The 288,358-nt window shown below is 40.6% G+C and overlaps 1 protein-coding gene, 1 long non-coding RNA gene and 1 pseudogene across 2 annotated transcripts; all 3 read left to right on the top strand.

The window, feature by feature from the left end:
- The first annotated feature begins 55,489 nt into the window (after positions 1–55,489).
- On the top strand, positions 55,490–59,839 carry LOC133823286 (uncharacterized). Its single transcript, XM_062255953.1, has 6 exons — positions 55,490–56,015; positions 56,255–56,350; positions 56,588–56,821; positions 57,463–57,565; positions 58,421–58,650; positions 59,206–59,839. The coding sequence occupies exons 1-6, from the start codon at positions 55,693–55,695 to the stop codon at positions 59,420–59,422; spliced, it is 1,203 nt and encodes a 400-aa protein (XP_062111937.1). The 5' UTR covers positions 55,490–55,692; the 3' UTR covers positions 59,423–59,839.
- An 8,077-nt stretch (positions 59,840–67,916) lies between these two features.
- LOC133825232 (uncharacterized) lies at positions 67,917–193,246 on the top strand (annotated as a pseudogene).
- Positions 193,247–194,817: 1,571 nt separating this feature from the next.
- LOC133821450 (uncharacterized) lies at positions 194,818–196,094 on the top strand. The gene is made up of 2 exons (XR_009887587.1): positions 194,818–194,925; positions 195,836–196,094. It is a non-coding gene; the product is annotated as an uncharacterized LOC133821450 (long non-coding RNA).
- Positions 196,095–288,358: the final 92,264 nt, after the last annotated feature.

Below are 288,358 nucleotides of genomic sequence, written 5' to 3' on the forward strand. Positions count from 1 at the left end.
GTGAGCTTGAATCAGCTATGCGGGATCAGTATCCTGATTTATTCAGGTAAATTTTGAGGACAAAACTCTCAGTAGGAGGGGATAATTGTAACGACCCAAAATGCTAATAAGGTTCAGAGCCTTGATTAGCGTGCCGGGAGGGAAAAACTGGATATGTATGTTATTACGTGATTTAATGTGTGACTATGTGGCATGAATGATATATATGATGATGTGAATATGTTATATGCATGTTTATGAGTATTACACATGCATGTGGGCCCTTTATTGTTTATAAGGCCAAATCTGTAATTTTGTCCCCTTAAGGGCGTAAATGTGATTATATTTGTTAAATGGTTGAGACCACATTATTATTTAGATATATTTGCAATATACTGCTCGAGGCAATTCTAGTGAGTAAATTAGCGAAATAGTCACAGCGGGGTTTAATACCCGGCTCGAGGGAGCCTAGGGGTATCTTTTGAACTTGTAGAATATTGTGGGGTTTATTGAGTAATGAGTAAGTATTTGTTAATTAGTTGGGCATGGCGGGATTAATTGGGAATTGGTAGGATGACTTGAGGAACTAGCGCGAAATGGGGAAAAAGACCATTTTACCCTTAGGGCAATGAATAGGGCTAAGTGGGTTTTAGAGGGAATTTTGGTATTTTCTGAGTTAAGGGTAATACACCTAGCTCATTCTAGGAATGACAGAATTCACCATAATTTTCCCAACTCACAAAACACTCTCCTTCCCTCTCAAGAACTCAAGGGGAACTCTGAATTTGAAGGAGAGAAAAAAACTAAAGAATTTGGGCTGGAAACCAGGGGGAATTAAAGCTAGGATTAGTCAAAGTGTTTGCTAAGGATCTAAACTGCAAACTGAGGTAAGGTTTCAAAGTTCTAATCACTGAATCATGTTGTATTGCTATTAGAGTTTAGAGTTTGCATGAACTTTAGGATGTGATTGGTTATCGGTGTTTGATGGGTGTAAGGGAATTGTTTATAGACTAGATATGATGTTTAGGATATAAGAATTCTAAGCTTAGTTGTGAGTTTGGTTGATGATTGGGGTCGAATTTTGAGGTTTAGGCTCGAGGAAAAACACTAGAAAAAAAATGTGGATTTTCTGGGTTTAGGGGCTCGGGTCGCGGCCTTGTTCTTCAAGTGCCGCGGCCCGCATGTTTGAAGAGGCTGCAGAGCCCTCTCGTTTGCTCAAGCGTCGCGGCATAGGGGAGCATGCCATGGCCCTTGTCCTCCAGCAGGGAGGGCCTTACTCTCTAACCAAGTAGAGGGTCGCGTCCCTAAATTGAATGGAAAGGGAAGCTAAGAGGGTGTTTGGCTCATTAACTAAATAACAGTTTTTTGTTTTTAAAACCTAAAAATTGTTTTCTGAAAACAAGTAGGTGTGTTTGGCATTGTTTTCAGAAAACAATGTCTAAGAACAAAATTACAAAAAATAGAAAATTTTGAGAACAAAAATTTATTTTTAGTTGTTCTCAAATTATTTTTTTGTCAATTTTTTTTCTCACATAACTTTTTTAATTATTATTATTATCTCACATCACTTTCTCTCTCATTAATTTATCTCTCCTCACTTTTTCTCTCCTTACTTTCTCTAACATCACTTTTGATCTCCTTATTTTCTCTCTCATCAATTATTATCTCATTATTTTCTCTCTAATCACTTCCTATATCCCCATTTTTTTTCTCTCCTCATTTTTTATATCTCGTCATTTTCTCTCTCTTTTTTTTTGCATGAATTTCTCTCTTCTCAATTTTTCTTCCTCAAGATTTCTCTCCTTACTTTCTCTCTCCTTATTTTTCATCACTTTTTCTTTCATATTACTTTATCTCATTATTTTTTACAAAATCTTAAAAAAAATTCTCTTGTAAATATATTTTTTAATTTTTTATTTAAGATTTGTTTTTAAAATAAAACTAAAAAAATTATTTTTCAAAAACATTAACCAAACACCTATTGTTTTTTGAAAACTACAAAAAGTGCTTTCTATTCTCATTTCTGAAACCACAATTTTGAAAACAAAAAACAGAAAACAATGCCAACTAGGGGTTTTTAGGCTCAGGGATTTAAACCTAAGTACTCGGGACGAATTCTACTACCCAGTTTAGTAGAATTCGAGGTCCCAGAGGCTAGTATTTGTTTCCAAAACATTTTATTGGATTAGAATTTGAGAGTTATCCATTATTGCTTGTGACTAAGTTTACCGTTGAGGCTCAAGACTGAGGATCGTGCTTAGGACCACTCTTTTTCCATCGCTTAGGACTTGAGGTAAGAAAACTACACCCATGTGGTTGTGATCGGGATTGAGATTCCCTGTAATTGAACATGTGTGTTCTATTAATTATATATCTGTTATGTGGGATATGAAAGTACAGCCTAAGGGTGTTGGGGATGATGATAAGCGTACTGAACACAACTCGGCCTAAGCGAGTCAAGGTCAGCTAAATAATCAAAGGACTCGGCCTTACACAGATCGTCTCCTTTATCAACAAATTCATCATCTATAGATATGGAGTGCCCTACAAAATCATATATGATAATGACACCTAGTTTGAAGGAGGTTCATTGGAGGTTTACTGTAAGGAGAAAGGCATAAAGAGGAGTTTCTCGGCTGTAGTACACACCAAGCCAATGAGCAAGTGGAGGCCATTAACAAGGTCTTTAAGAAGAACCTAAAGGCAAAGTTAGAAATGTTAAAGGGAGTTGGGTCGATGAGCTACCCAATGTACTTTGGGCCTACAAAACCACACCACGCTCTACCACTGGAGAGACCCATTTCTCCCAAGCATATGGATGTGAAGCTGTGCTTCCAGTGAAGATGAAGATTAGTTCCTTCAAGGTACAAACCTACGAGGATCAGGTTAACCATATTGCAATAGCTGAAAATTTGGACCTGTTGGAAGAAAAAAGGGAGAAGGCACAACTTAAGTTGGCAACATACCAACAACGAGCTGCAAGGTACTACAACTCCAGGGTACAAGAGCGGGCATTCATAGTGGAAATTCTCTTTTGACTCACCTTGAGATGAATTGTGGGACTACATGCTGTTGGGTTTGGCTGTGCTTTATCAAGTAATTGCTATATAATTGTTGGGGTGTGAGTGCATTCAGGTGATAAATTTGGGGTGTTTCTTGAAGACAATTTTCATCTATTTTGTTGTTCTTTGGAGCTATTTTGATCTCATGTACTATATGCCTTTTGGGGGTACTTGGCGTATTCATTGAGGGCATTTGTAGGTTATTATACTGGCTGTTGGAGCTGCTATGAGTTACACTGACTGTTGAAATTTTGGGGGAATTATTGCTTGTTTGAAGAGTGTTGACTATCATTTTGAGCTGTTTGGTGAACAATCGTGCATTGGATTTGAACTGAATATTGGTGTTGAGTCGTTGCACTACTTAGTACTAGTTGCTGCCTCTTATTGTTGTTGACTTTGACATTATCATGGGCACCAAGCGTGATGCTAAGAACACACAGAAAGACAAATCTAAGGAGAAGTTTCCCCAGAACGGTCGTTTTAAATCCCTGCCAGCCGCCTCTAAATTTGATACACTCATAAAGTCCAGAGAGTTATTACATGAGCGGGGTTTCGCATTGACAGATTCAGCCTCTTTGGGGATGCTGTCTTTCATTTCTAGTCTTATCAGTGTCCGGGGATGGCAGACCTTTGCACAGCATCATGATACACCTTTAGTGGCAGTAGCTGTGGTGAAAGAATTTTATGCTAATTGGCTCGACCCTGAGGACTCTACAGTCTATGTGCGTTCGGTTCCGGTTCATTGCTCTCCGAGGGCCATAAATGCGGAGTATGGATTGGTGGACATAGTTGATGAATATACATGCTTCTTGGAGACCCTTTCAGAGGATGAGGTCAACACAGCTTTATTGTCATTAACAGTTGAGGTTACCGGTTGGGTCGCCGCTGAGGAACAGGGAAAGCGGGCTATTGAGCGAAAGCGACTATTGCCTCAAGCAAAAGTGTGGTACAATTTCATTCGTAGTCGTTTGAGCCCTACTACTCATGATGAGACTGCGTCCTTGGAGCGTCTCCTCTTGTTACATGCCTTAATTACTGGATACACCATCAATGTGGGCAATATCATTCACCGCGCACTGAAGAAGAGGATCACTAAGGCAGCTGGCAAATTATTCTTCCCCACCACTATCACCTTGCTCTGTCACGCAACTGGTGTTCCAATTGGTGATGGTCCTCCTGAGGAACTAGTGAGCAATAAAAGCAAATTCTCAAGAGGAAGCATTAACAAGGTTCTGGGGGGATCTAAAGGGTTGTCCTCCCCTAATTGCAGCCCACCTCATGCACCTATCGGTACTAGTTCTAGCAACTCAAACCGTCATGCAGCCATCTTTGCTCGATTTGTCCAGCAAGATGCTCGGCAGGAGCTAATTTGTGACTGGCTACACCAATTCTGGTGCTACACCAAACAACATAATCGTGTCATGGAAAAGGCAATGCTCACAAATTTCACTAGGCCTTTTCCTTCATTTCCTTCATTCCCAGATAGCATTCTTGAACCTTGGGCTCCACCTACCGAGCTTGACAATGCATCATCTGACGATGCGTGACTTGAGGGAGTTCTTTCTATCCTTTCTTAGCTTTTTTTTTTTTTTTTTTTTGCTTGTTCGTAGTTTTCTTGTTGTTTTGAGTCTGTCCTTCATTGTCATTTTTTTTTTTTAGCTGTGTTGTCTTTTCCTGTATCCCAGTGAGGACACTGTGATCTCTAAGTTTGGGGGTGTTGGTGTTTATTTTGTGTTTTGTATTTGTGTGTTGTTTCTTTAAAAGGAATTTTAGTATTGTAGTAGTGCCTAAATTTTGGGGGATCATGGATAAAAAAAAAAAAAAAAAAAGGAAATTGCATCTTAGAGCGGATCTTAAGCATGTTTGGATTGGTTTGATTTAGGCATCAATTTGGCAAACCTTGGAATGTGAAAAGTGTGTGATCTTAACATGTGTGCTTGGCTTTATCATGATTCTTAGAAACTTTAAATAATGCTAATTGGTTGTGAGAGTCTAAGATCTTAGAATTGTCTTGTTAATTTTTCCTTGAGGCAAAATCCTAGGAGGCTTAGCAAACTAGAAATGACATAGGCACATTTTGTTGGATCGATTGAGCTTTTCTAGCCTACCCTTGAAATTATTATCCATTGTTGCCCACTTTGAGCTTCTTGGCCTATTCTTTGTTGATTCACCTTTATGCATTTAGCCATATCCCTTCTCATGTGATAATTCTCATATTTTGTCCCCTAACTATCTCTAAACTTAGTTTGTCTTATAAGTTAAGTCTAAGTTTGGGGGTGGGATAAAAGGGGTGTATCGAAAAAAGAGAAAAAAGAAAAGGTGTTTGTTTTATTTAGTTGTTTCATTATTTTTGTTGTTGTGAAATATATATGTCCTAGTTATTTGAGTAAAAAAAAAAATGATGAAAAAAAAAAGTAAATATTCATTGTATTGGACATATATTTAGTGTAAAAAAAAATATATATATATATATACATTGAAATAAATGAAAGGGAGAGTGGGGTGAGCTTGTGAGAAAAAGAAAGAGAAGAGGGTAGATCATTTGTACTACAAGCCTCTTAAGCAAAACTAAGTTTGGAGGTTTTTGAGCCTAGAAATTCCCAATTTTCCATACCCTTAGCCTAGCCTCATTACAATCTTAAAAAGACCTATCGATCTAGAATGCTAAGCTACTCTACATTAGTGGAGAGGAGTTAGCAAGTCAACATATGAGACAAAGATTAGGCTTGAGGACCGACTTTTAGTGTGATTTAAGGAATCGAAGAGGATTGAGAAGATCTTTGTGCACACGCGTTGGGTCAAACACTTGGAACATGACTTGGTTGTCTTTTTAATGTTTGAAAAAGGTTGGTTCATACATGCTCAAGAGGTAAAAAAAATCTGCTCATTTTAATTAAATTTCTGAGATCATTACCCCATAATTTAGGCATTATACTTCAAGAAATGATTCCTTTTCAATTTGTGGTTGTAAGTTTTGCTTTGTTGTCTTTGTGAGTGTCTTTGTGTTGTTTTTTTTGTTATTATTATTTTATTTACTTTGTTTTTGTTTTGTTGAGAGATCACTCGAGGACGAGCAATGGTTTAAGTTTGGGGGTGTGATAACTCTACAACATAGAGTTATCTTAGTCACTTTTAGGCTTATAATTCAATGAAATTAGAGTGATATTTGTTCTTTTTGTTTATTCTGTATTTAATTTCACTTTATTTGTGTTTGTGTTAGTTTTGATAAGTTTAGTGTTTGGTATTTATGAAAGGATTAGAATTGGCTCATTAATAGGTGAAATTATCTTGTGAATAGAAGACTTGAAAAGGCTCACTTTGGTTTTTAGTTTCTTCTGTTGAGCAGGAAAACTCAGAAATGCGACCGCATTTACTTTAACCGCATTTCCTGGAGCTTTGCGTGGATGACGTGGCTGCTCACTTAAGTGACTGCTGAAGTGGCATTTTTTGAGGAGGGCAGCTGGAGTTCATTAATCTACATCACCTTTGGGTCCCATAACAACGGGCGTGCGTGAGGAACAAGGAATTTTCAGAATTGGGAAGGAAACCCTAAGGAGGCAAAAGGAGGATATTACATATTTTGGGGTTCTCTCTTTTTCCTTTGTCATCTGACCACCATTTTTTAGAGAAAGAAACCAGCAGCCACCACCATTAGGGAGACCAGATTTTGAGCTTCAAGGAGGAGGAAAGAAAGTGCAAGGAAGAAAGAGAAGAAGAGACAAATTCATTTGACTCTTAGTGTTTGGATTTTATCTTCTCTACTCTTAATCTTTGTATTTGAATTCCTTTAATTGATTCTCATGAAACCCATGGCTGAAATTATTATAATTGTTCTCTTGAATTTTAGTATGAACTAAACTTTTGTAGTTAGAGATGCTAATGAACTCTACATATGTAATTTTGGGTTTGTGGGTAACTTTAATGTTAAAGTTGTTTTGAGGTTTTGTTCAATCAATGGGCATTATTGTTTATACTTGTTCTATGTTTGGCCAACTTGAGTAGGTAATTAAATTGGTATTGATGCTGGAAAGGTCAATATTAATGGATATAAAAATTGATTGATGCATGTTCTTAACTTTTATGTTCTAGAAATTGTGTTTATATAGGAATATATAATCACCTTGCATGATTTTATAGGTTTGTGCTCAAATTGATATTCTTAACATTGGTTGGGCATAGGAATATGTTAATTAATGTAAGGATTGAACCTTAATTGCTTTGGAAAAAGAATTAAGACGAATAGAAAACCTAGTCAACATTACCTAGAATTGCGACCGCATTGTTACCCGCATCTGTGCCCAGAAATGCATATTAGAGGGATTTGGTAGCTCTAACTTTCCATCATCGCTTGATTAATCACTTGCTTACTGTTTTAGCTTGCTTTTGGTTGTTTAGTTTACTTATTTATATTTTGTTTTTAATTTTAGTTCAATCAAACCGTATTGCTTATTTTTATTCCAAATTGTTGGGCTTTGGTCTTTACAATATCTTGCTTAAACAATCCCTAAGGAGACGATATTAAAATACTTACTATTATATTACTTGCATGCGATTGTGTACACTTGCACATTAAATATCATAAGAAAATATCGCAACACAAGTGTACTGGAGGAAAACTGGGAGGGACCCTACCAGGTCGCCCAAGTAATACCTCCTAACATCTACAAGTTAGGATGCCTGGATTACACAGTTGTACCACGGGCATGAAAAGCACAGCATCTCAATAAATATTATTAGTAGGACCTTCAAACTTAACGCAAGAGTATATGTAGTTAGTTTTTTTTATGCTAGTCTTAGTAGTTACGAATCAAAGAGGTCGCCCAATTACCCTCACAATGTAGTAGATGTAATATTGCAATACGTGCCCTTGTATTCTACTCGTTATCAATGAATATATTTTCTATCTTGCAAATTAAATTTCTTATACAAGTTCTTATATAACTCATGTACACTCATTGTTAATTGAAATTGTCAAAGTGTATATTGAGAACCAAATGACCAAAGTGCTCGACGGAATAAATCCCGCCAACCACATAGAGGGGCAAGATAGGATGCATTGGAGTATAAAAAAACCTTACAAACCATCTCTTAAATTCATGAGGATTAGCTACCCTTATGTATATCAAGGGAGTGAAAAGGTTCCCCCAAGATGATCTCTTGATAGAGGTTAATACCTCCATGGCGGGTAAGGCCTCAAGGAGAACGTCCACCGATAAGCCTAGAGCGCCCACCAAGCCATCTAGCCAAAAAGGGTCCTAAAAGAGATGCTTGTAAAAATAGTATTATGCCTAATACCGAGAAGGATGCTTCTCGAACAAAAATAACAAGCGCGCACAAAAATTATAAAAGGATGGCTAAAACCCAAATGGTTAACATGTCCTTACAAAAGAAAATATATTCAAGGTGCACCAAAAAGACTATCATCATCATGCCAAAGAAGTCCCTATTTATAGGGGAGCTCTAATGGATCTTAGTACAAAAAGGGTCTCAAGGGGACAAAGAAATGGTGGTACTATAGGGCACCTTAGGGGATCATGGCACAGGCGTTAGTGGTGTCGGGCTTCAGACCTATCGAGTCTGATTGTGGTCAAAGGCGTGGGAGGATGTAGTCCTCCTCCTAATAATTTGTATGACCACTAGTCCTATGACTTAGTACAACCACCATTCCTCTGATGGTCGTGTATGGTTCGTACTCCGTACTACACATACCTTTTTCGTACCTCTACTTTGTCTATATATTTATAAACCCTAGAGAGTTCGAGTGTAATGTACTTATAGCTTGAACCAGAGGGGAGACTATGCCTTCAGGTTGTATGGGCCTATTGGGCTTATATATTCAAGCTCAATGGTGGTCATAAGCTGGTACTCCAAGGTCGTTGAGGCCCTTTGAATCATCTTCTAGCCTCTAGGGAGTCTCACATGCTTTCATGGTCTTGAGTAAGGTCAAGCTAACGTTTGGGCATAAAGGGGACTTGAGCTCGCCCCCCCAAGTCGCCCCCCAGGTTGCCCCCTGAGCTCACCCCTGAGGGTCCTGGTGGGCGTGGGCTTGGTCTTCGGGTTTTTTCTATCTTCTCGAAGCACCTCTTGGATGCCTGCCTCTTGTTTGGCTTCTCTTGCCATTTTTCAAGGCTCATACTTGCCCCCTAATCTATAAGGAGGTGTTCCTCATCCTCTTGTACATTGTTGGTGATGCTTTCTCCTGGAAAAATTGCATATGGTGAGGCAATGTCTCATGCTCCTTGGTGGGGGAATTTAGTTTGAGCTAAGTTGAAGATCGATAGTGTCTATGGCTCCCTTTAGTTTGAAATCCCACACTTGGTATAACATTAAATTAACCAATGAGAATTATTTGTTGGATGGTGTGGAACCTACATACCTTTTCTAAAAGGGTACTAATATACTCTCTCTTTTTGTACCCTTGGATTGTATTTTGTTCTAACTTGGGAGTGATTGGCTTTCCCTATATATACCTCATCTTTTTCACATTTTACCACATTTCCTTTTTACCCTTACTTGGCTTAGTGGTTGGTAGCCTTTCTCTTCTTCCAAGAGGTTTGAGGTTCAACACTTTGTTGGAACATTTTAAGGTAAATTTCCTTTCTTTTCTTTTGTAATTTCATTTAGTTTATATATATATATGTGTGTGTGTGTGTGTGTGGTCGATTGTTTTATCAAGGCCAGTTTAGAAGTTTTCCTCTCACTTGAGGTCGCCCCCTTGACCGAAGTCGCCTCTTGAGGTCGCCCCTTGAGGTTACCCTCTACCTGAAGTCGCCCCCTCAGATCACCCCTTAAGGTCATCCCTTGCCTGAAATCGCCCCCTAAGGTCGCCCCCTGAAGCCACCCCCTGAGGTGGTCCTTTGTCTGAAGTCACTCCTCATCTTGTAACGGTGTGCTTGAGCTCTACTTCTTCCAGTACGCTTTTTATTCTACTTCACCTCATGTCCATGTAAGATAGGTTGGTGTCTTTATTGTAACTATGCACGCGTTATTTTATACTCTTGTTGCTAATCTGGAGAGTTATTAATTTGTCCTATACTGGACCATGTCTAGATTTACGGGTTACACTCTCTTGCCCAAGGAGCCATTTGCTTGCTTAGGCGCATAGTATTAGTTTTCCATTTGTTTATATACATACTTACATGTATACGCATATTTTTCGAGCCTTTTAGTCATGGCCCCAAGTGGGTCTTCTAGGATCCCTTCTGGTGTCGTGCCTATTGAGGTTTCCTCCTCAGATTCTGAGTATGACATAGATGAGATAATACAAGGACATGAGACTCTAGGATCATTAGCGCCTCTTAGGAGCGAGGTTTGGGACTTAGATGGATGAGCTGAGGCTAACTGACGTGGTGCAAAAGTACAAGCTTGAACAACCTATTCGATGCATCCCCCCTACCGAGTGATGTTGCACCCATACCCCTCCTCCTAAGACGGTAGCTTTTAGCGAGTTTATCCTCAGGTCTGGGGAACTCTTCCACTGCATCCTTTTTTCATAAATGTGTTAAACTACTTCGACATTGCTCCTTTCCAATTGGCTCCTAATGCCTGGATCACTTTATGTTTCCTGTTCGTGTTTTATCAAAAAAAAATTAGCACAAGTTCCCTCACCTTAGGAGGTACACTACATGTACAATCTCAAGAAGGACCCCAGTAGTCTTTGGTTTTATTATCTTGGGAAAGCCTTTGAGTAGAATGATTTCGTTGTTGGGTCCATCTCCAACCCAGGGAGTTGGAAGCAAACTTTCTTCTTTACTAAGAGCATCTCTACTTTGCTTTTCGTGTTACCATTTTGATTATGAATTTCCCTTCTCACTTGAATAACTTATTATATATACTTATTCACCCTGTTGGTCCCTCTTCTATTTCAGATGTTGGGAAATACCCTAAGATTGAAGGGGATTCTATTAAACGTATTTGGGACATTGCTAAATTGCTTGACTCGGACAAACGGGTTAAGATCCTCTTTACCGAGGCTAACCTTCACGAGTACGACCTACTTCTAGCTAGTCAACCTGCCTTTCTCCTACCACTTCCTGATGGGAAGAATTGCGAGATCGATATTGGTAGCCCCGAGGCTGCTCCGAAGGACAACGGTGGTCCTTCGTCATCACATATTATTTGTATTCCTGCATCAGCCTTTGCTAGAAATACATCTCTTGCTGTGCTTCCAAAGCCACCGCCTCCTACTCAGTTGAAGAGGCATTTTTCTGTGCTTTCCCCCTCTTGTGCTAGCCTTCTCCAAGTTTCATCACAGGATCCAGCATTCCCTGGCTCTTCTCGACCTGATGAAGTTAGTCTACCACCCCCTACTATACTTCACTCCCGAGTCCACCTTTCTCCTGAGGAAAGAGATTTCAGATCTACTCCTTCCCCCTCGCGTTCGGCTAGTGGTCTCGAACACTTCTCTAGGTCACCAGACTGAGGGAGAAATTCTGTAACGTCCTCCTAATCCAGGACCATTACACTATGTACTTTAAATTGTGTCAGACTTGCTAATCAAGTCATTTGGCTTAAAACATGCAACTATGGTTAATGACAAGGGTTAGGGTTAAAAATTTTGTTCAAAGAAACCGTTGACTTTTAATTAAAAAGTTTCATACATTCATGGGATCCCAAAATATTACAACCAAATTCTTAAAGAAGCATAGGTATACCAAAAATTACATCCAGCCGACCTAAGTGACAAAAACAGGGCTACAACCCTAGTTCCTCTGAGTATCCTCAGTCATGGCGGTCGAGCAACCGTATATGTACACGCCACCACCAAAGCTCTCCAACTCATGGCTGGTCAAGCTTTCCCTTCCCTTACTTGCACCACAAACCACTAGTGAACCAAGGCCCACCAAGAAAACTATACATGTGCATAAACATAACAATATAGATTCCCAGACACTTATCTAGCATGTCCAGCAATAATAACCTACACATACAATCATTCAGTTACAAACAAATGGTCATTGGACCAATTTGGGGCCGCTTCCCTGAACATTTGACCATAGAGCCAACCCCGAGGCCTATGCCCTAGCTATGTGACCATACAGTCACCTGGGGCCCTTGCCCTTAGCTTTGAGTAACTAGCCATAGAGCTAGCCCAACACCTTTGGTTCTTCAACGACCATAGGGTCGGCCAACGTAATAGTACATTGCTGATATAGGCCTAAGGCCTTTCGACCAGCTCGCAGTGCGCTTTTTCCGTCCTTGACTAATAAGTCAAGCCCTAATCCAGGTATTCAATCTTCAAATTAGAAACAAATATGAATAGGAATATCACAACAAAACTAGTATGCATGCATGTTAATCACATAACACCAACGAGTAACCGTACTCATAATACTAATCATAACTGTTTAACAGGGCCTCAAGCCCTAACCATAGAATTCATGCAACAAACATGAAACACTTATGTAGGTATAGAATATTCAGGTAAGGTCAATCAACATGTGAAACAATAGCTTAACATAAACGTTCTAAGAGGCCCAAACCCTAATCATAATTATAAATAGTATTCGGGCCAAGTCTTAATCACATATAACATGTATTGGGTGCAAATTTCTTACCCCAGGTCCGAGTATAGCATAAAATAAGGACGACCCTCGAGCAGGATCCCGGTTTTGAGCCCCTAGCGATAACCTAGTAACAACCATAATATAGGAGTCCATCAATAACGAGAAAATAAAGGCTTCCAGACCAAGTCCTAGCCTCTGAGGCCTCGACTTCCTCTAAACTAGGTAGTGGAATCGATCTCGAGCCCAAAGGAAAAGGTTCCCGTCATTAAAAACTCCCTAAGGCCAAAACTTCCCAGGCGGGCCGCGACCTGCCCTTGAGGGTCGCGGCGCGCCCCTTCTAATCAGAGGCCCTCTCCCTCTGCCAAAGGGATGCGGGCAATGACCTGCCCAAGAGGGTCACGACGTGCCTCCCACACAGAGGCCTCTCTAGGCCCTGGGTTCAACTAGGTCGTGGCCCCTCAAGAACAGAGTTGCTACTTGGCCTTGCGAACCCAAATTTTCTTCAATTTTCAACAACCAAATTCAACCCAAACTATCCCAATTTCACCCCAAACCATAATTCAATCACCATAATAGTTCTAACATCTTTCCAATAGCAAACCCAACAAAAATCTAGTTACTAAACTCATCAAAACACCAATTTCAAATCTTGAACTAGAAGGTTCAAGAACACCTCAAAGCAGCTGCAAAATCTTACATAAATCAGTTAACCACAAGGAATAGATTGTTACCTTAGCTGTGAATGATGATCCCATAACCACAAGCTTTCGAAATCCCAATCCCAAGCCTTTAATTCTTTGGTTTCTAGCCAAAATCCTTCTCAATTCTTCAAAGACTAGCTTAGGGAAGCTTAGAGAGAAAGAGAGTGAGGTGAGGAAGTGAGTGAGTCAGTTCTGTGATGCAGACTAAACAGACATGTAGATAAGGCATCCATGTCATGTTTAAACATTTAAACACATATCCACATAATAATTACCGAACCCTGAGTCGAGCTTGTCTTTAGCGGCGAGTGTACATACCGGGCCAGTCTTCAGGAACCCTTGAACCTTGGCAACTCTGATACCAAGTTGTAACGTCCTCCTAATCCAAGATCGTACCACTGTGTAATTTAAATTGTGTCAAACTTGCTAATCAAGTCATTTAGCTTAAAACGTACAACTATGGTTAATGGCAAGGGTTAGGGTTAAAAAAAATTTGTCAAAGGAACCGTTGACTTTTATTTTAAAAGTTTCATAAATTCGTGGGATCCAAAAATATTACAACCAAACTCTTAAAGAAGCATAGGTATACCAAAACTTACATCTAGCCGATCTAAGTGGAAAAAATAGGGCTACAACCCTAGTTCCTTTGAGATATCCTCGGCAGTGGCAGTCGAGCAGCCGCATATGTACACGTCACCACCAAAGCTCTCCAATTCATGGCTTGTCAAGTTTTCCCTTCCCCTTACTTGCACCACAAAGCACCCATGAGACAAGGCTCAGCAAGAAAACTATACATGTGCATAAACAGAACAATACAGATTCCCAAACACTTATCTAGCTGTCTAGCAATAATAACCTACACATACTGTCATTCAGTTACAAACACATTGTCATTGGACCAATTTGGGGCCGCTGCCCTAAACAGTTGACCGTAGAGCCAACCCCGAGGCCTATGCCCTAGTTATGTGACCATAGAGTCACCTAGGGCCCTCGCCCTGAGTAACTAGCCATAGAGCTAGCCCAATGCCTTCGGTTTTTCAACGACCATAGGGTCGGTCAATGTAATAGTACGTTGCTAATTTAGGCCTAAGCCTTTCAACCAGCGCACTTTTGTCGTCCTCGACTAATAAGTCAAGCCCTGATCCAGATATTCAATCTTTAAATCAGAAATAGATATGAATTCTCATATCCCAACAAAACTAGTACGCATGCATGTTAATCACGTAACACCATCGAGTAACCGTACTCATAATACTAATCATACCTATTTAAACCACAGAATTCATGCAACAAACATGAAACACTTATGCAGGTATAGAATATTTAGGTAAGATCAATCAACATGTGAAGCAATAGCATAACATAAACGTTCTCAGGGGCCCAAGCCTTAATCATAATTATTAATAATATTCGGGCCAAGCCCTAATCACACATACCACGTATTGGGTGCAGTTTTCTTACCTCAGGTCTGAGTATAGCGAAAAATAAGGACGACCCTCGAGCACGATCCCAGTTCTGAGCCCCTAGCGATAACCTAGTCACAACCATAATATAGGATTCCATCAATAACGAGCAAATAAAGGCTTTCAAAACAAGTCCTAGCCTCCAGGGCCTCGACCTCCACTATATCGGGTAGTGGAATCGATCTCGAGCCCTAAGAAAAAGGTTCCCGTCATTAAATGCTCCCCAAGGCCAAAACTGCCCAGGTAGGTCGCGACCTGCCCTTGAGGGTCGCGGCGCGCCCCTTCTAATCAGAGGCCCTCTCCCTCTGCCAAAGGATGCGGGTCGCGACCTATCCAAGAGGGTCGTGGTGCGCCTCCCAGACAAAGGCCTCTCAGGGCCCTGGGTTCAGCTAGGTCGCAACCCCTCAAGAACAGAGCTGCAACTTGGCCTTGCTAACCAATATTTTCTTCAATTTTCAACAACCAAATTCAACCCAAATTATCCCAATTTCACCCCAAAACCATAATTCAATCACCACAATAGTTCTAACATCTTTCCAGCAGCGAAACCCAACAAAAATGTAGTTACTAAACTCATCAAAACACTAATTTCAATTCTTGAGCTAGAAGGTTCAAGAACACCTCAAAGCAGCTACAAAATCTTACATAAATCAGTTAAAGACAAGGATTAGATTGTTACTTTAACTGTGAATGGTGATCCCGTAACCACAAGCTTTCCAAATCATAATCCCAAGCCTTCAATTCTTTGGTTTCTAGCAAAAATCCTTCTCAATTCTTCAAAGAGTAGCTTAGGGAAGCTTAGAGAGAAAGAGAGTTAGGTGAGGGAGTGAGTCGATTCAGTGAGGAGTGTTTTTGTGTTTTTTCTTTTGTTTCCTTGGAGCTTAAGTGACTCAATCTACCAAAAACATCCCCGAGGGAAAAATGGTCAAATTCCCCGGTATTCCCTCCTAAACTCACTCACTTCAAATATATCCCCAATTATTCATTCACATTACCCGATAACCCAATCAAATGCCAAATACTCAAAATACCCCTTGACTCGCCCCGAGTCTGGTTTTGGGTCCCGTTGTGACTTTCCCGCTAACTTGCTCCCTAGGATCGTCTCGTGCCGAGTAACTCAAATAAACTCACATAATAATGTGATCTCACACATATATGCACATATATATACAATTATGCCCATAACGGGCCAAACTACAAAAGTTGCCCTTCTAATAAGAAACGAGCCCACATGCATATTTAATACCCCCAAACATGCAATACTAGTTATATTATCATATAACTCACATAATCACAATCAAATATAAGAAATAAACATATAATTCCATATATTGCCATCCTGGCTCCCTAATCAACACTCTAAGCCTTATTAGGTAATTTTGGGACGTTACAACTATCCCCTCCTTACAGAAATTTTGTCCTCAAAATTTTACCTGAACAATTTGGGATATTGAGTCTGCATATCTGCCTCTAGCTCCCAGGTCACTTCCACGACCTTGTTGTTCCTCCATATTACCTTAACTAAAGGTATAGTCTTGTTCCTTAAGACCTGTCCTTCCTGTCTAAAATCTGAACTGGCTGCTCTTCATAGGACAAGCTGCCTCCAGTTCTAGATCCTCATATCTCAGTACATGAGTTTCATCTGACACATACTTCCTCAGCATGGAAATATTGAATACATTATGCACACTAGACAATGTAGGGGGTAAGGCCAACCTATAGGCCACCTGTCCGATCCTCTCCAGGATCTCAAACGATCCCACAAACCTAGGGCTCAACTTTCCCTTCTTCCTGAACCTCCTCACCCCTCTCAGAGGTGAAACCCTAAGACATAATCTCCCACTTGGAACTCTATGTTCCTCTGCCTTGGGTTTGAATAGTTCTTCTGTTTACTTTGAGACGCGAGCATCCGAGCTCTAATCTTCTTGATAGCCTTAGTGGTCCTCTAAACTGCATCAGGACCCAAATATTTCTTCTCACCCATCTCATCCCAGTGAATGGGCGATCTGCACTTCCTACCATATAGCATCTCATAAGGTGCCACCCCAATGGTAGACTAGTAGCTGTTGTTATAGGAAAACTCTATCAGGGCAAATATTTACTCCAAGACCCTTCAAAGTCCAACACACATGCTCTCAGCATATCCTCCAATATCTGGATAATCCTCTCAGTCTGACCATCATTTTAAGGATGATAAGATGTACTGAACTTCAGTTGTGTACCCATCGCCCTCTACAAACTTCCCCAAAACTTGGAAGTAAAGATAAGGTCCCTATCAGACACGATAGACCTTGGAGTCCCATGAAGTTGAACTATCTTCCTCACGTAGAGATCTGCATACTGGTCAACAGTGTAATTCACCCTTACTGGTAGAAAATGAGCTGATTTCATATACCGATCCACCATGACCCAAATAGAATCATTCTGGCCCACTGTCCTAGGCAATCCTACCACAAAATCCATTGTGATGTCTTCCCACTTCCACTCTAGAATATCTAGAGACTGTAGTAGTCCTGCCGGCCTCTGATGTTCAGCCTTGACCTGCTTACAGGTCAGGCACCTTGCCACATACTCATTCACATCCCTCTTCATCCCAAGCCACCAATATAGAACTCTCAGATCTTGGTACATCTTCGTGGTGCCCCGATGTAGAGAATAAGGGTTAGTATGAGATTCATCCAGATCTCTCATCCGATCTCGATGTCCATCAGAATGCAGATCCGATCCTTATATCTCAACAAGCCCATTCTTGACACTATATAGTCCTTAGCTATTCCAGATAGGATGTCCCCTCTAATCTACCCCAACTATTGGTCATCTAACTGCTTCTCCTTGATCCTCTCCAAAAGAGTAGACTATAGGGTGATATTGGCTAGCTGACCCACTACTAACTAAATTCTTGTTATTTTCATATCATCAGCTAATTCCCTTGATATCTTCCTAACGCTATATAATTGTCCCAGACTTTTCCAGCTTAAGGCATCTACTACCACGTTAGCCTTCCCAGGGTGATAGAGGATCTCACAATCATAATCCTTTACTAGTTCCAGCCAACATATTTGCCTCATGTTCAGATCCTTCTAGGCGAAAAAGTAATTTAAACTCTTGTGACCAGTGTATATCTCACATGTCTCACCATACAAGTAGTGCCGCCACACCTTCAATGGAAAACTACTACTGCAAGTTCTAAGTCATGTGTAGGGTACCTCTGCTCATATTCCTTCAATTGACGTGATGCATAGGCAATCACCTTCCCTGTCTGCATAAGTACACAACCCAAACCCTGCCTCGAGGAGTCACAATAAACTACAAACTTATCCCGATCTATAGGAAGGATCAAAAATGGAGCGGTGATCAAACTCTTCTTGAGCTTCTGGAAGCTATCTTCACACTTGAAGAAACCTCTCTCTTCTGGTCCCATCAGTAAGCACCAGATCCCTGACAAACTTTGCCAATCTGTCAAACTTCAGGGCATAATCAGTCATTGTCATGTTACCCTGAAGTAACTTGTTGAATTCCTCAGCCTTCGCAGCTTTAACTGCATCGTTGTAATATTTCTCATTGAGCAAGGTTCTAAACTCTTCCCATTCCATGGTGGTTATTGCTCTGGTCTGGGATACCACTTCCCACCATATTCGGGCATCCTCCCAAAACATGTAAGTGGCGCAAGCCACTCTCTCGTTACCACCTACCCTCATAAAATCCAGGATGGTGGTTATCATGGTCATCCACTGCTCAGCCTTCAGTGGATCTGAGCCACCCTCAAAGACTCGAGGATGTTGCTTTCTGAACCTGTCATACAGAGGTTCCCACTTATCTCCCCCTGCCGGGGGCTGCACTACTACTGGTACCTCCGACCATATCATTGCTGGCACCGCGGCCTGTGGGTTCTCTGCTGGAACCTGTTGTTGTCTCAAGAGGCGTATCTCTTCTTCCTGCCTCTCTAATCTATCTTACATGTCAGCAAGCACCTGTTGCCAGTTTTCTGAAGTTGGCAGTGGCGCCTGGCTCTGGTCATTCCCTTCACTGGCCTATAACTCTTGGCCAGCCAACCTCTTCGACCTTTGAGGATTCATACTGTTACTCAATCCACCCTACAGTGATCAAATCAGTCGTTAGGTAAGTAATAACTATACCTCTTGCCGCCTGACGGTCCAAGATCAAAGAGATAAACAAACAAGTGCAATGCTAATAAGCATGCCATCACATAATATGCTCATTCATGGTTCTAATAAGCACTTCCTGATATCCATCAGCAAATCACAATGCACGTAAACATATCCAAGCATTTATGCAAGTATAACATTGCTAAAAAGCATGTTCTTTTAATCCTTGCCAGTGTTAATAGTGCTAATAAGCATTTCCTGGCCTACAAACAAATAATAACGCTAATAAGGTGTTCCCATGCATTCACAGGAAGTAACGATGCTGATAAGCAAGTTCTTTATCATTCATGCAGCAGTCAAGGGCCAGGCCCAATCAGAATATCTCATGCTTCCTAAACAGGCATGCAGATAAGGCATCCATGTCATGTTTAAACATTTAAACACATATCCACATAATAATTACCGAACCCTAAGTTGAGCTTGTCTTTAGCGGCGTACATGCCGGGCCAGTCTTTAGGAACCCTTGAACCTTGGCAACTCTGATACCAAGTTGTAACGTCCTCCTAATCCAAGATGGTACCACTGTGTACTTTAAATTGTGTCTGACTTGCTAATCAAGTCATTTAGCTTAAAACGTACAACTATGGTTAATGACAAGGGTTAGGGATAAAAAAAAATTTCAAAGGAACCGTTCACTTTTATTTTAAAAGTTTCATAAATTCGTGGGATCCCAAAATATTACTACCAAATTCTTAAAGAAGCATAGGTATACCAAAAATTATATCCAGCCGATCTAAGTGGCAAAAATAGGGCTACAACCCTAGTTCCTTTGAGATATCCTCGGCAGTGGCAGTCGAGCAGTCGCATATGTACACGCCACCACAAAAGCTCTCCAATTCATGGCTTGTCAAGTTTTCCCTTCCCCTTACTTGCACGAAAAAGCACCCGTGAGACAAGCTCAGCAAGAAAACTATACATGTGCATAAACAGAACAATACTAATTCCCAGACACTTATCTAGCTGTCTAGCAATAATAACCTACACATACTGTCATTCAGTTACAAAAAAATTGTCATTGGACCAATTTGGGGCCGCTGACCTCAACAGTTGACCGTAGAGCCAACCCCGGGGCCTATGCCGTAGTTATGTGACCATAGAGTCACCTAAGGCCCTCGCCCTGAGTAACTAGCCATAGAGCTAACCCAATACCTTTAGTTTTTCAACGACCATAGGGTCGGTCAATGTAATAGTACGTTGCTAATTTAGGCCTAAGCCTTTCAACCAGCGCGCTTTTGCCGTCCTTGACTAATAAGTCAAGCCCTGATCCAGATATTGAATCTTTAAATCAGAAACAGATATGAACTCTCATATCCCAACAAAACTAGTACGCATGCATGTTAATCACGTAACACCATCGAGTAACCGTACTCATAATACTAATCATACCTATTTAAACCACAGAATCCATGCAACAAACATGAAACACTTATGCAGGTATAGAATATTTAGGTAAGATCAATCAACATGTGAAGCAATAGCATAACATAAACATTCTCAGGGGCCCAAGCCCTAATCATAATTATTTATAATATTCGGGCCAAGCCCTAATCACATATAACACATATTGGGTGAAGTTTTCTTACCTCAGGTCTGAGTATAGCGAAAAATAAGGACGACCCTCGAGCACGATCCTAGTTCTGAGCCCCTAGCGATAACCTAGTCACAACCATAATATAGGATTCCATCAATAACGAGCAAATACAGGCTTTCAGGCCGAGTACTAGCCTCCAGGGCCTCAACCTCCACTAAACCGGGTAGTGGAATCGATCCCGAGCCCTAAGAAAAAGGTTCCCGTCATTAAATGCTCCCCAAGGCCAAAACTGCCCAGGTGGGTCACGACCTGCCCTTGAGGGTCGCGACGTGCCCCTTCTAATCAGAGGCCCTCTCCCTCTGCCAAAGGATGCGGGTCGCGACCTATCCAAGAGGGTCGTGGTGCGCCTTCCAGACAGAGGCCTCTCTGGGCCCTAGGTTCAGCTAGGTCGCAACCCCTCAAGAACAGAGCTGCAACCTGGCCTTGCTAACCCATATTTTCTTCAATTTTCAACAACCAAATTCAACCCAAATTATCCCAATTTCACCCCAAAACCATAATTCAATCACCACAATAGTTCTAACATCTTTCCAGCAGCAAAACCCAACAAAAATGTAATTACTAAACTCATCAAAACACCAATTTCAATTCTAGAGCTAGAAGGTTCAAGAACAACTCAAAGCAGCTACAAAATCTTACAAAAATCAGTTAACGACAAGGATTAGATTGTTACTTTAACTGTGAATGGTGATCCCGTAACCACAAGCTTTCCAAATCATAATCCCAAGCCTTCAATTCTTTGGTTTCTAGCCAAAATCCTTCTCAATTCTTCAAAGAGTAGCTTAGGGAAGCTTAGAGAGAAAGAGAGTTAGGTGAGGGTGTGAGTTGATTCAGTGAGGAGTGTTTTTGTGTTTTTTCTTTTGTTTCCTTGGAGCTTAAGTGACTCAAGCTACCAAAAACATCCCCAAGGGAAAAATGGTCAAATTCCCCGGTATTCCCTCCTAAACTCACTCACTTCAAATATATCACCAATTATTCATTCCCATTACCCGATAACCCAATTAAATGCCAAATACTCAAAATACCCCTTGACTCGCCCCGAGTCTGGTTTTGGGTCCCGTTGTGACTTTCCCGCTAACTTGCTCCCTAGGATCATCTCGTGCCGAGTAACTCAAATAAACTCACATAATAATGTGGTCTCACACATGAATCACATATATGCATATATAATACAATTATGCCCATAACGGGCCAAACTACAATAGTTGCCCCTCTAATAAGAAACGGGCCCACATGCATATTTAATACCCCCAAACATGCACTACTAGTTATATTATCACATAATCACAATCAAATATAACGAATAAACATATAGTTCAATATATTGCCATCCTAGCCCCATAATCAAGGCCCTAGGCCTTATTAGGTAATTTTGGGACGTTACAACTTCCCACTAATGGATACATTCTTTGGCTATTCAGCATAGAGAGGCATTCACTCACAAGGCAGAGGGGTTTTTCGAGGCCGAGTGGAGGGGCATGTTGGACTCGATAAAGGACGACCTGAGTGGGGTTCTCTTAAGTTCAGCCACTCAGGTGAGACTTTTAATACTTTTCCTTTCATATTCTGGTTACCTCTTTCCTTGATTGTATATTTTTTTATTTTCATTTGCACTGACCCATTTTGTTTGTGTAGAGCTTCAACATTGCTCACCACTTAGCTCCTTCTAAGACTGAAGTGTCTCATATAAGATTGGAGCTCAAGGCTTTGAGGGGTGACTTCATTCGGACCAAAGCTAAAATGGATAGGCTTGAACTTTAGGCTCAAGATCATAAGGGTGAGCTTGTTGTTGTAGTTCATGAGAAAAATGTTGTCTAGGCCAAGCTTTCTACAATCGTTGAGGAGAAGGAGCTTCTCATTACCAAGCTGGCTTTCCTTGAAGTTAATTCTAGAACTCAGAGGGAGGAGGTTGGTTCCTTGAAGGCTATAATTACTTCATTGGAAGCAAAGCTTGGCTCACTGGAGGACGCTCAGATGAAGATTGAAGATGAGGCCACAAAGAATATTCTTTTCACGGTGTGGAATATCAATCCTAACTTTGATTTCTTTCACTTTGGAGAAGACGCGGTCCAGCTTGCTGTTGAATGGGCTGCCAATAGGAAACTGTCCCCTCCTAGGCTTGGTGATTTGAGAGCGGGTTGATTGTTTCTGCAAGTTTTTATTCCTCATGCTCTTACTTCTTCGATTTAGTTGTAATGCTACTTTTTTTTATTTTACCTGTGAGGAACCTTGACAAGTCTTCTCTTATATCATGCTTATCTTGTGAATGAACATTATTATGTCCTTTTAAAAATGTGGGATTCTTTTAAGCACCCTTTTCTTTTATAGATGTTCCATTTGGGACCCCTTGTTGTATGTGATTTCATCTATTAGTGCACCTTGACTACTTATATAAGGACATGTTAACCCTTTGGGGTTTTGCCATCCTTTTATTTTTTATCTTTTTGCACGGATCACTTTCAAGACCATTTTTAGCTAGACGACTTGGTGGCCACTCTAGAAATATTAGGGGATACCTTCCTTGAAGCCTGACCCCCCGTGGGGGCGTTAGCCTTTGGTAGGAGGTTCCCTTTGTGAAGCTCCATATCTCTCTTGATATTCATAAAGGTAGCAAATCCTTATGAATCCAAAAGGTAGCTTTGCCATGTTTTCTCTTCTTTACTTTGATCATTTTGCTCCCAACATAGACTTTATTTGTTATATAAATGCTTGCATAGAGAAGGAATATAATATGCAAGATAGGAAACACTTTCATTGATAGCAAGCAGATTATGAAGGTACGTATAGCAACATTGCATATGCTTTCAAATTTTCTGGGCAACCTCTTTGATTTTTAGCTACTGAAATTATCATAAGGCAAACAAACAAAGTACGAATATTTTTGCATCGAATGTGAAAGTCTTACTGTTATTATTTCTTGAGATGTTCTACATTCCATGCTCAGGGAACAACGATGTCATCTAGACATGCTAATTTGTATGTGTTAGGAGGTATCATCTGGGCAACCTGGTAGGGTCCTTCCCAGTTTTCCCCCAGCACACCTACCCCCGGATCATGAGTATTAGGGAGAACTTTCCTGAACACTAGGTCTCCTACCCTGAATGACCTTTCTCATACCCTGGAGTTGTAGTCCTCACAACTCATTGTTGGTATGTTGCTATCCTCAGCTGAGCTTTCTCTCTTCTTTCTTCCAGTAGATCTAAATTTTCAGCCATTTCCCTATGGTTAGCTTGGACCTCATAAGCTTTTACCCTAAAAGAATTTATCTTCACTTCCACTGGGAGAACATCCTCACACCCATATGCTAATGCAAAAAAGGGTTTCCCTGGTAGTAGAACGTGGTGTGGTTCTGTAGGCCCAAAGAGCATTGGGTAGCTCATCAACCCAAGCTCCCTTCAACTTCTCTAACTTCATTTTTAGGTTCCTCTTGAGGATCTTGCTAATGGATTTCACCTATCCATTGGCTTGTGGGTGAGAAGTGAGAAATTCCTCCTTTTGTGTCTCTCCTTACAATAATCCTCAAACAACCCCCTTCAAACTGAGTGTCATTATCGGATATGATCTTATAGGGCACCCCATACATATAGGTGATTGATTTTTTGACAAAGGTGACAATCTACTTGGTCGTTATTTTGACCAGAGGTTTCGCTTCAACCCACTTGGTGAAGTAATCCACTGCTACGAGTACGTACTTTTCTCCTCCTCTACTTGCGGGGAGCGCGCCAATCAGGTCTATCCCCCAAACAGAAAAAGGCCAAGGGCTGGTCATGCCAGTCAACTCATTTGGGGGTTGTCAGGGGGTAGTTTGCATGTCTTTGGCATTTGTCACACCTTCTTTCAAAGTTGCTAGCATCCTTCTCCATAGAGGGCCAATAATACCCTTGTCTCATAGCTTTCTTGGTCGTGGACTGCCCACATGCATGGTTCTCGCATCCGCCTTCATGTTTCTCGTATAGAACTTTCATCGCTTCCTCTTTGCCAATACATCGCAAGAGCGGGACAGAGAAGCCCCTCTTGTACAAGACTCCATCCACTAGGGTGTATCGAGTAGTTTTGTATGCCAACCTCCGAGCTTCTTTCTTGTCTATCGGGAGATTCCCATCCTTCTGGTATCTCATAATTGGGTCGACCCATGACTCTCTAGGGGCGTTGACCATATGAACCTTCGCTTCAGTGATACTCAGCTTGGATAAGTATTCTATAGGGACAGACTCGAGCGTATCTATATCATTGGTGGAGGCCAACTTTGTGAAGGCATCAGCATTGGTATTCTTTTCCCTTAGGATTTGCTCTATAGTATACCCCTCCAAATGATCCAAGTAGTCTTTTACCCTCGCCAGGTATGCAGCCATGTTGGGGCGCTTCGCCTGATACTCACCTCTCACCTGAAACACCACCAGTTCTGAGTCGCTATAAATGTGCAAGTGCGTTACCTTCAGTTCCTTGGCCAAAAGTAAGCTAGCCAAAAGTACTTCGTACTCTGCCTCATTGTTGGAAGCCTCAAATCAAAACCTTATCGCACAATACATCTTGTGCCCCCCGGCCCCGGGCCCAGTCATCACTATGCCAGCTCCAGTCCCCCCTTCGTTGGACGCTCCATCCACATGGAGGCTCCACTCCTCTAGCTTTTTTTCTTCATTGCAAACCGATTTATTTTCCTTCATCAGGCTGATACGTAAACTCAACTATGAAGTCTACGAGTACCTACACGTTGATGGAAACTCTCGGTGTATAGGTGATATCGAATTGACTTAACTCAATTAACCATTTTAGAAATCTTCCAAAGGTCTTAAGTTTGTGCAAGACCTGCCTCAAGGGGTTGTTGGTGAGTACCTCAATTGCATGGGCGTGAAAGTAGGGCCTTAACTTTCTCGAGACCACCACTAAGGCGTACGCCAACTTTTCTGTCTCTAGGTATTTGCATCCACTAAGCATTTGTTGATGTAGTATACGGGTTGTTGGTGATTCTTTTCTCCTTTAACCAAGGCAGCACTTATGGCATGCCCAAACACTACTAAGTACAGGTATAGCCTCTCGCCCTTGTCAGGTTTAGCCAACAGGGGTGGTCTACCAAGATTCTCTTTCAACTTAGCAAAGGCCTCCTCACAGTCTTCATCCCAAGCAAACTTTTTACCCCGTCTTAGGATGTTGAAGATGGGGACGCACCTGTCTGTGGACCACGAAATGAACCTGTTGAGCACTAATACTCTTCTTGTTAGACATTGCACCTCCTTCTTGCTCTTGGGTGGACTCATCTCTACTAGGGCTTTAATTTTTTCGGGGACCTCAATGCCTCTAGATTTAACCATGAAACCCAAGAATTTTCCCGACGATACCCCGAAGGTGCACTTGAGCGGATTTAACTTCCTCTTGTATCTTCAAAGTGTGTCGAACATCTCACCAAGGTCCCAGGTGAGTTCTTCAGCCTTCTTGGTCTTCACCAACATATCATTTGTATACACTTCCATATTCCTTCCTATCTGATTAGTAAACATCATATTCACCAACCTCTGGTAGGTGGAGCCTGCATTCTTTAGCCCAAAGGGCATCACTCTATAGCAATAGAGTCATTTATCTGTAATTAATGAAGTATGCTCCTCATCACCTGGGTTTATAGGTATCTAGTTGTATCCAGAATAAGCATCCATGAAGCTAAGTAACTCATTCCCAACTGTTGCGTCCACCAATTGATATATCCTTGGAAGTGGGAAGCTATACTTGGGACAATATTTTAGTTTTCATGTTTATTGGTTCAAGATGGGATTTAGTTGGAAACTCATAGAAATAGTTATGGATTTTACAAGTTTAACCTATAGTTTAGAAATATTAATTTTAAAATAAGGTTTGATTAATATAGCTGGTCCTAGAAATAATATTTATTATAACCTAAGGTTTAGATAAAATAATTAAGAGCGTGACACTTGTCACATGCATGTTTAATTAACGATTTTAGATGAATAAATTAATAAAAGATAGATCTAGAAGCTTTAGAACCTTCCATCAGCTGTTAGGATCACGTTTTACTCAGACAAAGCTATTTAAACAAACTTCAAATATGCTGAAAGTGTGCAAAAATGTATTTAAAATATCAGTGTATGCCGATATATCGCAGCTATAGGGGTCGATATCTCGCCTAAGGTTGATACGAAAAATACATCGACTTCGTACAAACAAAACAACAAAAGCTCGGGAATATGGGGGAGGCGATATATCGGCTCCACACACATATTTTGAAACTTTGTGGAATCCGAACTAGAAACGACCCTCAACAACTTAGATTTACTCCTAAACGTGTTTGACCGAGTTCAAAACATCTGTTGAACAGATAATTCAAATATATTCAATTAATATTCATTTTTTTAAAGGGGATAGCTTCTCTCCTTGAACTCTATAAATAGGACCTAGTACTCAGCCATTTCAAAAATTATTCAAGCATTCTTCAGAGGCTCCAAGCTGCTAAGTTTATTCTAGAGAGAAAACACTAGGGTTTGGGATTTAAAAGCTTTTCAATCTAAGCTGTATAAACACTTGGGAAGTAAGATAGAGTGACATTTCGGTATTGAGGTGTAGACCGAAGTTCTAGTCTATTAAGGTATTCTTATCCTCAGATTTAGTTCCTTATAGTTCTTTTATTTTCTTTCATTTTCTTTCAGATCCTAACTTTATTTTATGGCTTTTGGTTAGGTGTTTAAGTTTCTTGAAACTTAAGGTTTTCGGTAAGTTACTATCTTGATGGTTTAGATCTCCATTTTTTTAGAAACTTATGATTCTTACTATTTGGTTTTAGGAGTTTTCCAATCTTGTTCTTGTCTCCAATATCCCGGTTTTTGGTAAGGAAAATAGGTTAGATTATATGTGTTATGATATGTTTATATGATATGTTATATATGTATATGAATATGTTTTATGTTATAGTCACTTGGGTATTATAGTTGCTTAGATAGCAAATCAAATCCCAAGATTTTTTATCATTATCGTAGATTAGAGTTATGATTTATCCTACCTCGATTAGTAGACAGAGGACCTAGATGGGTTATCATATACTATTTGTGATCTAACCTACCTCGATTAGTAGACTGGGGACCTAGATGGTTTTATCACATGCTACGGTAATGAGTTAATGGCCATTAATATTGTAGTCCTATGTTTATATGATATACGTTTTTACGTTATATGTTTTATAGTATGTGTTTTTAGTCTTATGATTTATGTTATGTTTTAGTAGATTTTCCTTGCTAGACATTAGGCTCATTCCTTTTATTTTAGATGGTTCAGGAAAATAAGCTTGGATGGCGGGACAAATTCATGGCAGCTTTGGCATGTGTATTGGGAGAGGACGGAATGAATGGACTGCTGGAAAATCGAGGATGAAGTTATATTTTGAGTCTCTTTAATTTATGTATTTATTTTTCCGCAGTTAGTTTTGAACAAATAATTAAAGGTTTATGTTTTTATGTAATAACAATGGGATCCTTATTTTGGATTTTTTTAATAAAGTTCTATTATTTTATGCATGTATTTCAAAATATTAGCTATGTCTTAGTAGTTTTTAATGGTCCGAGGTCTTAGAATTAGTCGGGTCATTACAGGACATGCCTTATTGAGGTTAGTGAAGTCCACACAAGTCCTCCACTTCCCATTTGACTTCAGGGCTAGTACGGGGTTCGATACCCATATTGGGTAGAACACTTCGCGGATGAATCCATTTGTCTTCAATCTGTCAACTTCCTCCTTTAGGGCCGCATACCTCCTTGGATCACGGATCAAGCGCTCGCCTCTTCTGCCTCACATGTCTCACTGTAAGGTCGATGTTCAGGTGATGACATGTGATGGTAGGATCTATCCCTACCATGTCTTCGTGACTCCAATCAAATACGTCGTGATTGTCTTTCAAAAACTTCACCAGCTTCTCTTTTATATCTTCCCGAAGGTTTCTTCCCACCTTCAACTTTCTTAATGGTTCTTTCAGCACAACGATCTCTTCTAATTCCTCTACGGGTTTATCCCTTGGCTCCTCTAAAACTCGGTGGTCTAGAACTTGTGAGTTTATACCTCCATGTATCACCATCGCCATGGGTTCTCGTGGCTTTGCTATTGTACAGAGGGAGGTATTGTAGCACTCTTTCGCCTCCTTCTGTTCTCCTCTCATGCTAGCTATTCCCCCCCAGAGTCAGAAATTCAAAAGATAGGCGAGGTTACCACCTTCAATTCTCTTAGGGAGGGTCTCCCTAATACTGCATTGAAAGACAACGCACAACCTACTACAAAAATGTTTGCCACGATGGTGGTCTGTCTGGGTTGCTCTCCCATAGTGAGGGCTAGCTCAATTGTTCCCAAGGGTTGTATCAAGTCTCCAATAAATCCATACAAGGAGGTGTGACAGGGTTTTAAGTTCTCAATGCCCAAGCCTTCCAAGGCAAGGCAATACAAGATATCTACAGAGCTTCCATTGTCCACAAGAACCCAATGCACTCTCATATTGGCTAGTTGGATGGTCAGTACTAGGGGGTCGTTATGGGGGAAATGTACCCCTCGTGCATCTTCCTCTGTGAAGTTTATTGAATCGCTTTCTCCCTTAAATCTCTTTGGGGGTCGATGTTCGAGGCTCATGGTGCACGGGGGTGGACTCTGCCTAGCTTCCCTAGCGTACCTATCTCGCCCATTCCTTGATTCTCTTCTGAATCCTGGACCTCCAAAGACTGTCTTTACTTCTCCTTGTACTTCTAGGGCTCGCTCTTGTGCTCATGACGAGGCTGGCCTATCCTCAGATCTTTGGTTTTCCCTTCTAACGTACCAGCCAAGGTGCCCCCTACGTATGAGTTCCTCGATTTCCACTTTCAAATAAGTACATTCCGTCATGGTGTGGTCGATATCCTTATGGTATTGGCAATACTTGTTGGGGTACCTTTTGGATTGGTGTCTTTTCATTGGCGGAGGTCTTTTGAAGGGAACTTGATTCTCATTCATGATGAATATATGCTCCTTGGTATTCCTCGGGTCTATGTAAAAGGTATATGGCGTTTTCCCGTTTTCGCCTCCGTGTGTGTGTTTTCTCTGCCGGTCATCCCTCGGCCCTTCATAAGCTCTCCTCTTTTTTGTGCCATTAAAGCCTTCATAAGCCAAGGGCGTGGATGGGGGTTCACTTTTTCCTATCTTCAGATTCTCATGGTCGTCTACGACACAAATGTATTTTTGTGCTCTTTCATAGAAGTCGTCTAACTCAATGACATCCCTTTTGAGCATATTATCCCACAACTTGCTGCCTGGGCGCACTCCGACCGTGATGGCCATCTTGAGTTCCCATCGGGTTAGGCTTCCTAGCTTAGCAGCTTCCATGTTGAACCTGTGTATATAGCTTTTTAGGCTTTCCTCTTCGCCCTATTTTATGTTTGTTAGACTGGTACCTGACATAGCATAGTCACAAACAACGTGATGTTGTTGGAGAAACTCATTCGAAATTTGCTTCCATGACCTGATAATCCATGGTCTTAACCTTTTGAACCACTTGTAAGTGGCTCCTTTCAACGTGACTGCGAAGCAATGACACCTTGCCCTGCTATTGATTCCCTTCAATTTCATCAGGTCATTGAAGGAGTCCAAATGGTATTTTGGATCAGTAGTACCCTCATATAGGGTCATATGAGGCTCCTTGAAATTGGTGGGAGCTGCTCCATCTAGATTTCCCTAATGAAGGGTGATTCATAATTGAATTCATCATCGTCCACATGTCCTCCCGATGTAGTAACTATCTTTCTCCGAAGGCTCCTCATCTCAGAGTCTAGCTCTTGTCTCCTCTTATTCAAGGAGTCTTTGAGGTGGGAAGGGTTAGCCTTCCCTTGCCTGCATCCTTAGGGGGGGCCACAGGAAGTGTCATCCTTACGTATGACCTTCTCCTATTGAGTTCCTCCCTTAGGTCAAGGGGTGCTTCTTTAGAGGTGACTTCAGTTCCTTTTTTTTTACCAGTGTCGTCCCTCCACCTTTGCTCTTGGGGGTACTTCACTTGCCCAAGCCCTTTATGGTGATTTCCCTTAAGAGTGTTGCTAGTGGAAAGTCGGTTTCTCCCATCATTCATGGGGACGATGGTCTCTCCTCTCTCACGCTGCTTCTCCCTATGCTTAGGAGGGGGCATTCTTGACTTCCCTTATAGTAGGTCATTTTGCACCTCTTGCATGTTCTCTACGGTGGTCTCCAACCTTTGATTCCTTTTAGGCAACTCGCGTATCTCATCCCCATAAAAGTGAGTTCTGGAGATGGAGCTCATAGACTGTACCCACAGATTCTTGCCAGGCCTACACATAGAGGGACCTTGATCCTGGTGGCTGAAGTACGGTGCAGTCGGTGGTCGAGGGAGAGAGCGCGTGCCCAGGCCACCCACTGGGGCGGCAGACAGTTCTGGATGACCTTCGTTAAGTTGGACAGCTGGGGATGATGCCTCATTTTCCTCTTTAGGGTCTGGATGTTCCTCCGGCATACCTCCATTCTCAGGTGGTGGAGGGTTTTCTTCTTAAGGCTCTTAGTTGGTTTCTGTCAAGGTGGATCTCGACATCTTGAGATTCATGTAGGCGTCTTGAATGCCTTGACATTTCTTCTTGTTGGAATTGATGGAAGAAGAACAGCTTGATACTTATCATTCCCACAGACGGCACCAAACTGTTGACGGTAAGAACTCGTCAATGAATTAAGGTCGGAAAACTCAAAGATTTAGTAAGAATCTTATGAACTTAGAAAAACTTATAGAAACTTAGAGAAAAAACTGCAGAAGAACAATGGAAGAAAACTTATATATTGCTCTTAAAATAGTCTGATGTTTCAAGAATTTTCCAACGCCCCCCCCCCCCCCCCCCACCCCAATGATTAAAGAACTCTAATGGGTCTAGTACAAAAATGGTACCAAGGTGACAAAGAAATGGTGGTACTATAGGGCACCTCAGCGGATCATGGCGCAGGCATTAGTGGTGTTAGGCTTCAGGCCTGTCGAGTCTGATTATGGTTGGAGGTGTAGGAGGATGTAGTCATCCTCCCAGTAATTTGTAACCACTACTCCTATGACTTAGTACAGCCACCATTCCTCTAATGGTCGTGTCTAGTTCGTAGTCCGTACTACTCAAACCTTTTTTCTACCTCTACATTGTATATATCTTGATAAGTCCTTGAGAGTTTGAGTGTAAGGTGCTTATAGCTTGAACCTGAGGGGACACTATGCCTTCATTTTGTATGGGCCTATTGGGCTTATATTTTCTCAAGCTCAATGGTGGTCCTAAGTCGGTGCTCTAAGGTTGTTGAGGTCATTTGAATCATCTTCCTAGCCTCTAAGGAGTCTCACATGTGTTCCATGGTCTTAAGTAAGGTCAAGCTGATGTTTGGGCTTCATGGTGCCTTGAGCTCGCCCCCTCATGCTGAGCTCGCCCCCCCCCCCCCAAGTCACCCCCCCCCCCCCCAGGTCTCCCTCTAAGCTTGCCCTGGGGGTCCTGGTGGGCGTGGGCTTGGTCTTCAAGTTTATTCTATCTTCTCAAAGCACCTCTTGGATGCCTGCCTCTTGTTTGGTTTCTCTTGCCATTTTTCAAGGCTCGTAGTACATAAGCGGGTCCTTGGGTATGCAAGGGAGAACCTTTGGATGTGCGAAGATGTATCCTTGGATATGCGAGGACAAACCTTTGGAAGTGAGAAGACGACCTCTTAAGCGAAAACACCTCACGCTCCCTACAAAACTCACATGGGACAAGAATGGATGAGTAAATAAAAACTAAATTAAAAGGGGTAAAAATCACCTCAAGAGTGCTTCTATGGAGGATATAACCTTCGAGCTCTTGGAAATGACTTAGAAGAAATACCACTAGGCTAAGCAAGTTTTGGTGTGAAAAAATGGGTCCAAGCCTTGAGGTATTTATAGGGAGAGCCAACACTTCCTAGCCATTGGATCATTTCTAAGGTGAAGGGTGGAGATCAAAAGCATGGATACATTATTGAAGGCCATGGGATCCATGCTTGAAAATGATTGGCCCACATTCAATTGCAAGGAGACACTCGGATCACCACCCTAGCTATTTGGTTTATGTGTTAATCTATACACTAAAAAGTAACACACCAATCAAATACATTTTGTGTTTCTTCATACACAACAAGATAACACACCAAGGTTGAGCCTTCTATGTCTCTTAAAATAATATGAAACACAAATGGCATACATATCACATGAAGAACATATGAAAGAGTCTACAAGAACACTTGATAAAATCCTAAATTGGCAAATCTATGGAAATATCTTTTTATTTAAAAGATGATTTACATTCCTTTTTATTGTAATTTTTGGGTTTAAATATCTTGGACTATTTTGTGGGATTTTTAAATATTCCTTATTTATATTTACATTCATGATATGTTTATAAAAGAAATTTGTATCTTGGTTTTATGAGGAAAATATTTTGTGTCTTATTCTGAAATCATTTATAGATATACCTTATTAATTTTCATACTCTCTAAGGATGGTTGACTACAGGAAATAAAATCCTAGGGAAGTTATTACTTATTTTCTATTTTTAGAAAATGTTGATTAACTCATGTATAAGTTGTCCCCACGATTCGCATGGCCATCGGAACAGAATCAATTGACTACAAATCTTCATCAATCAAGAATATCATCAAATATTCTTGCTTTAATTGTGGATTCTTTCTCAGCCCTTCTAAGCACGAAATGGTCTCTATAAATGAGCTTTTAGGGCTTTGAGAAAAAGTGAACTCCTTGGTGTACTATTTTGTTGAGTGAATTTTAATATTTGTGATAGTTCATAGTTTGTATTAAAGATCACACTGTACACGTGATCTTGTAGTAAATTGAGTGTTTAGTTTTTATGGTGTGTCTATATCACATTCATGAGCGGATACAGTTTGTAATTTGAACATAATTCTTAAGGCCTTCGAGAGGAGATTTTTACAAGCCTTGCTTCGGGAGGATGCAAGCACTCACTAACAATTAAAGGGAGTTCAAGTGGTTAGATGTTTCAATCAAAATTATATTAGTAAAGAGAAGTACAACAAAGTTGTAGCAAATCTCAAAAGGGAGTCTTGTTTTGTTTAAGTCAATATTTTTGTACTTGTGATTCTTTATTAATTTGTTTTGTTCTCTGGGCATGACCCTAATGTGTAGGTTATTCGAAATGGTTTTCTGAACCTTGTAAAAATTCATTGTTTTCTTTATTGTTTTTGCACTGTCTTTTTATTGTGTTCAGTTTCTGTCACGACAGATTTGAAATCTGTTTCAACATTCAATTACCATTCCGCAACTTAATTAAATTGCTTGTTTTAATTAATTTGGTAATTACTAAAATTGAAATTTCAATTGGTATCAGAGCAGGACACTTATTTCTAAGTGTGATCTTGGTATATTCTGTTTGTTGTGTTTTTCCTTTTATGTTCTTGCAATGTCTTTTTTCACAGAAGGAGGTTTCATAACTCACCCCCCTTTGCTCAATGACTCTAATTATCCATATTGGAAAGTTAAATTAAGAGCCTTCATCATATCTCAAGATGAAAAGGCTTGGAGAGCAATCTTGAGTGGTTGGACTCCTCCCACAAAAAACAATGACATTACTAAGGTAAAATCTAAATTGGATTGGACAGGTGTTGAAGATAAACTTTCTAGTTATAATAATAAAGCACTGCATGCAATTTTTAATGGTGTTGGCAAGGGTTACATTAAATTAATTTCTTCATGTATTTCAGCCAAAGAGGCTTAGCAAATTCTTCAAACCAAATTTTAAGGAACTGTTGATGTCAAGTGTTCTAGGCTTGTTATACTCAAAATGAAATTTAAAAATGAAACCCTCACTGAATTTTATGAAAAATTGACAGATATTGCTAACAAATATTTTCCTTTTAGTGAGAAACTTGCAGAAAGTATTTTGGTCTGAAAAATTGTTAGAGTTCGTCCTTACAGGTTTAAAACTAAGCTCACTGGAATTGAGGAAGCAAAAGATCTAGACAAAATAAAGGTAGAAGAATTGATGGGTTCACTTCGAACTTTTGAGTTGAATCAACAAATTAGACAGAAAGGTAAAATAAAAGAAATCAAGGAGAAATCTATTGCCTTGAAATCTTCTAGAGAGAAGAAGGAAAGTTCAAATTATGAGGATGATGAGATGGCCTTGTTAACAAAAAATTTCAAAAGTACATGAAAAAATTGGAAAACAAAAAGGCCATACTCAAAAACCCAAAAGGTAATTTTTCTAAACCCTTTGAAACTAACAAGAAGGTATTCAATGCAAGGAATGTGAAGGATTTGGACACATTCAATCTGAGTGTGCCAATTCCTTAAAGGAAAAGAAAGTCATGGCAGCTACTTGGAGTGATCAAGACTCTAAACAGAGTGATGAGGAAGACTTACCTTAACCTTTGTTCATAAAGGTATGGTTTTCTCTTCAGTTAATACCAAGGATTTGCTATGCCTTAATAATTCTGTTTAGAATGATGAAGAATCTAATATTGAATCTGATGAATATGACTTAAAAGAGGAGTCATTGAAAGATTCTTACAAGAAAATGTATGATCAATGGCTGAAAGTTTGCTTTGAGAATCGATTAATGGCTAGCAATAACAAGAAAACAATTGAAAAAAACTAAAGACCTTGAATTGATTATTTCTTCCAAAATGAATGAAATTAAGTCTTTGAGTAAAGAAATTGTCTTATGAGAAAAGGTGTCAAATTGCTCAATCCAAAATCTGGAGTTTCAAATGATGTTCTCTCTACAGAAAAAAGAGTTGGTAATTTCAAGGGATTAGGATCTAATGGATCTGAATCCTCTAAGAAAACAATTTTTGTAAAATATGAGATTTATTCTTCTATTGTGAAAACTAATAGTTTTGCAGGAACAAGTGGCTCTCCGGAGAACACAAGGTTATCATCTGTCCCAATAGATATGCAACTAAGGAAAATATCTCCGAAGATAAAAACTGGACAATTTGTACCAGTTTGTCATTTTTGTGGTATGAAAGGACATATAAGGCCAAAGTGTTTTTCTCTGTTGAACTTGTTGAAAAATAACTATATTAAACACTTTGGTAGCATGAATCAATTCTTGACCAAAAGTAATTCAAAATTAAAAGCAATATGGGTCAAGAAAAATCATTCAGCTTGTTTGGCAGCTCTTACTTTTCATAAAACACATGCATCTAGTTCATGGTACTTTGATAGCGGTTGCTCTGGACATATGACAGGTAATGCCAACATACTCACCAACTCCAAACCTTTGAAATGTGGTGTAGTAACTTTCGGAGAAGGGATGACAGGAAACATTTTAGGAAAATGTATCCTAAACATAGAGGGGTTACCAAAGCTAAAATATGGTCTTCTTGTTGATGGGCTGAAAGCTAACTTAATTAGCATAAGTCAAATTTGTGACCAAGGGTTTTTTGTTAACTTTTCACATGATGAGTGTAATTTTGTAATTCAAAGAGGTGACATTATTCTTAAAGGTTCTCATTCTTTGGATAATTGTTATACACTCACACAAAAATTTACATGTCATGGATCATCATCAAGTATTAATAACATTGACTTGTGGTATGAAAAACTTGGTCACATAAATTTCAAAATTTTGAAGAAAAGAAATTTCCAATACAGGTATCATCCATGGGATACCCAAACTGGGTAAAGAATCAGCTAGTAAGTGTGAATCATGTCAATTGGGAAAACAGTTGAAAATCTCCCATAAATCTCTATCTGATTTTAATACCTCAAATGACCTGGAACTATTGAATATGGATCTCATGGGCCCTATACAGGTTGAAAGTATTAATGGTAAGAGATACATTTTTGTATGTGTGGATGATTTATTAAGATTTACATGGGTTTATTTTCTAAGAGAAAAATCAAACACATTTGAGGCTTTTAAAACTCTTTGTACAAGACTAAGATTTGAAAAAATTGCAACATTGGGAAAATTGTGAGAATCCGAAGTGATCATGGTAAGGAGTTTGAAAATTCTGTTTATGATGAATATTGTAAATCTTTAGGAATTTTGCATGAATTTTCTACACCAAAAACCCGAAAACAAAATGGGGTAGTGGAACGGAAAAATCATACCTTACAGGAAATGACTACAGTTATGCTAAACAGCAAAAAACTCTCTAAGAAATTGTGGGCTGAAGAAATTAACACTGCTTGCTACACAATTAATCATGTTTTCTTGTGACCAAGTACAAATAAAACTCCTTATGAGATCTGGAAAGGTAGAAAACTCAATGTTAATTATTTCCATGTTTTTTGTTGCCTTTGTTATGTTCTTAGAGATCGAGATAATATTGGAAAATTTGATGCCAAAAGCGATCTAGGGATTTTTCTTGGTTATTCTAATAATAGTAGGGCTTATCGTGTTTACAACATGAGAACCAAAACTGTTATGGAATCTGCTAACGTGGTTGTTGATGATCTGAAAGATTTTTCTAAGTATTCCCATGAGAAAGAAATTGATAGGTTCATTGATATTCAACATAAAAAAGGAATAACTGATCTGACGAAAGATTGTTCAGTGGCTACAACTTCAGCCAATGTTGTACTAGAAACAAAGTCTGTTGCTACAACAACTGCACGAATAGAGAAGGAAACACCAATCATTTCCTCTGACTCTGTTCAGAAAGAACCTTCGACCAGAGTAAAAAAGAATCACCCTTTTGAACTTATTATGGGGAATCTTGAAGAAAGCATGGTCACGCGAAAGAGGTATGTTAATTTGGTTCAATTTGTTTACTTCACTTCTACGTTTGAACCAAAAATTGTGAAGGAAGCTTTAAATGATGAATCATGGATTGGTGCAATGCAAGAAGAGCTAGAACAATTCACAAGGGAATGAGGTATGGATTCTTATCCCTAGGTTGAATCATACAAATGTTATAGGTACCAAATGGATCTTTAAAAACAAAACTGATGAATTTGGTTCATAATAAGGAATAAATTTAGGTTAGTTGCACATGGGTACACTTAAATTGAAGGAATTGATTTTGATGATACATTTGCCCCTATTGCAAGACTAGAATCCATACGATTGTTACTAGCTATTTCTTGTGTCCTTGCTTTTAAATTGCACCAAATGGATGTCAAATCCGATTTTTTTAAATGAGATTTTGAATGAAGAGGCTTATGTTGAACAACCTAAAGGATTTGAGGATTCACATTTTCCTAATCATATCTTTAAGTTGCAAAAAGCTTTCTATGGATTGAAACAAGCCTCTCGAGCTTGGTATGAAAGATTAACCCAATTTTTGGTACAAGAGAGGGGGAGTAGACAAGACACTTTTCATCAAAAAAAATGTTTATACTGATATTATGATAGCTCAAATATATGTCGATGATATAGTCTTTGGGTCTACTAACGATTCTCAAGTGCAGGAATTTGTGAAACAAATATAGGAAGAGTTTGAGATGAGCATGGTAGGATAGCTCATTTTTTTTCTTGGGGCTACAAGTTAAGTAGTCCGATGAGGGAATTTTCATTTCACAATGCAAGTATGCCAAGAATCTGGTGAAGAGATTTGAGCTTAAGACAATCAAACCAACTAAAACACCCATGGGAACCACAATCAAACTATCCAAAGATGAGAATGGGACCAAAGTGGATCCAACTCTTTATAGGAGTATGATTAGGAGTCTTCTATACTTAACTTCCAGTCACCCAGACATCAATTACAGTGTTGGAGTGTGTGCTCATTTTCAAGGAAACCCAATGGAATCTCATGTGCCTGCTGTAAAATGAATTATTCGTTATGTGAACAAACTATATCCTTGTGTGCTATAGTGATGCAGATTGGGCAGAAAACACTAATAACCGCAAAAGTACAAGTGGTGGATATTTTTATCTAGGAAACAATTTAGTTTCCTGGCATAGTAAAAAATAAAATTCCATCTCCTTGTCAACAGTCGAGGCTGAGTACATAGCTGCTAGTAGTTGTTGTACTCAACTTTTGTGGATGAAACAAATGTTTGCTGACTATGGGTTTGATCTTAAGACTTTAACCATTTTTTTGTGATAATTCAAGTGCTATTAATATCTCCAAAAATCATGTTCAGCACTCTCGCACCAAGCATATTAACATTTGTCATCATTTTATCAGGGAACTTGTAGAAAATAAAACTCTATTTTTAGAATATGTTGAGACTAACAAACAAATTGCATATATTTTTACTAAATCCTTAGACACAGTCAGATTTGATTCTCTCAGGTAATCCTTGGGGGTTTTTTACGTTGAAATTTCCAATAATCGAGTGCTTTTCCTTGCATATGTGTTTGTGTAAATCTCTTGTCTTGTCTGAAAAAAATTTGTTGACCATATACTCAATTTTTTGGAGACTGATCTTTATAATTCTTATATTTTATGATGAGTAAAATCCATATTTGAAAATTTTTACACCCTCCAACTTATATTTGATCAAATTATTGTGTCTACCTTGTATGAGCATTCCTTGTCTTTAATCTAGTTTCTTCTTCAGGCTCCATTCTGGAAAAAGTGCTACCTATAATGATGTGTGAAAACCAACATTGAGTAAGTTGGTACCAGGTAATTAGCAATTATATTAGAAGATACTCTACTAATGTAAATGGATACCATCATTATAAGAGTTATAGCCTCCATTATGGTTATAATTGAAAAATGCTAAAATTTCCTATCATGGGCAATGACCCTAGCGGCAAAAGGCCAATATATCTTTGCTTATACATGCACACACAAATTCTTGTGGTCAAAATTGTGTAAGAAATGTTGTAACACTCATACACATAATAATTTGATTAAAATATTTTTTGTTACTGGTATATACTTTTCGTATTATTATGTTATTCATTCTCTAATCTTTTGAAAAAAAAAATGGTTATCTTATTTCTCTTGGATAGGACTTGCCATTTACATGGACACATATGGTATGGCAATTGGTCCTTCTTTTATTTCGGCCATTTAGTTTCTCTCTCTCTCTCTCTCTCTCTCTCTCTCTCTCTCTATATATATATATATATATAAAATAATGAAAAAAAAATTCAAATAAAAATGGAAAGCAATTTTTTTGTTTTATCTCATTATATTCGAAATCTTGAAAAGTTTGCCAATCTATTGGTGTGAGAGAATATTTTATAAAAGGAGATATTTTGGCATTAATCACTAATTTGGTTTCCTATTTTTGGTTACCCTTTTTCAAAATTGCCTCTTTTGTTTCAATGAATTCTCTATATATTTGGATTCCTTAAGGCTTCTTGGTACTAAATGTTTCTTGTTTCAATATTTTTTGCTAACTTGTGCCTAGGGTTCTCTGTTTTTCTCTTTGTGTTTCTCCATTTGCTTTCTTGCAGCAGCCATGAAGACCTGAGGTCATGGTTCCACCTCCAAAGCAGCAAAGCCTCAAAAGGAGACCACTTCCAAGAAGGTCACTCCACCAGTTTCAGCTTTCACTCTGCCTATCTATTGGGGTTTTATGCCCTAATTAAAACTCAATTTCTTTGTAATCTCATTTATTATCAATAAAATAATAGAAATCATTTTTTGACTTGGTCAATCACTTTGCTCACATGTTTTATTTTCATGATTATTTGTTTGATATAAACTTCTATTTATTATAGTGATGTAATCACAGTGGAATATAAATATGATTGTATGTTCAAAATAAGTTAGTCCTAAGATTAGTCAGTGTACAAGATTTACACTGACTTGCCAATCTACGATATGATCTACTTACACGTTGTGGTGCTATGTTCTATCCAGAACATTAGCAAAGTAGATAAAATTGGATGTATTTGTTACATCGGACAGGACCGATATTGACAGTTGATAAGATAAGTAAACATACCATTATTATCTATTCTAGTCATATCATATAGTTGACCATAGGTCAATTCAATCTCAATTGTGAGTGGTTAGTATTCTAACTGATTGTATTATTTGAGTTCTTTGACTTGTTCGTTACCAGCTTACCCTACGGACTAACCCACACTTACATCTTGGGAACTCGGTAGTATAATTGAGAGGAAGTGTTAATCATAGATATGAATATCTATAGCTTCTGATAAATAATTGAAACGATGGTTTCCTTTTAGTTTGGTTCAAGGTGCTAAAGGATATAGGTCTCATTTCAGTAATTAATATTAGTTTACTGAAATATCATTTATAAGGAACAAAGTGTTTTAAGGATAAAATACAATGAGGGGTAAAATGGTATTTTAGTCCTATCTCATTGCAAACCGTCTATAGAGGATTGAGTGATAATTATGGTTGTAACAATGGATAATTAATAGCGTATCTATATTTGTTATAGAGCGTTCTATGAATTCAAGAGTGCAATTCCGAATCTTTAGTGGAGTCACAAGGAATTAATAAGTTAGTAAATTTATTTGTTAGATTTATGAAAACTTATTGGAGCTTGATTTCATAGGCCCATGGTCTCCATTGTACTTTGGATAAAATCATCTAGATAATCTTAATTAATTGATTTAATTATCAATTACAATTATCAAAGTTGACCAGGTCAATTTTGGATAGTTTCGCAGAGTTATGTAATTTTGAGAAGAAAAGAGAAATTAGGGCAGATTTATTAATTAAGATAAATTGGTATCTAAATTAATAAATAAGTTTAAATCAAGGTTCAAATTATAAATAATTAATTTGATAAAGGATTTAAATAATTATTAAATTAATTAAATCAATAGAAAATAATACAGGCCTTGATTTTAAGTCCAATGGGCATATAATCAAATGAGAAATTTCACAAGCCTAAAGCCCGTGATAATTTCGACCTAGGGCTTCAAATTGGCTATTATTTTATTGATTTTTTAATTAAATTAAATGGCCTAATTGAGTCTATAAAAGGATTGCTTAGAGAGAAGTCAAGGTAGACGATAGATAAGTTCACAAGTCACAAGTCAGATTTCTGATAGTTTTTAGATTCTCTCTAAATACAAGTCATTTTCTAAGCCTCTTTATTATTTTCTCTTATTCTCTCTGTATCTATCTCATGTGTTGAGAATTGCTCACTCTAGTCTAGGTGATTCTAAGGATACTTTGGAAGACTGTGAAAATTATAGAAGATCAGTTCAGTTTCTTGGTAATACTCTGCAACAGAAAGGATACAAGGGTTAAAGAAACTGAAAGAAGGACTCATTCTGTAACGACCCAAAATCGCTAATAAGGCTTAAGGGCCTTGATTAGTGTGCCAAGAGGGCATTAATGGAATGATTGTGATTTAAATGAGTAATTATATGTTTAGTAATGTTTATATGATAAATTGGTGATATTATGTGATATGTACATATATGTGATAAATGTGAGAACCACATTATTATGTGGTAGGTTTGTAGAGCACGACTCAAGACGATCCTAGGGTCAGATAGCGAGGGAAAAGTCACAACGGGACTTAAGATGTGACTTTGGACAAGTCAGGGGTACTTTAGGTATCGGGTAGTGAATTGGACTATCGGGTTACGAAAATAAATATATGGAGATATATTTGAGGTTAGGATGTCTAGGCGGGAATATTGGGGGATTTTACCATTTTGGCCTCGGGGATGGTTCGGCACCCCGAGCCTTGGGATTGATTTAGCATGAGATAGACTTAAGGAAACTTTTAGAAGAAAATACAAACCGACTAAAACTTTTACCTCAGTTCTCTCTCACTCTCAAGGAAAACAAAGGGAAGGAAAACACAGAAAACTTGAGGGAATCAAGCTGGAATTTCTGAGGATTGAGGTGGGGATTTGGAGGCTTAGCTCAGGGATTAATCAAGAACTAAAACAGGGTTAAGGTAAGCTTTTAATTTTCTTCTCCGTGGTTAGAATTTTGGGTTTTGGTTAAGTGTTGAAGCAAACATGGTTTTGATGTTTAAAGGCAGAATTAAGGAGGAAACTTGGAGACTTAGCTTGGCTTTGGCTTGGTGAAGTGATTCAATAGAAGAGGTAAGTTTCAACTCATGATTTAGAGGTTTTAAATTGGATTTGAATGGCTGGTTTGAGTGTTTATAGCTCTTGAGTCTCAGAAATTGAAAAGAGAAGATTAGTGTGTGTTAGGCTGTGTTTTCTGTGGAATTATGTTGTTAAAGTCATGCTAAAGGAGTTGAGATTAATTGGTTGTGAGTTGGGGAGCTTTGGGATGGTTTAAGGTGAGGTTTCAAGCTTAGAAATGATGGGTTTTCTGGGCACGAAGGGGAGGGCCGCGACTCTGTTCTAGAGCGCTGCGGCCCTAGGATGAAAAAGGGCCAAGGAGGCTCGGCCATGGGAGGGCGCCGCGGCGCCCAAAGCAAGGGCCGCGGCGCGTGTCTTATTCAGGGTAGGCTTGGTTCTGTTTTGAGGCTAGGGCTACGACTAAGCTTCAAGGGTCGCAGCCCTTGGTTGCACACATGAGTTTTTGAGGGTTTGAGGCACGGGAAGGTGGTCTAGTGTGCTCCGGATTGGTTTCACCACCGTGCTTGGTGGAATTCAGATTCCCAGGAGTTAGTTTTATAACCGGAAACCTATATTCGAGTATTAATGAAACCCTATACTTTGATTGTGATTAGGTGATAAAGGCCTAGGCCCGGGAACGGATCATGCTTGAGGGGCGTTGCTCGTAATTCAATAACTGTACAGACTAAGGGTAAGAAAACTGCACTTGGTTGAGTATATGTGACGGGACTAAGGGCTCCCCATTGTAAACGCTTGAAAAGATGGTATTATGCCATGCAAGCCATTAGTAAACCAACGGCCTAAGGATGCCAAGGGTTTCACTAGCGCACAGGGCGCAGCTCGGCCACTGGTAGCCGAGGACAGCTTATTATGCACTGAGCTCGGTTTAAGCGGGTCGGAGTCAGTGGGTTAAGTAGAGGGTGCGGCCTAAGTCGTTGGCCCTGAATATTATGTGATATGAGTGTTATATGTGAAAGATTGTATCTTAAATCTGATTGTATGTGCTGAATATATGTTGGGGATTATCTGATGGGAATACATGCATAATGAGTTAATTGTCTGTTATCGTTGATTGAGTTGTCTATGATGTTTTCTTGCTGGGCCTTGGTTCACGGGTGCTACGTGGTGCAGGTAAAGGCAAGGGCAAGTTAGATCATCCCTGATTGGAGAGCTCAGCGAGCAGAATGTACATAGCCAGATGCTCGGCCGCCATGATTGAGGTCTAGGCAAGGACGTGAAACCTGAAGACTGTTTGTTTTGCCTTAGTATGGCTAGTGAGTACTCATGTGCTTTTGGGAGTCTGTAAACTTATTCTAACTTTTTTTTCATATGGGATCCCATGTTTACTACAGTTTAAATATATGAAATGATTCTTTTGAGACCAAAACCTTTTTAACCTTAGCTCTTACATGTTTAGTGACACGTTTTTAAAATAATGACTTGATTAGCGAGTCTTGCACCTTTATAAGTACACAGTGTAACGGTCTTGGCTATCCAGGGCGTTACACATTCATTTCGCTGGGTATACTGTAAGTATTCTTATCATTGTTTCTCTTTGAATTTAATTTTAGAAACATGTTCTAGGTCATCTCATATTAATTTTTTTAATATTAGATCTACATGAAAATAAATAAAGAACCTATATAAGTTTTCTCAACACTATCTTGACCTCGTCGCCTCCTGTCACCTCTATTCATCAAGGTCGTCGACCCAAAGCGACAACAAGGAAGAATGTCCTTGCTCTTCCAGGTCATGGTGGCTCTCCACAAGTCAGCACTTCCAGTAAAGGCGTGACCTTTTCCGACCGAAATGTGCAAAAGAGCCCGTCCTCGACGGGACCCTTGCCTCGCTTGAAGTTCGTGCCAAGACTGTCTCTTGCCCACAAAATTCTATCTAAATAGATACAGAGACTGATTCCTCTGCCCAGATCTTCGAGTCTTCTTTATCTCCTGACGTGCTGACACCCAAAGCAAAGAAGGCCAAAGTAACCCATGCAAAAGGGGCTAGCTCCATCTCCGATTCCACTCCAATATCCAAGTTCAAAAAGAAGGATAAAAATCAATCCTCTTGCTTGCACTTCCTCGGAGGATGTCTCTCCTGAAAATGAAGACTCCTTACTTGAATTTGAACTGTCTCTGACTGAGCCAATTCATGAAGAACCTCAAGAAGATCCTCTTCTTGAAGAATCCGAGGAGGAGACAAAATCTGAAGAAGATCCATCAGTTGCCATTCCTGCTGCATCTGATCCCAAAGGCAAAAAACCATTGGCTTTTTTTGAATTGTCAACCAAAAGTACCAGAAGTAAGGGTTGTAATGCCCTACTACCTTAGAGCCATTACTAAGTGAGGTTAAAATGTGCAACCAACTCACTAGACGAGGTTTTTAAAACAAAAGTGTGATTAAGTGAAAGTCTAGGCTGTAATCTTTAAAAAGTTACTCTATTTCATTAAAAGTGTAAGAGTTTAACATTCGGGATCCCATAACTCAGTTTATAAAATATTTACAACTCAAAGCAAGATTATAAGTAATTAACCATCAAAACTAGGGTTTATACAGCCATTTCTCAAAAATATTACCAACCAAGACAGTCGGGCAGACTGAACATGTATGCGCCGCCCCCACGCCCTCCGTACTCATGGCTGGTTGACTTTCTCTTTGCCCTTACCTGCAACACAGAGCACCCATGAGCCGAAGCCCAGCAAGAAAACTCAAACAGTACATAACATATGCATAATATACAGTCACTACAGCAGATATCTCAAATCTAGTCAGACAGTCCATATAATCTAACACATATACGGCCATGCTGTCCCAGAAGCGTTACCAAAGCCTGGGGTCGCGGTCTACACCGTATGGATATCCCATGTATCCACTGGGGTCTCACCCTAACCACGAGCACTCCATGTGCTATGTGGTATCCTCGGCCCCATTGCCGTTCTCGGCCTTCGCCGTTCTCAGCCATTCACCGTTCTTTCAGCTCTAGTCACATATAGCATTCACATTCAACAACCAAACATATAATAGTACATTTAGAGCTATAACCTAGCAATCATACTATCTAGGGCCGCGCCCTGCAACAATTCAATGGGCCCAAGCCCTACAACACGGGTGCTACAGTTCTCTTACCTGTATCCCGAGCTTTCGATGCCCCAAAGCCGCGAGCACGGTCCTCTACCCTGAGCCTCTCCAAAGACCTAGTCACAACACATATGAAACATCCTTTATCACTAACCAATCCAAAACCACTTCTCGAGACCAATCCCACACTCTCGGAACCCCCAAATCCCTAAAACAATACACCGAAGACATCCCCCGAACCCCCGGAGCAAAGGCTCAAAATTGCAAAATCCCATGCTCTGAAATTGGCCTAGTGCCGCGGCGCTCCTTCGCGAACCCAAAAATCTGGGTTTTGCCCCTGCATTTCCCCGAGCCAAAACCACTCCAAATCATCCCAAACTCATACCTAAGCCCCAAAATCAATTCAAAACCCCACATAGACCATTCAACAACCTATAAACATCATAATCTAGCTCAATTATACAATCACTCCCATAAATCACACTTTAGTTCCATGCTTTAGTAATTCAAACCAGAAAGTTAAAAGCTTAAACCCAACCTAAACCACACTTCAAATTCCATAATTCACAACAGAAACAAACTTTATAATTGCACAAAATCCTTACCTTGAATGATGAATCCAACCGTAAGCTCCCTTGCTTCCAGCTTCAAGCTGAGCCTTCTAATTCCACAAGCTGAATTCTCACAAAACCAACCATGGCTATTCCTTAAATTTCCACTCTTACTCTCTAAAATCAAGCTTAAAACCCAATAAAACAGAAGCAATTCTTACCTCAGAGCTGATCTTGACTCTTGTTTGGCTTCAACTACTTCAACCCACCTTGATTTCTCCTCTAGGTTCCAAACTCAGCTTCCTTCCTTTTCTTCTCTTTTCCTTTAGGTTTCTCCTAATTTCAGCATAAACAAATCATGCCCCAAATGAAATAACGTGTATGATCCTTTTCCTTCAGCTAATGGTTATCTATCCTGCCAAATGACTATTCTACCCTTCCATAAATACCCCTTCCTAACTAAACCTCAAGGTCACTTTTGTCAACTCATCTCTATTGCAATTCTACCATTTTCCTATCACAACTTGTTACTCTCAGCAGTTACCTAAGGTTACAAAAGTTACCAAATTACCAGTTACCATTATCTCTCAAGAACTAAGTTACAAAATCCCCGAAATACCCCTAGGCTCCTCCCGAGCCGGGTATAAAATCTCGTTGTGACTTTTAAGTTGACTATCTCGCTAGGACCGTCTTGGTACGTGCATCACACTGATATCACCACACTCACGCGGTACAAATCACACAATACAATTATCGCATTTATGCCCTCAACGGGCTAAAATTACCAATTTACCCCTATCATGCAAACGGGGCCCACATGCATATTTATACCACCTAAACATGCATCCTAGTCACATATTCATTTAAATTCATATATTAACATATTAATTCACTTATTGCCCTCCAGGCACGCTAATCAGGGTCCTAAACCTTATTAGCAACTTAGGGTGTTATAAGGGTACTCCAATTCACTCTTCAGGTTCTTCTTTCAAGGCTCATTCTCTTACTTACTGCTTTAATGGTAATGAGAAAAATATGCAATTTTATGAGCATAAGCATTTCATTAGTAAACGTAATTTTCTCTTTGCTCCTCATTGGGCATTTGAGGTCTTAAAATAGAACACATGGGCTGGTTACGATCCTTGTCTAGTTTTGATGGGTTTGTTCCTCAAGTGGTTCAAGAATTTTTTTACCAATTTAATTGAAGAATTATTTGATTCTAAATCCTTTATGTTTCAAAAACTCTATGTTAAAGTGCATTGGTATAAATTTAGTCCTGCTGAAATTGCTCGGGTTCTCAATCTAGTCTTAGTGGAGTTTGTTGATTCTGTTGAATTTGTTGAGGATCAAGTTTTGTCTGAATTGGTTGGCCAAGCTATCGTATGGTAACTAAATGCTTCTCTCAAAGTCTCGGACCTTACACACTATTATGGTGCTCTTTTCAAGTTTGCAATGAGAAATTGGCTTCCCACCATTCACTCCTCAGCAATCACTCAAGACATGGTCTTCTTTCTATTTTGAAGATGTCTTATGAATCTTTGGTTCCCCCTTTGGTTGGCCCTACCTACACAATCAAAGATGACAGCACTACTACCTCGACTAAAAAGCCCAAAGGAATTTCCTTGACGGTTTCTAGGCCTAGAGTTGTCGAGCCTGACTCTCTTGCTGTTTAGACCACTCTCACTATTGTCCAGACAAGAATTTCCAATCTCTCCGAGCGTTTCACTGCCATGGAGGACACTCAGTGCCACATACTGGCTTCCCTAGCAATTCTCAATGCCTCCACTACTCCAACCCCATGACAGTTTCAGTTCTTCCCCATCTATCTTTATCTACTACTTTAATAAATGTAAAAGAACACTAAATGTGTATTTGTCATGTTCTTGTTTTACTTTCTCTTTTGGCATTTCTTTAGACAATCAGGGGGGGGGGGGGGGGGAGCGAGAGTACTCTCATTTCTTTTGTTTCTATTTCTACTGCTTTAGTTACTCATTTTTGTTATGTGCTTTGATTATATTTGTCAGGGGGAGTCATTTTGGGACTCTTTATTATATTGATTTTTATCTTGGTTTTATGAGGAAAATATTCTGTGTCTTATTATGAAATAATTTCTGGATATACCTTGTTAATTTTTGTACTCTCTAAGGATGGTTGACTGCAGCAAATAAAAATCCTAGAGAGGTTATTACTTATTTTCTATTTTTAGAAAATTATGATCTGACTCAGGTAGAAGTTGTCCCAACAATTCGCGTGGCTGTCGAAACAGAATCAACTGATTAGCAAATCGTCATCAATCAAGAATATCATCAAATATTCTTGCTTTTATTGTGGATTCTTTCTCAGTCCTTCTGAGCACGAAATGGTCTCTATAAATGGGATACGACTTTGAGAAAAAGTGAACTCCTTGGTGTATTGTTTTGTTGAGTCAATTGTAATATTTGTGAGAGTTCATAGTTTGTATTCAATATCACATTGCTCACGTGATCTTGTAATAAACTGAGTGCTTAGTTTTTATGGTATGTCTACATCACATTCATGAGCAAATACAGTTTGTAATTTGAGCACAATTCTTAAGGACTTCGAGAGGATATTTTTACAAGCCTTGCTTCGGGAGGATTCAAGCACTCGTTGACCATTGAAGGGAGTTCAAGTGGTTAGGCGGTTCAATCAAAATCAGATTATTAAAGAGAAGTACAACAAAGTTGCAGCGAATCTGAAAAGGGAGTCTTGTTTTTTTTTAAGTCAATATTTTTGTACTTGTGATTCTTTATTAATTGGTTTTGTTCTCTGGGCGTGGCCCCAAGGAGTAGGTTATCCAAAAGGGTTTTCTGAACCTTGTAAAAATTCATTGCGTTCTTTATTGTTTTTGCACTTTCTTTTTATTGTGTTAAGTTTCTGTCACGACCAATCCTCATTATGTCATGACAGATCTTAAATATATTTCAATATTCAATTACCATTCCGCATCTTAATTAAACTGCTTGTTTTAAATAATTTGGTAATTACTAAAAATAGAATTTCACACTTAAAAGTATAGTTAAAGACTCAGGGGCAAGTGTGAATATGGGAAAATTATCCCTTAAAGCATCACATACTAAGCCGCAAAGTTTGGCCCTGCAACGGTAAAGGGTCCCGCCATGTGAGGCTGGGTGCACAAGGCACCCCCGACTAAAGGCCTCGCAATGTGAGGTCAGCTACACAAGGCACCCCTATCTAGGTGTCGTCGAGGAGCTACGGGCATTGCACCAAATGCATAAGGCACCTTTTACTAAAGGCCTTTCCATGTGAGGTGATAAGGTCATTTTTGTATTAATATTTGATATTCCATTCTTATATGGTATTATGATAGCATTTTTAGTAGTTTTAACTTAGTTTCGTGACTCTACAACATATTTTCTACATTGAATTTTATGATGATAAATCTGACATTTTGATGGCAAGTGTAGTTTATGAATCATAAGTTGAAAAAGACTCGCTTTGATGAGATTAAAATGAAGTTTTAAGAGCATTCCAGGCTTTCGAGATTGAAATGTTGAAGTGGCAGCATCGTACAAGATATCTAAGGTCGAGAATTGAAGATAGGTTGCGACCCATAAAATTCAGGTTGTGGAACTTTAATTAGAATTAACGTTTTAGATTTTATGTTCCAGACGAGCCACTGTCTGCTGTGTAGAAAATTGAAGCTGGGTCGCTGCCCAGATTTTTCAGGCCGCGGTCTGCGTGACCAGTTTTTCTCATATTCTGTCTTAGGTCACGGCACACAGAAATTAAGGTCACAGCCTGTGACGTTGTTTTCATATTTTTAATTACATTTTAAATATAATGTAAAGGAGAGTATAAAAGATTATTACGGTTAAATTGATATTAGGTTTTTTATTACGGTTTTTTTAGAGAAAAAGACTTAGAATGGGCTGGAGAGAAGACTACAACATTACAACACTATTGTTCATCAATCTAGTTTCTTTTCTTCCCTTAATCTCTTTAATCTTAATTATAATTATGTTTGTGATTATGATTGCTATTATGGAGCAGGTTCCTTTTAGGTTAAGGGTTAATTCAAAACTCAAACACATGAATTCTTGATTGTTGATAATGAGTATTATTCTTTAATTTCTCTCAATATTAAATTGTTTCTATTTTCTAATTGAATGTTATGAATTTTGTGATTGCTTGTTAGTTGGCCAACTAATTAAGGTTTTACATTGTTCAATTGTCATCTTATAATTACTACTCACCTAATAGTTTAGGATTTTAAGTGTATGTGATAAATTACAATTGATGGTAATGTCAAACGAATTGTTGATTGGGATGAAAAATAGAACCTAAGTTAAATGAATTATATGCTTCATTAATTTATTGCCTAGATTAACTTGTCTCCATAGGACTTAATGATTTACATAAGTTAAACAGATTGTATGCTTCATAGATTTATTGCTTAGCTATAAGAGTTAATTATTGAGCGTTTGCCTTGATTACTTGTAATAGGAAGACTGGGATAATTGTATGTTTCACCGCTATCTGCAGGGTTAATAATTTAATTGAGAAATTGGAATAATATTTATTATTAGTGATTGAGAATGATTGTTAAGGGTGAAGATTAACCTTTAACTATTTCTTAATCTTGTAATATCAATCTTTATTTGCTTTCTAGTTTATGCTATTTAATTTTGAGTTCGAAATCTAAATCCCATTTTTAAGTCTTAGTGCTAATTATTGAATAATAAAGTGAACGATAGTCCTCATGGGTTCGACCTGTGCTTTCTATTATACTAAAATAATTAGAAGTATTGAAAGAAAAATAATTGTTAAATTTGTTGTGGTATACGACATGCATCATGAGGCCTAATGCACAAGGCACCCCCGACTAAGGTCCTCGCAAAGTGAGGCCAAGTGCACAAGGCACCCCTGCCTAGGTACCATCGAGGAGCTACGGGCCTTGTGCCAAGTGCACAAGGCACATTTTACTAAGGGCCTCGCTATACGAGGCTAGGCGCACAAGACACCCCCGCCTAGGTGCCGCCGCTTAAGGTTGCCCACGTAACTTGGTGTGAAAGAGGACCTCGCGGCATCTCCATGTGCCTAGGGCTACCCGTGTGACTCAGCGTGAAGGAAGGCCTCGCATAGCGAGGCCCTTAGTAAGGCCGCGACTCACGCATGGCCCGATGTGCTTAGATTCCCAAATGCCGAGACTCCAAGATGTCGAGAAGAGCTGAGTTCGTGACGCGCTGTGTCTCACCTCCGTGCCTCCACACGAGCGCCTTGTCTTGTCACATGCACCATGTGCCTCATTGAAGAGACCCTACTTCCCTTCCTGAAGTAGGTGCCACTAGTTGTGGACCCCACACCTCAGCATCTCATGGCATGTAAAGTCTCAAACCTCTTGAATATCTGTACGAGGAACACTAGGAAAGACCCAACAATCATTTGGTGTCAAACTAGAATTGATAAAGACGACTGAGTATGTCATTCATGATAACTCACAAGCTTTCACACACTTATCAAAATATAAAGAAACTTGGAGCAAAGGCATATCTTAGAAATGTGAGAACAACCATCAGGTACAAGGTACATGTATGAGTATGGGATGTATGACCTTGAGGAGGACAGAGGCGTGACCCTGATATCCATATCAGACAAGTAGTGGTGATACAAATTAGTACAGAAAGTGGAGGCACTACCTGCATTCCTTTGACCATGTACCAGGATCGACACCACACCCTTCAACACCACTACGATCTTAGCCATTACTCTGACAGTGTACCTATGTACTATCTTGTCCTCTGGGATCACTATGTATCAGGAGCCATTAGAGCTTCACTATAAATAGATCCCCACCCCTCAACAAGGGGGTTGGAAAATTCATTGTATACTCAGGCTATTAAGAAATATACGAGTTCTTGCTCCATGGTTTTTCTGCATTTTTTTTCTTCAAGTTCTTTCTAAGTTTATTATAAGTTGTTTTCTCACTTAGCTTTGAGTTTTCCGACCTAATGTCGTTGACAAGTTCTTACCGTCAACAGAGTGCTTTCATGGTGGTGGAGGTGGTGGCGACATTGAGATGTAGTGTTAATTCATTGTGGGGAGGTTGGCATGGTGGTGGTGGTGGGTGGTGGTATTGCCTTAGAGAGAGAGAGAGAGAGATTGAGACTTAATAATTATAGGGGCAATAGAGTCCATTTTTTTACAAAATAACATACTTTGGGGATGCATATAAATTTTGGCATATATTTTACTACACTATGATGCATATAGTGTGAAATTTCCCTTGGCAAAACAATTTTATCATATCACCTTATTTTAAACCTGAAATTTTCTTTTAATTAATCATCACTTTTAAAAGGGAAATATCAGATATTATGTGTAACGCCCCACATCACTATGGTTGCTTCCTAGAATGACGACTGGCCCTACAAACCAACACGAGTCTTTCTAGCGTGCTTTGTCCTCACTCACACACTTTCTTGGACAACTTCCCAGGAGGTCACCCATCTTGAGATTACTCCAGGTCAAACATGCTTAACTTTGGAGTTCTCAAGTGATGTGCTACCGAAAAGAAGATGCATCTTGTTGATATAGGTAGTACCCATCAATCCATTTAAGCCTTCTTCAACTGTGTAGTCCCATACCTACACAGTCTTAGAATCATCACATTTGACCTTCCCCAGGCGGTGTGGGATTGCACAGCTTTACCCGATCTTTCCCCTTACAGATCACAGGATTCTGACTGTCACATTATGCATAATAATACCTTCTAATTATTATACATACCCCCATAACTATCTATCCCCAAAATATGCCATTTTGAAATTATTGGACCCAATTGCCCCTCCCATTAACATCTTCCATTTCTCTCTCTAAAACTATCTCTCAAACTCTCTCCGGCCCTCTCTCATTCTCTTGCACGATGGCACCACCACAACCACTTCCTCAAGGCGGCAGAACACCACCACTACCATTAACATCATCCTCTCCATTGACGACCCCACCTCCACCAACATGAATCATCGAAATTGTATGTTCTAAATAAAAATTTTGTAATTTTACATGATCAAATATTCTAGATCTCGAAAAAAATACCAAAATTTTAAAAAAATAATAATTTGAAATGGACATTTAAGTGAAAAGATATGAACCTCCAAAGTTTTCATCAAATTTCAGCGTAGAGCATTGATTTTGCTTCAATTTAAGCCAAAATTCAAGTTTTCATGATTGCATCGCAAGAGCATCGAAACAACATCGATTTTGCATAGAAAAAGCATCCTTTTAGCAAAAAAAAAAAATCAAGTTTTCATGATTGCATCGCAAGAGCATTGAAACAGTACCAAAAAAGCATCGCTTCGATGCAAAATCGATGTTGTTTCGATGCTCTTGTGATGCAATCAGGAAAACTTGATTTTTGGGCAAAATGATGTTTTTTTTATGCAAAATCAATGTTGTTTTGATGCTCTTGCGATGCAATCATGAAAACTTGAATTTTTTTCTGACAAAATGATGTTTTTTTTATAAAAAAATCGACGTTGTTTCGATGCTCTTGCGATGCCAACATGAAAACTTAATTTTTGGGCAAAATGATGAAAAATCGATGCTCTGCCCTGAAATTTGACGAAAACTTTGGAGATTCATATTATTTTATCCAAATGTCTGTTTCAGATGATTCTTTTTTTAAATTTTGGTATTTTTTTCGAGATCTACTTTACAAGATTAGATCATGTAAAATCTTAAAATTTGTATTTAGAATATACAATTTTGATAATTCATGTTGGTGGAAGTGGAGTCGTCAATGGTGGATGTCGGTGGCTTCAATGGAGAGGACGATGTTAATGACAATGGTAGCGTGGAGTGGTGGTGTTCCTGCCTTGAGAAAGTGGTTATGGTGGTGTCATCGTGGAAGAGAATGAGAGAGGGTCGGAAAGAGTTTGAGAGATAGTTTTAGAGAGAGAAATGGAAGATGTTAATGGGAGGGGTAATTGGGTCCAATAATTACAAAATAACATATTCTGGGGATAGATAGTTATGTGGGAATATATAGTAATTAGTAGGTATTATTATACATAATATGTAATTGTTGAAAAAAAATCATCACTTTAAAGCAAAAAGAAAAAAAGTCATCGCATGTGATTTTATTTTACAAAAATCATCGCATGTGTTTCTAAAGGGAAATTTCACGTTATATACATGATAACTTAATGAAATTTTTTAATATGTCAACATAAGTTATTATCCTAAATATATGACAATTTCAATTTTTTAGACAAAAATACCCCTAATATTCAAACACATCTTTTCTCTTTCAATCTGAACTCTCTCTCTCTAACATCTCTCATTCTCTCACTCTCTCTCTCTTATTTTAATATTGTAGATCTCGAAAAAATACCAAAATTAAAAAAAAAAAATCTGAAACAGACATTTGAGTGAAAAAATATGAACCTCCACAATTTTTGTCAAATTTCGAAATTGCATCGAAAATCATCGTTTTGGCCAAAAAAACAAGTTTTCATGATTGCATCGCAACAGCATCGAAAAAACATCGTTTTGGCCAAAAAAAAAAGTTTTCAGGATTGCATCGCAAGCGCATCGAAACACCATCGATTTTTGCATCGAAATTGCATCAAAAATCCATCGAAAAAGCATCGTTTTGGCCAAAAATAAAATTTTCATGATTACATCGCAACAACATCGAAACACTATCGATTTTGTATCAAAAAAACTTCGTTTTGGCCAAAAAATAAGTTTTTATGATTGTATTGCAAGAACATCGAAACACCATCAATTTTGTATCGAAATTGTATCGAAAAAGCATCGCTTTGGCCAAAAAACAAGTTTTCATGATTGCATCGCAAGAGCATCGAAACATTATCGATTTTACATCGAAACACCATCGATTTTGTATCGAAATTGCATTGATTTTGTATCGAAAAAGCATCGTTTTTGCCAAAAATCAAGTTTCATGATTGCATCGCAAGCGCAATGAAATGACATTGATTTTGCATTGAAAAGACATCGTTTTGATGCAATTTAGATTTTTTTTATGGTGTGTTAATGCAATTTTGATGCAAAATCGATGGTATTTCGATGATCTTGTGATGCAATCATGGAAACTTATTTTTTTGGGCAACACGATGACTTTCTTATGCAAAATTGATGGTGTTTCGATACAAATTAGATATTGTTGTGATGCAATTACGAAAATTTGATTTTTGTCCAAAACAATGCTTTTTTGATGCAATTTCAATATTGTGCACTAAAATTTGATGAAAATTTTAAAGGTTTATTTTTTTTACTCAAATATGGGTTTCAGATAATTTTTTTTCAAATTTAATAATTTTATCTACATGATTAAACGATTAAATGATTGAGAGAGAATAAGAGAATGAAAGATGTTAGAGTGAGAAAAAGTTCGGATCGAAGGATAAAATGATTATCTGAATGATTTCGAAAATTTTGTCTTAAAATTTAAAATTATTATATATTTGAGATAATACTTATTTTAGTTTAGGTGGTAAAGTAAGTTATGATGCATATAATTTCCCTTTCTAAATCATAAAGAAACCGCAGACCAACAACCCCATGTGGAAGATGATGATGAAGATGACGATTGCGATTATACTCTCAGTCCCGAGATCTGAATTCTGACACTTCCTCATTCTCCTTCTTACTCTTCCTCTTCTTCTCTAAGCAACACAAACTTCAATGGCGTTTCATAGAGCTCCAAAGGCCAAACAAAAGCCCAGATCCTCAATTATCTTCTTAGTAATCGCCATAGCTTCCATTGGGCTCTTCTTCCTCGTTTCCTCTCTACTTTCGACAAATGGGCCCTCTTTATTTTCGTATAATGGCTCAGAATACATTGCCAGATTGAAGAAACCCAAGTACCGCCATACCGGGAACGAGAAATACTTGTATTGGGGTAGCAAAATTGACTGTCCTGGAAAGCACTGTGATTCCTGTGAGGGTTTGGGTCACCAGGAGTCTAGCCTCAGGTGTGCTCTTGAGGAAGCCATGTTTCTTCGGAGGTATTTTTTTTTTTAATTTTTCTTTTTCGCCTCCTTGTTTTGTTGCCGAGTAAATGTAGTTAGGAAGTAGAGAATCGTTATTTTCTAAATTTCTTAAAATGGGATGAGTTTTAATGAAATTTGAGACAAACCAATGTCGATCTTATCATGGAAATCATCGGCATTGAACTTTGGTAGCAAAACTTTTTCATGTATATGTAACTCTGATGCTCTGCTATTACTGATCTTTCTTGTTACAGAACTTTTGTAATGCCTTCTCGAATGTGTATCAATCCAATACACAATAAGAAGGGAATACTTCATCAACATACCAGTGATGAAAGTTCAGACGAAAGGTAAAACAATTGGCTTTTTGAAATTAACAGTTGTTGCTGCCTTGAAAACAAGTGTTGTTGCTAATTTACTATGAAAAAGTAATAATCTTGGACCTCAACTTATGGCTTTTATAATAAATTTGATGTTGTGGCGCATTTTAGAATTAAAAGGCTTACTTAATCTGCAGTTGCAATTTAATCTTATACAGAAAAATGCTCTTCAATTACGTTATTAACTAGTGTTCTTATGTTTGGTAGGTGGGCAGCAAACTCATGTTCCATGGACTCTTTGTATGATATGGATTTTTTAGGTGAAACTGTACCAGTAATTTTAGACAATTCAAAGTTGTGGCATCAGGTGCTATCAACAAGTATGAAGTTGGGATCTAGAGGGATTGCCCATGTAGAGGGTGTTAATCGAGTTGAACTCAAAGAGAATGATCTTTACTCAAATCTTTTACTAATAAACAGAACTGCTAGCCGTCTTTCATGGTAATCTGTTACATCTCAGAATTCCAGTATTCTATTTTATGCATAAGCTGATAAATTTTGCGACAACCTTGCCTGGTGATTAAATCTGTGTTTGGTTAACATTAAAGGAGTTCATGTGAGTTTCAATAACTTGTCACAATGCATGTTATATCACAAAGAAACTGGAAAGAAGCTGTATTCATTTTCATTTTCCTATGGATTAAAACTTGTATATGTAGTACAAACATTTTCCCAACACTACATAGTTATCATTCCTGAATTGTTAAAGTGAAAACTGTATCTATAGCTGCAAATTGCAATAGAATTGCAACCATGAGCTCACATGCCCTTTCGATGGATTGGGTAATTCAAGCACACTGCCTGTAAATTTGACTCCTTATAAACCTACAGTCTTAACGTTTCTTAATATAATAATTTGTGATTTAGTTAAGTAATATTGACGGAGGAACCATTTATTTGTACACTCTAAGACATGCTTGTTTTACCTTCTTATTACCCTTCTTTCTCTCAGTCTCTCATTAGATGCATTGTAGTTACTCAATTCATAACATATAATTGTTTCCCTTGCAAATTTATATGAATTAGTTGTATTTACATCTATTATGATTTTTGTTGAGATTTTCCTAATGTTTTACATTCAGGTTTATGGAGTGCAAGAATCGAAACAACCGCAGTGCCATAATGTTGCCGTACTCATTTCTTCCTTCAATGGCAGCAACGAACTTAAGGATTGCAGCAGAAAAGGTTTGTAGTACGGGGTTTACTAATACATATAATTTTTTACTTGTGATTTATAATTCTCGTGGTCTGTATGTATCTCAATATGCTAAAGTGGGATCTCAAACAATTCAAAGTTTGAAAAACCTTAAAACTTAAAATTATACACTGTGAAGTGCAATTAATAATCCCATTCTATAGTGTGGTGAGACATATGGATAGTTAAAGATATGTTGGTTCTGAATAGCAGAAGGTAATTTCTACAAGATCAAGAGCTAGATAGATGTCTGGGACATTTGATGCTGAACTATGCACTTAAGACTTAGTCCAACATTGTAAAGATATATTATACCACGTAGGGGGGATGTGGAGCTAAGGATGGACGCTGTGGTGCCTATAATGATTGATTTCTAATTCAAAAATGAGTGTTGTGTGGATATGGACAATGATGGTATTATATTAAAGGTTTGAAGAGAATCAAACTTGAAAATAAAAGAAATGGGGACTACTGGATGCTTCTAACTAGTAACATCTGGTGTTTGGCTGGTGCTGTGGATGACTACCAAATTTTCCAGCCAACTCCAAACGAGGAACTATTTCTTTGGGCTGATTTGGGTTTACAGTTGTGTTCTCATAGCTGTCTACCAAGCTCTAATATCATTTGGATTTTCTTTTCCTGCATTCGTTCTGTTTTGTTAAACTCCCAACATACAATTCACACTAGTTAAGTTTCTAATAGAATCTCTAATTCAAAATAGGAGTCCTCCTTTCTAGATTACTCTTCTTTCTTCTTTTGGAATTGTTTTTGTCCTGCATTTTTCTGTACTTTTCATCTACACACTTTCCCTTACCTGTCTAATCTTTGTCTGTATCAATTTTCAGATTAAAGCCCACCTTGGTGATTATGCTGCCATCCATGTTCGCCGAGGGGATAAAATAAAGACCAGGAAAGATAGGTTTGGAGTTGAAAGAAGCTTGCATCCTCATCTAGACAGGGATACAAGAGCAGAGTTTATTCTCCTTAGAATTGCAAAATGGGTTCCACCAGGGAAAACTCTCTTTATTGCTTCAAATGAGAGGATACCAGGATTCTTTTCACCTCTTGCCGTGAGGTAAACCCTTGTCATGCACATATTTTGGTGCTAAGGCTAATTTGTTTGCTGTACTTGTTTCCCACTTAAAAATATTTGTTGGAACATAAATATTTCCATCTGAAATGACTTCCTCTTAAAAAAAAATGTTGGGACTTTCTTTGGGGCATCCCTATTTTTTTTGGCGCATTTTTTTTATATGATCGTGTATATTATAGTTATTTAGAGTATTGTGCAAATTTTCAGAAAGTTCCAAATAATTTACAATGCCAAATATAGGGTTTAAATAGTTTGTTGCACTTGTGACATTTTTTTAAATATCAGTGGAAAGTAGCATGTTTAAACCTTGTTTTCAGCACTTTGAATTATTAAGAATTTTCTGAAAATTTGTAGAATGCTCTAAATAACTACAACTACAATGTACACTGTCAAAAAAAAATTGTGTCAAAAATCATTCTAGTACTGAAAAATAGAAGGGGACATCAGTACACCCAAAAGTGGGGTGCACCGGAGAAACCCCAAAAAATGTTTCTATGCTGATTTTGAATTTTTTATTAATGGTGCCCTTAATTGCAGGTACAGGTTGGCATATTCATCAAACTATAGCAATATTATTGATCCCGTGATTGAGAACAATTACCAGTTATTCATGATAGAGAGGCTGATCTTGTATGGAGCCAAAACAATAATTAGAACATTCAAAGAAGACGACACAGACCTCAGCCTCACCGATGATCCAAAGAAGAACACCAAATTATGGCAAATACCAGTCCATACCATGGATGAAGAGTGAAGGCAACATTCCTTTTAGAAAAGGGTTCCCGAAATTACTATAAATTTCAGTATACAGTTAAAACTCCGAATCAAGAAATGCATAAACTGCAAATTAGAAAACATTGCGCTGAAAGAGAATGAATTTGGGAAATGAGGCGGAATACTGCTGTGAATTTTGTAAATTATGGTATGAAATTACAATATGGAGTTTTACTTATATACGAATTGACCAATGAAAAAATCAGTCATTCTTACTTTCTTTTTTTTTTTCCTTTTTTTCTTTTTCCCAATAGCCAGGATAGTTTGTTTGGCAAATTGCTGATGTGATAAGTAGTTTTTTTTTTCATCACTGAGTTTTGTAGTGTTAAGATGTCTTATTTGTATTAATTTGTTCATTAATATGTTCCTTTTCAATACATATCACATTATATGTTTATTTCTTTTTTGAAAAAGGCTCAGTTGTCATTTGATGATGGCCATTGTCCCCGTTAATCTCCGTGACTTGTAAAAGTAAATGGGAACATTGTTAGAATTTGAGATGAACTTGCGTCTAAAACACAGTATTTAGACATATTATCAGTACGTACCATTTACGTAATAAAAACACCAAATTATTCCTCTTTTTTTCTTTCTCAATTGTCAATAATGCAATGGTTATTAAAAGTGTTTATATTAGGGCTGCCAACCTAGGTCATAAGATGATTACATGACTCGAAAATGACACAAAATTAGTGGATTTGGGTTTAGCAGGGTCAAAATAAGTTAAATTTGATTAGACACGATTAAATTTCAGATTAATCTGCTAAATCTAAAATTGACCCATTTAATACGATTAACATGAACTTAACCTAAATACTAATATATTTATGATATATTTACTACATTCATTTAAAAATTAAAACAATAAAATAATATTTTATTTTAGTGTATGGTTACTTATATTTTGAATTTTAGATTTATACTTTAATGTTGAGTTAATTACATAGGTTAAAATAAACCTTTGTAACATATAAATATGTGTTATATACGTTAAAATGACTTGTTTGACCCGTTTATCATTTTTATTTTGTCTATGGGTCAAATAGGTTCAAAATATAAACGTGTCATGTAAGGTTGACACGATCTGAATATAACATGTTTAAATATCGTGTTAAATATGTCATATCACGGATTAACTTATTTATAAACGTGTCATATTTGTGTTTATATTTTATGACACATTATTTAATCGTGTCGTGTTCGTATTGAGTATAATCATTTTATTTTGAAATCGTCTTGACTCGTAACAAGACAAGATAACACGAATTGAAAACTCTTTATGTTGGTATTAAAAGTGTAAATCAGAGATACATAGCGGAATGGAGTTTTTAAAAATTATTAATACCAGTCAGGATCATACATATATAGATATATTAAATCACATACAAATAGATTAGAGATTACCTCTTGAAGCCTATCAAATATCCACGATTTTTTTTTGTATAAATCAACGATCTTCCAATCCAGATTTTGAAAGCTCACATCTTGATCTTCCAGAACAATCCTCAAACACAGAAGGACGTGTATGGGCATGTAAGATTCAAAATGTTGATTTAGGACTCTCTAGATGTACTCAACACATGAGATCTAGAGATGTTTGATAGATAGAAGAGGAATTGAATAGTTTTTCAAGTTTGGAAAAACTATCACTTTCTTTTCAGAGAGAGAGAGAGTCTGAAAGTCTATGAAAACAAGCTAACATACGAGCTCTCTTTTTGAAATTTTTCCCGCGTTTTTTCTCTCGGTGATTTCTGCACCGGCGCCATGGCAAAGGGAACCAAGGTTGGGGGAAAGGGAAAATCGAAGAGCAAGGGCAAGAAAACAGGGCCAACTTCTGCAGATAGGGTCATGAAAACTCGATCTATGGATGCTATTCTTGGGGTCCAGGAATTGGAGTTGTCAGAGGATGAACAAGGAAAAGGGGCAGAGCGAAGCTGTAGTGATATTCCTTCGCCTCGAACTGGAATTTGTACGAATGTTAATGATTGGAAATCGGCTACTCAGCAAGCTATGCAAGATGTTCATATGGGTAAGGCTGTATCATCTCCGATTTTACAGACTCCATATACTAATAGATATGCTAATGGAGACAGTGAGAAGGTTATCGCAGGGAAGGATATAGAACAGAAGAGGACCACTGGAGTCAAAATTGATGTTGAGGATATTGCTGAGGAGGTCAGTTTTTGGAAATCTTCTTTAGTGTGCTATGTACTGGGTGCGAATCCACCAATCCGAATACTGGAAGGCTTTGTGAGGCAACTATGGAAGGACCAGGTTGATAAGGTAGGCATTCTCTCCTCTGGTATTTTCATCATTCGATTTAAAACATTGGAAGTTCGAGATAGAATATTGGAGGGAGGTTATCTGTTCTTTGGGAATAAACCTCTCATAATGAAGGCATGGAATCCGATTGATGATTTTACCAAGGAAGATATTGATTCTGTTCCAACTTGGATACAGTTGGGAGGATTGGATATTAAGTACTGGGGTGATAGGTCTCTGTTCAAAATAGTGGGACAAATTGGGAAGCCAATTCAAGTGGATTCCATTACTAAAAACAGAGATCGCCTAGCTTACCCTAGAATTCTCATTGAAGTAACCATGACACAGGAATTTCCATCTCGAATCAGTTTCCTAAATGAATTTGATCAAGAAGTAGATATTTTCGTGGAATATGAATGGAAGCCTACTGTCTGTACGAATTGTTCTGGTTTAGGACATGAGGCACAAGTTTGCAGGAAGAGTAAAGTTGTGAAGCAAGAATGGGTTCCTAAACAGAAGACTTCAGCACCAACTGTAAGCAAAGTTAGTGTAGATCCTGATGGTTTTCAAACAGTTACTAAGGGGATTAAGATACAGGATTCTACCGTTCTCCCAACGAATGTGAAGAATAAGTTTTGCCTGCTTGAGGGAGACCCTGAAATGGAGACTTTACAGAAGAGAAATACAGTAAGGGAGGGGGGAGGACCCTCCATACTAGATGGATAGAATTTTAACTTGGAATGTTCGGGGGATTAACAGCCAACATAAACACAGAGAGATTAAACAGTTAATTCAGTCGAAGAAGGTTGGTTTGGTTAGTCTTCTCGAGACAAAAGTGAAGAATAAAAATATGGGGTCTATTTACATGAATCTGTTTTCTGGATGGTGTTTCACAAATAATAACCCTTGGATTGATAAGGGTAGGATCATAATTGCTTGGAATCCGAGTGCATTTATTTTGGATATCAAGTTATGTACAGCACAATTAATCCACTGTCAAGTTCAGGTCCCTAATCGAGCAGGAAGTTTTTTGATTACTTTTGTATATGGGTATAATGATGCAGCAGCTAGGGAGAGCCTTTGGACTGATTTACAAAGTTTGGCTGGGAACATTTCTGTCCCTTGGCTGGTGGTTGGCGATTTCAATGAGATTTTATACAGGCATGACAGGATAGGCAAAAAATCTGCTATGAAGTTCTCAAGTAAATTTTCGGATTGTATGTCAGCTTGTCATCTGGAAGATTTGAAGTTCTCTGGATGTTTCTATACTTGGAATAATAAGCAGAGAGCTGATGAGAGGGTTTATTCCAAGATTGATAGAGCCTTAGTGAATTCCAATTGGACTGATAAGTTTCCTCACTCAGAGGCTGTTTTTCTGCCAGAAGGGATCTTTGATCATTGCCCAATTCTTGTTCATTTCACCCTGGAATTGCCGATGGACAAGAAGCCATTTTGTTATTTTCGTATGTGGAAAGAGGCACCCTGTTATGATGATAAACTTAAGGCAAATTGGGAACTTTCAGTGGATGGCACACCAATGTTCCAGTTAGTGTCAAAGCTTAAAAGGTTAAAGCAGGTGCTCAAGACCATCAATAGAGAAGGTTTTTCTGATATTCAACAGTTGGAATTCAAGGCAGAAACTGTATTGAGGGAGACTCAGGAGCAGTTACAAAAAGAACCATTAAATGATCGACTGATCTCTCAGGAGCGAATATATAGAGAACAGTATATGGCTTACCATAAAGCGTACATGAGCTTTTTAGCACAAAAAGCTAAAGCCTCTTGGATGATTAATGGTGATGAAAACACTCATATCTTCCATGCTTCTCTTAAGGCAAGGAGACTTCAGAATAGAATTTTATCCATCAAGAATGAGGCAGGGGATTGGGTAGATTCTCCTACAGATATAACAAATGCTTTTTTGGAGTATTATAAAGGTCTGTTAGGGACAGTAATGGTATGCAGGAAGAAGGTGTCATGGTCAATCATGAAGTTGGGACCAGTCTTAAATGCAGGGAACATTCAGGCGCTTACAATGGAGTTCTCAGCTCAGGAAGTTAAGAACACAATATTTGCCATCCCAGGGTTGAAAGCTCCAGGCCCAGATGGATTTGGTAGTTTTTTTTATCAGGATAATTGGGAATTGGTGGGTTCGGAGGTCACTACTGCTGTGTTATCTTTCCTTACTTCAGGTAAAATTCTTAGAGAAATAAATAACACAGCTATCACACTTATTCCCAAACATATCTGCCCAGATTCGGTGTGTGATTTCAGACCTATATCCTGCTGTAATGTCATATACAAAGCTGCATCTAAGTTGATTTGTTCAAGGATAAGGAAGGTGCTACCTGAATTAATTGCAGACAACCAAGGGGGTTTTGTTCATGGTAGGTATATAGCATACAACATTATGATATGTCAAGACCTAGTTCGGCACTATGGGAGGAAAAACAGTAAATCAAGTTGCTTGATTAAGTTGGACTTGAGGAAAGCATATGACACCATCGAATGGGAGTTTCTTGAAGAAATGCTCACTAGTTTTCGATTTCCAAAGAAGTTGATTCAACTCATCATGATGTGTGTGAGTACTGCCAGATTTTCCTTGATGATTAATGGTTCATTAAATGGGCATTTTGAGGCTAAACGAGGTTTGAGGCAAGGAGACCCAATGTCCCCCTTACTTTTTGTACTTGGTATGGAATACTTATCTAGGATCATGCTTAAGGTTGGTACTCACCCTAGTTATAAGTATCATGATCGGTGTGCTCCTTTGAGGTTGAACCATCTCTGTTTTGCCGATGATATTTTGATGTTCAGCCATGGTGATTTTAATTCTATACTTTTGATGCTTAGAGGTCTCAAGTTGTTTTCAAAAACTTCTGGACTCTTTCCAAATGAGGCAAAGTCTGCAATATATTGCAGCGGCATGAAGGAATCTGAAATTGAGAGAGTACTAGCTGCCTCAGGTTTTTCAAGATCTACATTACCTTTTCGATACTTGGGAATTCCTATTTGTTCTAAAAGGATTTCTAAGGTTGAGTGTGGGATCATCTTAGACAAAATGGTGGGCAGAATTAGACAATGGAGTTCCAGGAATTTGTCATATAGTGCCAGATCAATCTTGATAAATTCGGTTTTAATTTCCATTCACTCTTATTGGGCTCAAATCATGGTCTTGCCAAAGAAATTACTGAAGGACATAGATGCAATTTGCAGGGCATTCTTATGGAAGGGAGTTGCAGAAGCACACGGCCCTGGTACAGTTGCTTGGGCTACTATCTGCTCTCCAAAGTCTGCAGGAGGGTTAGGTTTCAGGAAAGTTCTAGAGTGGAATTTAGCTGCCTTGGGGAAATATGTCTGGGCAATTACAACTAAAAAGGACAACTTATGGGTGAAATGGATACATAGCATTTATCTGAAAGATAAGGATTGGTGGACATATTCAGTTCAGCAAGGTTGCAGCTGGTACTGGAAAAAAATAGTGGAAATTAAAGAACTTTTTCGAGCAAGAATGGCTGAAGCAGTGTTTAGAGCAGTGAAGTATGGAATACATTCGAGGTATACATTGCTGTATGATCAGCAAGCTAAGGTTCAATGGAGTAAATTTGTTTGGGAGAGATGCACTATACCAAAACACAGGTTCATCCTATGGTTGACGATACATCAGAAGTTGAAAACCAGGATTTTTCTTAGTAGTCACAGTCAGCAGGTAGTGGATAAACTATGCTTACTATGTGGAATGCATAATGAAGAGATAGCACATTTATTTTTCCAATGTGATTACAGCAAAATCTGTCTAGTGAAACTAAAAGAATGGATCGGTTGCAGAGCTCAAACAGGGGATTATTTTGCATTACTGAGTTGGATATCCAAAGCCAAACACATCACTAAATTCAGGAGAAGTTGCTATATAGCTGCTGTATCAGCCTTAGTGTATCATATTTGGAGAGTAAGGAATCAGGTTCTATGGTTCTCAAAGTTGTGGCATGTTAATCATACAATGGAAGTCATTAGGAGAGAACTAAAGCTGAGATTTTCTGTAATGTATAAAGAGAAATTAAATAAGGATATGGAATGGTACCAAAATTTGTAAAGTTAGTTGTGGATTGTAAGTACTATAGAAGTAGGGAAGATCTATATTGTACATGACTTGTTTTTGAGCAATACAATGATTCTTATTCACCAAAAAAAAAAAAAAAAAAAAGTCTATGAAAACCACTTATTCTTTTTCTTGAAAAGTATGCTTCTTTTCAGGTTTATAAACATAATTAATTAATTTAATTAATCTTCATTTTATTTAAAATAAAATTGATCAGTTATAAACTATTAAATTTTTTAATTTAAATCATATTTAAAAAAAGGATAATTAAATAAACAAATTATTTGAAATTTAAAATTCAAATCTCAGGGATAGGAAATATCACAGTTGCGCCACTCACGGTGCAATACAATGAGTTGCGTGAGTCACATTAGGGTTTTTCCTAATTTTCTCATTTGTTTATTTAATTAATATTTAAGACAATATATTTATCTTAAAATAAATATCAGTTAATTCAAAATTAACTTTATCTTAACATATTAGTTTTAAATAAATATCTTATTCTAAATAAGATAATTATTAATCTCTCTTTATATTAATCCAAACATGACTAATATTTATTTTAACCTATAGTATTTCAAAATAAAAACTATATAGTGTTATGATTGGTTAAATACAAATGATAAAGTGTTAAAAAACAAGCAAGGTATAAACACTTAGTAGAATTCACACAGTAAAGATGTGAATTTGATTTTCAATTGTAGGCACTTATAAAATGCAATTTTGGGTCCAAAGTGATACATAAAATTATCTAAGGGTTCCCAAAAATTTTGGTGGCATTTGGAGCATTTTTGGGACCTTTGGAAGTGTCCAAAGTTAGAGGGGTGGCAATACATCGCCACCCAAGAGGCGACACATCGCCTGTTGGTTAGGGTTTCCAGAAACCCTAGCAGGCGACGTGTCGCCTGCTGTAAAACATTGAATTACGTAAATGCTCTAAATTACATGTTTTACAAGTCTATTCCTATTGATTGAACTTAAAGACACTGCCTACTCCATATAAGGGTCAAAAATTGTGTTTTGGGAGACTTGATCACTCTCTCCAATCTCTCTCTACCCGCTCTCTCTCTCTCGCTCCAAGAATCTCTAGTTTTCTCCAAGAACTCTCCAAGAAAGTGCTTTACTTAGAAAGTTGAAGGCTTGTTCAATCTCAATCCTCATTTCCTCAAGAGAAAGGCCTCAAGCATCAATGATGGTTGGGAAATAGAGTATTAGGACAGTGTTTCTCAACGTGTATTAGCCTTGGTTTGGTGGTTTTGATTTTCTTGAAGGATTTACTCAAAGAAGGTGGTGGTCTTGCCTAGGGTTTTAAAGTTTCATCACAGATCGAAGAATTCCATTGATCTACTTTGGTTTGCAAGTTCTTTCTCAATCTTTTTTAAGTCCATGTCAATCCAAATTTTGTTTAGATTATATTTTTTTTGGTGGTATTATCTCACTCTCCCCCAACATTCTAATACTCTATAATCTGAGATAGCATATCATGGAAGAATCTAACTCTCTTTCGGCTTTGAGATTCATGACACAAGACTTTGTTAGATCAGATTGATTTGATGGGACTAACTTTGTTCGTTGGCAAGAAAAAATTATATTCTTGCGCACCACTTTGAAGGTTTTCTATGTCTTGGACAAAGACCTAAAAGCCTTGGAAGAGCCTAAGGAAGATGATACTCAATAACTTGTCAAAGAAAGGAAGAAGCGCAAAGAAGATGAATTGATTTGTAGGGGTCACATCCTCAATGCTCAATCGGATAGGCTCTACGATCTCTACACCAACACCAAGACCGCCAAGGAGATTCGGGAGGCCTTGGAAAAGAAGTACAAAGCGGAAGAGGAAGCTACAAAGAAATTCCTTATTACTCAATATATGGAATTTAATTTTTATGATGATAAACCCCTTCTCCCTCAAATTCATGAGCTGCAAATTATTGTGAATAAATTGTCTACACTTAAAATTGTATTACCGGAACAATTTCTTGTGGGTGCCATTATAGCCAAGTTATCTCCTTCATGGAGAGGCTATAGGAAAAATATGCTCCATAGAAATGAAGAGATTTCTTTGGAGGAAATTCTCAAACACTTGAGAATTGAGGAAGAATCTTGTTCTAGAGATATGAATGATGAGAAGTCCAAGGGAGAGACTTCTAAGGCCAATGTTGTGGCAGATCCTCCTAACAAAGTCAAAGGAAATGGCAAGAACAAAGGCAAGAGCCAAAATCCCTTGGGGCCCAAGAAGAATGAGGGATAATTTCCAAGGGACCTTGCTTTGTGTGTGGCGAGAATGACCACTTTGCTAGAGATTGTAGGTTCAAGAGGAGCCATAACAATGAGGCAAAAGTCAACTTAGCCCAAGAGGAAATAGTGGCAACACTAAGTGAGGTTAATGCCATACATGGAAATGTGAGTGGGTGGTGGTATGATACTTGTGTCGCCATTCATGTAACCTATGATAGATCTCTATTCAAGACCTCTGAATCTTAAAAGGAATGTCATGAAATCCAGATGGGCAATGAGAAAAGGTCCAAGGTTGAAGGGAAGGGAACTATTGACTTGTTCTTCACATCCGGCAAAAAGGTTCTACTCACAAATGTTTTGTATGTACCGAAAATAAGTAGAATTATTGTGAGTGGAAATTTACTTGGCAAACTGGGAATCAAGGTTGTGATAGATTCCAGCAAGCTTATTTTATCTAAAGATAATATTTTTGTTGGAAAGGGATATGCTTGTGATGGCATGTTCAAATTTTGTACCTCTATTGACCATGTGAACAATAAAGTTTCTTCTTCTTGTTATATGTGTAACACCCTCACTAATTTTAGTTAAAACCATATCTGAGGTGTTACGTTTTAAAACTATATCATAATTACTTTCAGCAGAAATGTGGATTTGTTTTTTTGAAAACTTATTTCACATTATTTACATTAAACATAAAGTGTGTCTCAAACATATTATACATAAGTATTAAATAACCCAATTTGTTTTCAAAACATAACTTCACATTTTATTACAAACATACACACTGATAAACATACACACTTAAAAATATCCATAAAACATCATATCCAAATCATGCCTAAATTGCCTTGAACCACTTAGATCGAGCATTAGGTTTATCTTAGGCACTTGGAGAAATTTTGACAGAGCTTCCCCTTAATTTTAGCTATCCCCAAATATCAAAATCAATCTGTAATCAACATCAAATAACTTGCCATAACCATATATCCCAAATACCAACAAAATTCATCACAAAGTTATCATATACCGATTTTGATAAAATTCTAATTTCCAAGATCATCATCCAAAGTAAATGAGTCTCCACATCTATTCAAATATTTATAATTATATCTACCCTCTTATAAACTTAATTAAATAACCAAAAATCAGTTTGTACTCCAAGAACCACAAAAACCTCATAAAACACAAAAATTCACTTACCGAGCAACTTTTCGGCAAAAACAATCTCTTCTATCTTTTCTAAGCCTCAAACCACTTGGAAACCACTAAGAAATATCTTAAAAAAAATAAAACACCATAGATAAGCTCTCAAAAAAATTCAAAATTTGTGTTTAACTTCCAAGTACAAGAACTTCCCATAAAAAGGCCAAAACTAAGCTTAATCCACTTCTTTGGCTTTGATTTAACTTGGATCTCCTTAGAATCTCTTCAAGCCAGCCAGAAAATGTTTTTGGTTTTATTTTCTCTCTGTTTTTAAGAGTCTTTGGTCGTGGAAAGTGATAAGATTGATGACAATCCTTTATTTTCAATGATTTGGCCTTATTGTATCAAAATTTGACACCTTTCACCTTATCATTACACTTTTTTACTAATGAAAATCTTATCACTTCAATAATTTCGACTTAATCATCTGCTAGGCCCATTATACTTATGTGTGAAACACTCACACAAAACCTTAGGTCCATATGAGTTCATATCCAATAGTTATGCTTACCCGATTGAGCGTAGCGCACTTATGCTAAGCTCGTTTTGACTTTGCGTCAGTACTACTGATTATGTATACCTCCAATCAAGACTTGATCTAATGGTTCTAAAACCATTTTTATCTCATCAATGAGACCTTAATCATACCTCAATTATATTTGGTAAATCCACTAATACTCAATTTTACACCGAAATACTAGTAATCGACATTGTACTATTTTTCACCACTTAACATATTTTTCCTTATATATCTCACTTTTCTCACTTGATTTCATGCCTTGTCTATATATTTCATCCATTCTTATATCTTGAGAACATCAAACACCCATAAAAGACAACTCAAATGCCAAAAAGTTAATAATGTTGAACATACACATAGACATCATATACACAACTTTTATACTTATACATGAAAACACTTATAAGAATATGCATATGCTCAAATTATACATACTGTATGATATGTAATGCAATGCAATCATGTGATTATTGGCTATAATATATCAAAATAAGGTGGGTGCTACAATATGCTTGACTCAAATTCTATTACTTTGTGGCGTGTTAGACTTGCACATATAGGATTTTGCACAATTAAAAGGGCTGTCAAATGTTGATTAATTGATTGTGATAATGTTGAGCATGAAAAATGTGAATTATGTGTTAAATCTAAAATTGTAAAGAAACATTTTCCTAGTGTTGAAAGAAACTCTAACTTGTTAGATTTGATACATAGTGATTTATGTGAAATTAATGGAATGTTGATTAGAGGAGGAAGTAGATATTTTATTACTTTTATTGATGATTGATCTAGGTTCACATATGTATATTTTCTTAAAAATAAAGATGAAGCATTTGATGTGTTTAAAGTGTATAAAGTGGAAGTTGAAAATCAACTTGAAAGGAAAATTAAAATACTTAGAAGTGATAGGGGTGGTGAATATTTTTCAAATGAATTTAACTTGTTTTGTGAAGAACATGGAATAATTCATGAATGTACATCCCCTTATACTCCACAACAAAATTTTATAGCGGAAAGAAAGAATAGAACATTTATTGAGATGATTAATGCTATGCTATTACATTCTAAATTGAGTTTAGTTTGTGGGGCGAAGCCTTGCTATCCACTTGTCATATTTTGAATCGTATTCCCATGAAGAAAAATAATATATCTCTATATGAGTTATGGAAAGGAAAGAAACCAAACATTGGTTATCTTAAAGTGTGAGAGTGTCTTGCTTATTGCAAGAGCACCGATCCAAAAAGGACCAAGTTGGGTCCAAGAGCTATAAGATGTGCATTTGTGGGTTATGCCCAAAATAGCAAAGCTTATAGATTATTAGACTTGGAGTCTAATGTAATAATTGAATCTAGAGAGGTTGAGTTCTTTGAGAACATGTCATGCGATGACAACAAGTTAGAACCAACTCAAACTAGAGATCCTCAAGAGGGGACTCCTAGAATAGTTGGTGAGCAACCTCAATTGCCTAGAAGGAGCCAAAGGCTCAAAGATTTGGGATCAATTGAGAAGTGTTCTCCAATAGAGACACTATACCTTGTTGAGGGTGATAATGAGGAAGTTACTTTGAAACATCCAATAGTACTTCAAATAGAAGATGATCCCTAAACCTTCAAGGAAGCAATGTCCTCAAGGGACTCCATTTTTTGGAATGAGACAATTAATGATGAAATGTATTCAATTATGTCAAACCACACTTATGAATTTTTTTACCTTCCAAAGGGTTCCAAACCAATTGGGTGCAAATGGGTATTTAGAAAGAAATACCATACTGATGGCACCATACAAACCTTCAAGGCTAGGCTAGTAGACAAAGGTTTCAAACAAAGAGCAGGAATAGATTACTTTGACACATATGCACTAGTAGCAAGAACTACTTCTATAAGATTGTTGTTTGCCTTATCGTCTATATACAACCTTTATGTTCACCAAATGGATGTCAAAACGACATTCCTAAATGGGGATCTCAAGGAAGAGGTCTATATGGAACAACCAAAAGGTTTTGTTCTTCAAGGAAATGAATATAAAGTGTGTAGACTTGTCAAATCATTATATGATTTGAAACAAGCTCCAAAATAATGGCATGAGAAGTTTGATAAAGTCATTGTTTCTAATGGATTTAGACAATGCATACAAGTGCTTATACTCTAAGAATTGTGGTGACTTTGTCATACTTGTATGCTTATATGTAGATGATATGTTGATTTTGAGTAATGACATAAAATGAATAATGGAAAACGAAGAGATTTCTATCTTCTAACTTTAAAATGAAAGACATTGGAGAGGTGGATACCATTCTAGGTATCAAAGTTAGAAGAAATAGTGGGGGGTTTTGTGTTGAGTCAAACCCACTATGTTGAGAAAGGGCTCGACAAATTCAGTCATCTCAAAATCAAAGAGTCACATACACCATTTGACTCAAACATGAAGTTTAAAAAGAATGAAGGAAGAGCGGTGGCTCAATTGGAATATGCAAGTGCAATAGGTAGCCTAATGTACACCCCTCATTGTACAAGAGCGGATATTGCATATGCGGTTAGTAAACTTAGTAGGTGATCGCAAAAATATATATACACAAGTGCACATAATCGATTAAAGTAATATATATGATAAATAGAGTATCGTTCCCATGAAGACTATTTTCCAATTACCCATAATTGTTCTTTTAAATTTCTATTTGGCAACCAAAATTTAGATGAATGAATTTAATTTTAAAAATTATAAATAACTATGAACAAAATTAACTAATGATGAAAATCACTATTAAAAAGACCTAGGGTATTAATTTCATCAACTTTTCATTCTACTAATTTTATTAATCAATTCTAAATTTCTTTCCTTCTATTCTAATAGCAGGTTAACATAAATCGATTCCTATTCTTTTTCAAGATATAAGATCTCATCCTATATGCAGGTTTTCTATATCTCTGTGATAAACTTAAACATATAGCAGGCATTAAGCATGGAACCTAATTACTACACAAGTCATATAGGTACTTTCGTCCAATATGCAACCTATGTCTATATAATGATAGAATATTCAATTCTCATCTTTCGAATTTTGAATCAAAATCATAAATCAAGCAAATATTGATTAGATATTTACTAGCATTAAGCAAACATTATATAGATTAGAATAAAGAAGAAGAATCAATAGAAAATTATAATAACATTAAATAGAAATCCAAGTGACTACATTAAACCCTAGATAAGAAAATTAGTTCATGGAAAAGAATAGAAAAAGAAGTAAGAGAAGAAGAGAGGAAATAGAGATTGGTCAAGAAGAAAGAGAGAGAGATCTAAAATAGTCTAAAGCATTCTTTTTATAGTGATAAGGTTGTGAAAATAGTTTTCTAGATGTTTCCATTTGTTACTTGATAATGCTCCAAAATATTTTAATTGAATTTCAAATCTGTAACTCTTTTAGGTCAAATATTACTATGTAAACGTCCGAATTTGACTTTTCTTGTGAAACAAGCTTTTGTAGGTCTTTGAATAAGCTTTACAATGCACCAAGAAAATGTAAATCGGATAAGCGAGTCAGGAGATATGGTCAAAATACCAAAATTGTCTCTAATTCAAAATATCTCAGATTTTTCTAGCAATTTAAGTTTGAATTCTCCTTTACTTCTCCAATCAATTAAAATATATATATTTTTATTGTTTTATCTTGATTGAAGATAATATTTCAAATAAATTTTGAAATATTTCTCAAATATCCATTTAACAAATGGCAACCTGAAAAATACAACAACCACACATAAAAAGAACTAAATATATAAAATAATAATAAAACTAAATAAAACTAAGACTAAAAAGTATTAAAAATCTATCCTATCAATAGGTTTACTAGCAATCTGAGTATCAAACATTGGAAAGCTATTGAGAGAATACTTGGTTATCTTAAGGGTACTAAAGAGTGTAGACTTCACAATACAAAGTTTCCAAAGATACTTGAAGGATATTCCGATGCTAATTGGATATCGGGAATTGGAGATAATCTCTCCACCACCGGTTGGGTGTTTACTCTTGGAGGAGGTACAATCTCATGGGGCTCTAAGAAGCAAATGTGTATATCACACTCAACCATGGAAGCATAGTTCATAGCTTTAGCGGCAACCGACAAAGAAGCCGAGTGGCTTAGGAATCTCTTGATGGATATTCCTTTAACCACGGATATTGTATCAAAAATTTCAATACATTGTGATAGCCAATCCGCACTTGATAGAGCATATAATAGTGTGTATGTAACGTCCCAAAAATGCTAATAGGGTTTAGTGCTTTAATTAGTGTGTCGGGAGGGCATAATTGGATATATGTGTGATTAATTGATTAAATGCGTGACTATGTGGCATGCATGATTTATATGATAATATGAATATATTTATATGCATGTTTATGAGTATTAAATATGCATGTGGGCCCGTTCTTGTTTATAAGGGCGTATTTGTAATTTTGGCCTGTTAAGGGCATAAATGTGATTATACGTGTTAAATGGTTGAGACCACATTATTATGTGGGTATATTTGCAGTTTTCAGCTCGAGGCGATCCTAGATAGAGGATTAGCGGAATAGTCACAACGGGGTTTAATACATAGCTCAGGGTGAGCCTAGGGATATTCTGGGAACTTAGAGAATATTTGGGGATTTAACAAGTAACAGGTAAGTATTTGGTAATTATTTGGGTATGTTGGGATTGTTTAGGAATTTGTAGGATGACTCGAGGAATTAGCGGGAAATGGGGCAAATGATCATTTTGCCCTTATGGGCAATAAAGGAGACTGAGTTAATATGAGGGCTATTTTGGTCTTTTGGTTAAAATATATACTCAGATGACTCTAGGAAATAACCAGAAGTATTATAAGTTTCTCAAACACTCTCCCTCTCTCTTGCTCTCACATTTTCTCTCTCCCCTTTGGAGTGCATCGAAACTGAAGGAGATTTTTGAAGGAAAAGCCTGGGGATTTAGCAGGGAAGTCTGGGGAAATTAAGCTAGGAACAACCAAGAAATTGTTGAGGATTAAAGCTACTAATTGAGGTAAGATTTCAGGTTCTAGGTTGTTGAATTTCTGGTTAGTTTTGATCATGTTGAGAGTTACTTGAGGGGGGTTCTGAATTTGGCATTTAGGGAGGATTGAACTAGTGCTTTAGGATATTTTTGTGTTATTTATGAGGTGAAATTGGGAATTTAGAACCTAGTTTTGGCTTGGGTACATATTTAGGGTTGAATTCTAAGGCTGTGAGTTGGGGAAAAATGTAGAAAACACAGGGATTTCTGGGTTCACGGGGGCGCGCCGCGACCCAGTTCATGGGTGCCACAACCCGTGTGACCCAAAAGGCCCTGGGGGCTTGCTGACTTGTGGGTGTGCTGCAGCCCTAGAGGACAAGTCGCGGCCTGCCTCCCCCTGGGACAAGAGGTTGGTGCCTCTGACTTGGGGTGTGCCGTGACCCTTAGGGCCAGGTTGCGACCCGTCTAGGCAGCCATAGCCAAGTTTAGTTTGAGGCTTGGGGAGGCTCGGGGACTTAAACCTAAGCGCTCGAGGATAATTCTACTATTCAGTTTAGTAGAATTCGAGGTCCTAGAGGCTAGTATTTGGTTCCAAAGCATTTAATTGGATTAGATTTTGATAGTTATTGTTGACGGTGAAATCTCGTCAACGATATAAGGTTAGAAAACTAAGACTATATTGCCAAAGGTATCTCAGAAGAAGATGGAGAAAACTTGAAAGAGTAAATGTGTAGAACCGCAATGGAGTCGAAATTGTATATTACTTAATAGCCTTAGCATACAATCAATTTTCCAACCCCCTTTCTAGAGGGTTGATGACCTATTTATACTGGAGCTTTAATGGCTCCCCATACATTGTGGTCCCAGGGGACAAGATTGTACAGAGGTACATTGTCAGGGTAGTGGCACAGGTCGTGGTGGAGCAGAAGGTTATGGTGTCGGCCTGGTACATAGTCAGAGGTATGCATGTAGTGCTTCCACTCTCTGTACAAATCCGTACCTCCACTACTTGTAGGACACAGATGTCAGAGTCATGCCTTTGCCCTTTTTCAGGGTTGTACATCCCGTGCTCGTACATTTATCTCATCCCTAGTGGTCCCCTTTACCTAAATATCTTCTCTAGGTTTATTTATATTTTAGTAAGTGTCGATCCATACTTCTTTTATCCCGTCCTTACCTCCAAGTAGGAGGCCTGGAAATAGGCATGTACGAGGCTTGGGGATGGGTCTCACAAGGCAAGATCCTTGGTGCCTAAGCGAGTATCCAGGCATGACTTGGGCATTCACGAGGAATGGGGATGGGTCTCACAAGGCAAGACCCTTGGTGCCTAAGTGAGTACCCATGTATGACCCGGGCATTCACGAGGCTCGGACATGGGTCTCACAAGGCGTGATGGGGTTGCATGAGGGCCACAAGACGATGGTGGTACGAGGCTCCTTAGTGTGGTCATACCTCGCGAGATGCACATGAGCGTGGTGAGGTGTGTCTTGCTGTGCGAGGCATTGGCGCGCATCTGGGTCGCGAGGGGCGCGGGTGAGGGCAGCCTCGCATAGTGGGACCCTTGTGGCCTTGGCAGGCGCATGCGGGGGAAGGGCAGCCTCGCATAGTGAGACCCTTGTGGCCTTGGCAGGCGCATGCGGGGGAAGGGTAGCCTCGCATGCGGGGGAAGGGCAGCCTCGCATGCGGGGGAAGGGCAGCCTCGCATAGTGGGACCCTTGTGGCCTTGGTAGGCGCATGCGGGAGAAGGGTAGCCTCGCATACGGGGGAAGGGTAGCCTCGCATAGTGAGACCCTTGTGGCCTTGGCAGGCGCATGCGGGGGAAGGGTAGCCTCGCATGCGGGGGAAGGGCAGCCTCGCATAGTGGGACCCTTGTGGCCTTGGCAGGCGCATGCGGGGGAAGGGCAGCCTCGCATAGTGGGACCCTTGTGGCCTTGGCAGGCGCATGCGGGGGAAGGGTAGCCTCGCATGCGGGGGAAGGGTAGCCTCGCATAGTGAGACCCTTGTGGCCTTGGCAGGCGCATGCGGGGGAAGGGTAGCCTCGCATGCGGGGGAAGGGCAGCCTCGCATAGTGAGACCCTTGTGCGTGGTCGGGGGGTGCATGGTGCGAGGCCCTTGATGCGCCTGGCCCCTTGCGACCCGTAGCTTGGCCTCCTAGCCTAACAAGGCCATACTTCACAGCCCACAAGGTGATGCTTCCCTTGGGATAATCTCCCGGTTTCACAAGACTTACAGGTCTGAGCCTGATAATGTGACTAAGTGCGTATTTTAACCATTTGCTGGGGATTTTTTTCTTGGTGGATTTTTGGCATCCACAGTTATCCATTGTCGCTTATGACTAGGGTTACTGTTAAGGCTCGGGATTAAGGATCGTGCTTGGGACCGCTCCACATCCTCTGCTAAGGAATCGAGGTAAGAAAACTGCACCCATGTCGTGAATGGGACTGAGATTCCCTGTAATGAACATATGTGTTCTGTAACCTATAGATCTGTTATGTGTGATGTGAAAGTACGACTTAAGAGGCTGATGTTGAGCGTACTAAACACAACTCGACCTAAGCGAGCTGGGATCAGCTAAATAACCAAAGGGCTCGGCCTAAGGGGGCCGACACCTAATTATCTGTATTAAGATTGATCTATATGTTTGGATTAAACTATTATTGTTGCCTAGTTTAGCACTTGTATTTTGCTGTTAAAAGAACTAATTGATCTAAAGTTTACTATATACATGTTTTTGTTATCTATGCTTGTAGAATATGATTTTCTTGCTGAGCCTTGGTTCATGGGTGCTACGTGGTGCAGGTAAAGGCAAAGGAAATCTGGACTAGCCATGAGTTGGAGAGCTTTGGTGGTGGCGTGTACATTGGCAGCTGATCGACCGCCAAAGCCGAGGGATTTACAGGGACTAGAGCCAAAAATTGTATTTTTCCATTTAGGCTGGCTACTGTTGTACTTATTTTGAGGGTTGTAACCACCATATAAATATTATTTTTGGGATCCCATGTATCAAACTCTTGTTTAAATGAAAGTCAACCATTTTATGATCAAAATATTTTAACCCTAACCGATCAGTTGACTTTAGAAACACATTTATGTTCAAATGACTTGATTAACAAGTCTTGTACTATTTTTAAACACACATTGTAGCGGCCTTGGTTATATAGGGCGTTACAATGTATAATGGAAAGTCTAGACACATTAGTCTAAGACATGAATATGTGAGACAATTGATTCAAGGTGGAATCATATCGATCTTATATGTTAAAACAAGTGAGAACTTAGTAGATCCATTTACAAAACCTCTTGTGAGAAGGTTAGTAAGTTCTACTTCAAAAGGGATAGGAATGAAACTCCTGGAAGAATAGATTCACCAATGATGGAAACCCAACTCTCAACTTGTACAAATCAGGGGAAAGAGTTCAACGGGTAAGAACAAGTCATTGATAAGTGAATAGTTTCAACACTAAAATTTATGATGAATTCCATTCGAGATGGTTAGTGTTGGTTGCTACATAGTTAGGGTTAAGCCTAGGGCTTTTAATGAAGTTCAGCTAAGTGTAACAAGCTTTTATAAAGGTAGAAAAGATGCTGTAAGTGTTATATTATTTTATAATATAATGTAATATTATATTATATTATAATATAATGTTTTAGATTAAATAAATGTGACAAAGAGTGTCACATATTGTAACATATAATAGAGAGTTACAATATTTAGATATATGAGATATATCCAAATAATGTAACATATTTGGTGTTACAAATTTGTAACTTCCAAATATTACCCTTTATTGTGTAAATTTTGTGTTACACAATATTGAGATGAATTTCATAAAGCCACATGTGAAATGGCTGTTAGAGATATGATTTTAACCCCAATAATGTGTTTTGGGGGTTACAAAATCATTTGGGAGGGTTTGGAACCGTTTGGAAAAACAACATATTTTTAAGTGCTGAAAATGGTCAGTGGTCGCGGCCTGTGGGACAGAGAGTAGTGGCCACGGCCACAGGCCAAAACTGACCATTTTTTTTCTTCAGTTTTTTCAATATTTGTTGAACAGCTCAAAAAACTCAAATAACTCCCAAATCTCATTTTTAATTCCATATTAATCCAATTTAACATTGGTAACAACCATGGGGGTTGGTAGAATTTGAAATTCAAAGGGTGTCTCTAGACTCTATAAATAGGAGCCTATATCTCACTTGAAAGACACAACATTTCTATCCATTAGAGTACTTGGCTAGAAACACCTTGAGGCTTGATAATTCTAGAAAGCAGTTCCTATAATCTGTGAGAGATCCCTTAGTGTTTGAGTTAGGGGGAAATAAGCTTTTGGACAAAAGTTTCAAACCTTGTTCAAGTTGGTGATCCCCAACACTCTTCACTTTGGTAGTGTGAGTGAGAGTTGTTTCTATTTAGTTTGTTTGTTCTTTCTTTCTATTCTATTTCTCTACATCTTCATATTCTTCTCTTTTGTTTATTTGTATTTCTTGTTTTGAGTTGTACTCTTCTTGTCTTTATTTCAAACACTTTTACTTTACTTGTAATATTTTACTTTGAGTTGTATTTTTCACTATTCTATTCTTCTTCTCTTCTTCTTGTTCTTTAGTTTATTTGTATTTTCAGTTACAGAGTTGTAACCTTATTCAATCAATCAATATTTATTTGTAATATTATTGCATAGAGTTGTATTATCTTACTATTTCCATTGAGGCAAATACATATTTTCCTAACAGTAAGAAGTGGACTTAGAGGTGGTGTCGCCTCTCATGGGATTTGGAGTTTCTCCCAGGAAAGTCCATGGAGAGATGAGAACATGGCCATGATAATGATAAGCGAGAAAGTGGGAAAACAAAATATGTGGTGGAGGTGTGTGAGGTATCACCGGTGTTATCATATGGAATACTTTGTTCAAGCTTTAAGCTATGATTGGTTAAATACAAATGATAAAGTGTTAAAAAACAAGCAAGGTATAAACACTTAGTAGAATTCACATAGTGAAGATGTGAATTTGAGTTTCAATTGTAGGCACTTATAAAATTGCAATTCTGGGTCCAAAGTGGTATATAAAAGTATCTAAGGGTTCCCAAAAAGTTTGGTGGCATTTGGAACATTTTTGGGACCTTTGGAAGTGTCCAAATTCAGAGGGGGTGGCGATACATCACCACCCAAGAGGCGACACATCGCCTGCTTGCAGGCGATGCGTTGCATGCTGTAAAATGTTGACTTACGTAAATGTTCCGAATTACGTGTTTTATAAGTCTATTCCTATTGGTTGGACTTAAAGACACTGCCTACTCTATATAAGGGTAAAAAATTGTGATTTGGGAGACTTGATCACTCTCTCCAATCTCTCTCTACCCTCTCTCTCTCTCTCTCTCTAGCTCCAAGAATCTCTAGTTTTCTCCAAGAACTCTCCAAGAAAGTACTTGACTTAGAAAGTTGAAGGTTTGTTCAATCTCAATCCTCATTTCCTCAAGAGAAATGCCTCAAGCATCAATGATGGTTGGGAAATAGAGTATTAGGACAGTGTTTCTCAACGTGTATAAGCCTTGGTTTGGTGGTTTTGATTTGCTTGTAGGATTTTCTCAAAGAAAGTGGTGGTCTTGCCTAGGGTTTTAAAGTATCATTATAGATTGAAGAACTCCATTGATCAACTTGGGTTTGCAAGTTCTTTCTCAATCTTTTTTAAGTCTCTGTCAATCCAAATTTTGTGTAGATTTTATTTTTTTTGTGGTGGTGTTATCTCACTCTCCCCCAACTTATAGTTAAATTGTAACGCCCTAATTCCTTAGAGCCGTTACTAAGTGAATTTAAAAATGTGCATTCAACTCGCTAACCGAGGTTTTAGGTCAAACAGTGTAATTAAGTCATTAACAAAGAAAAAGCTTTAGAAATAATAATTTCCATAGAAAATCATAAAAGTTTTACACTTGGGATCCCAAAATACAGTTTAGAAATATTTACAACATAAAAATAGAACCAAGTCGGCTAAACGACAAAATCTAAGTTTATTTACAAGCATCTTCCAAAATCCTCTGGTGGTGGCAGCCAGGCTGGCCAAACATGTACACGCCGCCTCACGCCTGCTGTACTCATGGTTACTTGACCTTTTCTTCACCCTTACCTGCACCACAGAGCATCTGTGAGCCGAAGCCCAGCAAGAAAACCCACAACCTGAAAACATATGCATTACATATATCAAGCGTATAGACAGGCCACCAATGGGCTAAACACAAACGGCCTAGCCGTCCCAGGCGTTTACCAAGCCCTGGGTTCGCGGACCACGCCGTGAGGATATCCCAGGTATCCTTTTAGGGACTCGCCCTGGCAACTCGTACTCCACGTGCTCAACGCTGCTCCCGGCCCCTTGCCATTCTCGGCCATGCACTCAACGTGCCCAACACCGTTCCCGGCTCTAGCCGATCATTCACATCAAAATATACATATCATAGCAAGCAAATACATAATTCTAGCATATTCAACTAAAGGGCTACGCCCCGCAGTTCTAATATATATGGGCTCATCCCTGCATACCAATTCTATTCAAACACATTGGGCTCAGCCCTGCACACAAGCTCAATGGGAACAAGGGTTTTCTTACTTGAGTTCTGAGCTTTCTGAGCACCGAAACCCTGAGCACAGTCCTCTAACTTGAGCCTCTCTGAAACCCTAGTCACAACACATTAACAACGTTCATCCATCAAGTTATAATCCATTAAATAACTTCGAGCCATAACCTTAACCTCCGGGACCTTGAATTCTATCAATCCGGGTGATAAAATCCATCCCGAGCCTTACCCAATGAGTTCCCAAGCCTAAATACCCTAAAAAACACAATTTGGCACTAAGAGCCGCGACCCCACCCACAGGCACCGTGGCTAGCCTCAAAACAGAGGCTAGCACCTCGCTGACCCCCACATGGGCCGCGGCGTGCATGAACCTCTTGGCCTCCCATGGCCGCGCGCGCACACGGGCCGAGGTGCGCCCCTCGTAGGGTCGCGGCCCTCACCACCGAACCCAGAATTTCCATCACTTTCCTTGCATTTTCCTCGAGCTATCCCACTTAAAACTTATCTAACAAACCCAGATGATTAACACATACATACCAGCTCAATATCAACATTAAAACCCCATCAAAATCTGCTCCAAAACCCAACTAAAGTACCCAAACACAGATTAAGCTTAACTAGCATGCATACTCTAGCAAACCAGCAACAATTCTCAACATAATACCAATAATTTAAGCTTACCTTGCTGAATTCAATCCCTATAGTTGATCCTCATTCCTCAAGCTTTAAGCTCCTAAGTTTCCTCAGCCCAATCCCTTGCTTAAGCTAGCTTACACCAAAAATTCCCTTTGATATGCCTTAGAAAATGAAGGAGAGAAAGATAGGGATGGTGAGATGCTATCCTTAGTTCAGAAGGAGAAGTATAAGTCGGTTTCCCAAAGATTCTAAGTAAATCCTCCTTTTTGTTTTACTTTACTTAAGTCTAAAGGGTTAAGTACCAAAACGTCTCCGAGGGCAAAATGGTAAATTTCCCCAATATTCCCGCCTAGACATTCTATCCACAAATATATCTCCAAATATTTATTTTCATGTCCCGATAACCCCATAACTCATCTAATGCCCGAATTACCCCTCGACTCGCCCCGAGTCCGAATCTCAACCCCGTTGTGACTTTCAGGCTAACCGCTCCCCAGGACTGTCTCGGATCGTGCTGCACAGACATATCACATATATAACATTTATCACACTTATGCCCCTAATATCCAGACGGGGCCCACATGCACATTTAACTCAATTAAACATGCATCATAATCATATATTCACATAAATCCATGTATAAGAATATTAAATCATTTATTGCCCTCCAGGCACACTAATCAAGGCCCTAAGCCCGATTAGCATATTCGGGTCGTTACAACTATCCCCTCCTTACAGAAATTTCGTCCTCGAAATTACCTCAACAACTCGGGGTGCCGCTACCTCATCTCTGACTCAAGTTCCCACATCGCCTCCTCAACCTTGATGTTTCTCCACAGCACTTTCACTAAGGCGATGGTCTTGTTCCTCAAGACCTTATCTTTTTGGTCAAGAATCTGAATCGGCTTCTCCTCATAGGAAAAATCCTGATCAAGCTCTAGATTCTCAAAACTTAGAACATGCATTGAATCTGACATATACTTCTGAAGCATGGATACATGGAATACATCATGAACCCCTGATAAAACTGGAGGCATCGCTAATCTATAAGCTACCTCTCCAACCCGTTCCAGAATCTCGAAGGGGCCAACAAACCTAGGGCTCAACTTGCCCCGAACACCAAACCGTCTCACACCCCTCATGGGTGAAACCCTAAGGAACACATGATCACCAATCTGAAACTCCACGCTCCTGCGTCTCAGGTCTGAATAACTTTTCTGTCGACTCTGGGAGGCGAGCATACGCGCTCTAATCTTTTCAACCGCCTCATTGGTCCTCTGAACCATCTCTGGACCCAAATACCTCCTCTCACCTGTCTCATCCCAATGAATAGGTGATCTACACTTCCTTCCATAAAGCATCTCGTACGGAGCCACACCAATGGTCGCCTGATAACTGTTGTTGTATGAGAACTCGATCAAAGGGAGATACTTACTCCATGATCCCCCAAAGTCAAGCACACAGGCTCACATCAAATCCTCCAATATCTGAATCGTCCTCTTAGACTGCCCATCCGTCTGAGGATGATAAGCGGTACTAAACCATAACTGCATGCCCATAGCCTTCTGCAGACTCTCCCAAAACTTGGAGGTGAAGGTGGGGTCTCTGTCCGACACTATCGACCTTGGAGCCCCATGAAGTCGAACAATCTCCTTCACATACAAATCAGCATACTGCTCCACAGTATAAGTTGTCTTTACAGGCAAGAAGTGGGCGGACTTGGTATACCTATCTACAATCACCCACACTGAGTCATGCTGTCCCACAGTTCTCGGTAAACCAACTACAAAATCCATAGTAATATCTTCCCACTTCCACTCTGGGATCCCCAAAGGCAGCAACAACCCCGCTGGCCTCTGGTGCTCAGCCTTAACCTGCTGACAAGTTAAGCACTTAACCACATAATCCACCACATCCCTCTTCATGCCCGACCACCAATACAGAGCTCGCAAGTCCTAGTACATTTTCGTCGAACCCGGGTGCAAAGAATAGGGAGTGGCATGTGATTCATCCAAGATCTCTCGCCGGATACCAGAATCCATCGGAACACAGATTCGACCCTTATACTTCAGTAACCCCATCTCTGACATGGAAAATCCTTTGTCGCTTTGACTAAGGCACTCTCCCTATGTCCTCTCAACTAAGAATATTTTCCTTGCGCTTCCTTGATCCTCTCAAGGAGTGTAGACTGAAGAGTGATGTTGGCCAACTGACCAACCACCAACTCTATACCTGCTCTGGTCATCTCCTCAGCTAACTTATCAGATACCTGTCTCGAGCTAAACAACTAACCTGGGCCCTTCCGATTCAATGCATCAGCCACTACATTAGCCTTCCCAAGATGGTAAAGGATATCATAATCATAATCCTTAACCAACTCCAGCCACCGCCTCTGGCGCATATTCAAGTCCTTCTGTGTAAAGAAATACTTCAGGCTCTTATGGTCGGTGTATATCTCACACTTCTCACCATAGAGATAATGCCTCCAAATCTTAAGTGCAAACACCACCACTGCCAACTCCAGGTCATGCGTAGGATATCCCTACTCATATTCCTTCAACTATCTCGATGCATAGGCTATCACCTTGCCAGCTTGCATCAACACGCACCCCAAAACCTGCCTATACGCATCACAATAGACCACAAACTTTTCATTCTCTGTCGGCAAGCTTAACACTGGCGCAGTATTCAGTCGCCGCTTCAGTTCCTTAAAACTGTTTTCACATCTATCCGTCCAAGCATACCTTGTCTTCCTCTTTGTCAGTTCTGTCAATGGCGTAGCTATTTTGGAGAATCCCTCAACAAACCACTGATAGTACCCTGCTAGACCCAGGAAGCTTCTTACTTCAGGAACACTGCTCGATCTAGGCCAATCTCTGACCGCCTCAATCTTACTTGGGTCAACCAGAATCCCCTCCTTACTGACAATATGGCCTAGAAATGTAACTTGTGGCAACCAGAACTCACACTTACTGAACTTAGCATATAACTTATGCTCCCTCAACCGCTGTAGTACCAACCGCAGATGCTGCTCATGCTCTGCCTCTGACTGGGAGTACACTAAGATGTCGTCGATGAATACGATCACAAACTTGTCCAGATAATCCCTGAAAACCCTATTCATCATATCCATGAAGACTGCTGGGGCATTGGTTAGTCCAAAGGACATAACCAGGAATTCATAATGTCCATACCTCATTCAGAAAGCAATCTTTGGTATGTCCTCCTCTTTAATCCTTAACTGATGGTAACCTGATCGGAGATCAATCTTGGAAAACACTGTTCTTCCCTGTAGCTGATCAAACAAATCATCGATCCTAGGTAGTGGATACCTGTTCTTAATGCTTAACTTGTTCAGCTCCCTATAATCGATACACATCCTAAGGGACCCATCCTTCTTCTTAACGAAAAACACTGGTGCACCCCATGGCGAGAAACTCGGTCTGATGAACCCCAAATCAAGTAACTCCTGTAACTGAATCTTCAGCTCTTTTAGCTCCACCGGAGCCATTCTATAAGGTGTCCTAGATACTGGCTCTGCTCCTGGTACCAATTCTATAACAAAGTCAATCTCCCGCTGCGGCGGCAACCTCGGCTAATCCGCTGGAAACAAATCCGGAAACTCACACACCAATCTAGTCTCACCCGGTCCAACCGACACCACCCTAGAAGTATCAACAACGCTTGCCAGGAATCCTATGCAACCTTCCTGCATCAGGTCCCTAGCTCTTAAGGCTGAAATCATTGGTACACGCGGTCCATTAGCTGACCCCACAAACACAGAGGTTACCTCCCCTTCTGGTTCAAAAGTCACCATTCTGCACTTGTAGTCAATCGTTGCCCCATACTTGGATAACCAATCCATTCCTAGAATCATGTCAAAGTCATCCATCTCCAGCTCAATCAAATCAGCAGATAGCTCCCTACCATCTACCTCTACTGGTAATGCTCTAATCCACTTCCTAGAGACTACCAATTCTCCTGTTGGCAACAAAGTTTGGAATCCCCTAGCATACACACCACTAGGTCTACAAAGCTGATCTATCACTCTAGCAGATACAAATGAGTGGGTAGCCCCTGAATCAAACAATGCAGTATACAAAGAACCAGCGCTAGAGATCTAACCTGTCACAACTGAGGGGCTAGCCTCCGCCTCAGTCCGTGTCAAAGTGAATACCCTGGCAGGAGCAAGACTGTCACTCTGCTTCTGCTCCTCCTTCTTAACTTGAGGGAAATCCCTCTCCAGATGGTTGGCACTCCCACAAACGAAGCAGGCCCTGATCCTGCACTCACCCTGGTGTTGACGCCTGCACCGCAGACACATAGGAAAACTCTTCCAATTATCACTGCCACCCTGACGGCCAGTAGAAGCACCCAGTGCCCTTCTATCTGAGCTGGGAGGAACAAAGGAATCTGGGGCCTTCCTCTTCTGTTCACTAGAACCACCACCATGACTGAGTCCAACTAAAGGAGGCACTGCCCTCCTGGCATCGCGCCTAACAGCGCTATCCTTCCAAATCTAATCTTCGGCCCTCTCAGTAGTAAGGGCCTTATCCACGGCTTGATCGTAAGTAGTAGTCTCTGGATCCAAGGTAATGTTCACATCGTGGGCAATCATAACATTCAACCCCTGCACGAATCTATCCCTCCTTGCCGCATCAGTCGGCACTAGTTCTGACGCAAACTTCGCCAATCTATCAAACTTAATAGCATACTCTGTCACTGTCGATCGATTATGAGTCAGGTTGATAAACTCATCAACCTTCGTAGCTCGTACTGCCACACTATAGTACTTCTCATTAAACAAGTTCCTGAACTCTTCCCAGGTCATCACTAATACATCTCTTCTCTGAACTACCACGTCCCACTAGATGAGGGCATCCTCTCTGAACATGTAGCTAGTACAGGCTACCCTCTCATTTCCCCTGAACTCTCATAAAATCCAAAATCATGGCAATCATATTCATCCACTGCTCTGCCCGCAGTGGGTCTGATCCACCCTCGAAGGTGGGAGGATGTTGCTTCCTGAACCTTTCATACAAAGGTTCCCATTTATTCTCCATAGCAGACTGCACTGGCACTGGCGTTGCAACTTGCTGCACTGGCAGCCTAGTAACCTGAGGCGGGGCTTGTTGCCTCATCTGTCGCAACTCTTCCTCTGTTCGCTGCAGTCTCGCTTCCATCTCAGCAAACATCTCTTGCTAGTTTTGTGGGGCAGGTGGAGGGTCCTGACCCTGATTGTCATCCTCGGCCCTACTGCCGCGGAGTCTAGTTGATTGTCGAGGCATCTCAACAAATATGCCTGCAACCAACGACGTCGCTCATCAGGCATGACAACAACATCCAAAACCACCTCCCAGGCACATCAATCATCCACAAATAATAACTCATATAGCATATAGCACACAGCGGGCCATGCCCTAGCATCATGCATATATTAACTCATTCATCATGCTCTATATAAAGTAAGCAGGCATACAGGGCATTCAAACACTTATTCAAACATGTTAGCCAATCTTACCAACCAACCCTGAGTTAAGCCTGTCTCTGACAGCGTGTGTACATGTTTGGTCAATCTCCAGAACCAATAACCTTGGCTCGCTTTGATACCAAGTTATAACGTCCTACTTCCTTAGAGCCGTTACTAAGTGAATTTAAAAACGTGCTTTCAACTCGCTAACCGAGGTTTTAGGTCAAACAGTGTAATTAAGTCATTAAAAAAGCAAACGCTTTAGAAATAATAATTTCCATAGAAAATCATAAAAGTTTTACACTTGGGATCCCAAAATACAGTTTAGAAATATTTACAACATAAAAATAGAACCTAGTCGGCTAAACGACAAAATCTAAGTTTATTTACAAGCATCTTCCAAAATCCTCTAGCGGTGGCAGCCAGGCTGGCCAAACATGTACACGCTGCCTCACGCCTGCTGTACTCATGGTTGGTTGACCTTTTCTTTACCCTTACCTGCACCACAGAGCATCTGTGAGCCGAAGCCCAGCAAGAAAACCCACAACCAGAAAACATATGCAATACATATATCAAGCGTATAGACAGGCCACCAATGGGCTAAACACATACGGCCTAGCCGTCCCAGGCATTTACCAAGCCCTGGGTTCGCGGACCACGCTGTGAGGATATCCCAGGTATCCTTTTAGGGACTCGCCCTGGCAACTCGCACTCCATGTGCTCAACGCTGCTCCAGGCCCCTTACCATTCTCGGCCTTGCACTCAACGTGCCCAATGCCGTTCCCGGCCCCTCGTCGTTCTCGGACCACACCGTTCCCAGCTCTAGCCGATCATTCACATCAGAATATACATAGCATAGCAAGCAAATATAGAATTCTAGCATATTCAACTAAAGGGCTACGCCCTGCAGTTCTAACATATATGGGCACAACCCTGCATACCAATTCTATTCAAACACATTGGGCTCAGCTCTGCACACAACCTCTATGGGAACAAGGGTTTTCTTACCTGAGTTCAGAGCTTTCTGAGCACCGAAACCCCGAGCACAGTCCTCTAACTTGAGCCTCTCCGAAACCCTAGTCACAACACATTAACAATGTTCATCCGTCAAATTCTAATTCATTAAATAACTTCGAGCCATAACCCTAACCTCTGGGACCTTGAATTCTATCAATTCGGGTGATAAAATCCATCCCGAGCCCTACCCAATGAGTTACTAAGCCTAAATACCCTAAAAAACACAATTTGGCACTAAGAGCTGCGGCCCCACCCACAGGCACCGCAGCTAGGGTCAAAACAGAGGCTAGCACCTCGCTGACCCCCACACGGGCCGCGGCGCGCATGAACCTCTCGGCCTCCCATGGCCGCGGTCCTCACCACCGAACCCAGAATTTCCATCACTTTCCTTGCATTTTCCTCAAGCTATCCCACTTAAAACTTATCTAACAAACCCAGATGATTAACACATACATACCAGCTCAATATCAACATTAAAACCCCATCAAAATCTGCTCCAAAACCCAACTAAAGTACCCAAACACAGATTAAGCTTAACTAGCATGCATACTCTAGCAAACCAGCAACAATTCTCAACATAATCCCAATAATTTAAGCTTACCTTGCTGAATTCAATCCCTGTAGTTGATCCTCAATCCTCAAGCTTTAAGCTCCTAAGTTTCCTCAACCCAATCCCTTGCTTAAGCTAGCTTACACCAAAAATTCCCTTTGATATGCCTTAGAAAATGAAGGAGAGAAAGATAGGGATGGTGAGATGCTATCCTTAGTTCAGAAGGAGAAGTATAAGTCAGTTTCCCAAAGCTTCTAAGTAAATCCTCCTTTTTGTTTTACTTAACTTAAGTCTAAAGGGTTACCTCAAGGCTCGGGGTACCAAAACGTCCCCGAGGGCAAAATGGTAAATTTCCCCAATATTCCCGCCTAGACATTCTATCCACAAATATATCTCCAAATATTTATTTTCATGTCCCGATAACCCCATAACTCATCTAATATCCAAATTAACCCTCGACTCGCCCCGAGTCCGAATCTCAACCCCGTTGTGGCTTTCAGGCTAACCGCTCCCCAGGACTGTCTCAGATCGTGCTGCACAGACATATCACATATATAACATTTATCACCTTTATCACACTTATGCCCCTAATATCTAGACGGGGCCCACATGCACATTTAACTCAATTAAACATGCATCATAATCATGTATTCACATAAATCCACGTATAAGCATATTAAATCATTTATTGCCCTCCAGGCACACTAATCAAGGCCCTAATCACGATTAGCAAATTCAGGTCGTTACATAAATAATTATTTAATTCATAATTATTCAATTTCCCATAATTATCACATAATTATTTCCATGCCCTAAAAAATGAATCATTTTGCAATTAAGTCATTCTCTCTACAAATCATTCTTTTGACATCCTTACCCTTGACAATGTAGGACAGACGTGATCTGGGACCATGGACCTATAATGCGAAGCTCCAATAAACCAGATTATTAATTAAACTCTTTAATCTAATAATCTTTTTTATTAATTCCATGATTACTCCACTATAAATATGATTATATTTATAGAATTATATAATTAATTCAAACAATAATTATAACATTCAAACATAATAAAATTGTACTTATATTTAAAACAATAAAATGTCTTTACATGCTTTTAGGGTATTAATCCTAACAATCTCTCACTTGCCCTCAAAGTGTAATGCCCTACTACCCAGGGAACGTTACGCTGTACATTTTAAATAGTGCTAAACTTGCTAAACGAGTCATTTGGCCATAATTATGTAACTAAGTGTGACTAACAGTTTAGGGTTAAATTTTTTGGTCAAAGATACAACGTTTCACTAAAACGTTTACTGTATACATTGGGATCCCAAAATATATTTTAAAGGGTAATTACAATAAAAGAGTTACAACTAGCCGACCTAAGTAGTAAAATAGGGTTTAACCCTATTTCCTCTTTAAACCCTCGGCAGTGGTGCTCGAGCAGCCGCATATGTACACATCGTCACCTAAGCTCTCCAACTCAAGGATGGTCCAGCTTTCTTTTGCCTTTACCTGCACCACATAGCACCCATGAGCTGAGGCTCAGCAAGAAAACTCAACATGCACATAAACAGACAATAACATGTCACTAAATCATAATAAGCATGCCTAGCTGTAATAGCCCTATTCATGCATGCAATACAAATAAATGATTATGGGGCCCTGCGCCCTATATAGATGACTGTCAAGTCAATCTGGGGATCTACTATTTGAATAGATGACAATGAGTCTATCTCTTGGGATTCGCTCCTTGAATAGATGACTAATGAGTCTATCTCTAGGGATTTGCTCCCTAAATAGATGACTAATGAGTCCATCTCTAGGCATCTGCTCCCTGAATAGATGACTAATGAGTCCATCTCTGGGGATCTTCTCCCTAAGCCATGTGACATTTCAGTTACCTAAGCCTTTTGGCTCTGGCTCTAAGTAACTAGCCTTTAGATCAGACAAGCGCTTTTAGTTTTCTTCGACCTTAAGGTAGCTCAAGCATTTAATGCTCATGTTGATTAGATCTAATCATTTCGTCTCTGCGTTCAATACGCTAATGCCACTCTTGACTCGTAGGCCAATTCCATACGACCAGCGCTCAGTACAATTGCCGATCATGACTGATAAGTCAAGACTTCACGACCAGTACTAACACCAATGTTGTTTCTGAATAATGAGTCAGTACTACTCACAAGTAAACAATGCAATTAGGCATATATCATATGTCAAATATCCAAATATAAGGCATTCAACATGCTTACTCAACATTCACCAGCATAATTATGATCATGCACATTTACAGATACTCAAGCTCTGATCAATTCCATATTCAATATTCATGTCATGCCATAATCACATGTATCGCATGCATCACATGCATCACATACTGGGTACAGTTTTCTTACCTTTGGTCCAAGCATAGGTTACAATAAACGACCCTCAAGCACAATCCTGATTCTAGCCCTTAGTGATAACCTAGTCACAACCATAACATAAAACCTCATAAAAAATGAGTAAATAAATACTTCTGGACCAAAACCTAGCCTCCAGGATGTTGAGTCCTACTCAACTGGGTAGTAGGATCGATCCCAAGCCCTTAGAATTAAGTTCGCATGGCTAAAAACCAAATCTGGGCAAAAATGCACAAGCCAATCACGACTTGGCCCTAAGGGTCGCGACTTGCTCCCAAGAGAGAGAGAATTTGCCTGGCTTCAGGGTGCGGGCTGTGACTTGTCCCCTCTTGGGTTGCGACGTGCTCCCCAGGCAGATTCCTCCTGGCTCCTGGTTCATCCCGATCGCGACTTGACCACGAAACCAACCATTTTCTACGATTTTCCCCACTTAAAATCCTCCAAAAACCTATCCAAACACATCCAAATCCCAAAATCAAAGTTCCCAAACCTCCTAATTTCCCAAGACCATGAAAACCCAAGTCTCAATCCATCCAAAAACTCATCAAAACGTAAAATCCAATCAAAGCTTAAAAAAACTTAAAATTTGGATTACCTTCGATTGGGTTGTTTCCCAACTAAATCCTTCTTTTAATAAGCTTCTAATCTTCTCTAGAATCTCTATGCTTCAATATTTGCTTGAATCCGAGTCCTAAAACTCGAGTTTCCTTCAAAAATGCGAACGAGTGATGTAATGACCCAAAATCACTAATAAGGCTTAAGGGCCTTGATTAGTGTGCTGGGAGGGCACGATTGGATTATATGTAAATTAAGTAGTTTAATGCATGATTCTGTGATAAGCATAATTGTATGGTTATATGAATGTATATGTGAAATGCATGTCTACGAGTATTAGTATGCATGTAGGCCCCGTTTAGCTTAAATGGATATATTTGTAATTTTAGCATGTTGAGGGTGTAAATGTGATTACATGTTATAATTATGAGGACCACATTATTATGTGGGTAAATCTACAGCATGCGACTTGAGGCGGTCCTAGGGAGCTAGTTAGCGAGAAAGTCACAACGGGACCTAATACTTGACTTGGGGCAAGTCAAGGGGTATTTCGGGTATTAGATGGTTATTTGGGTTATCGGGTTATGGAAGTAAATAATTGGAGATATATTTGAGGTTAGAAAGATTAGGTGGGAATACTGGGGAATTTTACCATTTTGCCCTCAGGGACGTTTTCGGTACCCCAAGCCTCAAGATTGACTTAATTGCTTAAGGATAGACTAAGTAAAATCTAGAAAACGGTAGAACAAAAGCCAAACTGACCTTCCTTCCTCTTCTCTTTCTATCTCAAAGGAAACCACAAGGAACCAAGAAGAACTTGGCTGGAACTCAGAGAATTGGAGCTGTGATTTAGGAGAATAGCTCAAGGATTAGCTAAGGATTCAGTCAAGAGTTAAGGTAAGCTATGAGTTTTATGCATGGTGGTTAAATTCTGTGATTATGGATGAGTTCTAAAGTGTTTATGGGATTTGGAATTAAAGGTTGAATTAAGGCAGAAAACTTGGGAGTTAGCTAAGTGAGTGTTTGGAGGATTGATTCTTCAGTGAAGGTAAGCTCCAATTTATGATATAGTGTTTGAATTCTGGGTTTTTCTGACTGGTTTTGGTATTCTTGAGTGTGTGGGTTTCAGAAATTAAAGTGGTGTTTTGATGAGTTTTTAGATTAAGTTTTTGCTGGCTTATGCTTCTGAAATCATGCAAGAATGTTTGTGATAATTGGAGTATATTATAGGGATGGTTATGGGTGATTTTGAGTGTTAAAAATGGTGGTTTTTCTGGGTTTGAAGGGGTCAGACTGCGGCATAGTTCTTGGTGTGCCGTGGCCCTCTAAAACTGATAGGTGCTGGAGATGAAGGGCGGGCCACGACATGGGGTATGTAGGGCCGCGGCCCTTGTTAGTTTTTGGCCGAGGCTGAGCCTCTGGTTGGGGCCATGCCACGGCATAGGGAGCTTGAGCCACGACCCTTATGGACATTTGTGGCCTTTTGGAGTTTTTAAGTGTGGGAACATAACCTAGGGTGCTCGGGATCGATTCTACTACCGTGTTTGGTGGAATTCGATGTCCCGGAGGCTAGAACCTTATCTGGAAACCTTTTTACAATTATAAATGGTATCCCTTATCTTGGTTGTGACTAGGTATAAGCTAGGGTCTCGGGAAATGGATCGTGGTCAAGAGGCATCTCACGTAACCAGTACATTTGGAAATTAAAGGTAAGAAAACTGCACCCGGTTGTGAATTTATAATGGGACTAAGGGTTCCCTATTTTGTATGCTTTATGAAGGATGGCATTATGTCATGTGAATAACAAGCAAACGACCTAAGAGTGCCAGAGTTTACATTGGCGCACAGGGCACGACTCAGCTACTGGTAGCTGAGGACAGCTTATTAATCACTGAGCTCGGTTTAAGCGGACCGGAGTCAGTGGGGTAAACAGAGTGTGCAACCTAAGGGCGTCGACCCTGCTTATCATGTATTTTGATTATTATTATTGATTAATGAACTTGTCATGCTAAATAGCTAGATGTTAGTTTGTGGATTCTCTGGTTATGTCTATGAACAATATGATTAATGTGGATTGTTAAGTGTACAAACATGCTTAAAGAGTTATCTAATTGTTATCATTGTTTGTGATATGATGTCATGTTTTCTTGCTGGGCCTTGGCTCACGGGCGCTACATGGTGCAGGTAAAGGCAAGGGTAAGCTTGATCAGCCCTGAGTCGGAGAGCTCTGAAGGCAGAATGTACATGATCAGCTGCTCAGCCACCACAGTTGAGGAGACAGGAACAAGAGGGCCATAAATATATGTTTTACCCTTAGAGTGGCTAGTGGTTGTTTGTACTCTAGAAATTTTGTAAACTGACTTTCAAACACTGTTTCTTATGGGATCCCTTGTACAAAATGTTTAATTATATAAAATGTATCTTTTATGACCAAAACCTTTTAACCCTAGTTTTTTAATGGTTTCAGTGACACGTTTTTAACTAAATGACTTGATTAGCAAGTCCTGACCCTTTATAAATACACAGTGTAGCGGTCTTGGCCATCCAGGGCTTTACAACTTGGTATCAGAGCATCCTAGGTTTAAGGGTTCCTGAAGACCGGCTGGACATGTACATTCACTGCTAGAGACAAGCTCGATTCAGGGTTTGGTAATGTGTATATGTGCTTATATGTTTGTTTTCTTGGAAATAATTATGAATGTTGTTCTCTATTGGATTAATAGGAAGCATGAGATACTAATAGGACCTGTGTTGGATTAGCTGATACATGATCTTTATTTATTTTCATGTATATCTAATATTAAACAAATTAATACGAGATAGCCTAAAACATGTTTCTAAAATTGAATTCAAAGAGAAACAAATAATATAATACTTACAGTATACGCAGCGGAATTAAAGAGTCCTTCCTTCAGTTTCTCTAACTCTTGTATCCTTTCTGTCGCAGAGTATTATCAAGAAACTGAACCGATCTTCTATTTTCTTCACAATCTTCCAATGTATCCTTAGAACCACCTAGACTAGTGTGGGAAATTCTCAACACATGAGATAGATATAGAGAGAAGAAGAGAAAATAACAAAGAGGCTTAGAAAAGGACTTGTGTTTAGAGAGAATCTAAAACTATCAGAAAATCTGACTTGTGACTTATCAAACTTCTCAGAAATCTTAACTGATGACTTCTCTCTAAGCACTCCTTTTATAGACTCATTTAGGCCATTTAATTTAATTAAAAAATCAATAAAATAACAGCCATTTTGAAGCCCTAGGTCGACATTATCATGGGCTATAGGCCCGTGAAATTTCCCATTTGATTATAAGCTCATTGGACTTAAAATCAAGGCCTGTGTTATTTTCTATTGATTTAATTAATTAAATAATTATTTAAATCCTTTATCAAATTAATTATTTATAATTTGAACCTTGATTTAAATTTATTTATTAATTTAGATACCAATTTATCTTAATTAATAAATCTGCCATAATTTCTCTTTTCTTCTCAAAATTACACAACTCTGTGAAACTATCCAAAATTGACCTGATCAACTTTGATAATCATAATTGATGATTAAATCAATTAATTGAGACTATCTAGATGATTTTATCCAAGGTACAATGGGGACCATGAGCCTATGAAATCAAGCTCCAATAAGTTATCATAAATCTAACAAATAATTTTACTAACTTATTAATTCCTCGTGACTCCACTATAGACTTGGAATTGCACTCTTGAATTCATAGAACGCTCTATAACAAATATAGATACGCTATTAATTATCCATTGTTACAACCATAATTGTCACTCAATCCTCTATAGACGGTCTACAATGAGATAGGACTAAAATACCGTTTTACCCCTCATTGTATTTTATCCTTAAAACACTTAGAAACTAATTTAATTACTGAAATGAGATCTCTATCATTTAACACCTTGAACCAAACTAAAAGGAAACCATCATTTCACTTCTTCATCAGAAGCTATAGATGTTCATATCTATGATTAACACTCCCACTCAATTATACTACCGAGTTCCCAAGATGTAAGTATGGGCTAGTCCGTAGGGTAAGCTGATAACGAACAAGTCAAAGAACTCAAATAATACAATCAGTTAGAATACTAACCACTCAGAATTGAGATTGAATTGACCTATGGTCAACTATATGATATGACTAGAATAGATAATAACGATATGTTTACTTATCTTATCAATTGTCAATATCGGTCCTGTCCGATGTAACAAATACATCCGATCTTATCTACTTTGCTAATGTTATGGAAAGAACATGACACTGTAATGTGTAAGTAGATCATATCGTAGATTGGCAAGTCAGTGTAAATCCGGTGCACTGACTAATCTTAGGACTAACTTATTTTGAACATATAATCATATTTATATTCCACTGTGATTACGTCACTATAAATAAGGTTAGCTATATGCTCAGGATTTAATAGAAGTTTATATTAAACAAATAATCATGAAAATAAAACATGTGAGCAAAGTGATTGACCAAGTCAAAAAAATGATTTCTATTCTTTTATTGATAATAAAATGATATTGTAAAGAATTTGGGTTTTAATTAGGGCATAAAACCCCAACAGCCTGACCCTTCACTACTGTGTGATAATAATGAGGCATGCTTATTAGCATTCCTGTGCATGTAAATGAATATCTGAATGATTGACTATGTATTGTGTTTATATGGGTGAATGTATGGATGAATTTCTATATCTTGATTGCTTGTGATGGATTATGTTCCATTGGTGGATTTTGGAAAAGCTTTTTCCCCATCATCATGGTTTGATTGCCAAGTCGTTGATTGCAGATTTACTTGGATAGCTATGCGTCCAAGAAAATCTACGCGACTAGCCGACACTATGTCTGGGACCGGAGGTGATGACCAGGGCCAGATTCCTCCGCCAGTCCCTAAGAACTGGAAACAGATTATGGCAGAGATGCAAGCGCAACTTTAGAGCCAAGATGAGCTGATTCGTCTTCTATGACAACAGGCTCCATCAGGGAGTGTTGCACCTATTGTGCCACCTGTAGTGGCACCAGTTATTCAGCCAGTAAAGGTTGGGAATAGATGGGAGCCATTGTATGAGCGGTTTTGGAAGCAACATCCCCCAAATTTTGAGGGAGGACCTAACCCACTAAAGGCCAAACAGTGGATGGCTATGATTACTACTATCCTGGACTTCATGAGGATAGAGGGATATCACAGAGTGGCCTGTGCCACATATATGCTGAGAGAAGATGCCCGCATCTGGTGGGAAGTTGCATCACAGACCAAGGACATCACTGCTTTGAGTTGGGATGGATTCAAGGACTTGTTTAGTCAGAAATACTACAATGTTGCCATTAGGACAACGAAGGTTAATGAGTTTGTGGGGTTGGTGCAGGGCAATATGACAGTTACTAAGTATGCCCTAAAATTCGATAGACTTGCGAAATATAGATGTAATAAGCATATAGGATCCATGCACAGTGCCAACAAATACAAGGGTTTCTCACTCCCAAACCCAAAAGTTACTATTCTTTCCCTGCAATCCATCATTGCCCCATACTTGGTTAAGCAATTCATATCCAGTATCATACCAAAGTCAGTCATAACCAACTCCATCAAGTTAACTGATGAGTCCCTTCTCACCTTAACCTAACCCATATCTTAAAATTTCCAATAGAGTATCACATTCTCATCACAACATAACCATGTAATCTGCATATCAAGTCTATGCCTTTCTAGATGCAACAAATTAAAGAACAACATGGCACAAAAACTAGTCAGCATAATAAAAAAACACAACTAGGAAGTTGATCTGCCACTACTAAGGAACCAGCCTCAGTCTCAGTCTCAAACTCTAACTGCATCGAAGTGAACACTTGAGCTAGAGTCGAGCTGTCCACCCCCTTATGCTCATCCTTCATTCGCCTTGGGAAATTCCTCTTACGGTGCCCAAACATCCCACATAAGAAACATGCCCTTGCTCGAAATTCTCCCAGATGATGCCTCTTACACTGAGTGCATTCTGGGTAGACTTTCCAATCCTTGTCCTTGCCCGATCAATAAACGAAGGTATCACCGTCTGAGCTCCGTGCTCTCCGACACTCTCCTTCTCAATCTGATTTCCTATGCTCTCAACAACAAGAGTCGTTCCTACCACCTGAGCATAAGTAGAGATTTCATGCACTGGGGCAACTCTAATGCCCTGAGCTATTCTAGGATTCAATCCCTGGATAAACCTTTCTATATGCTTTCCTCTCTTGTGGCTTCTAATGTTCCTTGGAATTTTCTACTGCTCTGTTGTTGTCACAATACAAGATTAGTGGCTTATCCACATCTGGAACTACTTCCAGATCAGTGTATTCCTCAACCAAGCTGCTTCCTTAGCTGCTTCACAAGCCGCTATATACTCGACTTCCATGGTTGAATATGCAATACTGGATTGTTTAATACTTCTCCAGACTACAACTCCTCCACCAAGAGTGAATACTGACCCAGACGTCGACTTACGACTATCTTTGTCTGATTGGAAATCAGAATCAATGTATCTAGTAGGGTTTAACTCACCCTTGAATATACAAGCATATAATCTCTCATTCTCCTAAGATACTTGAGAATGTGTTCCAAACCTGGATTTGATTGATAACGACTCACAATCCCTACTGCATAGCACATGTCAGGCCTAGTACACAACATAGTAGACATAAGACTCCCAACTACTGAACTATAAGGATACTTTCTCATCTCCTCTTCCTTCTGAGGTGTCTTTGGACATTACTATTTAGAAAGAGTAATTCCATCTCTAGTCGGTAACTGGAATTTATTGGAATTATGCATAGAGAACCTTTCAAGCATCTTATCTATATAATTAGCTTGAGAAAGTGCCAAGAGCTTGTTCTTCCTATCTCTTAGGATTTGGATTCCCAGAACATAGCTCGCCTCGCCCAAATCTTTCATTTGTAACTTTTCGGCTAACCAATTCTTTACGTTTGACAGTGCCTCTACATCGTTGTCGATGAGGAGAATGTCATCAACATAAAGAACTAAAAAAAACCACCACTTTTCCTTTGATATATTTATATACACATTCTTCATCAACATTCTATTTGAAGCCATATGTTTTAATTGTTTCATCAAAGGTGATATTCCAAGATCTAGATGCTTGCTTTAATCCATAAATGGATTTCATCAACTTACAGACCCTTGATCTTCCCCATTCTTGATGAACCCTTCTGGTTGTACCATATAGATACTTTCATCAAGATATCCATTAAGGAACACTATCACGTCCATGTTTGATATCTCATAATCATACGTGGCAACTATGGATAAGAGGATGTGAATGGATTTTAGCCTGACCACAGGAGAAAATGTTTCTTCATAGTCAACACCTTCTCTTTGAGTGTAACCTTTGGCTACTAGCATTGCTTTGAAAGTCTCCACTTTCCCATTTACACCCAATGGACCCGACATCTTCAGGTGGGTCAACAAGTTCCCATACAGAATTGGAATACATAGATTCCATTTCTTGGTTCATGGCTTCTTGCCATTTCTCATTTTCAGGATCATCCATAGCCTATTTGAAGGTTAATAGATCTCCCTTGGTCTGTATCAGAAACAATGACACGTGTGCCTCATTCATAGCGAACATGTTGTCTCATAATTCTCTCACTACGGCGTTGCACTAAGGTTTCCTTTTCAAGAATAGTGTTTTCCTCATTTTTTCTTTTATCATTAATGATGATGATGAAGGTGATGGAACCTTATCAGCTGTGAGTTCCTCCAATACTACTTTGCTCCGAGGTTTATAGTTATTCATATAGTCATATTCAAGGAAGGTCGCATTTGTTGAAACAAATACATTTTGGTCCTTGGGACTATATAAGTAACTGCCTTTTGTTTCTGGAGTGTAGCCCACAAAAATACACACTTCAGACCTCAAATCAAGTTTTCCTGATTTAGGTCTAAGAACATGAGCAGGACAGCCCTAAATGTGGAAATGGTTCAAAATAGGTTTGTTTCCATTCCAAAGTTCCAGTGGCGTTTTGCTCATGGTCTTAGATAGGACCACGTTCAAAATGTAAGTCACCGTTTGAAGTGCATATCTCTTGAATGAGAGAGGAAGTGAAGAGTAGCTTAACATAGACCTGACCATGTCCAACAAGGTACTATTTCTTCTTTCTGAAACACCATTTTGTTGTGGCGTTCCAGGTGATGTGAGTTGGGATAGAATACCATGCTCCAACATGAAATCTTTGAATTCTAAATTCAAGTATTCACCACCTCGATCTGATCGAATTTTTTTAAGAGTCTTACCTAATTGCTTCTCAGCCTCAATTTTGAATTCTTGAAACTTACCAAAAGTTTCAGATTTCCTAAGCATTAAGTAAGTATCACCATATCTTGAGTAATCGTAAATAAAAGTGACAAAGTACTCATACCCACCTGTTGCTTGTACATTGATTGGACCACAGACATCGCTGTGTACAAGCTCTAAAGGTTCAATAGCTATATTGCCTTTCGCTAAGAAATGACGTTTGGTCAGTTTTCCTTCTAGACAAGATTCACAAACCGGAAGAGTTCTAACTCATAGTTCTCTCAAAGGTCCATCTTTTGTTAATCATTTTATCCTGTCTAGTCCTATATGACCAAGTCTAAGATTCCAAAGATATTTGTCATCCTCTTTTGAAACTTTTTCTCTTTTGTTTCCATGCAGTTTTGCTACTTTAAATAATTCTGAGTAATTTAGCATTCCTTCATTAGGTTTGAGCATATACAGTCCATTTTTATATTCTGCTTGACAAATTTTGAAGCCATTCTTCGAAATAACAGTCACATTATTATTAAAAGAAATATTGAAAAATTGTTCATGTAAAATAGATAATGAAACCATGTTTCTAGAAAATCAAGGATTAAAATAAACATTGCTCAAAACGAGATAATTGTTCCCAAAATGTAAATGGATTGTTCCCTTTGCTCTAGCTAAAATGAGCGCTCTACTTCCAACTCGCATTGTAACGCCCTGGATAACCAAGGCCATTACACTGTGTGTTTGAAATAGTGCGAGACTTGTTAATCAAGTCATTTGATTAAAATTGTGAATCTAATGTTACAAACAGGTTAGGTTTAAAAGATTTTGGTTATAAATGAATAATTTTCATTTAAAATACATGTTTGGTACGTGGGATCCCAAATTAAGGTTTAAATAACATAATTACAGAATTTCCAAAGCTTATAAATAACCAAGCCACTATAATGGAAAAATACACGACAAATCCTCGATCGTGGCGGCCGAGTAGCTGACATTGTACACCTCGCCCCCAGAGCTCTCCAAACCATGGTCAACTTGCCTTACCCTTGCCCTTACCTGCACCAAGTAGCACCCGTGAGCCAAGGCCCAGCAAGAAAACATAAAATTTAAGACACAATCACTAATAATACTCAATTATTTCACAAGACATAACTAGGTACTCCACAGAACACAACATTCATTTATTCAATGATAATAGTCAACAAGCTAACAGTCTGCCATTCAACTAACCATCATATAATAATTACAATCAAATCACATGATAATTAGGGCCGACAACTTAGGTCGCACCCACACCCTCTGTTTATCCCACTGACTCCGGCTCGCTTAAACCAAGCTCAGTGCATAATAAGCTGTCCTCAGCTACCAGTGGCCGAGCCGCGCCCTGTGTGCATGTGTAAACTCCGGCGCTCTTAGGCCGCTTGTTTACTATTTACATGGCGTGATACCATCCATTTACATTATACATGGCATAATACCATTCTTTCAAAGCATACAAGATAGGGAACCCTTAGTCCCATTATATATCCACAACCAGGTGTAGTTTTCTTACCTTTAGTTCCAAGTGCTTTAATTAGGAAAGATGACCCCCGAGCACGATCCTGCTCCGAGCCCAAGTGTACACCTAGTCACAACCATGATAAAGGATTCCATCAATAATTGCATAAGGGATTCCAGATAGAATTCTAGCCTCCGAGACATCAAATTTCACCAAACACGGTAGTGGGATTGATCCCGAGCACCAAAGGTTAGGTTCCCACGCTTAAAACTCCAAATGGCCACAAATGCCCTTAAGGGCCGCGACCCCTGAGACCTACGATGTGGCCCACCCCCTAAAACAGAGGCTAGGCCTCTCTGACCAAGACACGCACCGTGGCCCTGCCCCTGTGGCGCCGCGGCGCTCCCTTATCTCAGAGTTCTCCTGGCTCTTCCTTGCTCCGAAAGGCTGCGACACTCTAGAATAGAGCCGCGACCCAGCCCCGCGCACCCAGAAAAACAACCATTTTTAATATTCCAAACCTCACCCAAATCCACCCTAGACCATCCCAATAACATAACTCAACTATCCCAACATTCTGACATGTTTCCAGCAGCAAAACCAAGCAGAAATCTAGTCTAAAAACTCATTAAAATCCCATTTTAATTTCTGAAACTCAACAGCCCAAGAACACAAGAAAACTAGTCATAAATGCTCAGAATTCAAACACTAAAACGAGAATTGGAGTTTACCTTCTCTGTTGAATCAATTCTCTAAAGGATTCCTGAGCTAACTTCCAAGTTTCAGTTTCAATCCAACCCTTCAATATCAAAATCCATAAACACCTCAAAACCCACCCAAAACACAGAATTTATCACTTTGCACAAACCTTATATCTTACCTCAGTTCTTGATTGAATTCCTTAGCTAAACACAAAACTAATCTTTCAAGACTCCAGCCCCAATCCACTGAATTCCCAGCCACAAATCCTTTGATTTTTACTGAGTTCTTTGAGAGATAAGAAGAGAGGGAGAGAAGAGTCGGTTTAGCCTTTTGTTCCACTCCTTTCTAAAGTTTACTTAAACTATCCTTAGGTACTTAAGTCAATCCCAAGGCCCGGGGTACCGAAAACGTCCCCGAGGGCAAAATGGTAAAATTCCCCAATATTCGCACCTAGACTTCCTAACCTCAAATATATCTCCAATTATTTATTTCCTTAACCCAATAGCCCAAATAATCATCTAATACCTGAAATACCCCTTGACTTGCCCCAAATCAAGTACCGGGTCTCGTTGTGATTTTCCCGCTACTTGCTCCCTAGGATCGCCTCGTGCCGACAGCTGCAAACACTTATATCCACATAATAAAGTGGTCTTAACAGTTTATCACAAAATCAGATTTATGCCCTAACGGGCCAAAATTACAATTCTGCCCTAACAACCAAACAGGGCCCACATGCTTATCCAATACTCATAAACATGCATTTCACATAGTCATGCATAACACACTTCATTAGTTCACATAACTTCCAATTATGCCCTCCCAGCACACTAATCAAGGCCCTTAAGCCTTATTAGTAATTTTGGGTCGTTACAACTATCCCCTCCTTACAATAATTTCGTCCTCGAAATTTACTTGAATACATTAAACAGAAAACCTCATAACTCTGACTATAATTACAAAGGCCCAACGCCTTATTCTTAATCTTGATAACACTCAAATGTGAGCATCAATCTTGTTCCATAGGATCTTGCCTAATAACTACACTTCCGTTAACCTCTACTTGTATCATAACCCTGCTGAAACTCTAGAGTCTGTTTAGTTCACAATGATCGCTTCATTAACTTACTCCCAATGCCAAAAATACTTATGAGTCATCACCCTTACCAGGGTGAGATCGGATTATAGGCCCTCGGCCCAATCCTTGTTACAACCTTAGAATTCCTATCGAATCGGGAGTTAGTACTCCCCTTTCTTTTCTTGAATAACATACTTTTTCTTGTCTACACTTATTTGGAGAGATACAAATCTCTCATCCTGGAACTTTGTATTTCAAAGTTAATAATTTTCAAGCTCTTATGTCCTTTAAGATAGGCAGACATTCCTGCCTTAAGAGTTCCAACAACCTCTTTAGTTCCCCCGGAACTAATACCAAACCACAGTATCCATTATCTTTCACTTCCTTACGTTGTGTAGTACTCCTTGCTTTTCGTCTTACTAAGTCCTAAGCCGTGTCACCCTTGCTGTACTCTAGCATTCATCACTGTGACTATCTCTTCAAGGATTACACTGTCCTTAGTGTCTCGAGTGTTCACACACTTAACGTTTAATTCCTTAACATAACTATTAAGCCCTCAGACTGCTATCCTATCTGCAACCAATCAAAAATTTCAGATTCCCACTTGGTTCTCTTCGTTCTCTGACCCCTTTCCAAAACTTGGAAAACTAATGGATCTTAACTTAGCATTAGCAATGCTCTACCCCATTACTAATTAATACAAACCAAATTATGCTAACTCATTTAGCTAAGTTACAACTTTTCCCCTGTTCTATCATCTTATTATAATTCAATGTGGTCCATGCCTATGATCCATCACCATATCACCTTACCTCTCAATACTCAAGTACACTGAACTCTGTCCCCGCTCAAACCCTCCGGTACAATATACCCTAGGGAGTGAACGATGTCCATTTAGAATTCCCATCTCCATGCCAAACTTCCATCAGATCATTCATCCGATCCTGGTACCCTAACTCATAATACCTTGACAGGGTTCTTCCCTGTTTCCTCCTAACTGTCACTTTTGATTTCGTTGTCCAAAGGAACACATACCTGCTCATTACCACACACTAAGGATATACCAGTCTCAATCATTACCTTGCAAGTCTATGATAACCCATGACGTTCTTTTTACCTGACACACACTTTTTCCCAAATAAAAGATTTCCCCCCTATAACCAAATCTTTCCCTTGCACAGCCGAGGATTTCCAACAACAACCATCTATCCATTATATTTCACTAAATCTTGGTCTTAACATTATCTTTCTTACATATGGCCAAACGCTCATTATCTTACTCTATACATACCCTGCCTACCTACCATTTCCGGTATATCGACCATGCTCCATTTTACCTACCAGGAGATGTGATCCATCCTCACATCAGCCTGAGTCTGGGCGTGCCCAACCTGTAATGCACCCTCACAGTATCATAACCTCATCATAGATTAGGTCCTTTATGCTATCCCTCTATACTCAACCATAACACGCATATTCCTGCTTCACCAAGTGCTAATCAATTCTTACCCTGTCTTCCGAATTTTTGATCTGACACTATCCATTCGATCTAATCTTCAAGTTATATTGTTCCTCTAATTTCTGATGTAACTACCTGTGAAGTGACTTATGTGGTAGATGACGTGCTTACCAGTCTTGTTGTGTTTCTTGTCCTTCAGACATTCTTCAGTAGCTTCTTTGTGACTTCAAACCAAATCTCTTCATACCTGACCCCTCTTCCTCCTGTAGCACTATTATGAATACCCCTAGCGAGACCAAACTGACACCTCATAGAACCTTACCTGTCACCCTGCTTCCTTAGTGCTAATGTCTTCAGCGTAATAGCCGCTCGCTTCTCACTTTAACTGGAGAGTAATCTAACATACTGCCCGTAAACCTGAAGGAGACTTGTCCGTACCACTCTTATACTTCCTGCTTAAAGAACTTACCTGTGTGGCTGAAGCTTGAACGAATTAAGAACCTTTGTTACCAATTCCTCTCATTCTACTTGGTAAAAATGGTAATTCCTTAAATGTCTCTCTCCTTGATCTCCAACTGGTAATAATCAGATCGTAGATCAATTCCCAAAAACATTGTCCTATTTAATAACCGAGTATGTAAAACTCTTCATCCTTAACATACAATACAAACAATTCCGACAATATGAAGCTCTGTCTAATCTAAGACTAGATTTCTTCAACTGCTTTAGTAATTCTTTCTATCAACCAGTACCGTCTGCCACATTGTTCCTGATATCAAACCTACCTGTAGTCTAACCTTGAAGCACCCCCAATCTTTCCTTGTACACCCATCTTAATTTTCTACTGATCATCTTAGTTCCTATTCAGTCCAACTAAAGTACTCCAGATGTTATCCCCTACAATCCATGGTTGTCTCTTAACAAATTAACTGTCATTCTAACTCATCGAGGCTTCCATATGACAAGCTATATTACTCTCACCACAAACCTCTCTGTTACTTCTGTCCCAATTTCTCTTCTGGAAATGTCTAATACCTTCTCAATAAACACTAACACATTCAGCCCGCAAAGTACCCTTGAGGCATATTCTCAACATCGAACTCCCCCAGCTCGCTATATACCCAACTACATAAGCTATTCCATCAACTGATCATCTTCGAGGAACTTGTAACGCCCCAACTCCAGGGACCGTTATGGTGCACATTGCAAACAGTGGTAAACTCGCTAATCGAGTCATTTCTCCATAAACGTATAACTAAGTATGATTAGTAGTTTAGGGATGAAATTTTTTGGTTAAGATATAAAGTTTCACTAGAACGCTTACTGTGTATATTGGGATCCCAAAAATATAATTTAAAGGTTTATTACAAAAAAAATATTTACAACCAGCCGATCTAAGCGGCAAAACAGGGTTTAGCCCTGGTTCCTCTCCTTCAAACCTTGACAGTGGCGGTCGAGCAGCTGCATATGTACACATCGTCACCTAAGCTCTCCAACTCAAGGATGGTCCAGCTTTCTTTTGCCTTTACCTGCACCACATAGCACCCATGAGCCGAAGCCCAGCAAGAAAACTCATATGCTCATGAACAGTCATATCATGATATCAAATCATATCCGGCGTTCCTAGCAAACATAACTTTATTCAACCACGCAAATAAGTTCAAACAATGCTGGGGTATCCAGGATAAGAAATCCTGCCCTTTTGAATGGATGACTATCAAGTCAATCCTAATCAGATGAGTGTTTCAACACTTGAGGTTCTGGTAAGTCATGTTGAGTGACCAACAAGAAAGTCACTACGGGGCTTAGCACCCAAAGACATGCATATGATGATCAAAATGATCATACAGAGCTTATAGCTTCGAACAGATGAGTGAATATCACTTTGAGGTTCTAGAAAACCATACTGAGTGACTGACAAGCAAGTCACTAACTTAAACAGAAGAGTGGCTGCTGGGTAAGCCACTAGCCTTAAACAAATGAGAGACTGGTGGGTATGTCTCTAACTTAACAGATGAGTGACTGATGGGTAAGTCAAACAAGCGCTTATAATATCCATCGAACTTGAGGTCGGTCCAGCATTAATGCTCTTTGAGTCATTCAATGCAGAATGTCGATTAGATCTAATCTTTATTGGCTTGCGTTGAACACGCCAAGGTCGTCCTGACTTATGAGTCAGCACCATGTGACCAGTGCCCAGTACCACTGTCGAACCTGACTAATGAGTCACTGCTTCACAGTTGATACTAACACCTTTGCCAATTCTGACTAATGAGTCAGTACCATGCACAAGTAAGAAATGCTATCAATATGCATCATATGTCATTTATCCAAGAGTAGGGCATTCGACATGCTTACTTAACAGTTGCTAGCATAATTATGATCATGCGCAAACACAGAGACTCAAGCTCTGATCAGTCTCACAGTCAATACCCATGGCATGCCCTAATCACATGTTTCTCGTGCATCACATGCATCACACTTAATCATCCAGCATGCCTCATTAATAACCATATGCAAATATGCAAGATTTCCAAGCATTCAATATGCTATCCATGTTTACATTTAAACATCCAACATGCATCAAGAATAACCATGCATGTCACATATGGGGTGCAGTTCTCTTACCTCTGGTTCGAGTGAGAATTAGAACAAGAACGACCGTTGAGAACGATCGATCCATAATCCTTTAGTGGTCACCTAGTCATAACCAAATACAATCTCCGATTAATGAAAATAAACCAAGATAGGGTCTTGATCTAAACCCCACTCTCGGGACCTCGAAACATGCCCACACGGTGAGTAGATTCGATCCCGGGCCATAGGGATTGAAACCCCGAGCCAAAAACCCTTAAAAACACTTAAAACGGGGTTTAGAAGAAACAGGGTAGCGCTACAGCGCTGCCCTCCTAGCGCCCCAGAGCTCAAAACAGAGCCAAATTGCCCTAGCCTCCTTTGCAGGTAGCACTGTAGCGCCCTACACTGGGCGCTGTAGCGCTACCTTCAGCCAGCTTCAGCCCAGAAATCTCCTCCTTCGATTCTACCATTTCCAACCCAAATCAAAACTTCCAAACATCAAATTATGTCCCAAATGAACCCAAAAACCATCCTCACATGCCCCAAGAATCACAACCCCAAGAACCCTAGCCAAAAACCCATTGAAACTAAACTTTCCAACTCAAAAACCAGCTGGAACTTAACTCAGAAAATAGAGCAAAAGCTATAGTTCTAATGGCTAAAAACTCACCTCAATCTCAGCAACACACCCTCTTCAATGGTGGAGCATAACCCTAGCTTATCCCGGCTTGGTTCCTTGGCTTGATTCCTCAAACAAAGCTTGAAAATTCAGAGAGAAATGAAGGAGAAAACCTATCAGGAGAGAAGGAGAAAGTATACTTTTTTCTGCTACTCTTCTACAGCCTTAATGACTTATATCAATCTCTAAGGGTGAAAATACCTAAATGCCCTTAAGTCTAAAATAAAACCTTAACAGCCACCAAGGGAAAAACCGTCCTTTCGCACCTATTTCGTTAATCATAATTAACACACTCCAATTCCCGCTATTCTCAATATTCTCAAACACCAATAATCCATATCCCATTACCCTTTAATTCTCGGAAATTCTCTAATCATTAAAACCACCCCGAGACTCACCCCGAGCCCTAAACTTAAACCCGTTATGACTAGATCGAACACTTGCTTTTCATGATCGTCTCATGCCGAAGGGATCGAACATATCTCCATAATGATGGGATCTCATTCATGAATCACAAAATGCACCCAAATACACAATTATGCTCTAAACGACCCAAATTGCCAAAACAGTTTAATAAACAGTTGTGGACCCACATGCATGTATATAATATCATTGTTGACGGTGAGAACTCGTCAACGAAGTTAAGTTGGAAAAATGATCAAATCAAGATCACTAATCGAAAAGCTGTAAAAACTTGAACAAAAACTCAAGAACAATGATAGAACAATAATGGAGAGTTCAGTCTTTCATTCACACTCAAACCTCTGCTACAGTAAAATTTCCAACCCCCTTTCAGGTGGTCTTAGAGTTCATTTTATAGAAGGCTCTAATGGCCCTAGGTACATAGTGGTCAAGGGGACCAAGTGGTACATACGTACTGTGTCAGGGGTGTGGCTTCAGAGGTTGTGGTCGTACATCCCGTACAGGAGCAGGTGTCAGGAGGATGTCTCCACTACTTATCTGTACCCATGTCTGATGCGTGGTGGCAGGCGTAGTGGCGCAGGAGTTAGTGGTGTCGGCTCTGACCTATGGCCGTAGACGTACGGACCACAACTCCTATCCTTGCATACCCACTCCTGGCGTTCCCACTACTTGTCTGGTAGGGGTACTATATCCGTACTCTGACTTCTTTAGGTTTGTAGATACATTCCATATTCATGCGTGTACCTTGCCCCTTGTGAGTATTCTCACCTCAAAGGCCATGGGGCGAGGCCATGGACGAGGCCATGGGCGAGGCCATGGGCAAGGCCATGGGCAAGGCCATGGGCGAGGCCATGGGCGAGGCCATGGGGCCGAGGCCATGGACGAGGCCATGGGCGAGGGCATGGGAAAGGCCATGGGCGAGGCCATGGGCGAGGCCATGGGCGAGGCCATGGGGCCGAGGCCATGGGCGAGGCAATGGGGCGAGGCCACGGATGAGGCCATGGGCGAGGCCACGGATGAGGCCACGGATGAGGCCATGGGCGAGGCCATGGGGCCGAGGCCATGGGCGAGGCCATGGGCGAGACGGGCCTCGCGAGGCTACTGAGCCTTGGCATCTATGCCTTGCCAACGTGGGCCACTTGGCATCGACTCCACGAGAAACGAACCCAGACTCGTGTTGTGATGGCGCGATGGCTTCCTGAGACGACGGTGGCCTAAAGGCCTTGCCTCGGCCTCATACTTTCCCTTGACGGGATTATGAGCATCAACACTTACCCCCCAGTCTAGGAGAGTACCTTTAGGTGCTTTGGTAGACTATTCACCATGGCTCCTATAAATAGGCCCTCATGCATGGCTTAATATTTTCACTTTACTCCTTTGGCTTAGTGGTGCATAGACCCTTATTCCTTTCAAGAGGTAAGGGGTTCAATCCCCCACCACCTCACTTTCACCATAGTTCCTTTCATTTGTTTTATATATATATATTTTACTTCACCTTTTTTTTTTTTTTACATATGAGCTAATTTCTTGGTGTGTATATTTTATGACTAACACACCTTTCTGGTTAATTCTTGCAGACGCACATTTTCGACGCTTTGGTGCTTTTCGCTCCACGACCTTCTTTGGACCCCAACTTCGTTCTTTTAATCACTTGAGGTATATTTTCTTTCCTTCTCCCTTTTATTTATTTATTATTATTTTTTCGGGTCCAAACTAGCAGTACTTGGGATGGGGTGCGTTAGTCTAAGCTTGTAGTGAGTTTGACCATATGCACGCCCCTCCGCTTTGTTGTTTTTTTTTTCTTATACCCTGTAGTAGGCCATTTAGGGCGTTTGCATCTAGAGGTATTAAGCCTATTCCTTTGTGTTTTGTAGCCTTCCCCTCGTTTATACGTGAGCCCCTTTTTGCTATTGGGACGTGGTTTCATGGCCAGTGACGGCCCATCCGACATACCCCCAAGGGCTGAGTTTATTGACCTGTCCTCAGACTCAGAGTCCCCCGAGGGCAACCCTGACCAGGACTATGACTCCTTAAGGCAGGCTCGCATCCGCCACCTCGAGTGTATGGCCGAACTTAGGCGTAAAATTTGGGTGGTGGAGAGCGAAATTGACTCGGTGTCGAGAGGAGATGGGGGACCTTCACCCCTGGGTCTTAGTGACCACATAGCACGTCTTAGGACGACCCTTTTTGAATTGCGATGGGAGTTAGAATTTATGGAGGGACACATTCCGCCAGAACCTCCCACTCCTTCCTCGTCTGAGGATGGTCATGGGGCTTCTAGCTCCTCTCCCTAGCCCCTAGTCTCAGTTTATCCGAGCTTAGTGCTTCCGCCATTGCTCCCTCGATGGAAAACTCTTGCTAGGAAGAAAAAATGGAGGGTTAAGTGTTCTGCCTTTTCCTCACATGTTTCTTTTGATTTTGCAGATATGTCGAAAGCACGCAGACAGGTGTCCGTCCAGGAAGAGGACAACGCCCCCCTACTGGCATCCAGTCTAGTGTCACACGTGTCTCCGAACAAATTGAAGGCGATCGTGAAGCACTACCGAGTTGCTCCAGAATACGCCCTACATGTTCCTCAGGAGGCCTGCCGGGCCGATCGCCCTGAGAAGGGCTTTGTGGCTTTGAGTGAGAAGATTTTGAAGGCGGGTGGCACCATTCCTCTGCACCCGTTTTTCGTGGCGATTCTCAACTACTTTGATTTGGCCCCTCTTCAACTGTCGCCCAACAGTTGGCTGACTTTAAGTTGCCTTTTCATTTGGTTCAAGGGTAACGTCCAACGCGCCCCGAAGGCGCAGGAGGTGCATTCCCTGTATAACCTTATGGGAGTGCACAAGTCCAAGGGCTTCTACTACCTGCAGAAGGCCAACAGTGAGCTTCCCTTTATAGAGGGCTCAGTGTCCAACACAGGGCCTTGGAAACAAGACTTTTTCTGGGTGGAGGGGCCTCTCTCAGTTTGTGAAGGTTTTCGCGCCGGCCCTAGTAAGTATCCTGGTCTTTCTCTTCTTCTTATTAGAACTTACTGTTTTGCACTCTTGCTTGTACTGACATTGGCGTGGATCTTGTAGGGCAATTTGCTGATCCCTCGGTCATTGGGCCGGAGGCAGAGGCCATAAACAAACTCATTACTGCAGACCTCGCCCTGAAGAAGGCAGCGGTCCTATTTACTGTGGTGAATCTCAACCGCCACCAGCTGTCCCCGGTCTCTGACCCCAAGTTCCTGTGGTCAGTTACTGGGTTTAAGAAGGCTATGGCTATGCCGGCTGGGCCGTCCCTACACAATGGTGAGGCCGATGAGGAGATGGAGGATGCCTCCCTCGAATGTGGGGGGCTCATTAGCGCCCCCTGTCCCCCGTGGGATGCCCTCCCTATGGCTCCCACGGCCAGGACATGGCCTTTCAATCTCTGGACCCGTAGGCCATGGCAGGATGTTACGCTCCCCCTGGCCTTGATGGCTGTGACGCCTTCCCCCAAGTCCCTCATGACATTGGCTTACCGGATGCTGATTTCGTCGACCTCGCGGAGCCCCCTTCCGATGCACCAGGGTCTCAGTTTTTCTCCTTCCCTGTGCCTCCTCCTGCCTCGGCGAGTGGGTCGTTCGTTCCTATTCAACCAGATGCTCCTGGCGCGGAGGCAGAGCCTTGGGTGACCAGGATGGCCTCAGCTTATGGGCAGCGTTTCGTTCAAATAGCCTCGGACCTCCCTGTCTCCGACTGGAGGGGTCTAGGGAATGTGATTCAACCAGACCTTGGGGAGACCCTAAGGCGTGCCGCAGCCTGGGTGAGGTCTTGCACCTTGCGTTGATTAGTATTATGTATAGATGTACATGTGTTTTTTCTTTTTGTTAGTTATCGCTGACGCCATTGACTTTCTTGTACAGGTCTACATCGTGTCTCTTCGGCATGCTGACACGTCCGGCGTCCTCTTCGCATCTACTGCTGAGAGGGACGACCTAATGGCCCAGGTCCAGGAGCTCGAAAATGAGCTTAGCAAAACCAAGGTCCAATTGTCAAAGGCCCAGACTAAGTCTGCCAACTTGGACTCGAAGAGGGAGAAGCTGAAGGCCAAGATCAAGGAGTTAAAGGGCAAGGCTAGACGCTTGGAGTGCGAGCTCCGGGGGGTCAAGGCCGCCGCGGCTGCGTCGCAGGAGAGGGTTGCTCAACTGGAGACCGAAGTTGAGGCCCTTAGGGCCGAACTCCAGTCGGCTCAGGAGAAGAATGCTTCCTTGGAGGCGGCGAGGGCTTCTTTGGAGGCGGAGAGGATCACCACCGAGCGCAGGTCTATAGATCGTGCTCTTTTCAATGTGTGGAGGCAGGATCCCAACTTCGACTTCTCCTCTTTCGGTGAATAGGCTGTTGCCCGAGCGGCTTGGTGGAATGCTCACTATGGGAGGCCTTGAAGTAGTCTTGCTCTCTTTGTTTTTTTGTTTTCTTTTTATTTTGTAACATCATCATCAGTGCTACTTTTCTGTTGGTAACTCTTGTACTATCCCGAGAACTCTTTTTTTTTTATAATGTATAAATACATATGTTGTTGTTTATTTCTTGTTCTATTGCATTTGAGGCCCTTTTAAGCCTGTATGATGGGGTTTGGTTGGTTCCTCTTTTTTTTATCTATCAGGCTGGAGGTCCTTTGGAGCCCATGCGAGAGGGTTCACTGGGACCTCTTTTGGTGCCTCTTGGTTGCTTCTATAAGGATATTTTGACCCCTTGGGTCTTAGTTATCCTTTTATGTTTTTCTTGCGCGCGCTCATTATTTCTTTACGAGAAGCGTCCTTCTCGTCGTTATTCATAGTACTATTTTTGCAAGGGTCTCCTTTGGGACCCTTTTTGGCTAGGCGGCTTGGTGGCCGCTCTAGACTTATTATTATTATCGTCACCATACATTTTTTGTAAGTCCCTATGGCTTCCCTTGGTGTTCATAAGGGTAGCTAATCCTTACGATCCCAAGGGGTGCCTTGTAAGGACTTCGTTTAAGGCCCTAGTATAGGGGGTCTTTTTTGGTTTTGGGTCACTTCCTCTTGATAGAGGGCCCTTTTTAGGATACTCTTGGTAGAGGGTCTTCTTTTTAGGAGGGCTAGGGGTCCTCTTGGTAGAGGGTCCCTTTAGGGGCCTCGTTTTTAGGAGGGGAAGGGGTCCCTTTTTAGGATCCTTTGTTAGCCGCCTGCTGTCGCCTCCTATCCTGCCCCCCAAGTGTCTGGTGAAATTTATTTCGGCAGGCACTTTGGCTGATGCCCACGTAGCGAAGGAAAATAATACATGAGGTTGTGAACAGTTTTACCCATAACATGTAGTTCCATTCATCACATTCATAATAAATGGTCTCATACAAATAGTTGCAACGGTACATATGAGGTTTTCATATAAAAAAAAAATAAAAAGACTCACACCTACTTAGGAGGCTATCTAAGTAACCTCTTTGATTTCTTCCTATCATATCAAGGCAGCGTGCCACACTTGTTCTTTTACCATCGGACATGGGCGCCTTACTGGTAGTGCTTCCTCAGGTGCTCTGCGTTCCATGCTCGGGGTATGATGGTGTCGTCCATGCGAGCCAGCTTGTAAGTGTTCGGGGGGATGCACTGAGCAACCTGGTAGGGCCCTTCCCAATTCGCCCCCAGCACTCCTGCGCCTGGGTCTCGTGTGTTTGGGAGTACCTTCCTTAGCACTAGGTCGCCAACTCTGAAAGTTCTCTCTCGCACCCTCGAATTGTAGTACCTTGCGGCGCGCTGCTGGTATACCGCCACCCTCATTTGTGCTTTTTCTCTCTTCTCCTCAAGCATGTCTAAGCTTTCGGCCAGGGCTATGCGGTTGGCTTCGTCTCCATATACCTATACCCTGTGGGACTTGACTCGCATCTCGATTAGGAACACGACCTCGCACCCATAGGCCAAGGAGAATGGGGACTCCCTAGTAGTCGTGCGTGGGGTGGTTCTGTAAGCCCACATCACATTTGGTAGCTCATCTACCCAGGCTCCCTTCATCTTTTCTAGCTTTGTCTTCAGGTTCTTCTTAAGGACCCTGTTTATGGCCTCCACTTGTCCATTGGTCTGGGGATGCACAACCGCGGAGAAACTCCTCCTTATGCCCCTTTCCCTACAATATTCATCGAAAGCTCCTCCCTCGAACTGGGTACCATTGTCGGAAATAATCTTGTAGAGTACTCCATATCTACAAACAATGAACTTGTTGACGAAAGAGGTGATGTGCTTGGCGGTTATCTTCATAAGGGGTTCTGCTTCCACCCACTTAGTGAAATAATCCACTGCCACCACCGCGTACTTCGCTCCACCCCTGCCTGTGGGAAGAGCGCCGATTAAGTCTATTCCCCAGATAGCGAAGGGCCAGGGGCTGGTCATGTTGGTCAGTTTGCTTAGGGGTTTCCGAGGGTAGTTGGCGTGCCTCTGGAATTTGTCACATTTCGTGGCAAAGTCATGCACATCTTTCTCCATGGAAGGCCAGTAGTATCCTTGTCTCATGGCCTTCCTAGCCGTGGAGGGTCCGCTCTCGTGGTTGCCGCACTCTCCCTCATGTATCTCCTGTAACACTTTCAACGCCTCCTCCTCTTCTACACACCGCAGGAGTGGCATTGAGAATCCTCTTTTGTAAAGGACTCCATCTACCAGGGTGTATCTTGCGGCCTTGTACACCAGCCTCCGGGACTCGTTTTTATCCACAGGCAAGGTTCCTTCTTCCAGGTACCTCTTGATTGGCTCGGTCCATGATTCCCTCGGGACATTAATCATGTGCACGTCAGCGCCTTCGATGCTGGGCTTTGGTAAGTACTCCACGGGTATTGATTCCAAGACATCACCATCCTTGGTAGATGCCAACTTTGCGAGTGCATCGGCATGGGTGTTCTTTTCTCTGGGGATTTGCTCTATAGTATATGCCTCCAACCGTCCCAGATAGCCCTTCACCTTCTCCAAGTAGGCTGCCATCTTGGGTCCCCTCGCCTGATACTCCCCCTTTACTTGGCATACTACCAATTGAGAGTCGCTGAAGATTTGAAGGCGCGTCACTCTCAGTTCCTGGGCTAAACGCAGGCCAGCTAAGAGCGCCTTGTACTCTACTTCATTATTGGAGGCCTCAAACCCAAATCGGATTGCGCAATACATTCTATGTCCCTCGGGCCCAGTCATCATGATGCCCGCTCCTGATCCTCCTTCATTTGACGCCCCATCAACGTGCAAGCTCCACTCCTCTGAACCTCCTAGCTTCTCCTCCGTAACAGGCTGCTCTCCTTCTTCATTCCTTCCTTCATTCGGCTGATGGGTGAGCTCTACTATAAAATCTGCCAGCACATGTCCATTGATGGAAGCCCTTGGAGTGTATACGATATCAAACTGACTTAGCTCAATCGACCATTTCATTAGTCTCCCTGAAGTCTCAGGCTTATGTAAGACCTGTCTCAAAGGACTATCTGTTAGGACTTCAATTGTATGTGCATGGAAGTAAGGCCTCAACTTCCTCGAAGCCACCACTAGCGCATAGGCTAGTTTTTCGATCTCTGGATACCGGGTTTCCGCGTCCACAAAATGCTTGCTGATGTAGTATACGGGTTGTTGCTGCTTCTTCTCTCCCTTAACCAGGGCTGCGCTGATGGCATGCTCAGACACTTCCAAGTACAGGTATTGTAACGACCCAAATTCGCTAATAAGGCTTAAGGGCCTTGATTAGCGTGCCAGGAGGGCATGATGGGATTTATGTGTGATTTTAATGATTTAAATGCATGGTTATGATTTAAAGCATGTTATATGACTATTTGTTTATCTGAGATGCATGACTATGTATGGTAGTATGCATGTAGGCTCGGATCGTGTTAGAAGGGCATAATTGTAAGTTTGGCCATGATTGGGCGTAACTGTATTGATATGTGTTGATTGTTGAGGCCATAGTGGTATGTGGATGTATTTGTGCTTTGTGACTCGAGGCGATCCCAGTGATCAGGCTAGCGGAAAGTGATGACAGGAATTTATACCCGGCTCGGGGCGAGCCCGGGGGTATAAGCAGGAATTCAGAGAATAGATCGAGATTTATTTTGATGATGGGGGATATTTATTTGGTGGTTTATCGGGTGTTGGAAAGCAACGGGAAAATATTAGAGACACTTGAGGATTAGCGGGAATTGGGTAAAATGACTAAAATGGCCCTATTTGGACAAAAGGATTGAGAATTAATAGGAAGGGCATTTTGGTCATTTGGCTTTTAGAAATTGAATTATGAGGCTTTACACTTAGTGGGATTTATAGAGAGTGTTGGCTGTGGAGAGAAAGAAAGAAAAGAAGGAAAAGGAAAGAAAGAAAAGAGAGAAAAACAGGTGGGTTTTCCAAAGGGTCGGTTTGTGCATTTTTGCACCATTCCACTCCATTTTTCTTGGGGCAAAGCTTAGTGGAGAGCAAGGATAGGCTGAGCATCAAGGATCTTGGGTTAGACTTGAAGATTTGGCAAGAACACATCAATGTTTGAGGTAAGTTTTAGAGATTTTCGGTTTTAAGGGTTTTGATGGTTTAAGCTGTGTTTTGAGCCGAGTTGATGGGAACTTTAGGGATTTCTGGGCAAGCTTTGAGGGAGAGCAAGCTAAGGAGGCTTAGGGTTGAATCAAGGTCGAAATTTGCAGCAATGGTATGATTTCTAAGACTCTATCTTTGTGGTTTGCATGAATTTCTGGTTTAGGGTTGTTCATGGTAGATTTTGAGATTTGGGATAAATGATCTTGGGATTTGAGGATTTGGGATGCTTGGGATGAATGGAGAGTGTTCATAAGCTTGATTTTGAGTTTGGTAAAGATTTGGGGAAGTTTGGTTTGAGATTGGGTGAAAGAAATCGCAGAAATGCGATTTTGGTTTTTCTGGGCTGCAACTAGCGCTACAGCGCTAGTCAGTGGGCGCTGTAGCGCTAGTCCCTGTTTCTGGGGGGTACATTCTGCTTGTAGCACTACAGCGCCCTCTTTAGAGCGCTGTAGCGCTGCACTGTTCACAGAGGGGAATTTTTGAGTTTTGATGAGGGATTTTGACCTAGGGTTCGGGGCTTGTTTCCGCCACTTTGTTTTGGGGATTTGGGACTTCCCGGGGGCTCGGGATTGGTCCCGAGGCTAGGTATTCGGACTTGGGGTTCGGTGTTGACTTTGACCTATGTTTGTGCCTAGGTGTGCGCTAAGGCTCGAGTGGGATCGTGCTCAAGGAGTCAGGTGATTTTAACTATCGCATTGTCAGGTAAGAAAACTATAACACCCGAGGTTAGGGCATGGCCCCAGATTGTATTATGTGCAAATGTTTAACCTTAAATGAATCATGATGTGCATGAATGATTATTTCGAATGTACTATATGTGTGATTATGATGAAATGAACGGCAAGGGCCGAGTACGGCGTAGGCCGGGGCGGCCGTGGGCCGAGTACGGCGTAGGCCGGGGCGGCCGTGGGCCGAAAGTAACACCTAGCACATGGGATGCTATATTCAGGGTGGGACCCAAGGGATACATGAGTTATCCTCGCTGTGAGAACCGATACGCCAGGCTTCGGTAAGGCTCTGGGGCGGCTTGGCCGTGTTTGCTTAGTCTAATGGTTGACTTGTTTATTTGTGGATTATCTGATATGATTAACCATATATATTTGCATATGTTATGTTCTGCATGAGTTTTCTTGCTGGGCTTCGGCTCACGGGTGCTCCGTGTTGCAGGTAGGGCAAAGTCTGAGTCAACCAACCATGAGTACGGAGAGCGTGAAGCGACGCGTACATGTTTGGCCTGCCCGACTGCTTTGGTTGGGGGTTTATTTGAAAATGGCTGTAATAATCTATGATTTTGTAACTGATCAACTGTAAACTTATTTCAAGATGTAAATAGTTTTCAAACCTTATTTTGGGATCCCAATTGTCTAATACTAGAAGTTTTTATTGAGTCAACGCATTTTCAAAGATTATAGCCTTAACTTTTAATCAGTCACACTTTTGTTCAAAACCTCGGTTAGCGAGTTCATTGCACACTGTTTCTTCTTAAAAACTCACTTAGTAACGGCTCTAAGGATGTAGGGCGTTACAAGTATAACTTCTCGCCCTTCTCTAGCTTTGCCAACAGGGGTGGCTTCCCCAGGTGCTCTTTCAGCTTGACAAATGCTTCCTCACATCTTTCATCCCAAGCGAACTTTTTGCTCCCTTTGAGGATGTCAAAGAATGGGAGGCACTTGTCGGTGGACCTTGAGATAAACCTATTAAGGGCCGCCACCCTTCCCGTTAGGCACTGCACCTCCTTCTTATTCTTTGGCGAGCTCATCTCTATGAGTGCTTTTATCTTGTCAGGGTTGGCCTCGATGCCTCTGGAATTGACCATGAAGCCCAAGAATTTTCCTGAGGATACCCCGAAGGTGCACTTGACTGGGTTCAACTTCATCCGGTATTTCCTGAGCGTGTCAAACATCTCACCAAGGTCTCTGTTGAGCTCTGCTGCTTCTTTGGTCTTCACCAACATGTCATCCACATACACCTCCATATTCCTTCCTATCTGATTGGCGAACATTTTATTCACCAGCCTCTGATAGGTGGCTCCCGCGTTTTTGAGCCCGAAGGGCATCACCTTGTAACAGTAGAGCCCTTTGTCTGTAATGAATGACGTGTGCTCCTCATCTGCTGGGTTCATTGGGATTTGGTTGTATCCTGAGTAGGCGTCCATGATACTTAGTAACTCATGTCCTGCTGTCGCATCTACTAGCTGATCTATCCTGGGAAGTGGGAAGCTGTCCTTAGGACAAGCTTTATTCAAGTTCGTGAAATCGACGCAAGTTCTCCACTTCCCATTCGGCTTCGGCACGAGTACTGGGTTCGATACCCACACAGGGTAGAAAGACTCATGGATGAACCCGTTGGCCTTCAATTTGTCAACCTCCTCCTTTAATGCTGCGTATCTTGTTGGGTCTAGCGCCCGCTTCTTTTGCCGGACGGGCCTTGCTTCTGGGGAGATGTTCAGGTGGTGGCACATCACACTGGGGTCTATGCCCACCATGTCCTCATGACTCCATGCAAACACGTCTAGATTATCTTTCAAAAATTTCATCAACTCCTCCTTCACGTCACCTTGCAGGCTTCTCCCTATCTTCAATTTCCTTAGGGGTTCCTCCGTCACCGTAACCTCCTCTACTTCTTCTACTGGTTCTGCTCTTGACTCATCCATGACCCGAGGGTCCAGCTCCTGCGGACCCCCCGTGGGCATACATAGCGCCTCATGTACCACCATGGCCATTGGCTCACGCGGTTTTGCAGGCGTGCGGAGTGAGGTGTTGTAACACTCCCTCGCCTCCTCCTGTTCTCCCTTCATACTTGCGACCCCTCCTGGAGTCAGGAACTTGACAACCAAGTGATATATTGAAGTTATGGCTTTCAATTCTCTCAGGGAGGGTCTCCCCAATACCGCGTTGAAAGCTGATGCACAATCTACTACAACAAAGTTAGACATGACTGTAGTCTGACGGGGTTGCTCCCCCATGGTAAGTGTCAATTCGATCATTCCAAGGGGTTGCACTGAGTCCCCTGTGAATTCGTATAGGGACGACTGGCAGGGCTTCAGGTGACGAATGCCCAGTCCCATCTTTTCCAAAGCAGGGCGATATAGGATGTCCACCGAGCTCCCGTTGTCAACTAGGACTCGATGCACACGCATATTTTCCAATTGAACTGTCAACACCAGCGGATCATTGTGGGGAAAGTGTACCCCCCGTGCGTCCTCCTCAGTGAATGTTATCGAGTCGTTTTCCCCCTTGAAACTCTTCGGGGTCGTTGTTCTAAACTCATGACGCAAGGAGGCAGACTTCTCCAAGCCTCTCTTGCATATTTATCTCGCCCCTTCCTAGAGTCTCCCCCAAATCCTGGACCTCCAAAAATGGTTCGGACCTCCCCCTGTATTTCTGGGGCTCGCTCTTGTGTCTGGGGTGCTGTGGGCTTGCCCTCCGGCCTTTGCCTTTCTCTCCTGACATAGCAGCCCAAGTGCCCCCGGCGGATAAGCTCCTCAATTTCCTCCTTCAGATGGATACACTCTACCGTGGTGTGTCCGATGTCCTTGTGGTATTGGTAGTATCTACTGGGGTCCCTTTTAGATCGATCCTTCCTCATTGGTGGGGGCTTTTTGAAGGGCACTCGATCTTCGTTGGTGATGTAAATATGCTCCCTGGTGTCTGTGAGGTTCGTATAGTAAGTATAAGCCGTTGGCCTATGATCACCCCCTCGTTTGGTTTTCCTCTGCTGGTCATCTCTTGGCCCATCGTACGTTCTTTTCTTCTTCGCTACATTCGATCTGTCGTTAGTTGGGGGCTTCGCGTGGGGCTCCTCCTTCCCCGCCTTTAGGTTTGCATGGCCATCTTCCACACGAATGTACTTCTGCGCTCTCTCATAGAAGTCATATAAGTCGGTGACTTCCCTCTTCAACATGTTGTCCCACAACTTGCTTCCTGGGAGCACCCCAGCGGTAATGGCCATTTTTAACTCTCGGCGCGTTAGGCTTCCCACTTTTGCGGCCTCCATATTGAACCGATGAATGTAGCTCTTCAGGCTTTCATTATCCCCTTGCTTCACGTTAGCCAGGCTGGTACCAGGCATCGTGTAGTCTCGCACAACATGGTGTTGCTGGAGGAATTCGTCAGAAAACTGCTGCCAGGACCTGATGGACCCCGGCCTTAGTCTTTTGAACCATTTGAAGGCGGGTCCTTTCAGAGTAACAGCGAAGCAATGGCACCTGGCACCACTTCCGATACCCCTCAGTTTCATCAGATCATTAAACGCATCCAGGTGGTATTTCAGATCCGTGTTCCCTTCGTAAGGGGTCATATTGGGCTCCTTAAAATTTGCAGGGAGTCGGATTGCCTGAATTTCTCTCACAAAGGGCGACTCATGGTCGAAGTCCTCCTCAAAGGCCTGGTCGCCTGACGCGGTGACGATCTTGCTCCGCAAGCTCTTCATCTCCGTGTCTAGGTCCTGCCTCCTCTTGCTGAGAGTGTCCCTTGAAGCGGACGGGCTGAGATCCGCCTTTCCCTTGCCTTCTCGAGGCGCCACAGGGGGCGTGGTCCCTTTGCCCGCCCTCTTCTTATTGAGCTCCTCTCGCAAGTCTGAGGGTGCTTTTTTGGAGGTGACCTCATCCTCATGGCGAGGGGCAGCATTGGTCCTCGGCGCTGGCTTCGGGGCCTGCTTAGGCGGTTCGGGGTGATCGCGTTGCTTCGCGCGGGGGGTGTTACTAGTTGAATGTCGGGTTCTCCCATCATCTACCGGTACAGTGGTCTCCACCCCATCCTTGCCCTTCTCCTTCCTCTTAGGCAAGGTTACGCTGGACTTACCCTGCAGCAGGCCGTTAAGGACCTCTTGCATGTTTTCTAAAGTGGTTTCTAATCTTTGGTTCTTACGGTGGAGCTCACGTATCTCCTCTTCGTAAAACCGGGATTTCGAACTCGAGCTCATGGAGTGGACCTGGGGGTGTTTGTCATGCCTACGGGCAGAAGGGCCCGGGTCTTACCGGCCGGAGTTCGGTGCCTGCGGCGGTTTTGGAGGAGGGAACTCATCAGCGTTTACCGGTGGTGCTCTCAGAGGACTCCCTCCAGGTGGAGCGGCTGGCGATGAGGCCACCCTATCACCTCTGTGAACCTCAGGGTCTTTCGGGGGCTCTACGTCTCTGGGTGGAGGAGCGTCCTTCATGGAGGCCTTCAACTGGACTCCATTCAGGTGAACTTCTACCTCCTGCATCTCCCTCAGTCGCTTCGAGCGTCTTGGCATCTTCTTCTTGTCGGAAACAATGGTGGAACAGTAGCTTGAAACTAACGTTCCCACAGACGGCGCCAAACTGTTGACGGTGAGAACTCGTCAACGAAGTTAAGTTGGAAAAATTATCAAATCAAGATCACTAATCGGAAAGCTGTAAAAACTTGAACAAAAACTCAAGAACAATGATAGAACAATAATGGAGAGTTCAGTCTTTCATTCACACTCAAACCTCTGCTACAGTAAAATTTCCAACCCCCTTTCAGGTGGTCTTAGAGTTCATTTTATAGTAGGCTCTAATGGCCTTAGGTACATAGTGGTCCAGGGGACCAAGTGGTACATACGTACTCTGTCAGGGGTGTGGCTTCAGAGGTTGTGGTCGTACATCCCGTACAGGATCAGGTGTCAGGAGGATGTCTCCACTACTTATTTGTACCCATGTCTGATGCGTGGTGGCAGGCGTAGTGGCGCAGGAGTTAGTGGTGTCGGCTCTGACCTATGGCTGTAGACGTACGGACCACAACTCCTATCCTTGCATACCCACTCCTGGCGTTCCCACTACTTGTCTGGTAGGGGTACTATATCTGTACTCTGACTTCTTTAGATTTGTAAATACATTCCATATTCATGCGTGTACCTTGCCCCTTGTGAGTATTCTCACCTCAAAGGCCATGGGGCGAGGCCATGGGCGAGGCCATGGGCGAAGCCATGGGGCGAGGACATGGACGAGGCCCTGGGGCAAGGTCATGGGCGAGGCCATGGGGCTGAGGGCATGGGCGAGGCCATGGACGAGGGCATGGGCGAGGGCATGGGCAAGGCCATGGGCGAGGCCATGGGGCCGAGGGCATGGGCGAGGCCACGGATGAGGCCATGGGCGAGGCCATGGGGTGAGGCCATGGACGAGGCCAGGGGCGAGGCCACGGGCGAGGCCATGGGCGAGGCCATGGGGCCGAGGGCATGGGCGAGGCCATGGGGCCGAGGGCATGGGCGAGGCCATGGGGCGAGGCCATGGACGAGGCCATGGGCGAGACGGGCCTCGCGAGGCTACTGAGCCTTGGCATCTATGCCTTGCCAACGTGGGCCACTTGGCATCGACTCCACGAGAAACGAACCCAGACTCGTGTTGTGATGGCGCGATGGCTTCCCGAGACGACGGTGGCCTAAGGGCCTTGCCTCGGCCTCATACTTTCCCTTGACGGGATTATGAGCATCAACAATCATATTATAATATAATTCACATAAACATGCATATAATCATTGAGTAGCATAATAAATCAATTATGGCCCTCCCGGCCTCCTAATCAAGGTCCTAACCCTTATTAGGAAATTTGGGGCATTACAACTATCCCCTCCTTATAGAAATTTCGTCCTCGAAATTTATCTGAACTGCTGGAATATCAATTCCGCACAACTGATTCCAGTTTCCCAGGTCACTCTCTCGACCTTACTGTCTCTGTAACATTACGTTAACTCAAGGTACACTTTGTTCCTCAGAACCTTATTCTTTATGTCTCGTATCTGGACTGGCTATTCTTTTCAAGATAACTTAGCCTCAGTCTCCAAATTCTCATAACTCAACCCATGAATTTCTTTCAACCCATGTCCTCCGCATGTAAATAGAAAATATACTATTCACAACTGATAGTGCCAAAACAAAATCGAATCAATTCAACCTGACCAGTCCTATCCAGGACTCAAACTGTCCTCCTACTCTAGGGCTCAACTTGCCCTTAGCTCATCACCCCTTTCCATGGTGATACTTTTGGAGAAGATATAATCTTCTACCTGGAACTCTATGTTCCTGCTTTTCAATTCAGCAAAACTTTTCCATTTACGCTGAGAAGTGAGCATCGAAGCTCTAACTTCTAATAGTCTCAATGGTCCATTGAACCATCTCATGATCTAGATATAACATCTCACCCATCTCATTCCAACGCATGGGTGACGAATACACCCTACCATACCTTATTTCATAAGGTACCCCTTCAACACTGGATAATTCTCTTCCTCTCTCAAAGAGATCTGAGTACTGATTAGCTGTGTTATTCACCATTGCTATCAAAGATATACTCTCTTAAAAAATTGGTCCACAATGTCTAAATGCCAACTCATACTGGCCCACTAACCTGAGCAATCCCACCGCCAAACCCATCACGATGCTATCTTATTTCCATTATAAAACACACAAAGGCTACCATGGCCTCACTGATTCCAACACTTTGATTTGACCTGCTATTAGGCTAAGAACTTTACCACACATTCCATCACATCCCTCTCCATCTCAGGCCACCATTATAAGACTTTCATATTCTGCCACATTCCCATGATGCCTGAACGAATAAATTAAAAGAGTAACATGAGATTCATCCGGAATCCCCTAATTCATCTTATTGTCCATCGGATCCCAAGTCCGATCCTTACACCACAATAAGCGCATACCTGATATTGCAAAACCCGTAGCTAATCCAGCTAAGATTTCCCACTCGATCTTTTCTATCCGTGGTTCACTTAGTTGTTTTTCCTTTTGTGATCTTCTCTGAGATAATAATCTCAAACAATAAACTGGCCTTCTGGCCCACCAGGAACTCTACTCTAGTTCTGGTCAGACACTTTTAATCAACATGTTGCTTAGGCAATTACTTTTCTCCGCCACTGAGATGTCATAACAATTCACTAACTGGTTCTGATTTGCAAGAAGACTCATAACTATTTCCCAAGGTACTTGTAATATCCTTACCACCCAAGGACACTCCTGCCCCTAAGGCGTTCTCTAACCTTGGCAAATTTCAGCTGAGAAAATACCACAAATCATTGTCCAAGACAATCATAAATCCCATTCAAATAATCCTTTGAATGCTCTGTTCATCTGATTCACAATCACTTGGAATTAAACTAATTCTCAAGACACACTTAACACTCTCAGTGCTCTTTTCCAATACAAACACAATCTTTTATATAACTTCCTCTCTGGTCTCTAACTGGTCCTAACCAGATCCAAGATCCACTTTTGCAAATTCCATCTCACTCAATATCTAAGCCTCGAGTTCTTACAACCCTACTGAACCATTCAATACAGTGCCCTAAAACCTGGATCCATTCCTAGCACCAATCCAATCACCATTCTATCTCTTCCACATAAAGGAACCCTGGCAAATTCTCTGGAAACACATCCAGAAACTCACAGACTAGTCCAGTCTGTCCGGATCTCACTGGTACAACCTAAGTGGTATCTAACGCACTAGCTAAGAGTTTTATGCATCTCTCTGCAATAAAACCCTAGCTCTCAATACAGACGTCATCAGCATACCAAAGCTATGCACATCGCCAACTGCCACAAGGCTTTCCACTCTCAAGCCCAAGAAATACTATTCTTTCCTTGCCATTTAAAAATTTTCCCCACACTTACTTAATTTATCCATATCTCAGATCAAACTAAAGCCGTCATAACCAGCTTTATCCAAACCATTGAGGAGTCCTTTTTATCACAACCCCACTTATTTCTTAAGTCACTAATACAGTATCATCTTCCCATCGCAACATGACCATGTGATCTACATGACATCCTTATGCTTCTATACATACAACAAACAAAGGAGCAGTATGGCACCAAAACCAATTAGCATAACTCAAAACTCAAAACTAGAGAAATGACCTGCCACTCCTGAGGAGCTAGTCTCTGTCTTAGACTCTGACTGCCTCGGAATAAACACTCGAGCTGGAGTCGAGCTGTCCATCCCCTTTTGCTCATCCTTTCTTAACCTTGGACATTCCTTCTTGAAGTGCCCTACCATGTCACATAAGAAATATGCCCTTGCTCGTCATTCTCCCAAATGATGCCTCTTGCACCGAGCGCATTCTGGGTAAGGCTTCCAGCTTTTCTTCTTACTCGCTCCAATAAGTGGAGGTACCATTATCTGAGCTTCGTGCTCTCTAGCACTCTTCTTCTCATCTCTTATGCTCTCAACAACAAGAGCCTTCTCTACCACCTGAGGAAAGGTAGAGACTTCATGCACTGGGGCAGCTCTAATGCCCTGAGCTATGCCAGGATTCAATCCTTGGATAAACCTTTCTTTCTGAGCTACATCTGTGGGTACCAGATCAAAAGTAAACTTGGCCAACCCATAAAATTTATTAACATACTCGATTACTGTTGCCTTACCCTGAACGAGAATCAAAAACTCATTCATCTTAGCAGTCTTGGCTACATCACAGTAATACTTTTCATTAAACAGCTGCCTAAACTCTTTCCAATCCATCACAATTGTGTCTCGTGTCTGGGATATCACTTCCCACCATGTCTGAGCATCATCCCGCAATACAAATGTAGATAACATCACCCTATCGTGACCTACCAGCCCCATACTGTCAAGAATGGAACTAATCATGGCCATCCATTGCTCAGCTCTGAATGGATCTAGGCCTCCCTCGAAGACTGGAGGATAATATTCCTGGAATCTTCCACAAAGAAATTCCCATCTGCTCTCAACCCTAGGCTGAGCCAAAGCTGATGCCACTCCTGGCATAACCAAGGAAGAAGTGCTCCCCAACAGACTCCATTGTTGCTTCAGACACATGATCTCTTCCTCATGCCTCTGCAATCTCGATTGCAAATTTGTGATCATCTGTTGAAAATTCATAGGAGCAGATGAAGAACTGATACCTTGGCTGTAATTTCCAGCCTCTGTATTGTTATATTATTTTATAATATAAAGTAATATTATATTATATTATAATATAATGTTTTAGATTAAATAAATGTGACAAAGTGTGTCACATATTGTAACATATAATAGAGAGTTACAATATTTAGATATATAAGATATATCCAAATAATGTAACATATTTGGTGTTACAAATTTGTAACTTCCAAATATTACCCTTTATTGTGTAAATTTGTTGTTACACAATATTGAGATGAATTTCATAAAGTCATATGTGATATGGTTGTTAGAGATATGATTTTAACCCCAATAATGTGTTTTGAGAGTTACAAAATCATATGGGAGGGTTTGGAACCGTTTGGAAAAACAACACATTTTTTGTGCTAAAATTGGTCGGTGGCCGCGACCACCAACATTAGTGGCCGCGGCCTGTGGGTCAAAGACAAGTGGCTGCGGCCGCTAATGTCTCTGGCCGCGGCCACAGGCCAAAACTGACCAATTTTTCAGTTTTTTTAATCATTGTTGAACGGCTCAAAAAACCCAAATAACTCCCAAATCTCATTTTTAATTCCATATTAATCCAATTAAACATTGGTAACAGCCATGGGGGTTGGTGGAATTTGAAATTCAAAGGGTGTCTCTAAACTCTATAAATAGGAGCCTATAGCTCACTTGAAAGACACAACATTTCTATCCATTAGAGCACTTGGCTAGAAACACCTTGAGGCTCGATAATTCCATAAAGCTTTTCCAATATCTGAGAGACATCCCTTAGTGCTTGAGTTAGGGGGAAATAAGCTTTTGGACAAAGGTTTTAAACCTTGTTCAAGTTGGTGATCCCCAACCCTCTTCACTTAGGTTGTGTAAGTGAGAGTTTCTTGCATTTCTGTTCTTCTTTCTATTGAATTGTTTTCTTCTTATTCTCTTGTTCTTTTACTTGTATTTCTTGTTCAAGAGTTGTAATCTTTTCTTTACTTTTGTTTCGAACACCTTACTTTATTTGTAACATTTTGCTTAGAGTTGTATTTTACTATTCTCTTCTTCTTCATTTCCTTTTTTATTTGTATTTTCAGTTATAGAGTTGTAACACTTTATTTAATCAATCCTTGTCTATTTTAATATTTTGCATAGAGTTGTAACATATTATTATCATTTCCATTTAGGCAAACCAATTTTTCCTAACATTCAAAAGCTTATCCCTTTTTGTTTCAATGGAAGGGGAGACAATCAAGATCATGAACCAAGACCTAGTGAGATTGGATAGGTTTGATGGATCCAATTTTACTAGGTGGCAAGACAAGGTGAGGTTTCTTTTAACCACTCTTAAAATCGCCTACATCCCTGAGTCATCCTTGGTACCTCTAGCCGAGCCATCCGACAAAGACACTCCCGAGGAGGTGGAGAAGAGAAGAAAAAGGGAGGAGGACAACCTTCTTTGTAGGGGTCATATCCTCAACGCCCTATCCGATAGGTTCTATGTAACGACCCAAATTCGCTAATAAGGCTTAAGGGCCTTGATTAGTGTGCCTGGAGGGCATAATGGGAATTATGTGTGGTTTTAATGATTAAGATGCATGGTTATGATTTAAAGCATGTTATATGATTACTTGAGTATTTGAGATGCATGATTATGTGTGTTAGTACGTATATAGGCCCTGATTAGGTTAGAAGGGCATAATCGTAATTTTGGCCATTATGGGCATAACTGCTTTGATATATGTGATAATTGTCGAGACCACATTATTATGTGGATATATCTGCGATCTGTGACTTGAGACGATCCTAGTGAGCAAAGTAGCGAAAAAGTCATGGCGGGGATTTATACTTGGCTCGGGGTGAGCTTAGGGGTATAAATGGGAATTTAGCGAATATACTGGAGTCTATTTTGACATTGAGGAATAATATTGATAACTAATTAGGTATCAGGAATTAAGCGGGAAATATTAGAGACACTCGAGGAATTAGCGGGAATTGGGTAAAGTGACTAAAATGCCCTTAAGTGGATTAAAGGGTTTAGACTTAATGGGGAGGGCATACTAGTCATTTGGCTTACAGAAGTTAAGTAATACCAAGGCTTTATGTTAGTGGGATTTGTAGAATATTGGAGAAGTCTGAAAAAGAAAGAAAAGGAAAGGAAAAGAAAGGAGAGAAAACAGAGAGAATTCTCTAGGTCGGTTTGTGCTTCCTTCACCTGTTTCTTGAGGATTTCTGGAGTAAAGCTCAGAGGAGAGCTGGGATTAACTAGGCATCAAGGATCCTAACCTAAGACTGAGGAATTGACAGAGGTTTAGCAAGGGTTCATCAGCACCTGAGGTAAGACTTAGAATTCTTCAGTTTTAGTTTCTGGTTTTTGAGTTATGGTGTTTAAGATGAATTGGATGGAACCTTAGGGAATTTAGACTTAAGACTGAGGAGGAGCAAGCCAAGGGAGTCTAGAGGCAGCTTGTGGTCGAAATTCTATCAAAGGTATAAGGTCTAAACTCTAAACTTTGATGTTCAGCTGGTTTTTACTGGGTTTTAGAGCTTAGAAGTGATTATGGTGAATTATGAGTTTTGTGGGTGCATGTGCTTGGGTTTTAGGTGTTCGGGGTGCTTGGGATGAGTGAAGTGTGGTCATGAGGTTGTTTTTGAGTTTGGGAAAGAGTTGGAAGAGTTTTGGTTTGAGGAAAATCGCAGAAGAGAAAAATGGTGCTGGGCTGTCTGTGACTAGCGCGGGACTAGCGCTACAGCGCTAGCCTTAAGCATTGTAGCGCTAGGCCATAATGCTGAGGGGATTTTGGCTTCTGTCTGTAGCACTGTAGCGCCCTCCCAAGAGCACTGTAGCGCTACCCTGCCTCCTGAAGGGGATTTTAGGGTTATTTGCAAGGGTTTTTGACCTAAGGTTTGGGGTTTGGTTCCACCACCTTGTTTGGTGGAACTAGGACTTCCTGGGGGCTCGGGATTGGCCCCGGGGCTAGGTTTTGAACTTGGGGATTTATAATGACTTTGGCCATGGTTGTGACTAGGTGAGCGCTAAGGCTCGAGGGGGATCATGCTTAAGGAGTCGAGGGATCAAAGCTATTGAATTGAAAGGTGAGAAAACTGCACCCGGTTATATGATTGTGATGGGACTAAGTGCTCCCGAGAATTTTATCGTGTCAATGTTGGTATTACGCCATAGGACATGTAAAGGCGGCCTAAGAGTGTCGTACATGATATTAGCGCACAGGGCGCGGATTGGCCACTGGTCTCCAAGGACAACGGGATAACAGAGGGAGCGGCCTGTGAGCGCTAGCCCTAGTTGTCATTTGTAAACTGTACATGTAACTAAATTGATATGCCTAGTATATGGAGTACTTGATTATGATTGATTTTATGGTTGAAGTTATGTAATGCAATGTGAGATATCGACTTGTCTGCTAATTACTTGTGCTCTGTTGTTGTTGTGTTTTCTTGCTGGGCCTTGGCCCACGGGTGCTACGTGGTGCAGGTAAAGGCAAGGGCAAGCTGGACCAGGCCTGAGGTGGAGAGCTCCGAGGTGAAATATACATAGCCAGCTGTTCGATCACCATGGTCGAGGAGTGAACCAGGACAGGGATTACCTAACTACTTGTTTTTCCTTAGTATGGCTGGTTATTGTGTCTGAACCTTGTAACTTTTGTAAACGATCTTTAAACTTGTATTTTTGGGATCCTGTGTAAACAAATAACGTTCCTTAATGATAATGTGGCTTTTGAGACCAAAACGCTTTTAACCCTAGTTCCTTTATAGCTTCCGTAACACGATTTTTAATTAAATGACTTGATTAGCAAGTCTGGCACTTAATAAACACACAGTGTAACGGTCTTGGCTATCCAGGGCGTTACACTCTATGACCTCTACACCGAGACCAAATCGGCCAAGGAGATATGGGATTCACTTAAGAAAATGTTTAAGGCGGAAGAGGAAGGTACCAAAAAGTTTTTGATATCTCAATACTTCGATTTCAAATTTTTTGGTGATAAACCTATTCTTCCTCAAATTCATGAATTGAAAATTATTGTTAATAAATTGAAAGTGTTAAAGATTGAGCTTTCCGAGGCCTTTCAAGTTGGTGCTATAGTGGCTAAATTACCACCAACTTGGAAGAGCTATAGGAAAAGAATCCTTCATAAAAATGAAGATTATTCTTTGGAGGAGATCCAAAAGCATATTCGAATCAAAGAGGAATCGATATGTAGAGATAAACTTGTGGAGGGGTCTAATGGAGAGACTTCCAAAGAAAATGCGGTGCCACAACCAAAACATCCCAAAAACAAAAGGAAAAAGGGTAATGAGAAACCTTTGGGTCCAAAAACCAACCCAAACAAGTTTAAGGGCGAGAAAGGTCCTTACTTTGTGTGTGGGAAAAAGGGTCACTATGCTAGAGAGTGTAGGCACAGAAAAGACCAACAAGGACCTAAGGTGAACGCAACTCAAGAGGAAAACATAGTTGCTACCCTTAGTGAGGTGAATGCAGTCCAAGGCAAGGTGAAAGGGTGGTGGTATGATACATGTGCCACCGTCCATGTCACCTATGAAAAATCATTGTTCAAGACCTTTGAAGAGTCAAAGGGCAACCATGAGATACAAATGGGAAATGAGGGCAAATCTAAGGTACTTGGCAAAGGTACCATTGAAGTATTTTTCACCTCCGACAAGAAAGTTACATTAGTGAATGTACTTTATGTTCCCGAAATGAGTAGAAACTTGGTAAGTGGTGATTTGCTTGGCAAGCCCGGCATTAAAGCCTTTTTTGAGTCCGGTAAACTTATACTTACCAAATCAAATGTATTTTTGGGAAAGGGGTACTATTGTGAGGGTATGGTTAAATTGTGCACCAATGATGTAACTTTCAATGTTATCAATAAAAATGCTAATTCCGCCTATATTGTTGAGTATGACTCTTTATTTTTGTGGCATCTTAGACTATCGCATATAGGTTTTTCAACCATGAAAAGAGTAGTAAAATGTGGTATGATTGCATGCAATATTAAAAACTATGGTAAATGTGAAACATGTGTTAAGGCGAAAATGATTAAGAAACCATTTCCTAGTGTAGAAAGATCATCTAATTTACTAGATTTAATCCATAGTGATCTTTGTGAATTAAATGGTGTTTTAACTAGAGGTGGTAAAAGGTATTTTCTTACTTTTATAGATGATTTTAGTAGATATACCTATGTGTTTCTTTTAAAGCATAAAGATGAAACTTTTGATGCTTTTAAATTGTATAAATTAGAAGTTGAAAATCAACTAAATGAAAAGATTAAGGTGCTAAGAAGTGATAGAGGAGGAGAGTACTTCTCTAATGAATTCAATACATTTTGTGAAGAAAATGGTATAATTCATGAGTGCACTGCACCTTATACACCACAACACAATGGTGTTGCCGAAAGGAAAAATAGGACTTATCTAGAGATGATAAATTCTATGTTGGTGTTTTCTAAGTTGAACTTCAACTTATGGGATGAAGCGCTTTTAACTGCTTGTCACATTCTTAATCGAATACCGATGAAGAAAAATGAGAAATCTCCATATGAGTTATGGAAAGGAAGAAAACCCAACATAGGGTACTTCAAAGTGTGGGGGTGTCTTGCATATTGCAAGAAAAACGAACCTAATAGAACAAAGTTAGGTTCAAGAGCCATAAAGTGTGCTTTTGTTGGTTATGCCAACAATAGTAAAGCTTATAGGCTATTAGACTTAGAGTCTAATATTATGATCGAATCTAGAGAAGTTGAATTCTTTGAGAATATGTTATGTGACAATAATTCTCAAGCTTAACATCTCTAGAGGAGAATTTGTTATATGAGAACAATTCTCAAGCTTCTACATCCAAAGTTGATTCTCAAGAGGAGAATTCTCAAAAGGATGTAAAGCAACCATTTGAACCTAGAAGAAGTCAAAGGCTTAAAAATCATAAAAGTCTAGTAGTAGATGAGATAGATTCTCAACGAATTTCATTCTACATGGTAGAAGGAAATAGAGAGGAAGTCATTAGGAAAATTCCTATTGTACTTCTCGTTGAGGATGATCCTAAGACTTATAGAGAAGCTATGCAATCGAGAGATAGTGCATTTTGGAAAGAAGCCATCAATGATGAGATGGATTCCATTCTTTCCAATAACACTTGGGAATTGGTAGACCTCCCACCGGGGTCTAAGCCAATTGGGTGTAAGTGGGTATTTAGGAGAAAATATCACACTGACGGCACTATCCAAACCTTTAAAGCTAGATTAGTAGCAAAATGGTTCAGGCAAAAAGAGGGTATCGATTATTTCGATACCTATGCGCCTGTTGCAAGAACAACTTCTATAAGAATTTTGTTCGCTTTAGCTTCTATACACAACTTGTATGTTCATCAAATGGATGTCAAAACGACATTCCTTAATGGTGACCTCAATGAGGAGGTCTATATGGAACAACCCGAAGGGTTTTTCCTACCAAAATATGAACATAAAGTTTGTAGACTTGTAAAATCCTTATATGGATTGAAACAAGCTCCTAAGCAATGGCATGAGAAATTTGATCAAGCCTCATGTCTAATGGGTTTAGACATAACAATGGAGACAAGTGTTTGTATTCCAAAACTTGTAAGGGATATGTGATCATTGTTTGCTTATATGTGGATGACATGCTTATTCTAAGTAATAACATGAAAGGGATAGAAGAAATGAAGAGGTTTCTATCATCAACCTTCAAGATGAAAGATCTTGGAGAAGTTGATACCATACTCGGTATCAAAGTAAAGAAACATAGTGGGGGTTTTGCGTTAGGGCAAGCCCACTATGTTGAGAAAGTATTGAACAAATTTAACCATCTCAAGGTTAAAGATGCCAATACTCCATTCGATCATAGTGTAAAACTAGAGAAGAATGAAGGAAGAGCAGTGGCTCAATTGGAGTACGCTAGTGCTATAGGGAATCTAATGTACGCTGCCCAGTGTACTAGACCTGATATAGCATTTGCGGTAAGTAAACTTAGTAGGCTTACAAGTAATCTAAGTGTGGATCACTGGAAGGCAATTGGAAGAGTCCTAGGTTATCTCAAGAAAACCAAAGGACTAAGCCTTCACTACTCCAAATTTCCTTCGATATTAGAAGGATATACAGATGCAAGTTGGATATCCAATCTTGGGGACAATTTGTCCACAACTGGTTGGGTATTTACACTTGGTGGAGGTGCAATTTCTTGGGGTTCCAAGAAACAAACCTGTATATCTCATTCCACTATGGAAACAGAGTTCATAGCTCTAGCTGCTACCGGAAAAGAGGCCGAATGGTTAAGGGATCTGTTGATAGAGATTCCCCTAATCAAAGATAATGTATCTACTATATCGATATATTGTGATAGCCAAGCGAAATTGGCTAGAGCATACAGCGGAGTGTATAATGGTAAGTCTAGACACATTAGTCTAAGACATGGTTATGTAAGAGAATTGATTCAAAGATGAGTCATCTCAATATCCTATGTGAGAACAAGTGAAAATCTGGCGGATCCTTTCACTAAGCCACTAACGAGGGATTTAGTGGCTGCATTATCTCAAGGTATGGGACTTAAACTCCCTAAAGAGATTCACGATTGATGGTAACCTATCTTAACACTAGTTATTCAACTAGTGTTAGGTTCAATAGGTAACAACAAGTCAATCAAGTGAATATTAGTTGTATTCAAAACAAGTCCCATCTGAGATATTGAGTACTTGTGTGTTACCAAGTGGAGGGTTAAAACCAAAAGGTTTTTTTAATAGAATTCAGTCTTGTAAAGACAAGTATTTTTGGTAACGAAATACTGTAAGAATTCTACCCATATGGACCTAGGGGTGGTGCCGCCTCTCATGAGAATTAGGAGTATTCTCAAGAACGTCTATGAATGGAAAGTGCACATGGCCATTAACGGTGCAAAGCGAGACATAGAGGTCTCAAGTGAACATCGCAAAGGTGTGTGTGTTATCACCGATTCGTCATCATGAAAATATGGTTCAATGCCTAGTGCAACCTAATTTTCGACAAATTTTGTGATAATTACACTATAGTAAAGTTCAAGTTGAAAAACACTTTGCTTTATGCACTAATGCAGTGACTCCTATAAGAGAGAGTTCTTATTTAATCAAGTGGGGGATATGTTATATTTCAAAATATAATGATTGATTAAATAAGTGTTACAATAGATAACTATTTAATCTAGTGGGAGAATGTTATATTATTTTATAATATAATGTAATATTATATTATATTATAATATAATGTTTTAGATTAAATAAATGTGACAAAGTGTGTCACATATTGTAACATATAATAGAGAGTTACAATATTTAGATATATAAGATATATCCAAATAATGTAACATATTTGGTGTTACAAATTTGTAACTTCCAAATATTACCCTTTATTGTGTAAATTTGTTGTTACACAATATTGAGATGAATTTCATAAAGCCATATGTGATATGGCTGTTAGAGATATGATTTTAACCTCAATAATGTGTTTTGGGAGTTACAAAATCATTTGGGAGGGTTTGGAACAGCTTGGAAAAACAACACATTTTTTTTGCTGAAATTGGTCGGTGGCCGCGGCCACCAACATTCAGTGGCTGCGGCCGCTAATGTCTCTAGCCGCGGCCACAGGCCAAAACTGACCAATTTTTCAGTTTTTTCAATCATTGTTGAACAGCTCAAAAAACCCAAATAACTCCCAAATCTCATTTTTAATTCCATATTAATCCAATTAAACATTGGTAACAGCCATGGGTTGGTGGAATTTGAAATTCAAAGGGTGTCTCTAAACTCTATAAATAGGAGCCTATAGCTCACTTGAAAGACACAACATTTCTATCCATTAGAGCACTTGGCTAGAAACACCTTGAGGCTCAATAATTCCAGAAAGCTTTTCCAATATCTGAGAGAGATCCCTTAGTGCTTGAGTTAGGGGGAAATAAGCTTTTGGACAAAGGTTTTAACCCTTGTTCAAGTTGGTGATCCCCAACCCTCTTCACTTAGGTTGTGTAAGTGAGAGTTTCTTGCATTTCTGTTCTTCTTTCTATTGTATTGTTTTCTTCTTATTCTCTTGTTCTTTTACTTGTATTTCTTGTTCAAGAGTTGTAATCTTTTCTTTACTTTTGTTTCGAACACCTTACTTTATTTGTAACATTTTGCTTAGAGTTGTATTTTACTATTCTCTTCTTCTTCATTTCCTTTTTTATTTGTATTTTCAGTTATAGAATTGTAACACTTTATTTAATCAATCCTTGTCTATTGTAATATTTTTCATAGAGTTGTAACATATTATTATCATTTCCATTGAGGCAAAACAATTTTTCCTAACATGTATAACCACCACCATGCCTCATTATCTGCCTTGGCTATAAACCTGCTCTGCAGTCAATAACTTGACCCATTAATCATAATGAGCATATCAAAAGCTTTCCCCCACGGTATAAATCTTACCACACCACAATCACAAACCACTTGTTGTGCTAAAACATGCCCACGACATTCACACATTAATCATGATCCTGCTCTTCCAACATTCACACCATGCTTCCAACTCCAGCATGCAATTATTACAATTATATATTCATGGAGTAGGTAATCATATGATCATAATCATATACATAATCACGAAGCATATAATCATACAATCAAGAGTCATGCTCTATCAAAATCTCATGCTCCCTAGTACAATGTGCAGGTAAATCATTTACATTCTATTTAAGCAGTTAAGCACATAACTACAAAAATAGTTACCATTCCCTGAGTGAAGCTATCTTCAGTGACGAGTGTACATGCCCATCTTGTTTTCAGGAACCCATAAACCTTAACAGGATTTGATACCAAAATTGTAACACCCCAACTCCAGGGACCGTTATGGTGCACATTGCAAATAGTGCTAAACTCGCTAATCGAGTCATTTGGCCATAAACGTGTAACTAAGTATGATTAGCGGTTTAGGGATTAAAAATTTCGGTTAAGATATAACGTTTCACTAGAACCTTTACTGTGTACATTGGGATCCCAAAAATATAATTTAAAGGTTTATTACAACAAAAATATTTACAACTAGCCGATCTAAGCGGCAAAACATGGTTTAGCCCTGGTTCCTCTCCTTCAAACCTCGGCCGTGGCGGTCGAGCAGCTGCATATGTACACATCGTCACCTAAGCTCTCCAACTCAAGGATGGTCCAGCTTTCTTTTGCCTTTACCTGCACCACATAGCACCCGTGAGCCGAAGCCCAGCAAGAAAACTCATATGCTCATGAACAGTCATATCATGATATCAAATCATATCTGGCGTGCCTAGCAAACATAACTTTATTCAAGGACGCAAATAAGTTCAAAAAATGCTGGGGTATCCAGGATAAGAACTCCTCCCCTTTTGAATGGATGACTATCAAGTCAATCCTAATCAGATGAGTGTTTCAACACTTGAGGTTCTGGTAAACCATGTTGAGTGACAAACAAGCAAGTCACTACGGGGCTCAGCACCCAAAGCCATGCATATGATGATCAAAATGATCATACAGAGCTTATAGCTCTGAATAGATGAGTGAATATCACTTTGAGGTTCTAGAAAACCATACTGAGTGACTGACAAGCAAGTCACTAACTTAAACAGAAGAGTGGCTACTGGGTAAGCCGCTAGCCTTAAACAGATGAGAGACTGGTGGGTAAGTCTCTAGCTTAACAAATGAGTGACTGATGGGTAAGTCACACAAGCGCTTACAATATTCATCGAACTTGAGGTCGGTCCAGCATTAATTCTCTTTGAGTCATCCAATGCAGAATGTCAATTAGATCTAATCTTTATTGGCTTGCGTTGAACACGCTAAGGCCGTCCTGACTTATGATTCAGCACCGTGTGACCAGTGCCTAGTACCACTGCCGAACCTGACTAATGAGTCACAGCTTCACAGTTGATACTAACACCTTTGCCAATTCTAACTAATGAGTCAGTACCATGCACAAGTAAGAAATGCTATCAATATGTATCATATGTCATTTATCCAAGAGTAGGGCATTCAGCATGCTTACTTCACAGTTGCTAGCATAATTATGATCATGCACAAACACAGAGACTCAAACTCTGATCAGTCTCACAGTCAATACCCATGGCATGCCCTAATCACATGTTTCTCGTGCATCACATGCATCACACTTAATCATCCAACATTCCTCATTAATAACCATATGCAAATGAGTAAGATTGCCAAGCATTCAATATGCTATCCATGTTTACATTTAAACATCCAACATGCATCAAGAATAACCATGCATGTCACATATGGGGTGCAGTTCTCTTACCTCTAGTTCGAGCGAGAATTAGAACAAGAACGACCCTTGAGAACGATCGATCCTTAATCCTTTAGCGGTCACCTAGTCATAACCAAATACAATCTCTGATTAATGAAAATCAACCAAGACAGGGTCTTGATCTAAACCCCACTCTCGGGACCTCGAAACATGCCCACACGGTGAGTAGATTCGATCCCGGGCCTTAGGGATTGAAACCCCGAGCCAAAAACCCTTAAAAACACTTAAAACGGGGTTCAGAAGAAACAGGGTAGCGCTACAGCGCTACCCTCCTAGTTCCCCAGCACTCAAAACAGAGCCAAACCGCCTTAGCCTCCTCTGCAGGTAGCGCTGTAGCGCCCTACACTGGGCGCTGTAGCGCTACCTTCAGCCAGCTTCAGCCCAGAAATCTCCTCCATCGATTCTACCATTTCCAACCCAAATCAAAACTTCCAAACATCAAATTATGTCCCAAATGAACCCAAAAACCATCCTCCCATGCCCCAAGAATCACAACCCCAAGAACCCTAGTCAAAACACCCATTGAAACTCAACTTTCCAACTCAACAACCAGCTGGAACTTAACTCAGAAAACAGAGCAAAAGCTATAGTTCTAATGGCTAAAAACTCACCTCAATCTCAGCAATACACCCTCTTCAATGGTGGAGCATAACCCTAGCTTATCCCGGCTTGGTTCCTTGGCTTGATTCCTCAAACAAAGCTTGAAAATTCAGAGGGAAATGAAGGAGAAAACCTATCGGGAGAGAAGGAGAAAGGATACTCTGTTTTTGCTACTCTTCTACAGCCTTAATGGCTTATATCAATCTCTAAGGGTGAAAAGACCTAAATGCCCTTAATTCTAAAATAAAACCTTAACAACCATCCAGGGCAAAACCATCCTTTTGCACCTATTTCGTTAATCATAATTAACACTCTCCAATTCCCGCTATTCTCGATATTCTCAAACACCAATAATCCATATCCCATTACCCTTTAATTCCCGGTAATGCTCTAATCATTAAAACCACCCCGAGACTCACCCCGAGCCCCGAACTTAAACCCGTTATGACTAGACCGAACACTTGCATTTTATGATCGTCTCATGACGAAAGGCTCGAACATATCTCCATAATGATGGGATCTCATTCACGAATCACAAAATGCACCCAAATACACAATTATGCTCTAAACGGCCCAAATTGCCAAAACAGTTTAATAAACAGTTGTGGACCCACATGCATGTATATAACATCATATTATAATATAATTCACATAAACATGCATATAATCATTGAGTAGCATAATAAATCAATTATGGCCCTACTAGCCTCCTAATCAAGGTCCTAACCCTTATTAGGAAATTTGGGGCATTACAGAACTAGTCTCAGACTTCTTCTATAGCAAAACATCCTAGTCTTCTGTTTCCCGAACCATGGGAAATCCATCCTAGCATATCAATCATTCATATAGAAATTGTATCCCCACCTGTTATCCTTCCAGGTGACGTCCTCTGCCTCAGGTGCATACCAAACAATCTCACTGGTTCGTGTCATCACCCTGACAACAACCTTTACAATCAAACCCCTTCTTATCAGAGATTAAGTGCCATAGCACTGCTTGGGGTTCTTCTACCTCGGTTGCCAAAAGTGGGTCCTTACTGAATTCCACCAATGGAAGTATTGTCTTTTGCATCTCCTTCCCTACGACATTCATGCTCTAACCTCACTTCCCTAAATCACAGCTAACACGGCCCTCATTGCCGCCTAAACACAGATGAAGATCTCATACATTGAAGCAACCCTAATACTCCGACTCATACCAGAGTTTAACCTTTAACCGAGCCATCATTTCCAACTACCTCCACCCTACCATCTTTCCAAAATGAGTTACCCAACTCACAAAACTCATTGATATACACTATCGTTACCTTATCATTCCAAATTAAGCTTATAAGCCTATTAGTCTTCGCAGCTCAGACTATGCTTTTATAACCTCTTTTATCAAATCACCATCTGAGTTCTTTCCAACTCATTATGCCAATAACTCCGTCCGAATACCATTTCCTGGCATCCTTCCGTGTAACGCCCTACATCCTTAGAGCCGTTACCAAGTGAGTTTTAAGACAAAACAAAGTGCATTGAATTCGCCAACTGAGGATTTTAAAACAAAAGTGTGACTAAGCAAAAGTTAAGGCTGTAATCTTTGAAAGTGTGTTGTTTCATTAAAAACTTCTAGTATTAAGCATTTGGGATCCCAAAATAAGGTTTGAAAACTATTTACAACTTAAAATAAGTTTACAGTTAATTAGTTATAAAAATCATAGATTATTACAGCCATTTCTCGAATAAACCCCCAACCAAAGCAGTCGGGCAGGCCAAACATGTACGCGTCGCTTCACGCTCTCCGTACTCATGGCTGGTTGACTCAATCTATGCCCTTTCCTGCAACACAGAGCACCCGTGAGCCGAAGCCCAGCAAGAAAACTCAAGCAGTTCATAACATATGCAAATTATACAGTTAATCATGTCAGATAGTCCACAGATAAACAGGTCAACCAATAGACTTAAGCGACCCGGCCATGCCGCCCCAGAAGCCTTACCAAAGCCTGGGGTCTCGGTCCTTACCGTAAGGATATCGTATGTATCCATGGGGTCCCACCCTGACTACAAGCACTTCACGTGCTAAATGGTACTTCTGGCCCCACTGCCGTTCTCGACCTTTCGCCGTTCTCGACTCCTCGCCGTTTCATTCAACTATAATCACAGATAGTCTAACTCAAATAACATTTGAACATATATCAATACAATCAAGTCTGCACCCTAACATGTAATGCAATATAGGGCCGTGCCCTGCAATCACACTATGGGCCCATGCCCTGTCCTATGGGTGCTATAGTTTTCTTACCTGTCAATTTGATAGCTTTCAACACTTGACTCCTTGAGCACGATCCCACTCGAGCCTTAGCACACACCTAAGCACAAACATAGGTCAAAGTCAACACCAAACCTCGAGTCCAAAACCTCGTCTCGGGACCAATCCCGAGCCCCCCGGGAAGTCCTAGATCCACAAAACAAGGTGGTGGAGTCGAACCCCGAACCCTAGGTCAAAATCCCTCACAAATAGCCCAAAAACCCCATTCTGGGCACAAGGTAGCGCTACAACGCTCAAAAGGGAGCGCTATAGCGCTACAAGCATAAGCAGCACCACCCCAAAAACAGGGCCTAGCGCTACAGCGCCCAAATACTAGCGCTGTAGCGCTAGTTGCAGGCAGGCAACTCTCAACTTCTTTTTCTGCGTTTTCTTTGAGCCAATCTCAACCCAAACTTCCCCAAATCTTTACCAAACTTAAAATCAAGCTTATAAACACTCTCCACTCATCCAAAGCATCCCCAAATCTCAAAACCCAAGCTCATGCATCCCAAATCTCAAGATTCACCATGGATGAACCCTAAACCCAGAAATTCAGTCAAACAACAAAGTTAAAGGCTTAGAATTCATACCGTTGATGCAATTTCGACCTTGATTCATTTCCTAGACCTCCTTAGCTTGCTCTTCCTCAAAGCTTGCCTAGAAATTCCCTAAAGTTCCCATCAACTCAGCTCAAAACACAGCTCAAACCAGCCAAACCCTTAAAACTGAAATTTCTAAAAACTTACCTCAAAAGTTGATGTGTTCTTGCTAATCCTTGCCAAATCTTCAAGTATAACCTTAAGATCCTTGATGCTCAGCCTATCCTAGCTCTCCACTAAGCTTTGCTCCAAGAAAAATGGAGAGAAATGGTGCAAAAATGCACAAACCGCCCCTTTTGGAAAACCCTCTGTTTTTTTCTCTCTTTTCTTTTCCTTCCTTTTTCTTTCTTTTCCACAACCATATAACTCTCTCTATAAATCCCACTAAGTATAAAAAGCCCCAATATACTAATCTCTAAGAAGCGAATTGACCAAAATGCCCTTCCTATTGATTCTTAACCCTTTTGTCCACACAGGGCCATTTTAGTCATTTTACCCAATTCCCGCTAACTCCTCAAGTGTCTCTAATATTTTCCCGCTTGCTTCCCAATACCTGATAAATCACCAAATAGTATTCCTCGATATCAAAATAAACCCTCAATACATTTACACCCCCAAGGCTTAACCCAAGCCGGGTATAAATTTCCTCCTTGACTTTCCACTAATCTGCTCTTTGGGATCGTCTCGAGTCACAAATCACAGATACATCCACATCACAATGTGGTCTCAACAATCATCACATATCAATACAGTTATGCCCAACATGGCCAAAATTACGATTATGCCCTTCTAACACAATCAGGGCCTGCATGCATACTAATACACATAGTCATGCATCTCAAATAGTCAAATAGTCATATAACATGCTTTAAATCATAATCATGCATTATACTCATTAAAACCAAACATAAAGTCCATTATGCCCTCCAGGCACGCTAATCAAGGCCCTTAAGCCTTATTAGCGAATTTGGGTCGTTACATTCTGCCACCAGTACTTAGTGCAACTCCCTATTAATGACCCCTCTCATCTTTATATCTCCAAGGAAGCTTTGTCCATCCACTAACCAATTCTTGAACAAACCCGAATTTTCCCCCTCAAACCAGAGGTCAATGCCCTCTTTGGCCTTCCATTTAATACTCTTTATCTGCATGTATCCTTATATTAAACCAACCCTGGTAATCCTTTTGTCAAACTATGCAAAGCAGTTCTTTCCCTGAAGTGTCTGCCATTCACCCCTCTAATCTCTACTATAGGACCCCACAGCTTATTCACATACTAGCAAACATCCGCTACAACTTTCAAGGTCAGATGGAGGCTTCCAACACCAACTATCATCTGCAACCCCCCTTTGTAACACAATGCAAAGCCCCACTCACCCATTCTGGCACAAACAATTTGAATTCCATCCGCCACTGCTGACTAAATCCCCAGCCCTGAGGTTCATACTCCGAACCAAACCACATCCAGGTCCAAATAACCACAATACTCATACACACATAAAGTATAATAAACATGAATTCACAATTCTACGCATTTAGCTACCCAATTTATTACTACCATGTTTATTCACACTCTATCATGCTTCCTACAAGCTAATAAATAAGCATAACATATAAATTCAACTTGGGTAGTCACCCACATACAATCGGTATGCAAACCATCATTCAAATATTCATTCACATGCAATAGCAATGCTGATCAGCACGCCTCAATCTCATCATACAATAATCAAGGGCCAGGCCCTATCAGTTCTCATGCTCCCTATGGTCATACAACATAATACATTCATATTTCAATTACAGAACCTTGAAACGAGCTTGTCTTTAGCGGCGAGTGTACATGTCCAGCCTATCTCCAGGAACCCTTAAACCTAGGATGCTCTGATACCAAGTTGTAACGCCCTGGATAACCAAGACCGTTACACTGTGTGTTTGAAATAGTGCGATACTTGCTAATCAAGTCATTTGATTAAATTTGTGAATCTAATGTTACAAACAGGTTAGGTTTATAAGATTTTGGTTATAAACGAATAATTTTCATTTAAAATACATGTTTGGTACATGGGATCCCAAATTAAGGTTTAAATAACATAATTACAGAATTTCCAAAGCATAAAATAACCAAGCCACTCTAATGGAAAAATACACATTTTAGGTTCTCGTTCCTGTACAAATTGTAACGCCCTACTTCCTTAGAGCCGTTACTTAGTGAGTTTTAAGACAAAACAGTGTGCAAGGATCTCGCTAACCGAGGTTTTGAAACGAAAGTGTGACTAATTAAAAGTTAAGGCTATAATCTTAGAAAAAAATGCGTTGTTTCAATAAAACTCCTAATATTAAACATTGGGATCCCAAAATAAGGTTTGAAAACTATTTACATCAAAAAATGAGTTCACAGTTGATAAATCATAAAAATCATAGATTATTACAGCCATTTTCAAATAAACCCCCAACCAAAGCAGTCGGGCAGGCCAAACATGTACGCGTCGCTTCACGCTCTCCGTACTCATGGTTGGTTGACTCAGTCATTGCCCTACCTGCAACACAGAGCACCCGTGAGCCGAAGCCCAGCAAGAAAACTCATGCAGAACATAACATATGCAATGTATACAGTTTATCATAACAGATAATCCTCAAATAAACAAGTCAACCATTAGACTAAGCAAACACGGCCATGTCGCCCCAGAGACCTTACCAAAGCCCTGGGGTATCGGTTCTCACCGCGAGGATAACTCATGTATCCCTTGGGTCCCACCCTGAATATAGCATAACACATGTATCCACCGGGCCCCGCCCTGACTATAGCATCCCATGTGCTAGGTGTTACTTTCGGCCCACGGCCGCCCCGGCCTACGCCGTACTCGGCCCACGGCCGCCCCGGCTTACGCCGTACTCGGCCCTTGCCGTTCATTTCATCATAATCACACATATAATATAACACAACAACATGCAATCAAATATTTATTCATTTAAGTCTGCACCCTAACATGTGATGCAATATAGGGCCGCGCCCCGCAATCATACTATGGGCCCACGCCCTATCCTACGGGTGTTATAGTTTTCTTACATGCATTCCGAGCCTCCTGATGCACCAAAGCCGCGAGCACGGTCCTCTAGCACGAGCCTCTCAAAGAACCTAGTCACAACACACAAGAAACATTCCTCATTACTAATGAACCCAAAACCACTTCCCGGGACCAATCCCACACTCCCGGGGCCTCTAAAACCTTAAAACAACACCCCGGAGACATCCCCCGAACCCCCGGAGCAAAGGCCTAAAATTGCCTAAAAATGATGCCCTGAAATTTGCCTTGTGCCGCGGCACCACATCCTTGTGCCGCGGCACCCATCAGTCAGAGGCTCCCTTGCCGCGGCACGAAAAACCTGTGTCGCGGCACGCCTTCGCAGACCCAGAATTCTGGGTTTTCTCCTGCGTTTTCTCCGAGCTAAAACCTTCCCAAATTAACCCAAACTCACACCCAAGCCCCAAAACCAACTCAAGACTCCAAATAAACCATCCAACAACCCATAACATTACCAAAGACATCTAAACACCCAATCAAATCCCCAAAATCCACATCCTTGATTTCAATTTCAGAAAAAATAAAAACTCAAACATCAAACTTAACCCATGCTCAAATCTCTTAACCCATAACATAATCAAGCCTTAAATGTGTATAAAATTCCTTACCTCATTTGGAGAATCCATCCCTAAGCTTCCTTCATCTCCTAGGTCTCCAACTTCTCCTTCTCTTCTTCTTCTTCTTCCTCATGCCCTAGCTTTTCCCTCTCTTTTCTCTTCTCTTCAAACTCTATCAAGACCAAACTGGTTAAGCCCCAAACCGTGTACCCCATAAAACCAGCTGCCATTTATCTAATTCCCAACCAAATGACCATTTTTCCCCTCCTTGCCTATCCTTTCCTACCTAAACCTCAAGGGCATTTAAGTCCTTTCATTTCTATTTCATTTCTACCATTTTCTTTCTTAAACTTGTTACTCTCAGCAGTAACTAATGGTTACCCAGGTTACTAAATCTCCAATAACCATGACCCGCTAAATCTCAACTTAACCATAAAATTCCCGAAGTACCCCTGGGCTCCTCCCGAGCCGGGTATAAAAATCCCGTTGTGACCCTGAAGTTAAATTGCTCTCTAGGACCGTCTCGGCACGTGCATCACAAAATAACACCACACTCACGTGGTACAAATCACGGAATACAATTATCACAAATATGCCCTCGGCGGCTAAAATTAGAATTATGCCCTTCAAACACAATCAGGGCCTACATGCATACTAATACACCTATACATGCGTCTCAGATAGATAAATAGTCAAATAACATGCTTTAAATCATAACCATGCATTTAACTCATAGAATCACACATAATTCCCATCATGCCCTCCTGGCACGCTAATCAAGGCCCTTAAGCCTTATTAGCGAATTTGGGTCGTTACACAAATCCTCGACCGTGGTGGCCGAGCAGCTGACATTGTACACTTCGCCCCCAGAGCTCTCCAACCCATGGTCAACTTGCCTTACCCTTGCCCTTACCTGCACCACGTAGCACCCGTGAACCAAGGCCCAACAAGAAAACATAACATTTAAGACACAATCACTAATAATACTCAATTATTTCACAAGACATAACCAGGTACTCCACAGAACACAACATTCATCCATTCAACGATAATAGTCAACAAGCTAACAGTCTACCATTCAACTAACCAACATATCATAAATATTATAATAGTTACAATCAAATCACATGATAATTAGGGCCGACAACTTAGGCCGCACCCTCTGTTTATCCCACTGACTTCGCCCTGCTTAAACCGAGCTCAGTGCATAATAAGCTGTCCTCAGCTACCAGTGGCCGAGCCGCGCCCTATGTGAATGTGTAAACTCCGGCGCTCTTAGGCCGCTCGTTTACTATTTACATGGCGTGATACCATCCATTTACATTATCCATGGCATAATACCATTCTTTCAAAGCATACATGATAAGGAACCCTTAGTCCCATTATATATCCATAACCGGGTGCAGTTTTCTTACCTTTAGTTCTAAGTAATTTAATTAGGAAAGACGACCCCCGAGCACGATCCTGCTCCGATCCTAAGTGTACACCTAGTCACAACCATGATAAAGGATTCCATCAATAATTGCATAAGGGATTCCAGATAGAATTCTAGCCTTCGGGACATCGAATTCCACCAAACATGGCAGTGGGATCGATCCCGAGCACCAAAGGTTAGGTTCCCACGCTTAAAACTCCAAATGGACACAAATGCCCTTAAGGGCCGCGACCCCTGAGACCTGCGCCGCGGCCCACCCCCTAAAATAGAGGCTAGGCCTCTCTGACCACAGAAACGTGCCGCGGCCCTACCCCTGTGGCGCCGCAGCGCTCCATCATCTCAGAGCCCTCCTGGCTCTTCCTTGCTCCGAAGGGCCGCGGCACTCTAGAACAGAGACACAGCCCAGCCCCGCGAACCCAGAAAAACTACCATTTTTAATATTCAAACCTCACCCAAATCCACCCTAGACCATCCCAATAACATAACTTAACTATCCCAACATTCTAACATGTTTCCAGCAGCAAAACCCATCAGAAATTTAGTCTAAAACTCATTAAAATCCCATTTTAATTTCTGAAACTCAATAGCCCCAGAACACAAGAAAACCAATCATAAATGCTCAGAATTCAAACACTAAAATGAGAATTGGAGTTTACCTTCTCTGTTGAATCAATTCTCTAAAGGATTCCTGAGCAAACTTCCAAGTTTCAGTTTCAATCCAACCCTTCAATATCAAAATCCATAAACACCTCAAAACCCAGCCAAAACACAGAATTTATCACTTTGCACAAGGCTTATATCTTACCTCAGTTCTTGATTGAATTCCTTAGCTAAACACATAACTAATCTTTCAATACTCCAGCCCCAATCCACTGAATTCCCAGCCACAAATCCTTTGATTTTCATTGAGTTCCTTGAGAGAGAAGAAGAGAGGGAGAGAAGAGTCGGTTTAGCCTTTTGTTCCACTGCTTTCTAAATTTTACTTAGTCTATCCTTAGGTACATAAGTCAATCCCACGGCTCGGGGTACCGAAAACGTCCCCGAGGGAAAAATGGTAAAATTCCCCAATATTCCCGCCTAGACTTCCTAACCTCAAATATATCTCCAATTATTTATTTCCTTAACCCAATAGCCCAAATAATCTTCTAATACCCGAAATACCCCTTGACTTGCCCCAAATCAAGTACCGGGTCCCGTTGTGATTTTCCCGCTACTTGCTCCCTAGGATCGCCTCGTGCCGACAGCTGCAAACACATATATCCACATAATAATGTGGTCTTAACAGTTTATCACAAAATCAGATTTATGTCCTAACGGGCCAAAATTACAATTATGCCCTAACAACCAAACAGTGCCTACATGCTTATCCAATACTCATAAACATGCATTTCACATAATCATGCATAACACACTTCATTAGTTCACATAACTTCCAATTATGCCCTCCCGGCACACTAATCAAGGCCCTTAAGCCTTATTAGTAATTTTGGGTCGTTACACGCATTGTCACCTTGCCATCAGCCAGATCCCTTCATGACTCAAGTATCTTCATAGAAGAGTAAACGTGATTAGTGGCTCCTGAATATAAAACCCGGGATGACATATCGTTTTGCACTACACAAGCGTCAAGTACATGCAAATCAAATTTACCATTCTTTTTTAGCTCAGTGAGATACTTTTTACAGTTTATCTTCTAGTGACCTTCAACTCCACAGTGGAAACATTTTCCCTTTGGTTCCTTCTTTTTGGAGTTGTTGTCATTCTTGTTCTCCTTCTTGCCTTTGTTGGACTTCTTGTCCTTATTCTTTTCCTTGTCATTGTTCTTCTTCATCTTCTTGGTTTTATCCTTAGAGGTTGAAGGTTTCTCCTCTGCCATATTTGCCTCAGTCTCTTTGGTTATGACTTTGTTAAGAGACTCAAATGTCTGCAGTTCATTCAATAGTTGGGTCATGTTGAATTCCAACTTATTCATAATATAGTTGGTTGTGAACGCATAGAAAGCATGATTGAGCGATTCAAGTATAATGCTTACTTTTGTATGCTCATCAATGACGACTCCATGTATTTTTTCTTCGTCCATCACGTTAATCATGCTAAAGACATGTTCACACACATAAATAACTTTCTTCATCTTTGTAGTCATGTAGGTTCTAGTAGCCTCATGTCTACTTTGATCAGATTGCTGACGAAACATGGCCTGTAGAGATTCTATTATCTCAAAAGCAGTTTCCATGGGTTCATGCTTTGTTCTCAGAACATCATTCATGCTCACAAGCATGTAACACTTAGCCTTATTGTTGGATAGAATCCAGACATCATATTTTTCCTGAATATTCTCAAGGGCATTGGCAGCGAGCTCTTCACGACATTCCTCAGCCAGGACAAATTTATGGTTCTCACAGATTAACATTAGATTTAGATTCGATTCCCATCTCATAAAATTATCACCATTAAGTTTTTCAAGTTAAAGTAAAGCAGTTATTGGATTGCCACCATTCGACCTTCGACATTACTGAAAGAAATAAAATAATATTACTATTTGAAATATATCAATTATTCAGAATGTAAATATGATGCATGAATGTAATAATTAAAACACATAAGCTAACATTTACTATTCCATGATAAAACTACCCAACAAATAAAGTGTCGGCTTAGGGTCGGTCAAGTTAAACTCAGATAGTTTATAAGACAATCTTATCTTTATTATTTAAAACGTAAAATAACTATTTATTTTCTCTTTTAAAAATAAAGTACCGCTAGTTTGGACAAGATGCAATTATCCACTACAAAAGCTTAATTGCATATTTGTAAGTGCAACCCATTATTTCAGAATTCATGACTTAACTTAGAGATTGCCACCTTAGGGTTGGTCAAGCCTAAAATACATCACTCCTTCCTACCTTCGTAAGAAGTCAACCTTAATATTAATATGTCTACAAACCTTACTTAGGGGAATGGAAAAAAAAGCCGCCTCGATGCCATATTTATATCTCACAGTGTTGTACTAATAATAGAGACCATAGGCCACATTGAGATGCTCACCTTCTCCCACTTACTATTTTAGAAATAATGTGTTTTATTAAACTAATCAATTAATTCCAAATTAATTACTAGTTTATTAAGAACTCTATGAATGTAATTAATTACAAATTACATTTAATTATAAAAGAGTCTGTTTCTACAATTAATGTGATCTAGATAATTACCCATTACATTAATCTAACTTTACTAAAACACTTTTTAAATAAAGTTGGTTATCTTAAAGGCCTATAATAACTATTGTATTTATTGTGGTGTGAGTTACCAAGTTTTAACTAATTTAATACATAATAGTTTACATGCAATTGATTTCTCCAAAACAATTCATATAAGCAATTAGGACAATCCTAAATAATCATGTTTCTAAAAGATCAATGATTAATGAAAATTGTGTGGGGTTTCAAGAATGACATGTAATTGACTAATGCATGATCATGTTATCAATCAAACATTATCAAAATTTTATTTAAATAAATACAATAAACAAATAAATAAATAGTAAATGATGAATGATGAATCGGGTACTAGTGGGTATTTCTAAATTTACAACATTTGAAAAAATATAAATAAAATTACAAAATAACCTTTAGGTAGCTTTCAAGAATCTAAGAATGCTTCTCCACTCTTTTAGGCTTTCTTGCTAATCTTTAGGAATTTGTTAGGATCAACCAATTAATTAGAAACTTAACTTTCTAATTAATTTATTTAATTAAAACTAACTTTTAATTAAATAACTACTTTTGTCATCTTTTTAATTTAGTTTCTTTAAATAATTAAAGGATCAAATCCAAATAATTATTTAAACTTAAGATAAAATTTTAACCAACCAAAAGATATTTTATTTTCTAATAAAAATAAAATAAGATAATTAAACTTTTAAATTAAAACAATTTAAAAATTAATTAAATAAAAATATTAATTGCACAAAAATAGGATCTAGATTTGGGCACAAGAGTGGTGCCTTAGACGACTAGGGCATCGGCACCATAGAGGAGCTAAGGGCTAGGCAAGGGCGACGCAGGTGGCTAGGGAAATGCACGACACAGGGGCGCAGGTGCACAGGGAGCCACGGGGTTGGGCTGCAGACGTGTAGGGCGTGGGTGCGCAGGGAGCCGCGGGGCTGGGCTGCAGGCGTGTAGGGCGTGGGTGCACAGGGAGCCACGAGGATGGGCAATGGCATGGGTGGCCATGTGCCTAGGCTTGGTGCGTGTGGCTAGGGCTCGGGCCCTCCTCTCTTATTTGTGTACAAATTTTAAAAAGTACATATTTCAAAAATCTTATGCCCTTTATGGCTTACACAAAATCTAGAAAATCAAATTCATAACTCAATAACATCATATAATTAACGATCCATCATTCAATCATACATTCAAAAAATATATCCATTCATTCAATATACATATCACATACATATAACAAATGCAAGAACCTCACACAACATTTAATATATATATATATATGTAGACTGCTCTGGTACCAATTGTTGGTATTAAAAGTGTAAATCAGAGATACACAACAGAATGAAGTTTTTTAAAATTATTAATACCAGTAAGAATCATACATATATAGATATATTAAATCACATACAATGTACCGTCCCACGTCACTATGGCTACTTCTTGGAATGACAGCTGGCCCTACAAACCAACACGAGTATTTCCAGCGTGCTTTGTCCTCACTCGCACGCTTCTTGGGAAAACTTCCTAGGAAGTCACCCATCGTGAGATTACTCCAGGTCAAGCATGCTTAACTTTGGAGTCCAAGTGATGGGCTACCGAAAAGAAGATGCATCTTGTTGGTATAGGTAGTACCCATCAATCCATTTTAGCCATCTTCAACTGTGTAGTCCTATACCTACACAGTCTTAAAATCATCACACTTGACCTTCCCCAGGCGATGTGGGATTGCACATCTTTTACCCGATCTTTCCCCCTGCGGATCACGGGATTCTGACTGTCACATACAAATAGATTAGATATTAGATTATGAAGACTATCAAGTATACATAAATCTTTTTGTATAAATCAACGATCTTCCAATCCAGATTCCGAAACCTAACACCTTGATCTTCCAGACAAATCCTCAAACATACAAGGACGTTTGTGGGCACATAGGATTCAAAAGGTTGATTTAGGACTCTCTAGATATACTCAACACATGAGATCTAGAGATGTTTGATAGAGAGAAGATGTGTTGAATAGTTTTTCAGGTTTAGAAAAACTATCACTTTTTTTTTGTCTAGAGAGAGTTTGACAGTCTATGAAAACCACTTCTTCTTTTTCTTGACAAGTATCGCTTCTTTTCAGGTTTATAAAGATAATTAACTAATTTAATTAATCTTTATTTGATCTAAAATAACATATTTAATTATTTAATTTAAATCATATTAAAACAAATTATTTGAAATTCAAAATTCAAATCCTAGGGATAGGAAATATCCCTATGTGGTGCCACTCACTATGCAATATAGTGAGTGGCGTGAGCCGCATTAGGGTTTTCCCTAATTTTCTCATTTGTTTATTTAATTAATATTTAAGATAATATATTTATCCCAAAATAAATACCAGTTAATTCAAAATTAACTATCTTAAAATATCAGTTTTAAATAAATTAATAAAAAAATATCTTATTCTAAATAAGATAATTATTAATCTCTCTTTATATTAATCCAAACATGATTAATATTTATTTTAACCTATAGTTTTTCAAAATAAAAACTATATAGTTAAATAATTAATTAATTCATAATTAATCAATTGCCCATAATTATCACATAATTATTTCCTTGCCCTGCAAAAATTAATCCATTTGCAATTAAGTCATCCTCTCTACAAATCTTTCTTTTGACATCTTCACCCTTGACAGTGTAAGACAGGGGTGATATGGGGACCATGGACCTATACTACGAAGCTCCAACAAACCAGATTATTAATTAAACTCTCTAATCTAATAATCTTATTTATTAATTCCATGATTACTCCACAATAACTGTGAGATTGCATTCTAAGTATTTATAGAATTATATTTACAGAATTTTTTCATGTAGTCCATTGATATAATCAATAAATGTAGTTATGTCCTCCATTTATGAGTTCGTTAAATAAAGCTAGTAAAGATTACTGTTTCACCCATCTAATTACCTCTTGATCCTTAAGTACCATTAATTCACTAGAGAATAATTAATCTTTAATAAAATTATAGATTTGAGCTCAATAACTATTCAGTACCAGAATTAAACCTTAAGGGAACCAATATTCGACCCGTTAGAAAAGTATGGATTCCATTATTGTAAATCATGTTCCCAACCATTCATGATATTGAATCTGCAAAAAAAAAAAAAAATCATCAGCCTCATTCTACTTAGAAACCTTAACGAGTAAATCAAAAGATCCAATAAACACAAACATGAGTTTATGAATATTCAGGATTTAGACTAATCTACAAATGGTCATCTATTATGATAAGAATTAAATCTTTATGTCAAACGATAAGTTTATAAATATAATTAATTATTATCGGTCCTGTCATATATAATCTCTATTATACACATCACATTTACTAAGATGTCTATCCACATCAGTAATCTAAATCTAGATCACTTGCATCCCGTATGCTTAATAAAACACACTAGTAACCATTCATTAAAGATTTCATACTTTAATATGTTACTGACTATTGTATTCATTATATATGAATTTAATTCTCTCTTACTAATACAAGATTGTATTCTCATGAATGAATAAGAAATTTTCTTGATATTATTATATAATTAATTCAAACATTAGTTATAACATTCAAACATAATAAAATTATACTTTTATTTAAATCAATAAAATGTCTTTATATGCTTTAAGGGCATAAATCCTAACACTTTGTATGTTCTTTTTTTTTTACAATATGGCAACAATATAAACTTGGACTGTTTTGCTTCACCTTATAATAATAAGCAATATAAACACAAGGAAATAAATTACATGTAGTACCTAGTTTCAGTATATAAAAATAATTCATAATCAAAACAAATCTAATAAATTGTGCACATAGATTTTTCTTTTTCCAAAATAATTTCAACCAAATCCCACAAATAGTGGTGTATAAACAAGATTATTTCCAATCGAATCCCATAAATATTCACTTTATAATATTTTAATTTAATAAATTAATTAAAATAAAATATATCTATTTTTTTAATGAAAAATATCATTTTAGTGTGAAATATTTAATTGAGTTAATTATAGGGGTTTGGAGCAAAATAATCCTTAATGATGTGTCAAAGTAAGAAAATGTTCCTGATCTTAACTTTGTAGGAAAATAGTTCAACTACAATTTCTTAATACTATGCATTACCAAGTATACCATAGGAAAATTTCATGTATTATTCATCATATTATAACATAATAATTATATATGTCACCATAATTAAACATCTCCAAAATATGCTATTTTTTAAAAATTGGACACAATTGCCACTCCCACATTAACAACTCATTTCTCTATCTCTCAATCTCACTCTCTTTTTCTAATATGATGACATCGCCACCACCACCTCCCCACGACAGTAGAGCACCACCTCAACGCTATCACCGCCATTAACATCATTCTCGCCATTGATGTTGCCATCTCCCATCACCATTAAAGCACCCCATCGAAGAACTAATATTTTTTTTATGTCTTAACAATTCAAAATCAAATAAAAAACTAAAACTCCCAAGAATATTCACTTAAAATAATATATTTAAAGGTTTCTAACACATTTATGTATGATTTATTTGTTTTGGTCGCATTTTTTGTAGATCTGAAACTTTAAAAATCTGCAAAATTTTGAAAGAAACGACGCTTTTGTGATGCCCTAGTGATGCTATAGCGATGCTCCCATTTTTCTATGATTTTTTGGTATAAAAAGATGCACCATCGATGCTTTCACAATGCTTCTCCAGCGATGCTCTCATTTGTTTCCCATAATTTTAAGGTAAAGACGTCGCTATAGCATCGTGGAGCATCACTAGTACGATGCTATAGTGATGCAATAGCGATGCTCCCATTAAATCATAACATCACCATAGCATCCACAAGCATTTCCATACAATCATATAAGAATCACACTAGTGATGCCCCACAATGCTTTAACGAGCTATAACAATTTTTTTACCTCAAAATTATGAAAAAAAAAATGAGAGCATCGTTATACAATTACAAAAGAATCATGAACGCATCGCTATTTCTCAAGCAACTTATATAGATAAGAAGCTTAAATACTTTAGTTTACAAAATCCAAGAAAGGCTTTTTTCCTTCCCAGTAAGGAGGATATATTATCTAAATAATAAATGTTCATTTATTCTTTTACTACAAAAGAGGACATGAGACAATTTTTCCTACAAATCAGTGATAGACTGTTTAATGTATCAAATGTTATATTTTCGAATTGACATTTCATAAATGGTGGGAATAGTCAGCAGTTATCAATCCATTATGGATTGAGTCATTGAACAATTATAATGACTTAGTTTTGAGTATCTTAAATATAATAGAGATTATATGTATGTGCATTTAGGCAGAGACATAAAATTCCATTGGATGATCTGATATTAAATCTTCAAAGATTGATATTAGAATCAGATTCCAAAGCTGTGGAGTAAACACATTAATCTAGAATGTGTTAGATATTTCAAATTTATATGTTTCACCACAAAAGTCCATATATAACAACTATGGGCAGTTAAATAGACTATTTGATTTACTTAAGTTCTTTGACATTCTGGAAAGGGTTTCAGACTAGAATAAACATCTAGCATCTCATTGCAAAAGCAATGGAGATACAACTATTCTAGAAGGATTAGAAATCATGAAAAGATAAAGCACATGAAATGAAGTATCATTGAATACAAGACAATTTTACATAACTGATGTAATAATCTTGAAGATAACTTCAAAACAGTTTTTTTACAAAACTGTTACAAAGTCTTTGTTAGACAAAATCGGTCAAGAGAACATGATTGGCGTATTAAAAGAGATGCCTCAATTTTCTTTAATGCAAGTGGGAGATTGTTGGGAATAGTGCCCTTAAAGCAATTGTAGTTGACAAATGTTTTAAATGAAATAAATAATTGAATTGAATTATGATATATATATATACATTATATCCGATATTATATGATAATATTAAGTGAATATTAAAAAATTCCAAAGTTTATTTATATGGTCTTAATCTCATATTGGTATGGGAGGATCGAGATTAAGATAATAAACTTAAATATTTCGTAGTAAAAAAAAGTTATGGAATCTTTAGTTTAATTACTGCTAGTACGGTCCACTAGTATTATGAATACATGTGACCTAGATCCGGGTTGTTAGTGTAGTAGGACACTTTAGTGGAGGTATTTTGCATGCTGAGAGTATGTAGAACTCGACCAGAAGTGATTTTTTAATACTCGTTTAAATACCGTTTCATAGTATTAATCAAACACATCAAACGATGATCATAAACACAATGATCTTAATCCTGAGGTTACTATGAACTCCTATATATGTCATCTGATCATTTGATTCATGCGTTAAGGTTTGTCAGAATGATCAGGCTAAGAACAACTGTTTTGGGGGACTCAATGATGTATATGGCTGGGGATGTAGTTTAACAGATATGGATCTATACATTTTTATAGATTGAATAATGGTTCCCTATTGGGTTGACTTTTGGAACTGAAATGGTTATGAGCACTCACATTGCAAACTTGTTGTGACACAACCTTCACTAGTAAAGTCAATGGTACTCTTGGAACAAGATATAGCTAAAATGGTAAAATGATAATTATATTCCCTTTTAATTATGAACCTGTAATGACCCAAATTTGCTAATAAGGCTTAAGGGCCTTGATTAGTGTGCCTGGAGGGCATAATGGGAAATATGCGTGAATTTAATGATTAAGACACATGATTATGATTTTAAGCATGCCATATGACTATTTGAGTATTTGAGATGCATGATTATGTGTATTATGGTATGTGATAATTCTAGCCCGTTGAGGGCATACGTGTGATAATTATGTGATGTGATTTGTACCACGTGGGTGTGGTGATATTAATGCGATGCACGTGCCGAGACGATCCTAGAGAGCTAGATAACTCAAAAGTCACAACGGGATTTCATACCCGGCTCGGGAGGAGCCTAGGGGTATTTTGGGGATTTTGTAATTTAGTTCTTGTGAGATATTGGTAATTGGTGGTTTGGTAACTTGTGTAGCTGTTAGTAACCATAGAGGGTAACAAGATTGATTAAAGGAAGTGGTAGAATTGTAAGGAAGTAGGAATGACAAAAAGGGCCTTGAGGTTTAGTTGGAATGGGAAATAGATGGAAGGGTAAAGTGGTCATTAGGCAAGGAATTGGATTACTTCAGCTGAAGGAAAGGGGGGTCACATATAACACTTGGTGGGGAATTGATTTATGCTGAAATGTGAGGAAAAGATAGAAGAAAAGAGAAGAAGAGGAAAGCTGAAGTTGGGAGACCTAGGAGGGGAGCTTTGATGGTTCTAGGCAACCAAATTGAGCATAAATCAAGGTTACTCAGAGGTAAGGGTTTGTCTATAATTTGTGTAAGTTTCAAGTTTGATTTATGGTTGATAAGTGTGAATTGAAACAAATTGGTGGCTGGTTTTGTATGAACTCAGAATTGGGTAATCAAAGGGGAAGGAGGTTTAAAGCTAGAGGTTGGACTCACCACTCAAGGTAAGGTTTCTGTGTGATTATTAGGCTTGTTTCTGTTAAGGTTTAGGGAGTTTGAAGTGTGGTTTGTGTTTGAGTTCAAGTTGTTCTTAATTTTTTGGTTTGAGTTGTTAGGTAGGAAATTCAAGAGTGAATTTTAGGATTGAAGGTGTGAGTGAGCTTGGGGTTAATGTTTTTGAGTTGTTGTGAGGTTTATTAAGGGTTTAGAGTTGGTTTTGGGACTTAGGATGGAGTTTGGGGTGATTTGGAGAGGTTGAAGCTCGGGAAAACGCGAAGGAAAAACCCAGAATTCTGGGCTGCGAAGGCGTGCCGCGGCACGGGTTTTGTGTGCCGCGGCGTGGAGTCCCTGACTGATGGGTGCCGCGGCACAAGAAAGTGGTGCCGCGGCACAAGGCCAATTTCAGGGCATGAATTTTTGCAATTTTGGGCCTTTGCTCCGAGGGTTTGGGGGATGTCTCCGGGGTATTGTTTTAAGGTCTTGGGGATTCCGAGAGTGTGGGATTGGCTCCGGGAAGTAGTTTTGGATTGGTTAGTGATAAAGGATGTTTCGTTTGTGTTGTGACTAGGTCTTTGGTGAGGCTTGGGATAGAGGACCGTGCTCGCGGCTTTGGGGCATCGGAAGCTTGGGATACAGGTAAGAAAGCTGCATCTGAGTATGTGGTTAGGCTGGGACTAAGTGTTCCCTATGTTTGTATGCATTGTTATGTAAATGTGATTAGCCATGTGGACACGATGGGACTAAGAGTTCCCAACATTTGTATATCATGTCGTGAGATGGTGTTATTACGCCATGGGACATGCGATTACTGGCCTAAGGGTGTCGGAATCATTATTTGCGCACTGGGGCGCTGCTCGGCCACTGGGAGCTGAGGCAGCTTATTTATCACTGAGCTCAGTTAAGCTGGCCGGAGTCAGTGAGTATTACACTGCAGGCGGCCCTATTGAGCCGAAGACAGTGTGTTAAATAGAGGGTGCGACTAAGGGCGCCAACCCTGAATGTTATTTGATGGATATGACAATCTATTAGTTATGAACGTGAATATTGTGCTATGAATATAGTTGATTGACTGTCTGGATGACAATTGTTATCACTACGTGGATAAGTGTTATGGATTGATGAATTTCTGATTATGCACTGTGGAATATTTGATTATTGATGTTAATCTTGCTATGTTATTATGCTTTCTTGCTGGGCCCTGGCTCACGGGTGCTACGTGGTGCAGGTAAAGGCAAAGGTAGGCTGAGTCAACCATGAGTTGGAGAGCTCTGGGGGCGAGGTGTACATTGTCAGCTGCTCGGCCGCCACGGTCGACAAATTGTACAGGAACGGAAACCTAAAATGTATATATTTCCATTAGAGTGGCTTGAACTATTTGTAACTTCTAGAATTTGTTGTAACTAAGACATCTAAACCCTGTTTCGAGTCTCCATGTGTTAAATCATCATTTTTAATGAAAATAGCCTGTTTGTAACCAAAATCTTTTTATTCCTACTCTGATAATGGTATAGAGTTTACACTTTGTCTGAATGACTTGATTAGCAAGCCTTGCACTATTTTAAACACACAGTGTAACGGTCTTGGTTATCCAGGGCGTTACAGAACCATTTATAGCGGATTAATGATGTATGTAATGATTATATCAATGGACATTTTATTCTTAATAAAGTACTCAATAAATATATGTCTATAATTATCAAGAGTTAAATCTCATATTTTTAGTGGAGTAATCATGAGATTAATAAATATGATTATTTAATACAAGAGCTTTGATTAATAATGTAATATTTATTGGAGCTTGATATTATAGGTCCATAGGTCCACAGGGTGGCTCTATCAACACCATATCAAGGTAAGAGTTGATACAAGGGTATAACTGTAATTTGGGTATTTGAGAAGAATTTTATTCTTCGGGTCAAGAATGCAATTATATGATGATTGATGTTGAATAATTAATTTAATATTAATTATTAATTTTTGAAAATATATTTATTAATTTAAATATGTAAATTTTGAATTTCATATATATTAATAATTAAATTAATTTTTGAAATTAATAATTTTATTTGAGGGGGAGAAAATAAAATTGGTAGGTCAAATTTTTTTTTTGATTTATTTAATTTTTAAAGATGATGATAATGATGTTCATCAATTTGAATTTTGAATTTAAATTTTGAAATGTGGTTGTTATCTTTTCCTTAAAAAGATTAACACCTTATTTTGTGGAAGATTGATTTTACTTAAATAATTAAATAAAAGAAATAGCAAAATCATTGAAAAGGGAATATCAGTACACGCCCGACATAGTCCAAGGACTGTGCCATGCTTGTACCACATATACAAATATTGTATATGTATAGTTTTTTATTTTATTTATTTAATAATTTTAAAATAGTATTTCAAATTTTGTAAATAAGATATTTACCTAAATCAAATCCTATCATCATTATATTATTATTATTATTATTATTATTATTATTAGGAATAATAAGGTAATAATAATATAAATCTCTATATATATGATATGGAAGATGAAGATAATACATATGAGATAACAACACAAAACACAAATCATTCAGTGCTTTTTGTTAGACAAAAAGTTTTTCCTTCTTCTTCTTTATTCTAGCCATTCTAAGACCATAATCAAAGTTCTCATGTGTTGAGAAATACTTGTGATTCCTAAAATACAAACCCATGTTCTTTATGTGCTCACACACATCTTGAGGTGTAGAGAACACTCTGGAAGATCGTGGTTTGAGTGCTTAAAGCTTTGGATAGGAAGATCGATAAAAATACGAAAAGACTTAATGACACGTGGTTTGAGTGTTTAAAGCTTATGTTCTTGATTTTTTTTGTGTTTATATGTTGTATATAAATATATTGTATATTTATATACATATTTGTTGCATGATTAATAGTATTGTATTATAATGTTTCTGGATTGTTTTCTTTATCATATAAATAGTTTATATCATTAATGATTTTTTTTTATTGTTGTTGTTCAGAAACAAAAACTATGGGCCCACCACGCAAATTTTTCGTTGCGTGCTTAGAATGGTTTTCCAAAAATTGGTATCAGAGCCAAATTATTAATCTATACATATTATTAATTGATGTGTGGGATTATATGCATTTTTATATTATATGTGATATATGTTTGAATGGATGGATGTTTATTTTCATGATGATAGATTCTTAAGGGTTGTTTATTATGGTGCTTTTGGATTTAGGAAGTGTTCTTAAATTTCTAGATGAAATATGTATGCTAATTTGGGGCATAGGACTTTTGTAATTTTTTGTTTAAAAATTCTCGGTTAAAACAAAAATTCTATTGTGACCCCGAGCTCGAGCCCGAGCCCCGAGCCTATTGCTTGCGCACACACGGCGCCCTGTGCTTGCCTGCACCCCTGCGCACCAGCCACGCGCCCCTGCGCCCAGGCCCCGCGTGCCCCTTCGCCCAGGCACCCTGCGCCAGGCTCCCTGCTGCCCAGCCACACCTCATGCGCACCTCAGCCACGGGTCGCCCAACTCCCAGCCGGACCACCAGCTGCCACTGCCCCTTGGTACAACACCTAATGTGTTGTTACCATAAATATATTTTTAATTATTCATTTAATTAAAAATTAGAAATTGAATTAAAATGGTTTTAATTTAGAAATTTCTTTAATTGAAATAATGGTGATTATTTACCTTAATTAAAAATGTTTTAATTGTTATCTTCCATAATTAAAATTGTTTTAATTAAGATGTCCAAAATTTAATTATCTTGAATCTTAATTTATTAAAATTAAATTATTTAATTTTATTTTTGAATTAAATTACCCAAATTCAAATTGGGCCTTAGAAACTTTTGGGTGTTAAAATCCAAAGTTTAATTATTTTAAACGTTAGTTCAAAATAATTAAAAAGTTGTATAATTCAAAATATATATAGAAAAGGGGTGGCATTAGCTCAACAAGACTACATCTCAAGGTTGAAGATCAAAGTGCTCTTCATCAAGCCTTAGTTAGTCTAGGTTATATTTTTCATGTATATTTTTGAAAGTGTTGTAATTTTTCTAGAAATACCCAAAAGTTACCATACCCGCTTTTATTTTATTTATTTATTATAAATGTTTGAATTTGATTACAATGTTTAATATTGTTGACCCGGATTTTGGTTAACTGACACGGAGTCAAAATATGCTTGATGTGAATGAATGCGTTGAAAAGAACGTAATAGCGAAAAGGATAAGAACACGATATTTTATAGTGGTTCGGCCCCAGGATCTGATAATAACCTATGTCCACTTAGATTGTTATTGATGTGAGAATCAAAGGAGTGATCAAAGAACTAGGGTTCAATGAGTTTCACTAACCTCTGAAGAACAATACAATATTTCCGGTAGAATTACTCTAGTCTCAAATGATTCAAAAGCCAAAAGTCCCTTCCTTGAGCTATCTTTCTCTATTTATAGGCTCAAGGGGGATTACATGAATTTGTTACAGATATTCTCTCCTAAATAATCTGATACTAGGAGATTGTGGGAGTTAATTTCGGATATACAAAGATCTTTATTGGAACATCATGCTGCATGCGGAACCATCGACCAGACTGGTCGCAGGAAAGACTAGGCCGCCTACTGCCTATAATGTGCCTTCTGGTCGATACACTAGCAGAGTTCTTCCAGATGTCAGCCACGTGTCCAGGGATCACTTGCCATGCCATCAATGCCAGTTTTTTGGGATAACATTTGCCCCCCAAGTTTATTTGTTACGAGCAATAAATAAACTTTTGAGGAAACGACCCTTTGGTAACCCCGCCATACGTGTCAGAACCCTTCGTGTGTTCTTGGAAAAAGAAACCTACTCTTGTCCAATCATGACTTTTCGGTTCCCCAGTAATAATTCGACGGCTTTCTCGCTTCCCCATACTTCGAAAAAGGGGAAATTGATGATTACACCTTTTTAATGCCACAGACAAACTTATATAACATCTCCGAAGCTTTCTTTTTTGTTTTTATGCACGCCATTACTCATTCCAGAATCCCTAAAACCAGAGCTTTCATCTTCTTCCAGAGGCCGTTCTTCTGCACTGTCAAAACTCAGCCCGAGAGTTCCTCGATCTCCAAAGACTCTTTACCAATCTCCATGATCTTCTTTCCGGTAAGTCTTCGAATCTTTATGTTTCGTATTTTTGTAATGCATGCTCCTGTATGTTGACTGTTGATTTTATCTGCTTCTGGGCTGAGATGTTTGTCAATAGAATGTCTTGTGGGTGAAAAAAGATACGAGCTAGTTTGATAGTTGGGATCATACTTTTAGGACGTAAAACCGAAGTAAAAATTCGATTTTTAGACCAGCCGAAACATGGATTTTTCCTGCCCTAAGGGGAGTTGAAAAAGCTTTTACGAAAAACTTTTTGCTTTCACCCTTTGATCCGTTTTTTCAAACTGTTTGTGTGAAATTTTTTAGCTTTTCGCTAGAATGCTGCTGTATAAAAGCTTAACTTTTATACTCGATCAACGTTTATTCTAAAAAGCTTTTAAAAATTCTCTATCCTCACCTCCCCATTCTTCTATTTGCAGACTTTAATGCCAGATTTGTGGGGAGGTGAACGGCCCATCGACGACGATCTTCTTGCCCAGCTGCTCGAAGGCGAAGCACAACCGACCGACAGAGTTCACGAGATCCCATTTTCACGATCTTCTTCTAGACCTCGTCCATCTCCTCCTCAAATGGTACGTTCTAAATCCTTAGGCAAGAAAAGACCTGAATCTGACGATAGTCCAAACCTTCCTGCCCAGCCTGATTCACAGGCTAGGGTTCCTTCGACCAGTGGTCGAGGAAATCTTGCTCCTGACCCTAATATTCAAACTAGAGCCCGCCCTCGCCATCAGAATCTGCCTGATGTCGAGTGGTATTTCTCCCCGACTAGCCTAGTGACTCCTAGGATGCTTGCTAACTACCTTAGGAAGTATCCTCTCACAGGGTTCAATCTCAAAATTCCTGCTGCAGACCAATGGGCTAACCTCCCCGGAGGTGTATGCAGTGCTTGGTCTCGGTATCACATAGAGGCGGGGGCTACCCTCCCTCTACATCCTTTTTATCAGGGGGTGGCCAATTATTTCGATGTCGCCCCCTTCCAAATCACTCCAAATGGATATAGAATGTTGGCTGCACTCTATATCCTGTACAAACTTAAAAAGTATCCAGAACCTACCCCCCACGAGGTCAATTATCTCTTCGACCTCAAATCCAACCCTCAACAACATGGGACGAGTTTCTTTCATCTTTTTCACCAGGAGACAAACCGGACGTTCCTGAGTGACACCACGCATATATCCAAGTGGGGCAGTACAGCAAGGAGTACGTCCTCACGCCAGACCTGACCAGCAACAACCTTGCCTTCGCAAGAGGAGGTAAGCGCTGCTTTTACTGGTCGATACTTTTTAACTGTAAAATTTTCTTCATCTTTCTTAAAGTACTCTTTGTCTTTCAGGCCCATGGTTACGTCCGACCCCAACACCAGACATGGTGTTGAGGTCCAATGCATTGGCCAGGACGATAGACGCATAAAAAAGTGCAAGTCCCTGGTTACTGATGAAAACCTGAGGCTGTCTGGCCTCCTGGCTCCTCGCCACGAAACAAGAGGACCCGTGGTAGCCGATGTTGCTGCGGAGGGGGTTCTCGAGCAGCAACCTCCTACGTCTCCTCCACGAAGGAGGCCAACGGGGGTTACAATCAGGGAACCCACGGGCGATCCTTCTGCAGAAAGGCCCTCTGCTCCCCAAGGCAAGGGGAAACAAAAGGCAAAAGAGCCGATTGTGGACTTGGGGGAATCCTCCGATGAAAATGGTACAGTAATTTCGCTTTTAAATAGCTTGCCAATTCCCTGTCACTTGTTTGACGGGGATGGCAACTTTACGCATACTCCAAATCTAGGGCCAGACTTCTTCGTGCCAGATAGTGAGTGTGTGACTAATAGAGTCAACAGTGTAGCGACCAGTAGTTGTAGCTCGGGTATTAAACTTTGTGACCTCTTTTCTGTTTTACCGAGAGTTTTTATCTACCTTTATCTTATCATTTGCATGTGTTCACTTGTATGCAGATATGGCCACTCCCAATGTCTTTGACTTATACCAAGCTGAGGAGGAAGTAGAAGTTCCTCTAGTTCGGCGAAAGTCGTCCAGGAGGCACAACGGCGAATCGAGCCAACGACCTCCTGCCAAAAAGAGTCGAACAGAAGATCTTCCCAAGGACGCGCCAACTGGGAAAACTTCTGCCCAGCCTTCGGGTCCTGTTGAGAAGGAAACTCCGCCTACCCCGACGAATCCTCCGCCCGCAGCTGCCAAAGAACAAACCCAGCGGGACGAAGCTCTTGGGGCTAAATTCTCAAACCGCGCCTTACGAGTAGCCAAGGACCGCCTGGCACACATCGTGAGGTACGACCGTTGCAAGGATGCCATGGTGGAGGCAGAGAATATGGGGGTCAACCAAATCCTGAACAGGGCCCTCAACGAAATGGCCAGCGTAAGTGCTTCTTACTTCTTTGGCCTTAGTCTTTTATTCTTCGCAACAGGCGCTAACTTTATCTTTTGCCCACAGGCTCTGCTAACTGCAAATGCTGCTCATACCCGCGCCCAAGGCACCATCGGCCAGGCTCGGGCAAAGGCTATCGAGAGGTACCAGGCGAAAGCTGCTGAGGAGCTTCAGGCTGCAGAGGCCAGGCATGCGAAGGAGTTGGAGGCGATCACCCAGCAGAAGGATGCTGTGGTGACCAAGCTGGCGGAGGTCGAAGCCTCGAAGGCGGCATTGAGGAAGTAGAGGGAGGAGTACCAAGAGGCTAGCCGAGTCCAATATCGCGAATGTAAGAGACTAGGCGAGGAGCTCCAGTCCAAGGACAAGGCCATCGCTACTCTTGAGAGCCAAGTAGAGCAGCTGAAGCTTTCCAATGCCAAAGATTTGGAAAGGTACAAGAACATGACGCTCCAGTGTTTTTACAACTTCTGGAAAAACAATCAGGGTGCCAACTTCGGTTATCTTTCAGATGATGTTAGAAATGCTGAGCTGGCCCGCTGCACTGCTCAATTGGCTGAACAGGAGGCAAGAGCAAGGATCCCTGCTTCCCCAAGCATCGTTGGCGCAACGGAAGAAGGAGTTGTTGAGGATGCGACCAATCAGAATGCTGATAAAGACCCTCCTGCTCCTAATGCCTCTTGAGCTTTTATTATTATTTTTTCTTTCTTTAATTACACGACCCACGGGTCGTGACGTAAAGACAATATCTTTTTTGAATGTGCTGCATGGGCAGCAAACTTTCCTTTTATCCGAACAATTACATCCAAGCAGTGATGCTTGCGGTGTAAAAGATTGCCTTATAATGTTATAATATTTTCATTTACTATAACATTTGTCCGTATGACCGAACTTAGCATAATACTTTGGCTGGATTTAACAAAATATAAATTTTGAAAAATACTCTAAGTACCTTAGCATGCTTTCACTCATTTTGTTCATGTGTTTACATACCTCATGGTACGCTTTGCTATCGAAGTGCCTTATATGTCCCCCAAGTGATCGAGGAGCTTTAGGTCCTTGGTCACTTGCCTTGACCACGACCTGTTCGAACATTTCTGCTCAGTAGGTAACGCAATACTTATAATACAGCAAAACAACACACGTAATGAACAAATACTTGTAAAAATAAATTTACAAAGGTTGGCAAGAATGACTGGCTGCGCACAGTCCCTTATAATCTCGTATTAAAAATGGACTAAACGTGTCTTTACGAGTGATCCTAAAATAGGATCTTACATATACGAGCGATTGGCCATACAACGTGGCTAACCCTCTTTGCAGAACTTGTAAAAAAGTAAAATTTAATACAAGCCAGTTCTTTAAAAAGGACTGTTCACTGATAATACTTGCGGAGGTGTTCTCCATTCCAATAACGTGGAACAAGATCTCCGTTTAGGCGTGCAAGTTTGTAGGTGCCCGAATGAAGGATTTCTTCAATCTGGTAAGGTCCTTCCCAATTAGGTCCGAGTACTCCAGCAGTGGGGTCACGGGTATTTAAGAAAACTCGTCACAGCACCAAGTCACCGACGTTGAATTTTCTTTCTTTAACTTTGGAGTTAAAGTACCGGGCGACTTTTTGCTGGTACGCAACAACTCGGAGTTGGGCCTTCTCCCGTATCTCGTCAACTGAGTCTAGGAAATCCATCATTAGTTGGCTGTTCTGGTCCTAGTCGTATGTTATACGTCGATGTGAGGGGGGATCTAACTCGACAGGTAACATAGCCTCATATCCGTAAGCTAAAGAAAATGGGGTATGACCTGTCGCTGTTCGGTGAGACGTTCTATACGACCAGAGGACTTTAAGCAGATGTTCCGGCCATGCTCCTTTAGCATCTTCAAGCCTCTTCTTTAGGGTATCCTTAAGAGTTTTATTTACAGCCTCGACCTGCCCGTTTGCTTGGGGATGCGCAACTAATGAAAAGATTTTAATAACTCCGTGCCTTTCACAGAAGTCGGTGAATAAGTCACTGTCAAATTGGGTTCCGTTATCTGACACGATCTTTCAGGGCAAACCATACCGGCAAACAATGTTCTTGATGACAAAGTCAAGAACTTTCTTGGTCGTTATGGTAGCGAGCGGTTCAGCTTCGGCCCATTTGGTGAAGTAGTCGACTGCCACAACTGCGTATTTTACTCCACCTTTTCCTGTGGGTAGGGACCCAATTAAATCTATCCCCCACATCGCAAAAGGCCACGGACTTTGCATCTGTTTCAATTCGTTTGGAGCTGCTCGTGGAATTTTGGAGAACCTTTGACACTTATCGCATTTTCGGACAAACTCCATTGAGTCTTCGTTCATAGTTGGCCAGAAGTAGCCTTGCCTTAGAATTTTCTTTGCCAAACTCTGCCCCTCAGCATGATCTCCGCAGAAGCCTTCATGCACCTCTTTCATGAGTTCCTTAGCTTTTTACGGCGTAACGCATCTGAGTAGTGGCATTGAATACCCTCTTCGGTACATAACACCATCGACCAATATATACCTAGCGGCCTGCCTTTGTAGAGTTCTGGCTTTGTTTCTATCTGTTGGTAGCACACCGTTCGTCAGATACTCCAAGTAAGGTGCCATCCATGTATCCTCCATTCGAATCTCCATACTGGTCTCGACCGCTTGTATGCTTGGCTCATTCAATCTTTATACTGGCACAATATTCAAAGTGTCAGCATCCTTCGCGCTCGCGAGTTTGGCTAAGGCGTCTGCGTTCGAATTCTGATCCTGCGGTATTTGCTGGAGGGTGTACTTCGTGAACTGGGCTAGCAGGTCTTTTGTTTTTTCAAGTAGGCCACCATCTTTAAGCCTCTCGCTTGATATTCCCCTAAAACTTGGTTCACCACCAGCTGTGAATCGCTGTAAATATCAACCGTCCTTATGCTCATGTCTTTGGCCATCCTCAGTCCAACGAGGAGGGCTTCATATTCGGCTTCATTATTTGACGCGGTGAAGTTGAACCTAATAGCGCAGTGAAATTGATGCCCTTCCGGCGTTATCAATATCACTCCCGCTCCTGCGTGGGATTCGTTGGACGACCCATCTGTGAATAACTTCCACGAAGGAGCTTTCTCTTGAGGCTCAGGCACACTAGGCTATTCGCATTGCTCGCTGTCTGGGAGTTCGATGAACTCTGCAATAAGGTCAGCCAAGACTTGTCCTTTTACTGCTGTTCGCGGCGAATATGTGATCTCGAACTGCCCTAGTTCGACTGCCCATTTTAATAATCGCCCAGCCGCCTCCGGTTTTTGGAGGACTTGCCGAAAGGGCTGGTAAGTTAAAACTGTGATAGGATGGGCTTGGAAGTAAGGGCGCAGCTTCCTAGAGGCCAGGATTAAGCAATATGCTAACCTTTCAATGGGTGGATATCTCAGTTCTGCCCCGATCAGCCTCTTGCTAACATAGTAGACTGCTTTTTGTACGTCTTCTTCCTCTCGTACTAGGACCGCGCTAGCAGCAACTTTAGTAATCGCCAGGTAAATAAACAAAGTCTCTCCTTCGATTGGCTTTGATAAAACGGGAGGCTGTGCCATATGGGCTTTCAAGGCCTGGAAAGCTTGCTCGCAGTCTCCTGTTTATTCAAACTTCTTATTGCCCCTAAGTAGATTGAAGAAAGGGACGCATTTGTCTGTTGACTTTGCAATAAATCTACTTAGGGCTGCGATTCTCCCGGTTAAACTCTATACATCTTTGATTCTTTCTGGAAACTTCATGTCGATCAAGGCTTTTATCTTGTCGGGGTTGGCCTCGATTCCTCTTGAATTTACAATGAACCCCAAAAACTTCCCTGATCCAACTCCGAAGGAACATTTGAGAGGAATTAATTTCATCTAGTACTTGTTTAGTACATCAAAACATTCTTGCAAATCCTTCACATGTCCTTCTACCTTTTTAGACTTTACCAGCATGTCGTCCACATATACCTCCATGTTCACGCCGATCAACTCTTTAAACATGTGATTGACTAGCTGCTGGTAAGTCGCACCTGCGTTTTTCAGTCCGAAGGGCATTACTTTGTAACAGTATAAGCCCGTATCGGTCCGAAAGCTGGTGTGATCCTCGTCAGGGGGATGCATGCTAATCTGATTGTAGCCCGAGTATGCATCCATGAACGAGAGGATCTCGTGTTCTGCAGTAGCATCAACCAGCTGGTCGATTCTTGGGAGTGGAAAGCAATCCTTTGGGCAGGCTTTATTGTGGTCTGTGAAATCCACGTAGGTTCGCCATTTGCCGTTAGGCTTGGGAACCAGCACTGGATTGGAGACCCACGACGGATAAAATGCCACCCTGATGAACCCATTTTCCTTTAATCTTTCAACTTCTTCTTTTAAGGCTCTCGACCGATCCTTATCGAGCAGCCTTCTTTTTTGTTGCACGGGTGGAAAAGTCTTGTCTATATTCAGGACATGGCTGATAACTGCAGGGTCTATCCCAGCCATGTCTTTGTACGACCAGGAAAAAACCTCCTGGTTCTTCCGCAAAAATTCCACCAGAGCGTGCTTCGTGGTTGGCTCTAGGTTTTTTCCGACCTTCACAACTCTGGTCGGGTCTTTTTCGTCAAGTTGGATCTCTTCCATGTCCTCGATGGGTCCAACGTTCTCTTCAAAATCCCCAAAGCGAGGATCTAAGTCTCTATCCTCACTTTGGGAAACGCCCTATTTGGTGACTTCATCACCAGATTGGGCTTGTGTATCAACCGCCATCTGCAACCTATCTGAAGTAGTGCTCTTTGGTGTTCCCTTTTTGGCCTTCGCGACTTAGGCGTTATAGCACTCCCTGGTTCCCTCTGGTTTCCCAACACGCGTCCTACCCCTGCGTCCGTTGGGAACTTCATGGCTAAGTGCCACATAGAGATGACGGCCCGTAGATCAACCAGTATAGGCCTCCCAATGACGGCATTGTACGCCGAAGGACAATCGACTACTACAAAAGTAGCGAGTAATGTCCTGGTAGCTGGCGCTGTACCTGTCGTCACTGGTAGTTTGATTGATCCAGCAGGGGCGAGTCCTTCACCAGAGAAGTCGTATATTGTTTGGTTGCAGGGCTCCAGGTCCTTAACGGACAATTTCATGCGTTCCAGCGAAGATTTATACAAGATATTCACTGAACTTCCTGTATCGACTAGCACTCTCTTTACCATCATGTTGGCCATTTGGATGTCCACGACCAGCGGATCGGAATGTGGGAATCGGACGTGTTGGGCATCGCTATCTGAGAAGGTTATTTCGCCCTCCTCTGATCGAGCCTTTTTTGGCGCGCGGTCTTCCACAGTCATCATCTCGATGTCCTGGTCATGGCGCAGAGTCCGAGCGTATCGTTCCCTAGCCTTTCTGCTATTTCCCGCAAGCTGTGGGCCTCCACAAATGGTTAAGAGTGTGCCAGTCACAGGGGCAGGCTGCAAAGGTGGCGAGCGTTGGCGCGTGGGCGCTTGCTCGTTGCTACCCAGAGCTTCTCGTTGGGAATTTCCCGAGGCCCGTACGTATCTTCTCAAGTGTCCTTGTCTAATAAGGAACTCAATTTCGTCTTTCAACTGGTTGCATTCGTTGGTGTCATGTCCGTAGTCGTTATGATAACGACAGAACTTGGAAGTGTCTCTTTTCGAAATATCCTTTCGAATGGGGCCAGGCTTCTTATAAGGCACACTGGAACTCGTGGCCTGATAAACCTCTCCCCGAGACTCAACTAGGGCAGTGTAGTTAGTGAACCGAGGTTCATAACGATTACCCTTGGCTCATTTGTTGTCGGAGGTGGAAGGCTCATTGTGTGGCCATTTTCCACCATTCTTGCCATTGCTGTTACCGTTCCCGTTGCCTTTGCCGTTAGGTTTGGACCCATTGGCGACTTTGGTGGGCTCGGCTGCTTTCTTCTCCTTGCCTGAGGGCTTTCCATCATCGGCAATGGCATCTTTGAGCTTGATGTAACGATCAGCCCAGTCCAAGAATTCCTGGGTAGTTCTAACCCCATCTTTGCGGAGGCTCTTCCAGAGGGGAGAACGACACCTAACCCCTGTGGTTATGGCCACCATTTTGCCTTCATCCCCCACCGTTTTTGCTCCAGCTGCTGTTCGCATAAAGCGCTGGATGTAGTCTTTTAGAGATTCTCCATCCTGCTGGCAAATTTCAACCAGCTGGTTTGCCTCGGTCGGATGCACACGACTTGCATAGAACTGTCCGTAAAACTCCCTTACGAACATCTCCTAGGAAACTATGCTTACAAGAGGGAACTTAAAAAACCACTCCTGCGCGGTTGTAGCGCTAGGCCATGCATGCTGAGGGGATTTTGCTTCTGTTTTTAGCGCTGTAGCGCCCTCCTAAGAGCACTGTAGCACTGCCCTGCTTTCAGAAAGGGATTTTAGGGTTGTTTGCAAGTGTTTTTGACCAAGGGTTTGGGGTTTGATTCCACCACCTTGTTTGGTGGAACTAGGACTTCCCGGGGGCTCGAGATTGGCCCCGAGGCTAGGTTTTGAACTTCAGGATCGATGATGACTTTGGCCTATGGTTGTGTTTAGGTGAGCGCTAGGGCTCGAGGGGGATCGTGCTCAAGGAGTCGAGTGATCAAAGCTAGCGTATCGAAAGGTAAGAAAACTACACCCGGTTATATGATTGTGATGGGACTAAGTGCTCCCGATATTTGTATCGTGTCAATGATGGTATTATGCCATGGGACATGTAAAAGCGGCCTAAGGGTGCCGTACACTATATTTGCGCACAGGGTGCGGCTCGGCCACTGGTAGCCGAGGATAGCTTAATATTCACTGAGCTCGGTTTGAGCGGACCGGAGTCAGTGGGATAACGGAGGGAGCAGCCTGAGAGCGCTAGCCCTAGTTATCATTTGTGAACTGATATATGATATGAGATGACATGTTAATGTGCTGAATACTTGATTATACTGAATGATTATATGGTTGAGAACTTGTGATGCAATATGAGATATTGATTTGTCTATTGATTGCTTATGCTCTGTTGTTGTGTTTTCTTGCTGGGCCTTGGCTCACGGGTGTTGCGTGGTGCAGGTAAAGGCAAAGGCAAGCTGGACCAACCTTGAGATGGAGGGCCGCGGGGTGGAATGTACATAGCCAGCTGTTCGATCACCATGGTCAAGGAGTGGATCAGGACAGGGATTGCCTAACTGTTTGTTTTGCCTTAATATGGCTCGTTATTGTATCTAAACCTTACGACTTTTGTAAACGGTCTTTAAACTTATCATTTTTGGGATCCCATGTAAATAGGAAATGTTTCTTAATGAAAATGTGGCTTTTGAGACCAAAACATTTTAACCCTAGTTCCTCTATAGTTTCAGTAACACGCTTTTAACTAAATGACTTGATTAGCAAGTCTAACACTTTATAAACACACAGTGTAGCGGTCTTGGCTATCCAGGGTGTTACAAAACTATTCTAGAAGAACTAGAAATCGTGAGAGGATAAAGCACATGAAATGAAGTATCATTGAATATAAGACCATTTTACATAATTTATGTTATAAACTTGAAGATAACTTCAAAACAGTTTCTCACAAAACTGTTACAAAGACTTTTTTAGACAAAATCAATCAGGAGAATATGATTGACATTTTAAAAGAGATGCCTCAATTTGCTTTAGCACAAGTGGGAGATTGTTGGGAATAATTCCCTTAAATAAATTTTAGTTGAAAATGTTTTCAATGAAATACATAATTGAATTGAATTATTATATATATAGACTATGTCTGATATTAAATTATAATATTAAGTGAATATTAGAAAATTCCAAAGTTTATCTATGTGGTATTTATCTCATATTGGTATGAGAGGATCGAGATTAAGATAATAAACTTAAATAGTTCGCAGTAAAATAAAGTTATGGAATTTTTAGATTAATTACTGCTAATACGTTCCACTAGTATTATGAATACATGTGACCTAGATCCAGGTTACTAGTGTAGTAAGACACTTTAGTGAAGGTACTTTGCATGCTGAGAGTATGTAGAACTCGACCATATGTGATTTGTTAATACTTGCTTAAACACTGTTTCATTGTATTAATGAAACACATCAAACGATGATCATATACATGATGATCTTAATCCTGAGGTTCTTATGAACTTCTATATATGTCATCTGATCATTTGATTCATGCGTTAAGGTTTGTTAGAATGCTCAAGCTAAGAACAATTGTTTTGGGGACTCAATGATGTATATGGCTGGGGACGTAGTTTAATAGATATGGAATCTATACATTCTTATAGATTGAATAATGGTTCCCTATTGAGTTGACTTTTGGAACTAAAAAGGTTATGAGCGCTAAAAGGGTAAAATAGTAATTTTATTCCCTTTTAGTTATGAACCATTAATAGAGGATTAACGTTATATGTAATGATTATATCAATGGACACTTTATTCTTAATAAAGTACTCTGTAAATATATGTCTATAATTATCAAGAGTTCAATCTCATATTTTTAGTGGAGTACTCATGAGATTAATAAATATGATTATTTAATCAAAGATCTTTGATTAATAATGTAATATTTATTGGAGTTTGATATTATAGGTCCATAGGTCCCCAGGATAGCTCTATCAACACCCTATAAATGTAAGAATTGATACAAGGGTATAACTGTAATTTGGGTATTTGAGAAGAATTTTATTATTCGGGTCAAGAATATAATTATATGATAATTGATGTTGAATAATTAATTTTCAAAAATATTTTTAAAAATTTAAATATGTAAATTTCATATTTCATATATATAAATAAATAAAATAATTTTGGAAATTAATTATTTTATTTGAGTGGGAGAAAATAAAATTGGTAAGTCAAAAATACTTTTTGATTTATTTAATTTTAAAAGATGATGATAATGATGATCATCAATTTGAATTTTGAATTTAAATTTTGAAATATGGTTGTTATCTTTTCCTTAAAAAGATTAACACCTTATTTTGTGGGAGATTGATTTTAATTAAATAATTAAATAAAAGAAAAATACAAAATCTCTAGAAAGGGAATAGCAATACACTCCTGACACAGTCTAAGAACTGTGCCATGCGTGTACCACATATACAGATATTGTATATGTATAGTTTTTTATTTTATTGATTTAATTTTTTAATAATTTGAAAATGGTATTTCAAATTTGTTAAGTAAGATATTTACCTAAATCAAATCCTATCATTATTATATTATTATTATTGTTTTATTATTATTATTATTATTATTATTATTATTAGGTAATAGTAATATAAATCTCTATATATATGATATGGAAGATGAAGAGAACACATATGAGATAACAACATAGAATACAAATCATTCAGAGCTTTTTGTCAGACAAAAAGATTTTCCTTCTTCTTCTTTATTCTAGCCATTCTCAGACCATAATCCAAGTTCTCATGTGTTGAGAAATACTCGTGATTCCTAAAATACAAACCCATGTTCTCTATGTGCCCACACACATCTTGAGCTGTAGAGAACACTTCGGAAGATCGTGGTTTGAGTGCTTAAAGCTTTGGATAGGAATATCGATAAAAATACGAAAAGACTCAAGGACACTTGATAGGCTTCAAGAGGTAAAAGTTTATGTTCTTGATTTTTTGTGTTTATATGTTGTATTTTTTACATGATTAATAGTATTGTATGATAATGTTTCTGGATTGTTTTCTTGGTCATATAAGTAGTTTATATGATTAATAAATATTTTTTTTATTGTTGTTGTTCTGTTGTTCATAAACAAAAACATTGGGCCCACCATGCAAAGTTTTTTTCTTGGTCATATAAGTAGTTTATATGATTAATAAATCTTTTTTTTTATTGTTGTTGTTCTATTGTTCATAAACAAAAACATTGGGCCCACCATGCAAAGTTTTTGTTGCGTGCTCTGAATGGTTTTCCAACACGCTAGTGCTACCAAAATTCCCATGAAACGAAAATGTGGGTATTACACTCAAACCCTAATATCAGGGTCACATATACTTCCTAGCTAGCCACATGAACAATGTTGAAATGGTTACCTACCTCAACCTTCAAAACTCTCTCTCTCCTTCTCTTTCCCCTTCAAGTTCTCACGTTCTCTCCTCCTTTTGCTCTTCCTTGATTGTGCATCAATGAGCTGAAAGATAGACGATGCTTTCTTTATATAGCATGTGGCTAGGGTTTCAAAAATGAAAACCCTAGCTCACCTCTCCCTTAGACTGAGCACTACACTCACATGCACCATTTTGGAAACTCTTAAATGTGCACTAAGTGGTTGTTTTTAATACGGTGTAGAGTTTGGCATGAATGAGAATCTCAACGATTACCTTGTTTGTTTCTAGATTTTTTATTTTTTAGACCTGATAGAGTTAAAGAGTTGGAGTTTACTTTTCCAAAGCGGGTGGAAATAGAACCCATTGTAACATGTTGTTGTTATAATATGAACCATCTTATTACCATGGAAAAAGTAAAAAAGTGTGACCTTTCTTCAACATTGGATCGCTCTCTTAAACTTTCCATAACTTCTCTCTAACTAGGTGACCTTTATACCAAAACAAAAAACCAGGTGACCTCTACTCTTCAATGACTGTTGAACTCTCCTCAACATTTGTTCTCAATTCTTTACAAAGTTTTTCTATTTCATCTCTTCTCTTCTTTTCCTTGACAAAATTATTTTCTTGGGCTTGTAAATTTCTTAGGTGATTCAAATTATTTCATATCCATAAGGTAACATTTTGATGTAATCCTTTAGGTTATAAAATCTAAATATAAATATGTATATATATTCATTTATGTATTTGTTCCCTATTCCACATTCTAGATTTTTAGGGCTTTTAGCAAACTTTTTATATATATATATTATATCCACGACAAGCGTGTAGAAACTTGATTAATTTTAATTTTTCATTCTTTGTTATTTAGATTTACGATTAAAAAGAATTCGAGACATTTTACAATGAAATCTAATGTTTAAGAATGTATTGGGTGTTGGCTAAATTGCAATATAAAATATACTCTTTTCCAAATATAAAATTTAGCAGATTCTCATTTCTAACTAAACACAGGAATATGAATCTATGAATAATTAGAGTTAAGATTCCAAAATGCAACCAAACACATTAATAAGTGTTCTTGTAACAACCTAAAATTCTTAACGGTTGACTCACTAAAAAACGACAGTGTTTTCGTAGTGGTCAACTCACTCTAAAAGGTCAACTTATCATATAACGGTCGTTAAACTTGTAAAAAAAAATGCATGCATAAACATAATATATGCGTTTACATTGCAAAACCAAAGTTAAACATGTGTGAGTTTGAGATCTCAGTATTTTAAAAAGGGAATTTACTCATTAGGTACCCTTTGTTTTTGCAAAGTATTGTTCTGGTACCTTTTGTTTTCAATAATGCTCATATGGTACCCCGTATTTTGAAAACATAGATATTTGGTATCCTAATTGATAAAATTTTGTCAATATAACCAAACGGTCAGCAATTATATATAATGTGTACTCGTATGATTGAGAGCAATTTGATTAAATTTGTAAAATTTTATTAATTAAATTTTAGTTTAGGGAACCAAATATGTACAATTTTAAAATACAGGGTACTAAATATGTACGATTTTAAAATACAGGGTATCAAATATGTACGATTTCAAAATGCAAGGTACCAAATGAGCATTATTTGTAAACACAAGGTACCAAGATTATACTTTGCAAAAACACAGGGTACCAAATGGTTACCTACCCTTTTAAAAATAACAGTCTTTAAACGATGAAAAATAGTGTACTTGGTCGAATGACCTTCTTGACTTGCTTGAAACATAACACATACTTAAAAGACTTAAAAACGTGGTACGAAAGACTGTAGGAAACTCCACTAAGCCATTAGGTTAGTTGGTCACAATATGCATTTGTAGTTGAGATATCCTCCAGCTCATCATCATCGAGTTCTTAAACCTTAGCTTTACCTATACACACAGAATAACTAGTGAGCTAAAACGCCTAGTAAGGAAGAAAAACATATAGAAGTATATATTAGGTCACAACATAATAATAATACATAATGGGCATAACAAGCATCCTAATATCTTAACTTATCATAAAACTTATAAACATAATCATAAGATTTGGAGAATTCGGTACTTTAATCTGATACTCCATCCCATCTATCATAATGTAACTCAAATCATAAGTAAAGCCATCAGGAATGAAACATATCATATTAAACATAGGGAGGTGATCAGCCTCAAGACTCCACGATCAAGAGAATAACTGTTATATTATTTATAATATAATGTAATATTATATTATTTTATTATATAATGTTTTAGATTAAATAAATGTGACAAAGAGTGTCACATATTGTAACATATAATAGAGAGTTACACTATTTAGATATATGTGAATATCCAAATATGTAACATATTTGGTGTTACAAATTCAGTTACAAATTAGCAACCTCCAAATATTACCCATTATTGTGTAGATTTGTTGTTACACAATATTGAGATGAATTTCTCGAAGCCATATGTAAAATGGTTGTTAGAGATATGATTTTAACCCGAATAATATGTTTTGGGGGTTACAAAATCAATTGGGAGTGATTTGGAACTATTTGGGAAAACATCACAATTTGGTTTGCTGAAATTGGGCAGTGGCTGCGGCCAGGAGCACTGGTGGCCGTGGCCTGGGGGACAGAGAGCCATGGCTGCGGCCAGCAATACCCGTGGCTGCGACCACAGTGTCTGACTGACTAATTTTCAGTTTTTTCCAACCTTTTTGAACGGCTCCAAAAACACAAATAACTCCCCAATCTCATTTTTAATTCCATAAACATCCAATTAATCATTGATAACATCCATGGGGGTTGGTAGAATTTTAAATTTAAAGGGCATCTCAAACTCTATAAATAGGAGCCTAATGCTTACTTGTAAGATACACCATTTTCTATCTAGAAAGCACTTGGCTAGTAAATACACCATAGAGGCTTGATAATTCCAGAGAGCTATTTCTTAGAAAGATCCCTTAGTGCTCATAGAATAGGGGGAAATAAGCTTTTGGACAAAGGTTTTGAACCTTGTTTAAGTTGGTGATCCCCACTACTCTACACTTTGGTTGTGTGAGAGTTTGTGTTTTTCATTGATTTTTCATTCTTTTGTTCTTCTTGTTCTTATTTACTTGTATTATTATTGGTTTGAGTTTGTAATCATCTTCTTTTATTTTCTATTTACATATTTATTTGTATCCTTTGTTTTAGAGTTTTAGGTCGTACAATTCTCTTCTCTCTCTTCTTTATATATTTACTTGTATTGTTGGTCATTGAGTTGTAAACTTATCTATCATTTTGTCCATTGTACTTTTTTGCATGGAGTTGTATTTTGGTTTTACCATTTCTATCGAGCAATAAAATATATTCTCTAACAATCAAAAGCTTATCCCTTTTTATTTCAATGGAAGGTGAGACCATCAAGATCATGAACCAAAACCTAGTGAGGTTGGATAGGTTTGATGGATCCAATTTCACTAGGTGGCAAGACAAGGTGAAATTCCTTTTGACAACATTCAAGATAGCCTACATCCTTGAGCCATCCTTGGCACCTCTAGCCGAGCCATCCGACAAAGACACTCCCGAGGTGGTGGAGAAAAGAAGAGAGAAGAGGAGAACCTTCTTTGTAGGGGTCATATCCTTAATGCCTATCCGATAGGCTATATGACCTCTATACCAATACCAAATTCGCGAAGGAGATTTGGGATGCCTTGGAGAGTAAGTACAAGGCCGAGGAAGAAGGTACAAGAAAGTTCTTAATTTCTCAATATTTTGAATTTTCTTTCATTGATGGGAAAACTCTTTTACCTCAAATTCATAAGTTGCAAGTGATTGTGAACAAGTTGAAAGTTCTCAAGATTGAGCTTCCCGAGGCCTTTCAAGTTGGTGCAACAGTGGCAAAATTACCACCAACTTGGAGGAGCTATAGGAAAAGAATCCTCCATAAGAATGAGGATTACACTTTGGAAGAGATCGAAAAACACATAAGAATTGAAGAGGAATCGAGAATAAGAGACAAGGGTGTGAATGAGTCTAAAGATGAGACTTCCAAGGCCAATGCGGTTTCACAAAAGCATCCCAAGGGTGACAACAACAAAAAGGGTAGTGGGAACCCTTTAGGTCCAAAGAAAGATCATGGATAGTTCAAAGACGTGAGAGGTCATTGTTTTGTTTGTGGAAAATTCGAGCACTATGCTAGAGTATGTAGGTACCGAAAGGACCCACATGAGAATGAGGTAAATGCTATAGAAAAGGAAGAAGAGATTCTAACATGATTACCATGTTTATTTGCCTTGTTGGGAAATTGTTATTTTCATGTAATGAAGCTTGTACTCTTGAAAGCTATCAATAAAATTAAAGTATTATTCTATGATAATTCTTTATTTTTCTATGAGACATTTGTGTGAGATATTAACAAAGTTTCAAAATGAGCTTTATAAAATAATAGGTAAGAGTGTGGACCTATTATTTCATAATGTGATTATTTGTTTGAGAAACTCTCACATTACATTTGTGTTCACATTTTTATTTTGTGAAATACATAAAAGAAAGAAACTAAGTGAAAGTTACTTTGAAAGAAGTATGCCTTGTTTTAGCAAGTAAATAAATCAAGATAAACATTGAGGTTTTTATCTTGATCTATTGAGAGTTTATCATGTGGCTTAGAGGACTCATGATGAACTTTGAGAATTATAAGTCTAGATTTATCTTGGAGATAAATGACTTAATAGAAATGAAGAGATTTCTATTTTATAGTGATTATCACTATGTGAGAAATATTGGGGTGATGCTCCAAAGTTAATCAATTCATTTTGTTGATAATAATTAATTAATTTGGTCATCCTATCAAATAGGTGATTTGGAATTCCACATTCGAAATCACATTGGCTATATGTGTATAGAATGGAAAAATCTAGACATGTTTAGTGTCTAAAGTTATTGCTTGGTGTCTAAAGTTATTAATTCAAGAAGGAATCACTTTAAAACATAAAGGAGAATTTTAGAAACAAATAGGTTTCTGGAATTAATATTCAAATGTTTATCTTGGATATTAAACTATAAAATAGTGGGGGTGTTGACTATGGTCAAAATCACTATTTTAAAGAGGGTAACTATTTTAATCAAACTATGGATAGCAACAAAGTTTGAATAAAATTATGAGAGTGTTTAAGAATGCATGCATGAGAAAACAAATGACTCAAATGGAATCATTTCTACATCTCAATGGATGGGACTTAGATTCCCTCAAGAGATTCACGATTGATGGTAACCTATCTTAATACTAGTAACCAAACTAGTATTAGGTTCAATACGTAATAACAAGTCAATCAAGTGAATAGTAGTAGTACTCAAATTTTGTCCCATCTGAGATATGAGTACTAGTGTGTTATCAAAATTAGGGTTAAAACTGAAAGGCTTTTTAATAGAACTCAGTCTTGAAAAGACAAATATTTTAGGGTAACAAAATACTGTAAGAGTTCTACCTATACATACCTAGGGGTGGTGCCGCCCCTCATGAGAATTGGGAGTCATTCTCAAGAAAAGTCTATGAATGGAATGTGCACATGGCCATTAATGGTGCAAAAATGAGACATTGAGGTCTCAAGTGAACATAGTAAAGGTGTGTGTGCTATCACCAGTTTGTTATCAAGGGATAGTGGTTCAATGCTTCAGCAGCCAAAATTTCAACAATCTTTGTGATAATTACAGTAAGGTAAAATTCAAGTCGAAAGACATTTTACTTTATGCACCAACGCAAGGTTTCTAGACAGAGTGGTTATTTAATCAAGTGGGGGAATTTTATATTTTAATATAATGTTTGATTGATTAAATAAGTGTTACAATAGATAACTATTTAATCTAGTGGGGGAATGTTATATTATTTATAATATAATGTAATATTATATTATTTTATTATATAATGTTTTAGATTAAATAAATGTAACAAAGAGTGTCACATATTGTAACATATAATAGAGAGTTACAATATTTAGATATATGTGAATATCCAAATATGTAACAAATTTGGTGTTACAAATTTATAACTTCCAAATATTGCCCATTATTGTGTAGATTTGTTGTTACACAATATTGAGACGAATTTCTTAAAGCCATATGTAAAATGGCTGTTAGAGATATGATTTTAACCCCAATAATGTGTTTTGGGGGTTACAAAATCAATTGGGAGTGATTTGGAACCGTTTGGAAAAACAACACAATTTGGTGTGCTGAAATTGGGCAGTGGTCGCGGCCTGGGGGACAGAGAGCCACGGTCGCGGCCAGCAATGCCCGTGGCCACGGCCACAGTGTTTGACTGACCAATTTTCAGTTTTTTCCAACCTTTTTGAACGGATCAAAAAACAAAAATAACTCCCAATTCTCATTTTTAATTCCATAAACATCCAATTAGTCATTGGTAACAACCATGGGGGTTGGTGGAATTTGAAATTCAAAGGGTATCTCAAACTCTATAAATAGGAGTCTAATGTTCACTTGTAAGATACACCATTTTCTATCCACAAAGCACTTGGCTAGAAAATGCACCATAGAGGCCTGATAATTCTAGAGAGCTGTTTTCTAGAGAGATCCCTTAGTGCTTAGAGAATAGGGGGAAATAAGCTTTTGGACAAAGGTTTTGAACCTTGTTCAAGTTGGTGATCCCCACTACTCTACACTTTGGTTGTTTGAGAGTTTGTGTTTTTGATTGATTTTTCATTCTTTTGTTCTTCTTGTTCTAATTTACTTGTATTATTATTGTTTTGAGTTTGTAATCCTCTTCTTCAATTTTCTATTTACATATATATTTGTATCCTTTGTTTTCGAGTTTTAGTTCTTACAATTCTCTTCTTTCTCTTATTTCTATATTTACTTGTATTGTTGGTCATTGAGGTTTAAACTTATTTATCTATCATCTTGTCCATTGTACTTTTTTTTTCATAGATTTGTATTTTGGTTTTACTATTTCTATCAAGTAATAAAATATATTCTCTAACAATAACCACTTCCCGTACAAAGTGACAAACTCCACATACTTCCACGATGATTGTCTTGTAATATGGACATGCCATAGTATGGACACATGGTCACTCATAACTACAAAACCTTAGCATGCAAAGCAAACAATTGCATCCATAGCAATTCATAAACATAATTTCATTAATAAGCAATATTCATATTACTGGAAAGCATACCAAAAACTCATACATATCACGAAAACAAATAGTTACCACATAACCTAAGCTACTCTTGGTACAAAACTTACTTACCTTGAATCCTTAGGTTTGTACTTTTGTTTATGAGTCTGATTGATGCTAGACCATATAATTCCAACAGGATGTAATTCTTGGTTTAAATATAAATATATATATTCATGTTATGTCTTAAGAGAAAATATTTTAAAGGACAACTTAATCCCAAAATCCTATTCTCGACACTTAGCGTAAACACGAGCCCTCAGGGTAAAATGACCGAAATGCCCCTCTCAAAAACCTGCATTATACTGAGAAAAATATTATTCCCAATAATAATTTATTCTTAATTTATGTCTAAAATTTCAAGTCTAAGCTCCAATTATATCTCAAGTTATGGATTCCCAAGCTCCTGGACCAATTCCCGAGCCCTAACATAAATCGAGCCCCAATAATAAATATCACCTTTACTTAATCATTAGATTATTTTCTAGTCCTTGAAAATACTTTCTAAATCTTCGAATCCTAAACCTAAACCTCAAATATCATTTCCTGAGCCCCGAGCATAGTTCCTAAGTCTCGAGTTTAAATCCCGAGCCCTAAGCTCCTTTTGTATATCATACTTAGTCTTAAACATTGTCTAACCTTTAAAAATATTATCCTGAGCATTAATTACTAAATTCTGAGCCTAAACTAATTCTCAAGCCTTGTCATTCACATGAGCCACATGCATGGCCCATGCATAGCTCGACCATGTGCTAAACTAAGGCTCACTCAAGCCTTCCATGTCCAAGGTCCTTCTCATCATCATCATCGTCGTCAGAACCACCACCACCATCACTTCAGTGGTGGCTCCCTCCATAACCGCCACTAAGGTGGCCTCTAACCTTCTTGGCCATGCACCAAAGCCCAAAGGATGGTGCTGAACCTTTAACTGTAATGCCCCAAATTTCCTAATAAGGTTTAGGACCTTGATTAGGAGGCCGGGAGGGCCATAATTGATTTATTATGTCATTAAATGGTTATATGCATGTTTATGAGAATTATATTATAATATGATGTTAAATGCATGCATGTGGGTCCACATTTGTTTACAGGGGTATTTTGGTAATTTGGCCATTGAGGGCATAATTGTGTATTTTGGTGCATGTTGTGATTAATTAATATAGCCACATTATAAGGTGGATTGATTCAAGCTATTCGGCATGAGACGATCATGGAATGCAAGTTTTCGGTCTAGTCATAACGGGATTAATTTCGGGGCTCGGGGTGAGTCTCGGGGTAATTTGGTGATTAGAACGTTGCTGGAAATTAAAGGGTAACGGGATATGAATTATTGGCATTTGAGAATATTGAGAATGACGGGAATTTGAGGGTGTTAATTATAATTAACGAGATAGGCGGGAATGGACGATTTTACCCTTGAGAGTCTTTAGAAGCCTTTATTTGACCTAGGGGAAAAATAGTCTTTTCACCCCTAAGATTTATATAAACTCAAGGCTGTGGAAATCTTCAGACCAAAACAGAGCATCACCATCCTCATCCTTCTCCCTCACCCGTACACCATTTCTCCTATTTCTTCCTTTTGATTTTTGAAAGCCAATTTGAAGGAATAAGCTAGGAAATCAAGGTTTGAGCTTAGGAACTTGATTTAGTCATTGAAGGGGATTCAAAATCAAGCTTGAGGTAAGGAAATTCAGCCATGAAAGTCTTGTTATACCCTGTTTTTCTTTTAAGTTTTCACATTGTGATTTCTTGGTGGATAGTTGAAATTAATGGAAGTTTGGTTGGTGTTTAACTTGGGTTTTGATGAGGGTGAGTTGTAGATGAAGTATAGGGGTTGAATTGGGTGTTAGGTTGATGTTTGGGATTGGTTTGAAGGATTGGTTTCAAGGAAAACACAGGGGAGAAAAATCTGGTTCTTGCTGTTTTGCGTAATGAGTCGCGGCCCACACTGGTTGATGGGGAAGGGCCGCCTCTGTCTGAGGGGCGAGCCGTGGCGCGGCTAGGGAGGGCCGCGACCCATAGAGGCATTTTGGCCAGAAATGAGTTTTTAGCTTGGGGATTCAAGCCTTAGGCCTCGGGATCGATCCTACTACCCGGTTTAGTAGGATTCGATGTCTCGGAGGCTAGGTTTTGGTTTGGGAACCTTTGTCTTCATTTTCATTAATGAACCCTATATTTTGGTTATGACTAGGTCATCGCTAAAGGACTAAAAGTTGATCGTTCTCAAGGGTTGTTCTTTTAATCATTCTAGCTCGAATCTGAGGTAAGAAAACTGCACCCTGTGTATATGTGACATGCACCGTTATTATTGATGCATGTTGGATTATTAAATGTGGCATGCATGATTATTGTTGAGGCATGTCAAGTGGTTAAATATGATGTATATGATGCACGAGAAACATGTGATTTGGACATGCTTTGCATACTGAGTATGAAATTGTTAAGAGCTTGAGCCTCTGTGTTTATGCATGATCCTGATGGTGCTAGTATTTGTTAAGTAATCATGCTGAATGCCTTTATTTGGATATTTGACATATGATATATGTTTGGTGGCATGGCTTACTTGTGTATGGCACTGACTTATTAGTCAGAATCGGCAATGGTGTCAGATCCATCTGTCAAGCTGTGATTTACTAGTCAAGTTCACAATGGGTTGAACACTGGTCGTGTTTTACTGACCTAAGAGTCAGAAATGGCATATCGTCATGAATGCCGAGCCAAATGAAGATTAGATCTAATCGATATCAGCATTGAATGACTCATATGGGGTATTAATGCTGGACCGACCTGAAGGTCGATGAAAATTATAAGCGCTTTCCTAGTCTAAGATTGGTTACTAGAGCCAGGGCCTAAGGCCTAGGTGACTACTTGTCACATGGCTAGGAGGGTATGGGACCTCCGAGATGGACTTATTAGTCATCTAATCGAGATGGACTTATCAGTCATCTGACCAAGATTCACTTATCAGTCATCTGATCGGGATAGACTTATCAGTCATCTGACCGAGATGGACTTATCAGTCATCTATCTTTTATTCAGGGCTATTAGCCCGATATGGTTACCGGAACCACCATTGTTAAATCACTTATCTAATTGAGACTGACTTGATAGTCATCCATTCAGGAGGGTAGGATTCTTTATCCTGGATACCCATTGCTACGTGGTTTTTCTTGCCTGCTTGGCTAGGGATATATCTGCTAGGCGTGTGCCTTATATTTCGATGACATGTTATAACTGTTCATGAGCATATTAAGTTTTCTTGCTGGGCTTCGGCTCACGGGTGCTATGTGGTGCAGGTAAAGGCAAAAGAAAGTTAGACCATCCATGAGTTGGAGAGCTTAGGTGATGATGTGTACATATGTAGCTGCTCGTCCACCACGGCTGAGGTTTGAAGAGGAACTAGGGTTAAACCCTGTTTTGCCGCATAGAACAGCCTGTTGTAAATATTTTCTTGTAGTAGACTCTGGAATTATAATTTTGGGATCCCAACATATATATTAAACGTTCTAATGAAACTTTACATCTTAACCAAAATTTTTAATCCCTAAACCGCTAATCATACTTAGTTACACGATTTTGACCAAATGTCTCAATTAGCGAGTTTAGCATTGTTTACAAGGCACACCGTAACGGTCCCTGGAGTTTTGGGCGTTACATTAACCCAATCTTACACACTTACACACGAGCACTTTTGGGTGTTCCTCACCCCACCCATGGCCTCCCATCACCACCGCCAGCCTCCATGGCTCCATTAATGCCGGCAGGGTTGTAGTAAAATGGTAACCTCCCACCATTTGTAATAACAACCCCATAAGGCTCATAAACTTGTATGTATAAACCTCTAGACAAAATTCTTATCATATTTCAACACTCTAAACCATAGAAACTCATATTGTAAATCACTGAAATTCAAAGACCAATACTTGTTATGGTTGGTTCCCTAAAAGCATGTAATAAGACATTTTTGTTTGGAATTAAATAAAAGTACATTTTCTTTATAATTGAATGTTTGAATTATTGTTGAATAATTATAAATATCAGAAAATTCCATATTCATTAATGAGAGTATGATCTTGTATGAGTACGAGAGATTTAAGATAATAGATAATGAATAAAATTATCAGCAACATATAAATGTATGGATCTTTAATCAATAGTTTCTAGTAAGGTTTCCTAAGCATTTTTTGATAATGCATGTGATATCTAGATCCAGATTGCTGATGTGGATAGACATCTTAATAAAGACACTTTATATAATTAGATTATATATTACTAAGCCGATGTGAATTAATTTCTTTATAAACATACCGATTGACATAAATATTTAATTCATATAAAAAAGATGATCATATGTAGATCAGTCTGAATCCTGAGCAGTCATGAACTCCTACTCATGTCTATTGGATCTTTTCATTCACTCGTTAATGTCTCTTAGTATAATGAGACTAGTGACTTTTATTTTCAAGATTCAATAGTATGAATGGTTGGGAATGTGATCTTACAAGAATGGAATACAAGCTTTCCTAATGAATCAAATATAGGTTCTCTTAAGGGTTAATTCTGGAACTGAATAGTTATTGAGTTCAAATTTAAAATATAATTATAAATTAATTGTTCACAAGTGAATTAATGGTATTTAAGAAACAAGAGGTATTTATGAAAGGTTCAGGAAGCAGCAACCTCCAGTATTTGAGGGCAGTGCAGATCCTGCTAAAGCTGAGCAATGGATGAGTATGATTACCATCATCCTTGACTTCATGAGGGTGACTGGTAATGAGAGGGTGGCCTGTGCCACACATATGTTTTAGGAGGATTCCCAAATTTGGTGGGAGGTTATATCCCAGACGAAACTTCAATTCCTTGAGTTGGGAAGATTTTCAGACTCTGTTCAATGAGAAGTACTATAATGATGCCATCAGGGCTGCAAAAGCTGAAGAGTTTATCAGGTTACTTTAAGGATGTTTATTAGAGATTGAGTATGCCCTAAAGTTTGATAGGTTGGCAAAGTTTTCCATGGAGCTGGTGCCCATTGATGGGACCAGAAGGGAGAGGTTTTTCTAGGGACTACAACCTAGATTAGCCCGGGACGTTCATATTACCATTGTGGTAGGAGTTACTACTTATGCACAGGTGGTGGAGAAGGCACTCACAGCTGAGAGTGCAGAGAACAAGACCTGGAGACACAGTGTAGCCAGAAAAGAGTTTAGGAGGACATGTTCTCTATTTGTGGGTTCTGATAGGGGTGGAGGCCCCAATGATCAGAAGAGGAAGGTTCCTAACATCTTCCAAGCTCCAGGTCTTGATAGGAGACCCCGTGGTATTGCAATTGGTCGTCAGGGTGGCAGTGAGGCCTGGAAGACTTATCCAAAATGCCTTAGGTGCAAGCGGTGCCAATTGGGGGAGTGTAGGGAAAAGGCCTGCTTCTTATGTGGAGCAGTGGGCCATTTCAAGAAAGATTTCCCTAAAGCAAGAAAGGAAGAACCTAGGAAAACAAACAGCTCGGCCTCAGCTTGAGTGTTCGCATTGACACAAGTAGAGCCTGAGGCTTCACCCTCAATAGTACAGTTCAGCTTCTTAGTGCTGGAACCCCTTATAATGTTTTGATTGATTCTGGTGCTACACATTATTTTGTTGCTAGTGGAATTATTGATAGAGTGTGTAGACCATGCGAATATTATGCTGTGGGGTTTGGGACTTTACTACCCACTAGGGAGTTAGTGGTATCCAGGAGATAGGTAAGATCTTTGCCAGTGACAGTTGAGGGCAGAGAATTGTCAGTGGATTTGATAGAGTTAGTTATGACTAACTTTGACATGATCTTGGGTATGGACTGGTTAGTGAAGTATGGGGCAACCATAGATTGCAGAAGGAAGATGGTCACCTTTAAGCCTAAAGGTGAGGATCCTTTTGTGTTTGTTGGCACTGTGCATGGACCCCGCATACCTATGAATTCTGTTTTAAGGGCAAGAGATCTATTGCAAGGAGGTTGCATAGGATTCTTAGCCAGTGTGGTTGACACCACCCAGGTCATGCCAGTGAGACCAGAAGAGACCAGATTAGTCTATGAATTCCTAGATGTGTTTGCAGAAGATTTACCATGGTTGCCACCACATAGAGAGATTGAGTTCATGATAGAACTGGCACCAGGGATGGAGCCAGTATGTAGAGCACCTTACAGAATGGCCCCAGCTGAGTTAAAAGAATTGAAAGTACAGTTGCAAGAGCTGTTGGATTTGGGTTTTATCGGACCTAGTTTCTCACCTTAGGGTGCACTAGTTTTGTTTATGAAGAAGAACCATGGTTCTCTGAGGATGTGTATTGATTACAGAGAACTGAATAAGTTAACAATCAAGAACAAGTATCCTCTACCAAGGATAGATGATCTGTTTGATCAGTTGCAAGGTAAAAGGGTATTTTCAAAGATAGACCTTCGTTCTGGTTATCATCAGTTGAGGGTCAAGGAGAGAGACATACCAAAGAATGCTTTTTGTACTAGATATGGGCATTATGAGTTCCTAGTCATGTCTTTTGGATTGACTAATGCCCCAGCTACTTTTATGGATTTGATGAACATAGTGTTCGAGGATTATTTGGACCAGTTTGTGATCGTCTTCATCGATGATATCCTGGTTTATTCTTAGTCATAGTCAGAACATGAGCAACACTTGAGATTGGTTCTACAGAGACAGAGGGAACACAGATTGTTTGCAAAGTTCAAGAAATGTGAGTTCTGGTTATCTCAGGTATCTTTTCTTGGGTATATTGTTAGTAAGGAGGGGATTAAGGTAGATCCACCCAAGGTTGAGGCAGTCAGAGATTGGCCAAGGCCAAAGAATGCTTCTAAGGTTAGATGTTTCCTTGGATTGGCAGGTTATTACAGACATTTTGTGGAAGGGTTCTCTAAGATTGCTACTTCATTGACTGAGCTGACATGTAAGAATCAAAAGATTGCGTGGTCAGACAGGTGTGAGAACAACTTCTAGGAACTGAAGCAGAGGTTGATTACAGCTCCGATTCTGAGTCTTCCAATGAGAATTTTGTGATTTACTGTGATGCCTCACATCAAGGTTTGGGTTGTGTCCTGATGCAGTCAGGCAAAATGGTTTCTTATGCTTCACGTCAGCTGAAGGAATATGAACATAGATATCCTAGTCATGATTTAGAGTTGGTGGCTGTGGTCTTTGCGTTGAAGGTATGGAGGCATTACCTTTATGGGGAGAAGTGTGAGATTGGTACTGACCACAATAGCGTGAAGTACTTCTTCAAGCAGAAAGATTTGAACATGCGACAAAGGCGTTGACTGGAGTTAGTAAAAGATTATGATTGTGAGATTTTGTACCATCAAGGAAAAGCCAACGTGGTAGTTGATGCTTCAAGCCAGAAGGGTCTGTGGCAGATTTATAGTGCGAGGTTGATAGCTAATGAGTTAGCAGATGATATGACCAGAGCTGGTATAGAGTTGTTGGTGGGCCAGTTGGCCAATATTACGCTACAATCTACATTATTGGAAAGAATCAAGGAGGGTCAGTTGGGTGATCCACAACTGATCAAGATCAAAGAGGATGCTTTAGCTGGAGTGTCCAGAGATTATACAATGTCTGATTTGGGCTTGTTGAGATACAAGGGTCGGATATGTGTTCCGTTAGACACTGCTTTGAGGCGAGAAATTCTGGATGAATCTTATACCACTACACCAAATGCCTCTTTCCACAACACAAGAAGATAAGACTATTTAAAAAGTACTATAGTAAGGATGTCCAAAACCAAATGAAAAAAAGGCGGCACTTTAGGAGCTCCCGCTATATTGAAATAGGCATTTTGGTTTGACTATAATATAGTCTTTATCTACCTTTTTCACATGTAAAATAAAATAAAATATAAAATAAAGAAGAAAAAACCCTTTCTCCCACCCGATCCTTATACTTTCCTTTCTCCCTCTCTCTATCGCATTTTTCTGCTAGGCCCAAACAACAACGGCTGGGGCTTGGGGAATGGTGGTCGACGGCGGCAAGGGGGTCAGGGTCGGGCTGTTCGGCGGCAGGGGGCTCGGGGCTGGGCTCGACAGCAACGACTGGTGGCTCGAGGGCTGGGCTCGACAGCGGGTGGGGGGGTCTCGGGTCTGGGCTCGACGGCACAGGGGCTGGGCAGGACTTGGCTGCCATATTTTGGTGAAGGTGAGTTATTTTGGCTTAATTTTGGCATTTGAGTCATTTGACCTTAGTCATTTAGGTTGTCTTTGCAATTAACCTTAGTGTTCTATTTTTCCATACTAAAGTCGTCCATGTTAAATTCTTCACTCTCTATTTTCTAATTTGTATTTATATATGGCCTCACTCTCTTTTTGCTAATTTGCAGGAGCATCGGTGGGGTTCGACCGTGGCAGAGCTCAGCATAGCCGAAGGGCTCAACGAAGGTAAGCAGGCTCTTCTTGATATGCTAAAAAAGGCTGAGAGGGAGAGGAAAATGGAGCTTCAAGTGTTGTTGGAGCATAGAGCTGTAACAAATTTTCCTCATCGCAACCACATTCAGGTCTGTTGCTAGAAGTTCATTTCTACAAGAATAAGTAGATCATCATTACATCTAATATTGTAACTGTTGTCTAATATTATATATATGTATAATATTTTGGTGAAAGTGTTTATATTTTTGCATTGATAGACATTAGGGTGTGATCATTCAAAGATTTGAAGTTGTTGAGCCCGAAAAATTTGGGAGAGAGATATTTAGCTGTGGATTCTGGGTAATACCAAATTAACAAGTTAACTCATGCCTGTAAAACTACAGATTAGAACATTTTTAGGAAGTACCAGATGTAAAATAAAATAAAAATGCTAGTGCCTAGATTGATGAAGTAATTTCCCCTCAAAAAAGAAAAAAAGAAAAAAGGCCTTTGTAAGTTGTAACCCACGTGGGGTAGGTTTAGTTGGCAAGTCCACAGTGTTCTATGGTTCCATTTCTTATGGGGCTACTTAAAATTTGCTGTACCTTTTTTTCTCCGAAAGATTGTGGGATTCAGCAAGAAGATCTAATAATGAGGAGAAATTATTTTTTGATAGTTTGTGGCCCCCTTAAAAAACATGCTTGAGTTCATCTCAGTTACAATTAGTTAATAAAATTGACACCCTTAAATTGTGTTACTGTTATTTATCATTTTTTTTGCTGATATGATAATTGTGTGGTTGAGCTGTGCTTAAATCTTGAATTCAATATTTACTTCGAGGTGTTGTTAAAAGTTTTCTAGTGTTGCTAATGATTTAATTCTTTACTTTTATTTTCTCAGTCATTACTAAGAGGTTGGTTCTTGCATAATGGAAGTATGGTTGAGAATGAGAGGCCCTCTTCTGTGGCTGAAAGTGAATTAGGCTTATTGAGGCAAAGGCATACAGTCTCCAGTCTGAGGTATTTTCTAATTCAGAGCTCAATAACTTTATTTTTATTCTTTTTTCTTGAATAAATATATAGTATAAGATATGAATGGTTTTTGCTAAAACATTTTGGATCCTTTTCTTTCAATTAGGGAAGGGTTCTCTAGACTGGATAATTCTGTTTGTGCTCAAGCAAGCAGCAGTCTTTCTGATACATCTAACGAGGATAATATTTCAAATCGAAATGGAGAACCTCAAGAAATTAACTTATATGAAGTCAGAGATGATATTTGCGAACAATCAGAACTTAATTATGAAGCGAGTGAAGATCAAGAACATGACAGCCATGGAATATTGGATGGTCAGAGTGAGTTTGGAGGCAATGCTGTTGAAGATATAGACTCACGGGAATCAAATGCTCATATTATAGAAGGATGGCAGGAACAAGTGCCAGATAATGTGGTAAGACAGTGGCAATGGTATGGAAAAAATTTGGCTAGGTCTTCTGCATTAATCTTTGTAGATGTGTGATTTATTTATTTATTTTTGTGGATTCTTTTTCTTCATTTTCAGGAGAAGAGTATCTAATCTACTTCACAGTGGCTTTCGCGAGAGTCTTGACCAGTTGATACAATCATATGTGGAAAGGCAAAGCCATGTCGCTGTAGACTGGGAGCAGGATGGTTCATCACCATCACCTGCGTGTGTCGAGCAAGATCTAGATCAAGCAATTCCAAATCAGAGTGAGGTTCAGGAGGATGATATTGTTAGACCACCTTCTGTTGCTCCACCCTCACACCCAATTCCTGCTCCTCCCCCAATGTGGGACCAGAGGCCACACCGTGATACGTGGACACAGCATGACATGCATCAACGATTTGGAATTGTATGTGTATGTCTCTTCGACACTTCTTGGATTTTGGTTCTTTTACATATGATGTTTATGTTGCTAATATTTTTTTCCTATATAGGAGTGGGAAATCATCAATGACATGAGGATTGACATGGCTAGACTACAACAGAGGATGAATAACTTGCAAAGAATGATGGAAACTTGCATGGACATGCAACTTGAGTTGCAGCGCTCAATAAGGCAAGAAGTGTCTGTTGCCCTGAATAGGCCAGCTTGTTCACAAGGTACACCAACAAATTTAGATCGAGTTTTGCTTATAATTAATTTGGAAATAAGATTTTTTTCCATTAAGATTAACATATAATTTGAAAGGACCATAATCATATAAATCGTTCGCAGCTGCTCCAGCAGAGTTGTGTGAGGGTGAGGGTGAGGGTGGTTTGGCCGAGGATGACACCAAGTGGGATCATGTTAGAAAAGGAATGTGCTGTATATGTTCTAATACCAATATTGACTCTTTACTGTACTGGTTGGTAGAGATCTCATATTTTTTTTTGTTGATAATTATATAGCTTGTTCTAATCAAAGGCTATAATGGATTTAATTTAATTTCTATTTGTATTTTCCAGAGTTTGTCTAGATATGTTGTTTAAATTATTTTCTATTTTTTCTTTCTTATTTTGTTTCTGGTACTAAGATGTGATTAGTTTCCTCTGCTTATAAGGTTTTTCTAATGTTGTTCTGCATTTGTTTGGACCCAAGCATGTGCTTTGTAGTAGGTTAGCTTAAATAGGCTTCATCTGCTTTTATGCTTTCTCTTGATTTTTGAAAGTTAATGTATGTAAAGCAAGTAGTGTATTGTCTAAGTTCTATGCTTCTGTGTTGCTGAAAGTTGTATGCTTCTTATTAGGGCACTTCTCTATCATATATCAAATAAGGTGTTCCTCCTATCCATTACAAGTCCTTATTCGCATCCAGTATTTCAAAACAAAATAAATTTTATTTAGCATAATGATCTCTTCCTGCTTGCTTCAGCCATCTCACATGTTGAACAGAGAGAAGTAGATACCTTACACTTCATGTAAATAGCCCCTTGGCTGCAAGTATTACATTCTCAAAATAGCCCCTTGATATTATTATTACTTGACTTGGTTAGGCCATGCCCTTTTAATATAAATATCTTGGTATATTTGTTGTTTTCAAATATCTGACTATATAGTTTCCTGAGTATATTTTTGGATTTGACATTTGATCTTGTTTGTGATTATGTTTTATGGGTTTGAGATTATTTTAGTTCCAGTTTTTTTTATCCTATTTTTGGATTTAAACTTTCAGTGTGCTGAGGTTGTTTTGGTTCTGTATTTGATTTTCTTGTGACTAATTTTTGTGTATGAGTAAAGGTTACATTAGATCTTTGACTTTTTTGTGTATAAGTTTTCTGTGTTGAGTTCATGCAAAAAAATTTCAAATTTCACAGCTACAACTATTCTGTGAAAAAGTGATTGTTTGTTAATCAAAATATCCAAAATGTATTGTTATGCTCAATATTTTTGTTTTCGAAACAGAGGTTTAACTAGTGGCTGAAATATACTTTATATGATAAAAATATTGCCAAGGAAGCCTAGATTTAAGATGCTTGTAAGTTGAAAGTGCTAGTTTTTCTTCAAACAAAACAAAGCTCTAATATATCTTAGCATCTTGAATGTGGCTTTGGCTGACCTCTAGCTTTGGGCTCTTGTTTTGCTTGTTTCTTAGTTTTAGCTCTCGGACTTGGAAATTGTGATAATCAAGCCGTGACCCAATTATTGTTTAAATCCTTTGATGCTTTCCTCATATTAATCTATATTCTATTTGTGGTGATATTCCTTATGTTTGGAGGCCTTTGAGCTTTGACTACATTTAAGTTTGCCACTAAAATACTCTAGGGAAGCTATATATTTTTAATTGGCTATTCTTACTGCCTTCTGCAGCAATACCTGCTAGGCTATGTGTTTTGCTTTAATGGGCATTTGCAGCTCATTTCATGCTCAAGAAACTGCTGTGAGTAGGCAATTGGAGAGTCGAGTGTGGTAAATACTGTTCTTTTCCTGTGTACTGTGTTATGTTTGTTTCTTTCCATGTTAATGCTCTTGTCTCTTATCATTTGCCCAGGGTTGTTGAGATCATCTGCACTTTGGTCAGGAAATTATCTCTTAATCCTAATAGTGCTGCTATAATGGCCATGGGTGTCAACATCTTGGCAAAGAGATTGAAATGGTAAGCTAATCCATATTGCATTTTTTTTTTATACTTTTGGGTATAAACTTATATATGGCTCTTTCCACCAGCACGTTTCTTATGAGAAGATTTTGTATTCTTCTCTGTATCTATTTGTATAATTGTGTAATGACCTCTATCGTTATGCTTTTTTTTTTCTTTCTTTTTCAACTGTCCTTTGTTTATTGATATTAATTTTATTCTTCACTTTATGCCATCTGAAATTTGTACTTATTTTGTTAATTTAGTTGTGCATTGCTTACATTTATACCATTTTGGTAAATATGCAGGAAGGATGCTTTCTCTTCAATCTTGTGATATTTGTGATTGTAGAGTTATTTTGACTGGATTTGGGTAGTATTCGGTGCTTTGCTTCTGTTGTGTTATTATTGTGATTGTTTCTTTTTTAAAGATCACATGAATGTTTTTGTTCATCCTGGTTTTTTCTTCACCCTGTTGAGGACATTTGTTTGTTTCCTTTTTGATTGTAGTTCCCATAGTATCTTTTATTTGATAATTTCTCTAGTCCAATAACCAATATCATGAACCTTAATATTGCTGTCTTATTGGGTGTTCAGTGTATTATTATGCAGGATTCAATATTAATTTGTTACTGGATGTTCCTTGCTAGTTTTATTTTCATGTTATCTTATCATGTCTTCATATCTATATGGTCAATTTCTTGATGCATATGTCCAAACTTAATCTAATATGTTGAAAAAATGATTTCTTTAAGTTCTTACTTGATTATGAGATTGGATTCATAGTTGAGTTGCTCATTTTAGTTTGAAACTTTATGAAGTTAAGAATAAGTTTTATACAACAATGCTTATGGTTTAAGACAATTAAAAAAAAAACTGCACTCTATATGTTTTATATATTTCTCTAAAATGGCTGGATCCTTTTTCAGATTGGGGTTCTTGATTGAGTTTCTATCCCATGCTGCCATTGTTGGGTTCATGGGAGGAGCTGCCATTACAATTGCCCTTCAGCAGCTCAAAGGATTGCTTGGCATAAGAAAGAATTTCACAAAGAAGACTGATATTGTCTCTGTTTTGCACTCAGTGTTTAATTCAACCCACCATGTTGTAATATGATTTCTTAAGCCTAGACTAGTAGACTAAATATTGTAATTACATATGAGTAATTAATAAAATCTATTTATGTTACCTTATTTGGCTTCAACTTTCATATTTGTTTTTCTAGTTTTGTGTAAGTAAAAAAAGATTATGTTTCTCTAAGCTAATATAACACATGTGTTATACTAAAGTGTAGTATAACACAAATAATGTGTTATACTAAAGTGTAGTATAACACAAAAAAAGTGTTATACTAAAGTATAGTATAACACAAAAAAAGTGTTATACTAAAGTGTAGTATAACACAAAAAAAGTGTTATACTAAAGTGTAGTATAACACAAATTTATAAGTATTGAAATGTGTTATATAATCGACTATAAATAACATAATTAAACACTTATCTATTTATTAAAATAACACAGAAATTGTGTTATCGTTGACAGTATAATAACACATATGTATAACAATGATAAAGTGTTATGTAAAGTACCCAGACCTACGATAACATAGTCGGTTTTAACACATCAAAAAGTGTTATGGTATGTTTTGATAACACATTTTTGGTGTTATTAAAAGCATTTTTTCTTGTAGTGTACTACTCCTTATTCTTTGCATCCAGGCACCACGACGAAGTATCAGGATGTGAGATCGCTGTGTTGGTGGCTTGGGATGAAAAGGGATGTAGTGGAATATGTGGCTAAGTGCTTGACATGTCAACAGGTCAAGACTGAACATCAGAGGCTGACAGGGTTATTGCAGCCTCTAGACATCCTAGAGTGGAAATGGGAGGACATCACAATGGATTTCGTGGTGGGGTTACCCAGGATTGTTGGTCAACATGATTCTATTTGGGTAATAGTGGATCGCTATACCAAGTCAACTCACATTTTACCAGTGAGGACTACATATACAGTTAACCAGTATGCAAATCTCTATGTGAGAGAGATCATGCGCCTCCATGGAGCACCGAGGTCGATCGTGTCAGATTGGGACCCCACTTTTACTTCTATGTTATGGGGGAGTTTACAGAAGACCATGGGGACATAGTTGAAGTTCAATACTGCTTATCATCCTCATACAGATGGACAATCTGAGAGGACGATCCAAATATTAGAGGACATGCTGCGAGCATGTGTGCTGGACTTTGGTGGATCCTGGAGTAAGTATCTACATTTGATAGAGCTTTCCTACAACAACAGTTATCAGTCTACCATTGGGGTTGCACCTTTTGAGATGTTGTGTGGTAGGAAGTGCAGATCTCCCATTCTTTGGGATGAGACAGGGGAAAGGAGATACTTGGGTTCTAAGGTAGTTCAGAGAACCAGTGAGGCCATTGAGAAGATTAGAGCTCGGATGCTTGCTTTTCAGAGTAGACAGAAAAGTTATGCAGATCCCAAGCACAGGAATGTGGAGTTCCAAGTGGGAGACTATGTCTTCCTTAGAGTCTCGCCATGGAAAGGGGTTAAAAGATTTGGGAAGAAAGGCAAGCTAAGGCCTAGATTTGTAGGTCCATTTGAGATCATGGAGAGGATTGGTTAGGTGGCTTACAAGTTTGCCTTACCACTGGCATTGTCAGCCGTGCATAACGTATTTCATGTTTCAGCTCTTCGGAGCTATGTATCTTATGTGACTCATGTCTTGAACTACAAAGATCTGGAGCTTGAGGCAGATCTCTCTTATGAGGAGCAACTAGTCCAGATACTTGACAGAAAGGACAAGGTCCTCAGGAATAAGATAATACCTTTGGTTAAGGTATTGTGGAGGAACAGTATAACGCCCTGGGTAGCCAAGACCGTTACACTGTGTATTTATAAAGGTGCAGGACTTGCTAATCAAGTCATTTAGTTGAAAACGTGTCACTAAAACCATTAATGAATTAGGGTTAAAAAGGTTTTGGTCACAAAAGATACATTTTATATAGCAAAACGTTTTGTACAAGGGATCCCGAAAAGAAACAATGTTTGAAAGTCAGTTTACAAAATTTCCAGAGTACAAACAACCGCTAGCCACTCTAAGGGCCAAGTAGACACTTATGGTCCTCCTGTTCCTGTCTTTTCCTCAACCGTGGTGGCCGAGCAGCTAGTCATGTACATTCTGCCTTCAGAGCTCTCCGAATCTGGGCTGATCAAGCTTACCCTTGCCTTTACCTGCACCACATAGCACCAGAGAGCCAAGGCCCAGTAAGAGAACATAACATCATAGCACAAACATTGATAATAATCATATAGTTCTTAAAGCATGTCTATACACTTAGCAGTCCATATTAATCACATAACTGATAAACATAACCATAAATCCACAAGCTAGTACTCAGATATTCAACATGTCATATTCAAAAATTAACAATGATAATCAGATCACACGATAATTAGGGTCGATACCTTTAGGTCGCACCCTCGGTTTACTCCCACTGACTCCGGTCCACTTACCGAGCTCAGTGAATATTAAGCTGTCCTCAGCTACCAGTGGCTAAGCCGCGCCTTGTCATCTAATGTAAACTCCGACACTCTTAGGCCATTGGTTTAATATTCTCATGGCATAATACCAACTTTCGTAAAGCATACAAGAATAGCGAACCCTTAGAGCAATTACAAACTCACAACCGGGTGCAGTTCTCTTACCTTTAATTTCCAAGTGTTCCAATTACAAGAGGTGCCCCTTGAGCACGATCCGTTTCCCGAGCCCTAGCTTATACCTAGTCACAACCAAGATAAGGGATTCCATTAATAATTGTATAAAGATTTCCAGATAAAGTTCTAACCTCCGGGACATCGAATTCCACCAAACACAGTAGTGGGATAGGTCCCGAGCACCCTAGGTTAGGTTCCCGCGCTTAAAATGTCCAAAAGGCCAAATATGGCCTTAAGAGTCGCGGCCAAAGCTTGCCCCCAACCAGAGGCCTAGCCTCGCCCAAAAACAGACACGGGCCGCGGCCCAACATTCCCCATGCCGCGCCCTGCCCTTCACTCCCAGCCACCATCTGTTCTAGAGGCCCGCGACACACCAAGAACTGAGTCGCGGCCCAACCCCTTCGAACGCAGAAAATTCACCATTTTTAACACTCAAACCTCACTCAAATCCACCCTAAGCCATCCTAATAACATAATTCAATTATCACAAACATTCTAACATGCTTCCAGCATCAAAACCCAACGGAAACCTAGCCTAGAAACTCATCAAAATAACATTTTAATCTTTGAAACCCACAAGCTCAAGAACACCAAAACTAGCTAGGAAAACCCAACATTCAAACACTAAACCATAAATTGAAACTTACCTTCACTAAGAACCAATCATCCAAGAAATTGCTGAGCTAACTCCCAGGTCTTTAGCCTCAATTCAACCTTAAATTCAAACCCAAGAACTCTTAGAATCCAACCATATCTATAGAATTTAGCCACCAAAGATATAACTCAGAACTTACCTCAACTCTTGATTAGATCCTTTAGCTAACCCTGAGCTATTCTCCAAAGTCCCAGCTTAAATTCTCTGAGTTCCCAACCAATTTTCTCTTAGTTCTGTGGTTTCCTTTGAGAGAGAGAGAGAGAGAAAGGAAAGAGAAGAGAGAGAAGGGTCGGTTTGGCCTTGTTCTACCACTTTCTGAGTTTTGTTTAGTCTATACTCAATTAGTTAAGTCAATCTCGAGGCTAAGGGTACCAAAACGTCCTCGAGGGAAAAATGGTAAAATTCCCCAGTATTCCCACCTAGGATTCCTAACCTCAAATATATCTCCAATTATTTATTTTCATAACCCGATAAACCAGATAACCATCTAATACCCGAAATACCCCTTGACTTTCCCCGAGCCAAGTATTAGGTCTCGTTGTGACTTTCCCGCTAACTAGTTCCCTAGGATTACCTCAGATCGCATGCTGTAGAAATATCCACATAATAATGTGGTCCTCACAATTATAGCATATAGTCACCTTTATGCCCTCAACAAGCTAAAATTTACAAATATACCCCTTCCTACATGCATACTAATACTCATAGACATACATCTCATATCCAAATAATCATATAAGCATGCATTAAATAATTTAAATCACACATAAACCAATTATGCCCTCCTAACATACTAATCAAGGCCCTTAAGCCTTATTAGTGATTTTTGGGTCGTTACAACTATCCCCTCCTACTGAGAATTTTGTCCTCGAAATTTACCTAAATAACTTGGGATACTGATCCCGCATCACCAACTCAAGCTCCCAGGTCGCTTCCTCGACCCTGCTATTCCTCCACAATACTTTAACTAGCGAAATTGTCTTATTCCGTAGAACCTTGTCCTTCCGATCTAAAATCTGAACCGGTCGTTCTTCATTAGAAAAATGTGTCTGCAATTCCATGTCTTCGTACTTCAACACATGAGTTGTATCTCAGACGTACTTCCGCAACATCGAAACATGGAATACATCATGAACTCCCGACAACGATGGTGGCAAGGTAAACTTGTAAGCCACCTGTCCAATCCTTTCTAGAATCTCGAAAGGTCCAACAAATCGAGGGCTTAACTTGCCCTTTACTCCAAATCTCCTCACCCCTTGCAGTGGTGAAACTCGCAGGAACACGTGGTACCCAACCTGGAACTCCATGTCTCTGCGCTTAGGGTCAGCGTAGCTTTTCTATCTACTCTGTTGTAATGCCACAACTCCAGGGATTGTTACAGTGCACATTGCAAACAGTTCTAAACTCGCTAATCGAGTCATTTGGCCATAAACGTGTAACTAAGCATGATTAGGGGTTTAGGGATTAAAAGTTTCGGTTAAGATATAACGTTTCACTAGAACATTTACTGTATACATTGGGTTCCCAAAAATATAATTTAAAGGTTTATTACAAGAAAATATTTACAACCAGCAGATCTAAGCGATAAAACAGGGTTTAACCCTAGTTCCTCTCCTTCAAACCTCGGCTGCGGCGGTCAAGCAGCTGCATATGTACACATCGTCACCTAAGCTCTCCAACTCAAGGATGGTCCAGCTTTCTTTTGCCTTTACCTGCACCACATAGCACCCGTGAGCCGAAGCCTAGCAAGAAAACACAATATGCTCATGAACAGTGATATCATGATATCAAATCATATTTGGCATGCCTAGCAAACATAGCTTTATTCAAGCATCCAAATAAGTTCAAACAATGCTGGGGTATCCAGGATAAGAAATCCCTCCCTTTTGATTGGATGACTATCAAGTCAATCCTAATCAGATGAGTGTTTCAACACTTGAGGTTTTGGTAAACCATACTGAGTGACCAAAAAGCAAGTCACTACAGGGATCAGCACCCAAAGCCATGCATATGGTGATCAAAATGATCATACAGAGCTTATAGCTCTGAACAGATGAGTGATTATCACTTTGAGGTTCTGTTAACCATACTGAGTGACTGACAAGCAAGTCACTATGGGGCTCGGTGCCCATAGCCATGTAACGAAACCATTACCTGGGCTTTCCTGCAATGGCTCTAATCAGATGAGTGACTGATGGGTAGTCACTAGCTTAAACAGATGAGAGACTGATGGGTAAGTCTCATGGGCTTGACACCCACAGCCATGCGACTAAATAGTCACTGTGGCTCTCAGTGACTAGCCTTTGGCTAGACAAGCGCCTATAGTATTCATCGAACTTGAGGTCGGTCCGGCATTAATGCTCTTTGAGTCATCCAATGCAGATATCGATTAGATCTAATCTTTATTGGCTTGCGTTGAACACGCTAAGGCTGTCCTGACTTATGAGTCAGCACTGTGTGACCAATGCCCAGTACCACTGCCGAACCTGACTAATGAGTCACAGCTTCACAGTTGATACTGACACCTTTGCCAATTCTGACTAATGAGTCAGTACCATGCATAAGTAAGCAATGCTACCAAACATATGCCATATGTCAAATATTCAAACGTAGGGCATTCAGCATGCTTACTTAACAGTTGCTAGCACAATTATGATCATGCACAAACATAGAGACTCATGTTCTGATCAATCTCATAGTCAATATTCATGGGATGCCCTAATCACATGTTTCTCATGCATCACATGCATCACATTTAATCATCCAACATGCCTTAATAATAACCATATGCAAATGAGCAAGATTGCTAAGCATTCAATATGCTATCAATGTTTACATTTAAGCATCCAACATGCATCAAGAATAACCATGCATGTCACATATGGGGTGCAATTTTCTTTCCTTTGGTCCAAGCACGGGTTACCAATAAACGAGCCACAAGCACGATCCCGATTCCAAGCCTCTAGTGATATCCTAGTCACAACCACAAATGGTGATCCAACGAGTTCAAGTTCTAAAACCAATCCTGAAACCAAAACCTGCCTCCAAGACATCAAACCCCACCAACCCGGGTAGTAGGAATGATCCCGAGGCCTAAAACCAAGTTCCCAAGGTCAGAACACTCAAACGGGCTCAACCCTGCTCAAAGGCTGTGGCCCTAGCACCTTGAATCACGGCCCCCAATGACTCCAGAAGCAAGGGCCGTGGCGCCCAACACCAAGCGCCGCGGCGCCCAACAAGGCAAAACTGCTCCACCTGCTTCTTCGAGCTAGGGCCGCGACCCCCAACCCAGATCCATCCCCAAACACGATTTCCAACATCCCAAAGCCTCCAAAATCATGCCTAAACATTACCAAATCATCAAATCAAGTTCCCAACCATCCCCATGATCCAAAACCCATAAAACCCAAGCTTCAAATCTAACAAAAACTCATCAAAACACAAAGTCCAATTCGAGCATAAAAACTTTAAAAACTTAATACTTGAATTACCTCCAATTGAGTTGTTACCAACTAAATCCTTCAGCTAAAAAGCTTCTAATCTTCCCTAGGATTGCTATGCCTCAATCCTTGCTTGAATCCGAGTCCTAGAACTCAAGTTATCTTCGAAAATGCGATCGGAAAACGAAAAGGAAACTTAGTGGGAGAGAGAACGTACAAAACATTCTTTTATTCTTTTAAAAGGTTACTTCAAGCTTAAGTAGCCTCAACCAAATCCTAATGCTCGGGGTCCCAAAAATAACCCCGGGGACAAAATAGTCAAAACCTCCAGAATTTCCCCCTGATCTTACTAACTCCCAATTTATCACCAAATACTAATTCCCATTACCCAATAACCCGGTAATGCTTTTATTACCCCTTGACATACTCCAAGTCAAGCTTGAATCCCGTTGTGACTTCCCCACTAGCTTACCTTTAAGGATCGTCTTGTGCTGAGTAACCCTAGCATAACCAAACAATAACAAAGCCCCACACACATTTCACATATATGCCAAATATGCCCGAAATGGCCAAAATATGAAAATCTCCCAATTACTCAAAAAATGAGTTCACATGCATATTTAATACACCTAAACATGCATATTATCATTTAATAACACAATAAATCAATTATGGCCCTCCCGGCCTCCTAATCAAGGTCCTAAACCTTATTAGGAAATTTGGGGCATTACATCTGCGAAGCAAGCATTCTGGCTCGGATCTTCTCAATAGCTTCATTTGTCTTCTGAACCATATCCGGTCCCAAATATTTCCGCTCCCCCATCTCATCCCATTTAACATCTCATATGAAGCCACTCCAATCATGGACTGATAACTGTTGTTATACGAAAACTCAATCAAGGGGAGATACTTACTCCAAGATCCCTCGAAGTCAATCACACACGCCCTAAGCATGTCCTCCAACACCTGAATCATCCTCTCAGATTGTCCATAAGTCTGAGGATGAAAGGTTGTGCTAAACTTCAACTGAGTCCCCATGGCTTTCTGCAGAGAACCCCAAAATTTGGAGGTAAAGATAGAGTCTCAATCAGACACAATAGATTTAGGAACCCCATGAAGATGAACTATCTCCCTCACATACAACTCTGCATATTGTTCCACTGTGTAAGTTGACTTCACTGGCAGGAAATGAGCTGACTTGGTGTATCTGTCCACTTTCATCCACATTGAGTCATAAAGTCCCACTGTCCTGGGTAGACCTCCCAAAAAATCCATAGTAACACCCTCCCATTTCCACTCGGGAATACCCAGAGGCTGAAGCAACCCCACTGGTCGCTGATGCTCAGCTTTCACCTGCTGACATGTCAAACACCTAGCCACATAATCCACCACATCCTTCTTCATCCCGGGCCACCAATATAATGTTCATAGATCCTGATATATCTTCGTGGTACCTAGATGAAGCGAGTACGACGTAGTGTGAGACTCATCTAATATCTCTCGCCTGATCCCTTCATCTGCTGGAACACAAATCCCCCCTGATATCGAAGCATACCAACCTCAGAAACAAAATAGTCCTTAGCTATCCCCGCTAAGAAATTCTATCTAACTTCTTGTAACTGTGCATTCACAAACTAACCCTCCTCGATCCGCTCTAGTAGAGTCGAATGTAAAGTAACATTGGCCAATCGGCCCACCACCAGCTCTATCCTTGCTCTGGCCATCTCATCAGCCAATTCTCTGGAAATCTGAACAGAACTAAATAACTACGCCGAGTCCCTCCGGCTCAATGTATCTGCCACTACGGCTCAATGCATCTGACACTACATTGGCTTTCCCTGGGTGGTAAAGAATATCACAATCATAATCCTTTACCAAATCCAACCAACGCCTCTACTTCATGTTCAAATCCTTCTTGGTGAAGAAATACTTCAGACTCTTGTGGTCAGTGTATATCTCGCACTTCTCCCCATACAGATAATGTCGCCACACCTTCAGTGCGAATACCACTAGCGCTAGTTCAAGATCATGGGTAGGATACCGTTGCTCATACTCCTTCAGCTGTCGTGATGCATAAGCTATAACTTTCTCATTCTGCATCAACACATAGCCCAAACCCATCCTTGATGCATCACAGTATACGACAAACTCTCCTTCCTCCGAAGGAAGACTCAGCACAGGTGCAGTAATAAGTCGTCGCTTTAATTCTTGGAAACTATTCTCACACTTCTCTGACCAAGCAAACTTTTGATTCTTCCGTGTCAACTCTGTCATCGAGGTAGCAATCTTCAAGAATCCCTCTACAAACCGCCTGTAATAACATGCTAACCCGAGGAAACTTCGAACCTCCGAGGCGTTCCTTGGCCTCGGCCAATCTTTCACTTCCTCCACCTTGGAGGAATCCATCTTAATCTCCTCTACGCCAACTATATGCCCAAGAAAAGTCACCTCTAGTAACCAAAACTCACAATTCTTAAACTTGGCATATAACTGATGTTCCCTTAACCTCTGCAAGACCTATCGAAGATGTTGCTCGTGCTCTGCCTCTGAACTGGAGTACACTAAGATGTTGTCGATGAAGACAATGACGGACTGATCGAAGAAATCTTTGAATACCCTATTCATTAGATCCATGAAAGCTGCCAGGGCATTGGTCAAACTAAAAGACATGACCAAAAGCTCATAGTGCCCATACCTCATTCGGAAGGCCGTCTTCGGTATGTCTTCATCCTTGATCCTTAGCTGGTGATAACCAGCTCGAAGATCATTCTTTGAGAACACTGTCTTTCCCTGCAACTGATCAAACAAGTCATCAATCCTTGGTAGGGGGTACTTATTCTTGATGGTCAACTTGTTCAATTCCCTATAGTCTATACACATCCTTAGAGTCTCATCCTTCTTTTTCACCAACAAAATGAGAGCCCCCCATGGAGAGTAACTAGACCTGATGAATCCTGAATTCAGAAGTTCCTATAACTGAATTTTTAATTCCTTCAACTCTACTGGTGCCATCCTATATGGTGCTCTTGATACTGGTTCTTTCCCCGGTGCCAACTCAATAACAAACTGAATCTCCCTGCACAGTGGCAACCCTGGTAGATCATCAAGAAATACATCCAAGAACTCACAAACCAACCTGGTCTCTCCCGGGCGTGTTGGAAAAACCCTGGTAGTGTCCACCACACTTGCCAGAAAAACTATACATCCTCCCTATAGAAAGTCTCTGGCTCTCAATGCTAATATCATGGGGACGTGGGGTCCATATACCGCACCCACGAAAACAAAAGGATCCTCGCCCTCAGGCTCAAAAGTCACCATCTTCTTCCTGCAGTCAATAGTAGCCCCATATATGACCAGCCAATCCATCCCTAGAATCATATCAAAATCCTCCATGTCCAACTCAACCAAATCTACTTAAAGTTCCCTACTATCAACCATAACTGGTAGTGCTTTAATCCACCTCCTAGAAACTACCAGTTCCCCAGTAGGCACTATAGCCCCAAACCCCGCAGTCCGATACTCACTAGGTCTACAAAATCTATCAATCACCTTACTAGAAATAAATAAATGTGTAGCACCAGAGTCAATCAATACAGTAAAAGGAGAGCCAGCGCTAGAAAGATGACTTGTCACCATCGAGGGACTAGCCTCAGCCTCTGCCTATGTCAAAGTGAACACTTGAGCTGGAGTCAAGCTGTCCACCTTTCCTGCTTCCCCTTTATTCACCGTTGGGAAATCCATCTTGAGGTGCCCCACTGCTCCGCACATATAGCAGGCCTTGGCCCGACACTCACCGTAAAGGTGTCTTCTGCACCTCGGGCACTCGGGATAACTCCTCCATGCTTCACCACCACCCCGACGGCCACTCTGAACACCCCGAACCCTTATATCAGGACCAGTAGTGATTGAAGTGTCAGGGGTCTTCCTCTTCACATCACTGGGGCCTCTGCCCCTACCTGACCCAGAAAGTGGAGGCACCACTCTGTGAGCCTCTTGCCTTGCAGCACTTTCCTTCCAAATCTTGTTCTCCGCTACTTCAGCGGTAAGAGCCTTTTTAACAGCCTGGGCATAAGTCATCCCCCCAGGTACTGTTGTAATCCTCACATCCCGGGCTATCATAGCATTAAGCCCTCTAATAAATCTGTCTTGCCTAGCTACATTTGTAGGCACAAGATCTGGTGCAAATTTTGCAAGTTTATCAAACTTTAGGGCATACTCAGTGACTGTCATGTTGCCCTGCACCAACCCCACAAACTCGTTAACCTTTGCTGCCCTGATGGCAACATTGTAGTATTTCTGACTGCACAAATCCTTGAATCCATCCCAACTCAGGGTAGTGACATCCCTGGTCTGTGATGCCACTTCTTACCAGATGCGGGCATCCTTTCTTAGCATATATGTGGCACAGGCCACTCTGTCATACCCTTCTATCCTCATGAAGTCCAATATAGTAGTAATCATAGTCATCAACTGTTCGACCTTTAGTGGATCAGGTCATCCCTCAAAAGTTGGGGGATGCTTCTTCCAGAACCTCTCATACAATGGCTCCCACCTGTTCCCAAATCTACCGACTGAATAACTGGTGCCACTATAGGTGGCACAATAGGTGCAGCACTCCCTGATGGAGCCTGCTATCGCAGAAGATGAATCTGTTCATCTTGGCTCTGAAGTCCTGCTTGCATCTCTGCCATAATGTATTGCCAGTTCTCAGGGACTGGCAGAGGGATTTGGCCCTGATCATCATCTCTAGTCTTAGATCTAGTGCCAGCTAGTCGCCTAGATTTACTTGGATGCATAGCTATCCAAGTTAATCTGCAATCAGCGACTCGACAATCAGACCATGATGACAGGGTAAAAGCTTTTCCAAAATCCACCAATGGCATGTAATCAATCACAAACAATCATGATATAAGCATTCATCCACATACACCAACATTGCTAATAAGCATGCCCCAACATCACCGCGCAACGGTCAAGATATAGACATCCATCCATTCAACCATATAACGCAATGAGCAGTTAATCATTCAAATATTCATTTACATGCATAGCAATGCTAATAAGCACAACTCAATATTGTTACACAGAAGTCAAGAGCCAGGCTCTATCAGTATCTCATGCTTCCTATTAATCCAACAGATATCAACAATCATATTTCTTTCCAATCACTTATGCATATAAGCACGTATTCACATTTACCAAACCCTGAATTGAGCTTGTCTCTAGTAGCGAATGTACATGTCCAGCCGGTCTTTAGGAACCCTTAAACCTAGGACGCTCTGATACTAAGTTGTAACACCCTGGGTAGCCAAGACCGTTACACTGTGTATTTATAAAGGTGCAGGACTTGCTAATCAAGTCATTCAGTTGAAAACGTGTCACTGAAGCCATTAATGGATTAGGGTTAAAAAGGTTTTGGTCACAAAAGATACATTATATATAACTAAACATTTTGTACAAGGGATCCCCAAAAGAAACAATGTTTGAAAGTCAGTTTACAAAATTTCCAGAGTACAAGCAACCGCTAGCCACTCTAAGGGCCAAATAGACACTTATGGTCCTCCTGTTCCTGTCTTTTCCTCAACCGTGGTGGCTGAGAAGCTAGTCATGTACAACCTGCCTTCAGAGCTCTCCAAATCAGGGCTGATCAAGCTTACCCTTGCCTTTACCTGCACCACGTAGCACCCGTGAGCCAAGGCCCAAAAACAGAACATACCATCATAGCACAAACATTGATAATAATCATATAGTTCCTAAAGAATTTTTATACACTTAGCAGTCCATATAAATCACATAACTGATAAACATAACCATAGAATTAAGAATGATAATCAGATCACACAATAATTAGGGTCGATGCCTTTAGGTCGCACCCTCTGTTTACTCCCATTGACTCCGGTCCGCTTAAACCGAGCTCAATGAATATTAAGCTGTCCTCAGCAACCAGTAGCTGAGTCGCACCCTGTGTGCCAATGTAATGTCTGACACTCTTAGGCCGTTGGTTTAATATTCTCATGGCATAATCCCAACTTTCGTAAAGCATAGAAGAATAAGGAACCCTTAGTCCCATTACAAACTCACAACCGGGTGCAGTTCTCTTACCTTTAATTTCCAAGTGTTCCGATTATGAGAGATGCCCCTTGAGCACGATTCATTTCCTGAGCCCTAGCTTATACCTAGTCACAACCAAGATAAGGGATTCCATTAATAATTGTATAAGGATTTCCGGATAAAGTTCTAACCTCCGGGACATCAAATTCCACCAAACACGGTAGTGGGATCGCTCCCGAGCATCCTAGGTTAGGTTCCCAAGCCTAAAATCTCCAAAAGGCCAAAAATGCCCTTAGGAGCCGCAACCCAAGCTTCCTATGCTGCGGCTTGCCCCCAAACAGAGGCCCAGCCTCGCCCAATAATAGACACAGGCCGCGACCCAGCATTCCCCATGCCGCGGCCCGCCCTTCACTCCCAGCCACCATCTATTTTAGAGGGCCGCAGCACACTAAGAACTGAGCCGTGGCCTGACCCCTTCGAACCCAGAATATCCACCATTCTTAACACTCAAACCTCACTCAAATCCACCCTAAGCCATCCTAATAACACAATTCAATTATCATAAACATTTTAACATGCTTCCAGCAGCAAAACCCAACCGAAACCTAGCCTAGAAACTCATCAAAATAGCATTTTAATCTTTGAAACCCACAATCTCAAGAACATCAAAACCAGCCAGGAAAACCCAGCATTCAAACACTGAACCATAAATTGAAACTTACCTTCACTGAAGAACCAATCCTCCAAGAAATGGCTGAGCTAACTCCCAGGTCTTTAGCCTCAATGCAACCTTAAATTCAAACCCAAGAACTCTTAGAATCCAACCATTTGTACAGAATTTAGCCACCAAAGATATAACTCAGAACTTACCTCAACTCTTGATTAGATCCTTTAGCTAACCCTGAGCTAATCTCCAAAGTCCCAACTCAAATTCTCCGAGTTCCCAGCCAATTTTCTCTTAGTTACGTGGTTTCCTTTGAGAGAGAGAGAAAAAGGAAAGAGAAGAGAGAGAAGGGTCGGTTTAGCCATGTTCTACCACTTTATGAGTTTTGTTTAGTCTATCCTCAATTCGTTAAGCAATCCCGAGGCTCGGGGTACCAAAACGACCCCGAGGGCAAAATGGTTAAATTCCCTGGCATTCCCACCTAGGCTTCCTAACCTCAAATATATCTCCAATTATTTATTTCCATAACCCGATAACCTAGATAACCATCTAGTACCCGAAATACCCCTTGACTTGCCCCGAGCCAAGTATTAGGTCCCGTTGTGACTTTCCCGCTAACTAGCTCCCTAGGATCGCCTGAGGCAGAATGCTACAGAAATATCCACATAATAATGTGGTCCTCACAATTATAGCATATAGTCACGTTTATGCCCTCAACGGGCTAAAATTTACAAATATACCCCTTTAAGATAAACAGGGCCTACATGCATACTAATACTTGTAGACATGCATCTCATATCCAAATTATCATGTAAGTATGCATTAAATCATTTAAATCACACATAAACCAATTATGCCCTCCTGACATACTAATCAAGGCCCTTAAGCCTTATTAGTGATTTTTGGGTCGTTACAAACAGCAAGGTCGAGGAAGCGACTAGGGAGCTGGAGTCAGATATGTAGAATAAATATCCCGAGCTGTTCAAGTAAATTTCGAGGACGAAATTTCTGTAAGGAAGGGATAGTTGTAATGCCCCAAAATCCCTAATAAGGTTTAATGGTCGTATTAGTAGATCGGGAGGGTCGTAATTGATTTATTATGCTATTAAATGATTATGTGAGTTATATTATTATATGATGTTAAATGCATGCATGTAGGTCCACATTTCATCATAAGGACATTTTGGTAATTTGGCCCGTTGAGGGCATATTTTTGTATTTTGGTTCATATTTGTGATTTATAGATGAGATCCCATTATTATGTGGATATGTTTGAGCTATTCGACATGAGACGATCTTAGGATGCAAGTTAGCAGTTTTTTCATAATGGGGTCAATCATTGGGATATTGGATAATGAGAATGATTATTTGATGATATATTAGGAGTTAGTGAGATCAGGAGGAAATTCTGGGAGTTTTGACTATTTTGCCCCCAGGGACGTTTTTTGGGACCTCGAGCATTAGGATTTACTTGAGATTACTTAAGCTTGAAGTAACCTGTCAAAAGGAAAACTACGTTCAAACACTTTTTCTCTTTCTCTCGTTATTCCTTTGACCGTTCGTCTCATTTTTGAAGGGAACTTAAGTTTTAGGACTCGAAATAAAAGCGAGGATCGAAGCATAGCAATTCTAGGAAAGATTTAGCGAGAAACAACTTAATCAGAGGTAATCCAAGCTTTAAGTTTTGAGATTTTGAGTTTCTAAGCTCTGATGTAGATTTAATGTGTTGATGAGTTTTTTATTTGTGTGAGCCTCGGGATTTGATGATTTTGGATCATTGGGATGTTTGGGAACTTTGATTTTTGGATTTGGAGATGTTTAATTAGGTTTTTGGAAGGATTTAAAAGAGGAAAAATGAGGTTTTGGCTGGGTTTCCAGGTGGGTCCGCGACCCTGTTCTTGGGCGCCGCGGCCTGAGCTTAGTGTAGGTGAGGGATGGTGCTGAAGGGCCTTGGGGCCGCGACACTTGAGGGCATTTTTGGCCAAAGTGGTGTTTTGATCATGGGAACTCAAACCTTAGGCCTCGGAATCATTCCTACTACCCGGTTTAGTATGATTCGATGTCCCGGAGGCTAGGTCTTGTTCCGGTAACCTTTTATTACTCAATTTATTGATGGAATTCCATACTTGGTTATGATTAGGTAATCGCTAAGGGATCAAAGGCTGATTGTTCTCAAGGGTCGTTCTTTTACTAATTCTCGCTTGAAACAGAGGCAAGAAAACTGCACCCCATGAGTGTTTAAATGTGGACATTGATTGCATATCAAATGCTTAGAAAATCTTGCTTACTTGTGAATGGCACTGACTCATTAGTCAGAATCGGCAATGGTGTCAGTATTAACTGTGAAGTTGTGACTCATTAGTCAAGTTTGGTAGTAGTATTGAGCACTGGTCGTATGGTATTGACTCATAAGTCAAGAACGGTCTTAGCATGTTTAACGTAAGCTAAAAAGTTTAGATCTAATTGACATCAACATTGAATGACTCATCATGAGCATTAATGCCGGACCGACCTCAAGTTCGATGAAAACTAAAAGCACTTGTCTAGCCTATGGCTAGTCACTTAGAGCCAGGGCCAGAAGGCCAGGTGACTACATCGTCACATGGCTATGGGTGCTGAGCCCACGTTAGTGACTCACTTATCTATTTAAGCTAGTGACTTACTCATCAGTCACTCATCTGATTAGGGCTACAAGCCCCAGCAAGGTTACCAAAACCTTGAAGTGATATTCACTCATCTGTTCAGGGCTATAAGCTTTGTATGATTATCATGATCATCATTTGATATTATATACATGCACTAATGAGTTTCTTGCTGAGCCTTGGCTCACGGGTGCTATGTGGTGCAGGTAATGAGAAAGAAAAGCTCACCCAACCTTGAGTGGAGAGCTTTGGTGGCGATGTGTACATATGCGACCGCTTGACCACCACGACCAAGGAGTTTCTCGGAGGAACTAGGGGTTAACCCTATTTTTGCCGCTTAGGTCAGCGGGTTGTAATTTTACAATGTAATGACCATTTTGGATTGTAAATAACTTGTACATGCTTTTATGGGCCAATGAACAGTTTTATGGTTTAAATGAAATATATCATTTCCTTTTGTTTGAGTTTTTCACCTTAGTCTGTTAATAACACCTAGATGCACGTTTATAACCCAAGGATTTGATTAGCGAGTTAAGCACGGTTCAAAGCTCATAGTAACTGTCTTGGAGTAACCAGGGTGTTACAACAAGGGTGGACGACTTTATCACGCTTACTCATGGGAATTCAACTGTGACGAAATACGCCAGAAAATTCGACCGACTGGTCAAGTTCGCAGTAGACATGATACTCACTGAGACGTTACGAATTAAATGATTCGTAAAAGAGTTGAAGCCAATGATAGCCTGAGATGTAAAGTTGGTTTGGGGAATAGCCACATACGCAAAAACGTTGGAAATTGCTCAGGAAGCCGAGCAGGCGGAAGATAAAATCTAGAAAGAAGGAGCGGCTGTAAGGGGTAACAATTGACTGTAAGGGGTAAGATGGTCAATTTTCAAACAGAAGATGGTGAGAAGTTCACTTACAGAGGATTAATTTCTAGAACTCGCATACGATAGTCTCAACTCTCAAAGCTCAACATTTAATCAGTAGTGGTTTCCAGGAATTTCTAGCCAGCATAGTAGACAAGTCGCGAGAGACGCAACTTGAACCAAATAATGTGCACATAGTATGCCAATTTCTTGAGGAATTTCAAAAAGATCTACCGAGATTAACTTCAAGTAGGGAGATCGGGTTTGAAATATAGTTGACACTAGAAACAACACCAATATAAAAAACTCCATATAGGATGGTGCCGACGGAGCTTAAGGAATTAAAGATACACTGAAAGAGCTTTTAGACAAGGGTTTCATTAGACCAAGCTTTTCGCCTTAGGGTGGAGCATGAGGATGTGCATAGATTATCGTGAGCTAAACAAAGTGAAGATCAAAACAAGTATCCTTGGCTAGAATAGACGATCTTTTTGATCAATTGCAAGGATCCACGGTGTTCTCAAAGATAGATCTACGGTGAGGATATCACTAACTAAGAGTACGAGAGGAGGATATCCCAAAAATGGCTTTCAAGACTCAATATTGATATTACGAGTTCTTAGTAATGTCATTTGGATTGATAAACGCACCAACTGCGTTCATGGACCTTATGAACCAAGTATTTAAGGATTACTTGGATAAGTTCATGGTGGTATTCATTGACGACATACTAATCTACTCAAAGACAAAAGTCGAACATGAAGGGCACTTGCGACTGACGTTAGAAAGGCTCAAGAAACACCAATTATATGCCAAGTTTAAGAAATGCTAATTCTGGCTAGAGAAGGTGGCATTTTTAGGACACATCGTATCCAAAAAAGTGTAGAAGTAAACCCAACCAAGAAAGAAGTTATGAAAGACTGACCCAAGCTTATGAGCGCCATCGAAGTAAGAGGTTTTTCGGGCTTAGCGAGATACTACAGACAATTTGTTGAAGGGTTCTCCAAAATAGCTACGCCCTTAAAAAATTTGACAAGGAAGCAACAGAAATTTGTATGGATGGAGAAATGCAAAGAAAGATTCCAAATGCTAAAGGACAAGCTCATAACAGCCCCACTTCTATGCATCCCATATGAAAAGGGCAAGTATGTAGTATATTATGTTGACCCTGAATTTGTCCAACTGACACGAAGTCAAATATGCTTGATGTGGACAAACACGTTGGAAAGAATGTGATGATGAAATGATAAAGAACACAAGGGTTTATAGTGGTTCGGCCCCAGAATCTGGTAATAACCTATGCCCACTTGAATTGTTACTGATATAAGACTCAGAGGAGTGATCAAAGAACTAGGGTTCAATGAGTTTCAACCACCTCTCAGGAATAATACAATGTATCTAATCAGATAACTCTAATTTCTAGTGATCTTAAAGCAAGAAAGAAGAAGAAGATCCCTTTCCCTTGAGCCCTCATGCTTTATTTATAGGCTCAAGGAGGATTTACATTAATTTGTTATAGATATGATTTCCTAAATAGTCGGATATTCAAGAAATCATGGGAGATAATTTTGGATACTATCATAACTGCATAAGATCTTTTCCGCGTATATCATTCTACGACCAGGCTGGCCGTATGAAGGGATCTAACATCGTGACACTAGATGTACTCCTCGTCGATAGTCGAACACGGATTCTGCTAGATGTTAGCCACGTGTACAAAATTTTCGCCATGTCATCCATACTTGTTTTTTGGATAACATTTTCCCCCCAAGTTTGTTTAGTGCGACCAGCAATAAAAAAACTTTAAAGAAGCAACCGTTCATATCCCCACGATGCCTGTCAGAATCCTCGTGCGTTTTTTAATACTGTGACATAATTATGTCTAATCAAGCCCTTTCAGTTTTCAAGAAAAAAATTAACGGCTTATACACTTCCCCGCGTTTCGAAAATTAAAAAATAATGATTATTACTTTTTGGCCATAGCTCGGTCTCTATAAATAACTCTTTTTTCTTCTCAAAAAGGTTTTTCTTACCGTATTTGCCAAGAACTTCAAGAACTTTGCCTACAGAGCTTCGAAACCAGACAGTCGCCTAGCTGAGGACCTTCCTGACTTGAACCTTTTCATCCTCTTCCGAACCTCCATCTTTGCTCAGGTAATCATTGTCTTTCTATTATGCCATGCACGCCATTTTTATGCTCTGTGATTTCTGTGTTCTCGAATAGGGTTTCATGAGGATTTTTTCTTTTGTATAAACCTTCCATTGCTAAGTAATAGGGCATCTTTATGCTTTGTATAGGTTAAGACTTAGTTTGATAGTAAGGATCATAGGCTTAGGGCGTAAGATCGACGTAAAAATTCAATCTTTAAGCTAGGTGAAAAAAATGGGTATTTTCCCGCCCTTTAGGAGTCGAAGCAGTTCTTTTTCAGAAAACAATTTATTTCCTCTTTGATCCATTTTTCAAACTACTCATGTCGCATTTAGCGTAGGATTAGGATGTTGCTGGTTATTTAGATATGAGCAACGTTATCCCAATCTCCCACACTACTTCGCGGATTGTGTCTTATCTCCTCCATTGTCTATTTGCAGTTCATATGCAAGACCCTTGGGGAGGAGAAAGACCTATTGAAGACGATCTCTTGGCCCAACTGCTCGAAGGCGAAGAGAACCCATCTACGTTGATCCCAGAAATCCCCTTTTCTCGTCCTAGCCCAAATTGTCCACTAGTTCCCAATCAGAAAATGGCCAGAACAAAAACCAAAGCTCGAAAAAGACGAACCCCTAACTCTCCAAGTCAGCCTTCTACTGATGCTCCCTCGACCAGTGGTCGAGGTGAATTCGCCCCTAAGACCGACGTCCAGTGGCGTGCCCGTCCTCGCCATGCTAATCAGCCGGCTGTCGAGTGGCACGTCATCCCCCCAAGTTCGGTGACGCTTCGTATGATCGCCAACTACTTAAACAAATACAATTTGATGGGGGTGACCCTGGTCAGACCTTCGACCGACCAGCGAGCCAACCTGCCAGGAGGGGCTTACAACGCCTGGTCGAGGTACCACATCGAGGCAGGTGCCACCCTGCCTCTTCATTCATTCTTTCAAGGGGTGGCAAACTACTTTGGGGTAGCCCCCTTTCAGATCACCCTGAATGGGTATAGGATGCCGGCCGCACTCTATATCCTCTACAAGCTCAAAAAATGGCCAGCTCCTTCTCCACATGAGGTCAATTTCCTGTTTGACCTCTCAAGTCCAACCCCAACCATGATGGTACGGGGTTCTTCCACTTCTGCCACCAGGAGACCGGGCGCACCTTTCTGTCCGATACCACTCACATCTCCAACTTGGGGAAGTACCATCTGGAGTACTTCCTTACGCCCGACATCACCGCAGACAATCTGGCCTTCACTCGAGGAGGTAAAAAAAAATCCTTTACCAGTGGTTTCTGTACTTTAATTCTTTCTTGTCATAATACTTCGCTATTTTGTTCCAGGCCCATGGTTACGTCCGACCCCCACTCCAGGAATGGAGTCGAGGGCAGCACTCTTAGCCATGCCAAATGCTGATAAGAGTGTAAAGAACTTAATTAATGAGGCTAACCTTAGGCTGGCTGGCCTTCGGGGCTCCCAACCTGCGACTAATGAACCCTCAACGGATGGTGTCCACATCGATGCGGAACCTGAGTAGGAACCCGAGCATCAACCTCAGGTACCCCCTCCATGGAGGAGGCCAACTGGGGTTACGATCAGGGAACCTGCCATTCCCCACCGAGCAGCGGAATCTTCGGTCCCCGTGGGCAAGGGGAAACAAAAGGCTGCCGAGCCTGCCGAACTTTCTGACGACTCGTCAGATATAAACGGTACAATAATCTCGTTTTTAAATAATTTTCCAATTCCCTCTCATCTATTTGATGGGGATGGCAGCTTTAGGAACACCCCTTCTTTAAACTCAGATTTCTTCCAGGAACTAGGTAGTTCAGTAGATAATGTTACGACCATTAGTTGTAGCTCGGGTACTTTGATTGTAATCCTTTTATTTTTATCTCTCTTCCCCTTATGGTCACTTAATCTCACTGCTCGAGTTGTTTCCCTTGGTGTAGGTATGGACTCCAAGGACTTCTTCGATCATTACCAAGCTGCCGCTGCCTCCTCTGTCCCGAAGAAGGACAGCAAAAGGGCTCGAGGGGAAAGCAGCAAGACCCTTTCGAAGAAGGCCAGACAGAAGATACTCCTGCCGTCGCCCCCTCCAAGGAGGACTTACCACCTCCGCCCCTCCCGAGCAGACGACCCCCGCGCTTGCCAATCCTCAGCCCTCCTCTAGGGCCGCTGGCAAGGAGACTTTGGACAACCTGTCCGAAGGCTCCCTGTCCAGCCTCGTGGTCGGGTCAGCCAGGGAGAGGATATACAAGCTCTCGAAGCACAGATGCAGCCAGGCCGCCATCAACAAAACTGCCTCAATGGAGGTCGACCAAATCATCAATAGAGGGTTGAATGAGATAGTCAGCGTAAGTCATCTTCTGCTATTTCATCATTTATGTCTAACTTCCTTTCCTTACTTTTTCATTTTTTGTCTTCAGGGGCTGCTGTCTTTAACTGCTAGCTGGCGCCGTGTTGGGGCGTTGGTTTCCCGTGGACAGAACTTCGACTCCCGGCTTGCTCAGGCTAAGCAAGCACTTGAGGATGAGAACAAAAAGCTGCTCGAGGAAAACAAGGAGTTGTCCAAGCTAAATGAACAGCTATGCAAGGACCTAGCCACTCTCACCCAGGAGCTTCAGGACAGTCAAGGGGCCTTGAAGAAAGCCAACGAGGAGCGGCACAAATGGAGGGAAAGTTCGGCACTTATCACCCAAGAGTGTAAACAGCTCAAACTCGATCTGACCGCCAGCAGGGATGAGGCGAAGAAGCTTGAAGAGCGGGTGCGAGAGCCAATTTGAAGAAGTACAGGGAAGCCACCTTTCTCTGTTTCTACGATTTCTGGAAGCACAACCGGGAGGCCAACATTAACTATCTCTCCGAGTGGTTGCAAAGGACGCTGATGGTGCAGTGTACCACTCGGTTGGAGTCAGAGGAGAGAGCCAAGGCCAAAACCCCTGCTGCTGATGCCGAGGCTGGTCCTCCGGTTGATCAGAGCACTCCTCCAAATCCAGAAGACCCTCCTGCTCCCCAATAATTCTCTTTTTATTTTTCATTCAGCTTCTATGGCCCACGGGTCTATTTGTAAAGACAATTTATTTTTATTGCTGCGAGGGAAGCTTTTTTACTTACACTTGAACGATTACATCCGAGCAGTACTGCTCGCGGTGTAAAGGCTTTTTTTTTCTTAATTACATATTTACATCCGAGCAATAATGCTCGCGGTGTAAATGATTGCCTTATTGATATTATAATGTTTCTTTTATTATAATACCTGTTTGGATGACCGAACTTAGCATAGTACTTTGGTTTGATTTAACAAAACATAAATTTTGAAAAATGCTCTAAGTACGGTAGCATTCTTTCACTCATTTTATTCATGTGTTTACATACCTCATGGTACGCTTTGCTATCGATGTACCTTATATGCCCCCCAAGTGATCGAGGAGCTTTAGGTCCTTAGTCACTTTCCTTGACCACAACCTGTTCGAACATTGCTGTTCGCAATGTAATTCAACACGTAATACAGCAAAACAACACACGTAATGAACAAATACTTGTAAAAATAAATTTACAAAGGTTGGCAAGAATGACTGGCTGCGCACAGTCCCTTATAATCTCGCATTAAAAATGGACTAATCATGTCTTTACGAGTGATCTTAGAAAAGATCTTACACTTATAAGCGATTAGCCATACAACGTGGCTAATCCTTTTTTGAAACTTGTAAAAAGTAAAAATTAATACAAGCCAGTCCTTTAAGAAGGACTGTTTACTGATAATACTTGCACAGGTGATCTGCATTCCAATAGCGTGGAACGAGATCTCCATTTAAGCGTGCAAGTTTGTAGGTGCCCGGATGAAGGACTTCTTCAATCTGGTAAGGTCCTTCCCAGTTTGGTCCGAGTACTCCAGTAGTGGGGTCGCGGGTGTTCAAGAAAACTCGTCGTAGTACTAGATCTCCGACGTTGAACTTTCTTTCTTTTATTTTTGAGTTAAAATACCGGGCGACCTTTTGCTGGTACGCAGCAACTCGGAGCTAGGCTCTTTGTCGTATCTCCTCAATTGAGTCTAGGGACTCCATCATTAGTTGGCTATTATGGCCCTGGTCGTATGTAATGCGTCGATGTGAGGGGGGATCTAATTCAACGGGCAACATAGCTTCATACCCGTATGCTAAGGAAAACGGAGTGTGACCTGTAGCTTTTCGATGAGAAGTTCTATACGACCAGAGTACTTCAGGCAGCTGTTCTGGCCATGCTCCTTTAGCATCTTCAAGCCTTTTCTTCAGGGTGTCCTTAAGCGTTTTATTCAATGCTTCGACCTGCCCGTTCGCTTGTGGATGCGCAACTGAAGAAAAGCTTTTGATAATCTTGTGTCTTTCGCAGAAGTCGGTGAATAGATCACTGTCAAATTGGGTGCCGTGGTCTGAGACGATTTTTCGAGGCAAACCATATCGGAAAATAATGTTCTTCATGAAAAAGTCAAGAACTTTCATGGTCGTTATGGTAGCGAGTGGTTCAGCTTCGGCCCATTTGGTGAAGTAGTCAACTGGTACAACTGCGTACTTCACTCCGCCTTTTCCCATTGGCAGGGATCCAATCAAGTCTATTGCCCATACTGCAAAAGGCCAAGGACTCTGCATTTGTTTTAATTCGTTTGGAGCTGCTCGTGGGATTTTCGAAAATCTTTGACACTTATCGCACTTTCGTACAAACTCCATTGAATCTTCGTTCATAGTCGGCCAGAAATAGCCCTGCCTTAGAATCTTTTTTGCCAAGCTTTGCCCCCCAGAGTGATCCCCGCAGAAGCCCTCATGTACTTCCTTCATTAGTTCCTTAGATTTCTCTGGTGTAATACATTTGAGCAGTGGCATGGAATATCCCCGTCGGTATAGAACATTATCGACCAGTATATACCTAGCAGCCTGCCTTTGAAGAGTTCTGGCCTTGTTTCTATCTGCTGGTAGTACACCATTTGTCAGATACTCCAAGTAAGGTGTCATCCATGTATCTTCCATTCGGATTTCCATACTGGCTTCAATTGCTCGTATGCTTGGCTCACTCAATCTTTCTACTGGCACAATGTTCAAGCATTAGCATCTTTCACGCTCGCGAGTTTGGCTAAGGCATCTGCGTTCGAATTCTGATCCCGGGGTATTTGCTGGAGGGTAAACTTCTTGAACTCGGCCAATAGATCTTTAGTTTTGTTCAAGTAGGCCACAATTTATAGGCCTCGTGCTTGATATTCCCCTAGAACTTGATTCACTACCAGCTGTGAATCACTGTAAATATCCAGCACCTTTATACTCATGTCTTTCGCCATTCTTAATCCAGCGAGGAGTGCTTCATATTCGGCTTCATTATTTGATGCTGTGAAGTCGAACCTAATGGCGCAGTGAAATCGATGCCCCTTTGGCATTTTCAAGATCACTCCTGCTCCTGCGTGAGATTCATTTGATGACCCGTCTGTGAATAACTTCCACGAAGGAGCTTCGTCTTGAAACTCAGGCGCACTAGGTTTTTCGCACTGCTCGTTGGCTAGGAGTTCGGTGAACTCTGCAATAAGATCAGCCAAGACTTGTCCTTTTATCGCTGCTCGCGGTGAATATGTAATATCGAACTGCCCCAGTTCGACTACCCATTTTAATAAACGCCCAGCCGCCTCTGGTTTTTGGAGGACTTGTCGAAGGGGCTGGTCAGTTAAAACTTTAATAGGATGGGCTTGGAAGTAAGGACGTAGCTTCCTTGAGGCCAAGATTAAACAGTATGCTAACCTCTCGATGGGAGGATACCTCAGTTCTGCTCCGATCATCCTTTTCCTTACATAGTAAACCGCTTTTTGTACGCCTTCTTCCTCTCGTACTAGTACCGCACTAACAGCAACTTCAGTGATCGCCAGGTAGATGAACAAAGTTTCTCCTTCGATAGGCTTTGATAAAATAGGAGGCTGTGCCATATGGGCTTTCAAGGCCTGAAAATCTTGCTCGCAGTCTTCTGTCCATTCAAATTTCTTATTGCCCCTAAGTAGATTGAAGAAAGGGACACAGTTATCTGTTGACTTGGAAATAAATCTACTTAGGGCTGCAATTCTTCCAGTTAAACTTTGTACATCTTTGATCTTCTCTGGTGATTTCATGTCGATCAGGGCTCTTATCTTGTCAGGGTTGGCCTCGATTCCTCTTGAATTAACAATGAACCCCAAAAACTTCCCTGATCCAACTCCAAAGGAACATTTAAGAGGATTTAGTTTCATCTGGTACTTGTTCAATACATTGAAACACTCTTGCAAATCCTTCACATGTCCTTCTGCCTTTTTCGACTTTACCAGCATGTCATCCACGTACACCTCCATGTTTACGCCGATCAACTCTTTAAACATGTGGTTAACCAGTCTAGTAAGTCGCACTTGCGTTTTTCAGTCCGAAGGGCATTACTTTATAACAGTATAATCCCGTATCGGTTCGAAAGCTAGTGTGATCCTCGTCAGGGGGATGCATGCTGATCTGATTATAGCCTGAGTATGCATCCATGAAGGAGAGGATCTCGTGTCCTGCAGTAGCATCGACCAACTGGTCGATCCTTGGGAGTGGGAAGCAATCCTTCGGGCAGGCTTTATTAAGGTCTATAAAATCCACACAGGTTCGCCATTTTCCGTTAGGCTTGGGAACCAGTACAGGATTAGAGACCCACGATGGATAAAACGCCACCCTGATGAACCCATTCTCCTTTAATCTCTCAACTTCTTCCTTTAAGGCTCTCGACTGATCCTTATCGAGCAGCCTTCTTTTCTGTTGCACGGGTGGAAAACTCTTGTCTATGTTCAGGACATGGCTTATGACTACAAGATCTATCCCAGCCATGTCTATGTGCGACCAGGCAAAAACTTCCTGGTTCTTCCGCAAAACTCCACCAGTGTATGCTTCGTGGTTGGTTCTAAGTTTTTTCCGACCTTCACGACTCTAGTCGGGTCTTTCTCGTCAAGTTGGACCTCTTCCAGGTCCTCGACGGGTCCAACATTTTCTTCAAAATCCCTAAAGCGAGGATCTAAATCTTTATCCTCACTTTGGGCAACACCCTATTTGGTGACTTCATCACCGGATTGGGCTTGTGTATCAATTTCCATCTGCAACCTATCTGGGGGAGTGCTCTTTGACGTTCCCTTCTTTGCCTTCGTGACTGAGGCATTGTAGCACTCCCTAGCCTCCCTCTGGTTTCCCAACACGCGTCCTACCCCTGCGTCTGTCGGGAATTTCATGGCTAAGTGCCACATAGAGGTGACGGCCCGTAGATCAACCAGTATAGGCCTCCCAATGACGGCATTGTACGCCGAGGGACAATCGACTACTATAAAAGTAGCGAGTAATGTTCTGGTAGCAGGTGCTGTACCTGCCGTCACTGGTAGTCTGATTGACCCCGCAGGGGCGAGTCCCTCACCAGAGAAGCCGTATATTGTTTGGTTGCAGGGCTCCAGGTCCTTAACGGAAAACTTCATCCGTTCCAGTGAAGACTTATACAGGATGTTCACCGAACTTCCTGTATCCACCAACACTCTCTTCACCATCATGTTGGCCATTTGGATATCCACGACTAGCGGATCGGAATGTGGGAACCGGACATGTTGGGCATCGCTATCAGAGAAGGTTATTTCGCCCTATTCTGATCGAGCCTTTTTCGGCGCGCAGTCATCCACAGTCATTATCTCGATGTCCTGGTCGTGGCGCAGAGTCCGAGCATATCGTTCTCTGGCCTTTCCACTATTTCCCGCGAGGTGCGGGCCTCCACAGATGGTTAACAATGTGCCAGTTACGGGGTTAGGCTGCAAAGGTGGCGAGCGTTGGCGCGTGGGTGCTTGCTCGTTGCCTCCTAGAGCTTCTCGTTGGGAATTTCCCGAGGCCTGTATATATCTTCTCAAGTGTCCTTATCTAATAAGGAACTCGATCTCATCCTTCAGCTGGTTGCATTCGTTGGTATCATTTCCGTAGTCGTTATGATAACGACAGAACTTGGTGGTGTCTCTTCTCGAAATATCCTTTCGAATGGGGGCAGGCTTCTTATAAGGCACGCTGGAACTTATGGCCTGATAAACTTCTCCCTGAGACTCAACTAGGGCAGTATAGTTAGTGAACCAGGGTTCATAACGGTTGCCCTTGGCTCGTTTATTGTCGAAGGTGGAAGGCTTGTTGTGTGGCTGTTTCCCCCCATTCTTGCTATTGCCGTAGCCGTTCCCGTTGCCGTTGGGCTTGGACCCATTGGCGGCTTTGGCGGGCTCGGCAATCCCCTTGTCCTTGCCTGGGGACTTTCCTTCGTTGGCGATGGCATCTTCGAGCTTGATGTAGCGATCATCTTGATCCAAGAATTCCTGGGTAGTTCTAACCCCATGTTTTCTGAGGCTTTCCCAGAGAGGCATGCTGCGCTTAACCCCTGCAGTTATGGCCATCATTTTTCCTTCGTCTCTCACTATCTTTGCTCCAGCGGCTGCTCGCATGAAGCGCTGGACGTAGTCTTTTAGTGGTTCTCCATCTTGCTGGCGTATTTCAACCAGCTGGTTTGCCTCAGTCGGGTGCACATGACCCACGTAGAACTGTTTGTAAAACTCCTTTACGAACATTTCCCAGGATACTATACTTGCAGGAGGGAATTTAAAAAATCACTCCTGTGCGGCATCAGAAATTGTTGCAGGGAAGATCCTGCACTGAGCGTCCTCTGACACTTTCTGAATGTCCATTTGTATCTCGAACTTGTTGACGTGAGATACCGGGTCGCCATACCCATCAAAGTTCGGAAGCGTAGGCATTTTAAACTTGCTAGGAGTCTCTGCCATAGCTATCCTCTGGACGAAAGGAGTGCCTTTCCTCCTGTCGTGGTCGATGTAAGATGTTCGTCCCCCGACCAGCTGCTGCACTGCTAGGTTGAGGGCATCTATCTGGGCCTGCACAGTGCCAGGAATCGCTGTGGCCTCTGGTGCTGGGGGGATGTACTCGCCGTGCCGCTCGCGGCGATCTTTGAGTACATCTCTCAAGTCCACATCTCTTCTCCGCTGCTCGCTAGCTCCGAGCCGATTGAAGACGTTATTTTGTCTAGGCTGCCCCCCAGCATCTCGTCTGTCGGGTTGGTCATCCTGAGGTAGTTCGCTCCTGCCTCCACCTCTTTCTTCATTTCTCCGACCGGCATTCCCTCTGCCTGAGTTGGCCTCATTATAACTATGGCCATCTCTGAATCTTGATTGGCTATGGTGGGATCGATTGTTCCCTCGATTGCCTTCCCGGGCTGGAACCTCCCGAGCGTTAGAGGGTGGTCTGCATTGTTCGTGGGGGGCCTCAGACGGCAGAGCCTAACTCTGAGTTCCTCCTGTTGCCAGGAGGATGATGTCCTCTGCTCGGAAGATTAGGCTCGTCCCCCCTACGGTGTCTAGGACTGCGAGGTTGCTGCCCGGTCCTATTATGCCTCTACTGCAAAGGATTTCCGCGACCAGTTTGGGATGGAGGCTGTGCTTCAAGGTCTCCTAGCGGGACATCGTCCTGAGGTGCCGGTGGCTGCTCGGGCCTTTGTGGGCTTGAGGGTTGGATAGGCGGGCTAGGATTGGGACCCCTCTCGGGTGGCCCATCCATGAGTTGATCAGGCTACGAGGCAGGTGCAGCCTGATTCCTAGCCAATTGTAAGGCTGCCTCGAGGGCTGCCATGGCCTCCCTCTGGTGACGGTCCATCTCCGCCTACCTTTCACTCAGCTCCAGGCGCTGCCGCTCAATTTCCTGTTGCTGCCGCGCCATGATTTCGGCAGCACTTTCCTGGCTGGCCCTCAGATTGGCCAGCTCCTCATGTAATGCCCCTAGGGTACTCTTCAGCGTCGCGTCGTCCATTTCTTCCTCACCAAATTCCAAATGTTGCTCATCTTCAGCCACATTTGGTGGAGGAGGAGGAGGCGGGTTAAATGGTGCAGCGCCGACCGCCTGTCCAGTTTTCCTGGTAGTTTTCGCCATTGATCTTCTCAACGATGTTGTATCAAGCTCTCAATGAAAGCACCAGAATGTTGACCCTGAATTTGGCCAACTGACACGGAGTCAAATATGCTTGATGTGGACAAACATGTTGGAAAGAATGTGATGACGAAATGATAAAGAACACAAGGGTTTATAGTGGTTCGGCCCCAGAATCTGGTAATAACCTACGTCCACTTGAATTGTTACTGATATAAGACTCAGAGGAGTGATCAAAGAACTAGGGTTCAATGAGTTTCAACCACCTCTCAGGAATAATACAATGTATCTAATCAGATAACTCTAATTTCTAGTGATCTGAAAGCAAGAAAGAAGAAGAAAATCCCTTTCCCTTGAGCCCTCATGCTTTATTTATAGGCTCAATGAGGATTTACATTAATTTGTTACAGATATGATTTCCTAAATAGTCGGATACTCAGGAAATCATGGGAGATAATTTCGGATACTATTATAACTGCATAAGATCTTTTCCACGTATATCATTCGTACGACCAGGCTGGCTGTATGAAGGGATCTAACATCGTGACACTAGATGTACTCCTCGTCGATAGTCGAACACGAATTCTGCCAGATGTTAGCCACGTGTACAAAATGTTCGCCATGTCATCCATACTTGTTTTTTGGATAACATTTTGCGACGCGTCAAAAAAAGGACTTGGATGCGTTTTGGTGGAAGACGGAAAGGTTGTCGCATATGCCTCGAGAAAGCTAAAGGAGTACGAACAAAGGTACCTAACCCATGACTTGGACTTGGCAGCAGTGGTCTTTGCTTTAAAGATCTGGAGGCATTATTTGTACAGAGAGAAGTGCGAGATCTATACGGACCACAAGAGTTTAAAGTACTTCTTTATGCAAAATGAGCTTAACATGAGTCAACGAAGGTGACTGGAGCTAGTTAAGGACTAAGATTGTGAGATTTAGTATCATTCGGGAAAGGCTAATGTCATGGAAGACGCGCTTAGTAGACAAAGTTATGGTAGCATATCGACGCTTAAGGGGATTACACAACCTTTACAAGATGATATTAAGAAATCTGAAATCGAGCTGATATCGGGAGAATTTGCTGATCTCACAATCAAGTCAACACTTATGGAGGAAATTAAGGAAAAAAAAACAACAAGAGGACGAGTTACTTCTTAAGAAAAAGGTAGCACTACAAAGCTCAGAAAATGTTGATTTTTCGATAACAAAGGAAGGTATGCTACGATATAGAAACCGAGTGTGTGTGCCGAATCAAGATGTATTAAGAGAAAGTATCATGCGAGAAGCGCACACCACTTCGTATTCACTTCATTTAGGATCGACCAATATGTACAACGATGTCAAGACAATGTACTGGTGGCCGAGAATGAAGAAAGACATAGTAGAGTTTGAAGAAAAATGTCTTACATGCCAACAAGTTAGGCCGAACATCAGAGACCCGCTGGAACATTACAATCGTTAAAGATTCCCGAATGAAAATGGGAAGTGTTGTACCCTAATTTTAGCACGAGTTCATTCACTCAGCTCGGGTACAAATGGCAGATAAATACGTGGTAAAATAACCAAGTAGGATATCTAATTATTATCCACGTGGACAGCTCGAGATTCATAATGGTCATACCTAGTGTTAGGCGTCCTAACTTTGCCACGAACAAAGAATAAGATAGTTGTCAAAGTGCTAGCTCGAGGTCAGATAGCTATCAGAGCACAAGCTCATGAGAGATAATCTGCTCCTGGTGATTAAAATATAATGCATATTAAAGGATCCCCAAAGATTTAGGATTTGTTTATACGCTTATTCATGATCAGGCTGTCATATTTATTATCCGAGATAATAGGAACATATTTATTTTTTTATCAAATCATATCCCAACATGAATGGGAATAATTTGTGCTAAATATAAACATCATGTAATTACGTGTTTGAATCACGCAGTTACCCAAACCAGTTCATGGAATTCCCCTATTAATACTGGGAATATTGAACAGGGAAGGGGATGATGATTCTGTAATACTGAAACTCTGCCAAAATAGAGAGAAACAACAATAATATTGACTAGTGGAATAGGTGGATTTTAACTACTGAACCACGTAAAAGTTTTGTTTTCTTGAGCAAATTCTTGTTATTTTCGTTACGGTTTACCATCAAGGACTAATTTGCCCTTATTATTTCTTAATACACTATTGGCGAAAAACCGCGTCAACAGTTTGGTGCTTTCATTGAGAGAAAATTAGTGATTCACCAAAATCCCAGTCGATTTCCATCATGGTGCTCACTCGCTCAATGCATGATAATGAGATAGAATAGCATGGTGGGCAGGAGGCCCATCATATCGATTTTCCGAACGAATGTGGCCCTGAGATTCAACAACGTCTGGGAAAACAATCGGCGGGTCAAGGTGACACTGGGATTTCGGCGTCATTACAGCCAAACCCAAACCCAGGCTATCTAACTGCCACCGAGATGGAGAATATGCAATTGAGGAGCCATCTCGCTAGGGAAAACAGCAGATTGAGGAGATTTTGGCTCGGCTGCCCCCTCTTGCAACCGACGTTAATGTCAGAAAGAGGAAAAATGGGTCTCATAAGTCCCACAGAAATAATCGATCCAAACCGAGTCAATCACTCAGAATTTCGACTCCAAGTTCTGTACCTGCAGGGCAAGATCACCAAAATGTTCGACCCAACAACCATATCAGGGGTCGTCAGCATGTCAGTCAGTCGGTTAGGACTGCAACCCCAAGTTTGGTGCCTTCTTCATTGGTCCCTATGAATGCCCATGATAATCCACGAGGAGGGGTTGGGATAGGTTCACGAAGACAAAATGCACGAACAAATCCTCCTACATCGCGATCAGATCACCAGGCAAATAGAACTTGAGACATTGGAGTAGAACAGAGGCGAGCTAATTTAGTCCTTTCTGATGGAACGAGGATATCCTCACCAATAAGGCATCCCTTGTCACCTATAAGACATCCAACACCACCTCGTCCTCAATGGGATATTCCAGTTCATGGAGATAGTAGGAGAAATCATCCCCCATCTTCCAATACTTATGTCCCACGATCATGTGTCAAGAATCCAGGTCCTCGGCCCCAGCTACGAGCTATAAGCTTCACAAACGGGAGTTACTGGACTGAAATCCATTGTAGCGGTAGGTCCAAGAGCGACCTAAGGAATCATTTGAGTTCAACACAGTGACCTCGGTATGACCTGCAACCTGATTTCCACGATCATCTGAACTCGCAGAGATGTTATCCAGCTCGAGATGAAGACATTAGCTATACACAACAAGAGGGAGGTCCGTCCATAGTACGCGATAACATGAATGCCCCGCAAAACAAAGCTCAAGATTGGAGGGACAATAATCCATCAAACGCATATGATTTGATGGAAGCTCTTGAACAGCCCCCATTTAACCTAGGGACTAGGGACGAAACCCTTGAAAGACTAGCTTTTATGGAACAGTAAATGAAGAGGCTTTTGTCCAGAAAAGTAAAGGATGATTGCGACTCAGATGAGGAGCTCGAACCTTTCGCTCCAAATATTGTGGCGGCCACGTATTCGATAGGGTTTAGAATGCCACACCTGTTAAAATTTGATGGAGACGGGGATCCGTCAGATCACCTCAGAATGTTTAACACCATGATGATGGCTCACAATGTCGGGCTAGATCTAAGGTGTATTTTTTTCCCTGTAACTCTTGTCGGGCCAGCTAGGCAGTGGTTTAAACAATACAAGAGGCATTCCATAAGCTTGTGGAAGAAGTTTTCTTCTGATTTCAAAAGAGCATTCTGATCTTCACAGGCAGCTCGGATTGAGGCTGACTCATTAGCTAACGTAAAGCAGCAACCTGGAGAGACGTTGAAGGCATATCTGAGTAGATTTGCCAGTGTTGCTGCACAAGGTAGGGATGCTGATGACAGCTCCAAACTCATTGCAGTGAGGACAGTAATCCTCGTCGGGGGCGACCTATGGTAGGAACTCCAAAGAAAAGGAGTTAAAAGCATGGATGTATTCTTAGCTCGGGCTAAAGAGTGGATAAATCTCGAGGAGGCACGAGCTTCTGTTACAGGAACCAGCCAGACCCCTACCCAAACCATTGGAGTGGTAGCCACGACCCAAACCGTTATCCAGAATAACCAAGAGGGGAATAACAAAAGAAAAGGGAATGGTGAACCCGACTAGAGCAGGACAAAAAAACAAGCCCACAGAGAAGTTCAAGCCTATCTACACTACGTATACTGACCTAACCGACACACGTGAGCACATTTTTCTAACCAATTCTAGTCGTCTTCCATGGAAGAAGCCAGAACCATTAAAGAACCAGAGGGTGAAGAGAGATCCCTCAAAATTATGTCGGTTCCACAACGACATCAGTCATAACACTGACAATTGGTGGCAGCTGAAGGATTAGATTGAAACTCTCATTAGGGCGGGACCTTTGGCCTAGTAGGCCCAAAATCAGGTGAATCCAAGTCAGCTTGCTGGGCAGAATCCGCTACCTGTTCCGGAAGCTCCGACAAGCCAACCCGGAGCTCAAGCAAGTTAGGTCGACCCTCCTCCGATAGTAAGGGGTGATATAACCACCATTGCGGGAGGACCTCATTTGGCGGGCACGAGCAGCGGGGCCCAAAAGAGGTACATTAATGAACTGAAGTCTCATAATAGGGTGGAGTTCATCCCAGGGCAACGGTTATCAAAACAGCAGCGATTGGAAAAGCAACCAATTATTTTCATGGAAGAGGATGCTAGCCACGTCCAATTCCCGCATAATGGTCCGCTAGTGGTAACCGTTCAGCTCGCCAACTGAAGGGTCCGAAGGACACTAGTGGATAACGGAAGTTTTGTGAATCTACTTTTCAGGTCCACCCTGGAAAAAATGGGGCTATCCGTAACCGATATGAAGGTGACTTCGATGAATCTCTACGAGATTTTGGGTGAGGGGTCAGCAGCCATCAGGACGATTGGATTTGTGGTGACATTGGGAGAAGAGTCACGAACTGTTTCCAAATTACTCGATTTCATGGTAATCGATTGTTCGGCTGCATACAACGCCATTTTGGGTCGACCTACACTGATGGAATTTGAAGCCATAACCTCTATCTGCCACCTGGCAATGAAATTCCCCTCAGCTGCGGGAATATGCAGGCGATCAACTCACTACCAGGAAGTGCTATAGCATTTCTATGAAGGGAAAATCACAACCCGGGCAGCAAGCGATGGTCATAAATGACGGAGATAAGGAGTTCCAGGAAGTAGAAGTTACTCATGCAATGGAAGAACCTCAGCAAAAAGAGGATTGTGAGGTCGCCTAATGCGATGACATTGACCCACGGATAGGCGAAGACAGATCAGAGCTCAAAGCCATAGAAGAGCTCGAGGAAGTAAACATCGATCCCAAAGAAGCTTCAAGAGTCATAAAGATTGGAAAGAACCTTGATGACGGAAGGAAGAAGGAGCTGGTTGATTTCTTACAGAAAATCCTGGACGTCTTCATGTGGTCGCATGAAGATATGGTGGGAATAAGTCCGAATATAATAATGCACACCTTAAATTTGGACAAGAATGTGCTTGCAAAATCCCAAAAATGGAGATGTTTGGGAACAGTTTGAGCTGAAGCCCTTGAGGAAGAAGTAGCTTGGTTATTAAAATGCTGGTTTATTCGGGAGGCAAAATACCTGATCTGGGTTGCCAATCCCATGCTGGTCTCGAAGCCGAATGGGAAGTGGAGAACCTGTATCGACTTCTCCGATCTAAATAAAGCTTCTCCCAAGGACTGTTTCCCACTACCAAGGATTGACCAGTTGGTAGATGCCACGACAAGTCACGAGCTCATGTCCTCATGGACGCGTATTCTGGATATAACCAGATTGTAATGAACCTTGTGTACCAAGAGCATACGAGTTTCGTGAGCGAACATAACGTATATTTCTACATAGTTATGCCATTCGGGTTGAAAAATGGTCGGGCTACGTACCAATGATTGGTCAACAAAATGTTCGCTAGCTAGATCGGGAGAAATATGGAGGTGTATGTCGATGACATGCTTGTCAAGTCAAAGACTGCCAATAACCATGTATCTAATCTAGAAGAGTGTTTTGGAATATTAAGGAAATATGAGATGAAGCTGATTCCTCATAAATGTACCTTCAGGGTGGCATCTGGAAAGTTCCTTGGCTTCATAGTCAACATGAGGGGAATAGAGGCGAACCCTGAAAAAAATCAGATTGTTATTAGAAATGCCTTCGCCCAGGTCCTGTAAAGAAGTTCAAAGCCTAACTAGAAAGGTGGTAGCTTTGAATCGATTCATTTCGAAATCCACTGACAAGTGTCTCCCATTCTACAACTTGCTTAGAGGAAACAAGAAATTTGAGTGGACCGAGGAGTGCGAACAGGAGTACCATGATCTAAAAATGCACCTGGCCGAGCCCCTGATATTCTCTAAACCTATGTCTGAAGAATCTTTGTTCCTTTATTTGGCCGTAACAGAGAATGCAATCAGTGCCGTGTTAGTTCGAGAAGAAGACCATGCTCAGAAACCAGTATATTATGTAAGCAAGAGACTTCTCAGAGCCGAGTCACGATACCCACTGATAGAGATGTTAGCATTCTGTTTGATATTGGCTTCGAGAAAGCTCCGGCCATATTTCCAATCTCATTTAATAAATGTCTTAACCGACCAACCTTTAAGGCAGGTTTTGTAAAAACCTGAAACGTCGGGACGTCTTCTAAAATGGGCCATCGAACTTAGCTAGTTCAAGATATTGTACATGCCATGGACCTCAATTAAGAGTCAGGCCCTTGCTGACTTTATCGCTGATTGCACTGATTTTTAAGAAGAGCTCTTGAGGGAACCGGTCCAGGAATTATGGAAAATCTTCGTTGACGGATCGTCAAACAAGAACGGATCAGGAGCTGGGATCATCTTAATCTCACCAGAAGGTCATCGATTTCATATATCTTTGAGATTCAGATTTGAGGCATCCAACAATGAAGCAAAATATGCGGCCTTACTAGTAGGGCTGAGGGTGGCGAGAGAGTTCAAGACGAAAGCCATCCAATCTATAGCGATTCCCAACTCATGGTCAATTAGGTATTGGGAGAGCATCAAGCTCGAGGTATCAAGATGGAGACCTACCTAGCTAAGGTAAGGGGAGAACTGTCTGAATTTGAGTACAACACTGTTGAACAGATACCCCACGAGCAGAATTCTAACATTGATACTTTGGCACGACTTGCTACCACAAAAGAGGCTGAGACATTGAATGTAGTGCCAGTGGAGTTCTTGGAGAGCCCGAGTGTGACAGGAGAATTGGTAGAGATCAGAATGATCGACATAAGATTGATCTGGATGACTCCCATAATGGAATACCTCGCAATTGGAAAGCTACTTGATGATAGAAAGGACGGGAGAAAAATACTCTATCATGCTCCACGGTACGTAATAATAGATGGAACCTTATATCGGCGTGGTCATTCTTTGCCTCTCCTGCGATGTGTTCCGCCTGAGGAAGCCAAAACCATTTTACAAGAAATACACGAAGGCTTTTGTGGAGATCATGCTGGGGGGAAAATCTAGCACTAAAGATACTGAGACAGGGCTATTTTTGGCCCACTTTAACGAAAGGCTCGATCTCGTATGTTCAGAAGTGCGACAAATGCCAGCATTTCTCCATAGTTGCCCGAGCTGCTCCAGTCGAGCTAACAATGATTTCATCCCCATGGCCATTTGCAGTATGGGGAATCGGCCTAATGGGTTCCCTACCTATGGGAAAGGGAGGAGTTCGATATGCGGTGGTGGGGATCAATTACTTGACGAAGTGGGTAGAAACCTAGCCTCTGGCAACCATCACCATAAAAAAAGTCCTGGACTTCATGGTGAAGAGTATTTATGTCGATTTTGACTTCCTAAGAAAATCGTGTCAGACAATAGGACGTAATTCGACAGTGATCACTTCATTGACTTCTGTGAAAAATATGGCATCACAAAATAGTTTCTCGTCGGTAGCATACTCACAAGCCATTTGGCAGGTCGAGGCTGTAAACAAAACCCTTAAGGCGAGCCTGAAGACGAGGTTAGATGAAGCCAAAGGACTATGGCCCAAATAGCTCTTGCAAGTACTTTGGGCCTACCAAACTTATCACAGGACCTCCACGAGGCATACTCCTTTTTCCTTAACTTTTGGAAGTGATGCCATGCTTCCAATTGAAGCCATGGTAGCTACTCACAGGCAAAGGACATTTAATCAAGAAGAGAATGATAGGCTACTTAACGCGTCTCTCGATCTGATCGAAGAAAAATGAGAGGAATCGCAGTTACAGCTCGCCCATTATCAACAAAAAATTACTCGCTATTTCAATTCTAAAGTTAAGGGGCGCAGACTTGGATTGGGCGACCTAGTTCTCCGAAGGGTCTTTTTGGAAAATAAAGACCCCAAAGATGGTGTATTAGGCAGGAACTGGGAGGGACCTTACCAGATCGTAAAAGTCTTGCATGAGGGAACTTTCAAGATAACTCGACTGAATGGGGAAGTAGTCCCATGGACCTTGTAATGCCCCAACTCCAGGGACCGCTACGGTGCACATTGCAAACAGTGCTAAACTCGCTAATCGAGTCATTTGTCCATAAACTTGTAAATAAGTATGATTAGCGGTTTAGGAATAAAAAATTTTGGTTAAGATATAACGTTTCACTAGAACGTTTACTATATACATTGGGATCCCAAAGAATATAATTTAAAGGTTTATTACAACAAAATATTTACAACCAGCCGATCTAAGCGGCAAAATAGGGTTTAACCCTAGTTCCTCTCCTTCAAACCTCGGCCATGGCGGTCGAGCAGCTGCATATGTACACATCGTCACCTAAGCTCTCCAACTCAAGGATGGTCCAGCTTTCTTTTGTCTTTACCTGCACCACATAGCACCCGTGAGCCGAAGCCCAGCAAGAAAACTCAATATGCTCATGAACAGTGATATCATGATATCAAATCATATTTGGCATGCCTAGCAAACATAACTTTATTCAAGAATGAAAATGAATTCAGACAATGCTGGGGTATCCAGGATAAGAAATCCTACCCTTCTGTTTAGATGACTATCAAGTCAATCCTAATCAGATGAGTGTTTTAACACTTGAGGTTCTAGTAAACCATACTAAGTGACCAACAAGCAAGTCACTACGGGGCTCATCACCCAAAGCCATGCATATGATGATCAAAATGATCATACAGAGCTTATAGCTCTGAACAGATGAGTGATTATCACTTTGAGGTTCTAGAAAACCATACTGAGTGACTGACAAGCAAGTCTCTAACTTAACAGATGAGTGACTGATGGGTAAGTCACACAAGCGCTTATAATATTCATCGAACTTGAGGTCGGTCCAACATTAATGCTCTTTGAGTCATCCAATGCAGAATGTTGATTAGATCTAATCTTTATTGGCTTGTGTTGAACACGCTAAGGCCGTCCTGACTTATGAGTCAGCACCGTGTGACCAGTGCCCAGTACCACTGCCGAACCTGACTAATGAGTCACAACTTCACAGTTGATACTGACACCTTTGCCAATTCTGACTAATGAGTCAGTACCATGCACAAGTAAGAAATGCTACCAAACATATGTCATATGTCGAATATTCAAACGTAGGGCATTCAGCATGCTTACTTAACAGTTGCTAGCACAATTATGATCATGCACAAACACAGAGACTCAAACTCTGATCAATCTCACAGTCAATATTCATGGCATGCCCTAATCACATGTTTCTCGTGCATCACATGCATCACACTTAATCATCCAGCATGCCTCAACAATAACCATTTGCAAATGAGCAAGATTGCTAAGCATTCAATATGCTATCAATGTTTACATTTAAACATCCAACATGCATCAAGAATGAACATGCATGTCACATATGGGGTGCAGTTTTCTTACCTTTGGTCCAAGCACGGGTTACCAATATATAAGCCACAAGCACGATCCTGATTCCAAGCCCCTAGTGATAACCTAGTCACAATCATAATATAAAACCTCATCAAAATGAGTAAATAAATACTTCCAAGCCCAACCCAAGCCTCCGGGACAACAAATCCCACTCAACTAGGTAGTAGGATCGAGCCCAGGCCCTTAAAGTTAAGTTCCCATGCTCAAAACATCAATTTGGCCAAAAATGGCACCAAGCATCACGGCCCTCCCAACAAGCACCGCGACCCTTAGGCAAAACAGAACCTCCATCTTCTTCTTCAAGCCTGGGCTGCGGCGCCCAAGAACAGGGTTGCGTCCCTACCTCGAACCAGCCATTTTCCCCCATTTTCAACCTTTTAAAACCGCCCAAAAACATATCCAAACATCTCCAAACTCAAAAATTAAAGTTCCCAAACATCCCCATCATCCAAAACCAACAAAACCCAAGTCTCAAATCACCCAAAAACTCATCAAAACACAAAGTCCAATTCAAGCTTAAAAACTTTAAAAACTTAGAACTTAAAACTTGAATTACCTCTGATTGAGTTATTTCCAACTAAATCCTCTGGGTAATAAGCTTCTAGTCTTTCCTAGGATCGCTATGCCTCGATCCTCGCCTGATTCCGAGTCGTAGAATTCAAGTTATCTTCGAAAATGCGATCAGGAGACGAAAAGGAAACTTTGCGGGAGAGAGAACGTACAGAACGTTATTTTATTCTTTTAAAAGGTTACTTCAAGCTTAAGTAGCCTCAACCAAATCCTAATGCTCGGGGTCCGAAAACACTCCCTGGGCCAAAATACTCAAAACCTCCTGAATTTCCCCTTGATCTTACTAACTCCCAATTTATCACCAAATATTAATTCTCATTACCCAATAACCCGGTAATGCTCTAAATACCCCTTGACTCACTCCGAGTCAAGAATAAATCTCGTTGTGACTTTCCCACTAGCTTACCTCCTAGGATCGTCTTGTGCTGCGTAACCCTGGCATAACCAAATAATAATATAGCACCACACACATATCACATATATGCCAAATATGCCCGAAATGGCCAAAATATGAAAATCACCCAATTACTCAAAAATGAATTCACATGCATATTTAATACACTTAAACATGCATATTATCATTTAATAACACAATAAATCAATTATGGCCCTCCCGGCCTCCTAATCAAGGTCCTAAACCTTATTAGGAAATTTGGGGCATTACAGACCTGGAATGCTCTGCACTTGAAAAAGTATTATCAGTAGTACCACCATCAATGAAAGGCTTATTTATAAAAGCCATTTCGATCAAAATAATAGATGGATTATTAAATAACCATTTCTTAGTGTTATTATTACAAACTCATGTTCTCATATTTGTAAAGCAACCAAGAAAGTTTATACATTCTAGTTACTTGGGGGGGCACATAACCTAGATAGGCAAAATTAAGCCTGCTTGGATAAGGTCCAAAACTTAGAAGCTTGGAAAATTGATTATTCAATGACTTTTTAAAGCTCGAGTTTTTAATAAACCTAGCGCGAACTAAGTTTAAGTCATTAAAAACCTTGGATATAACCAGTTTTGAGGCCTGATTCTTAATAGGTACAACACAAATCAACGAACAAAAACTTGGACATAACCAAGTTTTCAAAAAGACTAGCGCGAACTAAGTTTAAATCATCTAAAACCCTGGATGTAACCAGGTCCAAAACTTAGAAGCTTGGAAACATTGATTATTCAATTGCTTTTTAAAGCTCGAGTTTTCAATAAACCTAGTGCAAACTAAGTTTAAGTCATTAAAAACCCTGGATATAACTAGGTTCGAGGCCTGATTCTTAACAGGTACGATGCAAATAAGCGAACAAAAACTTGGACATAACCAAGTTTGGTAAAATATATCTCGATATAAAAGTCGATCCCTAAAACTTCAAATGTACAAGAGTCTAAGGATTCGTAAACATGAGAAGTCAGAAAAGGAAAGACAAATAAATCATCAGTTGGCTATATAATGAAATAAAACAAACAAATATATTGTCACATCGAGGAGAAATAACCTTGAGCTAAGCCCAAAGGCAATTGTTTTATACCAAAAGATTGTTAGACAATTATAAAGAAAATCATAAATGAGATCATTGGGCCCCGTTAGCTCACCCTGCCGAAGTGACCTCCTCACCATCTCCCTCCACTGCTCTGAAAGCCTCACCAGTCTCTGAGGGTTCTTGCAAGAACCGAGCCTTGAATTTAGCAAGGTACGAATCCCGCAACCCGAGCTCCATAAAGGAGAAGTTCCCGTCTTGGTTGAAAGTCCAACAATGGTAAAGCATCTCCTCCATTGCCGATGATGATGCTGTCATTTCTTCCTTGGCTTTAACTTTAGCCTCGTGTAGTTTCGCTTTGAGCTCACCATTCTCGACCTGAAGTTGGTCAACACGGTGGTTCGCCTCTGCGGTGTGAGATTGGGAGGCGGATAGTGTGGTTTTTGTCGCCTGCTCGCTTTCTTGGGAAGAAATAAGAGCAGCCTTAGCAGCATGCTCATTCTTTTGAGCAACTGTCCAGGCAGCTTTGGCGGCCTGCTCACCTTCCTTGATAGTGGCCAGCTCGGCTTGGAGCTCTTCATTTCTAGCCTTAGCACGAGCTATGCTTTGGTATTGGGCCAGGACGGACTACAAAATAACAAAACAAGTCAAAAGTATAAGAGGAAGAACACATAGGAAAAAAAATTAGATGTGGGAGAAGGACTCACACTGAGATTCATCCCCATAGAAAAATCAAGGACATCCTCTAGGCTGCGCTCCTCAATGACTCTTAGATCCCTCGCACTGGCTTTGTATGCGTGGCCCACCATGAGTCGATGTCTCGTACACAATACCCTGAACGGCTTCAGGTATCTTTTCCAGGTCACGGGGCTCAACCGGTATTCGGATGGTGGGGGCATCAACTTGTATTACTTGGGGAGGAGGAGGCATGTGTCGAAGGGGAGGAGGAGGAATTTGCTCAACGGTGATAGTAGTCACCGAAGCTGGCTCCCGAGCAGAGCTCGCGTCTTTACCCTTAGAGGGGGATTTTGTAGTATCCCCCATTTTAGGGGTGGCCTTCTTTGCCACCCTAGGCCTCTTCACGACGGGGCCCATTCTGGAGTTTTTAGCTTGAAAGACAGTCCTTAGGTCGGGGGCTCCTGCCGATTCCATCTCTTCACCTGAAAAGTACAAAAGAGTTAATTCACAAAAGAAATGTTTCAAAGATATAAAAAGAAAAAGAAAATGGGGAAGAGAAAGATCCAACCCTCCGGGCTTGGGGAGGAATCTATTATCACCAGCGCGGGTGTAACCAGGCTAAGGATGACCTCCAGCTCTAGGATTAACCGAGGGGAGGGTGAATCTAAGGATACAATCTCTAAGTTCCTGGGGGGTTCAGGTCCTTCCTCAAGGCTAGATTCATTTACATACTGCCTAAATTCAGGAGCAAATTCCCCTTGGAGTAGAGAGGGCCAAGTCCTAAGGTTGGTTCCATATTCTTCAAAGATAGAAGATCTAAAGTTTAGTGTATTGTCGACAACAATGGTGCCTTTGGGAGAGGCTAGATCAAAGGTATGGGTTACCTTGGTCGGAGGGGCCAGCAGCTGCCCCAGAAGCAGCCTGGTTAGGATCAAGTCTTTGATCAGCTTTGGGAGCCCGTCTTTTCTGAATGAGAGGCATCTCAGCCTCTTCCTCGTCGGTGTCCTCAGCGGTTGGCAAAGCCTCTTAAGAGGAGGGAAGCTCGGGGATCACCAGAAGAGGAGCTCGGGTCCTCAAAGCCAGTGTTTGGCCCTCGCTGATCAGCTTACAGGCCAACATCATGGCATCATTCACGACCTGGTGATAATCTTTTTCCCTAGGGGAAATTCTAGACAATTTCTCATACTGGCCCCCGAGGGTCAAAGATTTTTTTGTCCTGGAGAATATGGCCGAACGAAAAACAAACTCAATCAGGATGTGTACGAAAAAAAATATTTCAAGAAAAAGGTGTAAAAGTTCACGAGCTGGATTTACTAAGGTAGAGGACTTACGAGGCCGGTTGAAGTATTGGTGTTCGCAATTATTGAAGCCATTCGACATAAAAAATAGATCTTTTATAGGTTTGGATGGCTGGGAAGTTCAATGACGAAGGCAAAGCTTGGAAACCACGTGAGGTAGTAAAACCTGTCACCGCGTCTTCTCTGGTCGGGGGTTGCTTTGAGACAGAAAAAGAATAAAATATCTGCTGGAGAGGGGACCTCCCACTCGTGCCTCAATAACAGATATTTCAACCCCGCCAAAAGTCTATATGAATTTTGGGGGAGCTGGAAAGGAGCCAGTTTTACATAGTCTAAGAAATCTACGAAATACTGGTCCAGGGGAAGGAAGGCCCCAACCTTTAGATGCTCATCGCTCCAGGCCGTATAATCATCTTGGAAAGGGGCACAACTCCTTTCCCCTTCAAATGTAGGCTGGGCGAGGAGACCACTAGCTCTGATCTCGATGTTGTGACTCAACATGATTTTATTCACTTTCCCTTGAGTCTTGATTTTTGAGATTATGTGCTTGGCCTCGAAGAATGCGTTGGGGTCGACGGGAACTTCTTTCTCCACTACCGGACCAAAGTGCGAAATAGGAGAGTTAGGGGCGACCTGCTTTCCTTTGTCTTTGCGTTGAGTGGATGAGCTCGTGGATTTCTTTTTAGGGGGTGCCATCAGATCGCCTGACGACAAAGCGGCCTAAGATGATATATAACTATGTCGTAAAGATACGAAGGACAAAATGGATTAGTTTCGTTATACGAGCTAAAGTTAGCCTTAGCCCCAGCGTGTGATGCCACGCGATATCCTAGGCTACGCGCCTCAGTTTCTTAACAATCCCAGATACTTCAGGATTCGCGTGTCAAAAATGTCAGACCTACTACTTTCCTTTGGAAAGAAGTTTAGTGTCAAACCACTCAAGGAAGTGTAACCCCTAAGCTACCTAGTGTTAAACCTAAAAATCCTTCAGTTTCTTTACCCTGAATGGGTATTCTTTAAAATAATTTTCCATTAGGGATACCCCAGATTAACCTGGAAATTTTCCCAGTTTTATGAATGTCTTATTTCAAAAACATGTTACGGTTCACCCATTGAACCTAAATTGAAACCTATTTCCTATGAACATTTGAAAATGGCCAAACGGTAACAAACAATGAACGTTGTGGAAGAACATTGTCGAAAACAGAAATTTCATTGGATAACAAAAAAAGAGGGGGGGGGGGGGGTGGGGACTTTTCAAACCAAGGGATGAGATACTTACAGGAAATATGTTCGGTGATTAGAGGATGTAGATTCAGCAACGGGAAGCTCTAGGAAAGCTTCTGGATGTCTGGGCACGATGAACAACTTTGGGGATTTGGGATGAAGAAGGGAAGCTTGAGAGTTTAGAAATGGGAAATTTTCAAATGCAAAGGTTGTGAGGTTTGAAGTCTGATCACCCTATTTATACGTAAACTATGAAAATTAATCTGGGCCATCAAATTGGCGTATCTCGAGATCCAAGGGCCAATATTAAATAGACCAGATGGCGGAAAAAAGTTGACAAGACAATTATTTCAGTCCTCGAAATCCGAACAGACGCCAATTGTGGTAAACCATGTGTCCAATACTCGAGTAGTAGGCAGGCATGGTTTTAAGTGACAGAAGTCTAAAATCCCCTATTGTGTATGTCAAAAAATGACGACATCAAACACCAACAGAAGCTTGGGGGGCAAATGTTGTACCCTAATTTTAGCACGAGTTCATTCACTCAGCTCGGATACAGCTAGTAGATAAATACGTGGACAAATAACCAAGTAGGATATCTGATTGTTATCCATGTGGAAAGCTCGAGATTCATAATGGTTAGACCTAGTGTTAGGCGTCCTGAATTTGCCACGAGCTAAGAATAAGATAGAAATCAAAGCGCTAGCTCGGGGTCAAATAGCTGTCAGAGCACAAGCTCCTGAGAGATATGCAGCTCATGGTGATTCAAATATAACGCATATCAAAGGATCCCCAAAGATTCGGGATTTGTTTATACAGTTATTCATTACCAGGTTGTCATATTTATTATCCGAGATCGCAAAAATATATTTACTTTGTTATCAAATCATATCCCAACATAAATGGGAATAATATTTGCTAAATATAGACATCATGTAATTACGTGATTGACTCATGCGGTTACCCAAACCTGTTCATGGAATTCCCCTATTAATACTGGGAATATTGAACAGGGAAGGGGATTATGATTCTGTAATACTGAAACTCTGCCAAAATAGAGAGAAAGAGCAATAATATTGACTCATGGACTAGGTGGATTTTAACCACTAAACCACATAAAAGTTTTGTGTTCTTGAGCGAATTCTTGTTATTTTCGTTACGGTTTACCATCAAGCATTAATCTGCCCTTATTATTTCTTAATACACTGTTGGCGAAAAACCGCGCCAAAAAGATGATATAGCGATTGAATTCGTGACGGGATTACCAAGGACCACCAAGCAGCATGACTCTGTTTGGGTGATAGTAGATAGACTCACAAAATCTGCTCACTTCTTGCCAGTATGAACAGTTTACAATGATCAAAAGTATACATAGCTTTATGTGGCAGAGATAGTAAGATTACATGGAGTCCCAGAGATGATAGTCTCTGATAGAGGATCAATTTTTACCTTAAAGTTCTAGGAAAGCCTTCAGCATTCCATGGGCACTAAGTTAAATATGGTATTTCACCCTCAAACAGATGGTCGGTCAGAACGTACCATACAAATTTTGGAAGACATCATGAGAGCTTGTACTTTAGACTTTCCAAGGTCTTAGAGTAAATATTTACCGCGTATGGAATTCACTTACAAGAACAGTTATCAGACCACGATAAGAATGGAACCTTTTGAAATATTGTACGGGTGTAAGTGTAGAACCCCACTTCATTGGGGCGAGGTAGGTAAAAGGAAAAAGAAGCGGTAGAAAAGATTAGGCAGAGAATGTTCATAGCTCAGAGTCGTTAGAAAAGATATGCAGACTCTAAGAGGCGAGACATAGAGTTTGTAGTAAGTGACCATGTTTTTCTCAAAGTATCTCCGATGAAAGGGATTATGTGTTTCAGAAAGAAAGGAAAGTTAAGCCCGAGGTTTATAGGTCCTTTTTGAGATGTTGAACAAAGTAGGGCAAATAGCATATCAGTTGGCTTTACAGCCATCATTAGCTGATACACATAATGTTTTCCATATATCTATGTTGAGAAAGTATGTATTAGATCCATCCTATGTGCTCGATTATGAGGCTCTAGAGTTGAAACAAGATTTCAGTTATGAAGAATGGCCAGTACGCGTTCTAGAGTGGGGAACTAAGGAGTTAAGGTCCAAAAGTATCCTTATTGTTAAAATCTTGTGGAGCAATAGCACTGAAAGAGAGGCAACATGGGAACTGGAGGAAGATACGAGGGAATAGTATCCTAAGGATTTTATTAAGACAAATTTCGAGGAAGAAATTTCTTTAAGGAGGGGAGATTTGTAGTAAGTGATGTTACCTTTCTTTTAGACCTCTTTATTTATGTGACTATAGGTTGTCTTAATTTTATAGAATAAATTTAACTTGAGTTGGGGTGATAGAATAAGATTTAATATTTTTTTTAATATTTAGTGGATATGATTATTATAGTATAGTATAACTTTATGATACTAGTAGCATTGTTTGTGGGAAAATGGGTGATTGCATAAGAATAAATTAATCATACTATTATTAAGAATTGTTATGGATCGAGTCTACATAAAGCCCTAAAGCCCAATAAGATTTTGGGCTAAGTAAATTTGAAATCAGCCTAAAGAATTAGAGTTTCTTATTTGATGGTTAGTTAGGATATTTGTGGATTAGGTTGTTATTTAGATAATTACATAGAATTTTCGTAACTATAGGGTACTATAACTTCAGACCCATTTTTGATCCAGTTATGTTATGATTTTGGAAAAATAGTATTTCTTAAAAGTTGTAGATAATTAAATTAGTTTTCTAACAATATAAACATTGTCTAAATCAAACTCCTACAGCTCTAGTTATGTTGATTTTACTATAGGTGAGTCCAGAGTTACGAGATTTAGGTAGTTAGAGGTTGGGATATTTTTTCCTAGGTAGTTTGATGTTAGATTATTCCTCAATTATTTAATAAAAATATTAATAAGATAATTTAAAGAGATTTTCTATAGAATTTAGGATTCTATTTTATTTAAATTTAAATTTTGATTATAGTTAGAATGAAATTATAATTTTTGAGAGCCTATAAATAGAGCCTATTCCTACTCATTTTTTCATTCACTGTTGCTCTTCTTGAGACCCTCACACACACACACTCTCTTTCTCCCTATTATTTTTGTGCACCACCATCAAAACACAAACCCTATGGCCGAAATCATCATCACCATCACATCTTCATATCTTTGAAACCCTAGTACCCAAAGAGGCCACACGACCAAGGCTATCTTTCTTATGGTCAAAACCCTACAAGTGCATTTAAAGATCTAGGGTTTTTCTTCAAGATCAAGGTTAAGGTATAGTTAAGTTTGATTGTGTTTGAGTTTTAAATCTATTAGTTTATGTTTTAATAATGATATCATGTTTATGAAATAGGATTTTAAGCAAGATTAGCATATAAAATACTCAAGTATAGTTTCTGTGCACCACACTCAAGGTATGGAAAATTAAGCAGTTTAGTTTATGACCTAGTTTATGTTTTGTATGACCTAACATTTTAGGTACAATAAATGGGTAAGTGTGGCTGGACCTATGGTGTCCAATGATGTATGACAGACTTATGTCTGGTAGCTCGGATGCCAAAATTTTGTGACGGACCTAAGTTGATGTCCAGTGTATGACGGGCTTATGTCCAAGGCTTGATTGCCACCCCTGTATAATCACTTATCTTTTTCTTATACTTGTTTTGTTATTATGACCTATGACTATGACCTATGAATTAGGGTATATTTTGATCTTGTATGATTAGTATAAATTAGCGTTGTTATGAACTCTTGTATGAACTGATGGTAGAAGCTCATTCATTTCTTTTATTTTTGCAGAATAAGTTAACATTAAATGATCGGCGACGAGCGGATTCCCAATAGCAAGACTAGTGTGAATATGTGAGGGTCGTATAGCCATGTGTTATTTTCTTGGGAAATTATGAACTTTATGATTAAATGTTGCCTAGTTTTATTTTTATTTTATTGTAAAGACTATTATTTATTTTTCTTAAACCCGGGTTAATTTATTTTAAATTATCAATAAAGAAGGCAACATTTTACGATTCATTACGTTTATTTGTCAACATCTTTATTTTCTACAATTATAGCTAGAATTTAGGGTGTTACTGGTGCATTCCACAGTGAGAAGCTAGATCTGATAAAACCCAAGTCAAGTAACTCTTGCAACTGAACCTTGAATTCTTTCAATTCTGCTGGTGCCATTCTATATGGTACCTTAGATACCTGTTATGTCCCTCGTGCTAGTTCAATAACAAACTCAATCTCTTGAGGTGTTAGCGATCCCGGTAAGTCTTCTGGGAACACCTCTATGAATTCACAAACCAATCTAGTCTCCTCTGGTCCGACCGGTACAGCCTTGGTGGTATCCACAACACTAGCTAGGAATCCTATGAAACTTCCTTGCAATAGGTCTCTAGCCCTTAACGACGAAATCATAGGAACACGAGGCTTGTTCACAACACCCACAAACACGAACGGGTCCTCTCTTTCAGGCTCAAAAGTCACCATCCTCCTTTTACAATCTATGGTCACCCCATACTTGGCTAACCAATCCCTGCCTAGTATCATATCAAAATCTTCCACAGCTAACTTAGTTAGGTGCACTCACAATTCTCTGCTATCTACCTCTACCGGTAATGATCTGACCCATCTCCAAGAAACTACTGATTCCCCAATAGGCAACAAAGTTCACAACCTCACATCATACACATCACAGGGTCTACTAAGTCTTTCTATTACCCTACTGGATACAAAAGAATGTGTAGCACCATAATTAGTCAATACTGTATAAGGAGAACCAACGCTAGAAATGTGACATGTAACTACCGAGGAACTAGCCTCAACTTCTGTCTGAGTTAGCGTAAACACTCAAGCTCGAACCAGATTGTCACCCTTCCTTGGTTCCTCTTTCTTCAATTGCAGGTAGTCTTTCTTGAGATGTCCCACCACTTCGCAAAGAAAACATGCCTTAACATGATATTCTCTCAGATGATGTCGACCGCACCAGTCACACTTTGGATAACTCTTTTAGCTCTCACTTCCACTCTGAGTACCCCAAAGTCTCTTCTCTGAACCTAGGGTACTAACTGTATCCATAATTTTCCTTTTCTGTTCACTGGAGCCTCTGCCCCAACTAAACCCAGAAAACGGAGGTACCACCCTCCAAGCATCGCGCCTTATGGCGCTTTCTTTCCACATCTCATCCTCTACGCTCTCAATAGTAAGGGCCTCCTCTACTGCTTGGGAATTGTAGAAATCCCATGTACTGAAACAATTCTAACACCCTGGGCTATCTTGAAATTTAGTCCCTTACACAAATCGCTCCTTCCGAGCCACAGTAGTCAGCACCAAGTCAAAAGCGAACTTGGCGAACCAATCGAGTTCTATGGCGTACCCCGTCACTGTCATATTACCCTGAACCAGATTTACAAATTCACTCGTCTTCGTAGTTCAATCTGGATCATTGTAATACTTCTCATTGAATAACTGTCTGAATTCCTCCTAGCCTATCGCAGAGACGTTCCGAGTCTGGAATACCACCTCCCACCAAGTCCGGTCGTTATCTTGTAACATACATGTGGCATATGCAACCTTGTCATTACCTTCCACCCTCATAAATTCAAGGGTGGAAGTGATCATGCTCATCCCCTGCTCTGACCTAAGTGGATATGGACCTCCCTCAAAGGTTGGAGGATATTGTTTTCAGAATCTTTCATATAATGGTTCCCATTTGTTCTCTACCTCTGGCTGTGCTAGAGCTAGTGCCACTACCAGTGGTGCGAATGGGGCAGCACTCCCTGACAAAACCTGCTGCCTCAACTATATGATCTCTTCTTCTTGCCTCTGTAGTCTCACTTGCATATCAGCAAACATCTGCTGCCAATTCTAAGGGACAGGTGGAGGGTTTTGGCCCTTGTTATCATCTTTGGCTTCGATATTAACGCTGTCTAGTTTGATTGACCACCTTGGATGCATAACTTCCAAGTACGTTTGCATTCAATGACTTGGCTTATCATGCATGATAACGGTATCTAGAAAATATTCCACAGTAAAAACCAAACAAACACGAGATTAACATGCAACAATACAACTAATAAGCATTTCATGATGTTGACGGTGAAATCTCATCAACAAAATTAGATCAGAAAACTCAAAGATAAGTATGGAGATATTTAGATTTAGATAAGAACTTAGAATAAGCTTAAGGAAAGGAAAATCACAGATCAACCATGGCGTAAGCCTTTGTATATTGCACAATAGCCTGAGTGTACAATGAGTTTTCCAACCCCTTTTCTGGAGGGGTGATGATCTATTTATACTGGAGCTCTAATGGCCCCTCATACATTGTGGTCCCAGGGGACAAGATTGTACATAGGTACATTGTCAGGGTTGTGGCATAAGTCATAGTGGTGTTTAACGAGTGGTGGTCCGCTCTGGTACGTGTCAGGTGCCTGCAAAAGTACTCTTGCATTGGTACCACATTATACCTCCACTACTCGCATGACACAGATGTCAGGGCCACACTTTTTTCCTCCACATGGTCGTACATCCTGCACCCATACACGTACGGGTGCCTTGTACCTGACGGTGATCCTCGCATCTCCAAGGCATGTGCTTACTCAAAGCAACTCCACGTGCTACTAAGTGTAGGAAAGCTTGTGTGTTAACGTGGCCGATATACTCAGTTGTCTATACCACTATTGTCTTGATACCAAATAGTTTTTAGGTCTCTCTTTGTGCCCCTCGTCTACCCCTTCTAGTGGTCTTAGACCCCATACAGATACGCGAGGCGTTGACCTAACGGCATAGAGGAATCTGGGTGAGATGAAGTGCGGCACGGGTACACGTCATCTTGGCACAGCTGAGCGAGGTGTGGTACGAGGCCCTAGTACGCGAGGTCGTAATGTCTTGCAAGGTGCCAGGTATGTGGCAGGTGGACGAGGCATGATGCGCCTCGCTGTGTGAGGCTCGGGGTGAGACACTAGGTGCAAGGTACACCTTTTTGTGGTGAGAGACGCACGGCCTCGCTGGGCGAGGCTCGGGGCGAGACGCCAGGCCTCGCTATGCGCGGCTTGGGGCGAGACCCATGGGTGTGTAAGGCCCTCGGGGCGAGACGCCAGGCGCAAGGTATGCCTCTTGTGGCGCAAGACGCATGGGTGCGCGAGGCCCTTGGGGCAAGACTCCAGGCGCAAGGTGCGCCTCTTGTGGCGCTAGACGCATGGGTGTGCGAGGCCCTTGGGGCGAGATGCCAGGCGGAAGGTGCGCCTCTTGTGGCACGAGATGAATGGGTGCGCGAGCCCCTTGGGGTGAGACCCCAGGCACAAGGTGCGCCTCTTGTGGTGCGAGACGCATGGGTGTGAGAGGCCCTTGGGGCGAGATGCCAAGCGCAATGTTCGCCTCTTGTGGCGCGAGATGCATGGGTGCGCGAGGCCCTTGGGGCGAGACCTCAGGCGCAAGGTGCGCCTCTTGTGGCACGAGACGCCTGGGTGTGCGAGGCCCTTGGGGCGAGACGCCAGGCGCAAGGTGCGCCTCTTGTGGTGCGAGACGCATGGGTGTGCGAGGCCCTTGGGGTGAGACACCGTGCTCAAGGTGCGCTTTTGCGTGGTGCGAGACACTGGGCCTCGCCGTGCAAGGCTCTACGAGGGTGCAAGGTGTGAGGTACCGTCTTGGGGAGCTGGGGTCCGAGGCGCGATTTGAAGTGCACCTCGCTGTGCGAGACCCTTCCCGCGGCATGGACCCGGGTGCACGAGGCTCCTAAGCGAGGCCATGTCTTACGAGACGCCTGTGGGCGAGGCAAGGTGTGTGACACCTTTGGCGCGCGGTGTCACGGGCTGACATTTTGACAGCGGAAATGCCCGTGTGGCACCTTGACTCCTCTGAGACAAGGTCAACCTTTCAACCATTCGAATAACAATGGGCACATTTTTCGCGCGACCGTGTGCCTCTGCACACTTCCGTCTCTCAAACAACTCTCGATGAGTCATCCTCACAAGCATCTATAAGTGCAACCATGCATCAAGGTTATCTAGCCAAGACACTCACACTGTCCATAGGTTCTCACTATGGCAAGGAAAATCCCAACACCGATGCTCACCCAGACATTCGCAAGTCTAGGTAGAATGTGTTGCTAAGAGCCAACACCAAGCTGACGTGCCAACACCTCCTATCATGTCCCATTCGATATTATCTGATTATCTCACGTCACAGACCAAGGACTCCCATACGTCCATGGTCCAATCCTCAAGGCACCATACTATTATGCATGTTGGTAGGCCCTCGAGACTAGCTGCCAGACTAGTAGCACACACTAGACCTCTGTCCTCTCAAGCATAGTGCACCCTCCAATGCTTGCATGCTAACAAGTCCCACGAATGACTTCCCGTGCCATATCGTGTCGAGATTCATGGCCATGGCGCACCACGACATCTCTTGAAGGTTTGGGCCACGTTCCATGCAAGCGGCATCCCAGCAAGCCAAGGAAACCGTACCCTTAAACCTCTGGCAGCACACTTCGACACACTACCGGGGCGGCCTGGTAATGTCCATGAGTACTCCTACTCATGGAGACATATGAGTCTACTCATGGAGACATATGAGTCCTCTCGTGGTCCTCATATGCCCGCCCTACTGGTCCTCCCAACTAGTAGTAGCTCACTTGATGCACCGGTGGCAGGGGGTGGTGGAGAGCTGACACCAGGTGCTCCCCCTACAAAGAGCCTTCTGAGGTTTTAGCCTTCTACCAGGAACATATATGATTTTTTCTTGGGAGACATATTTGACTTCTAGCTCAGCAATTCTCCGAATCTCCCAATTCCGATTGTACCATTGCGTTCATTGACCCTTCAATATGAAACCTATCAAGTCCCGTCCATTTTCGGGAAATATTGAAGATATTTACGAAAATGCCACTACCGTACAAACTAGGCATCAGCATGCTCACCAGCCTGCACCCTCGCGTGCGCATCTGACCGAGCGCCAACCTAGCTTCTAACATGCCCTCATGGCCGGCATGTTACACTCTCCCCCACTTCAATTGTCGATGCCCTCATCGATAGACCGCTGGCCAATCTTCTTGCCTCGACTCCTAAGCTCACTCCATGCTTCTTCCGAATCTTGAGTCTGGACCAGTCCCTCTACCACTGTAGAACCACTAACTTGGTGATGATCTCCCACGTCCACCCTTGGACTCGATCAAGGACCCTATGCCACCGTCGCTATTCAGAATTCTCTCATGAAGTAGTGCCGCTGCACTCGAATGCTCCTTGCACACATGAACTCCTCCGAGTCCATCACGGTGCCCCTCCAGTCAACCAAGCAGCCCTTGGAACACTGACATCAAAGCCAACTCATCTTTTGATTGTGGCTTTCCCGCCAATTTTCCAATGCCTACTCTCTTATTGACAAGGAGGAAAGTAAGGTGCACCCCCCTCAAGGTGAGGTTCGCAAACCAACCGTTCCCAACGACACCTACGAAACATCCTTCCATTGAAGGCATGTCTCCAACGTGGCACTCATGCCAACTGTAGCCTTTATGCAGTATCTAGTGCATACTTGCACCCAGACTTCGCGAAGTAGTCTCTCGGACTTTTGGCCCTCCGGCCTTACTGCATACCCAAGGCTTGATGCGAAATGGCCACTCCTAACCATAACCATAACTGCTACTCTGAGCTTCTACAATGTGGTCAATGATCTGACATCATTCGAAACCACTGCATTGCCTTCTGGCTCATGCTCATGCTGACTCTCAGCATCGTGCCTCAAGTTCTACCCCCAAATTAACCTTGCCTAACTCAAGACGGTCTGTTGAATCTTTATCAACTTGACTGCACTTTACCTCACCCTTAAGGTCTGAAGTTGTCCCAATTCGCTGTCTCCCTTCGACATATGTTCTCTTAATCATTCGGCTTGTGTTCCCATAAACATGTGTCCCCATAAAACACTAAGCATGTCCCATAACATGCTGCAAAACCTGTCCAATCTTGGTCTCAGCCTACGCCCATGCATACTGTCTATCTGTAGTTTCAATTGGTCACCTGACCTACTCGCATCAGTCATGCATGTCTTCGCACTGTACAACCCATTTGTTGCTGTGTTTCTCTCTAGATTCACACACCAAAACTGAACAAGTACCCTGACCCTTCAAACATATGAATTAGTGGGCTCCCTCACTTCAACTTGGGAATAACTTCTCTTCTCGAGGTGTACCTCTCAAGGTATAGCTCGCAAGCTAACCGCTTTTCTCGTGCGGTCCCTCGTTCCATTTATTACTTTTGAAGATGATGTTGAACTAATGTCCCAGCCATTCTGACTCTTCGCTTCTCGACATCTCTACGTTGCCTTAGTACCTGAGTCCTACTAACTTTCACCTTAGGCAAACGTTGCACTGATGTTACCTTAGTACCTGAGTCCTGACGACTTTCACCCTAGGTAACTGGCTCTGTCTTTGTCTCTGAGTCTCCTTGACTTTACATTCTGAACAACAAACGATCTCCATGATAACTCATCTCGATGCTTTTGTAATGGAACATAGGTCTGCTATTTGGATGTTTGAACCGTGAAGGTCTCTCCCCCACTTTAACTGTTGGCGTCCTCGACAACTTGCCCACATGCAAGAACGTCTGACCGCCCCAAGTTTTCATGCACACAACAAATCTAGAAGTGCCCCCCGCAGGATGTGACTCACGAGTCAACTACTTCGTGTAGCACCACTGTCGAATCCCTTATGCGCACAATGTCCACATAGCTATCCATATGCTCTATACTAGCATCTCGTCCCTCCGAACAGCTTCACTAGGCTTCTATGGTCACTAAGTCCCAATATCAAGGCCCTCCGTCCCACATTTAAGCTTCAGCACCATCTCTACCTCCTTAAGCCTTCTTGTAGTACTAAGTTTCCTTGACGCAGCCCTCCAGCGCTCTCGAAACACTAGTACTATTCTGACCACTGCGCACGGTCTACTCAGCCCTGCTGGCCTTAGATGCATATATTCCACAACTCAGCATCTCCCACGATGCCACAGTGTTGCCTTCACCAGCTAATCACTGTGAGGAAACACGTTCCACTCAATTGTCTCGGCGCCTCCCCTCTTCGATGAAAGAAGATAACATGCTAACACCTCCAAGTACGACTGCCCTCTGACAATCGCGGCCACGGTCACCTTGGTCTCCATGTGATGCCATTTGGCACACAAGTAGCAAATGAATCATTTCATGTTCATCTTTATCTAGTTCCCCAAAGCTATCCACTCTCGACCTCTGTCGTGACTGACAAGCGTTTGACGGCCACTGTTATACTCCCACACTCTTGTGTACAAGTTCCCTTTTCAACAACAGCGCTCCACGCGACTTACACTGTCACTCAGGCAAACCTGAACTAGTGAACCAAGCATAAAACCTTGACCTCTCGATCAAAAATTGTCTCATGTCAATGAGTTCCAACTCTTTTGTAGCACCTCTCCACAATTGCACGTGGTTGTTGTCTTTCTAGCATCACTGAGCTTTGATTCGAAGCATAACTTGTCCCCCTCTCTAGGATGTCCAGTATTCCAACGAAGAAGAGCAACCAAGTCTCATCCTGTCTCAGCCTACTGATCCTTTCTAGGTGACTAAAAGGCTCAACGACATATGTCCAAGCATCCAGACCTTTATGATCCTTCAGCACGCCTACATCCTTTCTAGGATGGGCCAACCAGGTTCACCCCAACTTGAGATGAACCTGGCTCTGATACCAACTGTCACAGGCTGACATTTTGACAGCGGAAATGCCCGTGCGGCACCTTGACTCCTCTGAGCCATGGTCAGCCTTCCAACCATTCAAAAAACAATGGGTACATTTTTTGCGCGACCGTGTGCCTCTGCACACTTCCGTCTCTCGAACAACTCTTGCTGAGTCATGCTCACAAGCATCTATAAGTGCAATCATGCAACAAGGCTATCTAGCCAAGACACTCACACTGTCCATAGGTTCTCACTATGGCAAGGCAAATCCCAACACCGATGCTCACCCAGACATTCGCAAGTCTACGTAGCATGTGTGGCTAAGAGCCAACACCAAGCTGACATGCCAACACCTCCTATCATGTCCCATTCGATACTATCCGATTATCTCACATCACAGACCAAGGACTCCCATACGTCCATGGTCCAATCCTCAAGGCACCATACCATCATGCATGTTGGCAGGCCCTCGAGACTGGCTGCCACACTAGTAGCACACACTAGACCTCTGTCCTACTCAAGCATAGTGCACCTTCCAATGCTTGCATGCTAACAAATCCCACGAATGACTTCCCGTGCCATATCGTGTCAAGATTCATGGCCATGGCGCACCATGACATCTCTCAAAGATTTGGGCCATGTTCCATGCAAGCGGCATCCCGGCAAGCCAAGGGAACCGTACCCTTAAACCTCTAGCAGAACACTTCGACACACTACCAGGGCGGCCCAGTAATGTCCATGAGTACTCCTACTCATGGAGACATATGAGTCCCCTCGTGGTCCTCATATGCCCACCCTACTAGTCCTCCCAACTAGTAGTAGCTCACTTGACGCACCGGTGCCAGGGGGTGGTGGAGAACTGACACCAGGTGCTCCCCCTACAAAGAGCCTTCTGAGCTTTTAGCCTTCTACCAGGAACATATATGATTTTTTCTTGGGAGACATATATGGCTTCCAGCTCACCAATTCTCTGAATCTCCCAAATATGATCGTACCATTGTGTTCATTGACCCTTCAATATGGAACCTACCAAGTCCCGTCCATTTCAGGGCAATATTGAAGATATTTATGAAAATGCCACTACCGTACAAACTAGGCATCAGCATGCTCACCAACCTGCACCCTCGCGTGCGCCAAGCGCCAACCTAGCTTGTAACATGCCCTCAAGGCTGGCATGTTACACGCGGCGTGCCTCCAGATGCGAGACTATCCCTCACGAGACGCAAGGTGGGCTCGTGGGTCATTGGCGCGAGACACCCATGGTACCCTAGGAGCCTCTTCGCGAGATTTGGGTGATAGGCTCGCAAGATGCTCGAAACTTGATTAAGACGATCTGGAGGTCAAGTTACATGCCTTTGGGGTGATCTACACGATATTACAATATCTAGACATGGTGACACAGCCTCAAGCTGTTTGAAATAGAATTGATGAAATATCTTCATAGTATAGTAATTCTTCATTTATTGCTTGCTAATTGTACCCCGAACAAGACAATTGACCTCGTATTTTTCGGGTACAACATATATAAGTACTATACATAATATAACCATTTTTATAAAATAACCCATGGTAATAGATACTAATGACCATTATACTTTTCATTTCAGTTTTTTGTTTATAAAAATAGTCTATTTTCATATATGTAATGATTTAAGATTTTAAAGAATATTGTATTAAAATCATATTAAAGGATCAAAATATGAAAATTAAATGAAATAATAACCAAATTCAAACCACAGTGGCAATTTCAAATGGCTCAAATATATATATATATGTATATATATATATATATTTTAAAAAGTGATCTAATGGAGACATATTGTTTATTATGTTACAAAGTTTTACAAAAAATAAACATAATTATTTTTTAAATTATATTGTAAACACAAATAACAAATTTAAATTGAAAATGTTTATGTTTACAAATTTTATTAAAATATAAATATAAAATTGTGTTAGGGTTGGTGCCATAAAATCATGTGTAAAGACAATTTATTAAATTAAATAAAGGTACAATTTCATTATTGTAATTATTGTTTGAATAATTTATACATAAATATAAAAAAAAATCCATATTTATTTATGAGAATATGATCTTGTATGCGTACGAAAAAATTAAGATCATGTAGATAATGAATTAAATAGCCAACAACATATTAAAGTATGAAATCTTTAATCAAAGTTGCTAGTACGATGTACTAAGCATATAGATGGATGCATGTAATCTATATTCAGATTACTGATGTGGATAGACATCTTAATAAAGATACTTTATACAATTAAGATTATATATAACATGACCAATGCGAATTAAATTCTTTATATAAACTTATCGTTTGCCATAATGATTTGATTCATATCTATTTAAATGATAATCATTTGTAGATCAATCTAAATCTTGAGTAGTCATGAACTCTTATTCATGTCTATTGACTTTTGGTTCATTCGTTAAGGTCTCTTAATATAATGAGGCTAGTGACTTTTGCTTTGGAGATTCAATAACTTGAATGGTTGGGAACATGTTTTTACAATTATGGAATCCAAGCTTTCGTAATGGATAGAATTGTGGTTCCTTTAAGGGTTAATTCTGAAACTGAATAGTTATTGAGTTCAAATCTATAATATGGTTATAGATTAATTATTCACTAGTGAATTAATGGTACTTAAAGTGTAAGAGGTAATTAGAAGGGAAAAACGGTAAACTTTGACCAACTCTAATTGACGAACCAATAATTGGAGGACAAAAGTACATGTATTGATTATATCAATGGACTACAAGAAATAAATATGTAAATATAATTCTACAATTAACAGGAGTTCAATTTCATATTTATAGTGGAGTAATAATGGGATTAATAAATAATATTATTTAATTAAAGAGTTTAATTAATAGTCTGGTTTATTGAAGCTTAGTATTAATGGTCCATGCTCCCTGAGTCGCCTCTGTACTACACTGTCAAGGGTAAATGTGTCATAGACAAGATTAATGGAGAAAATGATTAAATTACAAATGAATAAATTTTAAAGGCTAAGTGATAATTATGAGTTAGATATGTGTAATTAATTAATTATTTGACTAATTAGCTTTTATTTTAAAAAAACTTTATATTAGTTGAAATTAATATTAATCTTGTTTGGATTAATATTAAGAGAGAGTGTCATATTATCTTTAGTATAAGATAACTATTCAAATATGATAATATGTGTACGCCCTAAATATCCGCGAGCTGGAAAAGGGCCTAATTCGGTCCGCCACGTGTAAATCGTCCGCCCGGAGTTGTTATTACGGGTTTCCACCTATCCAGTCTGAGCTGATTAGAGAGTTAAAAGTTCACTCAAAGGCAGCGGATCATCGGTATGGATGTCACGAGTTAGCGCTACATCAAGCTCGTGATGTGCTGCTAGTCTGACACCCAAACCCTTGTGAAGATAACCACGCAATGTAAACGTGCATATATCAGACATCACGTGTCTATTCCATTCCTGAATTCTCGGGCACGCAGTATAAACGTGCGTATTCAGACCTCCCACGACTGGTTTGGGCCATGCGGCCCATTATCCCTCCTTACCTATTGATTAGACCACACTTCACTGTCAGGTTTTAGGAATTAATCATCAGTATCACAGAGATGACGTGAAGGGTAAAGAGATCACGGGATGACCCCCTTTGCCAACTCAGGTATCCTCTCCCTATAAATACCGAGACCCTGGGCATTGCAAGGGTTGGCATATTTTTTGTAAAGAAACACTCTGTAAGGAATAGTCAAGAGATATCAATAATATCGACTACTGGACTAGAGGGATTTTAACCTTCGAACCACCTAAAAAGGAAAGGAGTGATCACCTTCCCATGTTATTAATTTCCCAAGTCTAGAAGTAAACTATTTTCCTATTACGGTTCACTAATTAGCACTAATCCATCTTGTTTGGTGCTTTCATTGAGAGGATTTAGATTGGTGCTATCGCAAAAACCTGATCATGGTGGTTACTCGTTCGAGACATGGTAATGAGGCGGATCAACATGATGGGCAGGAGGCCCACCATGTCGCCATATCCGATGAACAAAACCCCAAGGTCCAACAGCGACCGGGAAAGCAGCCTATGGGTCAGGGCGACACCGGGAGTTCGGCACCCCGGCCGCCAAATCCAAATTTGGATTTCCTAACGGCGATAGAGATGGAGAACATACTGTTAAGGAGTCAGCTGTCATGAGCAAAGAAGAAAATTGAAGAAGTCTTAGCCCGATTACCCCCACTTACAACCAACGCTAACGTCGAAAAGAGGTAAAGTGGGACTCATAAGTCCTGCCGGGATAACCGGTCCAGGCCCAGCCGATCAGTCAGAGCCTCGACTCCGAGTTCTACCCCCACGTCACACCACCACCAAGACACTGTGTTTGAGGAGTTTCCTAGGGCCAATCAGCAATTCAGCCGATCAGTCTGAACCTCAACTCCTAGCTCGGTTCTACCATCGAGCGCACCCAGAAGGGCCCGAGGAAGCTCGCGGAGGAGATCTGGGGAGGGCTCGCGAAGACAGCCTACTCCGGCCAGCCATTCTGCACAAAGGTCGGACCACCGAGCGCAGGATGCGATGGATGGTAGAGTGGAGCGGCTGCGACCTAACTTGATCCGCCCGGACGGGACTGGGATCGCATTGCATGTTAGGCATGCCCCGTCGCCAATAAGATATCCATCTCCTCCCCATCCAGTTCAGGACATTCTGGCTCATGGGAGCAGCAGGAGAAATCCTCCTTCCGCCGATCCTTCCCATCGCAGTTGAGCGCGCGGGGAAGTCCCGAACCCTCACCCTCAGTAGCGGGCTCCGAGTTTTTCAAATGGGAGTTACTGGTCTGGGAGCCACCGAAGTGGTAAGTCCGGTGAAGACTTGCGCAATCACTTGAGTTCAGCGCAAAGCCCTCGGGCCACCCCGAGGTCCGACCTTCGAGATCGCCTCAACTCACAGAGGGGAGATCCGGCTAGAAATGGTAATCATGCTCGCCGAGGGGATGGTCTTTCAGAAGTACGTGATAGTGGGAGTGTCCCACCTAACCAAGCTCAAACTTGGAGGGACAATAACCCGCCTAATGCTTACAATGGAACTGGAGCTGTTGAATAGCCCCAGAACAACCAAGGAAGTAAAGACCAAACCCTAGAGCGTTTAGCTCAGATGGAGGAGTTGATGAAGAAGCTCTTGTCAGACAAGGAAAAAGACGAATACGACTCGGGGGATGAACTTGAGCTCTTTTCCCCCAGCATAGCAGTCATGATGTATCCATCAGGTTTCTGGATGCCCCACTTGTCCAAGTTTGATGGAGACGGAGACCCGTCGGATCATTTGGGTATGTTCAACACCCTGATGATGGCCCACAACATCGGCCCCGAGCAAAGGTGTTTGATATTTCCTTCCACCTTGACTGGGCCGGCTAGGCAATGGTTCAAGCAGTGTAAAAAGCAGTCCATCAGCTCGTGGAAAACCTTTTCTGCTGACTTCAAGAGGGCATTCTGAGCTTCTCAAGCTGCCCGCGTCAAAGCCGACACCCTGGCAAACGTGAAGCAGCCGCCCGAGGAACCCTTGAAAGCTTACCTGAGTAGGTTTGCAAACATTGCGGCTTGAGCCAGGGACGTAGATGATAGTTCCAAGCTTATGGCCTTGAGGACTGGAATCCTCGTTGGAGGTGAACTATGGAAAGAGATATAGAGAAAAGGTGTCAACACCGTGGATGAATTCCTGAACAAGGGCCAGGGATGGATAAACCTGGAAGAGGCGTGAGCATCGGTCATGGGAACTAGCCAAGCCCCTGATCAGCCCGTTGGAGTGAGAACGGATGTCGTGAAAATGACTCAAACCGTTACACAGAATAACCAAGTGGGTGGAGGCAAGAGAAAAGGGAGCAGCGAGGGCGGCCAGCACGGTCCGAAGAAGAACAAGCCCGTGGGAAAATTTAAGCCAGTCTACGAGACTTATACCGAGCTCACAAACACTAGGGAACACATTTTCCTAGCCAACTCTGCTCGCCTCCCCTGGAAGAAACCGGAGCCTTTGAAGCACAAGAAGGCCAAGAGGGACCTCTCCAAGTTCTGTCGATTCAACAACGACATTGGCCACAACACTGACGATTGTATGCATTTAAAGGATAAGATCGAGACACTCATCAGAGCCGGACTGTAACACCCCAATTTGCTAATAAGGTTTAGGACCTTGATTAGCGTGCCTGGAGGGCAATAAGTGAATTAATATGCTAATATATGAATTTAAATGAATATGTGACTAGAATGTGTGTTTAGGTGGTATAAATATGCATGTGGGCCTCGTTTGCATGATAGGGGTAAATGGGTAAATTTTAGCCCGTTGAGGGCATAAATGTGATAAATGTGTTATGCGATTTTTACCACGTGAGCATGGTGATAACAGTATGATGCACGTACCGAGACGGTCCTAGGGAGATAATTAGTCTAAAAGTCACAACGGGATTAAATACCCGGCTCGGGAGGAGCCTAGGAGTATTTTGGGAATTTTATAAATTGGGTTTGAAAATCAATGAGTTATGGTTAATGGTAATTGAGTAACTTGAGTGACCATTGGTAACTGTTGATAGTAACAATTTTAGATAAGAAAGATGGTAGATTTGTAAGAAAGGTGAATGGCAAGAATGCCCTTGAGGTTTAGATAGGATGGGGCTTTGATGAGGGGTAGAATAGTCTTTTGGCAGGGGCTTAGGTATCTTCAGCTGAGGGAAAAGGGGATTCACGCTTATCACTTAGCCATATTTTGATCTTGCTAGAATTGGAAGAAAACCTAGAGGAGAAAAGGGAAAAAAACTAAGGGCAATAAGGAAGGGAAGAAGGGCAACTCTCTAGGGATCAAGAAGGGGATTAAAGCTAGGAAACTTAAAGAAGTATTCAGCATACAGAGGTAAGGAAATTCTGTGCATATGAAGTGAAATTCAGTTAAGAATATCATGGAATTGAGAATTGAGTTGTGTGTTTTGCTTGGTGAATTCTTGGGATGAATTGAGGATAGGTTCAGCTGGAGTTTGTGTTTGAGCTTGGAATTTGGTTGGGAAAGCAGCTCAAGGTTGAATTCTTGATTGAGGTAAGAGCTTTATATATCTCTGAATTTTCGTATCTGATGTGGTTTTAGAATTTGGAAGCATGGTTTAAGTTTTTCAAGCTTTGGTTTAAGATTTTGGTTTACTAGCTTAAGTTTCTGAAATTTGAAACCAAGAGTGGATTTTTGGGTGTGGTTGTGTGATTGAGTTGTTTATGATGTTTATAGGTTGTTAAGGGATTCATTTGGGGTTTTGAATTGGTTTTGGGGCTTAGGTACTTGTTTGGGATGATTTGGAGTGGTTTTGGCTCGGGGAAAACGCAGGGGAAAACCCAAATTTCTGGGTTCGCGAAGGAGCGTCGCGGCCCTGTTCTTGGGCACCGCGGCGCGAGGCTGTTTCTGGACAGGGGAGGCTTTCTAACTTTCTAGGTGCCATGGCGCTAGGCCATTTTCAGAACATGTGATTTTGCAATTTTGAGCCTTTGCTCCGGGGGTTCGGGGATGTCTTCGATGTATTGTATTAGGGATTTGGGGGTTCCGAGAGTGTGGGATTGGCCCCGGAAAGTGGTTTTGGATTGGTTAGCATTAAAGGGTGTTTTATATGTGTTGTGACTAGGTTTTCGGAGAGGCTCGGGATTGAGGACCGTGCTCGCGGCCTTAGTGCATCAGAAAGCCCGGGATACAGGTAAGAAAACTGTAGCACCCGCAGAGCAGGGCTTGGGCCCATAGTTTTGTTGCAGGGCGCGGCCCTAGACTATATTATTGCTAGGATGTAGCATTACATGAATAATTATGTATTTGATTGTTATTTGAGTATGCTAAATGTGGAAATAACAGAATGAACGGCGAAGGGCCGGGAACGGTGAAGGGCCGAGAACGGCGAAAGGCCGAGAACGGCAGTGGGGCCGAGAATACCACTTAGCACATGGAGTGCTCGTGGTTAGGGTGAGACCCCAGTGGATACATGGGATATCCCTACGGTATAGACCGAGATCCCAGGCTTTGGTAACGCCTCTGGGATGGCATGGCCGTATATGTGTTGATTATATGGACTGTCTGACTAGTTATGAGCTATCTGTTATAGTGACTGCATAATATGCATATGTTGTGTATTGCTAGTTTTCTTGCTGGGGTTCAGCTCACGGGTGCTCTGTGTTGCAGGTAAGGGCAAGGGGATAGCCAACCAACCATGAGTACGGAGAGCGTGAAGTGGCGTGTACATGTTTGGCCTACCTGGCTGCCACGGCCAGTGGTTTTGGGAGATGATTGTATTAAAACCTAGATTTTTGTCGTCTAGTCGACTCAAATTCGTAAATTATATGTTGTAAATATTTCTAAATAGTATCTTGGGATCCCAAGTGTCAAACTCTCAACGACTTATAGTAAATGGAATTATTTTCAAAGTTTGTTTCACTGTTTATGATTTAACTACACTTTTGGCCTAAAAACCTCGATTAGCAAGTTGAATGCACGTTTAAAACTCACTTAGTAACGGCTCTAAGGTGGTAGGGCATTACACGGACCTTTGGCTCAGTACGCGCGGAACAGAGTTCCCACCAGTCAGCCGGCCCTAGAAGCTCCGATAAATCAGCCCAAGCCCCGAATAAATCAGGATACCCCTCCTCCTGTGGTAGGGGGAGATATATCCACAATCTTCGGTGGCCCCCATTTTGCTGGCACGAGCAGAGGTGCCTAGAAGAGATATGTCAATGAATTGAAGGCTCATAACGGAGTGGAATTCGTCCCGGAGTAGCATCTACCCAAACATCAACGACTGGAGAGGCAACCGGTCATCTTTATCGAGGAGGATGCTAGTCACGTCCAGTTCCCCCATAACGATCCTCTGGTCATAACCGCCCAACTCGCTAACCAGAAAGTTAGGAGGATACTGCTCGATAATGGGAGTTCGGTGAACCTGCTATTCCGGTCTACGCTGGAGAAGATGGGGTTATTTGTCACCGAGTTGAAGGCCACCTCCATGACGTTGTATGGATTTTCTGGAGAAGGCTCGGCAGCGATAGGAACAATTGAGCTGGTAATTACCTTGGGAGAGGGGCCCCGGACTGTCTCTAAGCTCCTCAAATTCGTAGTCATCGATTGTCCCGCCGCCTACAATGCTATTCTGGGTCGGCCTACGTTGATAGCATTTGAGGCTATAACCTCCATCTACCATCTCGCAGTCAAATTCCCATCCTCCATGGGGATTTGCACGGTCCGAGGTGATCAGGTCGCTGCCAGGGAATGTTATAGCATTTCCTTGAAGGGAAAGTCACAACCCGGGCAGCAGACGATGACTATTCAGGGCGAGGACGAGGAATCTCAGGAAGTAGGACCTACTCTGGAGATAGAAAAACCTCAGAATGCCAATGGGGAGGGTATCATCTTGAATGATGATATTGACCCCCAGGATAGGCGAGGATAGATCCGAGCTCCAGGCCATCGAAGAGCTCGAGGAGGTGAGCATCGACCTACAAGACCCCTCGAAGGTGGTGAAGCTCGAAAAAAACCTGTGCAGTAGAAGGAAGACGGAGCTGCTGATATTTCTACGAGAGAATCTAGATATGTTCACCTGGTCCCATGAGGACATGATAGGGATCAGCCCGGGTGTCATCATGAACACCCTCAAATTGGACAAGAACGTGTCGGCGAAGTCCCAAAAACAAAGCCTTCCTCAGCATGACCCGAACTGAAGCCCTAGAGGAGGAAGTAGCCAGGCTCTTGAAGTGCGACTTTATTCGCGAGGCGAAGTACCCGATCTGCGTCACCAATCCTGTTTTGATCCTAAAGCCCAACGGGAAGTGGCGGACCTGCATCGACTTTTCTGACCTAAATAAAGCCTGCCCCAAGGACTGCTTCCCTTTGCCAAGGATTGATCAATTGGTAGATGCCACGGCGGGCACGAGCTCATGTCTTTTATGAATGCATACTCGGGCTATAACCAGATCGCCATGAACTAGGCAGACCAGGAGCACACTAGCTTCATGACCCCAACTAACGTTTACTGCTACAAGGTCATGTCGTTCGGGCTGAAAAATGCAGGAGCTACATAACAAAGATTGGTCAATAGGATGTTTGCTAATCAGATTGAGAAAAACATGGAAGTGTACGTTGATGACATGTTGGTCAAATCAAAAAACTGCCGATAACCATGTCTCCGATCTGGAAGAATGATTTAAGATTTTAAGAGAGTATAGCATGAGGCTAAATCCTCAAAAGTGCACTTTCGGGGTTGCATCAGGAAAGTATCTGGGTTTCATAGTCAACACCAAAGGAATAGAGGCAAACCCCGATAAAATCAGGTGGCAGCCCTTAATCGATTCATTTCCAAATCTACCGACAAGTGTTTGCCATTCTACAACCTGCTCCGGGGAAAAAAAAATTCGAGTGTACCGAAGAGTGCGAACGTGCCTTCCTCGACCCAAAAGCACATTTAGCCGAGCCGCCTGTGTTTTCCAAACCAATAGTAGGAGAGCCTATTTTCCTTTACCTGGCTGTCACGGAAGATGCGGCTAGCGCAGTACTGGTCCGGGAAGAAGACCGGTCTCAAAAGCCAGTATATTACATTAGCAAGAGGCTTCTCAGAGCTGAATCTCGATACCCGTTGATGGAGAAAATAGCTTTCTACCTTATTACGGCCTCCCGAAAGCTCAGGCCGTATTTCCAGTCCCATTCAATCCACGTCATAACCGATCAACCTTTAAGGCAGGTTTTGCAGAAACCTGAGGCATCGGGGCGTCTGTTGAAATGGGCTATCGAGCTCAACCAATTTGAGATATTGTACGCAGCGCGAACCGCAGTGAAAAGCCAAGCTCTGGCTGATTTTGTGGCAGAGTGCACGAGATTCCGAGAAGAACTAGGGGAAGAACCGGTTCAAGCCTCATGGAAAGTCTTTGCAGATGGCTCATCTAACGAGAATGGATCCGGAGCTGGAGTCATCTTGATATCCCCGGAAGGGCATCGTTTCCACTCCGCGTTGCGATTCGGGTTCAAAGCATCCAACAACGAGGCCGAATACGAAGCTTTGTTGGCTGGACTAAGGGTGGCCCAGGAGCTGAAGGCTAGCTCCATCAAGTGCTACAGGGATTCCCAACTCGTGGTAAACCAAGTATTAGAAGAATACCAAGCGCGGGGAACAAAGATGGTTGCTTACCTAGCCAAGGTAAAGAAGGAGCTATCCGCATTTGAGCACGACCTGATTGAACAGATACCTCGGGAGCAGAATGCCAATGCTGACGCCCTGGCAAAGCTCGCCACCTTCGGGGAGGCCGAAACTTTGGGCCTGGTACCGATAGAATTCTTGGAAAGACCAAGCATAGAGGAAGTCGGAGCGGAGGTCGGGATGATCGACACCAGGCCGACTTGGATGACTCCCATAATCAAGTACCTCACAACAGGGAAGTTACCCGAGGAGCGAAACAATGCAAGGAGGGTACTTTACCAGGCTTCAAGGTATATAATGATAGATGGGACATTGTACTGGTGTGGCCTCTCTTTACCTCTTTTGCGGTGTGTTCTGCCAGGTGAAGCGAGAACCATTCTGCAGGAGGTGCATGAGGGATTTTGTGGAGATCACACTGGGGGGCAAAACCTGGCCTTGAAGGTGTTGAGGCAAGGGTATTATTGGCCCACTTTATCGAAGGACTCGATCTCTTATGTCAAAAAGTGCGACAGGTGCCAGCGGTTCACCATGGTCGCCCGAGCCCCTCCACTCGAGCTAAAGATGATCTCATCCCCGTGTCCGTTCTCGGTCTGGGGGATTGATTTAGTTGGTGCCCTTCCCACGGGAATGGGAGGAGTTCACTATGCTGTGGTGGCGATAGACTACTTCAAAGAGGGTCCGAATATTGTTTGCCGATTCGGGCTGCCAAAGAAGATCGTGTCGGATAACGGAACACAGTTCGATAGCGACCTCTTCACTGAATTCTGTGAGAGGCATGGCATAGTTAAAAGCTTCTCCTCCGTGGCCTACCCCCAGGCTAATGGGAAAGTCGAGGCTGTGAACAAGACACTGAATGTGAGCCTTAAGAAGAGGTTGGATGAAGCCAAGGGAGTTTGGCTCGAACAGCTCCCCCAGGTGCTGTGGGCATACCGGACCTGGCACCGAACTTCGACGGGTCACACTCCTTTCTCCCTGGCTTTCGGGAGTGAGGTCGTCCTTCCTATCAAAACAAAGATAGCCTCGCATAGAGTCTGGACATTTGACCAAGACCAGAACGACAAACTGCTCTGCGCGTCCCTCGACCTAATTGACGAAAAACGAGAAGATTTGCTGCTGCAGGTCGCGTATTATCAACAGAAGATCACTCGTTATTTCAACTCAAAGGTCAAGAAACGCATCTTTAGCGTAGGCGACCTGGTGCTCAGAAGAGTCTTCTTAGCCGGTAAGGATCCCAAGGACGGAGTGTTGGGGTCAAACTGGGAAGGACCCTATCAAATAATAGAGGTTGTGAAAGAAGGAACCTTTAAGCTGGCTCGGCTTAATGGAGAAGTAGTCCCACGGACTTGGAACGCTATACACCTGAAGAAATATTATCAGTAATACTTTTGTAAGGCTTAGTTAGAATAGCCACCTTGTTTTACTAAATAATGAGATAGTTTCTTCATATCTTTGTATATTTTTTGTGAGCGTAATGTTAAAAGAGCACGTTCCAAGTAACCACGAAAAGTCCTTTCCTGATTACTTGGGGGGCATATATATCCTAGACACCAACTAGGTCCTAAAACTTAGAAGTTGATTCAAATTGGTTAATCGATGTTTTTCTTAAAAAGCACGAGATATCAATAAATAATTAACGTGAACTAAGCTTCTAAAATCAATGTCCTGGATACAACCAGGTCCTAAAACTTAGAAGTTGATTCAAATTGGTTAATCGATGTTTTTCTTAAAAAGCACGAGATATCAATAAAGAATTAACGTGAACTAAGTTTCTAAAATCAATGTCCTGGAGACAACCAAGTCCTAAAACATAGAAATTGATTCAAATTGGTTAATCGATGTTTTTCTTAAAAAGCACGAGATATCAATAAAGAACTAACGCAAACTAAGTTTTTACCAAATGCGCTGAAAATGAATAACAATAATAATAAAAATAGATTAAAATGAAATTCGGGAAAACCAATTGTCTCGAGGAGAAAAAACCTCGTGGTAAAAGATTACAAGTAAAAAAAAAAAAAAAAAGAACAAGTCCTAGCCCCCCCCCCCCCCCCCCCCGGGCCGCTCCGATGAAGTCACCCCTTCGGACTCCTGCTCGCCTGCAGCGGAGGTCTCCCCAGTCTCAGAGGGCGCATCCTGTTGAAGACGAGCCTTGAACTTCTTAAGGAAGGGCTCCCACACCTCTGGCGCCAGGAAGGAGAAATCGCCATCCTAGTTGAAGGCCCAACAATGATAAAGCATGGCCTCCATGGAGGAGCTGGAAGATGCCCTCTCTGCCACAAGGGTGGCCTTGGCCTCCTCAAGTTCGACCTTCGCGGCATCCAAGGCAACTTGTGTAGCCTCGGCCTTCAATTTCTTATCCCGGATCACCTCCAGATCGGCCTTCGCGGCGGCCAAGGCGACCTGCGCGGCCTCTTTGCTTCCCTTGACAGTTGTCAGGGCAGCCTTGGCATCTCGCTCTTGCCGTTGTGCAGACGCGAGAGCGGCCTGAGCAGTCTGGAACTTTCCCTTGATCTCATCAAACCTGGCCCTGGACCGAGCTATGCTGCGGTGTAGAGCCAAAGCCGCCTGCAAAGGCAAAGATAATAAGGCATGTGCTGTAAAGAAAACAAAGAGAGTTACCTAAGTTAACTAAGTAAACTTACCGTGAGGGTCATCCCCAGTGAAGACTCCATAACGTTCTCGAGGATCCTCGTCTCGATCTCCCGCAAGTCCCTCGAGGTGGCATTGTAGTAATGATCCACTGTATAGTTCGTGGTCTCGTAAACCGTCCCTCGGAAGGCCTCAGGGATTTTCTCCAGGGCCTGAGTGTTAACCGAGATGCGCATGGTGGGAGTGGGAGCTGGCGGGGTTCCAGATGGTGCCTCCAGTTCTCGAGTAGGGACCGGAGGTCGCGGGGGAGCCGGGGGCATGTTCTCTGCGGCGGGAGGGACCTGGCCCCTCCCCTTAGCTGGAGACTTGGAGGTGGTCCCGGGAGGAGCCTTCTTGGTCAGCCGGAGTTTCTTGACCAATGGCCCGGACGACCTGGAGTGAGGATTCCCCCCCTGGAAGATGGACCGCAGGACGTTGTCTCCGGGCTGTGCCATCTCTTCGCCTGAAACAAAAATAAGGGAGCGTTAGTATACATGTAAGAAGGCTTAAATCATAAGAAAAGTCTAAGGGTGTATTGAAAAGGACCTACCCGACGAGCTAGAGCAGGAATCTATTGCCACGACCTCCGGCCATGGAGCTTCTATGGGGGAGTCTAGGTTTATAACTTCGCGAATGAAAGGGGGCTCTAGGTCTGGATCCGCCTCAGGACTGGACTCCTCTACATACTGCCTAAGTCCCGGAGCGACTACACCCTCTAGAAGGGAGGGCCACGACCTAAGGTTGGTCCCATACTCCTCAAAAAAGGCCGACCTAAAAGACAGGGTGGTGTCTACTACTACAATACCCCTAGGGCGGCCCATGTCATGACACAACACTAGTTGATCAACGCACTGGAGTAGAGTTATGTTAAGGTCTGGGTCGTCTTGATGACGATGTACGAGCTGGCTAGGGTTAAACCTAGCAAGCCGAAGGTCTGTGGCAGCCCTGTCTAATTCCCTAAACAAGTATGGGTTACCTTGTCCGGAGGGGCCGGCTGCTGCCCCAGACTGGACCCGATCCCCATCGAGCCCCTGGGCAACCTTGAGAGCCCACTTGCAACGCACGAATGGTACCTCATCTTCCCCCTCCTGCTCTTCATTGTCAGCACCACCCCCCTCGGGGATGGGCACCAACTCGCGAGCTACTGGGATAGCCCGCGACCTCCTCAAGGCCAGGGTCTGGCCCGAAGAAATTAACTTGCATGCCAGCATCGTCTCATCAGACACGAGCTGGCGGTAGTCTTTTTCGCTTGGTGGGAGCCTCGCCAAGGTCTCATATTGACCCCCGAGGGTCACCGATTTGGCCGTCCTCACAAAAATGGTTGCACGATGGTATTCAAGTCAATACACATGAAAAGAAATGAAGCAAACATGGCGATTTTGCGAGCTGAGGATAGAAGGAACATACAAGGATGGTTGAAGTAGTGGTGATTGCAGTTGCGAAACCTCATCGACATGAAGAACTGGTCCTTGAAGTCGTTGGGGTTGCTGGGCAGCTCGATGACTGCAGGAAAATTGGGAAAACGGGTCAGGTAGTAGAACCAGTCGCCTCGCCCCCGTTGATCCGGGCTGGCTTTGAGGCAGAAGAAATAAAGGATGTCCACTGGTGTAGGGACCTCCCACTCATGCTTCAGGAAGAGGTACCTGAGCCCCGCCAGCAGACGGTAGGAGTTAGGGGGCAGTTTGAAGGGAGCCTGCCTCACGTAGTTCAGAAAGTCCGCGAAGTACTGGTCCAAAGGTAGGAAGGCCCCGGCCTAATTTCGATGTTATGGGACAACAAGATCTTGTTGACCCTCCCTTGGGTCGTAACCTTTGAGACTATTCTCTCTGCCTTGAAGAAAGCATCAGGTCCCACCTCGACCTTGTAACGCCCTACTTCCTTAGAGCCATTACTAAGTGAGTTTAAAACGTGCTTTTAACTTGCTAATCGAGGTTTTAAGGTAAACGTGTAATTAAATCATAAACAGAGACATAAACTTTGAAAATAATTCCATTTACTGAAATATTAAGACATTTAACATTTGGGATCCCAAAAGACTGTTTATAAATATTTACAACTCAAAATATATACTTTAAGTCGACTAAACGACAAAATAGGGTTCTTTACAAACAACTTCCAAAAATACCCCTGGCCATGGCAGCCAGGCAGACCAGACATGTACACGTCGCGTCACGCTCTCCATACTCATGGTCGGTTGACTTTCTCCTTGCCCTTACCTGCACCACAGAGCACCCGTGAGCCGAAGCCCAGCAAGAAAACTCCGCATAAACAGATAACATATGCATATGAACCATTTAGCATATAACCAATTTGTCAACAAGCTAAACACTTATGGCCATGTCGTCTCAGGCACTTTACCAGGCCCTGAGTTGCGGTCTACACCGTAAGGATATCCCAAGTATCCTTTAGGGTCTCACCCTGGAAACTCGCACTCTACGTGCTAAACGTTGCTCCTGGCCCCTTGCCGTTCTCGGCCTTTGCCGTTCCCGGCCTTGCCGTCTCAAGCCTTTGCCGTTCCTGGCCTTCGCCGTTCCCAGCCCTTGCCGATCATTCACATATATGCATACTCAGTATAATCAAAACATAACTTAAACATATACTAACACAATCAATGGGCTACACCCAACACTTAATCACATAGGGCCGTGCCCTGCAACACAACTATGGGGCCTCACCCTGCTCTATGGGTACAGCAGCTTTCTTACCTGTGTCCCGAGCTTCTTGAGCACTGAACCCTCGAGCACGGTCCTCTCGTATGAGCCTCGCCAAGAACCTAGTCACAACACATACATAGCACTCCCATTACTAACCAATTCAAAAACATCTCCCGGAACCAATCCCGAGCTCTCGGGACCTCCCAGATCCCCACACAAGGTGGCGGAAGCATCCCCCGAGCCCCGTGGGCAAAAGCCTAAAAACTAAAATTTCCCCCTGCCCAGAAATGGCCTAGTGCCACGGCACCACCCTATGAGGGCTGCGGAGCCTAGAAGGGCCCCCATCCACTGATGCAGCCTAGCGCCGCGGCGCAAAAGAACAGGGTCGTGGCGCCCCTTCGCAAACCCAGAAATAAGGGTTTCTCCAAACGTTTTCCCCGAGCCAAAACACTCCCAAATCAATACCAAGGCATACCTAAGTCCCAAATTCAATTCAAAACCCTTAATTCCCTTGAGCCTCCTCCAAATCCAACTCCAAGCTAATTCCTCTTGTTCCCAAACTGAATTCCCACACAAACCAGCCACAAACCAACTTTCAACTTCCAACATAAATCTCTCAAAATCAAGCTTAGAAACTCAAAGAAAACAGAGATGAACTCTTTACCTCTGACCTTAGCACTCCTTTGAGCCAACTTTCCTAGCCACAGCAGCCAAATTCCCTTAATTCACCAGCCCAAAATCCTCAAAACTTAGCAAGTCCTTAACCACCAAGGAGAGGGAGAAGAAAATCGCATAGGAGAGAGAGAGCTAAGAGATTCTGTGTTATTCCTCTTTTCTTGCCCTTTCTAAACCGTTCTAAAATTCCCTCAGCCTTATCCCAACATACCCAACTGCCAAAAGACCCATTTACCCCTTAAGTTACCCCAAATCCTCATATGCCACCAAGGGTTGTTTAGTCTTTTAACATATCCCGCTAATTCCTCAAGTGTGCCTAAAAATCCCCATTTAAACCCGTCATGTCCAAACTATTGCTATTGCTAACCACTACTCAATAATTCCCAACCACTTAATAATATTCCCAAAATACCCCTAGGCTCCACCCGAGCCGGGTATTTGACCCCGTTGTGACTTTCCAGCTAAACATCTCCCTAGGACCGTCTCGGAACGTGCATCAAAAATATATCATCATTATATCACATATATCACATTTATGCCCTCAACGGGCTAAAATTACAAATATGCCCCCGACAACCAAATGGGGCCCACATGCATATTTAATCACCTAAACATGCATTCTAACCACATAGTCATTAAATCCATATAAATTAATACAATATAACAATTATTACCCTCCAGGCACACTAATCAAGGCTCCAGGCCTTAATATCAAATTTGGGTTGCTACAAACCTCTTTCTCCACGGTGGGACCAAAGTGGGGGATTAGAGATTCCGCTACTATCTCTTTCCCCTTGCTTGCCTGCTGAGATGATGAACCGGCAATGCTCTTTTTAGGTATGTTCTTCCTAGGCCCATCTGGTCGCCTAACGAACAAAGATGAAGAAAGTTTAAATAGGAAACCTAAAAATAAAAAAGGGAATCTAGCGCGAGAAGTGATTTTCATACACAGGCTGAGGTAATCTCAGCTCGCAGTGCATGTGGCCACGCGATGCTATGATCACGCGCCTGTGTTTCCAACGGATTCTCGATTGCTCAGGATCTGTGTGTTAGGAGGGTCAGGATAATGCTTGCCTTGGAGGGAAAGTTTCAAAAAGCAAAACTGCCTAGGAAGCGTGACCCCTAACCTACTCGATTTTGCACCCCAAAAACCTATCGCCTTCCCCTCTCCAAGCAGGCATTCCATAAACCTACCTAGAAAAGCTACCCAGAAAAGTTACCCAGAAATTATCTTGTCCTATACATCAAGTTCCTAGACATGTTCTAATATAGTCGATATACCTAGGATCAAAACCTATGCACCAAAAATCAGCCAAAAACAACCTATAGTGTGCGACTAAAAAAGGGGCTTACCTAACAGAAAAACAGAAAGATCAAAGCATGCAACGGGCAGAGGACTTACAATGTATTTTTCGTATGGAAGCCGTAGAAAGTGTAGGAATCAGAGTCCTAGTGGAGTCTTTAAAGCTGGACTGGTGCAGAAACTCTTATGGCAAGAGCGTATGGATCTCTGGGATGATAACCGGAAGAAGAATGACTTCTGAGGATAAAGAGGAAAGAAGATGAGAAAAAAAATTCAAATAAAGGGTGGCTAATGCGGAAGGTGGCCAACCTTATATACATGTAAGAGGTAAAATAACGAGGACCGTTCGATCGCATTAATGCAACATACGAGGGTCATAACTCGAGAGGCGAAACGACGGCCGAAGATAGGCTAGGCCATTTAATGCAATTCTAGGAAGCCGGACAGTCGCCAACCACGGTGCTACACGTGTCTGATACTTGTGCAGTGGACGGGACATGGAGAGTCAAAAAGGAAACATAAAAGCCCCCACTGTGAAGGTCGCAGATGACGTCAGGGATCACAAGCAGAGGCTTGGGGGGAAAATGTACGCCCTAAATATTTGCGAGCTATCAGCGAGCTGGAAAAGGGCCTAATTCGTTCTGCCATGTGTAAATCGTCCGGCCGAAGCTGTTATTACGGGTTTCCACCTGTCCAATCCAAGCTGATTAGAGAGTTAGCAGTTCACTCAAAGGCAGCGGATCAACAGTATGGATTTCATGAGCTGGCGCTGCATCAAGCTCGTGATGCGCTGCTAGTCTGACACCCAAACCCTTGTGAAGATAACCACACAATGTAAACGTGCATATATCAGACATCACGTGTCTATTCCATTCCTGAATTCTCGAGCACACAGTATAAACGTGCGTATTCAGACATCCCACGAATGGTTTGGGCCATGCGGCCCATTATCCCTCCTTACCTATTGATTAGACCACACTTCAGTGTCGGGTTTTAGGAATTAATCATCAGTATCACAGAGATGACGTGAAGGGTAAAAAGATCACAGGATGACCCCCTTTGCCAACTCAGGTATCCTCTCCCTATAAATACCGAGACCCTGGGCATTGCAAGGGGTTGGCATATTTTTTGTAAAGAAACACTCTATAAGGAATAGTAAAGAGATGTCAATAATATCGATTGGTGGACTAGAGGGATTTTAACCTTCGAACCACCTAAAAAGGAAAGGAGTGATCACCTTCCCATGTTATTAATTTCCCAAGTCTAGAAGTAAACTATTTTCCTATTACGGTTCACTAATTAGCACTAATCCATCATGTTTATTCGTATAATTATCTGTTGGCAAAGAACAGCGTAAACAATATGAAAGAAGGTTAATTATCAATTAACTGATATTTATTTTGAAATAATATTTATATTATTTTAAGTGAATAAAAATATTGCCTTATTTTAATTGAATAAACAAATGTTAAAATTGGGGAGCACCATAAGGTGCTACACGCCACTCTTTGTGCTTGCACGGTGAGTGGCGCCCCACATGGTTGTTACCATGTGCCTGAGATTTGATTTGAATTGTTTAAATTCAATCTATTAAAATATGGTTAAATGATTAATTATTTAATTGTTGTTTTAATTTGATTAAAATAATAATAAAATAAAATATCTTAACTAATCAAATTTTGTAGGAGAGATATAAATAGTTTATTACCTCTAGGTTTTCATAACACGCATCTTTTGATAAAGAAATATCTAAGCCTAAAATTTGTGAAAAAACTCTCTAAGCCTTCACTCTTCTCAAGACTCTCTAGATCTCACATGTTAAGAAATTCTAGAGAGCCTAAATACAACTTTTGTCCATCAAACGTGCCCACGCATGTCCTTGTGTGTTTGAGGATTGACTTAGAAGACTGCAGCGTGAGTTTGAATCAGTTCGCAATATGTGGATAGGATGATCATTAGAATATACAAAAAGATAATGAGGATCCTTGAATAAACAAGGATAATTGATAAAATGAGTTGAACTTAAAATAAAACATAGAACATAATATTTAAATGTTTATTTTTAATATTATAAACATATACATACTAGATTATTATACTTTGACATTTTGTTAATATTAATATATTTGGTGTTCATCTAAAAATAAACATTAGAGCATACTTTCTTATGATATCAAAGATTCAAGGGAGCAATAGTAGACCATAGATTCTAGGTTTACTGTAAAAAAAATTTGATTTCCTTCATTATTTCCTGTTAGATAATGTGTTGACCACCAATTTGGTCAGCCGGCATTGAGTGAATTAAACGAAGATAAATGATAAAAAGAGTTGAACTTAAGAAAACGACACAGAAATTTATAATGGTTCGACCCCAAGAGTTGGTAATGACCTACATCCGCTTGCACTTTTATTAATCACGAAGGTCTCAAACTAAAGATTAGAAGAACAAGATTCAACTGAGTTTCTTAAGCCTGAGAGAAAGAATACAGTACGATTCATTCTCTTGTCTACGTCACCTACACACCTCATTAAGCTAGCTCTCAATCATAGCTCTTTAATTCTTCCAAGTTGTTAAGAAAAATTCAAGGCTTTTAAAGGGAATTGGAAACTGCTAGGTTCACCTTTACCATAGGGCATCCAAAATCTTGAAGAAAGGTATGAGTTTTCTATTTGTTCTTCATTGTTGTTGTTGAGGGAATTTGGGGGTTTTGTTTAATTCTAGAAAATTGATGGTTCTAGGTTGTTTAGCTGGATATGTTGGGATTAGAAACATGTTTATGAGCTATCTTAAGCACTAAAATTTAATTATTAACCAGGAATTTTTTCAGTTTTGGAATTGGGGGAAAATTGGGGATTTTAGCCCTAATTCTTGAAATTATGATTTAAGACTTGGAATTTGATTTTAGGTTGATGTTATTGGATGTATATTGAGTTGTATACTTTTTTGGGGGTCAATACTGTACTTAGAATTGCCTGGAAACAAGTTTGGGGTCGAATTGGTTAAATTTGGGAATTTGGAGAAAATGCAAGTTTTTATCTTTGAAGAGCCGGTCAACCAGCCTAGGGCAACTGGTCGACTGGCCTGCATATAGGTAGGAGGTCATTTTGGTCAGTCGATCGATCGGCCTAGAGCAAGTGGTCGACTGGCCTGTGCTGTTAACCTAGGTTCGAGCGTGTATTCGTTGGATTTTGATGGGTAACGTTAGGGGATCATAAGATAAGGTTCTTAAGACATTATTGAACATGTTTAAAGGATATTTAGAGCCTAGTGAGGTTTATGGAAAAATTATAGTAGGTTTTGGTTTATGGGAAAACTAAACCTATGTTATATTGATTGTGACTTATGGCTATTTAAGGACGCTTGAAGGAGGTCACACTTGGGTCTTTACTGTCGGAATCCAGGTAAGAAAAGTTGGCATTTTCACATAGAGCGAGCATTGGACCTATTGTATGAGTAAACATTTATGACCGTAACATTGAAATAGAACTAGGGTTATGTACCCTAGTTGCATACTTGTTTATTTTGCTTGTTGGTAACTGAATTGACTATGGTTAAGCAGTTATGACTGTATGGATAATAGTGAGCTAGGATTGTGTATCCTTATTGCATATGTTTGTTTGCTATGCTTAATTGTATTCGATTGGTTGTGATTGATTGGTATGGACCGTATTCAACTACAATCATGTGGAATGTAGGTCGTGATAGTAAGGCCAATATGGAGTGCACTCGTTCGGCATAGGTTGTAAGTGTTGTGCTTGGTCACACACTCACTTGGCATAGGTCATAATCATGGTGCTTGTTGATGCACCTTATTCCACATGGGTCGTATTCAATGTTTATATGGTAGAAATATACGTGTTATGATTTATGAATCATGTGATATGTTATATATGTATGTTGTAATTATTATTTATGTATTGTGGATCTTTTCTTATTGGGCCTTGGCTCACGGGTGCTCTATGATGCAAGTAAGGGCAAGGGAAAGGTAGACCAGCCATGAGTTGGAGGGCTTGGCGAAGGTGTGTACATGTTCAACCTAGTTAACCTATGAGTTTGAGTTATATGATGGACTTGAGTCACCAATCCAATTTTGTCGCTTAAGACGACTCATTTTGTGAACAACGATTGCAATCATGTTTTGTTTAAACTAAATGGGATCACATGTGTAGCATCCCGAAACTCCTAATAAGATTAAGCATTTTGATTAGCATGTGGGGAGGGCACGTGGGGGTAATTATGTGAATTATATTATTATATAATTGAGTATGCATGATTATGTGTATTAAATGTCTATAAAGATCCACTTTTGTTCAAAATTGAATTTTCGTAATTTTGACCTGTTGATGGTGTAATTATAATTTTTATGGATGGATTACCTATGATTTGCAGGGAGGTTATTATGACCTTTGGGCATTCTGGAATAATAAAATGGGAGGATATAACTATGGATTTTATTGATGGATTGGCTAGGATTGTGGGGTAATATGATTATGTATGGATGATCATGACGCGATATACCAAGTCAGTACACTTTCTGCTTGTGCAAATGAACTATAATGTGGATCAATATGCTAATTTATACTTGAAGGAGATTGTACGTCTCCATGGGGTACCAAAGTCTATAGTGTCGGATTGAGATCCCATATTTACTATCAAGTTTTTGAAAGGCCTATAGAGGGCGATGGGTACAAAGCTGGGATTTAGTATTTCTTATCATCTTGTCACAGATGGACAATATGAGAGGACGATTCATACATTAGAGGATATTGTGTAACGCCCTGGATAACCAAGACTATTATACTGTGTATTTTAAATAGTGTTGGACTTGCTAATCAAGTCATTTTGATATAAACGTGTAACTAAGGGTAATTGACGGGTTAGGGTTTAAAAATTTTGATCATAGGAATAGTGATTTTTATTTAAAAGTTTGAGTCTGTACATGGGATCCCAAAATAAGTGTTTACAAGGTATTTGCAACTCCAAAATTAATTATAACATAAGCCGGCCTAAGCTGCAAAATTAAGGTTTGGCTCTAGTCCCTGTTGAATCCTCGGCCGCAGCGGTCGAGTAGCTGTAAATGTACACGCTACCCCTAAAGCTCTCCAACTCACGAATGGTCCAACTTTCCCTTTCCCTTACCTGCACCACATAACACCCATGAGCCAAGGCTCAGCAAGAAAACTTACATCAACAGATTCAAATACGCAACAGAGTATAAACAATAAGCTTAGCAGTAATAACCCTGCTCAAACAAACACATAGCTCAACTTAAACAATCAACGAGTTAGACAAGTGCATACATCAATTCTAATTATTTAGGCGGTGTTCGGGCTAGCCAAGTGCATAATGTACTCCCATGTTGCCCCAACCAAATGGCCTGGGTTCTGCACGCTTATTGTCGTCCCCAACGTCCTTAGGCCGAGCTTCAAGATTAGATATAATCAAACATATAGATTGCATAACACACAATAAGAATATACAAGCATGCCTAACTAGATAATGACAAGTACAGTCATAGTCATATTCATTAACAGGGATCGAGCCCTGATTACAACAAGAGTGCAGTTTTCTTACCTCAAGTCCCGAGAAGATAGCGTATGGCAATCCCGAGTGTGATCCCTACCTCCAAACCCTAACGGTATAACCTAGTCACAAGAAAATAATGGACAACCATCATGCACTTAGACTATTTAAGAACTTCAGGGAAAATTTCTAGCCTTTAGGGTCTCGAATTCTACAAAACCGGGTAGTAGAACCCTTCCCGAGCCTTTAAGTTTGAGTTTCCGAGTTTAAAAAAAATCCCCATTTGGCCAAAATCCTCCATTTGAGCCGTAGCGCTCCTCCAAAGTGCCGCAACCCTCTACAAGTGAGAGAGCCTCCCCCCATTTTACCCTAGACACGCGTCGCAGCATAGACTATCCAGTGCCGCAGAGCTAAGGCAGTTCAAAGAACCACCCCTAGCCCCTGAGTTTATGCGGGTCGCGGCGCTTCAAGAACAGCGCCGTGGTGCGATCCCACGAACCCAGAAATTATGGATTTTTCCTGCATTTTCCCTGAACCAAAACCTCCCAAAGCTCACCCCAAACGTGAACCAAAGCCAAGATTGAGCTGACTTAATATATCTATCTACTATCACCTATACCGAGTCACATTGCCCCACTATCTTGGGCAAGCCTCCTACAAAGTCCATAGTAATATCTTCTCATTTCCACTCAAGAATACCTAGAGGCTGTAAGAACCCCGCTGGCCGCTGGTGTTCAGCCTTCACCTGCTAACAGGTTAGACACTTCGCCACATAGTCAATCACATCCTTCTTCATCCCATGCCACCAATACAATGACCTTATTCCCCGATACATCTTCGTGGTGCCTGGATGTAGTGAATACATTGTGGTATAAGATTCATCAATGATCTCTCGTCGCATACCCACATTCATCAGAACACAAATCCGATCCTTGTATCTGAGCAAACCTGTCTCTGTAATGGAATAATCCTTAGCTACTCCAGCTAGGACGTCCTCTCTAAAATTTATCAACCAAGAATCACTCATATGGCTCTCTACTATTCTCTCCAAAAGAGTGGATTGCAAAATAATATTGGCCAACCGGCCCACCACCAACTCTATCTTTGCTTTAGTCATGTCTCTACCAATTCCTTCGATATCTGTTTCGAACTAAGCAATTGTCATGGGCCCCTTCAACTCAAACCGTCTGCCACTACATTGGCTTTCCCTGGATGATAAAGAATCTCACAGTCATAATCCTTTACCGACTCTAGCCAACGTCTCTGTCTCATGTTAAAGTCCTTCTGGGTAAAGAAATACTTCAAACTCTAATGATTGGTGCATATCTTGCATTTTCTCCATACAAATAGTGTCGCCACACTTTCGATGAAAATACCACCGCTGCTAACTCCAAATTGTGAGTAGGGTACCATTGTTCATATTCCTCTAGCTATCGCGATGTGTAGGCAATGACCTTCCCAGTCTACATCAGCACACATCCTAACCCCAGTCTTGATGCATCACAGTACACCACAAACTTATCCCCATCTAAAGGAAGACTCAGTACTGGAGCAGTAATCAATCGTCGCTTCAACTCCTGGAAGCTATTCTCACATTTGTCTGATCACACAAACTTCAAGTTCTTTCGTGTCAATATTTTCAATGGTGTAGCAATCTTTATGAATCTTTCCACAAATCGTCGATAATACCCTACCAATCCAAGGAAACTCCTGACCTCTGAGGCATTCCTTGGCCTCGGCCAATCCCTAACTGCTTTAACCTTGGCCGGATCTACCTAATCATGTCCCCACTAATAATGTGACCAAGGAATGTCACCTGCAGTAACTAGAACCCGCACTTCTTAAACTTGGCATACAATCGGTGCTCTCTCAACCTCTATAATACTAACCAGAGATGCTGCTCATGCTCTGCCTCTGAACGAGAGTAAACCAGGATGTCTTCGATGAAGACAATCACGAACTGATCCAAATAATCCTTGAACACCCTGTTCATCTGATCCATAAATGTCCATGGGGCTTTGGTCAACCCAAATGACATGACTAGAAACTCGTAATGCTTGTACGTCGTGCGACAGGTCGTCTTCAGAATATCCTTATCCTTGATCCTTAGTTGGTGATAACTTGATCAAAGATTAATCTTTGAAAACATTGTCTTACCCTACAACTGGTCAAATAGGTCATCTATCCTCGGTAGTGGGTACTTGTTCTTGATAGTCATCTTTTTCAACTCCCTGTAAAATATACACATTTTCAGGGTCCCATCCTTTTTCTTCACAAACAAAATTGGAGCACCCCATGGTGAGAAGCTAGGTCTGATAAATCCCAGTTACAGTAATTCCTATAACTGTACCTTCAACCCCTTCAACTCTGCCAGAGCCATTTTGTATTGTGCCCTCGACACTGGTTCTATACCTGGTGCCAACTCAATGACGAAGTTAATCTCCCGGTGCAGTGGCAGTCCTGGTAAGTCCTCGGGGAACACATCTATGAACTCACATACTGTAACGCCCTACTTCCTTAGAGTCGTTACTAAGTGAGTTTAAAAACGTGCTTTCAACTCGCTAATCGAGGTTTTAGGTCAAGTAATGTAATTAAGCCATAAACAGAGGGAAAAACTTTAGAAATAATAATTTCCATAGAAAATCATAAAAGGTTTACACCCGGGATCCCAAAATACAGTTTAGAAACATTTACATCATATAAATTGAACCAAGTCGACTAAACGACAAAATCTAAGTTTATTTACAACAATCTCCCAAAATCCACTGGCTGTGGCAGCCAGGCTGGCCCAACATGTACACGCCGCCTCACGCCTGCTATGCTCATGGTTGGTTGGCTTTCTCCTTACCCTTACCTGCACCACAGAGCATCTGTGAGCCAAAGCCCAGCAAGAAAACCCACAAATAGATAACATACGCAACACATATATCAAGCATATAAACAGGCAACCAATGGGCTAAACACATACGGCCTAGCCATTCCAAGCGTTTACTAAGCCCTGGGTTCGCGGTCCACACCGTGAGGATATCCCAGATATCCTTTTAGGGACATGCCCTGGCAACTTGCACTCCACGTGCTCAACGCTGCTCCCGGCCCCTTGCCGTACTAGGCCTTGCACTCAATGTGCCTAACGCCGTTCCCGGCCCTTTACCGTTCCCGGTCCCCTGCCGACCTCGGCCTACACCGTTCCCGGATCTTGCCGATCATTCACATAATAACATTCGTAGCATAATAAGCAAGTATAGAATTCTTGCGAATTCAGTCAAAGGGCAACGCCCTGCAGTTCAAACACATTGGGCTCAGCCTTGCATACAAGCTCTATGGGAACAAGGGTTTTCATACCTGAGTCCCAAGCTTTCCAAGCACCGATGTCCTGAGCATAGTCCTCTAACTTGAGCCTCTCCGAAACCGTAGTCTCACACACTGTAACCATTGAGTTCCCAAGCCTAAACACCCTTAAAAACACAAACTGGCACTAAGAGCCGTGGCCCCACCCTCAAGTGCCGCGGCTAGCCTCAAAATAGAGGCTAGCACTCCCCTGCAACACACACGGGCCACGGTGACCACACCAAGCGTCGCGGCGCACATGAACTTCTTGGCCTCCCATGGTCGCGCGCGCACACGGGCCGCGGCGCGCCCCTCACCTCCAAACCCAGAATTCTTCACCAACTTTCTATATTTTCCTCAAGCTAATTCACCCTAAAACTTAGCTAACAATCCCATATAATTAACACAAACATTCCAGCTCAATATCAGCATCAAAACCCCATTTAATCCTGCTCCAAAGCTCAACTAAAACACTCAAGACGCATCAAACTTAACCAACATGCAAACTCTAACAAACCAGCAGCAAATCTAAACATAATCCTTATAATTAAGGCTTAGCCTTGCTGGATTAAGCTTCAGAACCAATCCCCTATGCTCCAATCTTCAAGCTTCAAGATCCCTTAAATCCCCAGCTGCAATCCCTTAGCTTTAAGTTGGTTTCCCCAAAGTTTTCCTTGAGTTTGCCTAAGAGAGTGAAGAGAGAAAATGATAAGAACCTATCTTCAGCTGAAAGGTAAGAATAGGTGTCGGTTTCTACAAGCCCCTAAATGGTTCTTCCTGTTTGTTTTTTTTAACTTAATCTATGTGGTTACCTCAAGGCTCGGGGTACAAAACGTCCCCGAGGGAAAAATGGTAATTTTTCCCAATATTCCCTCCTAGACATTCTATCCTCAAATATATCTCCAAATATTTATTTTCTTGACCCGATAACCCCGTATAATAACTAATGCCCAAACTACCCCTCGACTCGCTCCGAGTCGGATTCTCAACCCCGTTGTGACTTTCTGGCTAACCGCTCCCCAGGACTATCTCGGATTGTGCTGCACAGACATATCACATATATAAAGCATTTATCACATTTATACCCCTAATATCCAGTCGGGGACCACATGCACATTTAACTCAACTAAACATGCATCATTATCACATATTCACATAAATCCACACATTAGCATATTAAATCATTTATTGCCCTCCAGGCACCCTAATCAAGGCCCTAAGCCCGATTAGCAAATTCTGGTCGTTACAACTATCCCCTCCTTACAGAAATTTCATTCTCAAAATTACCTAAACAACTCGGGGTACCACTCCCTCATCTCTGACTCAAGTTCCCACGTCGCCTCCTCAACCTTGTTGTTTCTCCACAGCACTTTCACCTAGGCGATGGTCTTTCTCCTCAAGACTTTATCTTTTCGGTCAAGAATCTGAACCGGCTTCTCCTCATAGGACAAATCCTGATCAAGCTCCAGATTCTCAAAACTTAGAACGTGCGTTGAATCTGACATATACTTCCGAAGCATGGATACATGGAGAACATCATGAACCCCTGATAAAGCTGGAGGCATCGCTAGTCTGTAAGCTACCTCTCCAACTCGCTCCAGAATCTCGAAGGGGCCAACAAACCTAGGGCTCAACTTGCCCCTAACACCAAACTGTCTCACACCCTTCATGGGTGAAACCCTAAGGAACACATGATCACCAACCTAAAATTCCACGCTCCTGCGTTTTAGGTCTAAATAGCTTTTCTGTCGACTTTGGGAGGCGAGCATACTCGCTCTAATCTTCTCAATTGCCTCATTGGTCCTCTGAACCATCTCTGGACCCAGATACCTCCTCTCACCTGTCTCATCCCAATGAATAGGTGATCTACAATTCCTTCCATAAAGCATCTCATACGGAGCCATTCCGATGGTCACCTGATAACTGTTGTTGTACGAGAACTCGATCAAAGGGAGATACTTACTCCACGATCCCCCAAAATCAAGCACACAGGCTCGCAGCATATCCTCCAATATCTCAATCGTCCTCTCAGACTGTCCATCCATTTGAGGATGATAAGCGGTACTAAACTGTAATTGCATGCCCATAGCCTTCTGCAGACTCTCCCAAAACTTGGAGGTGAAGGTGGGGTCTCTGTCAGATACTATCGACCTCGGAGCCCCATGAAGTCGAACAATCACCTTCACATACAACTCAGCGTACTGTTCCACGGTATAAGTTCTCTTAACATACAAAAAGTGGGCGGACTTGGTATACCTATCCACAATCACCCACACCGAGTCATGCTGTCCCACAGTTCTCGGTAAACCAACCACAAAGTCCATAGTAATGTCTTCCCACTTCCATTCTGGGATCCCCAGAGGCTGCAACAACCCTGCTGGCCTCTGGTGCCACTACAAGAAAAAACAATATTCATAACACTTAAAAACTGCTAATCGGGACTATTGATAGCACTTCTGAAAGTGCTAACATAGCCCCTGTTATTAAAAGTCTAGTCTTTTCTATAACAGTTTTTGAATGTTATGTTCGGTGTTATCTTAAACTATTCAATAACACATTTTTAGGTGCTATAATATTCAAATAATAACATTTAGATAGAGTTTTTGGTTATAAATTTGAAGTTTAATCTTGTACTTTTTTCATAACACTTTTCAACTGTTACATTTGATTATTTTGATAACATTTTTAGTTTGTTATATTATATAAACCATAACGATTTTTTACGCTTATAATATGTTTTTAAATCATAACATATAGTAATAAAATTTTAAATTTTATTTTGATAAGTATACTTATATGGTTTTTTCTTTTAATTAAAAGATTTTCATTATTGTATTTTGATAAAAAAAAATTCAAAATTAATCATAAAATGTAATTCTCAATAGATTGATAAACCATAAGTATTACATTAAACAATAACTAATTCAAACCATGAATGTGTCTACTTCATGAGATCTTAGTTCTAACTTAAGTTTGAAAGCATAACATAATAAAGTTTTATAATCTTGAACAATTTTTACTTCAAAAATGAAAAATAGAAACATTACAAGATACACAAAAGTAAACCATGCGTGAAACTTGCTCCATCCTTCAATTCATCATCCTTTGTGCACTTGTCTTTGTTGTGAGTCCATTTGTTTAGCTACAACAAAATTTAAATAAGTAATGCTTCAACTTAAAGTTATAGTAAACTAAAAGAGTACATAAAAAAAGTTAATTACCTAATTATAACTTTATCAGCTGGCCATGCAATTATACTACCTACAACATCTTCTATAGTAGACATAATTGTTGAAGGCCTCCACAGAAATGCATCATTCTTTCTCACAAGATCTATCCCCACTTTCATAGCACTAGGCCCAAGAGGAACATGGTGAACCTCATCCTTTGGGTCACTTGAGATAAAATAACCTTCTGCAATAATTTCTCCAGATCCAATCCAATCTAATATTTTGCATTTTGAGCCAAATGTGTGGTTCTTGACACTCTAACAATATATCAATATAACAAATTCAGCAGCAGTAAATGATTTTATATTGAATATTATATGTTTTAGATTTTATCATTTTCATATAATTAGTATCATAATTACCTGAGTGGGATGAACATGAGAATTTTATTGAACATTGACATTTGATTGCTCCTCACTCTGAGTAGATGTATTCTATTTACAAGTAAGATAGAAAGACATGAATTCAACATCAAAATTTAAAAAAATACAAAAGTAAAGACTAACCAAAAAATTAAACACGAATCTTTGTTATTATTGCAATTCAGCCACATGAAAATATAGTTTCAGCATCAAAATACTTACTTGATTTTTCATTAAAGAAACAATGAGTTGCTCCATGTGTTGCATTTTTTCTTTCAAATATAGTACCATAAGTGGGCCAGTAAACAATTAAAAATGATAAATAGTGTTATAACATATATCACTTTTTGAATTATATGATTTTTTTTCTAACAAGTACTAATACGTATACAATAGTACAATAACACCTACTTTGTTACTCTGTTTTTAACCTTTAAAACAATTTTTTTTTTGTCAACCAATAAATCGTTAAACAAATTTAGAACGAGTAGAATTTGCCTATTTTGATGCTAATTATTACGAGTCAAATTACACTTATTACTCTTTAGAAATATTTTGTTAAGAAAAGTATTTTATGTGTTTTATGATCAACTATTAAAGCTAATGTGGCAATATAAATAGTGTTGAAAAAAATATAAAAAATAGTGAGAAAAAAAATAATGAAATCTTCTACGGAAGAGGTTTTCTCCAAACTCATTTATTTAGTCATTAAAAATTGGGAGGAAAATTAAAAAAATAAAAACTGACAAAGAAAAGTCAAGAAACACTCTGTTTTCCTCTTCTCTTTTCTTCTCTTCTACATCAAAGAGAAGACAGAATTCAGTTTTCACTAGGCCGAGGGATTCATTCGATAGTTGAGGTTGTTTGTGACCAGTTTATCTTTACTGGGTGTGTTTAAGAATTTAGAAGAAGTACTCATCTTAGTTCGTTAATTCTGTTACATAATCACTCCATTTTCAACCAAAAAATGCAAATAAATCTTAGAATTTTTAAATTAATTCATTTTTTTTTTCCAAAAACATCAAACAGTGCATATTACATTTTTTTTCCTCCAAAAAATGCTTAGAATTTTTAAATTAATTCATTGAATCTTTGAAGCGTTGCATGTATTAGGAAATGTTAGTTCTTACGTTTGAAGTTGTGATGTTGTCACTTGACAAGCCTGAATGTTTACCAGTGACAAATTTTACAATATTCAATTTCTAATATAAATGTATATTATGTTTTATTGTTTCTATTAGGGTTACCGCATGCAACCCAACACCTAGACCTGGAGACACATCCCAAGTGTTTTTTTTTTTCTTTTGAATAAACCAAGTGTTTTATTGTTAATGTTTCATTTGAAAAATGCATTTGGAAACCAGTTTTAAATTGTGATGACTACGGTTGTTGAAGTTACAGACCACCTCAAAGCTATCTCTTTAAAATGACACCTTAAAAAAATAAAGATTTAGGTTATATAGTAGAAGATAAAACTTCGAACTGAGTTATCATATCATATTTGGCAGTTTCACTCTAAAATTGGCATCCCCCATCAATTATATATCATGCTTAACTGTAAGATTGAAGTGACTAAAAGCACAAATTGTAAAATGGTCGAGCCATGAGATGATATGATTAAGTGCTTATGTGCTAATTCGCTTTTTACCTTTTTTTATGGGTTGAATTTTTTGGCGGTTCAATGATCAAAGAATTAATAAAAGTTAAATGTTGTTTTTATATTATGTTGAGTTGGGCTATTTTGTTTTGTTTCGAAGCACCATTTCTTTTCAATGTAGTTAAGTGGCACCACAACCTCAGCCATTCACTTAAGCATGATGTTCTTAGGAATGAAATCGAGAATGTAAATTTTTTCTTGTAATATTTTTTTGTTTGTTTGTTATGATGCTTTTAACATATTTTTCATCAACTACTAAACTATTTTGTTCCTTCACTCATTAAGTTGATCCTCTAATCTTTTATAGGTGTATAAAAAAGGGATACTGCTGTTTACAGAGGTTTCAAACTCATTAAAGGAAGTTAAATCCCAATTTGAAGGCCTAACTAAAGGGTTCAAATTTATTGAGATGATTTAATACTTGACAAAATATGTGCTCTAACTAATTATATACATGTGTCTTAATATAATTAATTAAAAGTAAATTTAAATTATTTAAAATTAAAAAAAAACTAAAATTAAACCATAACAATTGCAATAAATTGAAACTGTGTGATGGTTAGTTATAGATATATAGTTAGTGTTGACATGAACTGTGAATATACATTTGTTTTGGATGGATCCACTAGATATTTTGAATCAAATTTTGAGGTTCAAATGCTGTATATTTATTTATTTTTGATTTTCTAGTAATCATGATTTGTAGGTACGTATGAATAGCATTCAATCATTCAGAAAGAAGAATCAAAGGGTCAAAAATGGAAAATGTGTTAGGAACGAGTTTCCTAATACGCAGCGGAAAGGTGGTTTGGTTGGCCCAGTGTACAACAAAAATTTTGTAACATATTTAAACTACCTTTAAATATGAGGATCCATTAATATACATACATTAATCATAAGCAAGATAGTGATAGAAATCATACCTCTTGAAGCCTATGAAGTGTCCTTGCTATCTTTTCGTATTTAGAACGATCTTCCTATCCAAGTCGCTCCCACGTACTCACACCAAGGTCTTCCAAAGCGTTCTCTACACCTCAAGAAATGTGTGGGAACTTAGAGAATGAAGGATAGTTTATTTGTGATTCTTCTTGATGTACTCAACTCATGAGATCAAGAGAATATGCCTGAGAATTGGTTCTTTATTTTCAGGGAGAGAGAAAACTATCGTTCTATTTTTCACAGAGCGAATCTTCAGAGTAGTCTCACTCTCTTCACTTATCTTATTTTGAATAATAATCTGATCAGTCTTACTTAACAGAAAATATTCAAAATTTAAAAATAAATCTGTAACCATTTTACAATTTACTTTTTAATTAATTAATTATTCCATTAATGAAAAAATCCAAAAACCAATTTTTTGAATCATCAATTAATTAATTAATTAAATAAATAAAATTGAAAATCCTATCCCTGAAAAATACCATGCCCTACACGCCACACACAGTCCTAGACTGTGTGTGAACGTGTAGCTTCCTAATTTCTAGGGATATTAGTTTTTCAAATTTTATTTAATTATTTATTCAAATTTCTTTGTCAGATAAGATCTAACAACCTGATAGCTAATTCAAATTTGAATTCAAATTAACTATCTTTTTAATTAATTATCAAATATAATTAATTATTTGAATAAATATTAATCTTTTAAATTCAAATCCAATTTGAACTTATCAGATTATTTTCTCCCACTCAAATAAATATATTTAATTAATTCTACTAATTAATTAAACCCAAAATTTTCGAAAATAAATATTTAATTAATCATAATTTCGAAAATTACAATTAATTAATTATTTAATTAAATTTCGAAAATTAATTTAATTATTTAATATAATTTTGAAAATTATATAATAATTAAATATTAATTAATTTGGTTAACTACAACTAATTTGTAATTAATTAATTAATCACTATTATCATATAATTGCATATTTGGCCTGAAGAACAAATTTCTTCCTAAATATGTCTTTAAACTATTTTCCCTTCATATCAACTCTTACCTTGAACAGTGTTGATAGAGCCGCTATGGGGACCTATGGACCTATAATTCCAAGCTCCAATAAATTTGAGATTATTAATTAAACTCTTTAATTAAATAATCTTAATTTATTAATCTCATGATTATTCCACTATAAATATGAGATTGAACTCTTGTAATTATAGACATTTCATTTACTGAGTACTTTATAATCATAAAGCGTCCATTGATTTAATCATTGCATACAACTTGACCCTCTAATAATGGTTCATAATTAATCGGGAATAAAATTACCGTTTTACCCTTTTAATTATGTCTTGTTTCCTTAAGTACCATTGACTCTACTAGTGAAGGTTAATTCATAACTAAATTATGAATTTGAGCTCAATAACCTTTCAGTCCCAAAAGTCAACCCTTAAGAGAACCATCATTCAATCTCTTGCGAGAAGGTATAGATTCCATATCTGTATACTATGTCCCCAGCCATCTATATTAATGAGTTCCCAAAACAAAAGTTTTTAGCCTGATCATTCTGACAGACCCTAACAAATGAATCAAAGAACTCATATAACATAAACAGGAGTTCATAGTAACCTCAGGATTAAGTTCTATTTCTATATGATCATCAGTTGATATATTTAATTAATGCTTCGAAACTGTATTTAACTAAGTATTAATAAACATATCTGGTCCAGTTCTATATATTCTCTAATATATAAAGCACCTCCACTAAAGTGTCCTACCACACTAGTGATCCGGATCTAGATCACATGTATTCATAATACTACTGGACCGTACTTGCAGTAATTAATATAAAGATTCCATAACTTTATTTTACTGCGAACTATTCAAGTTCATTTATCTCAAACACAATCATCTCGTACTAATACGTGTTTGAGATTACATACATGAACTTAGGAATTTTCCTGATATTTACATAATATTATCATAGAATAATATAGTCCATAAAATATATGCATAACAAATTCAATTCATTTATTTATTTCATAAAAACAATGTCTACTACATATGCTTTCAGGGCACATTTCCAACAAAATGATCCAACCAAAATGATTGAAGCTAGACTGTTATCTTATGTTCTTCTGGACCACTTGAAAACATATTATCAAACGAATAAGATCCACTCTTATGGAATTATCAATCTGTCTGTCCTAGACTACATTGGTTTTTTAAAACTATATATAGTTAAAATAGCGTTATTAAGTACCGTTATGACTTAAAATAATTAAGTAAAAGGAACATGTTAATTTCTTTAGTTCTCTTTTTCTTTTTTTACCTATTAAAATTCATTCCTTATTGCTCAAATGGTTTTGATTGTTCTAGTGCTGAGATTTTTAATTGTATGTTATAGCAGTTACTTGATTTTCTAGTACCATGATTCTTAGTCCCACTAAAGATTTCTTGGTCTAAATCTATTACTAATTTCTAGTACTTTAGTTTCATTAAGCTTTCAAGAGATTCTAATGTTGTTTTTAATTTAAAAATCAGATTCTAAAATGGTAGCCACTAACTAATTGGGTTTGGATCAAAGACAAGATTTTAGCTTGGGTTGTGGCAATGAAATCTAATCTATACATATGGAAATAATGAAAACAATATGACTAAATGAAAAATTTAATCTATACGTATAATGAAAAATCTAATCTATACATATAAAAGCTTACCTAACCATCTATCAATACCAAGTCAAAAAATTCAAACAACACACAATAAGTTCTCTTCCTTATATCACCGCAACACACAAACAAATTTTTCAGAACCTACTTCTCTAATACACACAAGTTTTCAACCTT

This window comes from Humulus lupulus, chromosome 3 (genome assembly GCF_963169125.1).
Source record: "Humulus lupulus chromosome 3, drHumLupu1.1, whole genome shotgun sequence".
NCBI classification, from domain to species: Eukaryota; Viridiplantae; Streptophyta; class Magnoliopsida; order Rosales; family Cannabaceae; genus Humulus; species Humulus lupulus.

What these genes read in the sequence shown, in the direction of transcription:
- LOC133823286 (XM_062255953.1), top strand. Translation starts at nt 55,693, where the DNA reads ATGGCGTTTCATAGAGCTCCAAAGGCCAAACAAAAGCCCAGATCCTCA. An exon ending in GAAGCCATGTTTCTTCGGAG is followed by an intron (nt 56,016 to 56,254) that starts GTATTTTTTTTT and finishes TTCTTGTTACAG; the next exon opens with AACTTTTGTAATGCCTTCTC. An exon ending in ACTGCTAGCCGTCTTTCATG is followed by an intron (nt 56,822 to 57,462) that starts GTAATCTGTTAC and finishes TTTTACATTCAG; the next exon opens with GTTTATGGAGTGCAAGAATC.